The sequence below is a fragment of the Oculina patagonica genome, chromosome 4, assembly GCF_052425735.1.
Source record: "Oculina patagonica isolate OP01 chromosome 4, crgOcupat, whole genome shotgun sequence".
NCBI lineage: Eukaryota > Metazoa > Cnidaria > Anthozoa > Scleractinia > Oculinidae > Oculina > Oculina patagonica.
This window is the reverse complement of record NC_135761.1, coordinates 37,724,040-38,001,014: the sequence shown is the minus strand read 5'-3', so window position 1 is coordinate 38,001,014 and position 276,975 is coordinate 37,724,040. Positions and strand designations below refer to the sequence as shown.

The 276,975-nt window shown below is 38.0% G+C and overlaps 4 protein-coding genes, 6 long non-coding RNA genes and 4 pseudogenes across 12 annotated transcripts; 6 read left to right on the top strand and 8 right to left on the bottom strand.

Moving 5' to 3' along the window:
* The first annotated feature begins 1,310 nt into the window (after positions 1–1,310).
* Positions 1,311–21,738, top strand: LOC144652380 (uncharacterized). The gene is made up of 3 exons (XR_013570524.1): positions 1,311–1,408; positions 1,679–1,734; positions 21,632–21,738. It is a non-coding gene; the product is annotated as an uncharacterized LOC144652380 (long non-coding RNA).
* Positions 13,324–14,899, bottom strand: LOC144647871 (uncharacterized; annotated as a pseudogene).
* Positions 21,739–22,019: 281 nt separating the features above from the next.
* LOC144650963 (uncharacterized) lies at positions 22,020–23,895 on the top strand. The gene is made up of 3 exons (XR_013570236.1): positions 22,020–22,141; positions 23,499–23,711; positions 23,792–23,895. It is a non-coding gene; the product is annotated as an uncharacterized LOC144650963 (long non-coding RNA).
* Positions 23,896–41,297: 17,402 nt separating this feature from the next.
* Positions 41,298–47,337, top strand: LOC144648691 (uncharacterized). Its single transcript, XR_013569736.1, has 3 exons — positions 41,298–41,401; positions 43,152–43,263; positions 46,953–47,337. It is a non-coding gene; the product is annotated as an uncharacterized LOC144648691 (long non-coding RNA).
* Positions 47,338–49,018: 1,681 nt separating this feature from the next.
* LOC144652276 (putative ATP-dependent RNA helicase DDX4) lies at positions 49,019–76,330 on the bottom strand (annotated as a pseudogene). The gene is made up of 4 exons (XR_013570467.1): positions 76,244–76,330; positions 76,042–76,129; positions 74,919–75,008; positions 49,019–50,970 (listed from the first exon to the last, which is right to left on the bottom strand). The product of XR_013570467.1 is annotated as a putative ATP-dependent RNA helicase DDX4 (transcript).
* Positions 76,331–79,520: 3,190 nt separating this feature from the next.
* LOC144652364 (uncharacterized) lies at positions 79,521–189,914 on the top strand. The gene is made up of 4 exons (XR_013570507.1): positions 79,521–79,801; positions 80,269–80,363; positions 188,091–188,196; positions 188,866–189,914. It is a non-coding gene; the product is annotated as an uncharacterized LOC144652364 (long non-coding RNA).
* On the bottom strand, positions 155,672–163,116 carry LOC144650187 (uncharacterized). The gene is made up of 5 exons (XR_013570034.1): positions 163,017–163,116; positions 161,849–161,996; positions 157,571–157,692; positions 155,931–156,067; positions 155,672–155,819 (listed from the first exon to the last, which is right to left on the bottom strand). It is a non-coding gene; the product is annotated as an uncharacterized LOC144650187 (long non-coding RNA).
* On the bottom strand, positions 183,227–188,004 carry LOC144647870 (uncharacterized; annotated as a pseudogene).
* A 21,060-nt stretch (positions 189,915–210,974) lies between the features above and the next one.
* LOC144651170 (uncharacterized) lies at positions 210,975–212,590 on the bottom strand. Its single transcript, XR_013570265.1, has 4 exons — positions 212,513–212,590; positions 211,992–212,045; positions 211,675–211,819; positions 210,975–211,085 (listed from the first exon to the last, which is right to left on the bottom strand). It is a non-coding gene; the product is annotated as an uncharacterized LOC144651170 (long non-coding RNA).
* Positions 212,591–223,170: 10,580 nt separating this feature from the next.
* LOC144647869 (uncharacterized) lies at positions 223,171–226,674 on the bottom strand. Its single transcript, XM_078507564.1, has 6 exons — positions 226,630–226,674; positions 226,428–226,487; positions 225,385–225,444; positions 225,023–225,116; positions 223,906–224,050; positions 223,171–223,316 (listed from the first exon to the last, which is right to left on the bottom strand). The coding sequence occupies exons 1-6, from the start codon at positions 226,672–226,674 to the stop codon at positions 223,277–223,279; spliced, it is 444 nt and encodes a 147-aa protein (XP_078363690.1). The 3' UTR covers positions 223,171–223,276.
* Positions 226,675–230,819: 4,145 nt separating this feature from the next.
* On the top strand, positions 230,820–233,077 carry LOC144650184 (uncharacterized). Its single transcript, XM_078509845.1, has one exon. It carries the CDS (start codon positions 230,861–230,863, stop codon positions 232,397–232,399), a length of 1,539 nt encoding a protein of 512 aa, XP_078365971.1. The 5' UTR covers positions 230,820–230,860; the 3' UTR covers positions 232,400–233,077.
* An 8-nt stretch (positions 233,078–233,085) lies between these two features.
* On the bottom strand, positions 233,086–234,970 carry LOC144650186 (uncharacterized). Its single transcript, XM_078509846.1, has one exon. The coding sequence runs from the start codon at positions 234,683–234,685 to the stop codon at positions 233,930–233,932; it is 756 nt and encodes a 251-aa protein (XP_078365972.1). The 5' UTR covers positions 234,686–234,970; the 3' UTR covers positions 233,086–233,929.
* On the bottom strand, positions 234,970–235,995 carry LOC144650185 (uncharacterized; annotated as a pseudogene). The gene is made up of 2 exons (XR_013570033.1): positions 235,767–235,995; positions 234,970–235,593 (listed from the first exon to the last, which is right to left on the bottom strand). The product of XR_013570033.1 is annotated as an uncharacterized LOC144650185 (transcript).
* Positions 235,996–254,158: 18,163 nt separating this feature from the next.
* LOC144647868 (uncharacterized) lies at positions 254,159–260,474 on the top strand. Its single transcript, XM_078507563.1, has 2 exons — positions 254,159–254,558; positions 255,774–260,474. Exon 2 carries the CDS (start codon positions 255,804–255,806, stop codon positions 260,472–260,474), a length of 4,671 nt encoding a protein of 1,556 aa, XP_078363689.1. The 5' UTR covers positions 254,159–254,558; positions 255,774–255,803.
* The last annotated feature ends 16,501 nt before the right edge of the window (positions 260,475–276,975 follow it).

Genomic DNA, 276,975 nt, shown 5'->3' with positions numbered 1-276,975 from the left:
ATTTTCAAACGATACAAGAAAAAGACACTACTTTTTGGGGCCTTTTTTTTAAAAAAAAATCATTTGTCCACATTGAATGGACAGACTATTACGGTTTGTGGGAAAGCCCGTATTGCACGCTATGCAGACCCCTCCAGGTAGGCATTTCCCGATTATGCAAGTAAAGCTGGCATTTTATGCTCCTAGAAATGCTTGCTTTTTTCCCAAAAAATGCTCAAAATTATGATCATTTTTCAAAATTATGCTCTTTTTGTTTAACAATGCTTTGCTTTATTTTAGAAAAGACATTGAAAAAAAAACACTAAAAGTGACATTAGAAAGCAAGGGACCGCGGACGAAAATGCTGCTAGTGTACATAGGAGCTGGCGACAGCTCTAATCCGGCAGCCAAAAATAAAAATACAGACATAAAAACGGCAAGGCTAACACTACGTAGAAATGAAAAAAAAACTTAACAGGACAACGAAATGATTAAGGTTTTTTCAGTTCTACGTAGTGTCAGCCTTGCAGTTCTTGTCTCTGTATTTTTTTTATTTTTGGCTGATTAGAGCTGTCGCCAGCTCCTACGTACACTAGCAGCATTTTCGTCCGCAGTCCCTTGCTTTTTAAATGTCACTTTTAGTTTTATTTGGACCGTAGATCTTTTAGATCCTATATGCTGTACATTTTCACTGTGTTCAACTTCACTCATGTTAATAACATCAGCCCCTAGCTGTTTGATCAGCCCTGCATTTAAAGTTTGTTTATAATTGGGAAATGCCTACTTCCAGGTCAAGCTTTTACTGTCTTTTTACTGTTACGTTTTCGAAAAATATAGAATGAAGTAATAATATTTTTTATTATTGTTAAAGTTTTGTCCAGCCCCAGCTGAAAATATATATTACCACCCCTAGCCCCTCCCCCTCCCAAAAAAATGCTACAAGCTTTGCCCATCTCTGCTTATATACGCATTGCGGGCCCTCAAGAAAAAGGCGGTTACCAAGCGGTAATGCCTTTCGGTCGCTATTTCGCGCCATTTTCATTCATCAGTTTTGAGGGAATGACGAAAGCCAGTCGTCGAGTCGTCGAAGCTAAAAGGATTTCAAAAGGTATGCTATAAAAACCACGATTAATGTTAAGGTATAGCTTTAAACCAGTCATTTTTACAGTACCTTCGAGTTCATCTAAGTGTTTTTATTGTGTTTAAAAGCAGGAAATACGTTTTTGCTTTAAAAAAGTGCGCACTTACAGAGAACCCAACACGGTATTGTTAAACGCTAGTAAACCCACTAGCTCGCAGACGTCTTCTTTACAATCTTTTCTGGCTTTGCTAAAGAGCTGTGTATTTTCGCTCTAAGGTAGAGTACGGCAGCCACGAAAAACGAACACTACTACACTATAAAGAATTATGGAAAATAATTTATTAAGGAGTAAAACGTAGAGTTTTGAGGACATTGTAAAGCTGGAAGTTTTAAATAAATAAATAAATAAATAAATAAATAAATAAATAAATAAATAAATATATCAACTTTGTTTAACGAGGATTGCACATAACAGTCTTTCGACTGACAAACCTGTGGCCCTCGGATTCCCGATCGAATTGGAATTTAGAGGTGTTGGTTTTTTTTCTCTCTCTTTTTAAACGCCACTTATTCAGTTCTTTTAAGCTTGCATGTTACTCAAGGTCGTTTAATTTGCAGGTCAGTCGCACAAAAAATAAGAGAAAGCTTGCATGGAGGTGTCAGAATTTTGCAAGGTAAGCTTGTTTCCCGTTTTTTTCTTTTTCAAACCGGAGCATCTTATTTTAGCGTAAAACTGTTCATTTATTGGGTGTTGAGGTGGAATATTTTCACCATGAATATCTATTGTTCCTAGCCCATTTTTGCGAGTATTCATAACTCCTTCTTTTACTTTTGTTCTTTGTGGGTCTTCTCCTTCCTTCGGTCACCCGTCTCCTCTTCCTCTCATCACGTCCATTGTCAGTTCGTTCCTACATCCCTACTATCTCCTCTCTGACCCTCGTCTGTTGTGCCTTCTCTCACTCCACCTCTCTTCTCCTCTTCTCTCACGTCCTGTCTGTCCTATTGCACTTTCCAATTGGTCCTAAATACTACGGATCCTGGAAAGTCCTGGAAATCTATTAAACTTAATTAGAAACTGAATTCTCAGAACTATAGGAGATGTATTGCAGACAGTAAATAGAAAAAATATAGAGCTCTTGGGAGTGAAAGGGTTAATGTGAATTTAGTCTTGAAAGGACCTGGAAAAGCCCTTGTTTTTTTGTGAAAAAGGGTATGTACCCTGATGATCTCTGTGATGTTTGTTTCCTTCAATTAAATTTTCCTTGGTATAATTTTTATTTATTTCTGTGGAAAGTGAGTGTAACAATATTTATGTATCACATATATTTTGACTGCTTGAAGCAGTCTTTTTCCTCAGGCCAAAAAAGTGGGTTACAAAAGTCCATGTTGATATACTAAGTTTAAGCTGCTCATGGATACATGAGTAGGCGTTTACAAACAATGATCAAAACAACGCGTGTGCAATCTAAAACAAACGTGAGAATTTTAAAAGTAAAAAGTAAAGTATAAAGAAATAAAAAAATATAAAATGAAAATAGTATGAAATTAACTAGAGAATTAAGAAATAATAATAATAATAATAATAATAATAATAATAATAATACCTACACCTCCCCTTGATTGCCAGTATGCTTGGTGCTCTTGTTCTGTGTAAAGAAAAAGTCGTTGTCATTGATCCCACTGTTTGTAAAGTATAGGTCCATTGCCCTACTTTGTCCATCAACTGGTCCTCACTGTTCACTCTGTCAATCAATTGGACCTTCATAGCTTGCACACCACTTTGTCCCTCTGTCCAGATATGCGCATTGCTCTCTTTCACTGACTGTCGCATGTCTTTTCAATTTCGCTTTATGGTTGTCGAATTTAAGCAGAGTTAGTACTCCCCTCTACTAACTATGATCTTAGCCAACATTTCGCTGTGGTCCACACAACATGCTCTAATCAACATTTTATAACACATAATAAGGTTGACAACATTGCACAAATTACAATTAAGGCCATTATTGATAGAATACTTTGCCTGTTCGAGTTGATACGAAACTGCCTCTCCTCTGTTATAGTCAAACACTTCACATATTCTGGACCACTATTTCCAAGATCCTCTTTGCAAACCTAATCCTCCAGTCTTTTAATTACCCTTGACGAAGTAGATAATCCTCTAAGCTTTAGGGCTTCTAAACGATATCATTGGGGCTTATTAATGGCTTCATTACACCTGTCTAATGACTCAAGGATTGGATGTAACTCTCTTACTATTCCATCAATGTTCGGTAACTAGGATGATATGTAACCATTAGTGGTACTTTTTCATTACATCTCTGTTGTTTCTCTTTGAAAGACTCTTCTGTCCACATCTGCCTTTCTCTTTCTTTGGGCAAATGGTATCCCTTTCTTGAATGCGTTCGGATGGCAAGATGTATGGTGCAGGTATTGGCGACTGTCCATGGGCTTTACAAACAAATCTGTCCAAAGCATCCCACATTCGTTAATTACCCTTACATCCAAAAACTCAATTTCTTTTGTTGACCATTTTGAAGTATTAATGTGGTAGTATGATGCCCATTGTTTCGTAATCAATAATAATGTTAATACCCTACCAAGTTAAAGCAGTTATTAAGCCAGAAACATTTGTTAAAATTGACCAACAGTACAGGATGCACTTTGTGCCGGTGTTATTCCCTGTGGCATTGTTCTCCCATGTTATTCCAAATTAAAGCAAAATAATGCCATGATAATTTGTTCATCTAATTATATGTTAATGTATTAGTAGATTGTTTTAGTTCTAGAATTAATACTAATTCTTGAAGCTTGGCATTCTGTGCGAGATAGGAACGCTATAAACGAACACATAGCGCTACCAAACGTTTACAATAGCATTAAGAAATTATAGACTCATTAAGAATGCTCTAGAGACTTTTGTTGCACTAGGAAAGTTCATTTAGTTTTTATTACACATTCGTTACATATTCTTACACATTCGTTACATATTTTAACAGGACGCCGTTGAACATTTGCATTTTTATCTTCCTGAAGAAGGCAACAGTAGTGGCCGAAACGTCCAAAAACAATATTTTTAGCCAGTGTCAACTTATTAATTCGAATGGCTGGCTACAACCCGAACATTTTTAATAAATGCAGTCTTATGTAACCAGGGATTTTTTCGAAGTTTTCGGTGCAGAAGGAAGTTTTATGTTTGGCAGTGAGGTTGTTGATATATTTCCTTAGGTAGTATCGACGATGGAAATAGCTTGAGATGGCACTTTTTTTTTTGGCAGTTGGATATTGCTTTTGCTGTGGTGTATTGCTTCTCTCTTAATGAGGCCTAAAAGGATGTGTTGTGGATGATTAGTTGAGAAATGTGGATACATGTATTTGTGATGTGGTTTTTGGGAGATGTGACGGGATGAATTAATTATGAGTTTTCGCGACTGTGTCATAGTAACAAACTGAATTGCAGCTGGTGCCATGGTAGTTTACGACTGGTGACAATAGTATAAACGCTGTCTGAATAAGTTGTTTGTTTATAGTTAAAGGTTTTGCAGATAAATTTATTAAGTTTATGAGGTTCTGGTCATGATATGGACATAAGAAATGGGAGGTAAATTGAAATTTGGTTTGGTTTTCTGTTTTTAAGGTAGCTTGACAGGGTTTGTCTTGATGTAGGGCCCATGGGTTGTTCGGTTTCCGCTCGCAATCACAGACCTGCTTGGTTAAGAAGAACTAATTAACTCAGAGTCCTTCTTTTGGCAACTTATTCTGCATCCGTAGATTGGTTTAGAACGATTTTCAAGCTCTCGCATTTACCAGAAGTATCTTTTCTGGGTTTTCGGAAGCTTAGATTATAACTGAAGAAAATCTTTCCGAAAGAGGATATACTAAAGGGAGGCTTGGTACGTGTTTCTAAAACATGACCTAAGAATGGTTTAGAACCATTTTTAAGCTCGCGCATTTAAGGGAGGCTTGGTACAGAACTTGGTAAGGAATAAACATATACATCATTGTGGTTTCTGCCAGTGTTTTCATTACTACATATTCACTTCTCTACTTGGATTTTTTTTGTAATTTGTTTATTTTTTTTGCAACAAAACATTACAGTACTTAAAATAAATTACTAACAATAACTTGCATAATACAATACACGTTGAAAAAAAAAATGATGAAAAGCTAAAAAAAAAACATATTCACAAAAATTAGATACAAATTGGTACCACGCTAAAATCAGCAGGAAAAAAAAGTAAAACACCAGATTCAAAGCCGGCCTAAGTGGTCTCAAGGATTATTCCAAATAGTTGGATGTCTTCAGCGTTGTAGCTGGCCCTCTGAGCCTCCTTCCGGCTTTCTGGCAGGGCTGCAAATAGGGCTTTCCACAAGTTGCTTGAGATTTCCCAAAAAGTTGCCCGTAATTTCTCAAAAAGTTGCTCAAAAGTTGCTCCAAAACTCCAAAAAAGTTGCTTCTGATATTAAAAGTTGCTCCAAAAAATCCAAAACGCTGCTTCTAATCAAGATAATTTCGTTAAATATATGCTAATTTCCATTTGATGGTTACATTTCTAAACAAAAAAAGATTTCTAAGCAGTTTTATGCAATGTTACAGCAAAAGAAGGACCTAAATAAAATATAAAAAGGAGAATTTGTAAAGTGATGACGTCATGTTTGCTGAGGATTTTTTTGGAATATTTTAATGCAGAATGAGCCGAAAGTTGAAACGTCTTCAGACATTCTAGAAAATCTTCGCCAAACTTCGTAAATCTTCGGAAACGTTCGTTTGGCCTTTAAACAACATTTGGATAATCTTCGGATATCTTCGGTCCGGAAATTGTTCAAAATGCAACAAGTTGCTCGAATGGAAAAAAGATGCTCGAAGCATGAAAAGTTGCCAAAAAGTTGCCGAGCAACTTGTGGAAAGCCCTAGCTGCAAATGACTTGAAAGAGAAATATAATGTTGGGCACAGTCCTTCTTCCTACAATAGAAAAAAATATATAAAACCAATAAATAAATAAATAAATAAACCGCCTTGTACATTTAAACGTTGCCATGTGTTTTGCACAGATTTGCTTTTTCAAAAGTAGATTTCTTTGCTTTGTCTTCGTTCTTTCTTTTTTGTAACTTTTTCAATTGTTCATCAATCTTTATTGTCTTGTCGTTTCTTCTTTGTCCTTCTTTCCTAAAATAATAAAAACAATAATAATAATAATAATAATAGTTACCCTTTGGAAAATCCAATGCTAGAGTGATAAATAATGTAGTCATTGTGTTCACTTGCTGTCATAAGCCCACGTTACAAAGAAGCCTCAAGCATTGTTGATGGTAACATAGAATTTGTGGAATAAGCCCTTAATGTGGGCCAGTAGGCAGAGCTTGAGAATTTGTCTCTATTTCGGTTATAAAAAAAGGTAGAGATGCTAGCTGACAAACATTACAAACATAAAACTTGGCATACAATTAGTTTACCAATAATTTCAAGGATAATATTTGTGTAGAGAAATTTTCCCAAACAAGATATTTGGATCGTTCCTCGCCATTCCAAACACTTTGTACTACTAGCACGTTTTGTTTGGATTTCGGTCTTTGCAGGTCACCTTCCTGCTGCATTATTCTGGTCTGTGTGCGTAGTTGTTTAATCACTGAGGCATCGTGGTTGTTCAGGTCATTGTCGCAGTGATGATACTTAACAATAAAAATAAACTGTTAATGGTATAATATGTGTCTGAAATGGGATTTTGTTCTGTTTGTAATCTATTTGGTGGTTGTATCCATTTTGACGTTTAATGTTGGGGAACTAAACAACATTTCGTTATTGTAGTCTGATCAACGGCTTATTTATGGATGCTTATATTAAGCATATTTTCTTTGCATTCTTTTCGCTTTATAGATTCCGGTGTTCTAGGGAGGTCATTTCCATCTTTTGTAATGAATTTTTTCATTAAATTACAGATGCATAACTAACATATTTTGTATGTTTTCTTTGAGAAACCTTTTTTATTTCCCTAGTCAATTATGTTTATTCAGTTAACATCTGAATTGCTTTTTCAAAAGAAGATTTCATGATTTTGTTTTATTAATTATTTTGATTAATCTAATTTTTTATTTCTTCTTTGAGCTTCTTTTCCTAATAATAATAGCAATAATGATCAAACAACAACAACAATAATAATAAAAATAATAATAATAACAATATTTACCCGCACACAAACATTTTTATTGTTTTTATTATAATTTTGTTTTTTTTCACACTTTTTATAGTATATATTTTAACGTTCGCGCTTTTTATTCATTACTTGTCAAAGACTACAGACTGGTAGTCGAAAGCTCGTTTTTCATCATATTTTTAACCAGAGATCGCTTTTTAATATTTTACTATGTCTTACCCTGGTTACTCGTCTATTTTTAAAATAATAATTATAATAATAATAATAATAATAATAATAATAATAATAATAATAATAATAATAATAATAATAATAATCACCCTTGGGAAAATCCAATGCAAGAGTGATAAGTAATAGTATCATTGTACTCACTCGCTGTCATAAGTCCACGTCACAAAGGATCTTCAGACGTTCTGGATAGCAACATACGATTTGTGGAATAAGCCCTTGATGTGGACCAAGAAGGCAGTGCTTGAGAATTTGTCTCCATTTCGGTTCTACAAAAGCTAGAGACGCTAGCTGTCAAAAATTGTAAACATAATAGACCTTGGCATACAGATTTCTTTACCGATATTGTAATAATATTGGGACTCAAACGTGTCTCAATGTTGCAATCATCGATGCATCTATTTTTTTCTTTGTTTGATATGGTTTTTAACAGCTGTTTTTAATGGTCTAATGGCTCGCAGGCTTGGTCCCTCACTCAGATTTATCCGTACATGTAATCTCTTGGTTCACACGGTTTACAACTTTTTCGTAAATGTCCTCACTGTTTTCGGATATGATGCTTTCAAATAACTTACAGGTGTGTTTTGATTTTATTACTAAAAAGGAAGGAATAACTCCATTTTCCTTGTTCATGTGAGTAGCGAATGTAGACCAAACCCAACATTAAACAAATGAAAGGCAGGTCAATCAAAAATCATGTACCAGCTACATGACCAACCAGGAGACCAACCAGACAAATGAACGCAGGGGCATTTAGTATTATTTAAAAAGGGGTGACACTTATAAGGGGTAGGACAAATATAGATGTTTTGCATTCTGAATGACTACCTCGCGTCTTATAACAGCCATGTGGGCCTTATGTTTTAAATTGGCACCGGCGCCATCTTGTGGACCCTTCGCATGAGAAGTCTCAAAATAGTTACGTATGGTCGTGTAACCAAAGTCAAGTTTGGAATAGCTAACGTCCCCCATACAATGGCGGCTTTTATACTGGACCGAACAGCCATCCGTCCACTCGTGCATAGTGTCAACTTTGTATTTTATACCTTTAAGGTAGTTGGCCATCTTGTGGACCCTTCGCATGAGAAGTCTCAAAATAGTTACGAATGGTCGTGTATCCGAAAGTCAAGTTTGGAATAGCTAATGTCCCCCATACAATGGCCGCTTTTATGCTGGGCCGAACAGCCATCCGTCCACTCGTGCATAGTGTCAACTTTGTATTTTATACCTTTAAGGTAGTTGGCCGTCTTGTGGACCCTACGCATGAGAAGTTTCAAAATAGTTACGAATGGTCGTGTATCCGAAGTCAAGTTTGGGATAGCTAACGTCCCCCATACAATGGCGGCTTTTATACTGGGCCGAACAGCCATCCGTCCACTCGTGCATAGTGTCAACTTTGTATTTTATACCTTTAAGGTAGTTGGCCATCTTGTGGACCCTTCGCATGAGAAGTCTCAAAATAGTTACGAATGGTCGTGTATCCGAAGTCAAGTTTGGAATAGCTAACGTCCCCCATACAATGGCGGCTTTTATACTGGGCCGAACAGCCATCCGTCCACTCGTGCATAGTGTCAACTTTGTATTTTATACCTTTAAGGTAGTTGGCTGTATTCACACGGCATGCATGGACTGAATGATGGTCGTGACTTAGATCTTCTGAGATGGTAAACAAATGTTCAGTTACAATTATCGGATCTTCTTCCGTGTTTGCTCACCATCAATTTCAAATAATACGTGCCTATGTAGCACGGTAACTTGAATGGAGGCTTGAGTTTGCCCATAGTACATCGACTGGACTTGATCCTGCTGTTGGCATGCATAATTTTCTGAATAATCATGAATGCAGCCACATGTTCTAACAGGAGGTTATCTAAAAGGTTTTTCATCTGCTCATGTTGCCATTGTGCTCTAAATTGGTGAACAGGAAATGTTTTGAAAAAAGGCTAGAAATTGCGCGAACATTTCAGCTGGCGAAATTTCTTTTTGGACAATGCAGAGTGATTTTTGAAATTGAAATAATGTTATCATCCTGCACCCACCTTCACCTTTGTTGGTGAAATGTACGTGTCCATTGGACAAATTCTTTCATCTTTGTCAGCTAATGTGATGTGGCCCTGGTATATCAGTGTTCCAGTGTGGACTGAATTAGTTGCATCAAAAGCAGGGGAAAAAGCTGAGGGCATTGCACTAGGGCACCTTTGCAGACATTTTCACAATCCCTGAACGGAAAACAGCACCTTCCTTTGTTGATGTTACTCAACTCGTCGAAATGTTTTTTTTTACAAAGAATTGTATCACTTGCGAAACCGCAGGCCCGTGCGCTTGTACCCCACAATAACAGATACTTTTCCCCAACAGTCATCGACAACAGGGGCCGGGTGTTGAACATTTTTGTTTCTTTGTTCCCGCGGCGCTTTAACAGAAAACATGCCAAATACAGGTGCGTTTGAAGCACGAAAAAAAATCCTGGCGTCGGCCGCCACCATTTTGCCATTTAAAACAACGAAAGACCGGCAGGCAGCCGCGCAGTTCAGGCAGGAAAACACTAATATCACATGAGCAATCAAATCACTACAATGTTAATGAGGTACAAACTCTTTAATAAAACACTGGCATTTAGATCCTAAACTTAACATACATTTCAGAAGAACTTAGACCTTTAGTTCCCACATACTTTGTAGAGTGAAAATACAAAACCACATATTTTACTTTTTGTTGTAAAACTAGTCGAGTTTTCACACTGTCGGCAAAACTATAACTGCGAATTATAGTGGTTAATGTACTTACAGTTGTTACAGGTCTCCAAACTTCGACGTGATGAAGACTTCCTTCCACTTTTAGGTTATCAAAGTAGAAGTCCACCTTTAAAGAGCTTTGTAAATACACTTTGCCTGTGGCGATCGGTAGACGTAATTTCAGTAGAATGATTCATCCGATCTGAGATTATTAAACACTAAATTTTCGGTGGCCTCTGTCCACCTTCATCAGAGTATTGAAAATGAGTTCGTTAAAATATTAGCGCACGCTAGGCATGTTTGAATACGCCATCCAATTTTTAATTCCTTAACAATGGAGTGTAAGCGTACGGAAGAGGTTTCCTTTCGTTAACCGCGTTGGAATCGACCATAGAGTTCCACGACTCTAGGAACAGTCTCTTGGTGTAACTTGAGATTCCTCGTTCAAGGATCGTGGCATTTCTTGGGTGGATGTCATGCTCGGTTAAAGAGCTCTTTACACCTCTTTACAAGTTTCATATCGACGAAAAAAAAGTCATATTTGATATGTTTCGCATAAACTATTTACCTCCAACATATCTTTCTCCTGAACTTAAAGCGTAAGCGATCACCTAAAGAAACGCAAAAACTCTGTGCCTTCTCCAAATAATGAACGTAAAACAAGGATTACAAGCTGGCCACAAACAAAACTGTTTTCAATCGACTGCATAAAGTCCGATCTAATCATTTATGGCTCCGATGCATCGCTGAATGATGAATACCTCTATCCTTCTGGTGAGGTGATCAAAAGAGCCACTCGGAGTCGCGATATCGTCCTCCTTTTGTCCAAAATGTTTAGTTTAACTCCAGCTTACCATAAAAAGAAGGTTCCTCCCAAACCTTTTTACAGCTTGACTACACGGTTGAGGTCGGCGTAACAAAAAATTACGCAAGGCTTATTACGTATACAGAGAGGCAATTTAGCTCGTGCATAAAAGTTTACCGTTAAGAAATTGCTCGTGCAAGTTCTACGCAAACCGTTTAGAATTTGAAAAAAGTTTTGAACGTTGAAGAAAATTAGAACGCACTTAAATGAGAAAATTACGACTGCAACGATGTCTGAGGTTATTTTGTTCTCGAAGGCTAGAGGAATATATGGTACCAAGCATGAATTTAATGCCTTAAGTACATAAGTTGACTACATCCGCAAACCATTTGTATTCAACAAACACGAAAAGTATGTATGACGCTGAAGATAGGCTCATCGAACTTTTAGATGACAAGTGTGTAGAAGGGTGGGAGATGTACATTAACAAGCAATTGCAATTCACTCTCTCGTTAAATGCTATCAAACGTGATACACACGAAAAAATGACAATGATTTTAATTTCACACGGAAAGTTAAAAAAAAAATAACAAATGTTAAAAAGTTTTAGAAAAATAAAAATGTTGAAAAGTTAAAAAGTACAAATGATAAAAAGTCGAAAACATAATTATGAACAATAAAAAACAAATCGATCCCCTGCTAAGAAAAAGCAGGGAAAAAAAATAAACCCGATCCAAAACAACTGAATCCCACATTAATGACTTCAATCGTTTCTTCAAAAATTCGCCTCTCCTTGGGTTCATCCCCAGCGCACTGGGCATTCTGTCTTCCTAAAGTGATCTGAGTCAAGGCCTTGAAAGAGAAAAATATATTTAAAAATATTCAATCAATACAATTGTTGCATTGATTACGAGAGAAATTAAAATACTGACTAATACTCACTGCCTCCATGGCTTCCCTCTCTTCGGGATAGATGTCCAGCATCCGATTAATTACCTGCTGGACCATTGGTGTTGGGTATGGCGGCAGCAGGGGCAGGCTATGTGCCGCCCGACCCATACGCTGTCCATGAGGCACACATTGTGTATTAGGGCCTAAAAGCACGGCATATCCCCCAGCGCCACCCTCTTGGCAAATTGGACAGAGCACTTCCTGCAAGAGAAAGAAATAAATATCTTGGCACCACCAATATGACAATTTTGAAAGTTCTTCTAACGTTATTTGAATTCTCTCATACCGGCTTTTTTTTCATATAGATTTTTCTACCTGATCGTTATATCCTCACCTTTTATGATCAGAATAACACCAATATGATATTGGTGTAATTCTGACCATAAAAGGTGAGGATATGACGAACAGGTAGACCAAATGAGAAAAAGATATATCTTTTTCTTATTGAAAGTTCAATGTTTGGCATGGTCTTCCTAAACAGGTGTAATGAAGTTTGAGTATTGTGCTTTTTCCAGACGTTGTTTCAAGCCTATGACAACTAGTATTCATTTTTCAACCATAATAACTTCAAAGAACACATAAAACGGAAAACGTTTGATACGTTAATAGTTCTCTATAGTGTGAAATTGTGTGTGCAAAAGTGGCTAACAATGAATTGTATCTCACACACGTGCCAAGCACATAATAAATGAAAGCGTAATGCAGCGCAAGAGCATTTACTATTGCCAGTTACTACTATAACAAAAAGTGTAGTGCTGGAAGACTTCCAAAAATATGACATCAAGTGCGAGAATGCTATTTTCCCCATTTTCCCTCCCGAAACAATGCGTTCCTGGAGTTGTTCTCTTGAAAAATTCTTTCAAACTAAAAGGATGACAATACGTTGCTTGGATTTGGCCAGTTCTAGGAGTTGTTCTTCAGACCTGGCTCTCATGATGTTCTTTTCACACCCTACCATTACTCCACCCACTGGCATGCCCACTGTCTTTCCTTTGACACCGTTGACCTCAATACTCTCCAGACCGGGTCCCCCCCCCCTCCTCTTTTCCCCCCGAGGGCCCACCAAATTTAAAATGCCCTCTTTCCCCCCCCCAGAAATATTTAAACTGCGCATCTACCCATGAAAAGCATCTCCTATTCCAGTTTAGGTGTTTACCCCTCTTATTTGCTCTGCTTAAGCCCTGCAACCCGTCCCCCATCCTCTCAACAGCAGAAGTATTTGCCCTTCGCGTTGCCATGCCCAAACTGAGCGACTCTTCCCCCATTCCCTACACCTTGTATTAATGCATTTATGGCGATGATTAGGTTTTGATTATGTGCTATGTTTACAAGGATTTCATTTTTAAAAAAGCTTTTCATAAAAGTGGCGAACAAATTATTCAAAATAATTGTCCCATGAATTATGATATTGGAACTTGAGCTGTGTGAAATGGTAAATTATTTGGACTTGTAAGTAATAGTGACTGAATGGATGTTTCTTGTGATGGCCACTGAATAGGGGTGTCTTGTGAATTGAATCCAAAGAGAAGCATCAAACTAGTTCTTTATTCTGTTTGCTTTATTTAAAAAAATCTCCCTAATAATTGTAACAAATGATGCGAGACTTCTTGATTTGACAGTAAAACCCGGTGGAGAAAAATAACGTAAAGGGGCTACTGTTGAAGATCCTGGCCACTGGAAGGAACAATCTCAATAAATATTGACAGTTCTATAAATGATGCTATACTTATTCTTGGTAAATTTGTTTATTGCTGTTACAAAGCAATTTGACTTTGTGTTCTTACATTTGAATTGAGAATAATCTCTGAAGTTATTTTAATAGAAGGTTTCGATTACAGGCTTTCCTGCAGGAGAGCTTGGCTTGGTCACGGATTAGTTGCAATTGAGTTTAATTATTGGTCTGATACAATATAATGTATTCACTATGCTACAAATAAATGATGATATTAATATTTGACTAATCTCGAGTGAGATATAATAACTAGGCTAAAAGATAAGAGGTGGAAGTGGAATCTTTCTTCCTATTTTTTCCAAAACATTTTTAATGCTTTGCTTTAGTGAAGTATTGATTTTTCATACATTTCATATTTTCTCATTCCTCGGTCAAGTTCGTGTTCTAGCTTTGGCAAAGGAAATGGTGTGTGTGGTCTACCTTTTAAACACCCTTAATTTGCACATTACAAAAGTTACAGAAATACGTTCCATTTGGACCTGTCAGGCCTAAGAGTCTGGCAATAAATTCACAGTCCACACCTAAGTTTATCCAACACTGAAAATTGTGAGCATCTGTGCCTTTGGACGTGGGTGGAAGATTGTATGTGGAGGATGCTTCGACAATTTTGATGTAAGTGTGGTCAATTTCAATTGTTTCATTTTTGTTAATTGGAATTTTGACTGCGGAATTTACATGCCTCTTACACAAGAAACAATTCCTGCTCCAGTGCACATTATTGGGGTTCATCCTTGTACGTTCCTCTGGCCAACTGTTGATTCCTTTAACGCTGACGTTCTCAGTGGTGTCTGTTTGATCCTGGGGCTCCCTGTTGCAATTCGGAAATTGAACTTGTATGTTAAGCCTAGAAATGTTAGACAGCACTTAGACAGCTTCATCAATAATGGTCTTGAAAACATTTTCTGGCATCTCTTTGCAGTTGAGTATTTGGAGAAGTAGTTTAGTTGATTTCCCTCCCTTGTCACCAGTGAAGAGAGTCCATAATTCCTTTTTTTGGAATGTTGCTGTGGCTTACGAGGTGGTCACTCCCTTTTAGCTCCTAAACTGTTTGGGTAATGACATCTGTGAAGTAACATACTCTAATGAATAACACTTTTTTCAGAAGAGGTCACCAATTCTCCACATTCGTACTCAAACTCAAGGGACTTTAGGTGTTTGCGGATCTCCTTCCCAGAGCCAAAGATGCCATAACCTACAACAAAAAATACAGTTACATATGTATTCGTTGGTTTGGTGTTTCATTCGTTTCTTACTTTGTCGCCTCTACAGTATTTAAAAACCAAGAGTTCACGCTAATTAAAGATTGCAAACTGCAGGCTCCCTTAAGATAGGGGGTAAGCGGCTTACAGTTTGGTATAATGCTTTCTGACAGGTTTTGCACAAATTAACTTTTTTATCAAAGCATAATTTTTTTAATTTTGTTTCATTTTTTTTAAAAAATACTAGTGAGTAGCACACAGCAACAGATATTGCCAACTTGCTTTATTTTCTCTGACCAGTTTCGTCTGATCATGCAGACTTCTTCAGGGAGTTTGAACAAGATACATAAAGGAACTTATTCTATACCTGTGCAATAGAGTACAAATCACGTTCCAACTAGGGTGTGAACAGCAAAAAACACCTACAGATTTGCGTACAGGATATGACTAAAATCCTGCAATTGTGCAATGTTTAAACCCTTATAGGTCTCTCACTGTCGCCATCGCGAGGATTCTCGATTTCTACAAATTCTCCGAAAACATCTCGTACAATGCGACAAACAGCTCGTTTGTTCAACGAAAATTTGTTACTGCCTTTCCGGCTTTCATACAACTCTAAAATATCGGTACTTTATTCTGTTTGCTTTCTTCAAAAAAATCTCCCTTATAATTGAAACAAATGATGGGAAGACTTCGTGATTTGACAGTAAAACCTCGTTGAGAAAACTAACGTAAAGGAGTTACTGTTGAAGATCCTGGCCACAGGAAGGAACAATTTTTCAAAATTATTGACAGTGATAGAAATGCTGCTATACTTATTCTTGGCAAATTTGTTTTGTGCTGTTACAAAGCAATTTGTCTTAAAACTTTCTATGAAAGTTTTAACTTCACCTCATGCGCTTTAAGTATTCAAGTTGTCAAGTCTCCATCATGTGTAGCCAACAATTTGTTTATGAATTTGGTCAGTCTAAGCTTTTGACGCCGGTTTTGCTAAGACCATCAATCAGTCACAAGGTTCTTAATTTAAAATACCAATATGAACACTTACAAATAATGAGTTCCACCAGTATATATAACTAGGAGTCCTCCTTTAAAATATAGTTGCCGTCAAACGGGTTGCCAACGGTGGTGAGATACACAACACTGTCCAACGACAATTTCTCCAGCATTGCCCCCTTGATGTCCTCCACAAAGTTCTTGTCGACATCTCTTGTCTGGTAAGTGTCACTCACATGTATTGTGTTAAGGGGGATCTTGAAGACATCTTAAAAATACACAGTAAACGTTAAAAATGTGACAATTTTCTATTTACATTTCTGAAATGGATCAATTGCATTTAGGCGCAGCCGCAGCCGCAATGATAACTGTTTTTTTTTAAAGAAAATTATATGTCGGAGCTAAAGTGGTTCACTAAAATCATGAAGAACCATGCCTTTAAACAGCAACGCACGCACGATCTTTCCTATGAGCGAATGGAAAATTTTTTGAGAACCAATCAGATTAACGTATTTTCAGTAGAAAAAAACTAAGTCGTTACACGTACTAATGTGCGGTATTGTACAATATTTCAGCCACTTAGCTTGCAGCATTTGCATTAATAAAGTAGTACAACATATTTTTTCGATTAAACGCCGCCCTCGAAATAAACGCCGCATTGTGGCGTTTATTCGAATTATAGGAACAAAAAGGAAACTCAGTAATAATCAATTAGCAAGCCTAAAAACGCCTTGATTGTAACAATGTTTAAAGATATTAAAAATCACTTTTCAGAGAAGCATTAAAACATGTTTTTGTTTTTTAAACTCAAATGTTCAGTTACCAACCATGCTCACGGCTATTGGTAGACTTGTTAGCAGGAAATAAACTGATTTTTAACCCATTGACTCCCGAAGGTTTTACGCACGCACCCACCCAAACAACTCTAAAATATCGGTAAGATGAACCTTGCGACCAATATCAAGCTTGAAGTTTTGAAGAAACCTGAAAACAATTAACCAAGAAACCAATTACAGTTCACTTGTTGGTAAAGGATCACGCTTCTCGTGAATTATTTGTCCATGTTCACTTACCAAAGCTTTGCATTCGAGCAAAGTTGGGGCTACATATATTTCTTTTCCTTTTGGTTGAAGATTGATCCGTAAATTATTGTAGACATTCTGTCTGGGAAATTGCGGGGCTGAGTATTTTCCTGACCTCTCATTGTGAATGTAGGCCGAGCAGCATGGCATATCCTGCCCCAACCCTCTTTTTCTCACAGGCCTAAATATGACCTGTTTCTTAATGCCCAAATGTGTTCCTCTTCCATAAATCTACACCAGAGCCAAGTGTTACAACTGATCAGGTAAGGGATTTGTGGAAGGTAAGCATACGGCAAACCTTTTCAGTGTAAAAGGTTGATTCCTTCCACGAGTCTCTTAACATCTTCTTTTACCTTTTTGGAGAACTCAGCCTCCTTGTGTTGAAAAGTTCAAAAAAATACAAATGTTAAAAAGTTTAAAACATAATTATATAGCTGTCAGTAAATCCTATATTGTCAGCGCAGCTATTTTTCCTTAATTTCTGAGAACTGTCCAATTTGGGATTAATTTTGGATAGTTTCGAATAGGACTTTTCAGGTAAAATGCACAAACTGTCCAATTTAAGAAAAATTGGACAGTTTTGTCTCAGCCAATCAAATCAAAGGAAAAGCGACATGTGACGGATATCAGCCAATTAGCATTAAGCATAGCGTCAGCCCGGTAAAACTTGTCGCATTGTTAGTCGACAATGGCGGAATTTTTAAGGCAAGTTTGCTACGTTTTTCCATTCCTTTTGAGCTTTCCAGCAATAGTAACAACAAAGAGAAATCTTCTACGTTGTCAGAGGAGGAGCTAGCTACACTAAGAAGCAAAAACTAAGAGCAAAACGCCTCTAATAGTACAAAACTTGGGTGAACGTAAGTGCAGCAAAGGGAAGCAAGAAATCTGTCAGATATTCATCGCCACTAGCTAGATGCAATTCTTTGTCGTTTATGCTGAAATTCGAAAAAGAAAACACGGCCATGAAGTATGAACGAAATAGTGGAAAGGAGTATGTCAGATTCAAGAAGTTGTAAAGCTCTTCGGACACTTTGTTTACGACTTTCGTTGATTGATGCAGTGTTTTCACTCACTTTGTAGCAAGCTTCGCAAACTCAGGTGAATAAAATTGCACTGTTTTGTTTAAGTTTTATTCGTGAAGACAATGCTTTGAGTGAGTTGCATGTGCTGTGTTATGCCTACTATTGTTGAATGTTTTTACCGCTCTGGACATATAAAAAAGTTTATTATTTACGCTGGATTGACTGACTGCAAGCAATATAATTAATATGTAACCGGACTACATGCTTGTCCAATTTGGAAATAATTAGATTCAAAAAATTCCTCTGACAGCCAAATTGGCTGCCCTCGGAATTTTTTTCATCAAATTATTTCCAAATTGGACAGCATGTAGTCCAATTACGTATACTAATTAAGAAAAATTAAAAACAAATTGATTCCCTGCTAAAATAAGCAAGGGAAAAAAATAAAAAAACCTGCTCCAAAACAACTGAAGTCGACATTTATGGCTTGCAAGGTTTCTTCAAATATCCTTCTCCCTTCCTCTATTTCCCCAGCTCACCGGGCAATTTGCCTCCTAACAGTGACTGGGTCAAGGCCTGGAAAGAGAAAATTAAATAATATTCAGTTAATACAATTGTTGTATCGATTACGACGGAAATTAAAATACTGGCTAATGCTCACTGCTTCAATGTCTTGAGCCACATCTGGATAAATTTGTAACATGCAATTCATGATTTTGTGCCCCATTGGTGTGGTATATGGGTGGCAGCAGCTTGAGCAGACTATGTGCTGCCCGATCCATACACTGTCTTCGAGTCACACCTCATGTATTTGGGCTGCATGGCATTCGCCCACCACCACTCTCCTGGGAAATTGGACAGAGCCCTTCCTGCAAGAGACAGAAAATTATAAGGTGCAGTTGACAAGGTGCATACGTTGCCTCATTTAGTGACTCTGTACATAAACTTGTTTTTTTCGCCGATGGAATTTTTAACAGAGCTGGTGGGTTTGTGCATTTAAAATTCCAGAACAAACCCGCAAGTTTAATTATTGGTATGTTTACACTGTGAGGAACAATCATTAAAACATTTTGAATGCACTGTGGAGATGAGAGACCAGATTCACAAAATAATAAATTTCCTTGCCCTCCTTCAAATAATCAGAATTATCGCAGGTTTATACACATAGATTAAAACATATCAGGAACTTAGGTAAAGGATAGGTCATAGCTACTTAATAAACCACAACAACTTCTTGAACACAATATAAGATTTAATGAATAATTCACAAAAAATAACAGAAAATGTAACACAACATACCAGTCCACTATACAGTGTGCTTCATCAGCAACCACACGGATGGCATTTTCCTGAAACTCATCGGACAGCAAAACTTCTCTGTACCTTTTGCTTCCTGTTAGCACCTCTGGGTGAGCAAAAATAACACTAGCTTCGTCAAAATCTCCCTCAAATTCAAAATCGTTTGCCTCATTGGTTATGTTTTCTTCCCTTGCAATTTTAAGAAATATACAGGCCTTCAGTCCGACGCTTTTCAGTCTGATTCTCTGATGAGAGCCGTTAAAGGCAGATCAACCAAAAGGATTGAAGTACTGGTTTTGCGAACATAATTAAAAATGTCAGGCAGAAGCTGATAAATAAGCGACTTCCCATATCCAGTTGGTAAAATGATGAGAACATCTTTTTTCTTTACAATGAGGACTTTTATAAAAAAAATCCCACTGTTTGGGTTTCACGCTTAATAAAGGAGTTCCTCTTTTGCTTAGTGCATACTGCAAAGCATCTCTTTTTTCCCTGCTTTCCACCATTTTTTTCATTCTCACACCAGCTCGTACCTTGAGTCTTTGTCCCTTCTGCGTAGGCTTGAATGCGGGTCCTGTAAATGGCTCTTTCATCGGGAAATGTGTCTGTGACAACATATGATGTGGTCCTACAAAGATAAAACCGCCAATGTTCAGAATGTCAGCGTGTGCACCCATCATCCCAAGTGTCTCGGATGCTTGAAATTGTTGGTAGGGCTCAAAGAGCTGCAACGACACAAATGTGGGTATGTGAAATGCAGATCTTGCCGCAAGTACATGGAAGTGGCCACGCCAAAAACGTTTTGTTCAGGTGGCCAAATCCCCCCAAGAAAAAAAAAAGGTGAAGTGCCGCATTAGAGCCAGTGGTGCAGGCATGGAATTCAATGAAGACAGACATGGAAATCGAACCACCATGGAATCAAACCACCTCTTCACGTGTTCTTCAACATCAAAGCCATGCAGGACACCGGGCGTCACGTCCCCAACTTGCTGATTGCCAAAACGGAGAATGACGACACATCAGTTGGTTTCAAAGATGAACATTGTGTACGTGAATTCCTTGATTGGCTCGACTCGTTAACTGAGAATGACACCTGGCCTGTCACAGTGATCGTCCACAACTTTCAGGGCTACGATGGTTATTAAGTTGACAACGAATACCACAAACAAGGTCGGACTTTTAAAAATATGTTTCATCAACTCCCTCTCATTCTTCCAGATGCCTCTCTCTGCCTTTCCCAAGCCCTTTGGCCTCACGGAGCTCAAGAAGGGATACCTTTCTCATCTCTGTTCAACACTCCCGAGAACCAAGAGTACATGGGTCACATTCCCAACAAGCAGCATAACATGCCTGAGACCATGTCCGTGGGCAGTCTTTTAAGACTTCAAAAAAAAAAAAAGACTTTGAGAAGTGACACGACGAGCAAGTGGCAGAAAATGTGTAATTTGATTTCCAAAAGTATCTGACCAAGTACTGTGAGTTCCACGTGAAGTTGCTGAAAGAGGGATGTCTCACCTTCAAACGCCTGTTCGAGAAACAATTAGAGTTCAACCCTTTTGACAACATGATGATCGCCTCAGCCTGCAACAGAGATCTCCGACAGAACTGCATGGCACCCAATACCATCCCCTCGGAACCACTGCACGGATGGCGCATGAAGACCAACCACTCCAAAGTTGCCCTGGAATGGCTGCACTGGAAGGAACACTGTTTGCCACAGTCTCCAGACAATCTACACCACGAGTCTGTGGGGATTCCGGTCGGCACACAGCCAACCAGGGTGAATACCCCATCCCAAACAGTCGCTACACCCTGGAGGGGTACAACGAGCAGACCAATAAAGTATACCAGGACTGTTTCTGGCATGGGTGTTCCAACTGTAATGTGAGACAAGGGCTGCAATATAGTGATGGTGTGGAATGCGAGTGGGAGTAGATCCCATGTAACCTCTTCGCCAGAATGACAAGTTGGTCTTTCTGCTTTGCTGCAACTGCATTCAAAAAGAAATGGCCAAACCCATGTTTGACCGAAGCTATGTCTGCAACCACACTGCTGAGCAGCTCTACGTGTCTTGCGCCATCAGTACCTAAAATTCGAAAGATCATTGGTACCATGGTCGTCATAGAGGCCAAATGCTGCAAAGGACACACCAGAATTTTGGAGGAGCCAACAGTGTGATGGTGCACTTCCATGGGGTAACATGTGTGTGGCTGGAACACTATTTACAGGAAGCAATCCCGCATGTGTAGCCAGTTTTTTAGGAATGTCCTACATTTCACTTAGGGCATACTTTTACCTTCAGAAATTACATCTTATCCCTGCTAAGTAGTATTTGGAATGGCGAATAACAGTCCCTTTTGACATCATTCCAGGGCAGAGCCATAGATGTTGGTGGTGACACAAGGTGCAATTCCCCTGGCCACTGTGCAAAATATGGTGCCTACCGCTTGGTGGAACTCAGCAGCAAAAAAGTACTTACAAACAGTATTTTTTGCCTGGTTTTATTCCTTAATAATAAAACTTACGCCCCTTTTTTATTGTTATATGGACCAATTTCATCCTTTTGCCCCACCTTTTCAAACCCCTTCCCCCCAATCAATGTTGTAGTTTGTTTCTAGGAGTCCTTTGCTACCATTTTACAACATTGGATGGGGGGGGGGTTAATTTAGCAGACAGTCATGAAATGTAAAAACTAGTAGTAAATTTGTCATAAAAACTGCAAAGCGAAGTCAGTGTGTCAACTACTTTTGTCAAAGATTATAGCTGTGGTAAAAATGCTGAAGTGACAGTTGCAACCTTAATCACTGACAGGCATTCTGGGGTAAAGAAGCATATGAGGGTAAATGAAGAGCAAATTGACTATAAAAGAAGAAGAACAGGAAGTAAGTTTGTTGTAAACTTTGAATTAATCCTGTCGCTAAATATATTTTCCCTTGGCGAATTTAAAGCCATGACAAAACCATTTAGCCCTCTAATAAATCGGTTTAAAAGCTAGCTTTAAATTTAACTGAATCAATGTTATCATAATATTTAAGATGTGATGTTACAGTTATTAGAAATCATACCTGCGTTGTGAAAATATATTTGACGTTCACACAAGCATTTTGAGTCTAAAATGAACTGTGTAAACCTAAAGTAGTTTTACAATCAATCCCTCCGATAAAAATGTCAGGTAAAATAGTTAAAACTAAACCATTTACGGTTCTCATAAGTCAAATGTGCGGTTTAAAGCTAGTTAACTAAATCGATGATATCAGAAAAAATATTTTCGAATCACTGTGGCGTTTACACAATCATTTTGAGCCTATAATGCGAAAGTTGTGCAAACTTAAAAGTTGTTTTATACCTTATTATGGGAAATTAACGCTTGTATTAATTAAGGTATTTGAAATTAACGCGACTTAAAATAACGCGAATTGAAAGAAAAATTACTTCCCAATAAAGGAAATTAACGCGAAAGAGAGATTAACATTTCAAAATGAAGGAAATTAACGCGACGTACACAATGAAACAAGTCTATTTCAACACTAGGCGTATAATCCTAAACGTAAGGGGTTAAGAAAAGGAAATTGACCGCCTCGAGCGTTCTTCACAGTTTCAGTGACTCGGCCGACAGATTTTTACTCTGATGAAATAATGCCTTTTCCTAGGAGTCAAGAACGCAAGGACTGTATCGAGAAATTGGTGCCAAAGTAATGGAAATTAAGGTCATGGAAATTAACGCTCCACTTAATTAACGGCGCGGAAATTAACGTTAACATTTATTAACGCGACTTAAATTAACACGAATTTTTGAAATTCGCGTTAATTTCGTGGAGCGTTAATTTCCTATATTAAGGTATTTTGTTAAGCTCTGGATATTTTATTTTAAATAAATATAAATAAATAAATTATAAATAAATAAATTTTTTTCTACAACTGTGAAAATCATACAGTTTAAAATCAAACTGTAGTTGTCTTGATTTCTCCTGTTAGTTACTTTGCGCAAAGAATGAATTGGCTTGTAAAACCTTTTCGAGAATTTCATCTACTGCTCTGAAATTGTAAAATGTAGCATAAATTATACTTACAATGTTTGAGGTGTCCTTGCAAATAAATATTCGCTTCAGATCCTTGTGTCAAATGAAACGATCACGTCCACGCTTTCAGTTTGAACGGTAAACAACCTCATGTGCAGTCACGAAATGAGACACCGTGCGCACCTTGTAAAAACGCCTTATGTTTTGTTCTCTCTTGCAGGAAGGACTATGCCCCATATGCCAAGAGAGCGGCGGCGGGGGAATGCTATGCTGGGCAGCCATAATCCACGAGGCTTGCCTTGTGGACAGTGTATGGACTGGGCAGCATGTAGCGTGCCCCCTATACCACCCCCATCGTGATGTGATAATGTGAGGTGAGGTGATGATAAGGATGTTGGATATTTATCCAGAAGAGAGGGAAGCCCTCAAAGTGGTGAGTATTAATCAGTATTTTCTCTCGTAATCAATACAACAAATGTATTAATTGAATATTTTTTAATTTTCTCTTTCCAGGCCTTGAGAAACATTACTTTAAGGCGGCAAGACACCAGAAGAACGGGGAACATTGCCATGGAAGGCCAAATTTTTCAGGAGACCATTGAGGTCATAAACTGTGGTCAGGGTTTTGGGTCAGGGTTTTTTTCCCCTGCTTATTTAAGCAGGGGATCAATTTGTTTTTAATTTTTCTTAATTATGTTTTGAACTTTTTAACATTTGTATTTTTTAAACTTTTTAACATTTATATTTTTAATCTTTTCAACACTTGTATTTTTTAAAACTTTTCAACAATAAATATCGCTTTCATTTTTCCGTGTGTATCACGTTTTATAGCATGAAACGAAAGCGATCCAAATTTAAAATGCTGGCTAAAGCTTTTTGAGAGAGTGAATTGCAATAATTTGTTACGGTGGTTTTATCAACTTTTCGCTAAACAAACTGGGCGATACGTTATTTGAAAAGCAACTAATACAGGCATATGATTCGAAAACAAACACCCCCGGTTCAGCCATTCCATAAATCAAAACGTTCAATATTTACCTTTCGTTGTAAATATCATTCCCAACTGCTTTATTTTAAACGTATATTTAAATATACCTTACCTGAAAGAAGACATTTTGCTTTGAGGAAACAAGAGCCTGTCTCATGTTTTTTCTAGAATGAATAAGGGCGGAAATGTGGGAGTTAATAGGAAGGTTTTGCACTGACCCCTATATACTTCGAGTGTGCACATTTTAAACATATGATTAGTCTCTGAGAATTGCCTTTAATATTTGTGAATTAACAGCCCGACGGTTAAGCGTCTTCTTGAAATCTGCATTTGATTCGTAACCAAACAGGGCCCAGATTAGCCATTTCGTTTATCAAAACTTTGGTTATTAACGTTTCGTTTAAAAACATCATTCCTCTTTCCCCTATTTCTTTTCAAAGTATATTGAAAGGGAGTCTCTTACCTGAAAAACACATTTTTCTCTGAAGCAACCAACGCCTGTTTCACTGCCCGTGTGTTTTCCTAGAATAAAGGAATACGCGCGGTTGCTGAGAAATAATGACACCAATTAAAGCAAATGAACCAGGCACATGATATTCTCTCAACGTTTTTATTTCATAAATAATACAACGATTGACAATTTCATTAATACAAGCAAGTGCAAAACTGCTTTTCATTCAATGGATTTTCTACTCTTCCTCTGAGGAGGGTTGTTGGCGAAGTTTCAGCTCCAAATAAGCCCAAGTAAAGAAGATGCACGGGAAGCGTTCTCTGCAGGCAAAGTAGGGACGTCCCATATTCTTCGCAGAGTCTAACAACCTCAGCACACTAGGTCTTTAGTGTTAGGAGCGGAGAATCTTTTCTCGAGAACGTTTTTGACACTTGAAACTGCACGGCTTTCTCATAAGATTGTAAATCCTCCACCGAACAGAAGTAACCACAGGAGCGATTGGAGCATTTCACGTATTCACTATGATTACTCAAAGCGACAAAATGTTCTCTTTTCCTCTTTTACATAAGTTGCACGAAGCCATAACGATGAGCAATACAGAAGTTAGCCGCACAATACCGTTATATTCTCAAATAAAGGGGGTTATCTCCCAATCTGACGTCATCAGAGTAGTAGTGTGGCCGTAGGGGTTTCTTGTCACCTGACGTAATCAATAGAAGAGATGAAAAATACTAAACATCTAATTTTATTTAGTATATACCATTCAAGTGGATAGTGCTTTTCACATGCTCTGATTGGTTAACTGGAGGTGATACACATTTCGATTATTGCGTTTGCGTACAACCAGTTGTTTGTTTCATCTGTTTCAGTGGCATGCCTTTAAACTAGCTATCTCGAAGCTAAGTGCATGACCACTATAAACAACATTTACATTTTTACATTTTACCAGTAAGGAATATTAAAATTTCACTCTTTGATCTTAAGCTGAGGGGATCACTCTCCTCCTTAACAGGCCACTACTTTGATGACGTCAGATTGATTTATTTTGAATCTTTTACAATTTTTTTTTGTCACATCCTGAGAATCGCATGGCTTTGCGGTGCCATTCTCCAAGAGACATCTTTTTAGGTTTGTCGCAAGGGCAGTGCGGGCAAGTTTCTTCTTTCAATTTCTTCATCACTCTGGAGAAGGAACACTTTTTTGAATGCATTTCCCATCGTCTATTTTTATGGTTTGGTAGTTTTTAGGCTTGTAATTTTCTTGATCGTGGCGGTCAAGGCAAATGAGTTGACTCTCAATAGACGTGGGTTTTCCACTAAGAAGGCCGGTATCCAATCGGTAGTATCGAAAACGAAGACCCCGAAAACGAAGACCTAAGACCTAAGACCCATACGAAAACTAAGACCCATACGAAAACTAAGACCCGTACGAAAACTAAGACCCGTACGAAAACTAAGACCCATACGAAAACTAAGACCCGTACGAAAACTAAGACCCATACGAAAACTAAGACCCATATGAAAACTAAGACCCGTACGAAAACTAAGACCCGTACGAAAACTAAGACCCATACGAAAACTAAGACCCATACGAAAACTAAGACCCATATGAAAACTAAGACCCATACGAAACGAAGACCGTATATACGAAAACGAAGACCCGGCCAAAACCAGCGTTACCCAGAGTTGCGTGACATTAATAATAATGACAGAATAATATTGAAGCAGACTGAGCGTACTGAGAACGTACTACTGATCAAAAATCTAGACTTGATCGAAAACTAAAACCTGATCGAAAACGGTTGCTGCGTCACAGAAGAGACAGCCAAAGTCTCCAACAGTAATGCACCGTATCGAAATCTTAACGCGCACAATACTTGCTTCAATAAACTTCGCTACCCGATTATTATTTCTCGCTTTACATCCGTGTAGAAGGGTGCGGAGAGGGGGGGGGGATTGTGCTGGGATGCTCTCCAATGATGCCTTTAGAGGCCATGACATTAGGGGGGACTGAGTATCCTATATCCCATTAATTTTTGGAATAAATATCCCTTATCCAGTTAATTCCGGTGGTTGTTCCAACGTGTATGTTCGATATCCTCAAATCTCTTGTTTAAATATCCCTTTTTCACAAATATCCCCTATCGATTTTCATAATGAAAAAAAAATCCTGTATCCCTATAATTTTTTACCCAAATATTCCGTATCCGTAAAACCGATTCCATGCGAAATGGGCTTAGCGATTGCAAAAACCAACTAATAAACCAAAAAAAAAAAAACGGATCGAAAGCCTCCAATCATCTTTGCAGCTACAACTGTACTATTTTCTGAGAGGTCCGCTTAAACCAAACAGGAGATGTCAATCACTTTATTTAAGTTCACGCGGGAAAATTTGCAGAGTTCGCGCTGGCCGTATGATGGCGGCGTTCAAACTGGACACATCTGTTTGAACTGTACTGTGCAGTTGGGATCTGCACAAGTCATTGCGACAGTGTAGTGTCGTATATTTGCCAAACAGGGCTACATTGTGTATAGATCTCGTCAGTTTGCGAGGTTATCTAGTTTTACTTAGAGTTGTTTGTTTCAGTTTCAATGATAATGAATGATAGATTTTTCTAAATTTAGTAAATAAAGGTTTTGTTAGTGCTTCTTATTTGTAGGCCAAGATGTTTTAATTTTACTCATGTAGCGCGTAACGAGGCGTACTCACTTCAAAATTAAAGACAAATATTTGTAGGATTTCAATGAAACTTGATCGATACGTTCTCAGTACTCGTCTGCTTCAATGTTATTCTTATCCAACACTGATTCGTAGAGTACAAACATCGCGCAAAACGAGTACAAATGTCACTCGATATTTGTACTTGTCTCATTTCCCCGACCAAAAGATTAAAAACCTTGCCAAGTCATGTGTGACCTAGGCTCCCGCAGTGCTATCAGAATGGAATTTTCAAAAGGAACAGCATCTTTTCATTCCGTTTACGTGTTGAAATAACTGTAGCGTTCCATTTGTCGAAAAATTCTCTCCGAAAATTCCATGTAAATGGAAAGCGCTCATTGATTTTCAATTTCAGTAGTACGTTCTCAGTACGCTCAGTCTGCTTCAATATTATTCTGTTATTATTATTATATAATAATAACAGAATGTCACGCAACTCTTGGTAACGCTGGTTTTGGCCGGGTCTTCGTTTCGTATGGGTCTTATTTTTTGTATGGGTCTTAGTTTTCGTATGGGTCTTTGTTTTCGTACGGGTCTTAGTTTTCGTATGGGTCTTAGTTTTCGTACGGGTCTTAGTTTTCGTATGGGTCTTAGTTTTCGTATGGGTCTTAGTTTTCGTACGGGTCTTAGTTTTCATATGGGTCTTAGTTTTCGTATGGGTCTTAGTTTTCGTACGGGTCTTAGTTTTCGTATGGGTCTTAGTTTTCGTACGGGTCTTAGTTTTCGTACGGGTCTTAGGTCTTAGGTCTTCGTTTTCGGGGTCTTCGTTTTCGATACTACCGTATCCAATCCCAGATTGTACTGTTATAAAAATTTTCTATGAAACGTACTTTGATTTTATACTTTTTTCGTGTCGTTGTTGACGTACATCGCCCATCCTTCTGCACACTTATCATCTAAACGTTCAATGAGACTATCTTCAGCATCATACATACTTTTAGTGTCTGTTGAATACATTGCTTGGAATTTTAGTATTGCAGTGTAGGTGGAAGGCAGCCGAGTGGCTCTCAAGTTCACTATTTGTTCCGGGTAGTCCATTTTAAATTGGTAGTCAATTTCAAAATGAAATTGGTTTGATGGGGATTCTAATTATATACTGTAGAATGAAACGACAATTAGATTGATAAGAGTTTTATTTTAACAAACCCAGGCATGCATGTAACAAGCTAGAAGTTCATTGTATTTGTTTTCGACCCTACAAAACACACGTGTAACCGAAACTTACTTTGCTCCTTCATGATCCCCAACACGCACTTTTAAAATTTCCGCAAGTCGGGCGCCGGTCATTAGGACCCTTTGCACATGCCCAGCAGTGTAAACAGTTTGTTCAAAAATAAATACTTTGAACATTCTTATTTCTGGTTTCTCACTTCCGTTTGGTTCCTCCTTTTTATGTTACGCAATTGTTAAGGTAATATCATGCAACAACAGATTTTGAATCACAGTGCATTTTTTATTTACAAGTTTCCGTTTTGCATTGCTATGACATCCATCAAACTTGGTTGCTATGGTTTTTCACTTCAGGCCATCCATAACAAGGTTTTGGAAAAATAAAGACTGTTGGTACTCTATTTCCGTTTTTCATTTCCAGTTTTTTGCTACTTCCGGTCATCCATTAAACTCTGTAACCTATTGTGACGACATCCTAACATGAAAGCAAGGTTTTAGCGCTTATAGATACCTATGACGTAATTGTAACATGAAAGTGAGTCTTTAAAGCCTGTAAAAGCTTATATGACTACTTTTTACATTATGCCCTTGTATCTTGTGATGTATAAGAAGACATTTGCTTTCAGGTTCCAGAACTTAAAACCCACATCCCAATGGAGATGATAAGAATGATTTAAAGAACCTTTAAAGATGCTCTCGGTAAGCATGTAGATCTACTTCGACCTACTGAATTGTCGAGAATTGAACATACAGAGGGAGTGGGTTATGCGACAACAATAAAAACTTTATTATTATTTTACCCCATAATGTTTTGGTGATACAAAGTACAAATAAATAGTTAGAGGTCTGGCTGCCTGAAATAACTATGAATTTAATCATGAATCCCTTTTGGAGGTCGTTAGATGTAATTGTAGTGCCGGTTCCAGCACACAAAGATGTACCTGCAGGAAGCAAGGGCTGGACTGCTCAACTGCTTGTGGCGTGTGTAAATGCCAAAGTGGTACAAATTCGGCCGCGCCAGGCTTTGGCACTGACACTGTAAACGAAGACTCATGTTTGACTTTAAAACAAAACAATCAGCTTGAGCGTCTTAATAAGAACTTTAATGTTTAAAATAATGCTTTCTCAGGTCCGCGGAGTAGTACTTGAGGCTTACTGGAAGTTAACAACAACAATAGGCTTCGAATTGTATAGAAAAGTGTATTTACTCTTACCTGGGGCCCCTGTGGTCAGTATGAGATAGTATTTATACTATTTTGAAAGGGAAAATTATCAATTTCTAACTACCAAAAAAATACACAATTTAGGTTATCCAAGCTCCCTAGACAAGGAAATACAGAATAAAAAAAATTCTATTAAACTTTGAGAGTTTCTTGAATTGGGTGTCCTGTGGTAAAAGATCCAAACATAAAAGGGGAATTTGGGGATGTTCCTCTTACCGGATTTTGGGGGATTCTTAGTATGTTGCTAAGCAGACCACCCTGGAATGTATGGCAGTGAGAAAAATTATGTTGCAATTTGTTTGATCACAAACCATAGATTGACTGGACTATTAATATATTTAAAAGGCAAAAGAAAGTTGTTTGCAGGCAAAGGAATTGCCTGTACGCCAGTGAAGCTACAAAGGTTTACGTATACATCGAATGGATCCAAAGTTATCATCAATGACATGACAAAAATCTCCTCTCCTCAGCCGATGAAAAAAAATCCATGTTGACGACATTGACAAATTTACTTAAACGACTTTTGACTTTACATCACTCTACACAAACATCTCATATTCAGACACCATTCATGTCATCATCATCAGTTGTAAATTACTGAACTTATCAACTTTCTACAGGGACTTTTTACTTCATTTAAACAATTTTGTTTGCGACCGCAACTTTTTCATTTCTAGACAGGACATTTACCAACAGACTAAAGGGGGTTGCAATGGGCAGCTACCATAGTCGGCAAATTGCCGACTTGGTTTTGCTGCTCAGTGAACTGACATTTTTTCAAACCACGACACCACTGGCCTCTCTATCTTTTGTAGATACATCGACGACGGTTTTATGTTGACTGACAACAATCATATTATGAACCACATCACTCACCAATCATCCACATATCCATCACAAATCCCCATCACTTTCACCAGCAACTGTCATTTCATTCATGACCTAGATCTCACAGTTTCACTCAACTATCACACCGTCATGCATCAGAAAATTCATCATCGCATCTATCAAAAACCACACCACATATACATGTACCCCCATTTTTTATCTAATCATCCACAACACATTTTCACTGGCATCATACAGACAGAGAGGATACGCTACAGCAGACTATCTAAAACCATCCACGACAACTTCATCCACAAACTATTTACCCTACAATTAACGGCACTGGACTACCCAAGTGAACGCGGAAGCGTTATTGTCTTACACATGGTTAATCATATTAAGAGCTTATAATGCCAATAAAAGAAGTGACTCTAGTGGATAGACAAAGATCTGAGAACGAAAAACCAAATTACTTGTTTGTTATTACACTTGTGTAAAATTCAACTAAGTCAACTTAGAAAAGCGACCTAGGACGGCAATAACAAGTTTACTGTTAAATACAAGAAAGCCTTTCTGTTCATCTTGAGGTCGTTAAGCACAATGTATACCTCTGAGTTAAAAACTTGTTAATTAACCTCTCACACCTGCACATGGAGAAGTTATAGGAAGATGTTAACTTTGCTATTTTATAACTGGTGTGTACTTTGGTCAATGTAGTGCGGATATTCCAGTACAATTTTACTGACAAAAAAAGGTTTCTTTAAATTTAAATAAAGTCACTAACGTTTCACAGGAACTTAAATAGGTGATATATTGCGGTCCTCCGAATTTGGATGCAACAGCTATAGATTACATTTTAGAATCATTTTATTTGCAAGGTATATTCCGCATTTATTGGGTAACACCACATTTATTAAAAAGACACATAATATAACCTTGGGTAAAAATGGTAATTTCTGTATTCTAGTCATCCATAAATCTTGTTATAGTCATTCCTTGCTCTTTCAGACTTGAAAATGTGGAACGTCTCCAAGCTTTTCTGGGCGAGTTTATTTCAGACTTGAGGGAGTCTGCGGCCAACCATGCTAGCCAGAGTCAGAAAAACAACAACATATACTTGAGAATGGTGAAGGGAATGGCCCTAAATCCTCCATACTTTATAAAACCGCGGCCAATTGTGATTGTGATGGAATGTGGTATTAAAGATAAGGTAAGTTGGGGAGTTAGGTTTAATATGCTATAATAAAATATGGACAAAGAATTAGGGCATTGGCGTTCACGAACAAGCTTTTGTACCTGATATTCTTTATTTAATTTTTTGCAGTGTTTTGAAAAGGACGATCTACGTCAAATTGTGCAAAAATGTTCAAGGAGAGAGTGTCAGCGACAGTTGTTTCTGGCAGAAACAACCTTCGAAATGTTACCACAGCTAACCCTTACAGAAGAGCTAAAGCTGGAAAGTAAGGTGGCCATTGTGAAGGAGGACGAGTTCTGACTATATAAATTAACAGGTGCAAAAGATAATATGCAATAATTAACATTACCGGTAGTATAATTTCAGAGGTGATTATAAGAATTGAAGCATTTTGATTGGTGGAGATGCTCAGCTTATGAGGCTATATTCACCCCGTGCGAGGTGATTATAGCTTTGAAGGCTTGGTTACTTAGCCATGCCACCTTTGTTATCCAGGCAAGTAAACATGGCCGCTTTTGCTGAATGAAAATTTCTTTGATTTGAAAGAAACCAGTCCAAGACATGGGTTTTAAAACGTTGGGAATTTTGAAAAAATGACTACCAAGGCTTTTGGATTGAAAATAGTTTCAAGAGATGGTTCTCAAGGCATTAGAAATGATCGTAAACACGGCGGTTTTGGCGATCGATGAGAAACTCAGTCAGATTGATTGAGCAAACATTTTCTAGTTCTCTTCTCACCGGAACTACTCATTTTAGAGAGGATTTGCACATTCGCTTAGAAGTCATCAACAATCATACAAAGGTACCGGACATCTATCTTTCTCATAGTGTTTGTTTTGTTCCGTTTTATTGCTTTAACTAAATAAATTCTGATTGCAATCGATGAATTAAACTGGTTTACACCGTAAGCTTATATATATGCAAGCGGACACTTGTGTTTGCTGTTTTCTTGTTTGCTGTCATTATTTTTTTTATTCCTTGATGATCACCTCTAAAAATTTCTTCGTCGAGGGGATTATTTAACAATAATCACTGAGCTTGAGGCGAATAATTGTTAAATATATCTGGAAAATTAATTAGGTCGCGTGATTTCAAGTTTGCTAGAAACAGGCGTTATTACTTTTAATAGAGATGTGGCACAAAGGCAGGGAGAGACAAAGGCAGGCTGATCTTTTACATCTACCGAAAGTACGGCCAGAAGCCATGAAAACATCTTTTTATTATTAAGGTGGCCAAATTTATAAAAGTTTTCAAAATGATATGTAATTTTAAATCGTTCCATTTCTTACACATGCAACATAATTTTAGCTTAAATCTTAGTATCCTCACATATTTTAAAATTTTTAACTTCGATTTTATGTATACTGAAAGGATTTTTGCGACTTTTAAATTTGTATTTTTTATTTTTACTGGGGCCTCTACTGATAAAAGTTTTGATTTAAGCTGATGGAGATAACCTGTCAAAATAGAGTTACTTAAAGGCGATCAACAGAAATAAAAACGCACGGCCCATTTTACCTTTCAGTGATCGATAACCCCATTTCAGCCGTCTGGTACAGGAAAACACCACTGTAAATCCATACTTAAAAGAAATTTGCCTATTTCTGTAATTGTGGAAATAATCTCTATACAGTGCAAATTTATATTGTGCAGATTGTTTTTTTAACCTTCTTAATTATAATTATGCACTTATTAATAACACATAAAAGAAGCCAATGCAAAGCAGGCACATTTTGCAAATCCGACACTCAATGACAAAAAAATAATGTCGCATGATAAGACGACCAAGAACCATCCTGATGGTAGACACAAGCAAGACAAAAGTGTTAGCCACCGAAATCAACACCTTTAAACGCCGGGTAAAAGAGGCCATTGAGATAAAACTCAGAAAACCTTTGTTAAATAGAGACAATGGTTTTGAATTAGCTCCAATATGACAGAATTTTAACTCCCCGAGGCAGTGAAATGTCTTCTTAACATTCATCTTAAAACACCACCTCAGTGACTGATGAGGCTGGATGATATCAGACGAAATATTTCACGCTTTTAAATTTTATTTGCGCTCCGAGTTTGAAAACATTTTAAACCCTTTTAACTATGTATCCGGAGCAGGAAACCAATATTTTCAATTGCATCCTGATGGTGTTGCAGATGTTCCTAGCACCAAAAAATAGCCTGTATGTACCAAACAGAAGACATTAAAACCACCAGGCTACAAAGTGAGTCATTATCCATAAAAGAACAGCTGGTACCAATCGCATCCAGAGAGCTTTCCTGTCACAACTCTACACCAACCACTGTATCAGAGCAACTGCCATAACCGTATTGTCTAATGCAGGAAAAACCGTATGGTCTAATGCAGGAATCCCCAACAGCCATATTATGGCGATCTTTGGTCACAGAAATGAGCAAAGCCTTGCTAATTACAACACGTGCCCTTCCACTTTCCAGCTTCACAACTGCAGTGAACTGCTATTAGGAAGCCTGTCTATCACTCACGAGTCTTCTTCTACTGGCAAGTGCCAGTAGAGCCATAAGTGCGTTGTCACAGTGCCTGGAAAAGATGGCACCAAACTGGATTATGTTTCAAACTAGAAACCCAGATTCAATTGTAAGTATCAATTTGAAGCCAGACTGAAATTCAGAATACTGGAAGTCAAAGCAGAAAATTTTGAATTTTGTTTCCAGCGAAGATGTATGCACATACAAATGTCTTAATGGACTTTTAAATCACGAATTGACTTTAGTGACACAACAACATCAACATAATTATAATACCAGAAATAATGACAATCTCAGACTCCCCTGCGTCAAGAGAAATTGGGAAAAACAGAGAACCGCTTAACTTGCAGTTAATGATTTTATTTTTCTTAGCCAGATTATACGAGACTCTGACAATGTAAATATTTAAAGTGGCAGGTTTTTAATTTCTTAATTTAAGTGTTTATAAAATCCTCATTTATAGTCCTCTTAATTTTTTTAAATGTAGTTAATTATTTTTTTATGTTTTAATCTTCGAGGCCCTTTTTCAAAACCACCTAGGTGTGAAAAAGTCTCCTCATTAAACATTATTATTATTGTTTTGTTACAATTTCATGTATTGCAAAAGCTTTCCAAATCCGAACTTTTTCAAGTTTTGAAATTTAATGGATGTATTCAGAACAGTGCAATTACATGGGACACTTGATTGTCAACATGTTACAGGGAAAACCTTCAACGTCCATGATGCATTGACAGATACACAAGCACTACAAGAGATTCTAACTGACGAAAGGTTTAAAAAATGCCTTGCTGCGAGAAAAAAATGCAAACAACATTCACACTGCCATCCACATGCAGAGAAAGCCAGAATTTCATAAAGATTCCTGACGTTTAAAGGCAACTTGGACACTGTTGTCTCAAGTTATGTATTGGAAAAGATGGCCAAAACCTGTCTATGGTAATGTAACCATGGAAAATAAAGGAAAAGCATTTCAACTAACCGATTGCAACTCAGGAGATCTCATGAACCGTACACGAGTTCGGCTACGCGTACTTCTTCGCGATATAACTGTCTCTACAAGCTCATGCACATAAACCACTCGTGCACTAAACATGAGGTCATGTTTGAGGTTTTCAACCCACATTTCCCACGCCAAGAGGTAGGTTTTCATGTTTACGATTTCCCTCAAGGTTTCTTTGCCTTAATTGTCAGTTATCTCACATATTAGCGGTAAATATCTGTAAAGCACACAAATGTAGTTATGTGTCTAAATACAGAGAAGAAATCTAGATAGAAAGAGTGCATGTTGAGCATTGTCTTCTTTAAAAAAAACCAGGCATTTGCGAAGATGGCAAATCCAATATGGCAGCGATCAATATCCGACGTGTTTTTATCCTTTGATCTTTATAAAGTGCTTGAGATCAATTTTTCTCTCACGTTTAGCCCCAGAAAAATACACCATGGCTTTACGATGGCCTAGCATGTTTCATGATATAGCCCTCGCAACGAAGGTTGCCAGAGACAGACCAGAAAAGCCTTGTGAGTGGGACAGGATTGCAGTCACTAAATCAACTCTTCTCAACTGAGAAAACAGCGACACTTACGGGAAGAGGGTGACGCAAAAGGATGGGCAGGACACTAACAAAGTACAAGCAAGAAGATGCTTAGTCCCTGAAGAGGTATTAGGACCACTCTCAAATAACCGCTGTTCTATTCAACATTCTTAAAAAGTCTTGTGAAGACTGTAACCTTTTGCCAGGACAGCTAGCAACACTTCTCCCTTTAGCAAGAGACAATACTGACAATCAAAAGATGCTATTTCCAAGTTCTTTAAAAGATAAGGCCATCCCCTTTTTTTCTCTGTTTAGCGTCGTCCGCCGACCCGATTTTCGCGTTTTCAAAAAAAAAAAAATTTATACAGAAGGTATGAGGCAATGACACATTATTTTAAATAATGTTTCCCTTTTCGCTGTTCTTGTTTGAGTTTAACCACGACGTCGATTTCCTTCCTCCATTGCCGCCATGTTGACTTTGTAACCATGTCTTCTTGTTTCCGGCTCCACGGACATTACTGAGGTACCGGGCCTCCTAGTTCCAGCTCCTTATCCACTTTTTTTTTTAATTTTTTTTTTTATTCCGACCGACCGACCCAAAATCAGAAAACACATACGACGATAAACGAAAAAAAAAGGGGATGGCCTAACATTCTTTGTTGTTTCCAAATTTTAAATAAGCGCTTCATTTGAGGGGCAAAAAAGGTAATAAGCACCACAGCACTTATCAGCAGTGTATTTTTAATTAATCAGAATGACGATGAGGAAATTGATGATACCGATGATCACGACAACGACAATGATGTTGATAGCACTGTTATGAATTGAAGTTTTCTCTGTGTGTTTTTATATATGATCCGACACCTGTGGTGATGTGTATCGATTTATGCTGCCATTAATTAATGACAAGTAGCAAAATTCAATATCAATCATTATGAAAATCTTGGCAGGATTCATCTGGAACATGTACCTTTTTATGTGTTATTTAAAACACAAGCAGCAGGGTTTATGTCTCGTTTAGAATCCAGACAGTGAAGCATCTAAGGCATTTGTGCTACAAGTGTTTGAATTACTTCAAAAACCAATGAAATTGATGAAAGGGACATGGGAGGGGCTGAAGTCCCAGAGGATTGAATGCAAATCACGAAAATGCGACAAGAAGTTGTATGCCTATGGTAGAAGTGTGCCTTTAAAAGTTATTAGTTGTTTTGAAGCAAAAGTAGTCCTGGGTGACAGTGTTTGTTGTGATCAAAGGGAAATAACAACTGCTATCGAAAAGAAGTACAGCAACCGAGCTTGGAGTGCTTCAAATAAGAAGTCCATAAACTCTGTAAGCAGTGACATTGTAGAGGAATTCAAAGATTGCTTTACAGGAAAGCTAAAAGATTACCAGCTTAAGTTGCTTGTAAAAGAGGATATAGCACCTGTAGTACAGCCACTGCGCAGGCCACCATTCGATCTAAGGGACAAATTGGGAGAAAATTTGATGTGCTCGAGGGCATGGATATCATAGAGAAAGTAAACAGTCCATCTTGTTGTAATTATAGTCCCAAAAACAAACAGGAAAGTGAGACTTTGCGTTGACATGAGGCAAGCAAATTGTGCAGTAGAATGTGAATGATACCACATTGACGATTGATGCAGTACTTCAAAACATGAGAAACAGTTAAGTGTTTAGCAAGCTAGATTTAAGATGGGGGTACCACCAAATTGAATTGTCTGAGGAGTCCCGTGAGATTACGACATTCATCACGCACAATGGTCTGTACTGGTATAAAAGGTTGATGTTTGGGTTATCATCAGCTCCAGAGAAATATCAGCAGGTTATCTAGCAGACACTTCAAGATATTTAAGAAAAGGAGGGATGTAGTGTCTGTCACGTGACCATAAGTAATTGCAGCAAAGCAGAACGGGGAGTGTACACGTGTAACATGGAGCATTTTGTGTAAGTTTCGTATCAGTTGAGTTAAGATTCAATTCGTTACGATCAGGGGGGGGGACAGAAAACTCCGCGACGCCTGGCACTTTTTTCGTATCTGAATCATCCAACAACAAATGACGTCACATCCGGTCCAAACGCGGCCTATTTCTCCCGCGGGCGGGAAAAAAACTTTGAATGCGGCATTTGCGTTCTGTCGATAAGTAAAATGGCGATATTTTGCAATCGGCTGCAAATTTTCTTTTTTTTTTTCTGTCGACTGAAAGAAAAATAAGTCTCCTTCCTCGTCAGATCATTATTTTGAAGAACGAGGCAAAAGATTTTTTAAAAACATGTTTTTTGGAGGTACATTTTCTTTTAAAATGTCGTCATTTCTCTCTCGCTGAATTCCACAGGAGTCGACGTTTTCCTCAAAAAGATGAGTTCAAGGTAAGTTACACTCCATTTAAATAGCCCACGAAGATAAGTAAGAGTCCTGCCACAGCAAAATCGCAAAGTGAGAGTTCAAGATATAGGAGAACCTAATTAACCCTCCCGTTTTTTCTGAAAAATGTTCACACTACTCTGACAGCCAAGATCGACTTTGTTCCTCTGGTATTATTCTTCTATCGACCTTTCTCCTTTAGTTCGCTGGAGCCAAAGAGGAGGCCAGGGAAGGCACGTGAGATGGAAGAGATTGCTGAAAGGATGCAAGAGGGTGTGGAGACCATATTACTTGGTGACTCAATTACCAAAAACATGGAGAGGTTTGCTCATGGTTACATGCAATATTTCCCAGCCTCCACAGTGATAAACGCCGGTATACCTGGCGACACTGTGGAAAATTAGGCAAGGGCAATCACAGTCCATCCCAGCTTTTCACGCCTATTGGGATTGCAATACAACTTCTTTTTTCCTAAGTGTTCCGTTGACGAGAAAGTGAGAACTATCTACAGAATGAGTGAATCTTGGTTGGCACCAGATTTTAAAATGTTTTTCCCTACACCATCCAACTGGTTGCAAACGACACCCAAGCAGCAACATGAGCATGTGAAAGTTGTTTTAACCCCCAATAACTTCATCTTCCAATCAGTAAGGATGGGCCAATATTCGATACCAAATATTTGATATGCCAATATTTGATATGCTAATATTTTGACAATTCTGAAAAGTATCCATACTTTCGAAAAATATTGCCCTTTCGATATGTTTTCGGTATGCACATGTGACCTGTTTCACGGTTTTTTGGTCAGCACCTGAAGTTTTAAAATGCAATTTTGCACAAACAAATATTGATTTTCTTGTCAATATTTGAATTTTTCTATTGCCTTGACTTAATCTAGTCCATAGTGAAACTAAAAGACCAAAAATCCACATTCATGGTCCGCGTTAGGGTTAGGGTGACATCCGATCACTCACAGTGTCTTTACCAATTACAATTTCATCGGTGTTTCTGACAAATTAGAAGTAATAATCTTGAAAAAGTAATAGCAAGAGAGTTTTCATTGAATGTGTCAGATATTCAAAGAAGTCAGTTTAAATGATTTTTTTCAGGCCTAGTGCTTTTGACAATAGCAAAATGATTGCACGGCTTTTTGCAGTAGTTGAGAAGTCATTTGTCTGTTTAGTAAGAAATTCAAACAGGCTTTGCAGAGGTGTGATGGGATGGGCAATTCCAAAAACTATCCATACCATTCCACGGTTCGCTTCCATATTTTAGCCCCCCTTATCTTTGGAAATTCCAAAATGTGTTACACGCCATTCCCTCAGAACTCTGTAATAGTTAACTCCCCCTCCAGTTCTGATTTTCTGTTGTTGTTTTTTGGCAAGCCCTTTGGAATTACTGGCAGGGTTTTCAAATAAGCCCAATTTGGCAAATTTTATGTCAAATTACTTCAAATGATTCCATTACTGTAACAGAGGGAGTTGTAGTGACTGCGACACGGTTGTCAGCAGTGCCATCAGTTCATCCTTTATATTTACGAGCTTGTAATTGACAGAATTAGTGTTCATAGTAACACACTGTTCCCTCTGAAAATCCAAGATCTAAAACTGCCCCATGTCTTTGGAATTCCAATCTTAAGGATCTGCTAATGCCTAAGAAATTTAAGTTCAAAGAACCTTCTTGCCCTCAGTATTCCAAAAAGCTGTCTGTTATATGGTATGGATATCTTCTGGAATAACCAGAGAAGTGGTGCACTGTGTTAACAAAACATTCTTCTGCTATCTGCGTTTCAAAAGTGGGAGTTGTTTTTAGTTTCCTTGCTGGGTAAACCCCTTTTTAATAATATGTCAGGCACAAACAAGTTGCAAAAGTCAAAAGTCAAAAGTCTTTCAGGCATAATGGTATATCTTATGTAAACAGATGTAAATAGATTTTTAAATGTAAATTTTCCTTTGATACAATTTATGTTCTTGAAGATATTAGCCTTTTTCAGGCTACTCTAAATTTCTAGTTTAAATAAAGTTCATGTCATGTCATGGTATCGCATCAAAGGTGAGCTATCTGTATAAGCAGAATTGCCCATAGAGGAATTGTGTTTGTGTTCTGTGTTTGCAAACCACACAGAGACATTTTTATAGACGCAACTTAAGGGGAAATACATCTACTGCAACAACAATGACACCATCTGTTAGTGTAAGCGCAGCTGCAATGTCTGCAGTATGAATGTTTCAGCCGACAGTGTCATTGCTGTAGCAAATGCGATGGGAAGTGCCACTGTAACCTCTGCTGCAACTACCTGAACTGGCAAGTCCATCTGAGTTGAAAACAAATTTAGAAATGTACATTGCTTTTTTTTAGCAACGTTTGTACCAAAAAGCCAATTCTTCTTGCTTTATTACAATTACATGGCAATTTTTATAGTATGAAAAAAAAAACATGGAAAGAAATAGATTTCTCTCTTGAATGGTAATATGCTGTTTTCCAGGCAGTCTGCAGCATTTGTTTTCAACTGGGACTAAGCATGGTGGCGTAAAGACGTGTATTTTTGCGTGCTCCTAATTTCTCCGAGTTTTCTTGTGCAGTCCTTCCTCTATATGGAACTTTCTTCCTTTTTCAAGAGAAAAAGTCGAGGAAGTAGAAGTCCATCCACTTTTGAAACTGTATCGCCTGATTCCAAGCGTTTAAAAGAAGAACTAGTTTTCCAGACCACACAAGCCATTACTACAAGCGTCAATCCAGGAGACAAAATCCTCTTTGTGCTTAACATGGCAGACAACCTCAGATAAAAAATGGATGACATTCTTATAAAGTTAAACCAACTGGAAGTAATGATTGCCACATTAAATTGGTTCCCAAATCGATGGACCAGACTAACCAAACTGTGAAAGGATAAGAGAGTGAGTTCAACTGTTTAAAACAACTCTTCAAGCTGTGGTTGTCCAAGCAACCCGAAAGGGAAGAAGGACACAGGGCCACTCTATCTGTGCATCACTAATTGTCCTTAAGTCAACAGGTGTCTGATACATTAAAGTTCGAATGGGAGAAAACTACATCGGCAATATCATGAAATCGATGGCTTCCAGTCTCAAGACAAATAAGAAGTTGACAAACCACAGCATGAGGAAAGCATTGGTGTTGGCTTCGATAGTCTGGTTAGCGTTGTTCAGTACATTTCATCGTTCTACAAATCAGGCACACTTCTGTTAAACATGACTTTGTATCAGACTTAAGAACAAATTGTTCCTGAAGTACATTGTGTGCAGAGAATTAAGGTGGAAGGCTGGGGTAACAACACAGAAAAAGAACAGTTGGACAAATAATTGGTATATTTAACCCTCCTAACCCCCCCCCCCCAAAAAAAAAAAAAACCCACACAAAATGAGATTGTTACTTTTCCTTTTCTTTTTACTACTTTCTTTATCCGTTAACATTTTTCCCGGGGGCCCCTTTTGGTGGGGGTGTGCCCTGTTTGGCCCTTCCCTTCCGCCTTCGCTGTTTTCCCCTTCTCTGCACTTCCCTCCCTTCCCGCTTGCATTTTCTGTTCATTCAGTGTTGGCCATCTGTGACCGATGCCATTCGGCCTCTTCTCTCGGCTCTCTCCCCCCCCCCCTCTCTTCTCCCTTCCCCTCTCCCCCTTCCCCCCCCTGGCCCCGGACATTTTTATTAGTAGTTATTTTTTATTATTTTCCTCGTAATTTATCTATTTTTATTTCTTTCTGTTTTGTTTTGTTCTAATTTTGTTGTTTCTTTTACATTTTATCTATACGCCACTTAAGATCTATTCATTACACATACATCTACTACACACATTGAAACTCTTTATCTTCTAATTTTTTAGCATTTCAATAATTATTTTAAATAAACTTCCTTTCATGATGAATGAACAAAAAGAAGCGGACTACCACAAACTCAAGCAAAAACGAACGGAAGAATAAAAGAAAAAATTATACACATAAACCTTAAGACAATCTTTGGACAAAAGACGACAGTAACAAGTACTACAAGCTAAGATCCAACAAAGAATGGGTTTATACTGTTCTCAACTGCAAGCACCTCTCCATACATGTACTACAAAAAACAACTCTTTCAACTACACAACCTATGTAAAATCAGAAAATATAACTCTGCCCAAATCTACAACCTACAAACTGCCATATTAAGGATACCACTCTCAAGGATCCCCACTCTTTTATCAACTCTTTTATCCTCCTTTTTTTCTGTCTCAGAAGTACAATCTTCAATACACTATCTCAAAATTAAGTGAAAACGATAAACTTAAAACAAGAAGCGAAATAAACACAGCATGGTTAAAGATAAGGAAATATTTATTATTGTTTTTTGGCTTTTTAAATATAAGTCGTTGGTAATTACAGCCACATTCAGCGAAGAGAAAACAGCCAGAACAGTTCAACTACTCAAAAGGTATGGCAAATGCTGTGAAATATTTCTACCCTTTGAGGCGGAACAAAGGAAGGACAACAAGAAAACTGCGAAATTTGAGGAATAATGAAACAGATATATTTCTCTCATAAAAATGTTTCCAGTAGTTCTTGATTTTCTACACTTAACCAAAACAGGTATACTGGACTCTGAAGCACTTAGTTTGAATGTATACCAGTTTTTAATTTAATGAACATTGCCACGCTGAATCCGTTGGGTCTTATTGTTTCAGTGTGTCCTCAGAGTCATCGAAACACCCATCCCTGCAGCCAAATTACCCCCACTGAAAACTGGGATTGATCTGTAATTTCTTTCAAATTTTTTTTCTTTGCGACTATAACTGTTACCAGGAGTCTGAACCAAACTCTATACTTTTTCATTTGTAAATCTGTCCTTCCCTTAATATTTGTATTTCTTGTTATTAACGTGTTGCCCATTTTCTCCTTTCACGCAATCTCACAGGGAGTCACGGCCAGATAAGCCGAAGAAGAGCAGAGAAGAAGTTAAGATACAGACATTACAAGAGCTTATAGTGTCTCCGGACGAAAAATTAACATCTCTGAAAGTATCTTGCGTAAGTATCAAAAGTAATGTGAAATAGCTTTAAAAAGCGGATAACAAAGACAATGAATTGTAAAATCCAAAAACCATCCAATGGACAACCACACACTCAAGAAAAAAGAACGGAAGAAAAAAAAAAAGAAAAAATTATACACTTAAACTTAAGACAATCTTTAGACAAAAGACCACCAGCAATAAATACCACAAGCTAAGATCCAACAAAGAATGGGTTTTTACTGTTCTCAACTGCAAGCACCACTCCATACTACAAAAAAGAAACTCTTTCAACTACACAACTTATGTAAAATCAGCAAATATAACTCTGCCCTAATCTACAACCTGCAAACTGCCATATTAAATACCACTCTCAAGGATTGCCACTCGTTTATCAACTCTTTTATCCTCCTTCATTTCTGTCTGAGAACTACAATCTTCAATAAACTATCTCAAAAGTGACAACTTAAAATTATCAACAGAACAAAACACCTAAAGAAACTTAATAACAATCATGATACCACTACACCTCAATGCCAACCACCGCCTTTTCATCAATTTTGGATCACAACACTCAAATCCACTGAAACCCAACCTCTCACTGTCACATTGCTGTACAAAGAAGGCTTAGAAACATTTAATTACCTTCTTGTTTTCTTAAATCATAGCATAGAAACATTTAATTACCTTTTTGTTTTCTTAAATTGTAGCTTTGTTTAGTTTTGATTGCGTGATTGTAAATTATCCTTTTTTGGCTAGCCACACAAAAAGTTCTTTCAATTTAGTTTTCTTTATATCATAGAAGTATATTAGGTGCTTGTCCATGCGAACATTCTAGTTTTAAGGAGTTGCCCCTGGAGTAAAGAGGAGTTTTATAAGAGTCTTTCAGAGTTTTTTCACAACTTGGAGTTTTCTCACCCCCAGAGTCAAGATCTGATGTTAATCATGATCGTTAAGTTTATATTAGTTCCTTTCGTCGTGCTTTCTGTCGTCAAATTTGTAATTAAGTTTATTTTTTAAGCTTAAACAATTGTGCATTCTGTTTTAGTTTTCACCACAAGTGTTGGAACAAGTCGGCTAGCCTGATTCCCGATAAGTCCAATAAACGTGTTTTAAGAGTCTGCTGTCCGTCCTGTACTTCACTTTTGTTGACCTGGCAAACCCAATTACGCTACACCCTGTGTCTGCCATGCTGGGAATGCGACACTTACTTTTACTTACCACCATTCACAAGCAAATCTACTTTGAAATCAACACTGCTCTAGCTCTGTCATCAAGAAAAGAACTACCCACCGGAGAAGTAAACCTTCTCGTGCTTCAAAAAGACATCAGCCATATTCTTCAAAATCTGCACTAAAAGTACTAAAAGAAAACCAAACTAGAACAAACTTTAACAGGTCGGCTATTTTTCCTGTTTTTACAGTGAATTAAACACTTCTGTGCTTGCACCAGTGCGCTTAATGCATGCTTATATGCACATGCTTTTGCAGATGCTAAATCCCAGTATTTTGACTCATATACGCCAGAGCCCTTATTTTAATGAAAATGTGAAAATGCGCTACAACGCAATAATGACATGCTAATCCTGTGCAACCAGCTCTCTCTTGTGGGGGACTGAACAAACATGCAGTTTAACTGATTCCTAAACAATGGATCAACCAAATTTGCAGGCAAATGGTAACCTAGCAGAAACTCCACAAGGGAAAAAACAGGGTGACTCAAGAATACTACTAACATTTATAGAGGACAATCGACCAACACAAACCACCACCAAATTTTGTTGAATGCATCAACTATTTTTGTAAATGACATTTTTTCTGACAGATTGCTACATCACTCCATTTTAACAAAGGAGCAATACGTGAATTCTGTGATGGTGATATCTCCAAAAAAAACCCTGTTTTCAAAAACTATTCAAGTGTTCTGCAGATATTTCTATATTATGACGACTTTGATGTTACCAACTTGCTAACCCCCTGGCTTGCTTACCCTACGCCCAATTCCCAACTAAAGGACCACTCACCCTTTGCCTGGCCACTACGCTTCAAACTGTCCCACTTGGGTGGCAAATTCCCAGTAGAATAGCTCTAGCTGTCACAGAAACTCACAACCCACCCCGCCAAAACAACTAGCAGTTTTCTTCTTCTTTAAGATTTGAATACTGATACGTTCAAGGTGCGCTTATATTTCGATTAAAACGATAACAGAGGAATAATCAAATCTTTACCATTCAAAACAATCTCAAAGGGTGACCCTATTCGGCGGATTGACGAAACTGCACGGCGGAATGGCGGAATATCATTAAACGCGGAATGGCAGAATATCCTAAAAACGCGGAATGATGGAATATCCTAAAACACGGAATGCTGGAATATCCTAAAACGCGGAATTGCGAAACAGTAAAGAAAGGAAAATTTAAACTACGCTTTGATTTTTAGGTACTTTATTTCTTTCGATGACGCTAGAACGATTTACGCTAAACACGGAATAATAACTTATAATCTTTGGTTAAATTGGGGCGTCAACATATGCAAAACAACAACAACAAAACAATTGTAAAATGTAGGTGTTAACAATGGCCAGAAGTACTTTCCACACATACACATTAGCGAGTCTGACAAGGAAGTCATGAATGAGATTCACTCTAAACTTATCCAAGACCAATTTGGTCTTACATTGTAATTAAATCGTTTTTCTTAATATAAATCAAAACACTTCATGCTGCATAATTAGTGCATACAATGGTTGTAATATGGAGCGTTATCATTTAAAATGGATTGATTGATTGTTGACATTTAAAAGTATAGTTCCTGTTACGTCCGTTGATCACATTCAATAACTACAATCACAACTGCTACTTCTTTGTTGGCACTGATTACTTCGCTGATAAAGAATAATTAATGATGTCTGTGCATTCAGCCCTATGTGTTATGTAACCGTTGCGTTAGATGCTTCAGTTAGAAACTGAAGTAATAAAAACTTCAAGTAAGAACTGAAAAACCCTTATTTCCTAGGGGCTTGATGCCATCATGTTATTCAAGAAGTTTGGAGTAAAGTAATAGTTTTGAAACATGCTGTTTTGGCACTTTGTTACTATTAAAGGACTGTCGGCGATCTTATCGCCTTAGCCATCTTTAAACTTGAGACTACCTTATTGTCACTTAGTTTCGGGAGTACTTAATACTCGCCAAATTAAACTAACTTTCTTTCATGCAACTTTAATCACAACCACCTGGTAATTGATATTTAATTGTTTACTTTGCCATTTCCTGACAAATCGTTCAAGCGTCATCGAAAGAAATAAAGCACCTAAAAATCAAAGCGTAGTTTAAATTTTCCTTTCTTTACTGTTTCGCAATTCCGCGTTTTAGGATTTTCTCCCATTCCGCGTTTTAGGATATTCCGTCATTCCGCGTTTTAGGATATTTGGCCATTCCGTGTTTTAGGATATTCCGCCATTCCGCCATTCCGCCGTGCCGTTCCACCATTCCGCCGAATAGGGTCACCCACTTCAAAGGTTATTCTAACTGAGGGTTCTAATATTTCAAACGACTTGGAAGGGAATTCTAACAATTTTTCCTAACACTTTTAAAGATTTCCTAAGTCGCTCTTATGATTATCTAATGACTTACAAAGGATTTCAAATGTAAATGATTTTAAACGAAAAAGATTTTAAACGAAAAAGTGTCAGTGTACATTTTCTCGTAGAACGTCACAAATGACAAATGAAGAAAAGTTGACAAACGACAGTAAGAGGAAACATTTATGTCTCACATTATCAGTGGATATTAAGCAGTGCCAAACGAAAACACTCCAAACAGCATTTCCAACCAGAACACTGCAAATGAAGCCTCAAATCAAGAGACTGCAGTCCATTGCCAACGAGCACGACTGGTTCCTACTCAACAGGGAGTGATCTGACTGAAATGCATTTTTGCTGACGCAGCGAAGGAGCCTGAAGCGACTGAGCGAAGTCAGCAGATATAATCGGCAAGGGATCGAGCCTCAAACATTTCTACCACAATGCATTGCGTTGTAGCCACAAATTCAACCATAACAGCTTGCACGCCGTGTTTCTTGCCATGTGCTTTTCTTCAAGGGTAGAAGGTAAGTTCAGCTTTTGCTTGATAAATGTTTGTTTTGTGCATACTATAGTGCTTTAAAAGGCTCTGAAAAAGCTTTTGCGTAGTTTTGCCCAAATGTATCACGAAAGAAAATCTTATTCGTGGTTTGAATGTTCGAGTAAACAAGCAAGACATCCTGCCAAGATGGTGGCTTATGCACATTTGTTGGATTTCTGTCCAAATTTCTTCCTTTCCATTTCTGACCCATTTTCTTCCTTTTAGGAACACAAACTGCTACTTATAACTGCTACTTTACCTGTATAATAATGCCATAACATGTAGGACAAAGAGAGCTGAAAGCTTTTTCACATTTCGATACTTTTTGTAATTAGTCCTTTTTTGATAGAATTTTAATTGTAAATAGTAGACTTTTTATTTTATGTGTCACTCGATAATTCAGTTTCTTTTAAGAACGTTTGATAATTTGCAAAGTTTTCTAATCATTAATAGTGGCCGCCACAAATGCATATTTCCTCCAACAAGGCAAGGGAATTATAGCAATGGAATTTTCATTTTTTTGGTGGAGGAAAAATGCTTTGTTCATTATCATTATGAGGGTGCATTCTGCAACGCCTTGAAAGTTTGGACATGACATTTATTCATCTAGAATAGATCGAGCAAATTGGGGTAATCACACTGAATGCAAATGCTCATACTTCACTAGAGTGGCTGGCCTGCTAACCAGGATCCCTCACCTCCATATGAACACACTTCATGCCCAGGATTTTGAATGAATGAATGAATGATATAGGTGCTTATATAGCGCATTTACAAAGCTGAATGCGCTTCACAATTAGAATTTTGGGATGAGATCGGACATCAGCATATAAGGCGCCTATGGCAGCCGCTATCCGTCCACGTGTATGATCTAACCCCACCACCCAACCCCGGGGGGGGGGGGGCACTCAAAAAAGTTTTATACGGGGAGGCTCCGCCCCGAGCTCTTACCCCTTACCCTTTTATATACTATTTTGCCAGAAATTGTGCCCCTTTCGTATACCTTTTAATGAAAAAAGGTACCCCTTTCATATACCTGAAAGTCATGGTATAGACTTAAAACATGACGTTTTCTTGACATTTTCAAGTAGCGCTTCATAAATTGAAATAATACAGCCATGAATTGCATCTGCTCGTAATATTTTAATTAATGGCCCTTTCAAAAACCTAAATGACAGATTTCCATACTCTTTCGTATACCTAAACTTGTGAAATCCCTACCCTTTTATATACCTGAAGCCTGAAAAAGGTACCCCTTTCGGGCGGAGCCTCCCCGTATAGGCCATTATAGGGAGTACCCCCCCCGGGCACCCAACCCATGGAATAGAACAGACCACAACACTGGGAACTTCATGCCCTACTCTTTGCGACGAGTGTGTGGGTTCTTTAACTTCCCCTGCTGATTATAACACTGAAGATGCAGGAGATGGGGCCTACGGTTTATCGTCCTTATCCGAGAAGACTAGAATGTCTAACCATTTCCAGATGTAATTAGAAAGGCAGCACATTCTCCTCAGTTATTTTAAGACCCTGAGTGTTGGTCCGGTCTGGGAGTCGAACCCGAGACCTCCGACAGGACAGTCCGGCACTCTACCACTGAGCTAACCTGTCGGCAGTTTAATAAATTTTAATAATAAAAGATTAACATTTGCTTTTATTCTTTGTCAACATTCTGAACAGATGTTGGAAATCCCAGTCCCCGTTAAGCAGCTTCTCTTAATATAAAATTCTCGGAACCATAACATAACAATGTAACGGGTCTCTGTAAAGGGCGGACCGGATGGCGGATGACAAAAGGCGGATATTTTTTTTTCAATTTTTTTTTAATAAATCAATAACTTAATCAATTAAATAATACATTGATAACTTAATAAATAAATTAATAAACAATTAGCCATGCATTTAAAATTACTGTTTTATACAACTTGAGTGAGTTCTAGTACATGCATCTCCAAGCTACGTGAGATACGACAAAGAATTGTGCAATGGTCTTCCTAACATTTTGTGGCCCTCTGCATTTAATCGTCCCACAAGTCTAGCAGATGTCTGACAAGAAGAAAGGAACAGAAATAAAGAAGAAAAGACTTTTTTCGAAAAAAAAACTCGACTTTTCTTTATCATTGGATTTCGTACTATTTTATCTTATCATCGACTCCGTTCTATTTTTCAACTAAAGATCACCACAACAGTTCTTTAACGACGCCCCACCCTACCCTATAGAGTTAGCAATTTAGTGCTCCTACATGCACAGCACGTGTTCAAAGGCTTGCTAGCGCAAGTTAGTTCGAGTGAATGAACCCGACCGCCGCGCAAGGATTGAGTTGGATGGAAATGTTTAATTTGGGAAGCCATTTAAATGCAATGTAGAGAGAGGCAGCTAAGTCTTGTCATGCCCCTGTTACACCTCCCATCACATCTGCGGAATAACTGGGTCTAGAATGGTCCCTCTCTTTCCTGTCTTTGGATGCAAATTTGCCACTGGCAGGGCCGTATGATGAGCCAATTGCTTCCTCTGCTACTTGCTCTAACCACTCTGGAACTTCCTGGTATGCCTCAGATAAGACTTTCACTACGCTGCGGGCTTTCATCTTTTCCTGGTTGAAAAAAGGAAGTAGCCCTTCCCTTGTTACCAATCCTCCCAGTGCGACCAATGCGATGCACATATTCCTCAATGTCCTGAGGAAGGTCAAAGTTGATCATGTGCTTTACATCCGGGATGTCCAGACCTCGTGCCGCTACTGATGTTCCTACAAGTACAGGTGCTCGACCACTCCAGAAGTCACGCAACGCCGCCTCACGCTCCTGTTGTGTTCTGTCCCCGCTAATACTTGTAGTTGGAAAGTTGTTTTGTGACAGAAGGCATGCCAGGAAGTCTGCAACGTGTTTTATCTCCAAAAATATGAGAGTGTGGTCTGTGCCTGAGTTGAGCAGGATTTCAAAGAGTTTCTCCTGTTTATCGTCTCCAGGAACAGAAATTACTGTTTGGGAAATATCAAGATTAGATCCACCAATCCAACCAACAGCCACAAAAAGGTAATCTTCTTCCAGGAAATCAGCTGCCAGGCATTGAATCTCATCCGGGAAGGTAGCACTGAACATGAGTGTCTGTCCGTTTGTTTAATCAGGCATTCCACACCGCTCAACTAACTTACGAACTTCAGGTTCAAATCCCATGTCCAACATAGGTCTGCTTCATGTAAGATAAGATAGCGTACATTCGCCAGGCTAACCCGATTTCTGCCAACAAAGATGTGCAACCGTCCTGGTGTAGCAACCAGAATATGACATCCCCTCCTTAACTTATCCAGTTGGTGCTGTACACTAACTCCACCATAACACACTACAGCAGACACCACAGTTCCGTTTGAAAACTTGCAAACTTCTTTGTATATTTGCATAGCAAGCTCACGAGTTGGAGCAATACAATGTGCTGTGGGAGCTTGAGTTTCACCAGTTAGGAAGCCACTGCTAAGGTGACCTTGTTTGACCATGGTTGTTAACACGGGCACTAAAAATGCAACCGTCTTTCCTGAGCTCGTCTGAGCCATGAGGTCTCTACCTTGAAGAGTTACAGGAATGGCATACTTCTGAATAGGTGTTGGTTCCTGGTCAGGAGAACAGAACAAAACATTACAGTAAATTCATGTATTTTGGTTTTGATTTCTTTTTCAATAGTTGTTTCAACGCGCCTCGTTCATATCTATGTTTTAAAAGTGTTAAATGTATTGAAGTACAATACTTCTATTTTCAGAAAGAACAGTCAGGTCAAGACAAAGAGTTTAGCCAGCTGACAGAAGAAGACCTGACAGAGATGCTTCTAAGTGTGAATGCAACCATCACCTACACTAACAACAACCGAGTGCTAGCAATCTCTTGAACTGTACATCCTGTCCATTATACACTGAACAGAATATTGAAACATTGCAGATCGTATTTGTCAATGTTTATTACACTTTTTATCATTATGTACAAGGCATAAGTTTCAGTTACAATCAGAGATTATGAACTTTAACTTCAAAAGAATTATTTGTCTAGTGCTTCTGCAATGCAGATCGACATTACTTCACATAACCTTCCAGTTTACATGTTTAGTTCTCATATTATTGTTCTTGTTTTTATTGTCCATTATACACTGAACAGAATATTGAAACATTGCAGATCGTATTTGTCAATGTTTATTACACTTTTTATCATTATGTACAAGGCATTAGTTTCAGTTACAATCAGAGATTATGAACTTTAACCTCAAAAGAATCATTTGTCTAGTGCTTCTGCAATGCAGATCAGCATTACTTAACATAACCTTCCAGTGGGTCTCTGTAAAAGGCGGACCGGATGGCGGATGACAAAAGGCGGATGAGAAAAGGCCGATATTTTTTTTTCAAATTTTTTTTTAATAAATCAATTAAATAGTTTATTGATAACTTAATAAATAACTTAATAAATAAAAGAAGATGTCTGACAAGAAGAAAGGAACAGAGATAAAGAAAAAAATTGGATTTCGTTTTTTTTTTATCATCGCATCCCGTTCTATCTTTTCAACTAAAGATCACCACAACAGTTATTTAACGACGCACCACCCTACCCTATAAAGTTAGCAATTTAGCGCTCGTACATGCACAGCACGTGTTCAAAGGCTTGCTAGTGCGAGTTAGTTCGAGTGAATGAACCCGACCACTGCCCAAGGATTGAGCGATGGAGTCGTCGGAAAGCGACTTAGATTTGGACAATCCAACTTTTGTTTGTTTGTTTGGAAAAGGTGAGTTAAGTTAATGGATTAAAGTTATCAATCGCACTTGAACTTTTACAAGTAGCACATTGTTTGATCGGGGGTAGTAGCGTGGATTACAATAATGTCACTTACTCTTGATCATATTAGAGGACGGGCGACAACATCATTACATGACTCCTGCCATTTTTCTTTAATGCGTGTTATAAACTTGGGAGAGTATTGTTTCAGTCCTATCCATAACCAGTGTCTCCTGGTTTCTGTAGAGTTAAATCTTATTTATAGCTTACCCCTACAGTCGCACTTGTGAACATGCGAAGCGACGCTATGAACATGAAACTTCGAACTCGCTTTGCCAGCCAGTTCACTTGTTTTTTAAGTCGCGCAAAAAGAAAAATTTTATTCCGGCTATTTTCTGGTGCAACTTCGTGACACCACAGGCAGCCCAGGCTCTGGCTTCGTTAATAATGTGCAATGGTCGTTGTCTGTTCGACCTTAAGTGATCGAAAAATATGCTCCATAAATTGATGAATTTGAGATCTTTTGTTCCTTAATTTCAATAAACTGTAGACCAGATAAATAAATATTACTTACCTTTTGTCGATTGTGTGTTATTGTGCGATTCTGTGGCGTTTTGGGATGATTAATGTATTAGTAGGGGGCGTCAATGGCAAGTGAGGAATTAATCGTCCCAAAACTCCACAAAATCACACAATAAGGCCACACAATAAAGCCAGAGCCTGGGCTGCCTGTGGTGACACATAAAAAACGTCAAGCCATAGCTCAACGCTTTTGGACGATAACAGTTTATTCTTCTCTTTGGCATTGCTATTCTAAATTTTAAAGTAACTTTCCCGTAATTTTTTCAACAAAGGCTGTAAAAACACGGTAAGTCAACTCCCTCCATCTTTATTTGTTTGTTTATGTTTTAAATTTTCTTTGTATCCGTATTTTGTCATCCGCCTTTGGAAAGTCAATGTTTTTTTTCGAAAAAAGTCTTTTTTCTTTATCTCTGTTTCTTTCTTCTTGTCAGACATCTCCTAGACTGAATATGCTAATATTTACTTCTTTTATTTATTAAGTTATTTATTAAGTTATCAATTAATTATTTAGTTGATTTTATATAAAATTTGAAAAAAAAAATATCTGCCTTTTCTCATCCGCCTTTTGCCATACGCCATCCGCCATCCGGTCCGCTTTTTACAGAGACCCCTTTCCAGTTTACATGTTTAGTTCACATATTATTGTTCTTGTTTTTATTGTTCATTTTGTACGAGTGGACCATTACAATGTGGGAAGATTACATTTGTTTCTAATGGCCAATCGCTTATATATCGTTCTGTTAGAATAATTGTAATGTTACCTTTATTATTACACTTTTGATCATCATGTACAAGGCATAAGTTTCAGTTACAATCAGAGATTATGAACTTTAACCCCAAAGGATCATTTGTGTAGTGCTTCGGCAATGTAGATGGACATTACCTTCCAGTTTACATGTTTAGTTCACGTGTTGTTGTTCTTGTTTTTATTGTTCATTTTATACGAGTTGGGAAGAAAACCCCTATTTCTAATAGTCAATCACTTATATGGTTCTCTTAGAATAGCTGTAATGTTATCTTTGTTAGGATTGTATTGGTTTTTACACACGTTCATGCTGAAACGTTTGCCTTGAAGTAAAGTTGATTCAGTTGCATTGAACTTTAATTCATTATGTTCATTTACATTTTATGCATTTCTTTTACTCAAATAACCTAATAAAACCAGTTCAGATCTCTTTTCATTCAGCCAGTGCCAACTATCACACCTCTTGGGTACATTTGTCAGTTCATCATATCTTTACCAAAAATCGTCATCATACTTGCCACTCTTCGCATTCTTAGCACTGCAAGGATGGTATCCCCACAGTCAACTTCTAAGACTTCAGCTTCTATTCTCTGAAGACTCCAATTTTCTTTAAAAGAGGAAGAAAATTATTTCATTTTCCTTCAATGTGGGTACTTTGCTGCCTCTCTACAGCAAGACCTTGATGCATCTCAGCGGGTCAACCTTCATGATGTCATCTAACATCAAGACCACAGAAGTGAGACCTTAGTCAAATTCCCTTTGTTGACCGAAACTGCAGATTTCAAGAGAAACAGAAGGATGACTGTCTATATCTGGATAAATGTGACAACCACAGCAGAGACGTAACTTTCAATCTTCTTCTAAAATAAGTAACAGCCTTGCAGGACAACATTCACAGGAGGTTTGATGATGATCTCCTTGTTATCAGTGCCTTTTCCACTTTCCAACCCATAAGCCTTGTCCCAGTCAGGGTATGGTTTAATTCAATGTATTTCAGAGTTTTTGTAAATATTTTTACGTGCCATTTCTACGTTTTGTTGGAATGCTTTTAAAGCTATGCTCCTTTGTCATCCTACTTTATTATGAACTGCTTGTAAAGCTAAAAGAGTACTAAGTTCAAGCGTCTAGACCCAATTTTACCTAGTGCGTATTTTACCTCGTTTAAAAAGACAATTAAGAAAAACGGGCCTGGACTGTACTGGAACCCGTTTAAAAAAGTTTCGGTTTGAACAAACATTTTGTTTAGTTCGTTTAGTGTCATTTGTATTTTAAGTTTTTTTTTCACTTTTGTAAAACGCCTAAGAACTTTTAATTTCAACTCTAAATTAATTTTAACTGTCAGTAATAAAAACTAAAGCCATTTCTATTGTTTTCATTTAATAGTTAAAGCCATGCCTCCATTTCATTGGCCAAAAGTAGAGCATAATTTGGTGCTCGTCAAAGAGTTCACTGAATTGAGACCCTCGATGCCACACGAACGGGACCAATTGCCAAAACGCCTCTCTGCTGTTTTTAAAAGCAAAGTGCAGTTGTCTGGAAGGGGGTGCCGGAAGCATTAACACCCCCTTCAAGGAAAAAAATTGAAGGAAAAAAATTTTCACCCCAAAAAGTCACTTAGCATAGTTTTGCACCAAGCTATTCATTTGGATCTGCCAATAAAAAACCACAAAGCAAATGACAAGAAGGCGCTAAAAAGGTATACTCTTAAGGTACCCGCCCAGGGAAAATTTTGAAGTTTTACTTTCCAATCTTTTTTCCTAATCATGTTTCTTAGTACTCCTATTTTACAGAAATATCGATTTTGGGACAAAATTCGCACAAGGAGCCGAGAACGATAAAGCTAAAATTTGTGCTTTTACCGGAAGTGAATGGTATTTCGGAGTAAGGAACTGGGACGGTTGTTAGGCTGTGCATCCATTTTTTGCCTTTTCTCCGTAATATTTTGATTCTGGTAGCTGCTTTGCGATGTTGTTTTGACTGTCCGATATCTCTTCGCTTCGTGGACGCCATATTTGATTTGAAACTTAGTCCCAGTTCTCAAAAGTCAAAATTGAGAAACCGGAAGTCTGGGGCGAGTACCGCACCTAGCAACGCATAAACAAACAATGTTTCTGCAGTCTGCAAGCCTTTTAGACAGCGGAAATTCATCCAAAATGGCGACTCCTGAGCTCGCATGGATAAAAACTCTTCAATAACACGGATTTTGGAGGATTTTCACCAAATATTTACCACATTTAAGTAAAATGTGGACTTCCTGCTGAGCAATGTTTCAGAAAATCACATTTTATTTCTCAACGAGAACACATTTTCAAATGAAACTTGGCATGTAGTTCGTACATGTGTAAGTCTACTATCGTGGACTTGGGAAACGAGCAAGGCTGAAAACTGTGGTTATGGCGGCAACAGAAACTTAAGGTATGAAAAAAATTACCAAAATTGTTTATATCTTTTTGGCAATTTTAGATATTCGATTCCCCAAACACAGATTTTTGCATTGTTTGTTGAAGAATGAAAACACAGTTCAATCATTCGCCTGTTTCTAAATGGCTGCTAGAAAAACTTAAAAATGTAAAATATATGCTGTTAATAATAAAGTTAATTATTAACAAATTGATGTACTATAATGTCAATAAAATGTTGGCAACTCATTCATCAAATAACAATGACTCTTTGTGGAAGGTTTGGTGAGATTAGAGTGAAAATATCCCTATTTTTTGTATTGTCAAAAATGCACTAAATTTGCCTGGGCAGGTACCTTAACATGAAACTCTAGTTTCCTGAGTCACGATAATGTTCGTGGCATTTTCTTTGGGCTAGTACACCTTCAAGAAGACCAGATACACCAGCCACATCAATTTCTTGGGCTTCTGTCTAAAACATGGTATTATTTCCGTCGGTTTCAAGATCACCTTTCGTCCTTCCTTAATGTAGGTTAATTATTGACTCCGGTTGAGATCACTTGCGTAACTTAGGGTATCATGTTCGCGTCCTCGTGTTGTAGCTTTCGCTCTGTTTGCTCGTTGTAAGATTCGTTTATTCGATTCGTTTATTCATCCGTTTATTCGATCGTCTCTACCTTCGCATTCCACACATTACAGTCTTCGCCATCTGAGCCCAGAGTTCCAATGGGACACGTTTCCGGACTTTCCGTCGCTCGATGAAAATTCAGCCGAGCAGTTCCTTGCCGAGCGATCGCACTCTCCGCCACCAGTTGCCGATCGAAAGTCTAAAAGCGCAAAGAAACCTGGCTCTGGAGCTATTCCTAAATCTTCGTCAGCCTTAAAGAAGCGGGAACCAACACCTGACGCTGTGAAACCGCCAGCGCAAGAAATTCCATCAGGGATCACAGCACAACAACCTCTCGGAACGCCCCCAGTTTCAGCGGACGACATTTGTCGATTACAGCTTCACAAGGAGACGCAGGAGCTGGAAATTCGGAAGCTCGAGCTTCGTTTGCAGCTGGCAAAGCTTGAACACCCTTCGCAAGCCGCCACTACATCGGATTCCACAGCTGGGAAATCTTTGGGGGACCTAAAAGCTCCACAAAAAACGCTTTTCCCACAACAATGGCCGCATATTTACTCACCAGGTGAGCCTAAACTTTATTCGGATCTTTCCTTAGCTGAGTTTTGCGCGAGTTTTCTGGTTATCATACAGCAGAACGTGACTTCCCCATCTATGGCCGCCTACATCACTCACTTTCACCAACTGATGGTTTTAGCTTCCACTTACCAGTGGTCTGCTGTCCGCTCTTTTCATTACAAAGTTCTCCGCTCCATAGAACTGGGCCTGGTCAAGTGGGGGGACAACTTCGATCACCTAAAGCAGTCTTTTTTCACCCCCTCTACGCTCCTACCAACAGCCCCTTCTACCACCGGAAAGTCTTCTACTAAAACGACCACCCCTCCTGTGCCATCCCAGCCAACCATTCCTCGCCACCAGATCTGCGATCCATGGTATAACGACTGCTCAGCCTCTGACTGCCCAAAACTCCACGTTTGCGTTGTGTGCAAACGTTCAGACCATCAGGCCCTTAGCTGCCCAAAACGTAAATTTCCTGTTCCTTCTCGACGCACCGATCCAGTTTCTAGCGACTGACTAGCCTCTACGTCCCCTACCTTCACCCACTGCCCACCTTCTTCAGCGTTTACCACTTCTACCGCCACAGAGGTCGCTGCTACATCCAGTCCAATCTCGCACCTTCCTACTTGCGCTCCTCGGTTCCCCACCACCTCTTCGCCGCTCTCCGCTACTTCGACCTCGCCTCCTTCCCCCAGCGTTCCTCGGTTGCCTACAAAACCTGCCTTAACTTCGCACCTCATCGCCCTTCATGCTCGCCTGCAACGTTCTTCCGGCCCAAACGCCTTTACGCTCCGCATACCCGTTCCTTCAAAGCTGAATATTCCAGAGTGGCGACGTCGTCTTGTAAACTACTCCGACTCACAATTGTGCGATTTTCTCGAATTTGGTTGGCCGGTTGGCTATTCCAGCAACGTACCCCCTCTTTCTTCGTTCAAGAACCACGGGTCTGCATTATCAAGCCCGGGCATAATTGACAATTACCTCACCCGCAAATGTACTCTTGGTTCTGCCTGCGGCCCCTTTTCGTCTAATCCACTCTGCTCAGCCTTGGTAACCTCGCCTCTTCAAGTCGCCTACAGTAAAACTGGCAAGCCACGTGTTGTTGTCGACCTCAGCTTTCCTCGCGACCAATCAGTAAACACAGGCATTTCAGCTTCCTCGTATCTTGGGGACCCATTTAAGCTGCGCCTTCCCGGGGTAGATGCGTTATTGGAGATCATCTGCCGCAAAGGCCACCATTGTCACGTTTTCAAAATGGACCTCAGCCGCGCCTATCAACAGCTCCGTATTGACCCGCGCGATTACAATCTGCTCGGCTACCGTCACAATGGTTTCCTTTATTTTGATGTTGCTCCACCTTTCGGGCTTCGGTCTTCGGCCATGATGTGTCAACGCACCACTTCCGCTGTCACGCACATGTATGAAGATCTTGGATTTCATTGTACTAATTACATTGATGACTTTGGTGGCGCTGAAATTCCGGAAAAATCTAGCGAGGCCTTTCATACCCTAGGCAGTCTTTTGGCATCTCTTGGTTTGGAATCGTCGCCTGAAAAAGAGTCGCCACCGAGCACTTCTATGGTTTTCCTTGGGATTTTGATTAACACGGATGACATGACAATCTCGGTTACCCCCGATCGCCTTCTTGAACTTACGCATCGCTGTTCCTCTTTGTTGGAAGCCAATCAGGTGTCCCACCAAGATCTCCAGTCTTTGCTTGGTGTGATGTCTTTCGTGACAGCATGCGTACGTCCCGCGAGGATCTTCATGTCCACCCTTCTTAACACCTTGCGCGAGCATCGTTCTTCCCGAGTTCGCCCTTTGACCGCTGACAACAAGGCTGACCTTCGCTGGTGGTGCCATTTTCTCCCGTTTTACAATGGCGTTTCGGTTATCAAGATCTCACCATGGGTCAACGATCCTCTATATCACCTCTGTGGATATCACCAACAAGTAAGGAGCAAAACTTTTTCTTTTTCACAAAATCTCATGCGTACCACTTTATCACACTTGTGTAGAGTGCGCGATGACTTGTCCGTAACTATAACAGATACTCAAAGTGAACTACGCCGGGTGTGCACTAACGTAGATGAACATGATCTATGAAATGGCATTAACCATTTAATAGGCATAGTTAACAGTGACTGGTTTCAGTATCTGAAACTTATTAAAGATCGTAAGCTTCAGAAGTTAACTGCTAATGCCACGAACACAACAAGACATCAAAAAGGAGTTGATGGGAACGATTCAGTGACAGTTGAGAACCGGACAATAACAACAATTCCTAAAAGTCTTAATCTTTCCGAAGCTGAAAAATCATGGGACCAAGTAAGACCATGTTCTCATGTTACATGAGACCATGTAACATGGGACCAAGTGAAGCCTGTGAAGATTTCTTAGGAGAAGTGTCAGAAGCAAGACCAAAGAAAGAGAAAGAAGGAGAAGGTGCAGAAACTGATATTTTAAATAAGGATGGAATTATGGGTGACTTGGCAACAAAAGTAGAGCAGTGCGACTTGGCTGCCACGGTGAAAATGATAATAATAATAATAATAATAATAATAATAATAATAATTAAATACTTATTCGGCGCAAATTAGCATATGAATATGATCAAATGCGCCTACATAAAGTTAATTTAAAACTTAAAAGGAAGAAAAACAAACAAACAAATTTACAAATATTATATAATACATGCGCGTGAAAGAGTATGGAAAACATCCTTGGCTTATTTACATTATCAAATGGGTCCTTGTTATTATTGTAGTCTTTACTACATCCAGTACAGGTGGAAAATAACTGCTCGAGGAGACTTTGCGGAGGAACCTGAAACGTTTCACTGGGAAGATTGGCCCTGGCAACGTGATTGGCATGAAGGGTTCTGTCACCATACACAATGTTAAACACAACGCGTGGACTTGTACCATCACCTATTCATTGTCATAATGATATGCCGTGGATGAAATATTACAGCAGAAAACGTAAGGATACCATTACTAAACCACCTCATACTTCCAGAATGAGAGCTCTCGGCCAAGGTCGCTCAATGTTGTGTTTTATTTTTCATTAGGTTTTAAACTTTTGGTCAACTTGGAATATTGAGTCTTATTGGGATGCGCTTCCCCCAGAAATTCAATTGAAAAGACACTGGTTGGCGGACAAAATGGCAGTGTATAAACAATTAGAAAAGCGCACTATCTTTCTGCGTGGTTGGATGGTTACGATTTCAAGTCCTTTGGAAGTGTTTTATCGTCAGTTACATGTGTGTAGTATTTGCGGTGCCTTTGTAAAAGGTTATGGCAAGAAATTGGATGGACCCGGAAACTTTAAAATGGTTCCAAAGAAGTTAGGCAAATACAGGGCTCAAAATAACGGCCGGCCAACGGACAATGTCCGGCCAAAATGACGATTTGTCCGGACAAAATTTTGGTTCGGCGGTCATTTTGACCGGTCACATACACGGCTTTCAAATAAATACACAATATATAATATTATGTATAATAATACAATATATAGGAAGCTCGATGAACAAGGAGTCCGTAACTTTGCAGTGACTCAAATCCAAATAGCGCAAGCACCCAATCTTCAAAGTTTGAGTGAAGTCTGCAAGGATTTCTTTCTTATAAAATGACACTTTTAGCGATCAAAACATTTAAGCTTAAGCCTTGTACTCTTTAACAGCGAGTGTTTTACCTTATGAGGCGAAAAGCCGAAATTTTTGGCAGAATAGGCTATTGCTTCAAAGTCAATACTCATATATTTTGACCGGTCAAAAACGAGACATGACCGAGCAAAAATTGATTTGGCCGGTCAGCATGACCGGTCAGTATCTAAGAATTATTTTGAGCCCTGAAGTAGTAGGAAAGTGAGCGTTGACCTTGAGGGAGGGGGGAGAGGCTGTGACGTCACAATACCCCAAGGGATAACGTCATCGAAAATGATCTAAAAATAGAAGAATGACGTCATTGAGGGGGAGGGGGGGAGGGGGTGTAAATGACGTAATAGTGTTATTTTTAGTCATGGGGAGGTAGATTAAATAATTGATACAATGATGTAATGATTTTATTTTTAACCACAGCGGTCTACAGATTTTTCATTATAAAGAGGTTAAATATTAGTATATTGAACAATTAGCAGATAGAAGACAAACTTGTTTTGCTGTGCCGAAATCATGTGTAACTCAAACAAAAGCGGGAACCTGCTTGTGGATGAGGTAGATGTTGAGATTTATGTTCAACGAAAGATGATCGCTAACATTGTACAGAATGAATTTGCGCGGGAAATTAACCGGTTATTGCATGAAGAACTGAAACGTTCATGTGAAGGATGTGAGATGGATGCCCTTACCCAAGAGCATCATGATTCTATCATGATGGAAGAGAAAGAAATGTGGATAAATTATAATGAAATGGCCAAGACAAATATCAACCTCAAGAAACTCTGGAGAACAATTGAGACATTAGTTACTGAGAAACTGGATCTTGATCTCAAGGAATCGTGGTTGAATTATCTTCTACATCTTGTCACTATGGATGACACAAGCGCATATTTGATATATAAAGACTTTATAAGAAGGCAAAACAAGATAGAAGATGAAAATTATGTCTGAGACTTGGATGTCATGAATATATGTAATTACTTGAGTTCGACTTACAAAGATATGTAAGAGTTTAAGTTATTGCTACCATTATAGTTCACTTTTGATGACATCAAAACTGTTCATGTGAGACAAATTAATTGTTTTCAATAAAGAACCTTATGATATGTCTTTTCTTTATTCCACTCAATTTTATCACGGGAACACAAGCTCGCTTAAAGGTATTTTCTATCAGCCTATGACTGAAAAACAAATCAAAATGATTATATCTAAGTAGCGAATCGGTTCCACAAGAGTCTAAATCCATGTTTCAATCGAAACACTCTGCGTGCAAATGTATGCCATGCGCGTCGCTTTATCACCGAAACTGATAAAAATTGAAAATTGTCTCGATTGCCCTTATCACTTATGGTCCTGGAAAAGTCCCTAATGTCTAGGGAATGTCCTTGATTTTAAACATAGGAAGCGAAAAATAGATCTCTAATAGCCATTTGTTAAATAAAAGTAGATAATTTGAAGGTGGGAAGGTGAGTGTGTTGTAATTGTCCAGTCACTAATTGCGGGGCAAGATATCTGGTAATTGTGAAGAACAGCTCTCGCTAACCGACTGTCGGTCGACTGTTGGTCGTTTGTCGGTCGTCTGTCGGTCGTCTATCGGCTGACAACCTGCTGACAAGTTTTGCCTATGATGTTGGCCAACAGCCGGCCGACAGGCGGTGATGTGTCGGTAAGGTGTCGGTAAGATGTTGGTAAGTTGTCGGTTATACGGTAACACTAATCTTTTTGTTTCTTTATGTTTTTCCTCCATAACGGACCCCAAAATTTATGACAAATTGAAAGGAAAGGTATATACTCCTGAGTTTCGGTCATCACAGCCTAAAACTAGCTTCTGCGCTGCTGAAATAAACCCTTGGGAAGGATGCCCTTTCATTTACAGTGTTTCTGTCTAAGAAAGAATGTAAGGACTCCAGAAACAGTCTTTTGTTCTTGCTGCTTACACCTGTTTCAAAAAAAGTTGGTGTAACTTGGATGTGTGTCATGGCCAGTTTCAGTTGTTTAATCACGAAGTTGATATTTCCATTTGTTCCGGGCTTGTTTTCGGCCCCCAAGATTTCCAGTTTCTCTTGCTCTCCCCAACATATGCAAATGGGCATGTCCTGCAAGTTGCTTTGTATACGATGTCAAATGGATGGAAATCAATTATGTAGTTCATATCAAAATTCATAGCATAACATTGGTCAAATGGCCCTAGAAGCTCTTGCATGAAAACGAGGCTGCAAAAACGTTTCTTTCATTGTAAAGCAAAGGAGTATGTCCAACATTGTGAGATACCTGTATTGTTCATGCTAGAGATGCAGCTGCTTGGGGTTCTAAGCAGGTTAGCATGTTGTGCTGTAACACAGATGTTCTTCTCTTCCTTGTGGTGCACAGATAAAATCACGAAAATCGGCGAAGTCCTTCCACTAACGAAAAGCCCCGGAAATATGAAGAAGACACACCCAAAGCTCTTCAAGGTATCTGGACGAACCATCACTACCCCACACAGCTGGATGACTTCTAACCCATCACAACTACTTTGAGAAGAACTTCCCAAAACTATTTTATGACTCATGGACATTTTCACCTTAACACAATTTTACAATCAACGACATTAATATATTGACAATTACACTTACATGCAGACCACTTTTTACTTCACATTAGTTTATGCAAACATCTCATTTATTTATCAAGAATTAGCTCGCAGCTAAAAAGCCAAGTAAAATCGTACGCTTCTTTCGTCGATTATTTAGGTGCCAGTAATGCCTGAAGACCATAAATGTGTTGAAATGTTTTGTAAAATATTTAATTGTAAAATGTTAAGAGTGGGAGAGGTCATACTTTTTGCTTGTAATATATTGCTAGCCTAAAGTCCAAGTTATTTAAGTTCTTAAGTAGACTTTCTAAACAATTAAGTCCTGGACAGTTTCACGTTACTGAATTTTAAATAATTCCTAATTTTGTAAAATACGAAATTTCTGTTTGTCCACAACAATTGCAATTATAAATATCTTTAAAAAACCCAAGTATTTTGGGTAACATTTTCTAGGGAAGGGAAGTTTATATTGGGTGGGAAAGAAGAACATGTTTTTTTCCTGTTTGGGAATTCTAAGTCCATTCTATGATATTTGAGGTAAAATAAGTTTCAATTTACCAAACAAAAAAATTCCTGTTTTTGTCTGTAGAATGCACTCTTCTGGGAATGAATCCAAATTTACTGAATTTTTGTTATTTTTATTATTTTTCTCATTTCGTTTGTATTAACATTTAAAAAAAGGACAGGAAAGTCAATATCTCAAAAAGTAACTTTCGAAAACAATCTCATCTGTTTTTGTGTGAGGTAGATTAATATTTATTTTCTATAATTATTTTTAGAATAAGAATTGTTTCAGACGAAAAATCAAAATGCTGCAAACGAATCCACACCTCAAAAACAAATAAGCCAACAGCATGGTTATAATTAAAGAAAATGCTTAAATCAAATCTCATCAAGTCTAAACAATTTCCTTCAGCATCTTCAAATTCTAACCTGTCTATGGCCCTACAAAACAGCACTTCTTCTGAAACGTCAACAACTTCTAAAAAGTAAATCTAATCCCAACTGTCACTTCCACTGACAAAATCCAGAACTAAACTGACAACAATCTTTCTACAGACTTCATCCAACATTATGCCAACAGACTATTATGGAAACTCCAACAACATTTTCACAACCTACTCACAACCCAGACTGACAACTGCAACTACCTTACATGAAACACATTATACATTATGCACATTATCTGGACGAACCATCACTACCCCACACAGCTGGATGACTTCTAACCCATCACAACTACTTGGAGAAGAACTTTCCAAAACTATTTTATGACTCATGGACATTTTCACCTTTTACACAATTTTACAATCAATGACATTAATATATTGACAATTACATTTACATGTAGACCACTTTTTACTTCACATTAGTTTATACAAACATCTCATTTATTTATCAAGAATCAGCTCGCAGCTAAAAAGGCGAAAAAGCCAAGTAAAATTGTGCGCTTCTTTCGTCAGTTATTTAGGTGCCAGTAATGCCTGAAGACCATAAATGTGTTGAAACGTTTTGTAAAATATTTAATTGTAATATTTAATTGCAATCAATGACATTAATATATTGACAATTACACTTGCATGTAGACCACTTTTTACTTCACATTAGTTTATACAAACATCTTATTTATTTCTCAATATTCTTCCAATGACTATTTACCTGTAGGTGCCAGTTATGCCCAAAGACAATATATTGATTTTTTTTTAAAAAAATATTTGAATTCTAAATAGTTTTCACCTATGACACAATTTTAAAATCAATGACATTGACATTTACCTTACATGTAAACCTTTTTTTTACTCCATTTGAACGACTTTCGGCACACTTAAAAAAATAGTTCTGGACAAGATATTTATTAACAGACTAAAAGAGTCGCTATGGGCAGTTACCACAGCAGACTCGCTGTATCAAAGTTTTGTGGCTAAAATATCTAGCAAGCCAACTGCTATGTAGAAATATAAAATTTTTAATATACCGGTAGACACCTTTTACCTTGACTGGGAGAAGATCAATTTATTGCCCTTTAAAACAACTCTTAACACTAAATTTCAAGAATCCCAATATTAATTAGACAATAATGTATACAAATTATGTGTTCTTAAAATTTAGAAAAGTTAATTCCCCTTTGTGCTATTTCTGTGATTTTCAATTAAGACTGGAAGACTTAATTAAGATTTTTGAAAAAGACAACTCATTGTGAAAAATTCTTCTGTAATAGCTCATATTTGTCTTAGTAACATGTATATTATAAAGTTTATCTAAAGACCTACACGAAATTCATGAAGCTTATCTAAGGATGTAACATGTAATTTATAAAGTTCATCCAAGGGTGTTACCTTACAAACATTATGATTGTTGTAACACATAGAAATTCGTTTACATCTGCAAACTGCACATCACATCAAACAGAGAAATAAACTTATGTCAACATGTAAGCATCGGCGCAAGTTCATTTATTTAAAGGAATAGTTCACAGGAATGCACTGAAAGTGATCAATTTAATGTCACTTTATTACAGTCTCAGAGTTTTCATTAAGAATTGTAATAAAAGGAGAATTAGTGTTATTTAACTAGAGAATGATTTCTAAAGGTTCCTCATCTTAATAAAAAAATAGGTACAGGCCTTTGAAATTTAGCCGGAGAATTCTACGTAGTAGCGGGAGAATTCTCCGATCTCTGATGCCCAATGAACACCCTGCAGTCTAAGGAGAGTGATGATAACAATTGCTGGTCGTCTTGTTCCATAAATGATGACTAGTGTAGTTACAAGAACCCTTAACCTGCCAGTCAACTTGCTTGACTGCAGTCTAATAACATGTGTGAGTTTGATAGCAGATCTGAGCGATGGTTGGCATCGGTCAACATTGGACTGATGCTGTTCTTAATTGTGATCATTGGCTCTCGGGTAGGGGTGCATACTTTGTCCTGCAAACAATTGTAATTGATAAATCACAAGGCTTGTTACCTTTACAATACTAGTCTTGCGACATCTTATTCAGGATCCATCGGTCGATTATTTATGTGAGTAGCGTGCTGTAAAGTTACTGTAGTCCGGAGGATTACAGGCTAGCATAGCAATCCTAGGTTTGCATGTGCTTACTACATTTCACATCAGTTCGCAGAATAGCAACATTGATTTAGCGGTTATCATTACATTTCCATTTTGGCAAGAAAAATCCTTTTCGCTAACAACATATTTTACTGTCCGAGTACTTACAACATGGTAGCAACGTCCAAACAACAAGTCCATTTGTCAAATGAAGAGGAAAGTACACATCTACCAGCCCTATACACAAACCAGGGGATGGAGCTACACGGATCCGCAAGTGTACGGGATGCAAGCTGCCCCACAAAGCACACTCTTAGGGGTGAACCTAGCTCTACTGTACAGGTCAACCCAATTCCAAAGAGCTCGTTGGAGAATTTGGCACCAAGGATGGGAGGAAGATGAAAATGCAGATGAAAATGCCCTCGTCAAACATCTCAAGATGAAGACCAAAGAACAGGTGCTGGAGAAAGCCGCCAGAGTGAAACTGCTGAAGTTGGAAATCGTACAGTACACAGCATTGTAGTGCTTTTCATGTCCACATGGTATTTTGGTGTGGTGCAGGTATGATTCTCGATGATGCAGTAATTGCAGAGTTTCCTTGTTCAATAGAAACTCCCACAGCCATAGATAAGGGGGCAGGCATCTCAGGGCACCAAATGGCACAAGGTTTAGCATCAAACAACAAGGGCGTTTATTCTATTTGAATAATGTTTCTTCCCAAATTAACGCCACCACACTAATGGAATGGCACAAAATTATGGGGCACTGCAATTTGAACGATCTACGCAAACTTCAGATCGTAGTCGAAGGAATGAAAATTCTGGATGATTGACAGTGTGAATGTGTTAGCTGCATGCAAGGCAAAATGCGCCAATTTCGGAGCCGCAAGACGAATAAGAGAGCAGAGACTTTTGTCCACTCAGAAAGTTCATTTAGTTTTTATCACACATTCGTTACATATTTTAACAGGACGCCGTTGAACATTTGCATTTTTATCTTGCTGAAGAAGGCAACAGTAGTGCTCATAATCCTGAGGATAGCAACAGCACAAAGTGATGGCTGCTCTAGAACCATATCGTTTTGAGCCAGAAAGTGCTTGTGGTCCTGAGGATAGCGACAGCACAAAGTGATGGCTGCTTTAGAACTGTATCGTTTTAAGCTAAAAACGTGCTCATAATCCTGAGGATAGCGACAGCACAAAGTGATGGCTGCTTTAGAACCGTATTGTTTTAAGTCAGAACGTGAGACTAATCCCAACGATAGCGACAGTGACAATGACGAAGCAAAAGATTGGCTAGGAGGTACATTCTGGTGTAATTGTGAGCGATGTGAAGTCATGCCGACCCAGAGAGAATGTGGTTGTCGCTGACATGAGCCAAAGTCAGAAACCAGGAAAGAGCAATTTTGTGCGGCTGACAAGCTTGTTTAGAAATTATAAGCACAAAGTGATGGCTGCTCTAGAACCGTATCGTTTTGAGCCAGAAAGTGTGAATAATCCTGAGGATAGCGACAGTGACAATGATGAAGCAAACAATCGTTTAGGAGGTACATTCTGGTGTAGTTGTGAGCGATGTGAAGTCATGCCGACCCAGAGAGAATGTGTTTGTCACTGAGATGAGCCAAAGTCAGAAACCAAGAAAAAGATATAATTTGTATATCAATGGTCCAGTTGTTGCAAAAGTAAATTTGTTTTTAATTGTAAACTGCTTTTAGTGCTTTAAAATAAAGCCACATACTTGCGTTTTTGGATCTGATTGTGTCTGTTTTTTATTATTTCAATTACTCCTTGGCGGTGTGACAGGATGGAATATCTTGTATCACTCAAAATGAGGACGTTTCAAGTGGTTCTGGGAACTGCGATTGTAGGTTTCCACTGTTGTAACAGATGGCCTATACCTTCACCAATGCAGAATCGGTAAGAATGTTTTACAATTGAAGTAATGACTAGTGTAGGAGTTTGCACACTGACTAGTGCAGGCTTATTAATTGGCATTTCTTATTCGATTTCTATTCAGTATAAAATGCTTAATATATGAATTTCACATGTTCTGAGCATATTAAAATTAGATTTACAGTGTACTTTATGCCTATATTATACTGAATCTTTTGTTTTTCATGACACAGTTGCTTCGTTATCTGTAAGCAAAACGTTGTCACGTTTTGGAGAAGAATATTTTTATAAAGGCAGTTTGTCTTTCGCTTTGTTAGTTGTGAACCAGTTCTAAATGTTTAGCTATAATTTTTTTATTTTGTTTTGAAAGGAATCTTGTATTTTTATGGGTTTTGTTTCGTTTTTGGTGTGATCTTTTTTTTAACTGGATCTACTTTTGTCCGATCATTTGAGTTTTATCCGTTTATTTTTTTTTCCTTTTTTTACGCTGTTAGGGCATTGATTGGTTGGCTCAGTTTAAGCGAAAGATCCAAGTTTTGGAGAGGGAGAAAACTCTCGAAACCACTGAGGGTACACTTACTTGTTTAAGAAGATACCTTAACCGTCCTAGTACTGCCTTCAACCATTTCGAAGCCTTGGATTTACTGCAAGCCCTGGTTCGTTTAGCCCGCACCCAAGCACACACTAAAGCTGACGTATACGCAGCCGTGTTGGACGAGGTGCGTGCCAGGTGGGACTCGTTAAGTCCCCCCGATTTAGAGGAAGATCCAGTGCGGGCTAAAATCGCTATAGAGGCTGCCTCCATTTAAAAGACCGTGTCCAAGGTTGCACCTGTTCTGTTCCGACGGGGCATAACATTTACGTTTTTCCATCTTTTGTATTCATCGGGCCTCTCTTCAGATATTTTTGGGATCAAAAGTTCCGGTGGGCCCTGACTTAAGTGGTCCTGGATTTGCGTCCCCAGCGCTTTTGGTGGGCTATATGGCTTTTTTTCTTTAGATTCCGCAGCCTTGGAAACCCGCTCGCTGTTGAGTTCATGTTTATACCCAAAGGATGCACCCGTTAATTTTTGCCAGGTGTGTGGACTAGCTACTGCACCTGTTGTCTCTGTATCCCAGTGTTGAGTCTTGGTTGACGAAAAAGAATATCTGGCCAGACGACCACCTGAAATGTCTCTTCCAGATTCCTTACCGTATTTACCCGTGTATTAGTCGACCCCGTGTATAAGTCGACCCCCTATGTTTGAGGCCAGAAACTAAGTTTTTTAATTTCTGGGCTAAATTGTCTTTAAAATTCACCTTTTGTTTCTTAGATTTTCGTTTCAGGTAGAGATAGTTAACGAAAAAATCACAGCAAGTTTAAATGTGATGTTTATTATCGTACTTACTCGAGCGTTTTAACAACACGTGTTTATGCAGGCATTTTGTCCACAATTTTTGAAACAGGCTTCTAAAATCAAACACACTTAATACAAACGAACCTTTCTAATTGTGGAGAGATAGCAGCAGCTTAAGAAGACAAGCAAAACACCAAGAAACACCAGAAATCTTTGAAAACCACTCGAAAACAAAGTGCCAAAGCTTGCTTGGGGAGCTTGGTAACCAAGCTACAAAACGGCGAGGTACTGGTAACTGATAACTACACGTGCTTGCATCATGCCAGGTTACTAAGTTGCGAAGTTCGAAGCGAGAAAGATCATGCACGAAGATGTTTTTCTCGAGTGGATTTACCAGCTTTATTTGTGGAAAATGTCAGCTCTTTATTCAAATCTTATGCCATTGAGTCTCTACAACATTCAGGTTTATATTAAGCGGATAAATCGTTATAAATTTTAACTTGGAAATGCCAATTTAACGACACAAATAGCAGCGAAAGGACATCGTAACCTGTACTGTTGTTTATTTAGATGTTTGTTAACATATTAAAACAATTGTTATGTTAATTATGCAGAATTTATTAAACTGGTACTTGGGTCGAAAATTTTGACCCGTGTATAAGTCGAGGGCGATTTTTTGGACCAATTTTTAGGTAAAAAAAGGTCGACTTATACACGGGTAAATACGGTATTTTATTTGGCAGCAATTATCTCGCCTTCATCTCAAATCTGGTACAAGAAGCAGCCACTTGGTAAAAATTTCCTCAGTGCATTAATGAAATCCATGAGCGAAGCCACCGGCTTGACAGGCAGGCACACCAACCACTCGGTGCGAAGAACGATGATTCCAATGCTGAGAAGAAAAAAAACGTGGAGCCTCTAGACATCATTGCAATTGCTGGTCAAAGAAACCTGAAGTCTTTGGACAGCTATTACAGTACATTGACGGAGCAGCAAAAGAACATGTCATTGAAACTCTCCAACTATATCCAAACGCGAGAAGCACCTAAGAAATCACTTGTTGAAAATCAATTCAAGACGCCAAAAGTCATTCCTCAGCAAAATGAAGTTGGAGGCTGTTTTTAACAACTGCCAATGCTGCCTTTCCTACTGCCAAACATGCCGCAGTACCAAACAAGAAATTCAAAAGAATCTTGTCCATTATTGACAGTGATGATGAACTTTGAGCACACTACTTAGAACTTGATTACAAAATACCTTGACCATACTTTCAATCCCCACAAAAAACTTTGGGGCTTTTTTCAATCCATTTTTAGCGAAGTGTTGTATGAAGTTTGTACGTGATGCAAAACTCAAAAAATTCAGCATGTCATCACATGTCACTTTTCCATTTCATCATTTCAACCAATCAAATAAAGGACACTTCAATGGTTTTGTTTTCGTTGTTTTCGTCTTTCGCATGCAATTCAAAGTTAACTTCGAAAACTTTTAGCCAAAATATTACAAAACGGTGAATAGTGGAATAATAAATCCCTTATTCGAGTGAAACGTAATGTAGTGTAGTCAATAATTTGTAACAACTGGTAATGGGAAATTCCCTAGCCTATGGAATGAGGTAAGCGGTACAAGTCAGGGCATGTTTGTGAATGAAACTTGTCTTCATATCTGTAAAATCCTTTCAATGACGCAGTAAAAAAAAGATTACGCATAAAAGAGAAATACTTTGCAATAAATTTGTTTAAAGACCAAAGAATTCACAAAGATTTGATAGGTAGCTGATAAATAGCTTTAAAACATTATGTGACTGGATGTCTAGCCGATGGAAAGTTGAAACTTTTCAGGTTAGCACATTCTTTGACACCAATGTAGGCAATTTTTTCTTTTATAGCATGCAATTATAGTATTTTTTTCGATTCAAACGCTTCAAAATCAAACATATCACACTAAACATACTTTGTGAAGACAAAAGTGAAAGAAAATTTGTAGCTAATTTGTAGCTTCTAAACATTGCGTGACCTGAAGCATCACCAAGTGGAGGTTTGAGACAGGTCACAGACAAAAAAAAAATAAACCCCATGCAGAGCAAGAACTGAACAGGGCAGTTAAGAAGGTGTACAATGTTGACAAAGAAAGTCATTAGTTTATCACTAAATTAATATTTTGGCACCTTGTTATGCTTGCAATAGAAAACTTGGTAGATGTGAGATCACTGATAGTGCTAAAAAAAATCACTGAAATAGCAAAAAGAAAAATTTCCTTAAAAACTCTTCTCACATACCAGATCTTTTGGCATTGGTGCCTTCCAGATCTGGGAAAAAGGTTCACTGAGAGTCACTGGCTACTCCACTTACGTGCATAGTTTGGTGCAGGAAGCACAGCAAGTCATTCACAAGAGGCAGATGTGAAAAAAAGATTGCCAACTACAGACTGTTCTTTTGAGTGGGCTGCCATCTAACTTATGTAAGCCATCAACCCTTGCAAGTGTTTGAACACACTGAAGGTCTTTCTTGCCTTACTGGAAAGCAAAGTTAAATGTGAAAGACAAATCACTATTAAAAACTCTTGCTATAAAAAGCATGAAGCAAAGTGGACCACTCTCTGCATAAGCAGTAGCTTTCGTACCACTGTTTAAGTAAAAGAGCCAGGTTAAGGTGCATTTTCTTTGTCTGTTATATTTATCCTTTTTCATTTTAGTTACATTAGATCTGTTGTTATAGTGAGTAGCTTTATTAGTTTAGTGACAATTTCAGTAGTTTTTGTAAGTGCAGTTTACGTTCTGTCAATTAGCTCTTGTGCCATGTATAGTTTTATAGTCTTTTAGTCTCTTTTGTATTTAAAAAATATATATATTTCAAGTTGTAAGTAGTTCAAATATGGTATTATCAGAACTATAAGTATCGCATTGTAAGTAGTGTAAGTGTTGTAAATAGTATACAGTGTTGAATTGTAAGAAGCGCAAGTGTTGTATTGTATTGTGTACAGCTTAAGTATTTGTACAATAAGTAGCGAGTAGTGGACATACTTTTTTTTGTATTTTTGTAAAAAAAAAATCAACCCTTGCAAGCTTAAGAAATGGAATCAATGAGAATCTGTTTATAGCACATATTTTCAGGGATCTCTTGAAGAAAGGTTTTTCATCTCAACCCATGTGTTCAAAATGTACAACAAGATCATGGCACCACAAAGAACCTATCTAAAAACTTCTAAGGCCTTGTTTTCCATTCTCAACAAGGGAAATCCCACCTAAGAAAATTAAAATGGAAAATCATGGAATATAGAGTGCTAAAACTTTGCTTACGAAGGATTCATCTCTTCTTTCAAAGACGCCAAAACATGGTGTCATGGCACTTAAAAATGCATTTTGAATACAAATCACAGACTTAATACATCTGAGATCAAAACATACTTTCCACTGACAGGTGGATGAATGGAAGCACTTTGAAACAGGCACATGCCTGCTGCATGAATCACAACACAATAAGAGACTCCCACAACTCAGAGTTGGAAACCACATGCAGATTCACAACCAGACAGATCCACACCCCACCGGTTGGGACAAACAAGTGTTGTCATTGCTGCTCCATCACTTGAATAAATAGCCAAGTGAAATAAGACATGAGGACAACTTGGAGCCTTTTCAAAATACAAAACTGAAGAAAGTTTTACTAAGGAAATCATATGGATTTTTAGGCATTTTAATACCTTTTTTTAGTCAATGTACATTATTGTAAATAGCTAGTTTTTGAACCACTCATATTCTTGGTATTAATTCAATTTTATTTCTGAGGCACATTTGATCATATTTACATGCTAATTTGCACCATATAAATATTAAATACTCTTAAATATCGAATATTATGATTATTATTGATGGCACAGATAGAGGAACTCTCATCACAACTGCCAATTCTTGAGGAAATACATCCCAGTGCAAGCAGTCATCCCAGGGGTTTCATTAGGTTATGAAATAGGAAAGCATCAAAAGGACAGGAGGCAGGCAGAAAAGAACAAAATGAAGAAAATTCCTTTATGTTACATTTCAAAGTAGGCGGGTACTGACTCTTGTGTATCCTGGTATTGGTACCCGGGTCCCACCTTCTGAGAACCCTGACATTCACTGTCACACTATCATAATTCATTGATAACATGTTAGAAGACTTCAAAAGTGTGTTAACTGAAAAAGACTGGGTTTTTGGAATCTAGGGGTCCCTTGCCTTTCAAGTGTCCACAGCCCACTAATTATGCAGCATTTTCAGGGCAAATAATGAGACAAACAATTATACATACTCTTCTGGGCTTATTCAACCTTGTTTTAAAATGACTTCATGCTTTTATTAGAACAAACAATTAGAGCTCAAAGGAATGAAAAATATCTACAATAAAAATACATGAGGCAGAAGAAATGTGACTTTTTAGTGATGTAGCATGAGGTACAAAGAAAACTGCCATTCGTGTTAATGCAGGCACGTGTTAGATAGAAAGATCAAGATATGATAGAAGATTCTACAATCTTTTGAGCTCACAAATGGATTTAATTTTTCTGAATTTAACTATTGTGCCTCCTTTATTCAACACAACACAAGAGACCAAAGCAACAAAGGAATTTTTTTGTGAATGGGTGACATGGTATGTTTTTCTCTTCGACTTTTCTTGTTGCCTGAACTTTCTAGGTTGTTTTCAGGATAACTGAAAGAACCTTCAAATTAAGCTTAATAGCCAAGAAAAACTTTTGGATAAAGCGATAACTTGTTTCATTTCCTTGAATTGTGCAGGTTTTTCATCGATCTTGTAAATATTTGTGAAATTGCACTTTCATGTTATATCATAAGCCCTGACACACAGGTGAGAAAACCTTACGTCCTTTTATAATTTTGTGCATAAAATGCGTACACCTGTGTGTCATGGGAACTCTGCTCTGCAAAGAAACATGCAGCACAAAGGAAACTAGCATTCATTTCATACAAGAAATCAAATCACAAACCTCTGACAACTGTTATGTTTGTTTGTAACTATCCTTGACAGCACAGTTCCTAAAGTAAGTTTTATACACTAACAACAATGAACTGTGCTAGCAACACCAAGCAAGCAGAAAACACAGTCTTGCAGTTAAAATTGTGAATTGTTGTGCTTTCAAAGTTTCCTGTTCACAAAACAAAGCTGTTTTAATGAACTTTTACTTATTCAAGGAACTCTCAGTGTGATTCAAGGACTAATGGGAAAATTCCAATGACTTTTTAACTTCCCAAAATTTTTAATTTTCAAGGACTTTTCAAGTGGTTGTCACTTTTTAAGGACTTTTCAAGGCCTGTGCAAACCATGCTTCAAAATTAGTTTGTTCACGGATTTCGTATGAGTACTAACAGCTATACAACAAATCTCTACTTACCAATAACATGCACTCTTTCAAAACATTTTGAAATTCAATCTTTACTTCAACCAGAGTAACATTCAGAGGATGAATGTCTTGATTTCAAATCTGCCAAATGCACAGCAAACAGTATTATTTTACAAGTGTATCACTCTTCAAAACAAAAATAAAATCAGACTGAGCTTAAATTATCCGAACCTGAATGTTGTGCAGAAATTTATTGCAGGCCCCAGTTGTTCAAAAGGTGAAAAACGCAATTCAACAGATAAATCACTTTCCAGTAGATAGCATAGTATATTTTGCTAACACCTATCCACTGGAAAGCAGTTTATCGGGTTGATAGTGTTATCTACCTTAGGCTGCATTCTACGTAAGTTAGGTGTGGGTTTCAAAATTGTGTGGCATAATGGTGTACAATTGTATTCGGCACCTTTCAAATGACATACAGATGACTTATTTTAGGTAAGGAGACTAGAGGGCCTTGGCGTATACCTATACAAAATTTGGCGTATCTTCGGCGAAGGGGGTACATGGAATGCACCCTGGTATCCACAACCATGCCCAGAATTATAAGAGGGTGGCAAAGGGTTTATGCGTGACATGCGAAAGGGACAAACATTAGACTGCAACACATGAAAATAGGGAAAAACTAGCCCGTCGCCTGAAAAAAGCTAGTTGGGACACATGATTTGTGAATTCTGCCATTTCAAGTATACGTGACACGTGAATTTGGATAAAATTTATGCGTGAAACGGGATTACGACCCCCCCCCCCCCTCCTCCTCCCCTTTGCTACCCTCTTCTAAGTAGTCACTGGTTCTCTCCTTGCTTGATAATTATGACCGCAGTCAAAACAAACAAGCAGACATTTGCAGGCTACAAACTGTAACAAATTCCTTCTCAAACCCCAAAAGTACAAAAAAAAAAACGGCCGTGCCGTCTGCACTGTACAAACACACACAAATGCACCAAAAACCATGACGCGACTCAACACTGTTCATTTGATGACAGGCTGAATGAAAATATAGGCAATTTCGCCGTAAAGTTTACAGATTTAGTTTGTTTGTCAAAAAGAAACATATTTTAGTTTACCAAAAAAAATTTAAGCTTAAAACTTAAGAAAAACAATCACAAGTACTCACCTGAACGACAGCTGAGTTAGCACTTTACACGCTCGACAAATTTTTCAATAGAACTGTCATTCCTTCAAAGCTTGCGTGTCCAATTGTGCTACAAATAAAACAAAACCGGCCAAACATTGTTTTCTTATCGTTCTATAATAAGCAGTTTTTCGATGTCAGGGCGTTCATGCAAGTTAAAATGAAGATAATTCCCCCTATTTACCTCCGCTCCGGGCTGCCTCACAGCTGAAAACTCTCTTAGCTTCGGAGATTTGCTGACGAAGCCTTTCATTCCCAGGAGACCGCGCGAGCGCTTGACTCGTTCTCACGCGGGGATCAAACGGCACGCAATGCATGCAGAGGCGACAACATTTCACTAGGGCACTAGGGGGCGACAATTATTTCAGGAAATTTGTCAGAAAACTAACGAAAATAAGGTAAGCTGGCAATTTCTTTGTTAAATGATTGTTTGACAAAGTTGCGTTTTCTTGTACTAGACATTCCGTACCTAAAGAACCGGTTTAGCACCCCAGCTTTGATTTAAACGCCGCTACTGAGTTATAGGCCCATCTACCTGGAAACAAAAAATACATCCGGTTATAAGCTCCACCAGATATAAGACCCCTCTGCTGGATGACAGTACCAACAGGGCTAAATATTGCTTTATCCTGTCTTTTTTTTAATAAAAAAAAACAAATATTTGCTGTCTAGTTGAGCAGATAATACGGCGAATATTTGCATAGACGCCCCGGGTAAACTAAGAAGGTACTAGCCTGCGAAGCATGCGTAAAAAGGGGGCGGGGTAGAAGGCATTTCTCCCTTTTCCACTCCTGCTTTAGTTTTATGTCTGCTACGCAGGCTAATAAGGAACCGAACCGCATAAGGAAACGTACTGCTTCTATCAAACTATAAGTATCTAAAAATTCCAAATTGCATTTATCATCTAATGACGACCTCATATTCTATTTTAATAGCAGTACAGTGCGAACAATCACGGGGTGTCATTGCAAAAATCAATTTTCGGATTCTTCGATTTTCTGGTAGAGAAATATCGTGTGATCTAAAAACAATCCAGTCTTGGATTCTCCCAAAGGAATGCACAGTATAGGAGAAATAAAAGAAGGTGCGATCAACGCACGCATCAGTTTTAATATGAGTACGGTTGTTTAGGTCTTGTCTGTCTGTCAATAAATTCGCGTTACCATTTTTTGTGTACTCGCACCGTAAACTTCATTAAAATTGAATTGTTGAAAATCAAAGCAACATCCGACACAACTGATTAATGGTTTCTACTGTCACGCACTCACTCAGGCTTAAAAAGTTCTAAGAAATCGATAGATATTTTCCTTTTCAACAAAACGTTCAAGTAACGCAACCCGTGACATGTAGCCTTTTATATAAATAGCGTGCGCGTAAATTTAATTAACCAAATTGTAAACAAGAACCGGATGAGACATTGATTGTTATCAAAAGTAAATAGACTGGACAATTTAGAGATAAAGGCCTTTTAGCAAAGCCGAAAGGAGATCGTGTAACAGTAATTTTAGACTGATACGAGTATTAAAGTGTACTTAGCTAGAGCTACTAGTACAGAAAGTGAAAGTTCAGATTGTCACGATCAGAATTGTAGATTGTTGTGATTGTTGACTTTTTGTTGAGAGTACTGAACTATAGGGAATAAAATAGAAATACAGCCCTACGAGAGAGTTCTTTATTTAATTACTGAGTGGAAAATGCGTATTTATTTTGAAGAAAATTTGACCTTACGGAAATTTTAACTTCGTTTGAGTTTTGCGCGGAACTGCTTGAGACATGAATATCAGTTGCTGGAATCTTTTCTCGAGAGAAGCTTCTTCCCGAGAATATATTGTCCTAACTGAAAACAACTATATCTGTCTTCCCACGATTATAAATCAAAAAAAGTTGGCGCAACAGTTGGTGTACAATTGTTAGAGTGTCTCTAGGGGAAAAGGCTCTGGAAGAGGTAACCATGATTCTGAAGCAGATCTTCTGAGATGCCTCCTTTCTTTTCTTCAGCTGCGTCTGGCTTCTCACTACTCTACAGCTCTACTACTCTTCACTCTTCTACTCTAACCTCGAAGGTTCATTGATTGACTATATAGTAAAATTGTAGACATGTTTGGGTTTGTCTGAAGCTCACTCAATCTTTATGACCTCGGAAAACTTGAGACATTCCCGAGACTTACTTAACATAGCAAATCCAAAGACAGAATCGGAAGAATTAAAACAAATAGGACACCAAACTATAACAGGAACCTTTATGGAGGTCCAAACAAAGGTCAGCTAAAAATTTCATTTACCGTGGGAACAAATCTTTTAAATACAAACACTTGACTAAATAGCCAACACAACCTAAACTTAGAAACTTCTTGTGGGAGGTAAGCCTCCGATTACTTGAATAACCCAAACATATCCACAGAAGAATGCAATTGACGAGAGCCAAAAGCTCTTAAAAGATAAACAGCTATAAATCTCTGTGCGGGTTATCGGCCCCTTAAATCAAAAGATTCTCACGATCTACAAAGTTATAAACAATTAATCATGAGCTAAAATTACTGAATTGATACTGAACTCTAAAAGTAATATTTCACTTCATAACACAGTGTAAACGTTTGATTGCTTTTTTGCGATTTTTTTCGTCAAGGTCCTCAATTACTGGACGGTGTCAGCGTTTTTCTGATCAGCGTTAATTCATTTGAAGGCTTAAGTGACTATACCTCCTCCAACAAAATGTTTGTTAATCATCTGAAATTCATCTGAAATCGAGTCCAGTTCCAATTGATAACCTCCTAGCTCCCCCACAGACTAGACTAATTTGATAATGTACATTTCATGGGAGTGCTGACTTGTACTAAAAAAATGCTGCTTGCCTAGGCGCCAAAAAAAATCAAACGAAAAGGCCTTTAGCAAATCTGATATTCCCTAGACGCGAAAAGTTTTCAATACTTTAATTCCTTGTCTTAACCACATAAAAAATGATACTAGAAATAAGGTGGGGCGAACGGATGGTTATTTTATTTTCTCACGAGCACAAATGTTCACTTACACTCTGCGTTTCCGTTAAAAAAGTAAAAAAAAAAAAAAATTATGTTACCCTTTTAATGATTTGTTTCGATGTTTGGTTGCAAAACAAAGAACTTCTAAATTTCGGTTCATTTGACCTTTAATCGATTTGACGAAAAATTGACATTGTATCCCCCCCCCACCCCCCCAATGCAATTTGATTCCTATCCATCCAACTGCGAAATGTTTTTTTGGGGAAAGGAGGCTCGGAAAATTGAGTAACGAGTTCTTATCCTGAAAGGATTAAAATTAATTAAAGATATGTAAATAGAATGATAGAAACGTGATCCTGTGTCCACATTCCAAGCGGTCCATTCCACCATTTTTTGAGGATCGCTCGTGTTTGCTCGCTATTGGTCGAGAGCTCAGAAGAAGATTGACATTCCACCCCACGCGATCGCGAAGGCGTCGAGCCCAAGAACGAAAACAGCACTCAAATGGCCGTCTCCAAACGAGGTGTGTCCGTTCGCTGTGTCTCAGGCAGCCTTCTTTGCAAATTTCCCTTTTCTTGGTTTCTATAATGGACGTCTGGTGCACTTCCAAGTATATGTACAGTCTGATGGACGGCAAAAGCGTACGAACGTACGTGATCAAACGAACAGCTGAGTAATTTGGAGGTGTTGACGATCTGAATAATTCCCGGAGCCCGGACCACCAGTCTACCTTGGCAGATCATTACACAACGAGAGAAAGAAAGGTAAGGTTTGACTGTTGTTGTATAAAACTTTCTTTTATAAACTATGAAGAACCGAACAAGTGAGATGCAAGCAAGATATTCCGCATAAGTGTCGTTTTAACGAGTGGCAAGCCACTGAATGAAAGTTTTGATATGGCAATGATGTGGCATTCCTTCGACCCCGGAAACGAAGCATCAAACCTAAAATTTGCAAGAACTCGTTTAGGATTGCCCTTCTAAAGCATTTGTCGACACTATATATGCCTTTTTATGTCATATGCAACAGTAACAATAAAGTAAAACCAACGGAAAAAATAAGAAAATCGTATCGTCGATGAAACTAGCGGGTCTGAATTTCCACCGTCTCGCATAACTTACAACTTCGGCTTGCCAACTGAAAGATGTTCGAGCAAGGGAAACTCGTGGATAGCATTTATATTACACGCAAAAGAGAAACTTAGTTATATTTATTCCTTCTTTTCTCCAAGGAAGACGCGGTAACGCTGGTCCCTGCGATTACGCATTCAAGGAATAAACTGGGAATACTTCACACTGCAGCAGATCTGTGCAAGAAAGAACCTTGGTAAGCCTGATAAGTGATTTTAATGTATTGTTCACTGGTTATGACTAGAATGTTAATCTGGCAACCAGGTTATGTTTTCATAATTAATTTTAGCAGCTTTCATGATGTTTTTTGTCTTGGTTTTACTAGACATTGCATTGATTTTACAACCCCAAGGTTCTTTTCTTATTTTGCTGTAAAGCTATGTTGCGATAGGTCAAAGGAAATTGATGCCGGAAATAGAAAGCACAACAAATTTAATTAGCTCATTTCTGTCTTGCCAAAATTGACCACATTTGCTCTTTATTTATTCCAACTGAGAAGAAAGACATATTTCTTTCGAAAGGTTATGAAATAGGCTTTCAGGAAAAAATACCAAATATTTCGGACAAAAAACAATAAGCTTCACAAATGTTCAAGATTTTATTGGCAACATATCCAGCAATTCTGGCTGAAAAAGAATGAATATAGGTTCTATTACAATTGATCTTAATTAATGATTAACCTAACTAGCATAAATATTTAGGCCAAGAAGTGTCCCGGAATTTTGAATATTTTTTTTACCTCTGTTGCCCAAATACCCCTTTCCTCAAAATATAACGATCTCTTTACACTCAGAGATAAATTGTGTGGTTCCAGAAAATATCCATACCCCCACAGATGCTCACTGGAAATTCCTTGGGAGAGGGGGGTTTAAACCCAGAAATTTCTGAGGGGGAGGAGGGGTTCAAGGGGCAGCTTCTTTTCCAGAGGGTTAAGAACATTAAAAATCTGATAGCAACACACGATTCATCCAAAGCACGAAGTAAATACGCACCATATTTATTCGGCTATAAGCCGAGACCCTAAACTTTCGGTTTTCAGAACCAGTTCGAGTCTGACAAAAAATAAACCCAAAACACTCGGCTATAAGCCGAGACCCAGTTTTTCCTTCAACTTCATGTATGCAATTGAAGAAACAACAAAAGAAATTACTAATAAAAGATGAATTTATTTAGAACTGTACATATGCATGACAAAAAATTCACCTGAGTTTAGAATCCCATCTCAAACAATCACGCATTCTTCTGAAGAATAAAGTGGTTATCGATCATCATACCAAAAGCTACTAGTTTTCAAACAACTAAAGTAAAACCTTCCGATGAAAGTTGTTGCTGAGGTAGAGACCGTTCAAAACAACTGCAAAATCGCCAGAGAATATGGGATGAATACTGTTCAGTTCGTTGCAAAATATTTCGCAAGTCGCCAGCGAGCGGATCAAGCTGATGAACTTCAGATGTTATCAACACGAAACGCTGTGCTGTTGCCGGTATTTGTCGAGTATTTTGAATCCAATCAAACTCTTCTGAAGTGGTTTCTTTTAGCAGAGAAGTCGTGGCATTAAAAGTTTAGTTTTGAACAAAAATATTACATCCAGCCGGCAGCTTTCTGATAGATCGTGTTACAATGTTTGCCAAGCGCGTGGGAACAGCAGCTTCTGATTGGTCAGTTTCTGACGTCGCCAAAGCAAGTCAAAACAATCGATTCTTTCTTTCTTCTCTTGAAGTGTCATGTTAGCGGTGATTCTTCATAAAACTTTTAAAAAGCTGAAGGAAAAGAAACAGTCTCAGGCAGAAATTTACTTGTAGAAGAGATTGCGAGGAAATTGTTTAATTGAGATTTCGAACGATCTCGACTGTTCAAAAGACGATCACGTACAGCTGACAAAATAATATTCCAGAGCGAGCCGATGGACGACCGCAGTTCCAGCCTACTAGGTAAATAGCGAAGAAAAGACGGATAAAGACTTCTTTCTCAACGTTTCTTCACTTAACTAAATGGCTTTTTAGGAGCCGCCACTTAAATAAAAGGTAATGAACAATGAATTAATTACAAATGCTTGTTACTTTTCTTTATCGATTATCGCTCGGCTTATAGATGAATAATTTATTCAAATTCAACTCTTTTCTAGTACCATGGAATTTTTTTTCGGCGGAAATACTTGGCTATAAGCCGAACCCCCAATTTGGTTTAGTTTTCACCTGTTTTCTGAAAGATTTGGTGAAAAAATCGCTTGGCTTATAGCTGAATAAATACGGTACGTATGGTGTTCTGTAAAAAAATAAAGCTCCTTTCCATTGAAATGAGGGTTGCATCATAAGCTTTAATGTTTCTGTGTCTCATTTGAGTTTCCAAGCATTTGCTAGAGCTACAATACCAAAAACACTTCAGTATTTTTTGCGACTGAGTCAAATTGGCGGAAGTGACAGGCGAAACTCATCCCTAGACTGCCACTGTTGTCTCATTTTCGTTTCGAAGTACAGAAGACCTACAGAGTTCTCTAAACCTAAGTTTAATTTTAGTATTGCCATCGCTGCATTGGGAAAGTTTTGTAACATGTTTTTTTAAAGGGTATGTTTTTTCACAACAAGAGCGATCTTTTTTTTAATTTTCCACAAGTTTTTTTGAGTCACTTTTGCTCAACCTTTCAGAAGGCCTGGCTGCTCAGCTAGTAAAACTACTTTGGACGAACGTAGTCGATATGATGCGAAGATGTTTCCAGGAGATAATTTTAGAGAAATGATTTAAACAGCAAGGACTGTTGTAAGTTGTGATTTGTATTTACTTTGCCAAGAGTTGTTTTGAAAGCAAACCAGACCTAAGCGATAGCTTCTGTGTTCGAGGCGAATAAGACTTCAGCTCAAAACAAAGAAGAAAGAAGAAAGAAAAACGTATATTAACCAGTTTAAACTTTTAAACACTTATTTACATAGAAGTTATTTCAAACTGGATTGCAAGGATGTATAGAGCTAGCTTACGTGTACGCATAGGATGATGGCAACGCATCACCTTGTTTGAAGTGAAATGTAGTCTGATTAAAGGTTATCGTAGTCTTCATTTTCATAAGAACAAAACCATTTGCATTTTCCAGGGGGTACAGTCGTCCATGCTTTTAAATAATGGAAATAATTCTTGGGAGATCTTGAGGAAACTGCAGGGTTTTTAAATTTTTTGCTCATCATCATGCTGCTGCTGCAAACATAGCAGTGAACTTTTATGTTGTCACTTGACGCACTTTAGGGTGCACTTCTTATGGTACATTCTTTGTAGTTATCCAATATCCAAAGACAGTTGTTATAGTTCCAATGTTTTCTCTAATAATGTAACTGACTTTCCTAAAAATAGGGAAGAATGTACGAACAATTAACTTGATATGTTCCATCGAAGCTTGACATAAGTCAGATTTCTCTTGTTCCAGGAGATTAAACCTTGTTCTTCATTATCACACTGCTGCTTCTGCAGACATAGCAGTGAATCTTTATGCGATCATTGGGTGCACTTCTTATGGTATATTCTTTGTACAGTCATCCAATATCAAAATACAGTTATTATGATTCTAACGTTTACCCTAATAGTGTAAAAGAATATGTCTGGAGAACAAGTTAAAACGAGATATTTCCCTGATGGGTACCTCCCCTATCCGAGGTGCCCCAGCGGCAGCCTCTAGGGTTTGAGTGACAAAAAGAAAAACTTTAAAAAACAAGAATGTATAAACAGTAAACTTGTTATGTTCCATTGAAGCTTGACATAAGTCAGATTTCTCTTGTTCCAGGAGATGAAACCTCCTAAAGCACGGGGCAAGAGGTTTAGATTCTCCTTGAAAATAGGGTTTGTTGTGCTTGCTGCCTGTCTGTATTGTTTGATGATGTCAATGTGTCAGCATAGAGCACATATTTTTCAATAAGCCACTCATTCTGAATTGCAATTTTTTATTTATTTTGAAAGGTCTGAAGATTTGGGGTTAGAATTTTCTTGGTGGTGCTATGTTGTTATGTTTCCTGCAGGGGATGCCACTTGTGAGGCAGACTATGTTGTTGCATTGTGAACATATAACAAGTTTTTTTTTAATTGTAAGACACAGAGAAGAAAAAGCCTAGTTAGAAATTAATTGCTTACAACTTCTTACAGTACTGTACACCTACTGACATCACTTACAGAGGCTTCCAGTTACCGTACTTACATTTCTTACAGAACAAAAACACTTACAAACAATGTAACAATTGATGATGTTACAAACTTAGCCCTTTGGATGATGAACTGCTGTAATGTTGTTCATCACACACTTAAGATTTTTTTCTTTTTAGATTTTCAAAATCAAATTCTGTTTCATTAAGAGAACATTTCATTTCATACCTCCCAATCATGCTGCCAAAGTTACAAGAACCTGCCTCCTTCTCACACCTCTCCAAACAACATTGAATAATAATAATAATAATAATAATAATAATAATAATAATAATAATAATAATAATAATAATTGATTAATTTATACTGCGCTTTTAAACATAAAAATGATCAACAGCGCATTACAATAAAATATTAAAATACCTTAAATTAGCAACACACTTTTAATAATTGCATTCCCTCAATCAAACGTCAGTTTGTAATAAGTGATTCAGTTATTTCTTTCAAAGGTACAAATCATGTTCAGGCTTGCCACAGCACTCACTCACTCACTGCCCATTATGCCCATTGGCACCCAGGGCAGCCACAGCATCACAACTAGTATAAATTACTAGTTACTAGACATCATAAAAACAAAAGAAAATAAATCGGTGGTTTATACATTTATTCCGTTTGTTCTAAATTTTAAAGTGTTATAAAATTTGAACATTTGTTATTTCCACTTCCATAAATCAGTGAAATTGGTTAAGGTTTCCATGCCCAAAATTTGATTGGGATTTGCTTTTCTCCTTCTCTAACTTCAGGAGCTATGGAGTCTGCACTTCTCTAAGATGCTTTAATTGGTTAACAATTCCCTTTGTTTCTCTTTGAATTATAAAGCATTGCACTATTCCTTTGCTGAGGATGTGTTGCTTTAACCTTTGAAATTTTCCATTTGTAAGTGCACTAAAAAGAAACAGAAGGTTGGGGTGATCACCAAGACTAGTTAACATTCTTGCCTTTTGAAGCACTTCTCACTTGCATCATTCAGTTTCTTTCTTTGATTCATCTCGCTTCTTTATTTCCTTATCTACTGTCTTCATCCATCAATACTTGCAACAAAATGACTTTAGCATCTCTTGTTAAGAATTAGCTGGTTGAGCTCTTTCGCTGCTTTGGCTCTAACTTTTGGTTTTTCTTGCTCCCCAGCAGTACTCCCTATTCTGGTCTTGTTTAAGACTAGATATAATTTTGTGTAGAAACCCCAGGCCTTTTATTTTTGCCAGTGATAGAATTTTTTACCACTGCAAACTCAGGGGAAACGGCAAAAGAAAAAATGGTCAATTGCTCCGGCTTCCTTGTTGTTGGCAAGAGGAGAGCGGAGAGTTTGCTTAAAATAAACTGTCAGAAACAAATTTAAGTACCACTTACCTTGACAGCTACCAGGGTGTTGTAGAGTGAAGTTCAGTTGCAGAACACACATTTCCTGTTTATACAGACACTCATTGTCATAAGTTGTTCCGTTTGATGAGCAGACCGGTTCGTGGTAGGATGGACAACATTTTACTCAACTAATCCAGTTAAAACCTTTTTCTTCCAGTGCATTTGTCTGTCTGATTGGTAAATAAAAGATATTCCAGTTGGAACCTTTTACTTCCAGTTAGTTTGTGTTAGTTCGTGCCATGAATTTTTAATAAATGATCTAGCTTACCGTTTTTGCTCTGGTCTTTAAAAAAGCCTTCTCAATCGGCCACATTTCGTGAATCGCAGCTCCGCTACAGGGTTTGTGATTAATGGCTTCTTTGAATACTTTTTTGAGCTCTTCTTGGCCTTCCTTAGACGACCCAATACAATCGATGAGTTTCAACAGTTCGCTGTTTTGATTCTCATTCAGAGAGACAGATGTCCTCTTGATCATTATTTCAGCTGTTCGGAAAAACTTCTTTTGTTCTCTCCTTACATTCTCCTGACTTGCTTTTTGACTTGCTGGGCTCAAGATGGATAAAGGCACTTTAGAAAAAGCATATTTTCTTTCTTGTCGAACATTTTCGTCTAGGTATTTTCTATTCTCACGCATGGTTAACAACCTCCTTCAAACTAGCTTGCATTCTCTGCAGATGTCCTCCCCATTGTCAGGCATTCCTTGTTGCTCTCAAGGTTTGTGCCATAACTTGCTATTCACAGCACCTGCCTGTCGCCATGGCCAATCTTCTATTTTGACAATCGATGTTTGAATTTGCGAATGTCTGCGGCAATGGCATCATAATCTACTATGCCAGGGCACATCACGAACCCAGAATTTGCTCCTGAATTACTAACCACACATTCCACTGCCTTGTAGCTCAAATCAGTGTCTCCTTCTTCGAATGTTTTGTACATGAAGACTTGGAATTTGTAATGTCCATTGGGACAAGACAGCACTTGAACCGGTCGAAAACTTCCTGTCTTCTCTGAAGAATTTCTCCTTTTTCGGAAATACACTAAGAGTTGGACTGTTTTTGTGACCGGTTAAAGCTTCCAATTCACAATGCACGGAGTGGTGAAGGTGCAAAATTCTTGCCTCAAGGTGTTTCAAGGAATTTTTTTTTTTTTTTTTTTTTTTGAAACACCTCAAGGTGTTTCAAGGTATGCACTTTCTTTGATTTGCGAAACTCTTTGATAGCCTTTTCATTTTTTGAACGTTCTTCCATCTGCCTCTCTTGAATAGAACGCTCTTTAAAGCTTTCGCGGCTAGTCTGGGACTTTTCCTCTGTGCTTTTACAGTAGGAGAAACAGAAATGGATGGTCCAGAGTTATTGCCGGGCGACACATTTGCACGCTTTCTCCTCTCTAATGCGGACTTTCTGAACTCTTGGTAGATGCTTGACTTGCATTACTTGCTGGCTCATTACTGATATTAATGCTGAAGTGTAAACGCCTGTATATTGCAAGTGGAAGAGACATTAAATGTTTAATAGCCTCCTGCGTGTTGCGCCATTGTGATTAAAATTTCTATTTCACTTAAAACCCCAGTGCTAGGCTAAGCTACATGGGGATGTTTTTTAAAAGACTTCCATTCTAACGTGGATCTGTAAGTAACTTTTGTCTTTGACATATCCAAGCGAAAGCCTTCTAAGTCCCACTCTCATGCCACTGCATGTGTAAGTATTGTACAAGACTGAACTGTTCATCTTTTCTCCAAAGATTGGACGAAGGTTAATGTGAAAATCCTTTCTGAAGCAAGAATTGGAGGTCTTTTTCAGTTCCAAGTGACTTCTCTGTAAAACAAAAGCTTCTGTCAAATTAAATTGCAAGATTATATTCCTTGCAAGATGCAATCTGTATTGATTGGAAAATTCCTTTTTATTTTTTGATTTATTAAAACAATATGTTACACGTAAGCAGAGTATTTTGGTTAAAAGTTCTGCTGGTAAATCAAAGAAGAGATCTTAAAAATATTAAACTATTTGAGACAGTTAATGAGTGAGAATGGTATACTATCCATATATTGCCGCTGTTCTGTTTTTAGTTGGCATGCACATCATGTCGTCTTGGCACGATTCTCCAATAGCACTGTCCCTTGGTGCAGTCCCCCAGTCCTCGATATCTTTTGTAGATATTCTTTTCAAAGCAATGTGGCTTTTGGTTGCTTCCCCCTATGTACAAAAGCAGTACAGGCGAAAGGTCTGAACAGAGAACAATACCAAAGCTCTCAATCCCATTAAATAAAGTAACCAGGAAAAATATGGTGGTATGATTGGACTCATTCATTTATTTTAGTTTTCTAGTTGGGTAAATATAGCAATTGTTATAATCTGGTAAGGTAATATATCTCCATAAAAGAAAACCAATGTACCAAGCAAAATGTACCCCAAACCAAGACAGTTTTTGAAAATTTCCAAGAAAAATTTAAAAAGTTTGGTCATGGAAAACTTTGAAAAGTCATGAATAAAAAAAGCGCAAAATAGTACGAACCCTTTTTTTAACTCTCACTGGAAGAAAATAAAAAAAAAAAAAAAACACTAGATGATGACAAAGATAAATTGTATTAATGCATCATATTCTCCCCATGCAGGAGGACCCACTCTTTGGAGCTTAATTTGATGGCTTCCTTTCAGAAGAATCCTGGTGGTTAAATAACAACTTGTATGTACCACTTGTGCAGCTGATTCTGAGGCACTTTGAAGCTTGTGAAATGAGCAAATAAATTCTTGGCTTTCATGTAAAGCTGTATAAAGGAAGTAACTTACATTGATATCTCCATAGATCAGTTTGTTGCTGTGTTTCCACATTTTTATGATACCTTCATCCGTTGTAGGTTCGTCCTCATCTGATGTCTTTTGCAACTCAAACAGCTTGTTTCTCATCCCGATAATCATGCTTACAAAGTTGGGGCTTTTGTATCTATGTGTTGGCACAGGTTGAACAAACTTCTTGTCTTTTGATGCTATTGTTAGATTTTGTCGTGTGGCATCTGAAGAAGTACTCAGCTTCTGATTATCTTCCATAGTTATGGAAAAAACGTTTAAGGATGGAAATGTTGGTCACTTTTTGCCGATGACGGATTACAATGCAGTAACAGTTAGCACACACACACATTAAGCCACTAGCGGTGTCTCCCATCTTTTTTAACGTATCATGGTCACATTTTTTTCAGGCTACTTTCACTTTCACCACTTTCACTACACTCATAATCACTCGGACCATTAAAAGAATAACCAGGTGGTTGATAGTCGTCATCATAATAGTGTGTCGTCAAGTCAATAACTTAAATTTGTTTTGACACCTAAATGAAATTATTAGTAGCGTCTAAGTCTTTCAAAGCGTCACGCAATTCATCCTTAAAGGAAATGCCACAAGGCAAACCCCCAAAATTTTCATAATCAACTTTAATATCTATTTCTAAGGGACCAAATGATTCTCTCCACCCTCTGCGAAGTGCATCTATAATCTCTGCAGCCCTTCTAGGCTTCTAAAAAACAAATTAATCATCATCAGGCTCCCTTGTTGTAAAAAAGCCCTTCCCAGACCAACATTAAAGTCCCCACTCCTGCTAATAAAAAATCTTGCCTGACATTCTGCCTGACAGGCAACAATATCAGCGGGTTTTGTCATCCAATCTGCATGCGACTCAGAACTGACCTCGACCTCCCCATCTGGTTTAACAACAAATTCACACTTTTCAGTAAGATACCAATAAATCCCACAAAGAATGCAACACTCTAACTCCTTTACAGAGCCGACATAATCAAAGAGTTTTTTCCCATCGTCACCAGGACGAAAAATTGCATGTGCATTCTATTTAGCAAATACTGTGTATTTCTCATAACCCTCCCATTGATATGATTTGTTGTGGGGGAACACTAGACTTACAAATAGTTCTGAATTTGGACTGCATGGCAGTTTTAAAGTGCCCATCAAAGGCACTTTGGTTCCTTTGCAGCCATAACAAACTCTCATAAGGAGTGTAGTGGCTGTTGCTTTAACAGGGTGACAAATGATATCAACTTCTGTGAAATGACCCTTAGGCAAAAGACTGAACTCTAGCCAATATTTGTGCTCATAGGTGCCAACAACTGAAACTTCGGTGCATTCTTTTGGTATCTTAATACATTTTTCTTCTATACTAATTTTAAATTTGACGCCTCCCTTGTTATAATCCGCGTCACGGGTTACAGTCAAAACAGTGTCTACAAAATATATCTAAAACAACAAAGTGAACTCTGCTGATCAACAACTCAAACTCAAACGGCAGATTCTTTGGCACCTGGTGTCACTGGTACTGGTGGCCATCCTCCTCCGTGGTGACGGTGGTGATGGTGATGCTTCTTGTCCATCTCATCAGCAAGGTGTGGACGTGATAAGGTTCCTGTCGAGCTTAACGTAATTCATTAAGTCTATCTTGCTCTAAATCACATAAATGTAAGGCAGTTAAACATAAATGTTCATAAATTGAGTTCTGATCATGCCAGAAGCTCGAACAAAATCTTGACCAAAGAAACCCTTGTTGTTCCAGTACTTAATCAGAGATGGAACTTTGTCACCCTGTATATAACAACTGCTAGGAACTCTTTGGATGTCTGCTGAAACCAACAAAAATAAGATTTATCAGACTTGAGCTTACTACCAAATTTGTCAGTATTTTCAACAATAACGTCAATAGAATTTGGAGAAAAAAAAAATCAAAAGGAATTCAGTTTTTGTTGAAGCATTCATTAATCGCATTGAGGTCTTCTTTTTTGCAGTCCTTGAACTGCCCTTAGATGTGACTCCTCCTTGTTCTTGGTAAACCAACGCCGTTGGACTTTTCCAAGATGTCACTGCCCTTTACTGTCACTAAACCACGGGTCACATTCAACGCACCCAGTGGGAGTTCTGTAATTCAATTGATTGGAAGTTAACCACAGAAACACTGACTTACCCCAGGTAAAGTTTGTCTGTTTGCCAAACCCAAGTTTATCCAGCCGATGTTTTCACTTTTCATTTCTGTATTGCTAAAGATGTGCTTTGCATACTTTTCTGCACCCATCTTCATTTGATTTGGACTGGGAAATGATTTTCCCAATACTGTCACGTAACATTTTCCAGAACTTCCTACCCGGTAAGCTGTTATTTCACTGCCAAAGTCGTTAAAAATTTGTATGCAATGAGTATCTCCGTGCAGAGGAACTTTGATCCATTCAACATCCATTCAAGGGTCCATTTTACTGTGTAATTGGCCACTGCATTTTGAAATTCTTTGGCTTTGATGTAAAGCTGTATAATAAATTTTTCCCATGCAGTTTTCCTGCCCTGTTAGTTGAAAGGAAGTAACTTACATTGATATCTCCATAAATCAGTTTGTTGCTGTGTTTCCACATTTTTATGATACCTTCATCTGTTGTAGGTTCGTCCTCCTCTGATGCCATTTGCAACTCGAACAGCTTGTTTCTCATTGCAATAATCATGCTTACAAAGTCGGGGCTTTTGTATTTACGTGTTGGCACAGGTTGAACAACCTCCTTGTCTTTTTGCTGATAACAGATTACAATGCAATAGCAGTTAGCCCACACACGCCCTAAATCACTAACGGTGTCCCCTATCTTTTTTTAAAGTATCCTGGTCACGTTTTTGTCAGGTTGTGGACGTAATAAGGTTCCTTTCTAGCTTAACGTAATTCATTAAGTCTATCTTGCTCTAAATCACATAAATGTAAGGTAGTAAAAAAATAAATGTTGATAATCGAGTTCTGATCGTGCCAGAAGCTCCAACAAAATCTTGACCAAAGAAACCCTCGTTGTTCCAGTACTCAATCAGGGATGGAACTTCTACCTGTAACCATGAATATATAACAACTGCTAGGAACTCTTTGGATGTCAGCTGAAACCGACGAAAATAAGATTTATCAGACTTGAGCTTACTACCAAATTTGTCAGTATTTTTAACAATTACATCAAAAGAATTTTGAGGAAAAACAAAACAAAACAAAAACTGAAAAGGAATTCAGTTTTTGTTGAAGCATTCATTATTCGCCTTGAGGTCTTCTTTATTGCAGTCTTTGAACTGCCCTTAGATGTGGCTCCTCCTTCTTTTTGGTAAACCAATGTCATTGGACTTTTTCAAGATGTCACTGCCCTTTACTGTCACTAAACTCACGGGTCACATTCAACGCACCCAGTGGGAGTTTTGTCATTCTTTTGATTGGAAGTTTACCACAGAAGCGCTGAGTCACCTCAGGTAAGATTTGTTTGTTTGCCAAACCCAAGTTTATCCAACCGATGTTTTCACTTTTCATTTCTGTATTGCTAAAGATGTGCTTTTCATACTTTTCTGCATCCATCTTCTTGCTACTTGCCAGCCTCCTTTCTTAACAGGCTTTTAACCTTCTGGACGCACCTCTGTCGTCCTTCCCTAGCAAGGACGTGCTTTAAGGTGTCCTTCTTCTCAAACTGACTAATAACCTTATCCCTCTCAAGCTTGCCTGTTGTTGATCCAAAGAAGGCATTTACAGCTTTCGTGTCGCTTTCATTCCACTCGCGACGACTTCTGGATGCGATACCTTTAGATGGACCCTCCTTTTCCTGACACGCCAAGCTTCTAACTGGGTGCTCGACCTCTTTTACTGTATTTCCTCATTTTTCTCATTGAAACCGCCATCCTGCAGGCCGTTATCTCAAAGGTCTTCAATACTTTGGTCGGGGTTCTACATCGTTCTGGTGGATATTTTATTGATGAAAGTTATCAAAAGGTGGTAGGCTTTGCTGGCCTAATGAGGGTGTAGACGTAGTCTCACATTGCTGTCTCCATGCTGCGACTTAGCAGGTCAGCAATTACTTGCCAATCTGTCACACTTATCATCTCGTCAGGCTCCATCCTGCCTTCTTGAAAAATCCTGGGACACACTTGTCGATGGTGCCCTTGGCAAACAGTTTTCCCGTGTTCACACTGATAAACAAGGCGTCCTCTTCCCTGCAATGGACATACTTTGGGCGCAGAAAGTAGCAATAGATCCGCATACGACTGTAGGTGTGTTCATCAACCAGTTCTGCTGGCCCAATGTAATGTATCGCTTGTGTTCATCAACTAGGATGACATGACTTCTGAGTCGCATTGCTTTTGATGAAATGGACTAACTTTGCAGGTTTCTATTGGACCCGGTCGTGACCCGTTTTCGACAATGACTGTACCGATAAGATAGTCCCAAAGTAGAGTGAATTCATTTTGTTCCAGATCCCTCATTTTGTTTTCTTCAACATCTTTTAGAAGGGAAATTGCTTTTTTGGCCAACTGTGTTTTCTTGATCATGGCTAAATCCCCGATATTTAAACGCCTTTACATTTCTTCCACCTCTTTCAGTGTATACGCCGGTGGATGGAATTTTTGCCTTTAAGGGAGTTGAATTTTTACAAAACAGTTACTCCGAACAAACTCCAGAAACATGCAGCTTCACAGTTTTGCCTGATGTCTAGAGATTTGTTTCTGACCAGACAACGTAGATCCTTTCCACTTTCGTCTAGGCGTTTTAGGAGTTTGTGCACCTGTCGCACAAGTATAAGGGCTTGCTCCTTAGAGAGACTCCCCCTTACAAAGTCCAATAAGTAACGGTGGAAATTTGCCAAGTAGTGGTCTCGAATTTCCCTTGAGAGTCGCCTCTGGGAGTAGTACTCCCTCGAGGTTTCATGGCAAAAGGGCGCTTCCCAGTCGGAGCCATCATCTGAGGAGAGGTCATCTATCATTCCATCTTCACTTGTAGTTTCCATGGCGGAGTCCCTATGGGAATGAAAGCTCCCCTCTTCTTCCGATGTAGAGGCTTCATCTTCAAGTTCTTCATCCTCCTGGAAGATTTGCTTCTTAGATGTTTGGTCCTTCCTAGTAACTTTGGGCGTCCATTTTTCTAGCCTTCTTCCATCTAGGTCTTCTATCATTCCATCTTCACTTTCACTTACCATAGCGGAGACTGGCTTCTTCTTCAAGTTCTTCATCCTCCTCAAAGATTCGCTTCTTAGATTGTCTGTCCTCCCAAGTGCCTTGGCGCGTCTGTTCTTCTGGCTTTCTTAAACGTGTGGCCGGCATTTAGTTAATGGTTTTAGCGTTTTAGCTGGCTGTTCACTACTATTATTGAGCTTAATGAATCTTTTCCGCACCTCAGTGGTCTTCTGTAAGTCTTAAAGGTTGTGATTTTTGGACAGAGGTGCTGCCCTATTCTAGTGACTATTTGCGTGCAGCCCTTGTACCTACATTGGTACAAGTTTCCTCTTGTTGCCTTTTTCTCAGCAACAGCGACCTGTCTCGCCACTTTGGCCAGGCTGAGGTCTGCGCCTTTGTGCTTATTCTGTATATGCCTGGCCGAGTGCGACCCAACGAAGCCCCAAATGGACACTTTCGGTACCTGCTGTTGCTATTGTCAGTGAAATAAATGTCAACAGGCAGACTGGTTGCAGCAGATGCAGATGCAGATTTAGCATATGACATAATGAATAGCAAACAGAGTACAGCGTGATGCTGACGGCGTGCAATGACTATGCCGATGACGTTAGAGAAATAACTCCGTAAGGCAAAGTGTTGCATCGGATCAAATGTCTCTTTGACACAACAGCTATTTTAAATATTATTCTGCAGCAGTAAAAGCTCAAAAGGTGATGATATTTTGGTGGTGTTCGAAAATTTTTATTTTTCTTCTATCTTTTTTTAATGCTGTAGACACATGTACGTATTGCAGACCTATTGGAAGGAGTATTTTATACGCATAAGAACAATCACACTGCAAAATAGCAGGTCCAGTTTTGGATCCGTTCCGGACCGGTTCCAGAACGGTCCCGTGATAAACAGAAGGCCTATCCGGCCTGAAAATCGGACCGGATCCGTTCCGGACCGGTCCCGTGTAAACATAGCCTAAAACAACGAGAAGTGAAAATTGACATCATTTATTTAATAATTTCAGGAGTGATTTTATATACCTCCTTTTAATGTATCTGATTGAAGGCTTTTATATTTACAACTTATCTACTGTTTGTACACATGTACATTACAAGTGGCACATTCATTCATTCACTTTGCGTTTTAAATTCCTTTCTTTAGGTTTTGGGGCCTTTCCTGCGAGTGTTGGACTCGTAGCAATGTGGTGGTTGACAAAGATTTGCCACAATCTCACGTCCGATTTCTTCACATGATTAAAGTGCTCCGACTAGCTGTTATGATATGATATATGATTATGATATAAGTGTGGGACTGCTTTATCGGGGAAATAACTCGGGAGCTGAAGGAGGTACCAAGACTCTGTCCGTCTTCAGAACTTTAATCTTCGTCTGCTTCTACAGTACAGCTATGCACAACTGACTTGAGCGAAAAACTAGCCCTTCTAATATAGGTAAAATGTAGACATGTTTGGGTTCAAAAACTCTCTGACCTTGGAAAACTTGAGACATCCCCAGGACCGACTTAAGAAAACAAATACAAACAAACCTACATGAAAAACCAAAATAAAGAGTAAACGGCCAATGACAAATCAAGACGCTCAAAAACTAGACCAAAACAGGAACCTTTATGGAGGTTCCAAATTTAGATCAGTAGATGACTTCAAGTTCTTCTACCGTGGGAACGGAACCTTCAAATACAAACACTTGGGAAGATAACCAACACAACCTTAAGTTAGAAACTCTTAGTGTGAGGTAGACCTTGAACAACCATGGGCTTTAAACTTAAATAACAAAATAACCAAAGTTTCGAGGCACTAACCCAAACATGACCACTGGGAAAGACTACAGCTTAGCGATAACTAAGATTAACAACTTAAAACATTGGTGTGGGCAATCAGGCCCTTACAACAAAAGACTTAAACGGAAGCAACAGAATGACAAATAACCGACAGAGAACTAAAACAACTAAATTCTAAAAACAACTATTAAGCTCCACAACATGCCCCCCTTCTTAAACAAAGCATCGTCCCCGATGCCAAATAGGTGAAAAACGATAAAAGGTAAATAATGTTAATGATAAAAACTTGGTATTAAAAATGAGGAAATTCTACAAAATTGATAAAGTTAATAAAGCTTTAAAATATATATTGCTAATAAAATAAGCAAAATGTAGAACAAGCAGACAACCCGTCCTTGTACAGGAAAACAAAAAGTTGAAAATTTACTAGAAAATGCTGCAAAGTACTACACAAAATTTACGAGTATGTAATTTTGCAGCAGACTAAGAATGAATAATAATGAGTATGAAAAATAATACCAAAAATATCAAATACAAGAAAGGTTATATTAACAAAACTAATCTAAGATATTACAGAACATACTATAGAAATTACTAGTGTTCAATAATAGGAATTGTTGGTGACTACTTTAGTCCAACTCGTCTAATTCATTTCTTGGCTCGTTGGCTGCCGCGACTTGAGTTGTGGCTAACCAAAAATAAATGGAGGCACCAAATGGTATTGCCAGAGCACAAGAAGGGCAATGGAACATGTTTTCCAAGATAGCTCTCTTCTCGTTGAAACAATCCAAGCAGATAATATGGTCACACGGAAGACAAAGCCAGTCGATAGGGAAAGTGGTGGAGCTTTTTAAAGTCAAACAAAAAAGACACGTCCACCTTTCGATCATATCCATAATCACTGAAATAACAAGGTAAAACAGTAACGAACACAATCAAATATCTTCGATCTCAGAGTAACGCTGTTCAACCATACGTTGAAAACTAAACGCACTCAAAGCTGGCATTAAGTCTTGAAAAACAAAAATTCCCTCAAACTCTTGAGATGCGACCATATTAACATTCAAATCACGACCATCATGCTCCATATAAACCATGGGACTATCGAGTACAGACAAACCTTGTTCTTATGCAGAAATAGTTAATTGTAACGTTGGATCTGTCTGCAACTTGGGAGACAGATTTGATGAAACAAATTTAGGTAAATCGGAGTAGCCAACCAATGTTTTCCTATTCAGGCGCAATACTTGGTTCAGAATATCTTGTATCTCAAAAAGCCTAAGAAAAGCAGTAAACCCACGATTAATTTTCCGCTGTATATTAGGAACTCTTTGGATGTTAGCTAAAACCGACGAAAATAAGATTAATCAGACTTGAGCTTACTACCAGATTTGTCAGTATTTTCAATAATAAAAAAAAAAAATAAAAAAAAATAAAAAAGAATTCAGTTTTTCTTAAAGTATTCATTAATCGCCTTGAGGTCTTCTTTATTGCAGTATTTGAACTGCTCTAAGATGTGACTCCTCCTTCTTTTCGGTAAACCAACGCCATTGGACTTTCCAAGATGTTATTGCCCTTTACTGTCACTACACCACGGCTCACATTCAATGCACCCAGTGGGAGTTCTGTAATTCTTTTGATTGGAAGATTACCACAGAAACACTGAATCACCTCAGGTAAAGTTTGTCTGTTTGCCAAACCCAAGTTTATCCAGCCGATGTTTTCACTTTTCATTTCTGTATTGCTAAAGATGTGCTTTGCATACTTTTTTGCACCCATCTTCATTTGATTTGGATTGGGAAATGATTTTCCCAATACTGTCACGTAACATTTTCCAGAACATCCTACCCGGTAAGCTGTTATTTCACTGTCGAAGTCGTTAAAAGTTTGTAAGGAACGAGTATCTCCATGCAGAGGAACTTTGATCCATTCAACATTGGCACTTATCAACTTTTAACACCTCACTGAAGAGAAAACCTGTTTCATTTATCTTCAATTCATAGCGCTGAAAATGTAGTCCCACTTTAGGTGCTGCATTTGCCCTACTTGCAATGGCAACTGAAATAAGGAGGAGTAGAAAGGCGCTATATAACAACATAATTTGTCCCAATCTCCACTGTTCTAAAAGGCCAACATATGGTCTTCTTTTACACCACACCCTTTTCACGTCAGTTTTGGCCTCTGGCTAACTGGAAACCAGGCTCTTGCTGAGGGGTAAGGGGGGACATTTTTCCACGGGTTGTCTGCATCATCGTCAGAATCGCTCTCTTTTTACTTCCTTGATGGAAATATACTTTGCGAGGTCTTTCTTTGATTTACTTTGGACGTTATACTCCTCATTTGCAAGTTATAGCACTTGTTTTTGTTGTAACTCACTCGAGAATTTGAATTTGGATGCCATTTTTTTAAAATTTAACTCCATGTGTCTTCTTCAAATAACATTTCTGCCTTTTAGGGAGTTGGATTTTTACGAAATAGTTACTCCGAACAATCTCCAGAAACATACAGCTAAACAGTTTTGCCCGTAAGGCCAGATGTCTAGAGATTGGTTTCTGACCAGACAGTGTAGATCCTTACTACTTACTACTTACTAGTTGTGTTCATCAACTACCAGCTCTCTCGGCCCAATGTGACGTGTGGTCTTGTGTTCATAAACTAGGATGACATATGTTTTTTCTTCCGTTTTCGACAAAGACTGTGACAATAAGATAGTCCCAAATTAGAGTGAATTCATTTTGTTCCAGATCCATCGTTTTGTTTTCTTCAACGTCTTTTAGAAGGGCAATTGCTTTTTTGGCCAATTGTGTTTTCTTGCTCATTGCTAAGTACTCTACTTTTAAATGCTTGTACATTTCTTCCACCTTTCTTTCAGTGTATTGGACAGTGGTACGCCGGTGGATGAATGTTTTGTATTTCGGGATGGTATTCAAGTTTTTGCTGGTGAGGCGCTTTTCCTGGAGCATCAGTTTACAGAAATTGTGCCAGATGTCTAGAGATTGGTTTCGGACCAGACAACGTGGATCGTTTCCTTCATTGTCTAGGCGTTCCAGGAGTAGTTGCACCTGTTGCACGTGTATAAGGGCTTGCTCCTCAGAGAGAGTTCTACAAAGTCCAATAATAAACTGTGGAAATTTGCCAAGTAGTGGTCTCGAATTTCCTTTGAGAGTCGCCTCTGGGAGTAATACTTCCTCCAGGTTTCATGGCAAAAGGGTACCTCCCAGTCATCACCGACGAAAGGTCTTCTATCATTTCATCTTCACTTTCCCTTTCCATAGCGGAGTTCCTATGGGGATGAAAGCTCCCCTTTTCGTCGGTTGTACTGGCTTCTTCTTCAAGTTCTTCATCCTCCTCGAAGATTCACTCCTTAGATTTTCTGTCCTCCCAAGTGCCTTGGTGCGTCCGTACTTCTGGCTTTCTTAGATGTGTGGCGGGTCGTTTAGTTAATGGTTTTAGCGTTTTAGCTGGCTGTTTGCTTTTATTGAGCTAAATGAATCTTTTTCCATGCCTCAGTGATCTTCTTTAAGTCTTTAAGGTTTTGTTTTCGACAAAGATGCTGGCCCATTCTAGTAACTACTTGCGTGCAGGCCTTGTACCTACATTGGTACAAGTTTCCTTTTGTTGCCTTTTTCTCAGCAACAGCGACCTTTCTCGCCACTTTGGACAAGCTGAGGTCTGCGTCTTTGTTCTTATTCTGTATTTGCCTGGCCAAGTGCAGTTCAACAAAGCTGTAAATTGGACACTTTCGGTACCTGTTGTTGCTATTGTCAGTGAAATAACTCGGGAGCTGAAGGAGGTACCAAGACTCTGTCCATCTTCAGAACATTAATCTTCATCTGCTTCTACAGTCCAGCTATGCACAACTGACTTAAGCAAAAAAACTAGCCCTTCTAATATAGGTAAAATGTAGACATGTTTGGGTTCAAAAACTCTCTGACCTTGGAAAACTTGAGACATCCCCAGGACTGACTTAAGAAAACAAATACCAACAAACCTACATGAAAAACCAAAATAAAGTAACTACAGATCTGTTTCAAATTCAACCACATTGTCAACCTCCCAAACTAAGCAACGACCAAAACCAGAAATCGTGTTCTACACGAAAAACAGGTATCATTTGCCTTGAGCGACAATCATTCATGACAGAATGGTTTAAGACAATGCGTGGAGGATATGATGGAGCTGAAAGGTGCCCATATCACTTTTGGTTGGGTCCCATTTAACATATACAATTGAATTTTATGAAAACATCGGCAATGACACGCTCAAAGCCTTTGGACAAGTAGCGAGACTTGTTTTCATCCCAGTAAAACTAAGGTTACACAGAAAATTGTAGATGGCTAGTGGTGTGATATCTAAATAACCAGTGTTTGTGAGAATCGTACCAGATGTCGTTGAAAGGAAGAAACGCCCACCAAGGTGAACAAACGGCTGGATATGATCATAGGTCGGTGCTGACAAATGATTTCTTGGGAACAATGGATTCAGTTCAGGATTCCAGGCAAAACCCAACCATTGCAAGCTAGTTCCTGTTTTCAATACATTTGTAGGACAAAGAAAACTTTCTTCGCTACTAAAACATTGTCCAAAGCTTCAATTGAAACAATTTGTTTTTAATTGGACACATTATCAGAGCAAGATTTGCCTGTCGTACAGGACCAGTAAAACAACTATCTGATATATTAAACTTACTGGAGTCAAGTGCTCAATCACACAAAAATTTTCATTGCTCGCAATCTCCAGAACTAAAAATAACATATTAACATTCAAATCACGACCATCATGCTCCATATCAACCACGGGACTAGCAAGTACAGACAAACCTTGTTCTAATGCAGAAATAGTTAATTGTAACGTTGGATCTGTCTGCAACTTATATTAGAAACTCTTTGGATGTTAGCTAAAACCGACGAAAATAAGATTAATAAGACTTGAGCTTACTACCAAATTTGTCAGTATTTTCAACAATAACATCAATAGAATTTTGAGAAGAAAAAAAATCAAAATAATTCAGTTTTTCTTAAAGTATTCATTAATCGCCTTGAGGTCTTCTTTATTGCAGTCATTGAACTGCCCTGAGATGTGGCTCCTCCTTCTTTTTGGTAAACCAACGTCATTGGACTTTTCCAAGACGTCACTGCCCTTTACTGTCACTAAACTCACGGGTCACATTCAACGCACCCAGTGGGGGTTCTGTCATTCTTTTGATTGGAAGTTTACCACAGAAACACTGCATTACCCCAGATGAGGTTTGTCTGTTTGCCAAACCCAAGTTTATCCAACCGATGTTTTCACTTTTCATTTCTGTATTGCTAAAGATGTGCTTTGCATACTTTTCTGCATCCATCTTCGTTTAATTTGGATTGGAAAAATGATTTTCCCAATACTGTCACGTAACATTTTCCAGAACTTCCTACCCGATAAGCTGCTATTTCACTGCCAAAGTCGTTAAAAATTTGTAAGGAACGAGTATCTCCATGCAGAGGAACTTTGATCCATCAACATTAGCACTTATCAACTTTTAACACCTCACTGAAGAGAAAACCTGTTTCATTTATCTTCAATTCATAGTGCTGAAAATATAGTCCAGCTTTGGATGCTACATTTGCATGTAGTCCCGCTTTGGATGCTGCATTTGCCCTGCTGGCAACGGCAACTAAAATAAGGAGGAGTAGAAAGGCAATATAACAACATGATTTGTCCCAATCTCCATTGTTTGTTCTATTCACTATGTTGTATCTATGTTGAAAAGGCCAACATATGCTCTTCCTTTACAGCACACCCTTTTGACTTCAGTTTTGGCCTCTGGCTAACTGGAAACCAGGCTCTCGCTGCGGGGTAAATGGCATTCTGAAATGCTCTGCATCTGGATAGGGAAAATTTTTCCACAGGTTGTCTGCACCATCGTCAGAACCGCTCTCTTTCTACTTCTTTGATGGAAATATACTTTGCTCCTTATCATGGGGACAACCCCAATAATGAAATGGCATGCACTTATGATCTCCATCCCCAATTATGGCTGCTGATTTTTCTTATTTAAAAATTGTGACGCTTGGTTTCGGGCTCCATTTTAAAGTACCCTTTCTTTCATGACGCTGCCTTTAAATTCTTATTGTACTTTGTGTCAGAGAAAAACATTGGTGTCTTTGCCAATCTTCGAACTGGATTCAATTACTTGACATAACATTTTCTGTAAATATCATTTTTTTGCTTTGATTGAATTGTTGAGAAAATTATGTGTTATTCATTCATGTCACAAGATCACAAGGCCCACAATACTGTCATCTCTCTAATCATTCCACAACATATCACTTTTTTAGAAATAGGATGGGGAAACCCATTCCATTTGACTTCTGAAACCTTTTTCTTCCAGTTGATTTTTTAAAGATGGCTCAATATGTCCTGAAACCACGAAACAAACACTTTATAGTTAAAGTTATAACAAGTGACATGTAACAATAGTTGTTACAGAGGTTGAAAAGTGAAAAAAATAGTGAAAAATATGTGAAATAATGGTGAAAAAAGACGATTCTTCACGGAATGGTGTCTTTAGAGGTTGTGAAAATGATGGCTAACCGTGTGTTCAAAGTTTCAAAGTGCTACTTGCCAGCCTTCTTTCTTAACAGGTTCTTGACTTTCTGGACACACCTCTGACGTCCTTCCCTAACAAGGAGGTGCTTTAAGGTGTCCTCCTTCTTAAACTGACTAATAACCTTATCCTCTCCCAAGCTTGCCCGTAGTTGATGCAAAGAAGTCATTTATGGCTTTTGTGTCGCTTTCATTCCACTCACGACGACTTCTGGATGGGATACTTACAGATGGACTGGCATTTTCCTGACATGCCAAGCCTCTAACTGGGTTTTCAACCTCTTTTACTTGTTTTTCTTCATTTTTACCTCATGGTATCATGAGGTATAGTGGGGGTTTGGATGTCACTCCATTCCCGTTAAACAATTAATGTTATGCATTAAATCCGCATTAAAAGTGAATTAAATATGTTTACCCCTGTCTCCCCTGCTAGGTTTTGATTTGTCCACAAAGTCGGGCCATTGTCTCTTGTTGATATATGTGGGGGGAGAGGGTTGGAACAAAGGCGGCAGTACATGTTTACAACAGGAGCTGAAATGGCGTCTGTCGTGTGGAGTCCGACGCTAAAATTTTGTTCCTTTCGCTACACCTTTGTTCAAAATATACTTTTGAAGACCTCACAAACGATCAGAAAATGTGCTCAAGAATGCTCAAGTGAACAAATGGGTTTTAAAGTCTTAAAAGTGGCGATGTATTTATCACGGCCATCAAGATGTGTTTGGACGACGAGGTATCGATCAGGCGGAGCAAGAATGCACTACAGTCTGCACTACACGAACTATTCGGAATGAACGCTTCATGGTCTGGGCCAAAAAAGTAAGCCACCCACCTTGAAGTTTGTAAAAAACTCACAGGACGTATGATTTTTAAATTAAATGCGCTTTTGATATTTCGTAATTCGCTCGGAAGCTGTTCGAAAAATGTCACAAACAGATTTGGTGTCGTGGATTTCATCGATCAGAAGAGGGCTATTTGGAGGTTTTTTAGTTTCTCAAATTTATGAAATTAATGTCCTATACACTTCATTTTTTTTCCTGGATTGTCCGGCGGTTTTTTCTCGGGCAGCTATAAATAAACAAATAATTCCCAGACAGATGCGTAAATCTCTTCACTTAAAAAAGTCAATATTCCCGAACTTAAGATTGAAATATGAAAGAAACTTGAATTAAACTTTGCTTAGAATTTAATTTCATTCAAGAAGAAGCAAGAAATGCATTCCAAAGCTTCCAGATATCGAAAATTTCGAAGGCATACAAATTTGCATGCGTAATTAAGTTAGGTCTGGGTTATAAGACAACACGAAAATGGATTTAGTGTCGTGGAGTTCAATTCATCGATCAGAAGAGGGCTATTTGGAGGTTTTTTTTTCGTTTCTCAAATTTATAAAATTAATTTCTTACACTTCAATTTTCTCCTGGATTGTCCGGCAGTTTTTTCTCGGGCAACCGGGCCTTTAATTTTCCTAAAAACTTGTTGCCCGAATGCAACTTGCTGCGTCTCAGACGACCAAACAATTCAACGTGACATTTGACACGTCACGCATTGCGCGTGATAAATTATATTCTCGGAACGGGATAAAAGCGAAAGTGATAACAAAGCATTTCTGTGTTCGTTATAATAAAAAAAAGTTCCATATTTGGCCACAAACTTGCCGGAACAGGCTTTTACCTTTAAAAACCTCAAATGTTTTGGGTGTTATGTGTCGAGAGTGGATTTAACTGCAGTGTGGCAAATCTTTGTAAAAGTTTCCTCTTTGTCTCCTTATTTATTTTCCGAGTGCTCTCATCAACAATTTTTAAAAACCTCAAATGTTTTGGGTGTTATGTGTCGAGAGTGGATTTAACTGCAGTGTGGCAAATCTTTGTAAAAGTTTCCTCTTTGTCTCCTTATTTATTTTCCGAGTGCTCTCATCAACAATTTTTAAAAACCTCAAATGTTTTGGGTGTTATGTGTCGAGAGTGGATTTAACTGCAGTGTGGCAAATCTTTGTAAAAGTTTCCTCTTTGTTTCCTAATTTATTTTCCGAGTTTAGTGGCTCGTAGCCACTTTGATTTACTGTGCGGTGTGCCTCTCTAGCCAAAGAACTAAAAGAGGTGGTCAAACATTAACCGCACGGTTACAAAACTGATTAAGTTTCTTGTTCTTACTTGGAAAAGAGGCAAAGGTTCATAGAATAATAAACAGATACCATGAGGTGGCTCGAAGGAAACTTCGACATGCAGTTATTCTCATTGAAACCGTCATCCTGCAGGCCGTTATCTCTAAGGTCTTCAATACTTTGCTCGGGGTTCTCCGTCGTTCTGGTGGATATTTTATCGACCAAACTTCTCAAAAGGCAATAGGCTTTGCTGGCCTAACAAAGGTTTATCTTGTGGATGTAGTCTCACATTGCTGTCTCCATGCTGTGACTTAGGTGGTCAGCCATTACTTGCCGATCTGTCAGACTTAGCATCTCGTCAGCCTCCATCTCATAACACTGGCATTACATGTCAGCCCTTATTCCTGCCTTCTTGAAAAATCCTGGGAAACGCTTGCCGATGGTGCCCTTGGCAAACTGTTTTCCCGTGTTCGCATTGATGAACAAGGCGTCCTTTTACCTGCAATGGACATACTTTGGGCACAGAAAGTCGCAATAGATCCGGATATGACTGTAGTTGTGTTCATCAACCACCAGCTTTGCCGGCCCAATGTGACGTGTGGTCTTGTGTTCATCAACTAGGATGACATATGTTTTTTCTTCTGAGTCGTGTTGCTCTTGATGAAATGGACTAACTTTGCAGGTTTCTAGTAGACCCGGTCGTGACCCGTTTTCGACAAGGATTGTAACGATAAGATAGTCCCAAATTAGAGTGAATTCATTTCATTCCAGATCCCTCGTTTTGTTTTCTTCAACGTCTTTTAGAAGGAAATTGCTTTTTCGACCAACTGTGTTTTCTTGCTCAGCGCTAAGTACTCTATTTTTAAATGCCTGTACATTTGTTTCACCTTTCTTTCAGTGTATTGGACAGCGGTACGCCGGTGGATGGATGTTTTGTATTTCGGGATGGTATTCAAGTTTTTGCCGGTCAGGCGCCTTTCCTGGAGCATCAGTTTACAGAAATTGTGCCAGATGTCTAGAGATTGGTTTCTGACCAGACAACGTGGATCCTTTCCACCTTTGTCTAGGCGTTCCAGGAGTTTGTGCACCTGTTGCACGTGTATAAGGGCTTGCTCCTCAGAGAGACTCCCTCCTACAAAGTCCAATAACAAACTGTGGAAATTTGTCAAGTAGTGGTCTCAAATTTCCTTTGAGAGTCGCCTCTGGGAGTAATACTCCCTCCAGGTTTGATGGCAAAAGGGTACCTCCCAGTCGGAGCCATCATCCGACGAAAGGTCTTCCATCATTTCATCTTCACTTTTCTTTTTTATAGCGGAGTTCCTATGGGGATGAAAGCTCCCCTCTTCGTCGGTTGTACTGGCTTTTCTTCAAGTTCTTCATCCTCCTCGAAGATTCGCTCCTTAGATTGTCTGTCCTTCCAAGTGCCTTGGTGCGTCCATACTTCTGACTTTCTTAGACGTGTGGCGGGCCGTTTAGTTAATGGTTTTAGCGTTTTAGCTGGCTGTTCGCTACTTTTATTGAGCTAAATGAATCTTTTTCCGTGCCTCAGTGATCTTCTTTAAGTCTTTAAGGTTGTGTTTTCGACGAAGATGCTGGCTCATTCTAGTGACTACTTGCGTGCAGCCCTTGTACCTACATTGGTACAAGTTTCCTTTTGTTGCCTTTTTCTCAGCAACAGCAACCTGTCTCGCCACTTTGGACAAGCTGAGGTCTTCGCCTTTGTGCTTATTCTGTATTTGCCTGGCCAAGTGCGATTCAACAAAGCCGTAAATTGGACACTTTCGGTACCTGTTGTTGCTATTGTCAGTGAAATAAGGGTCAACAGGCAGACTGGTTGCGGCAGATGCAGATTTAGCACATGACATAATGAATAGCAAACAGAGTACAGCCTGATGCTGACGACGTGCAAAGACAATGCAGATGACGTTCAAGGAAACAGTTTCCAAACTAAAAGAGAAATAACTCAATAGGGCAAAGTGTTGCATCGGATCAAATGTCTCTTTAAGACAACAGCTATTTTGAATATTATTCTGCAGCAGTCTAAGCTTAAAAGGTGATCATAATGCTATAGACACATGTATGCATTGCGGACCTATTGGAAGGAGTATTTTATATGAAATAATTGTGGTATCTTGCATGATACCGGATAGCTAATGAAAATAAAAAACAATCACACTGCCAATTTTATTAGCTTTTCGTATTTCCCGTATTATGCAAAATACTACAATACCACAATCATTGCATATAAAACACACCTTCCAGTGTAAACTCCCATAATACCTGAAGAAAGCTGGCTGCATGGTTTGGCCAGCTGAAATATAGCACGCCAAATTTAAAATCTTCCTACCTTGTATCGGTTTCTGCTTTTTCATATTCTTCATTAAAAATAACAAAACCTTAAATTTGTTAGTAATTTTCAGACATTATTCAGCACGTGGTAACATCATGTGAAAACAAAGTTTTAAAGAATCACTATATTATGTGCTAAAGACTATACTATGTGCAGTAAGTAAAATTAACTGGAATTGACAATAATGCTAATAAATGATACTAAGCTATCACCGTTTTTAATTTTGAATCACCATAGGTAAGTTTTGTCTGTTTGCCAAACCCAAGTTTATCCAGCCGATGTTTTCACTTTTCATTTCTGTATTGCTAAAGATGTACTTTGCAAACGTTTCTGCATCCATCTTCATTTGTTTCATTTCTACCCGGTAAGCTGTTACTTCACTTCAAATTAAAAAAAAATTAAATTAAATTTTGTGCTGATTTCTGTGACCTGAGGAATAAAGGAAGGGCAGCCTCCTCTGGTTTCACGACAATTCCATTGCAAAGTTTAGTTATATTGTTTTTCTGAAACAGAAAAAAAATGAATAGCTAGTGTTAGTGAAAGTAAGACCAAAACAAGTTGATGCTGAATGTCCTTTTATACAGGTGTTCATACCTTTATGAAAAAATTATTAATATTACCTTACAGCAAGTATGAACATGTTTGCCAATAAATGATTTCCCACGATATGCCTGCCTCTCCACTTTCATTTCTTTCAAAGATGTGTCAGGCTGCTTTACCAAAGGTCCTTCTGACTTTTCGAGTCCAGCCAATTTCCACTGATCATCTGCCAGCTTTTCCTACGATTTTGTGTCAAAGAGTGTTTGTATATAGTTTATTCATATTGTGAAAATCATTTTGTTAGCTTTTCAAACACCTGTACAAGTAATAACAGTTTGACTCAGTAAGCTGTTCAGAGTGTTGGACCAGTATTAATATGGGAACATTTACCAAAGAAATTTCACAGAAATTTTCTTAATTTTAATATTGTAAGGCTTAGAGACCTAAGGAGTCAGAAAAGTGAAATAGATTAATACTCATTACCTCCTGTTTTGCATTTTCATTGAGTTTCTTTATCTCTTTCTGCAATGTTTAATTAATTTAGTCCTACGTTTTATACATGAGCCTCTGGCTCGGACATTGAGAGAGACCGCGTCCCACGTATGGACAATAAAATTGCATTGTATTGTTTCAATGTAGGCAGGGGCAAGAGTTATATTAGAATACACATGCTGTAAATTCAATATCTCTTGTAAAGAATTTTCTTTCTCTTCTAACTCTGAAACCTGACTTTGGTGTTGCTGTGCAGCTCTGAGTGCTTGCATCTTCTTATTCACAGTGGCTTTTTCAAGCTGCTCACTCCCCACAGCCAGCTGTAAATGAACTCTGTTGTCAAGCTCAAAGCACTGATCCTCAAGCCCATCAAAGAGTTTCTTAAAAACACCCAAGCTGATGTGAAGCCCAGGAACACAAACCTGTTAAAAAATAATTGTTATATCATGTTTAAGGGTAAGAAAGTCAACAGAAAAACCCTTTATGATAGTAAGTGTTAACTCAATAAGCAAATTATTACCGTACTTTGTCTAGCTCAATGTCAAGCAGTTTGCAATGGGTGACATTGTGGTAAAACTTCTGTCGACTAACCCAGGAACCATCCGCGGCAAACTGATCATAGTCCTCTTGAATATTCTCTAAGGTTCTTTTTTCTATCAAGCGTCGCTGAGGATTGCTGCGGGACAGTTGCATCAGTGGGTAAGTTATGAGACACCAGAGGCATGGATAAGTACCTGGAAAAATGCATATTATACATTTGTGGAATATTCAGAAATTACCTGTTTTAAATGTGGACATTCTGATGTATACAAAATAAATACATAACAACTTACCTGAGGAGCCAGCCATCCCAAATACCTTGCAAAGAAACTCATAATCTCCAAAGAGTTACACCACTTACTTAAATGTAAATGGTATGTTTTAAAATAACTACAATCAAGTTACATTGATTTTAAACTTGTATCCTAGCTTTATTTGAAACCAACATCCAACTAGCTTCTTTAAGGATGTTCACTTGGTTTTTATATTGCTTCAAGGCAGTTTTAAGGTTTGCCCATGAGTCCTTAGCATGGAACATGGCAAAGATTACTTTGTTTGTCTTTGAATTCGGCTTTTGTATATTTGCAATTTGGAAGACCATTTTAAATGATCCACCACCAGCAATACCACCAAGTTTTATGTGGACTTAGTCTTCAGAAATAGCATTTGATTTGGATTGGGAAAATGATTTTCCCAATACTGTCACGTAACATTTTCCAGAACCTCCTACCCGGTAAGCTGTTATTTCACTGCCAAAGTCGTTAAAAGTTTGCAAGGAACGAGAATCTCCATGCAGAGGAACTTTGATCCATTCAACATTGCCACTTATCAACTTTAACACCTCACTGAGGAGAAAACCTGTTTCATTTATCTTTATTCATAGCGCTGAAAATGTAGTCCAGCTTTGGATGCTACATTTGCATGTAGTCCCGCTTTGGATGCTGCATTTGCCCTGCTGCAACGGCAAGTGAAATAAGGAGGAGTAGAAAGGCACTATATAACGACATAATTTGTCCCAATCTCCACTGTTTGTTCTATTCGCTATGTTGTGTCTATGTTGAAAAGGCCAACATATGCTCTCCCTTTACAGCACACCCTTTTGACTTCATTTGCAAGTTACAGCGCTTCTTTTTGTTGAAACTCACTCACGAATTTGATTTCAGATGCCATTTTCTAATTCTAAGATATCATAGAACATATTATAGAAATTACTAGTGTTCAACAAGAAAAAATGACTAAAGAAGGACAAAGTTAATTGTCAAATAGAACTTCTTTTTCCATCTAATCTAGCTCGTCAAGCTCATTTCTCTCCTGCTCTTGGACGGCAACTTGAGTTGCCTCCAACCAAAAATAAATTGAAGAACCATATGGCATAACCAGTCCACAGGAAGGGCAATGGCAAGAATTCTCCAAGAGGGTTCTCTTCTCTTGGAAACAATCCAAACAGATGATGTGATCGCAAGGCAAACACAGCCAATCGATCGGGAAAGTGGTCGAGCTTTTCAAGGTTAAGCAAAAAGGACACGTCCACCTTTCGATCATATCCATAATTACCGAAATAACAAGGAAAAAGAGTAACAAACACAATCAAATATCTTCAAGCTCAGAGTAATTAAAAAAAAAAAAATTAAAATGCTGTTCAACCATACGTTGAAAACTAAACGCACTCAAAGCTGCCATCAAGTCTGCAAAAACAAGAATTCCCTCAAACTCTTGAGATGCGAAATGTATAAGGTTTCGTGCAAGGCAAAGATAACCAGATAACTTCAAGGTAAACAACACCTCACAAAAATTATTTTCCCTAAATAAATGACAATAATCCCTTGGAAAGGTAGCACGAAACAAATCATTGAGAAAACGTTCATGTACCATAAAGTAACTACAAATCTGTACAAATAGCCCTTATGCATGTTTACGTCAGACTGGCTAGTTTCACCACCAAGCCTCACTTTCAAAGTGCGAACTTGCAAATTTTATCATGAACGAATTCCCTAAGAGCAAGATAAAAAGAATACCCACAAGAAAACTGCATGAAGGTGGAAGAAGGTTGAAAATAATTCGCGTAAACGAGGCTTGGTGGTGAATTTTGAGCATATGACGTAATCATGCATAAGGCCTTTTCAACCACATTGTCAACCTTCCAAAGTAAACAACGACCAAAACCAGAAAACAGTCCTAAAAATAAATCTTAAGTTCGCCATGAAAATGGGCGGTCTACACGAAAAACGGGTATCATTTGCCTTGAGCGACAACCATTAACTTGACATTTAAAAGTAGCAAAAAGACCACTAACTGATGCTAAATTAATAGCTGCAACTTCATCAATCTGCCTAGAAAAGTTAAGAGCTACAACACTAATTACGTAATTCATATCAGTGTGCAACAAAGTTCAGTGTTCAACAAATTTTCGCAAAGTTCCTTTTAAGATCATTTCTTCCCTCGGTGATGGCCTTGACGCACTGACTGGTTTTGATTTTCCTGACTGATGGGCTTGGGTGTATCACAACGCTTGCAGATTTTGTGCTGGCGAGGAGTAATGGCCACAGTTTGAAGAGGAATTTGCTTTTCTGGTACTTTCTGAAAACTGCGTCGCAATATTTTATGGAGACACTGGCAGGCAACACAACATAGGATGTAATTAATGGCTGACAGACCAAGTGCCACATAAGCAATGTAATCAGTTAGCATGGTTTCAGTGGTGACCTCAATCTGGCTAATCAAATCATTTGCCTTCTCTAAGGTTGAACTAAGCTGACTGTCGTAATAATTACACATCTCATCAAAGTCATTTATGACAGAACGGTTTAAGACAACGGGTAAGGATGCTAAATTCTCATACACATGTAGCTTTGTGACATTTTATCAACCTTAACAGGTAGCAGATCCATACCTGACTAAAATCCAATTGCATTCCATGAAGTAAGCGTTTAGCATTCTGCAAAATACAGTACAACAACAACAACTTTATTCGCACCCTTACTAACTTATCTTTAGCGAGCTCTTTTAGGACTCTTGAGGCCACACCCTTAATTTTAATTAAATTTACAAACAAGAATAAAAACAAAACAAAGTACCACCATTGGCTAATAAGATTGGAAAGTTTAGTGTTATTGCAATAAGTTTTGTAAGGTACAGGTGTACTAGAGATTCAGATAACAAATACAGTAACACGCAAACAAAATTTAAGTTTACTTAAGACATTTAGCGAAAAAGGTGGAAAACTAAGTATATGGACAGATTAACTAACAGGAGAAAGGAATTGAAAATAAGAGTTATAAATAGTTCAGTAAATTAATAACATAAATTAGTTAAGCAATAATGCTTGATTAATTTTGAAGTTTTTCTTTAAATTAAGTGACAGAAGTTGAATATATATCATGTCTTAAAACAAGCAAACAAAGCAGATGTGGACACTTGCTCGACATTGATATGCTCACCTCTATTATGATTGAAGGGACTTTTTGCTGTGGTGCCTTTGGGCGGGTGTCCGTCCAACCATCAATATTAACTGCTTGCAAGCACAAAAGGTTTCTATAAAAAAGGGCGATTGTTAATTTACGACCGAGGCTGTTTTGTACAAACAAAGTTGACTTGTGCCATGTTCTCTGTTCCAGTGTGGCATATCTAAAAGCCTAAATGATTTGAATTGACCTTTACATTCTAAGCCATTTTTAAACCATCAAACAAAAGGTTACATACCTTGCATTTCTAAAGAAGGAGGGTATCTGTTTGTCCTGGCTGTCATAATAGGCAATAATGTGTTCGTTCATATTAATAACCTGAAGAAGTACCAATTGAAGCCTTTCAAAGTTGAGCAAAAAAGAAAAGCATGTGTTGAAAAAATGTCCCATCTTTTTGTCGAGACATTTTCTTAAAGAAGTAATAATTAATAATAATTTATTTTTATTTATTTATTTACTTATCAACCGCACAAACAAGATAGTGACAATCATTTTTTTGTGATTTTCGTGGTCGGTTATAACATTTAACATTATTTCACTGTTATTGACTCTCCAAGATCATCCGTTTACATGTAGTTAGAAAATACCATGAACGCCACATCCATGAAAGAGGAAAAGTAGAGCGGTACTACTTATTCGGGGAGCGTCACGGAGACAATACGGAGCAGGATATCCTCTTTGAGACGTGTGCCCGTGTAAATGTCAACTTTTGAAAGAAACATCTTCAAACTGATAATGGATACAGAGTGTCCGAAACGTGTCTTTGAAATTTAGAAGTGTGTTTATTTTTTCAAATGTTTGATTTCGCTCATACTTTTATGAAATTTCGCTAATATTTATTTGAAAGGTGCGATAGTCTTTAACTTTCTAAACATGCACGATAGTGGCCCTACACCACTTATATATCAAACAACGTAGCTCCTAGCTTCCTAATCAGCAAAGGAATCAAATTGTGTACAATTTTTGCTGGACGCACACTCTTGGGACATTTGCCCAGCAAAATTAAGATAAAGATATACGAACGAACATTTCGCTCGCATAGCTTGATTTCTCGGTGGTGTTTTTTTTTTTCTACACTACAGGCGTTCCAATTCTATTGACATCAGCGGTTGAAGTCTCACTGAAATAGCCGGCGTTCGATCTCAACATACTGAAATATAAAAATTTACTGTTGCGTTTGTTCAGCCTTTAAACTTTTAAATAAAACGGCATACTGACTTTTAAAAAAAAAGAGAAAAAAGAAAAATAATGGCTTCCATTTGGATTTGAACCAACGACCAAGGCATACAGAACTTCTGTAGAAGTGTTTTCTACCAACTGAGCTATCGTAACTTTGTATGGTACAGAATATTTTGTTTTGTATATTTTAACTATTATATTTGGACTGAAACAGCTCTTTAAATTTTGTGCTGATTTCTATGGCCTGAGGAACAAAGGAAGGGCAGACCTCCTCTGGTTTCACAACAATTCCATTGCAAAGTTAAGTTATATTGTTTTCCTGAAACAAAAAAATGAATAGCTAGTGTTAGTGAAAGTAAGACCAAAACAAGTTGAGGCTGAATGTCCTTTTATACTGGTTTTCTTATCTTTATGAAAAAAATATTAATATTACCTTACAGCAGGTATGAACGATATGCCTGCCTCTCCACATTCATTTCTTTCAAAGATGTGTCAAGCTGCTTTACCAAAGGTCCTTTTGACTTTTCGAGTCCAGCCAATTTCCACTGATCATCTGCCAGCTTTTCCTACGATTTTGTGTCAAAGAAGAGTGTCCGTATATAGTTTAGTCATAGTGTGAAAATCATTTTGTTAGCTTTTCAAACACCTGTACAAGTAATAACAGTTTGACTCAGTAAGCTGTTCAAAGTGTTGGACCAGTATTAATATGGGAACATTTACCAAAGAAATTTCACAGAAATTTTCTTAATTTTAATATTGTGAGGCTTAGAGACCTAAGGAGTCAGAAAATTGAAATAGATTAATACTCATGACCTCCTGTTTTGCATTTTCGTTGAGTTTCTCTATTTCTTTCTGCAATGTTTCAATGTAGGCAGGGGCAAGAGTTATTATATTAGAATGCAAATGCTGTAAATTCAATATCTCTTGTAAAGAATTTGCTTTCTCTTCTAACTCTGAAACCTGACTTTGGTGTTGCTGTGCAGCTCTGAGGTTTTGCATCTTCTCATTCACAGCGGTTTCTTCAAGCTGCTCAATCCCCACAGCCAGCTGTAAATGAACTTTTTTGTGAAGCTCAAAGCACTGATTCTCAAGCTCATGAAGTTTCTTAAAAACACCCAAGCTGATGTGAAGCCCAGGAACACAAACCTGTTAAAAAATAATTGTTATATCATGTTTAAGAGTAAGAAAGCTAACAGAAAAACCCTCTATGATAGTAAGTGTTGACTCAATAAGGAAATTATTACTTTGTCTAGCTCAATGTCAAGCAGTTTGTCATGGGTGACATTGTGGTAAAACTTCTGTCGACTAGCCCAGGAACCATCCGCAACAAACTGATCATAGTCCTCTTGAGTATTCTCTAAGGGTTTTTTTCTATCAAGCTTCGCTGAGGATTGCTGCGGGACAGTTGCATCAGTGGGTAAGTTATGAGACACCAGAGGCATGGATAAGTACCTGGAAAAAATGCACATTATACTATATTATAATTACCTGTTTTAAATGTGAACATTCTGATGTATACAAAATTTATACATAACAACTTACCTGAGGAGCCAGCCATCCCAAATACCTTGCAAAGAAACTCATAATCTCCAAAGAGAAACACCACTTGCTTAAATGTAAATGGTATGTTTTAAAATAACTACAATCAAGTTAAATTGATTTTAAACTTGTATCGTAGCTTTATTTGAAACCAACATCCAACTAGCTTCTTTAAGGATGTTCACTTGGTTTTTATATTGCTTCAAGGCAGTTTTAAGGTTTGCCCATGAGTCCTTAGCATGGAACATGGCAAAGATTACTTTGTTTGTCTTTGAATTCGGCTTTTGTATATTTGCAATTTGGAAGACCATTTTAAATGATCCACCACCAGCAATACCACCAAGTTTTATGTGGACTTAGTCTTCAGAAATAGCATTTGATTTGGATTGGGAAAATGATTTTCCCAATACTGTCACGTAACATTTTCCAGAACCTCCTACCCGGTAAGCTGTTATTTCACTGCCAAAGTCGTTAAAAGTTTGCAAGGAACGAGAATCTCCATGCAGAGGAACTTTGGTCCATTCAACATTGCCACTTATCAACTTTAACACCTCACTGAGGAGAAAACCTGTTTCATTTATCTTTATTCATAGCGCTGAAAATGTAGTCCAGCTTTGGATGCTACATTTGCATGTAGTCCCGCTTTGGATGCTGCATTTGCCCTGCTGCAACGGCAAGTGAAATAAGGAGGAGTAGAAAGGCACTATATAACGATATAATTTGTCCCAATCTCCACTGTTTGTTCTATTCGCTATGTTGTGTCTATGTTGAAAAGGCCAACATATGCTCTCCCTTTACAGCACACCCTTTTGACTTCATTTGCAAGTTACAGCGCTTCTTTTTGTTGAAACTCACTCACGAATTTGATTTCAGATGCCATTTTTTTCTAATCTAAGATATCATAGAACATATTATAGAAATTACTAGTGTTCAACAAGAAAAATGACTAAAGAAACAAAGTTAATTGTCAAATAGAACTTCTTTTTTCATCTAATCTAGCTCGTCAAGCTCATTTCTCTCCTGCTCTTGGACGGCAACTTGAGTTGCCTCCAACCAAAAATAAATTGAAGAACCATATGGCATAACCAGTCCACAGGAAGGGCAATGGCAAGAATTCTCCAAGAGGGTTCTCTTCTCTTGGAAACAATCCAAACAGATGATGTGATCGCAAGGCAAACACAGCCAATCGATTGGGAAAGTGGTCGAGCTTTTCAAGGTTAAGCAAAAAGGACACGTCCACCTTTCGATCATATCCATAATTACTGAAATAACAAGGAAAAAGAGTAACAAACACAATCAAATATCTTCAAGCTCAGAGTAATGCTGTTCAACCATACGTTGAAAACTAAACGCACTCAAAGCTGCCATCAAGTCTGCAAAAACAAGAATTCTCTCAAACTCTTGAGATGCGAAATGTATAAGGTTTCGTGCAAGGCAAAGATAACCAGATAACTTCAAGGTAAACAACACCTCACAAAAATTATTTTCCCTAAATAAATGACAATAATCCCTCGGAAAGGTAGCACAAAACAAATCATTGAGAAAACGTTCATGTACCATAAAGTAACTACAAATCTGTACAAATAGCCCTTATGCATGTTTACGTCAGACTGGCTAGTTTCACCACCAAGCCTCACTTTCAAAGTGCGAACTTGCAAATTTTATCATGAACGAATTCCCTAAGTGGCAGAAGGTTGAAAATAATTCGCGTAAACGAGGCTTGGTGGTGAATTTTGAGCATATGACGTAATCATGCATAAGGCCTTTTCAACCACATTGTCAACCTTCCAAAGTAAACAACGACCAAAACCAGAAAACAGTCCTAAAAATAAATCTTAAGTTCGCCATGAAAATGGGCGGTCTACACGAAAAACAGGTATCAATTGCCTTGAGCGACAACCATTAACTTGACATTTAAAAGTAGCAAAAAGACCACTAACTGATGCTAAATTAATAGCTGAAACTTCATCAATCTGCCTAGAAAAGTTAAGAGCTACAACACTAATTACGTAATTCATATCAGTGTGCAACAAAGTTCAGTGTTCAACAAATTTTCGCAAAGTTCCTTTTAAGATCATTTCTTCCCTCGGTGATGGCCTTGACGCACTGACTGTTTTTGATTTTTCTGACTGATGGGCTTGGATGTATCACAACGCTTGCAGATTTTGTGCTGGCGAGGAGTAATGGCCACAGTTTGAAGAGGAATTTGCTTTTCTGGTACTTTCTGAAAACTGCGCCACAATATTTTATGGAGACACTGGCAGGCAACACAACATAGGATGTAATTAATGGCTGACAGACCAAGTGCCACATAAGCAATGTAATCAGTTAGCTTGGTTTCAGTGGTGACCTCAATCTGGATAATCAAATCATTTGCCTTCTCTAAGGTTGAACTAAGCTGACTGTCGTAATAATTACACATCTCATCAAAGTCATTTATGACAGAACGGTTTAAGACAACGGGTAAGGATGCTAAATTCTCATACACATGTAGCTTTGTGACATTTTATCAACCTTAACAGGTAGCAGATCCATACCTGACTAAAATCCAATTGCATTCCATGAAGTAAGCGTTTAGCATTCTGCAAAATACAGTACAACAACAACAACTTTATTCGCACCCTTACTAACTTATCTTTAGCGAGCTCTTTTAGGAATCTTGAGGCCACACCCTTAATTTTAATTAAATTTACAAACAAGAATAAAAATAAAACAAAGTGCCACCATTGGCTAATAAGATTGGAAAGTTTAGTGTTATTGCAATAAGTTTTGTAAGGGACAGGTGTACTAGAGATTCAGATAACAAATACAGTAACACGCAAACAAAATTTAAGTTTACTTAAGACATTTAGCGAAAAAGGTGGAAAACTAAGTATATGGACAGATTAACTAACAGGAGAAAGGAATTGAAAATAAGAGTTATAAATAGTTCAGTAAATTAATAACATAAATTAGTTAAGCAATAATGCTTGATTAATTTTGAGGTTTTTCTTTAATTAAGTGACAGAAGTTGGATATATATCATGTCTTAAAACAAGCAAACAAAGCAGATGTGGACACTTGCTCGACATTGATATGCTCACCTCTATTATGATTGAAGGGACTTTTTGCTGTGGTGCCTTTGGGCGGGTGTCCGTCCAACCATCAATATTAACTGCTTGCAAGCACAAAAGGTTTCTATAAAAAAGGGTGATTGTTAATTTACGGCTGAGGCTGTTTTGTACAAACAAAGTTGACTTGTGCCATGTTCTCTGTTCCAGTGTGGCATATCTAAAAGCCTAAATGATTTGAATTGACCTTTACATTCTAAGCCATTTTTAAACCATCAAACAAAAGGTTACATACCTTGCATTTCTAAAGAAGGAGGGTATCTGTTTGTCCTGGCTGTCATAATAGGCAATAATGTGTTCGTTCATATTAATAACCTGAAGAAGTACCAATTGAAGCCTTTCAAAGTTGAGCAAAAAAGAAAAGCATGTGTTGAAAAAATGTCCCATCTTTTTGTCGAGACATTTTCTTAAAGAAATAAATACTACTTATTAACCGAGAGTGAGGTCATTACAGGGGAATCTCAGACCGAGGCCTTGATGTATTGACCGAGCGACAGCGAGGTCAATACATCAAGGCCGAGGTCTGAGATTGCCCTGTAATGACCGAACGGACGAGGTTAATAAGTTATTTATTATATGGCCTTTAAGCGCTATTCTAAAAATATCTAAAAAAAACAGCGAGGTGAAACTCGCTCTCGCTCTCTGTGGCTCTCTTCGTTGCTCATACTAAAGAAGTATCGGTATGCTAATATTTTTCTTTCAGCCCGATTGAAAATATTTATTGGTATTGGTATCGGTATTTATTGTCGTTTTCGCAATTGCGCTAGTAGCTTTCACTCACAACTCAAAAAACCGTCGAGCCGAGAAAATTTGTCATAATGCCCGGTCATTACAAGAAAATAATGCCCGCTCAGCAGCCAATCAGAGCGCGCGTACTATTGTAGCCATATAATAATTATTAATAATAATTTATTTTTATTTATTTATTTATTTACTTATCAACCGCACAAAAAAGATAGTGACAATCATTTTTTTGTGATTTTCGTGGTCGGTTATAACATTTAACATTATTTCACTGTTATTGACTCTCCAAGATCATCCGTTTACATGTAGTTAGAAAATACCATGAACGCCACATCCATGAAAGAGGAAAAGTAGAGCGGTACTACTTATTCGGGGAGTGTCACGGAGACAATACGGAGCAGGATATCCTCTTTGAGACGTGTGCCCGTGTAAATGTCAACTTTTGAAAGAAACATCTTCAAACTGATAATGGATACTGAGTGTGTTTATTTTTTCAAATGTTTGATTTCGCTCATACTTTAATGAAATTTCGCTAATATTTATTTGAAAGGTGCGATAGTCTTTAACTTTCTAAACATGCACGATAGTGGCCCTACACCTCTTATATATCAAACAACGTAGCTCCTAGCTTCCTAGTCAGCAAAGGAATCAAATTGTGTACAATTTTTGCTGGACGCACACTCTTGGGACATTTGCCCAGCAAAATTAAGATAAAGATATACGAACGAACATTTCGCTCGCATAGCTTGATTTCTCGGTGGTGTTTTTTTTTTTCTACACTACAAGCGTTCCAATTCTATTGACATCAGCGGTTGAAGTCTCACTGAAATAGCCGGCGTTCGATCTCAACATACTGAAATATAAAAATTTACTGTTGCATTTGTTCAGCCTTTAAACTTTTAAATAAAACGGCATACTGACTTTTAAAAAAAAGAGAAAAAAGAAAAATAATGGCTTCCATTTGGATTTGAACCAACGACCAAGGCATACAGAACTTCTGTAGAAGTGTTTTCTACCAACTGAGCTATCGTAACTTTGTATGGTACAGAATATTTTGTTTTGTATATTTTAACTGATATTATATTTGGACGTGCTTTAAACAAAAACATGTTTAATTACTCGGTTATGAGTAAGCAAAACACTAAAAAATCGTACAGAGATAATTTCCACCAAATTTCTGCACTGCATGTCGCAATAATATTCAAGCGTAGCGAATGATTTAAATTTATGCAATTACAGAGCAATGTATGGGCACGTTGCACAGAATTGCTTAATTCTCGACTCTTGAAAGATCCACACCAAAATCAAAAATGTAGGGTTATTAAGAGTCATACAAAGATACTTCATGCCAAATTTTAGAATGAAAGGTGTAATATTCGAGCGAGAATTATTTAATCACAGAGATGATTTACATAATTACAGAGCAATGTATAGGTACATCACAGAATCGCAAATTTCTCAACTCTTGAAAGATTTTTATCAAAAATCAATTGGTCTGTCATCCATCATAGCCTCTCAGAAAGAAAAAAGGTAAATTACCAATAAAGCAATAATTCTTAATATACTGGAAGAAACACCAACCTCTTTTAAAAATCAAAATATTCACAGACTACACAGGGCACTTAACATTAACACAAACATGCTCAAAGCAGTCAAAAGTGACCTCTCCCCTCCCCCAGCTACTTCCCAGCTGGACGCTGGTCAGTGGATAGCCCACAGCCTGGGCAAGGTTCCCAAACCATCCTTGATGTCAAGACCCCTCAATTTAAGGTCGAGTTCAAGCAAAAAGAAAACTCACCTTACTGACTTCAGAGTTCTTGAGCTAGCCATGCATGCACTTATACAAGCAGGTTTTACTTGCATTTTTGTTGTTGCCTCTTGTGGCTTTTCCAGTCAGAGTGGTTGTACTGATAGTTGGGTGCATCGTTTTCATTGACATAGCAAATTCTGTTATCATCATAGGGATAGCCAAAGAAGTCTTTTTCAAAAAGGTTATCTGTTACCTTGTTCACTCTGTTATATTCGAGGCTAGAAAATGGCAGACTTGAGCTTACTACCAAATTTGTCAGTATTTTCAACAATATCATCAATAGAATTTGAGAAAACAAAAAAAAAATCAAAAGTAATTCAGTTTTTCTTGAAGCATTCATTAATCGCATTGAGGTCTTCTTTATTGCAGTCTTTGAACTGCCCTGAGATGTGGCTCCTCGTTCTTTTTGGTAAACCAACGCCATTGGACTTTTCCAAGACGTCACTGCCCTTTACTGTCACTAAACTCACGGGTCACATTCAATGCACCCAGTGGGGGTTCTGTCATTCTTTTGATTGGAAGTTTACCACAGAAACACTGCATTACCCCAGATGAGGTTTGTCTGTTTGCCAAACCCAAGTTTATCCAACCGATGTTTTCACTTTTCATTTCTGTATTGCTAAAGATGTGCTTTGCATACTTTTCTGCATCCATCTTCGTTTAATTTGGATTGGAAAAATGATTTTCCCAATACTGTCACGTAACATTTTCCAGAACTTCCTACCCGGTAAGCTGCTATTTCACTGCCAAAGTCGTTAAAAATTTGTAAGGAACGAGTATCTCCATGCAGAGGAACTTTGATCCATCAACATTAGCACTTATCAACTTTTAACACCTCACTGAAGAGAAAACCTGTTTCATTTATCTTCAATTCATAGCGCTGAAAATATAGTCCAGCTTTGGATGCTACATTTGCATGTAGTCCCGCTTTGGATGCTGCATTTGCCCTGCTGGCAACGGCAACTAAAATAAGGAGGAGTAGAAAGGCAATATAACAACATGATTTGTCCCAATCTCCATTGTTTGTTCTATTCACTATGTTGTATCTATGTTGAAAAGGCCAACATATGCTCTTCCTTTACAGCACACCCTTTTGACTTCAGTTTTGGCCTCTGGCTAACTGGAAACCAGGCTCTCGCTGCGGGGTAAATGGCATTCTGAAATGCTCTGCATCTGGATAGGGAAAATTTTTCCACAGATTGTCTGCATCATCGTCAGAACCGCTCTCTTTCTACTTCTTTGATGGAAATATACTTTGCTCCTTATCATGGGGACAACCCCCAATAATGAAATGGCATGCACTTATGATCTCCATCCCCAATTATGGCTGCTGATTTTTCTTATTTAATTGTGACGCTTGGTTTCGGGCTCCATTTTAAAGTACCCTTTCTTTCATGACGCTGCCTTTAAATTCTTATTGTACTTTGTGTCAGAGAAAAACATTGGTGTCTTTGCCAATCTTCGAACTGGATTCAATTACTTGACATAACATTTTCTGTAAATATCATTTTTTTGCTTTGATTAAATTGTTGAGAAAATTATGTGTTATTCATTCATGCCACAAGATCACAAGGCCCACAACACTGTCATTTCTCTAATCATTCCGCAACATATCACTTTTTTAGAAATAGGATGGGGAAACCCATTCCATTTGACTTCTGAAACCTTTTTCTTCCAGTTGATTTTTTAAAGATGGCTCAATATGTCCTGAAACCACGAAACAAACACTTTATAGTTAAAGTTATAACAAGTGACATGTAACAATAGTTGTTACAGAGGTTGAAAAGTGAAATTAATGTTCCCAACCCATGAAGTCAAAACAAGACAACAAGTTCAGTGGGAGAAAAGGGGTAAGGGATGAAGTGCTCGAGTTGCCAATCAGAATCATCAATAGAAATCATGCAGGGTACATGTATCACAGGTTAGTTGGTTGGCAACGAGAGACTGGAATCCTCTCCTTCCTTTCAGGAAGCCCTAGTTCCCAAGAAACTGGGGTCCTAATCTCTAGGACCCTTGGGAACAAACACAACCACATGCCCTGGTTCCCAAGAAACTGGGGTCCTAATCTCTAGGACCCTTGGGAACGTTCCCAAGAAACTGGGGTCCTAATCTCTAGGACCCTTGGGAACAAACACAACCACATGCCCTGGTTCCCAAGAAACTGGGGTCCTAATCTCTAGGACCCTTGGGAACAATCACAACAACCAACAACAGCAACACTGGGGGGGCCCCACTATAAGGGGAAAGCTGACCCTGTGAGGCTATGGGGCAAAAGGGCGAATGGTACAGAGCACTTCATCCCCTCCCGTGGTTTATTAACTATAAGAAAAAACAATGCTTAGTTAAGATGGTCTAAAGCTATTGAAGAAGTTCAGAAGAGACAGTAATCGAATAACAGAATGGTCGAGTTGATACATGCCAGCTCGACACTAAAGTTAACGGTTACATGTATATCAATATCTCAAAAGCAGACACATTGCTCAAGTCCAACAGCTCTAAGCCTGGGCTAGCATACAAAATGATAACAATATAAAAAACAATGTTTCTGTAAGCAGGCATGCTGCTTAAGTCCATCAGCTCTAAACGTAAGTAAGCATACAAAATGGAAATAATAATTATTAGAATAATGTCTATAAATGCGGGCTTGCTTCTTTAGTCCATCAGCTATGGCTAACGTCTAAAAATAATAATAGTAATATAATAAACGCCCTTAACATAGCCGGATATGTGCGTAGAAGTAAAACATTGCCTACATTTTTACAAATACTAAGCTAAAAGAGAACCAAAGAGGGTTGGGTGGGTGGGAATTATTGTGAAAACTCTTTTAGGGAGCTCGGAGAATTTGAAGTAAAACTACTCAAGTCTAGATAAAACCGCATGGCCTTGATTGACATAATAGAAAAGGGGCGATGTGATTGGCCAGCCCGAATAGCGCATCACACTCAGAAGTGAGTTTGACCTTTGAATGTAACGCAAGAGTGGTAGTCTTGCAGCATATTGCGTGACAGATCTGCGTATTAGAATAGAGTGATCTTATGACTTCTCTGAACTCCTTTCATGGTTGTCACATTAACTTTAATTTATATTACATGTAAATTGGCATTTATATTACATATAAATTTGCTTTAATGTTCCCAACCCATGAAGTCAAAACAAGACAACAAGTTCAGTGGGAGAAAAGGGGTAAGGGATGAAGTGCTCGAGTTGCCAATCAGAATCATCAATAGAAATCATGCAGGGTACATGTATCACAGGTTAGTTGGTTGGCAACGAGAGACTGGAATCCTCTCCTTCCTTTCAGGAAGCCCTAGTTCCCAAGAAACTGGGGTCCTAATCTCTAGGACCCTTGGGAACAAACACAACCACATGCCCTGGTTCCCAAGAAACTGGGGTCCTAATCTCTAGGACCCTTGGGAACGTTCCCAAGAAACTGGGGTCCTAATCTCTAGGACCCTTGGGAACAAACACAACCACATGCCCTGGTTCCCAAGAAACTGGGGTCCTAATCTCTAGGACCCTTGGGAACAATCACAACAACCAACAACAGCAACACTGGGGGGGCCCCACTATAAGGGGAAAGCTGACCCTGTGAGGCTATGGGGCAAAAGGGCGAATGGTACAGAGCACTTCATCCCCACAAATACACGAAGTGTATTCCCCATAGACGAACCGCACGAAAATATAAAATAGGTTTAAGTTTACATGTAAATAAGTAGTAGTAGCCCTTCACTCGACTCCTTTTCAGGAGTATAGACTATCAATAGTTTCTCGTCATAGCATCCTGTCCTGTGCATCCTTCTCTAGCTGGTACCAACTCTTGCCCATGGACTCGATCTCTGCTTTTAGCGAACGTCTCCAGGTGTTTCATAGTCGACCTCTCTTTTGACTCCCTTGAGGATTTCAGGTCAAAGCTTGCCTTTTGATGGTACAGGAAGGCATCCGTAAGGTGTGACCTAGCCATTTCATGCACGTAAAGGAGTAGATATATAAATTCAAGACTGTTAATACTAAAATGCCCTATTCATGGTTTCCCTTTGAATGATACAGCACAAATTCAATGAGTGCTGGGAAAAACGGGAATAAAAGACCTTATACAGAGCAAAAGTTTGTTATTCACCACTGGAATTATACATTGCTGACCTAAGAAACATGGCAAGAAGGCAGAACTCGCACAAGAATCAATCAGGGAAGAAGGTGCGAAAAATAAGGCGTATTTGAACAATTTAGACACTTGCGACACAGACATGCATTCATTGTAGATAGAGTAGCTCCTGTTGGATTTATCCTTGTGCCACTAAACTTGGCAGGCTTGAAATGGTTCAATGCTTCTGCATGAACAAAGTAATGTATTCACTACAAAGCAAAATTTTATGTTTTGATCCTAGAATCCTCACTTTTGTATTTCCTGTGACATACTCCCGTAGAAAGTCCTGTTATAATTTGTATTTTATGTCAGGGCCGTCAAGTTCCTAGGCAATTTTAGTGGTAGTAAAGGCAGGTACGCCCCTGTATGTCTTGGATCAAATTCTTGCTACAATAATATTATTGTTCAATTTCCCCTTGAGTTATAACATATTTTTTGTTAAAATGGCAGTGACAATGGCACCTTTAAATACCTCAAATTTCTTGCATTAAATGTAAAACTGTTTACATTTTTAGAATCTTCATAAAGTATTCTTTAAGCTGAGAACTTTCGTTGCTTTGAGTTGTTATTTGTCCTATTTTTACTTTAGTGACAAGGGACGAGAATTCACCACCCTAGCCTCCAGCAAAGCTAAGTTTATGTCGCTCTTCCTCAACTTTGAGCAGCCAAATTATAAAGGGTCTCGTCTACTCAGGTATTAAGACATGACTTCGAACATTACAGAAGATAACAATAGCGAATTCCACCGGTATCTTGTAATTTCCAGGCCTTTAGGCTTTCCGACGGCTGGTGGAAACGGCAGCCTGCAAATTGCTCTAAGTTTCGTTTGTTTTCATATTGAAATCTCATTTAACGCCGGTCTAATATAACGCAAAATAGAATCAGCTTATAAATATTTATACTTAGCTTTTAGCAAGCTCCTGGATCCCACTTGGCCAAGAAGCACCCTAGGGAAATCCGGATTGCTTGTCCAATTTTTTGCTGACCACTTTCGGCGGGAGAAAAGGCGGCGCGCTAGACGAGGCTTGAAAGACATTCACGACGGCCTTGACCCTTGTTGACTGTTCTCCGGCTTGACAAGAGAATAGTATATTCTAGTTGAAGAAATCGTCTTGTTCTTTATAAGTCGTTCATTCACATTAAGCTTACATAATCTCGGGCAAACGAAGGCATGTTGTCTCCACCATACAAATAATGTTTTTGTGAGGTTGCTGTAGTGTCGGGTTAAGCCGCTGTTTGGAGACCACATTGAAGCCGAGTCGGTAGAGTGGCCATATTCCGGTAGAGGTAATCTGTTCTGTGTGTGCATATCAAGTTCCTGAGTTGCTGGACCGAATACCTGTTCAGTAGTGCGAGGCCTTCGACAGATCGTACGCACATTTATCTTCGAACGACAGAATAAAATGAGTAAAACCGGAACGTAGTTCGTGGGCAGATACCAGGATAACTCATAAAGTACTGATGGAGCGATGTTGAAGCGAAAAACAATCGAAGGATATCACAGCAATAATAATTATTGTGAAAACTCTTTTAGGGAGCTCGGAGAATTTGAAGTAAAACTACTCAAGTCTAGATAAAACCGCATGGCCTTGATTGACATAATAGAAAAGGGGCGATGTGATTGGCCAGCCCGAATAGCGCATCACACTCAGAAGTGAGTTTGACCTTTGAATGTAACGCAAGAGTGGTAGTCTTGCAGCATATTGCGTGACAGATCTGCGTATTAGAATAGAGTGATCTTATGACTTCTCTGAACTCCTTTCATGGTTGTCACATTAACTTTAATTTATATTACATGTAAATTGGCATTTATATTACATATAAATTTGCTAAAATAGTGAAAAATATGTGAAATAATAAGTGAAAAAAGACGATTCTTCACGGAATGGTGTCTTTTGAGGTTGTGAAAATGATGGCTAACCGTGTGTTCAAAGTTTCAAAGTGCTACTTGCCAGCCTTCTTTCTTAACAGGTTCTTGACTTTCTGGACGCACCTCTGACGTCCTTCCCTAACAAGGAGGTGCTTTAAGGTGTCCTCCTTCTTAAACTGACTAATAACCTTATCCTCTCCCAAGCTTGCCCATAGTTGATGCAAAGAAGTCATTTATGGCTTTTGTGTCGCTTTCATTCCACTCACGACGACTTCTGGATGGGATACTTACAGATGGACTGGCATTTTCCTGACATGCCAAGCCTCTAACTGGGTGCTCGACCTCTTTTACTTGTTTTTTTTTTTTGTATTTTTCTCCTTCAAACCGTCATCCTGCAGGCTGTTATCTCTAAGGTCTTCAATACTTTGCTTGGGGTTCTCCGTCATTCTGGTGGATATTTTATCGACCAAACTTCTCAAAAGGCAATAGGCTTTGTTAGCCTAACAAAGGTTTATCTTGTGGATGTAGTCTCGCGTTGCTGTCTCCATGCTGTGACTTAGGTGGTCAGCCATTACTTGCCGATCTGTCAGACTTAGCATCTCGTCAGCCTCCATCTAATAACACTGGCATTACATGTCAGCCCTTATTCCTGCCTTCTTGAAAAATCTTGGGACACGCTTGCCGATGGTGCCCTTGGCAAACTGTTTTCCCGTGTTTGCATTGATGAACAAGGCATCCTTTTTCCTGCAATGGACATACTTTTGGCACAGAAAGTCGCAATAGATCAGGATATGACTGTAGTTGTGTTCATCAACTACCAGCTCTGCCGGCCCAATGTGACGTGTGGTCTTGTGTTCATCAACTAGGATGACATGTTTTTCCTTCTGAGTCGTGTTGCTCTTGATGAAATGGACTAACTTTGCAGGTTTCTAGTAGACCCGGTCGTGACCCGTTTTCGACAAAGACTGTAACGATAAGATAGTCCCAAATTAGAGTGAATTCATTTTGTTCCAGATCCCTTGTTTTGTTTTCTTCAACGTCTTTTAGAAGGGCAATTGCTTTTTCGGCCAACTGTGTTTTCTTGCTCATTGCTAAGTACTCTATTTTAAAATGCCTGTACATTTCTTCCACCTTTCTTTCAGTGTATTGGACAGCGGTACGCCGGTGGATGGATGTTTTGTATTTCAGGATGGTATTCGTTTTTGCTGGTGAGGCGCTTTTCCTGGAGCATCAGTTTACAGAAATTGTGCCAGATGTCTAGAGATTGGTTTCTGACCAATCAACGTGGATCGTTTCCAACTTTGTCTAGGCGTTCCAGGAGTTTGTGCACCTGTTGCACGTGTGTAAGGGCTTGCTCCTCAGAGATAACAAACTGTGGAAATTTGCCAAGTAGTGGTCTCGAATTTCCTTTGAGAGTCGCCTCTGGGAGTAATACTCCCTCCAGGTTTGATGGCAAAAGGGTACCTCCCAGTCGGAGCCATCATCCCACGAAAGGTCTTCTATCATTTCATCTTCACTTTCCCTTTCCATAGCCGAGTTCCTATGGGGATGAAAGCTCCCCTTTTCGTCGGTTGTACTGGCTTCTTCTTCAAGTTCTTCATCCTCCTCGAAGATTCACTCCTTAGTGCCTTGGTGCGTCGGTACTTCTGGCTTTCTTAGACGTGTGGCGGGCCGTTTAGTTAATGGTTTTAGCGTTTTAGCTGGCTGTTCGCTACTTTTATTGAGCTAAATGAATCTTTTCCGTGCCTCGGTGATCTTCTTTAAGTCTTAAAGGTTGTGTTTTCGACAAAAATGCTGGCCCATTCTAGTGACTACTTGTGTGCAGCCCTTTTACCTACATTGGTACAAGTTCCCTTTTGTTGCCTTTTTCCCAGCAACAGCTACCTGTCTCACCACTTTGGCGAGGCTGAGGTCTGCTCCTTTGTGCTTATTCTGTATTCGCCTGGCCAAGTGTGATTCAACAAAGCCGTAAATTGGACACTTTTGGTACCTGTTGTCGCTATTGTCAGTAAAAATGAAGGTCGACTGGTTGCAGCAGATGCAGATTTAGCACTGATGCAGCCCTTGTACCTACATTGGTACAAGTTTCCTTTTGTTGCCTTTTTCTCAGCAACAGCCACCTGTCTCACCACTCTTGCGCAGGCTGAGGTCAGCTCCTTTGTGCTTATTCTGTATATGCCTGGCCAAGTGCAACGTTCAAGGTAACAGTTTCCAAACTAAAAGAGAAATAACTTGATAAGGCAAAGTGTTGCATCGGATCAAATGTCTCTTTGAGACAATGGCTATTTTGAATATTATTCTGCAGCAGTATAAGCTTAATAGGTGATAGTAGTTTGGTGGTGTTCGAAAAATTTTATTTTTCTTTTATCTTTACTTTAAACCTCTAAAAATTACACTTAAATCGCTGACCTGACTAATGCATAACGCTGTAGACATATGTACGCATTGCGGATCTCGAGGTTCTGTTTAGTCTTTGTCCTGTACGGAGGTCGATAACCCGACTGCTTGCGTAACAGTCCCAGAAATACGCACCTAGTCTTCTCATGATCGCGGGGCTTTGCGTTTCGACTGGTGCATTACGTCTGAAGTCAAAAATCAGTCCGTCGTATAACCGCACAGGCAAAACACCCATAGATTGAACAATAGCCAGGGAATGCCTTTTCTTGCAAAAGTTACCCGTCGTGGATATTTCTTCTTCCAGGGGATGATCCTTTAACCACTGTAACATCCTGTTGTGTTCTTCTCTGTCACAAGCCTTTGTCACTGGTCCTTTCTTGTACTTGAAGTCGTGATTGTCAAATGTAGCATTCTTTGTGGCAGTAGGGTGTACGATAGACTCGAGTAATAGAGGCAAAGAGACTGAAGAACCTTTGGCTAACAGCATATTCATTTGTGTCGATTTTGACATCCTTGACCGGGAGGCCCTGTTTGCTGCTGTAGTCCTTGGTAGGGCAGTGTTCTGCTGAAATAAAGACTCTGGGAATAGCTGCTCAAGATAGCTAGTGTGATTCGGAAAATAACAAGGCAGTTTGGAAGATGTAAATGCTCTCACATTTTTCCAGTGACTAAAAAATATTGATGGATTGAAAAACTTGCTCTCGCAATCTTTTTTGTGAAAAGATGCCCCCTTCGAACCATCAGCCAATAATTCATCTTCCACATTAATATGGTCATTCCAAGATGTTTCAGAAAAATCAGTCATATCATTATCAAAATCATCGTCATATGTCATATTGTCACATTGAAGTCAACAACAACAACTGGATACTTAAGTCTCTGCCTTCATTCTGCAAAGGGAAAGTAAAACATCAAAAAACTACCTTTCACATTCTCACTTCAATATAATGACGTGGGTTAAATTTGACAATTCAATAAAACACTTACACTCATCTCCTGCAAGTGCTAGGCGCACTTCCAATGGGAACCTCTGGGAGCTGGTTGAGAACCCAAACCCCCAGGACCCACTGTCATACCAAAAAAACAAACAAACCGGAAATTCGAAAACTTGATCTCTATTTACAGCATCCTATGAAATATAAACAAAAGTGTGTTAGGTTGCATGAATGTTGCATAAACGCACAATAAGCATGTCCTGAAACCAAAACAAACACTTAATAGTTAACGTTATAACAGCGACATGTAACAATAGGTGTTACAGAGGCTAAAAAGTTAAGAAGTGTGAAAAATATGTAAAATATGTGAAATAATAAGTAAAAAAAGTCGATTCTTCACCGAATGGTGTCTTTTGAGGTTGTAAAAATGATGGCTAACCGTGCGTTCAGAGTTTCAAAGTGCTTTACTGTCACTAAACCACAGGTCACATTCAATGCACCCAGTGGGAGTTCTGTAATTCTTTTGATTGGAAGTTTACCACAGAAACACTGAATTACCTCAGCTAAGGTTTGTCTGTTTGCCAAATCCAAGTTTATCCAGGCGATGTTTTCACTTTTTATTTCTGTATTGCTAAAGATGTGCTTTGCATACTTTTGTGCATCCATCTTCATTTAATTTGGATTGGGAAAAGTTATTTTCCCAATACTGTCACGTAACATTTTCCAGAACCTCCTACCCGGAAAGCTGTTATTTCACTGCCAAAGTCGGTAAAAATTTGTATGCAACGAGTATCTCCATGCAGAGGAACTTTGATAGCGTTCTTTATAGCTTCTGAACTGCCCATCTCTGTGCACTAAATTGTTTTCTTGTATTTGAGTTTTGTTCGGTAATGTTTTTGCCTTAAGAGCCAAGTTTCGGAATATTCATGATTGTGAACGTGACTTGAGTTTGCTAATAACGGAAGGTTTCCGTCTAAAATATTATCACGGCAACCCACCTCTGGAGCCAGGGGCTGATGCTTTTCCAGAAAAGCGTGTAACCTCTCCCTTGCCTGATCCTCGGGAAATATGTCCTTTCGTAGACCTGCGGCAGGGCAGCCTTCAAACTGGTATCAGTCATGCGGGTTTATGGGAGTCTCTCCAAAGAGGAGCAGGACGTTATAGTACAAAGATAACCAACCGAGGCCACAAGCTGCGGAATGACGCTGGTTTGCCCTGACAGTGACACATTTGATCCTCTTCTTAAGACATCAGGCCGACATCTGAAAATCTCTGGATCACTTCGCTTTGGCTCCAAAAGTCTTAAAATCAACTTCGGATATCATCTGAAGTTCTCGGGTCTACTTCAATTTTGGAAGTGTTCGGGTTATCTTAGATAAGAATTCGGAAAACTTCGGGTCGACTTCGGAAAAACAAGTTAAAGGTACTCCAAGGGAGCAGAATTAATTGTATTGCTCTCGTCAAGTCAGAATCCAAAAATTATGTTGAGTAAACTATAACAAGAGTTATTACATTTTGCTTTAGAAAGTTTATTACATTTTGCATTGAAAAGTTATTACATTTTGCGTTAACAACTTTATTACATTTTGCGTTAGTATTACATTTTGCGGCATAACAGACCATTTTGCTAAACCACGAAAAAAGGTTCACAAACCAATTAACCATTGCAGCTTGATTGATGCCTGGATAACATAAATACTTGATGTGTGTGTTGGAGTTAAGAGTTTTATCGAGCGTAAATTTTTTCAACCTAAGAACATAATACCAAGCTTAAGCTAGATTTAGGATGTCTCTTCTCCTTAAGGGAAAAGTTGTATCCATTAGAGTATGAAGCATTTTTAGGTCTGTTGACCCTTTACCACAGATTTCCTGTAACTTTTTTATTTGCTCTTCCAGGGTATCACTTGTTTCCCCCTCAGGAATTCCAGGAATGATGCTTGCTTTTGACAATTGTTTTTTACGTCGCGGCTTTTCCTTTGACATGCCCTCTGGTTCACCCTCTGCTTGATAAAGCTGCTCATTGACTTGTTTGGCACGTTTGTTTATAATGGCCATTTGGTTCATTATTTTTTGTACCAAATTTTCTGCTGCGAAAAAAGTGAAACGTATAAGGAGGATACATTAGTTATCGGTATTAAATTGGTTAAGGTTGTTATCACTAAAGACGTTTCAGTCTTGTTATTACAACAACTTCTCAAATTAACTTGAAATTACAAAAGCAGACAGTTGATTAAAGATTAGTTTCAGCGGTGAAAGAATAAAAGATTTCCCACAATTAGCTACACCATGAATATAAAGATTTCTCTACTTTTATCTTCCTTGTTCTAACAATATGTAGACGGCTTGGGCAAAAAAATTGACTGCGATTTCATTTAGCTGGAGAAGATTTATTGCTGCCACTAGCCATTGCCCATTACACTCTGCTACACATTCGCGTTTGTGCATTTCTCTAAGTAGTTGAAGGCGAGAGTTTTTGCGATCTTTCCAACTTTGCCTCAGCTGTGGCTAACTCGTCTGCAATTGCCAAACGTTTGACAACAACTTTCTCCCCGTTGCAAATGAATTGCGCTAAGTCTCACTTTCCCCAATGATTTTGCGGGGCAGCTAGAGACATCAGCTCCAGTTGCGATTTTATTTTATTTTGTTGAATTTTTTTTTTTTTCCCCCCCCCCCCCTCCCCTTTTTTTTTTTTTTTTTTTTTTTTTTTTTTTTTTTTTTTTGTCTTCCCCTTTTTTTTTTTGGGGGGGCAATTTCCCCGGGTTGGGGGGGCTTGAAAAAAATTTTTTTTTTTTTTTTTTTTATTTTTCCAGATTGGTTGCATGGTATGGGAGGGTGAGCTGGATGGTGGCTTGTTTTCAGCTTTGCTTGTGAGGTTCACTGGAGAGTTAGCGAGAAGAGCGGTGGGTAAGAACACAAAATTACAGTTTCCAAAATCCTAACCTTAATTTGTTGACACCTGGAGATTTTTTTTGAAAAAGTTTTTGTTATACATTTTTGACATTCTGTTTAGTTACGAGCTAAATTTATACTACTTAAACTATCATCTTGAATATATTCGCACACTTTTTTCCACCTTCTTTCATAATTTAAGGCCATAATTGCCGCAGAAAAACGGGAAACCAAATGGAAAAACTGAAAACCACATTCAATACCAAACCTGAAAGAGTGCTAGTATTTTATTTTTGGTGCGAAAATCGACAAAGCAATCTAAAAATGGCCAAAACTGCAATACCGAAAATCCCAACACCCCCTCAGTATTTTTACAAGTGTACAGTAATGTTCCAATGCTGTAGCAATTGCCTACAAAGTCGTAGGGTCTTGTACAAGTGGAACCCTTTCTCATCCTTCTCGATGTCATCCAAAGTTGGTTCCAGGCAATCATTTGCCATTGTTAACAGTTTTTCCCATTCCTTGAAGCTCTTGGCTACTTGTGAGTGCTTCCCAAGGATTTTTGTCTGCACGTGGGCTAACTGTGTCTGGTAGTCTTCTTAAAGAACGTTACTGTTGGGGTTGTTTCGGAGCTTGTTCCTTAACCTATCAAGTTTCTTTACATCTTCTGTCACACCAATAATTTTTGCCACATTTTTGACCCAATTGATTCCAATTGTTGAACATCCTGGTCCATAAGATGTTCCCCCACCTGTACAATGGCAACTATGGTTTCTTCTTTATCTTCACTTTCATCATCACAATCAATTTGCCTGCTATCTTCAACATGATTGCTTCCACCTTCAGTATCATTAAATTCCTCATCATTATTATTTCTGCTCTCATCATCATCATCAGCAGCAGCATCATCATCATCATCATATAACCCCCACTCCAACCATACCCTCAATTCTTTCTCATCATCATCATCACGTAGGAAACCAGTGCGAATGATGCGGTCAAGGTTACCACTTTCATCAAACATTCTGATGGCTTGGTGAGGTATTTTAATTCCAGCTGATGCCACACACTTTTTCCAGCTATCTCGCAGGTATATGCTCTCTCACTTCAATGTGTGACTGCGGAAATGATGCAATGGTGGAAGAGTGTCGACAGCTCCTGGTTGAGCTTTGCTTAATGTGGTGGCATCCAGAATTTCAATACCACTCACAATGTGCCTCCACCAAGTTCCCTCCCCACGAAGGAGGAAGTCTGAAATGCGCTCAATGTGTGCTTGATACGCATATTGGTACTTCAGAATTATCCGGTGCGGGATGATGCTGTTCTCAGCCTTTGGCAATCATTTCAATAATTTTCCTAGTCGTGATTCTTTTTCCTGAAAGGAACTCCTTTCCTGTTGTTTCAGTTCTGCTTGCATTCTGATCATGCCTGGTGTTATGATCTCTCCAGGTCGTTGACTTGAAGTTGCCAATGATATACTCGAGAAGGTGCTGAAGTGGCGCTCTTGTTGCTTTGTTGGTTGTCCTCGAGCATATGATCCGATGTTGAATAGGTGCGTGACATACCAGTGAGTGCAGGTAACGACCAGGTACTCTTTCACCACCATGTTTCCTAGCCTCACTTCTGCTGCGTCATACCTTCTTGAAAGGTCTGAATAATTGATCTAAGGAATAGTTTATATTTCATCAATTACTGGTAGAAGTTGTTTACTTCAGTGTAATAATTGAACAAGTGTGATAGTTTTTGATAACTCAACCCCCCGATAACTTGAACCATTTTGGATTTTCCTTGAAGGTTCAAGTTATCACAAGTCATTATGCATGAAGAGGTCAGCTCTGGTCATGTGGGCTGCCTATTAGCCTGAACAGAAAAGAGGCTCCTTAGTGTGGAATACCCCATACTGTTAACACAGTATGGGGTGTGGTACGGGTAGGGGTACCCCTGTCTCCGCCTCAGGTTCTACTTGGTTTTATTATTATTATTATTGTTATTATTATTGTTGTTATTATTATGCTCTACTCAGCTTGCTTCGCTTGCCAATATTCTTTTTTGTTTGCCTGTTCTTTGCCTAGCTGTGGCTAGCAACAGTGGCCAGGGTACAGCTGACCCTTTTTTAGTTTAAGATTTTGAATATTACATGGTCCTTTTTTCCATAGTTCTCCCATACACCGTGCATGTATTGAATAAATTTCTACAGCACAGAAAGTAAACTTACCTTTTCACCATCTTTTATGTTTGTTACTTCTTTCAGGAGGTTTTCCTTGTCAAAGTTGACCTGATTTGGTGGCGGAGAATGGCGTTTTTTCTTTCTTTCGCCGCCCTCTTCCTGTCTCTTCCGTTTCCCAACCCTTGCAACAGCTTCGACCGTGGTCTCAAAGAAAAGAGTGTTCCTCTGGCCCGCTGACTGTACGACTGCCTCGTCGCTAACATGGTGTCGGTGTCACGTTTGGACCATTCCTTCTCAACCTTCTGTTTTTTTTGGCGTGCCCGTTGTCGACGCTCGTGTTTCTTTTGGATCTTGTTCTTCTTTGCCTGAAGGTCAAGCTCAGATACTTTTGTTTGAGCTTCAGCAAAGCTAACTTTAAAGACTCTCTGAAATGGCGCATCAATTTTGGAATAAATATGCTTTACTGCTGATTTAATAGCTTTTTGTGTTGGCTTCACTTTGCTGTTAAGCTTGTTTTCATTTTGAGCAAGGGCATCTTGAACTAGCCTTTGTGGCTTTAGCTTGGAAGCGTTCGGAAAGAGATTGCACAGCAAAGTGATGTACTTGACAGGCGGCACAGTTCGACATTGTGTGCTCTGATTTTTGGGATTCTGGTAATGCCTTCCAGTTTGCAAGAGAAAAGTGGTGGAGGTACTCATTCCTGTTCTGAGAATTCATTTTCCGAAATAAATCGTAAATGATTCTGGACTTTTTCATATACAGTGTCCTCTCCACGGCCAATTTTGTCCGCGCTGATTCATCCAGCAACTCGAAGTAGTTTTTCCATCGCTGAACGGCATTACTCTCTTTAGCCACGCTCCCAGGTTTATGGAAGCTTTCTTTGACGGCCACCCTGGAAAACCGCAGCTAAATATTGCAGTCATTGTCTTCTCGCTAAAACTCCTTTCTTCTCTTGCCTGTACGCGCAACGTTGCGATCTAGCCACAAGAAGGCGCGTGATGAAAACTTTTGAATATTGCGTGCAAACTATAATATATTTGTGTAATTTTATACCGTAGGAGATAGTGTAACAAATTAAGTTAAAGATATCCCGCGTTTTCTCTCCTCGACTAAAGAAAATATTGAAATAAGCTCTATTATTATGAACTTTTAATAGTACTTCACTAGCACTACAGGTTGTTGTTGTCGTTATTGTGTCACTTCTGTTTGCGCATTTCGCTTTTACAACTAAATATAAATCGTTTTACTTGAAAGATAGGGATATGTGCCTTACCTCTGCAGAATTTCATGTGTTTCAAAAGCGTAAGTACAGCGTTATGGCCTTCAAATTGACTTGTTCTTTCAGCTTTGCAAACAGATTTCGCCGCCATGTTTTGACATCGCGGCCTAGCCTCGTAAACTCTTATCGGAAAGCTAATTGGCTAAAGTCCATCCATAGCAACTGAACCAACGGTAGTCTCGCGTGAGAAAATGGCGGCCAAAGAACTGAATTCGCGGTAGCGAGTTTCTCGATTTCCCACTATTACACAGAATTATTTATTCACAAACTTGCGTATTTTGAACTCCTCTAGCACCATTCTCTTTATTTCAGCTAGGAACCAAATGAAATTTAGGCTATATCTTGTACAAATCTTTAAAAACAATACGAAATCGGAAATCAATCAAACACGATCGAATGCCTGTTAAAAATAAGACAACTGTTACACTCAATCCGAGTGGATTTATCGAGTTTATTATTCCACAGATCTGAGTGAGGCATTTATCGATTGTTTTCTTAAGAATATATAGTGGGAATTTCCTCGTAATGGCACACGGCTTTCTTCGCGCTTAATTTACCGGTTTTTGAAAGTATCAGATTACACCCCAGTTACTTAATGTCATAGTTTAATGTAACAAGTGAAGTTCCAACATTTGGAGACAGTGTAGTGTTGAGGGTTCAGCTATGAAAAAATCATCTAATATGTGGAGAATGTTGTGAACGCCGTAATTGTGCTTCAGGATTCATTCTAAGGCGTCGGACAGTTGATTAAAGATGTATGGAGCACTGCGGAGCCAAAGGGGAGGTAAAGGTCCACATAGAATTTTGATTGCCAATAAATACCCAGGAGGTTTCAGTCATCTGGGTGAATGGGGATCAGATGAAAGGCTGACATTAGGTCAGTCAGCCATGGAGAAACCCTGACCCAGAGTTTGGAGAAGGCAGATGGCATTGTCAACCCCGACATACTGGAAGGCATACAGATCCTTTGGTATGGGGTCATTGATGATATCCCCCTCTGGGTAGGAAAGATCGTAAATGGTACGCCATTCAGAGGAATGTTTCTTAGGAACAACACCCACCGGGTGACATTGAAGGTCAGTAAGAGGGGACGAAAGTAAAGGGCCTGCTACTCTGCCCATCTTAATCTCTTTAGCTAAATTAGATAAAACCACTTCAGGGTGTTGGGAAGCAGAAATCAAATTACAGGAGACCCAGGGTTTACGAGGGCAAGTGTACCCAATTGGAGCCCCAAACCATAAAAAAATAATGAATTAAAGAGGTAACAACGTTCATGATGTAGGTGGTCGATGTCAATAGGAGAGGATGCACCAGCCCTGTTACTTCTTGGGCCGCTCGCTGTGGCTGGTCCTTGCTTCATTCATTGCTTCCAGACTGCTGTGGGCAGTTGGAGAGGGAATGGCTGGTGGAACTGCACCGGCTGCAGATGTGTGGGAATGGATAGGAGCGACGTGAGCGTCCGGAAGTCCTGTTGAAGTAATAGAAGTGGCAGTTACCTCTGTGATGGGTCAGCTAAAGGGCAGTCTCTCTGGAGGTGGTGAGGACTGGAGCAATGAGGCCAGGCCAGGCCGGAGAATGTAAGCAATCTTATCCCAACTCAGTGTCAAATGGTGAGCTGCCCGGCAATGGAACTGTTCGTCGTAGGACAGCCAAGCGAAAGCTTTTAATTTGGTGGCCGCCAAGCTGATGATCTGCTGTTATTTCAACAGCTCGAGGAATCTCCGAGGGTAGGCAGCCACAATGACAATCATGTACATTGCGAAGGCATCTATTCTTTTTCAAAAATATCGATCACGGCTTACGTTAACGTACCATTGTAAAACAGGGAACCCCCGGGGCCTGGGGATGAGTCCACCAACCGAAATTGAATGTCGAGGTGCTTGGCGTGGTGGATCGAGTCGGGAAGTAAAGCAGAAAAGTCAATGTACTCACCCTGCGGAATACGATCTTTGAGTGTTCTGTTCAAAGGACGATTAAGGCCATATGGAGTAGCCAAACCAGGCATAGGAAGACATGCTGGAGTGGTTAATCCAGGCGTAGGGAGACTCAGAGCTCTGTTGTTTTGGTTGGCCAGGGCCACTTGTACAGAAACTCGGACCCGCTTTGAAGGCTTTGCGGCGGTCCCTGCGGCTGGATGAGGATGTCAGGGTCAGAGTCCTCGCCCGACAATGCATCCTCGTGGTCTGACTTTAAAGAAAGATCATCGATGTTGTCGTCGGATCTGCCTGACCGGTCTACAAAGACTGATTTTTGGCTCCGGACACAGACCGATTCGATGCAGAATGAGGTCCTGTAGTCGAGCGTTTTGAAATGCGACCTGCAGCTGTCTTCTTTGGAGCTGAGCAGGGAAATCCGCCAGATTGGGCCGCTTGAAGGGCGGTGATTAAGAAGAGAAGCAAAATGAAATAATAGCTTCAAATGGCTGACTGGGCAACACACAAACACTTGAGAGAATTAAAATGAAAGTGAGGCATGAACAGGACAATTAAGAGCCAAAATAAAGGTCACTTTTAATCAATTGTTGCCTTCTCATTGGCATGTGGATGTCCAACAATTTCAATCATATGACATTTAACTGGAAATCAACCAAAATAATGTAATCATACCTGGTCACGTGGTGCCATGTTCAAAATCACTATCAATAAGTTAGTCTTTATTGCATTTATACTAACATCAATAGTAAGCCTTTGCTGTTGTAACATAATGTCCTGTTATACAAAATATGCAGGATAACACTCGTCAAATTTCTTGGCATAAATATAGACAATATAACAGTCTGGTACTTCTTGTGTTGCCTTTATTGCACATGCCCACTCCATGCTAATTGCCATCCTGCTTTGTCCAGCTGTTGTCTTTCAGTATACTCTGTACACATTTTACTTGGTTTTTACGATCCTTACCTAACGCCAGAGAGAGTGCACATTCATAACATGACCATTCACGTCAAGGGTCAATGGAAATAAAGTGTATTTTTTACTTTGTTCGAAGTTTATGCAGGCAAGTAAATAGCTGACAAAAGATGAAAAAATTATTTCAATTTGCCTACATGAGGTGTAACATCCGTTTAACATACATCCATTTAACATCCATCTTCAGCAAGATGGTTCCACATTTTTTCTGCAGGATCTAGGTGAAAATGCTGCTCGGTGAGTTTTTCATGGATGTTGATCATCATGCTGTTTTGGTCCAAGTTGAAGGCTTCTACTGACTGGGACCAAAGCGTTCTTTTACTTCCACTTCTAAGACAGCAGGGCTTCTTGAACAAGTTGCTTTTCTCAATGTTATTTCGCAGCTTTTTGAAGTTGCATAAAATGAATAATGAAGGTAAAAGCTTAACACTAGAAAAAAAATGCTTATGTCACTAACCTTACAGCTGTAATATAACAGTTGTTATCAGACATTTTAATGTTGCAATTAATTACCTTGCAATCAATGATGAACACCAGGGCCTCCTGCGTGTAAATTGAATGCAACAAAGTTCTTCTCTACTATGTCATAATTTTTGCATGAATTTTTGGATGCATTCCGCTCCATCCCAAATGAACAAGATTAAAAGAACAGGTACAACTTAAAACCAACAAACAAACTTAAATTTCACTAAACAAACTTAAATTTTTTTCCATAAAAGCAAAGAATGCCTGTTTCTGTTTCTGCTGTTGATTCTTCATCGTCATCTGTTGCTGTTTTTGTTGAACCATAGTGGAGATAAAGTTTTCTTGATGCTGGTTCTTCTCCTTCTCCATCGTGGTTTCCTGCTTTTTCTTCCTTAGTTCCACTTCTTGCTCTTTCGGAACAGTCTCCTTGTCAGCCTTTTCCTTTAAATAATCAATATCAACTGCTGTGCTTTTTCGACTCTACTTTTTGGGCGCTTCTAAGTCAACACTGTTCATCTTTTATTTCTCTCTCAGCATTTGCCTGGTTGTTCCTGGTGGCGAGCAAAAGGACTTGGATTGTTGTTCTCCACAACCACTACTTTGTTTTACATGCAAGTTTCTTGGTTCCACACTTTACAATTACAACAGCAGCTCAAATTTGCATTTTTGCAAGAACAACCTTCACTCTTAGAAGTCTTTTTCCTGCTACATGCATTCTTGCACAAGCAAGTATGTGATAGATAAAACAAACACTTTTACTTTAAGACTGTCTCTTCTATTTAGTTGTTGTTGAAACAGTCATGTTACTTGGTTGACGTTCGAAACAAAACTTTCTTGATTTCAGCACTTGTACATATTTTTTTTTGAAACTCTTTTAGCAAAACTTAAAGCTCTTCTTTCACCCTATTTTACATTTCTTTTACATCAAAGGGACAACTTTGAAATCATACTCCCAAGTTCTGTGGGCACTTTTGTCCACAGTCACATTATTTTGCATAGACATCGCAACATATTTTGGGCAGAATGAGACAAAGGACTTTTTCTGCTCAATCAGGCGCCAGCATTGACAAAGCCGTTTGGAAACGATCTGGAGAGACTTATAGTAGTGTAGAAGTAGAAGTCGGAGCATGAAAAGAAGAAAAGAATAAAAGTATAATATAATTAATTAATTAATTAATTAATTAAAATATAATTTTTAACTAAAGTATCAAACTACTTTTCCCATTTGTTGTCTGACTTCCTCTTTACTCCTATATTGCGGGCAACTTTTAAAGTATGATTCATAGAAAACCAGCCGTCAGATCAAATATCCTTGATCATCCTAGCAATATAAAGTTTTTTCTTTTTCCCAACAATTAGCAAGAAAAAAGTTTCTATGAAATCATTACCGGAGGTACTTCACATGCTCTTAATATCATTGTCTAATGTAGAAGAAGAAAGATTTGCAGATAAGGGATTACGTACGCTGGTGTACGTACATGTAGGAGCTGCTGCACATTTTCACTGTTTTCACATGGTTTTGTCCTTGTTTTAGTGTTGTTTTTCATATGGTTTGTCCATGTTTTCAGTGTTGTTTTTCATATGATTTTGTCCATGTTTTCAGTGTAAGGCTTGTTCTGTCTATCCTCACTTTCCTTATCGGCATGATATTTTGAATTCTTGACCCAATAAAAGATGCACTCCAAACATTCCAATGAAACAAACAAAACCCACCGAGAATGGAATTAGTACGCATGGTCAGGAGCCCATTACCATTAGTAATTTTTTTTCCCTTGACATTTTCATTTTAGTGGCGTACTTACGAACTAGCTAGATATATCACTTTGTAGTAATTTTATCTCTTGAGTCTCGGAGAAAGCATATAATCTCACCAATGTTTGAAGCATCGCCGTCCCCAGCCAGTAATGATATAGTGGCCATTGCTGCAGGCAGAGACTCTGTGAGAAGATAATGAAAATGCCAACTCTAAGACACCCAATCACAAGGTACTCAACCCTAAAGGCAAACCAGTTACAGTGCGCTACTGAGATTAATAGCACGGCATAACAAAATCCAGTCATGCAGCCCAACCATATTGAAATCAATTTGGGAACTGAAGCAAAATAACATGAATGCATAGGGGTAGAGTTGCCATGGTTGCATCAGAAAACCGTCATAACTACAAACAGCAGAGCGAAGCCGAAGGGAAGGGCCATTGATGAAGCCAACAATATAGAATACAGTAGCTCCAGGGAAGAGTTTTACCCTGATCGCTAGGTTTACATAGGTATGTCACAGAAAAATTGGAAGGGACTCTTCTTAATAAAATAAAATAATTCTCCCAATTGACGTGAAAATATCTAAAAAATGCTTTGCCCAATGAAATGAGTTAAACGTGAAAGCAAGGCTTACCGTAGTAGTCCTCTGTGTATAGCTGTCTCCGAATTTTGTACATTTATGTATGTCAGTAGCGTATTTTTTCTTTATTAATCAATAATATTTATTAACAATTAATGTAACTATGTAATTAAAATCAAACTGTTGTAAGTAAGTAGTTAGTGTGAGTATTGCAGATGTTTGTTTTGTTTCAATAAAAAAAAATAATAATAAAATAATAAAAAAAAGGCTTACCGTAGTCTGCAATTGTGTGCATTGATACGGTGCAACTGCAGTTTGCACATTCTCTGGCTAGGTTAGTTTCATCGTAGCCTGTGCAGTATTTATGAGTTTTACATTTTGAAATAGCGACCTGCGAAAAAGGAAATCATTCATAATTCACGATTGGTTTTGGTTTTTGAGGTGGTAATACCAAAGCAAACGCAAATTGCTTTGGACACTCAGGAGAAAACCGCTCTAACCACTCAAATTAATAACTGTCCAATTAATGTAGACAAAGTTGTTAAATTTGTCCACATACTTGATTTCTTGTCTGCTTCCTTTTCTTTTGTTTTTCTGCCCGTTGATTCACTCCCCCTTCATTGCTCTTTCCAGTTGAGTCCTCCTTGGTTGTCTTAAAAAATAATTCAGGTGAAATCAATTCAAAGAGTTTCAGTTACTGTAATAAAAGTTGTTTACACAATTTAGTTACTGTTATTTAAAAGCTCTCAGCTGAAGCAGACATGCTTAATAAAAAAGACTTTAAAGCTTTAAAAAGAACTAAACACAGTGATTCTTGGTATTGACATTCACGCACTTAAAACAGCAAAAAAAAAAAACGCTTTTTGAATCGGGTTAAATTTGCTTCCATCCAGATTAGACTTGATTTGTTGAACTTTGCTTGTCAGCCCCTTGCCTCTATAATTTAGATGGTCCATCTGGTTTTGAAAGTGAATGATTCAAGTTCATGAGTTATAACTCACCAGCCCACTACTTTTAGATAAATTCTCTGTCAATTGCCGTTTTGAATATTGTTTTGAATTTTACTCATGTGATTTCTTTAAGCTCTCCCCTTCACTGCTCTTTCCATTGGAGTCCTCGATGGTTAACTCTCAAAAAATGATTTAAGATGAATCAATTCAACAAGCTTTAGTTATTGAGTGAAGTTTATTTACACAATTTAGTCGCAATCATTTCAAAGCTCTTGGCTTATGCATACATATGAAAATTAACCATTTGTAAAGCTAATAAAAAACTAAGCAAAACGGTTCTTTTTTATAGACTAATCGAATAGGGTTACTTTGCTTTCATCCAGTTTACATTTGATTTGTTGAACCTTATTTACCATTGTTATTACCTTCACTCGGCCTGTCAGCCTCTTGCCTCGATGATTTGGATGGTGCATCTGTTGTTGAAAGTAAATGGCTGATATGTTTAGATAAATTCTTTGTAAATTGTTGTTTTGAATGTTGATTCGAATTTTACTCACTTGATTTCTTGACTGCCTCCTTTTCTTTTGTTTCTCTGTCTGTTGATGCACTGGATACCTTCAAGCTTTCCCCTTCACTGGTCTTTTCAGTGGAGTCCCCCATGGTTAAGTCTTTAAAAAAAATCCGAGTGGAAGCAATTTCACAAGTTTCAGTTATTGTAGTGAAGTTTATTTACATATTTTAATCACAGTCATTTAAAAGCTCTTGGCTGAAGCAGACATGCGACAGAAAGCGATTTGTAAAGCTTACAAAACTAAATAAACACATTATGATCCTTGGTATAGTCGTCATTCACACACTTGAAACAACCAAAAATAGTTTTATTAAATTGGGTTACTTCGCTTGTACCCAGTTTTAATTGTTTTGTTGAATGTTACTTACCATTGTTATAGTTTTCACTTAGCTTGTCAGCTAAAACCTCTTGCCTCGATGACTTGGATGGTATGTCTGTTGTTGAAGGTAAATAATTTACATTTATGAGGTTTAGTTTACCAGTCGGCTATGTTTAGATAAACTCTTTGTCAATTGCTCTACTGAATATTGTTAAGTCTTAAAAAATAATTCAAGATGACTCAATTCAACAAGTTTGTTATTGAGTGGCGTTTACTGACACATTTTAGTCACAGTCAGTTAAAAGCTCTTGGCTGAAGCAGACATGCAAAAGAGTTTTTCGAATTAGGGTCTTCTGTTGTAAGAAGAATTGGTTCCATTAAACCAGCCCAAATACTGATCCTGGGTGCTTTTGTGAAACTGGAACACTTTCTTTTTCCTCAATCACTTTTATGCCGAGAGCGGAGCCCAAATATAACCTACAAACACGAAAGACTAATGATCAATCATCATATTTGCGGGCGTGCGTGCGGCAAGATTCACTGAATTGTGGAGACACTTGTTTGGATTAATTTGTCCACTCGCGTGGCGTTTATTTCAAACCATTCAACTGCTTAAGTACCAAACAATTAATCAATTAAGCATCGCTTTAATAGTGTGAACTCCTAATGTTTATTCAGTGAATTAAGTTGGGGCGGAAAAACAGACAAACAGCCCGCAAAGCGATAGCAAGAGCAGAGGTGGAGTTCAGGGGAAGGTGGAGGGTCGACGAAACTGAAGGTAAAATACGCTTGAAAGCTAAACAACTATCACGGTTGACGTTGGCAGAAAAAGGGGCGAGTGAGAGCGAGCTTCCGAATTTATAGTTCGCTCAGCGTGCGGTGTCTAGAACGCAAACATTAAGATTTCGTTATCAGCCTCTGCAGCTTGGACCGCAAGATAAGAAAAAAAAACAAGATACGGCCCCGCCCCAGCATAAAACCCATTATCACGCGAAATCAATAATGGGCCATTTATGTTTTCTCCTTGGCTCTTCGTTACTTGAGAGACTTACATCCTTTTCTGTTGCTGACAGTTTTGCAGCGCATGTGTCCTGTCTTCTAGATAAATGTTTTTAAGTAAACAGTTCAGGCTGAAGCTCTTTTGATGTAACAACTGCATGTTTATCGATTCTACAGGATTAGTGGTTTTAGTAGCATGTTTTCGCTCTTTTTCACTCAAATTTGTATACGCTTTAGTGAACATTTGAAAAAAAAAAAAAAAAAAAAAAAAAAAAAAAAACCCACTCTTCATTTAGGTGATTACCCCTGCACCACCACTTTGACCAGCTTCGGAGTCTCTTCCATCCTTGAGATTCAGTAGTTGATAATAACACATTTAGAGAGGCATTTACTAATTCACTGGCCTCTAGGATGCCTTCGTGGCCAGACAAAATCCGAAAAAACTTCTTAACTTTTTCCTTCTCAGCTACTTGAGGAATTTGTCTGCCAAGGTGAAGAAACAAACGCTCCTCTTTTTTTGTGCTACTTTTTGTTTATGGACATGACATCCTCGCAGAACCTGTGCTGCTTGTTCATTTCCCATGGCTTCCTTCAGGCCTTTGGCTTCTGCATCATCAAAATCTACAAGAATAACATCCAGCTTTTCGCCATTTTCGAAACCTGGAAACCGGCTTGTAACATGAACACGTTTCGTTAAATGCTTTTTCTTTTAAGACATTTATAATAAACACGCTCACGATACTAATAGAAATATCAGCAGCATTCGGTGAGATGTAACTCTTTTTCGTCCGCTATGTGATCAAAGATGTCCTGTCGATATGAGAAGGCTTCCCTTCCTCTTCTACAGTGTAGTTTTGTAGAAGCCTGCCATTATGAAATTAAAGTATAAAACCAGCAATTAGTTTTTCCTTGAAGACTTTAATCTCAATAGTTAAATTTTAAATAAACTTAAGCTGTTTAAATCCAGTGCGACAGTTTCACTTACATGTACATGTACCATGCTTTCAAAAAAACTTAAAGCTCTCCAGAACTAACAAAATTTCGCATTCTTTTTGTCATGTGTTCATTACCAAACTCCTTTCTAAGAGCAAAAAACATTCGCAAACCGGTAATGAAGTTGAAACTAAAAACTTTCACCAATTCGGAGTTTCAGTTCCAGCGGGTTTTTCTAATATGTTACTCATCAATGCAAGAGAAACGTTAGAAAACAAAAAGCTAAATAAATAAGAATAACAAATGGCTCTGCACTAGAGTTTCCCACATTGTTGCACTATTTTGCAAATGACATTATGTGGGCAGAATGTCACACTCAATTAGCGACATTTCCTGGCCCTGATGCAGAAACAAGAACCTGGCCCGTTATTGTTAACTGCGCTGCGCAGTTCTTGCTCTGCACGTGGTTTATTTTTAGTTTTAGTTTTGTTGGTGACCAGACCCAAACCTCCACTCGGTCAGATTTTCAGTTACACAATATTGAAAGCTATAAATCAGCTGTTAATGGAAACTTTACGAATACTTTGGTCTCTACTAAGCATCTTTAGCATCTTATGCTATTTTTAAGCGATTGACTCAAGCAAATTTCTAAATATTCCTGCTATGAAATTAAAGTTTTTTTAAGAGGGTGTGAAGTTAAAAGTAAACACGATTACAGTTGTGTGATGGAATGTGCTGACCTTGTAACTTTCACTTTCATAGGGCATTTAAAAATAACATCGGCAAGACTTCAAGTCACGAGGTGTTGACGACACCATGTATGGCAGTCGCTTTCCATGTTTTCAATCCCTCGTCTTGACAAAGCTCTTCTGCTTTGGCATTCCAAAAGTGCCTCCTTACTTTTTCGAGGCCCTGGGCTTTCGATATTTCTGTCCTTGAGTATATTTTAACTTTCCGCGATGCTGCGTTCTTGTAAATAGGCAGATCTTTTTTCTTGGCCCCCTTTTATCCACTTGGCAAATGGTAATTGCCCTTTCTTAGCTCTGTGAGATTGTGAAAGAAAATGATTCAACAAACAGTACTGTAGATTGTACCATGCAAATTAATCACAGACACAAAAAGATTACAAACACATGGAAGTAGTTATTGAAAACAAACAGTGAAAATAATTTATAAATTTTTTAAACCTGGGATTTTCAGAGAATATCATTGCGAAATGATTCTATACACAACATAAATAACAATACAAAGGTCAGTCGCTACATGTTAATTATTTTTTGCCTTCAACGGAAGAGAAACAAAATTAAAGTAGTAGTTTAAATAATAACCAAGGGGAGGGGAGGGGTGGGGATGTCTTTTTCATAATAAAATCAAGATGTTCTTACAAGTTCCTAAAATCAAATAAAAGAATGATAATGAATCTTAATTATATCTATAACAAAATTCTCGATTTTGACTGGTTCTAGACGCGTGTATTTGTCACGTAATTGGCCCCAATCACGTGGGTTTTCAATTACAGGTATCCAATTTGAACAATCTCAAATTGGATACCTGTAATTGGACACCATAGCGCATTTACATATTACTCCATGATTACTCCCTACATTGTACTCCACTCAGTCTAATTACTATAGCTAATCATGGCATCATTTTTATCATTCACTAAGTGAACATTCACAAAATCAGACAACGACCATTCATTAGAGTGGACAAATAATTTTTAATAGGCATTTGCATAATTTCACTCAATCTATATTGTAGACACTCATACAATTAATTGCTTGACTATTAGTGGCCGTTTCAAGCAAATAATTTTTAACGTGCATTTGCATAATCCCTTGTTTATTGCAGACACTCACAGCAATTGACTAAACTATTAGCATTCTTACTGTGCATATAATTTATGATGCAACACAACAAATTTTGAAAATTAAAAACAATGTATCTGGACAGTAAAAATGCTGATTACACAAATTTTAGATGACACTTACTCTTAATAGTGCCATTACAATCTTCATCTTCATCATCAGAGACTGGAGAAAATAAAAGTAACAAATTATCACTTATGACATTGCATTGTTTACATCAGAAACACTAAAAGAGATTTAACAATTATTGGATGAGGTTGAGCATGATAGCGATAATTATCAAGGCCAAAGTTTCTGTTATCTGCCGAAGCCGAAGGCTGAGGCGGATAACAGAAACTGAGGCCTTGATAATTATCGCTATCATGCGAAAACCGAATCCAATAATTGTTTTATTATGCACATTCCTGAGCTGCACTTGTAAAGACAAGAGCGCGCACAAACTTTATTGTTTATATACTTTTATAAGCTTACAACCTTTCGTCCCTTCTGCCAAGTGGTGCCCGTTTTATGACCCAAAACAGGCGTACAAGTTAACGTAGAGCGCTACGATTCTACGCATTCCAATCATTCCTTTTATATATTATAATATGTTGGCTGTAAGTTTACCCTCCTGTGCATGCAATTCATTCCATTAATATAATATAAGAGGGCAGTTATAAACTTTTCATTTCTTTTCCGTTTAACGTTTCTGTAGCCTTAATTAACCTTTTCTTTTTATTTTCCTCCCTCCCCCCCCCCCCCAGTCTTGTACATTACACAATAATACAATTGTTATGTTTAAATTGTATTTATGTAATTATATTCTACATCTGAGCTATATTTTGTTTATAAACTGTACGCTTCTACGGCTCTACGTTTTCATTCTTAACTCTTCTTTTATACGCCTACGCCTCTTCGTTTTCCCTCTAAAGTCTACGTTTCTAAGACTTAACGTTTGCATTTTAAACTATAGGCTTCCACGGCACTGCTGTTTCATTCTTAACTCTACGGCTCTACGCTTCTACTTATTCATTCTAAACTCTACTCTTACACGTTTCTACGTTTCCATTCTAAACTCTACACTTGTGTATCCCTTTTTCTTCATTTTAAACTTTACTCAGTTCCGCGACTCTACGTTTCTATTCTAAACTCTACGCTTCTACGGCTCTACGTTTCTATTCTAAACTCTATTGTTCTACGGCTGTACGTTTTTATTCTAAACTCTACGCTTCTACGGCTCTACGTTTTCATTCTAAACTCTACGCTTCTACGGCTCTACGTTTGCATTCTAAACTCTACACTTCTACGGCTCTACGTTTTCTTTCTAAACTCTACACTTCTACTGCTCTACGTTTTCTTTCTAAACTCTACGGTTCTACGGCTGTACGTTTGCATTCTAAACTCTACGCTTCTACGACTCTACGTTTTCTTTCTAAACTCTACACTTCTACTGCTCTACGTTTTCTTTCTAAACTCTACGGTTCTACGGCTGTACGTTTGCATTCTAAACTCTACGCTTCTACGGCTCTACGTTTTCATTCTAAACTCTACGGTTCTACGGCTCTACGTTTGCATTCTAAACTCTACGCTTCTACTGCTGTACGTTTTCATTCTAAACTCCACGCTTCTAAAGCCACTTACGTTACTGTACGTTTTATTTTAAAGCCACGCCTATACCACTTTGTTATTTAATTTTAACTCCTTTTTTATCCTTTCAGGTTTTACAGCACTCGCGTATTCTTTACCTTCAACTTTTAAATTATACAAAAGCAATGTAATTACTCGATTGAGTGTTTATTAAAATTTATATTTTGTTTACCCATTTTTTTGCATTTTTCTCTATTGCAATAAAACCATGCCTCTAAAAACATCAACCCCGTTGTAAATCTTGTAATGTGCAAACATTTTTCAATTTCCATATTAAAGTGATAGTTCCCTACCAAGAATCCTTTGTTTTCGTTGCGAGTTTTTTTAATTTTAAATTTTAACTTTTAAATTTCAATTCCCACTTTCTCCAAAGGAAGTAACTTGATAACATATAGACAGTTTAAACATTTTAATAGCTCAAATTTCTATGCGTATATTTTAGCCCAACCCTATAAAGAAATTGTACCATCGCAATAGGCCGTTTTACGGTTATTTACTTTACCCTCTTCGCATCCTATAATAAATATTTTTTCTTTTATTATGGTAATTGCGAAATTATCACAATAAAAGAATAAATCATTTTAATAAGCATTATAGGATGCGAAGGGGGCAAAATTCCGTATCCGTAAAACGGCCTATGATATGTGGATGAGGTGGAAATAATTGTTCCTGAATGTATGTGAAAAGCACGCGCTGATTAGAGTTTTCCGATTAAACGGAAATGGAACGACTTTTTCCCCCTGTTATAGCTAATTAGATGCAAAGTGCCGTTTGTTTCAATTTGCACAATGAAATTTCAGTTATTATTCATTGTTTACGAGCAGATTAAATTAGCAATCCTTGCAGTAAATACAATGTCTAGTGGTGGAATGCAAACTATATTCTTTTTAAACTGCTTGAAAATCAAGATACATTGTTTACGTATCGCAGTTTTCCCAGAAAAATATATTGAAAACAGCAGTATATTTTCAAAGACAACTGAAGAAAAATGTTTTTAGGTGCAAAGTATCCAGGGTGTAAAAAAATAGTTACTGAAAAGAGGCGGCTCTTTTATCGCATACGTAAAAGCCTGTGAAACCTGTGAAACTCACAAGTAACGTAAAACAAACAACGACAAAGACAACAAAGAACCTTGAAACAATAAAAAGCAGGAAAACGATAGCCCCAAAACAAAGAAAAATTCTACAAGTTCTTACACCAGAGTTAACCCCAAACGTTAACGAACATGAAAGTTTTCGCAGCATAACTTTTGCACAACTTATTTTCCATCCAAACAGTTGCCATTTGTGGAACTTCACACTTCTCTATGGTTTTGCAACTTTGCTTATTGCCACCATCTACCAAATAAATAGAAAGATGGGAGTTGAAAAATGAGGCGGTATCTTTTTGTTCTATTGTTTTCTTTTCATTTGCACATTAAAAATTCCACGGGTAAACATCACATATATCACCTTTTTTGTTACACCTTAGGAACGTACAACATGCGAACATCACACTAGCCTGTGTACAGCCGTCCCGCTCCGCTCAAAAGAAATCGCGATTTTGCCTTTTGTTTAAGAACTAATTCTTTTTTCTTTCGAAACTGTGCCCATGTCATGTGGACTGACTGCCTTCGGATATGTCATTAGGCGAGAGCAATACTCTTTTTGAGAGCTGCACTGCATGGTGATATTACAATGCCCTCGAGCAGTGGACAACACGCGCAGAAGAAAATAGTTACCAAAGCGTAAAATGTCAAATCATCGATACACACCTATTGGCTGTTAAGAAATGTGGCCGCGAGTGGCGTAGCTTGACCAGGTTAACAGTTGGAAATATTTTTGTGCATTTTATTCGAAATAAAAAAGTATTATTTTTAAAGAAAATTCTTACATACTTTATTGGCAATGCACCACATTTTACTGAATTGGTAATAGCTCTCTATAATGAAACGTGGATCACGCAAAATTTAAGATTCCCTGATTTCGAGTTTTCTGTTGAATTGCGGTCACATCGTTCCAAGGTTACTTCGTTCCAAGTCACATCGTTCCAACTTTTGGTCAGATCGTTCCAAAAAAAAGTCACTTCGTTCCAACTAAAAGTTACTTCGTTCCAACTAATAGTAACTTCGTTCCATCGAAAAGTCAGATCGTTATATTAATTTAATAAAGAGAATGTCTATAAGAAAACATTATCGAAAACATTTATACTACTCGATGTTGTTACATTTTGTAATCCATGCGATCTACCGTTGGTTATGAGCAATACGTTTTTATTACGTCTTAGTTTGCCGTTGTACCTGCCAAATTAATTTGTATGCCTTTACCTGTTTAGAATTCCTTGCGTAGTTGTTTTTTATCAATTGCTTAACACCAAGCTTATCAAATATTTTCGGTTCTGTTACGTTGTGCGTCGGTGTTATTGAAAAGAAAAGTTAGCATATGTTCGCACTTTGGTTTAATAAATACCGGTAAACGTAAAACTGAACTTCAACAACAAATTGACTTTTAGTTGGAACGAAGAAACTTTTAGTTGGAACGAAGTAACTTTTTTTTGGAACGATCTGACCGAAAGTTGGAACGATGTGACTTGGAACGAAGTAACCTTGGAACGATGTGACCGGATATGTTTCTGTTTACCGTTATTACGGTAATATCGATGTGGTGAGTAAAAACAAGCAAGCAGATTAATTAACTTTTAATGGGTTAACTAAGTGAATTTAATAAGATTTTCAATAGGTGGAAAAATGTGTTCTATTTAAGTGAATTTTCCGCTAAATCGGAAAACTCTATTAAGACCAAACGTACACCAAACGGATTCTAAATCATCATTGATAACCACTATTATATTAAAAAAAGGATCAATTTCAGAAACCGCCTCAAAATAATTGCTATTAATACAAAGGATTCATTTATTTGGAACCAATTTCGAATGGTTAAAAATCAAGTGAATTTACAAATTAACATAGCTAAAAAAGCGTATTATGTAAATTCCTTCAACAATTGTTTTGTTATCCAAGGAAAACATTGAAAACAATCAATCCAATAAAACTTTTATTAATTGAATGGAATATAGTGGGTTATAGTGGAATATAGCAGAAATTCTAATTAAACTCCTTTTTCACATAAGTTGGGCCAAACCTTAGTAGATACTTAACAGAAGTTTATAGATCCTTAGAAGAATTTCTTACAATATTGTCGAATTTCTTACCTTTTTTTTTATTTTTCTTAATTTTATTTTTTTGAAAAAACAACATCTACACCTGTTTTGCACTACTATCAAATTCATGATCTTTTCTTTGTTCCCGTATATGAATATTCGATTTTATTCCCATCGACGCACGTGTGTTTTTTCAAAACTCCGCTATCGCTTATTGCAGCCTTCGATGCAAAGGCAAAATTCGTGGCCTCCTATCTTCTCATTATTGCCGTTTTACGGCGAAGAAGCAAAAGGGAGGCCAAACGAAAACGTAGCTCTGGGTAATACTGATGCACCATGGGACAGTTTGGATCGCCTCGATCGTCTCCCTCTGTGGCAGTAGTTCTCATATAATCGTTCGCGATCGCCGCAGTCTGCGACCGATCGCCTGGATAGAACACGGGCGATCGAAGCGATCGCGATCGCCCCGATCGTCGCAGACGTCTCTGTAATGTTCTCATATGATCGCCCCGATCGCAAGCAAACTTTTTGAAGCGACAGAGGCGACAGAGACGATCGGGGCGATCATATGAGAACCAGCCTTAAAAGACCAATCCCGGTCCAATGTAACACCTAAAATTTTGAGAGTCGGCTCATTGCTTGAGTCTTGGCAGCATTAATTTGCACATAGTTCAAAGAGAACCAGTGCGATAATCTCATAATTTCTTGATTCACATTGGATTCAAGCATAGTTGTACACTATTGAACTACATATTGCGTCGTATTACTTAGGAAGATCCAGTTGAATAATTTACATCATTAACAAAGATATTGAAAAGAAGTGGGCCTAGTAGGCAGCCTTGCGGCACTCCACAGGGAATGGGCAGCCAGTCTGACACGTTCCCATTGCATTTAACTCGTTGAAGGCGGCCTGATAGGTGCGACTGGATCAGTTTAATTGCAGAATCGTTAACACCGTAAGCTTTCAGTTTGGCAAGTAACAAATTATTGCAAATCGAGTCAAATGCTTTGGATAAGTCAATAGCCACTACTCCCACGTCCTTTTTCTTATCAAGTGCCTGGCGCCAATCGTCAGTAAGCTTTATTAAGGCAGATCGAACAACACGAGTGCCCACGCAGTAATCTAGACATGTTATCAGAGTAAATTGATGTGAATACTCTGTATAACTGGTCATATTGAACTTTCTCGAACACCTTTGGAATCGCTTACAATACACTAACAGGGCGATTATTCGTTTTAGATGTGTCGTCATCTTTCTTATAAACATGACTAACTTTACTAAGTTTCCACTGACAGGGCCACTCGCCAACGTCAACAAAATAATTAAAAAGTTTCGTCAGGGGTGCGGTGATGATGGGAGAAGCTATTTTTAGCAGCTTAGGTGAGATACCATCAGTACCAGCTGATTTCCTTGTGTTAAAACGTTCCCTGTTTTTTAACGTTACCTAGCGCAAAGGAAAAATGTCGCATTCTTTAATTTGTTGGGATTTACCAGTTGTTGGCGGCCATAAGATGTTAGAGTTAATGTATAGAGGGATTTCTTGTGTTGTAAAATAACTTTTAAAGCTACTTTTGTTCGAGTTATTTTGATTGTTTTAGTGATATAACTGTAAACTTGCCACTTGGGGTATATAATGATTTGTTTATGACAAAAAGTAGTTTTAACAACTACGAAATATTTAACTTAAGATATCACTGTCCGAGAACAGTTGCTTATGAAATTGGTGTCCTGAACGCTATGTTTGAACAGTTTGAACAGTCAATAAAAGTGTTACAAGCGAGTTGATCGGGAACAAAGCGTGCGCACATTGTGACAACTAAACGGCCAAAAAAAAAAAAACCATTAAAGAAACTAGCATTTTCTTAATTCCTTTTGTTTGTTTTGTTTTATGTACGGTGGATGAACGCACGCATGGTATGGTTTAGAAAATCAATTCTGTGTTCTCCTGTCCCTTTTGCTAATTGAACATTTATACCATTAAACGTCGAAAGTCAATTGACGTGCAAAGTGGGTGCTCAACAACTTATTTGAAATACCGAAGCACGCAGTGCGGCGGTACCCAAGTAAGTTTTGTAAGAGATCAAATGAAAGAGAATTTCACTAGCTATAAAAATCTTCTTAGGGCCTGTTTATATGGAGGATAGTTGTCCCTGGTAGGAGGGTTACCCTGTTACCCGGGCAAAAGAGCTTTTAATACCTTTATTTAATTATAAAAAGCTGCGAACTTTTTCTATTACCAAGCGCTGCAGTCGACCAAAACAAAATTTCAGATACATTTAAATCTAAGTCTGCGGTAAATTTGTCCAAAGAACGGTCGTTGTCGATGTTTCAGCGTTCCTTATTTTATTTAGGCAGATATCATAAATTTTTCAAAACAACTCTCGCCAGTTTTTTTGACCGAGAGGGCCAAATTTGGCTATGTCAACAGGGGCAACATTTTCATATAAACGCTCGGCAAAAGATAGCTCGAGGGAGAGGGTAGCCCTCCTACCAGGGACAACTCTCCTCCGTAGAAAAAGACCCTGACTAATTATCTGTGGTACAGGTCATTACCCTGTCATGGCTGGAAGACGAGAGAGCTGATGTCATAAATTTATTTTGGCCCAATATTTCGGTTCAACAGGGGCATACAATGCTGAGTGAGTATGGAAAAACGGTAACAAAATTAAAATAAACTAAGTACTGATTGTTGCAAGTAAAAGATTGGTTTGAAAGTATCATTCCAATAAGGTGGCATATTTTGTTAGTCTCGACTGTTTGGTCTTGCCGTTGGTCTAGGAACTCACAGCAGGCCTGGAGTCCGTCTTTATGCGGGTTCTTCGTGTATAGTGAGGATACGTCAAGTGTTACAAGTAGAACGCCATCCGGTAGTTTTCCAATGCTATTTAGTCTGTTAAGAAAGTGTGTGGTGTCTTTTATGTCAGATGGAAGTTCTGAGACTAGTGGTTATTGATGGAAACAATTAAGCGTCCAGGGTTGCCTTGTTTATGAATTTTTGGTATTGTATGGAAGCTTCCTGGCTTGGGTGTGTTCTGTTTAAGATATGTAGTTGTGTCTTTGTCAATTATGTTGTCTAATTGTAGGCCAGTGACGTATTTTTCTTCACATTTTTGAGTAAGTGGGGTAAGGTCTTTGCCAATTTTTTTCCATATAGCCAAATTACAGATTTCCATAACCTTTCATATACTTAAACTCGTGAAATAACTACTCTTTTACATACCTGTAGCCTGAAAAAGGTACCCCTTTTGGGCGTAGCCTCCCCTTATAGGCATTTGTAGGGAGTACACCCCCCTCCACAGATAAAGGCAAAGCTTCCTACCCACTGATTAATAGTATCATTAAACTTGCTGTAAATATTTGCCCCTACTTTCAACGTAAGGTCATTGCCCTGAAATAGAACTAAACACAATTTTTTAACCAAACTTCGCCTACTGGTTCATTACGTTAAGGGAGCTGAAATTTTGAAATACAAAAAGGGGGGTCATCATATTCGTTTAGTAGCAGGAAGACCTTGTATATTCCATATAATTCCTTTAAAATTCCTCTGCGAGTTCTAGCAAAGTACACGTTTTTAGCGATAATTTATTTTGCAAACACAACAATTGATCTGTTTTCATTTTACAGAAAGAATTAGATCACTACACCGAAAATATGAGAAAAAATTGATAGGTCGCCAGACCTATCAATTACGAGAAAGCTACAGTTTATTTCTATCGAGGTCTAAGCCACATAGAAAAAGCCGCCATTTTGTTTATGTGCGCTCGCGCGCGCTTATTACGCGTAAAATTCTGCGCAGTAAGGACGCGCAATGCGATACAGGGCAATGACCTAAGCAAAGTGTTGGAATTAATTTCAAATGGGGGCTAAGCTGCTGAGCCCTAATGTACACCCCCCCCTTCCCCCCCCCCCCCATTATTTACACCCTCTCCCATGCTAGCCCATGCCCAGACTGCGACTGCTAGGCTGTATTTATTTGTATTTATTCAGCGCGCTTGGCATAAATCCACAAAGAAACCTTTTCTTTAACAAAATTAAACTTTATTGATCATTGTTTTCATGATTGCAAAAAATGGAAATTTTAATTTAATTTTAATAATTGTATAAACTTTTAACATCTTTTAGAATCCTCTTCATTCTGCAAAGAAAAAATAAAAAATAAAAAAAACTATATTTCACATTGCACATCTCACAATCTAACTTCATGTCATTACGTGGGTTGAATTTAACAATTCAATGAAGCACTTACACTCGTCCTCGCTTCTATCCATCGCCATCATATGGATTGCCAAAAGGGGGCTCGTGGTAAAACCGAGCCCCCAATACTGGCGCGTGATACATATGAAAAAAGTCCATCTTCGAACAGATACTACAATCAGCAACATCCTATGAAATATAAACAATAGTGTGTTAGGTTGAATGCAGTATCTATTTATTTTTTTCCTCCAGAAACTAACATAGGCCTATTTTACGTGCTCCTAGTATTGCAACAGAGCTCCCGAGCTTCATTTTTCTTGGCGAAATGATTTCAATTCTGGCAACAAGTTTAGAGACAAATAGGAAATTAGTACTACACTAGGCCTCAAAACCAGTAACATCAAATTTGCGATTCAATATTGGATTCGGCCATCAGAACTTAGGATTCATTACTTAAGCGTTTGGGCTAGTCCTTCGACGCGTGGTTTAGGGAGTATAGTATATCACCCACTTCGTCACTCGCGAAAGTTGTTTTGCTAATCGTTGCGCGTCGCAAAGCGACGCGCTTCGTCTCCCTTCGCTCGCCAACAGATGGCTACTTGTAGCAATTCTCCCTAGCCTGCAGTGTTGGCGTTACTACTTTTTTATCCCGGTAACTTCGCTTTTAGAATGCGACAAAAATTCGTCCAGCTGAACTTGTCATGAAAGTGCCAAGCTTGCAAAAAAAACCTTGTGCAAACAATATTCTCCTACTCTCTTTCAAATTCAAGGACATTGCTAAACATGTTTGCATTTTATGTTTTTGGGTGGTTAAAGCATGATGATTAGTGTTCGTTGCTCGCTTAAGTAACTTTTAATACTCGCTCGAACTCGTGCGAGACGAGTCGAATACAGTTTAGAGCACGCTTGATTTTACGCGAGCTTGTCTTATCTAAGTTTAGCCAATTCTTGCCGCCGAATTCTTTTCCTGCACTCTCTAGGCATTCTTCAAACACCCAAAATTGACACACTATCTTAAGCCCTATATAGCCCTATTCGGCCATCAGAACTTAGGATTCATTACTTAACCCTTTGGGTGATTTTCCTTCGACGCGTGGTTTAGGGAGTATAGTATATCACCCACTTCGTCACTCGCGAAAGTTGTTTTGCTAATCGTTGCGCGTCGCAAAGCGACGCGCTTCGTCTCCCTTCGCTCGCCAACAGATGGCTACTTGTAGCAATTCTCCCTAGCCTGCAGTGTTGGCGTTACTACTTTTTTATCCCGGTAACTTCGCTTTTAGAATGCGACAAAAATTCGTCCAGCTGAACTTGTCATGAAAGTGCGAAGCTTGCAAAAAAACCTTGTGCCAACAATATTCTCCTACTCTCTTTCAAATTGAAGTACATTGCTAAACATGTTTGCATTTTATGTTTTTGGGTGGTTAAAGCATGATGATTAGTGATCGTTGCTCCCTTAAGTAACTTTTAATACTCGCTCGAACTCGTGCGAGACGAGTCGAATACAGTTTAGAGCTCGCTTGATTTTACGCGAGCTTGTCTTATCTAAGTTTAGCCAATTCTTGCCGCCGAATTCTTTTTCTGCACTCTCTAGGCATTCTTCAAACACCCAAAATTGACACACTATCTTAAGCCCTATATTTGCTACAAAATAGGCACAAACTAATACCATTGAAAGATTCGACTGACACTCACCTTCTAAAAGTCTACTCCAAATCGAACACATTTTTTCGTCGCAACAAATTAAATATACCTCTTGACAGCTGTCTGTTCAATTGATTACCGCTGTAATTTATGTCAGCTGGCGGCCTGCAAAACTATAAGCATATTTGAGTGAAAAAGTTAAAATGTTACATTCTTGTAGGAACTTACTAATACGATACTACGAGTTTATTTGTTTCTTTGCATGAATCAAAAAGTTGGCGAAATCTGTTATTTCTGTAGAAGCGTGATGAAATATTTATCCGGTGTTAAAGCTTAACAATGTCATTAAGCTAAGATAACTTATACAATACAGTAATTTTAAATGCACGGCTAGTATGCCCTGGTTGTGCTTTTTTGTTGTTGTTAACTTCAGTGATCAACGCGCAATCATATCTCTTCGTTTCAAAAGATGAAATTTTGATATTGCATTCTTTTGAACTTCCAAATAAGTTTTTAAACTTTTTTTCTCATCGAAATTTCTGTTTTAAAGTAAGCGCATTTTATCAGTTCATCAGTTTAGTCGAAGTTTGATTGATGTAAAATTTATCGGCAAGGATAAAATGTTAAAAATCCCGCTTTTAAAATTCTTCCGATCTAACACAGGAATTTTTTATCTGTACGCTCCCAAGTTTAGGAAAAGAGAAACTTTACATTAATTTCGTCTGCAAAGGCTTTGTTGGTTGGGGGTTGACTTTTAAGCCGGTCTGTTGTCTTGTTAACACAATCTCCACAACGCTTTTAAGATCGCCACAAGTAATGGATATCTTTCGTTGATTGCAAAACAAACAATACATTTCCATCAACTCAGTTTAATAAGCTATAATGGGCATCGTCTTTTTCTCATTATGCCAGCTTCGACTTATTTCAAAATATAAAAGCGAATGGAATATTTCGTTTAGCGACCTGTATAATAGCTCAAATGACGCGCGCACTAGCTATACAGCTTCAGATAACATCTCACGAATTTTTTTCTGCAGGTGTTACAATTCTTGAATTTTCAAAAGACTGTTTACTTTGGGAGAAGTGGTCTGTTATCAGTAAACAGCATCATATCACTGGCCTTCGTGCAGGCACGCCCTAGCCTAAAACTCTCCAGCGTCAAAAAGTTTTTTTCAAATATAAGTTTATTCAATTCCCAAAAAATACTATTACAATCAAAATCCAAGTGGGAAATATCACACTGTTTAGTTCAAATGTGCCATGTGTCTTTAAGAACTAAACAAATATCGGGGCTGCGTTTGGTTTGCGGAATTTGAAGGTAACTTTGATATTGCATTTTTGAGATTTGACGTCAGATTTTGTGCAAAAATAACTTCATTATCGACAATTATCACAACATACCATGGGAGACCACACGTTGAGAATTAACCTGTGTGTCTTCACCTGTCATGCTTCTTTGTTGGGGGGTGTTGGGAAATTAACCTCCATTTAACATAACCTGTTGCCTTAACTTATGTGTGCGATAACTTTTCCGTCAAATCATTTCTTGTCGGAAAAAATTACCTCCATTGAACCTACACTGGATTACTTTTAATAAAAATGTAGAATTAAAATTTTAACTAGATGTGTACGTGTTTGAATGAACAGGGGGCGTGGTTCATCAATTTCGCGCGTCGAATTTCAACAATAAATTCACTCGCATGGCACGAGGTTTTCACAACTCAACTCGTTACAGATTGCAACCTGTTCAGTCTAGTTACAAATCAAGGCCATATTACGATAAAGGTTCAACAAATCTGGATTGTCCTAGCTGCCTTTCCAAAGCATCACTGGATTTGTCTCCGTGCCTTCTATCATCTTCTAATTTACTTTAATGTCCGACCGCTACTGTGCGTTGTCTGCAGTGGATTAACTAATGAATTCAGGTATGTTGTTAAACTACTGTTGTTAGTTGTGCCATTCGACCCTTATTTTGAAATAGTACATAGGGTAGAAAAGATCAAAAGGTATCGAAATGATTACTACAATCCAAAGCCAATTATCAGAAAGTGTCGTTATCCAAAATTCTGTCTGTTTGTTCGTAGCGCGCGGGAGTCAAGTTCTCAGTACTCGCGAGTCGAATCGAGTCTTTTTCTTTTTCACTTTTTTTCAACATTAACGTTTGAGTATAGTAAAAATCAGCAGCTAGGTTTGATATACGACGCAGTCTTCTTTTTAATTTCTGCCAGTTTACTTTATCATTCAATTACGTTGACTCGGCGGCCGCTAATGTGTTCGCTCTTGTGTTCGTTCAAGTTTCCTTGATAAGCGTTTTTAAATATTACTTTTTGTGTCGTTGCGATGGAACCTGCATGTAGCTCAGTTGTGTGTAATCAATTCAGGCATACATGTGTAGGGAAAATAAATGGATGTCAATGAATATTTTATCGTTTAAAAACCGCAGCAGCGAAACAATTCGCCCATGAATCAACAAATATAAGCTTACTCGCAAAATTGTAATTTTCTGTTTGTGTTTATTAGTTTCAGTTCATGAGCTAGTAAAGGTTTGCTAATGCTTTGCTCAATGTGAGAAGTAATTCAATGTTATAGTCGAGCCCGAGTTGTATTTAATATGTTTTGTCGAAGTACATGTTTTTTCAACCTGGCATTGAGGACCGAGGTAAAAAGTATTCTACTGCATATTCCCCTGTAGGGGAAGAAGAATGAAACAAGAATGGTCGTTTTTATCTCCCGATTTCTAAATTGTTGAAATTAATCCTTCGCCAAGTGCTAGGGAAGAAACCGCTTTCATAATAAGACTGAATAATTTGCAAGGGCAGTGATAGAATATTGCATTCCAGCTTTTAGCATTAATTAATAGTCGGTAATCAATGTTGTACCAAATCTCGTCCTTGTTTAGTGTAATAGACATTTTTCGTGACACTGGTCCCTGTTTTGTTATACAGTCGACTCCCGATAACTCGAACCCTCGCTAACTCGAACCTCGCGCTAACTCGAATCAAAACTGATTTCCCCTGGATTTCCGTCGTACATTTACTGTAATTTTACCCTCGGTAACTCGAACCCTCGATAACTCGAATCTCCCGCTAACTCGAACCAATTTTCGTTTCCCTTCAGGTCATTTTCTATATAATTTTACCCTCTATGACTCGAACCATGTCTGTCAATACCCTACAGGTCAAAACAAACAGTGTACTGTAGTCCAAAACGTTTAATAAATTTTGAAATAAAAACGTACACGAGTCAGAGTCGTTCCCGAAACGCCCCTCAAAACACGAAATGTGCCACGCCATTGACTACTAGTGCTACACACGTTCAGTTTGTTTGTAGAGGTTGATACCGATTCTTTCAACCCCAACCTTGGAAAACTTAAAGGGATTACCGTCAGGACGAATTAACTGACCGGTACTCGAAAAAATAAATTGCATAAACTCTGCAGCAGTAGCCTATAGTGTTGTTCTCTTTGAAACCTGCAACGTTCGCAGCATGATTTGCTTTGTTTTACGTTACATTACGTTCTGGTTTATACAGTGATTTAGAAATATATCGTTCCGTTTTCTTTTGGCTTCTCTATACGCTAATTAAATTTGTTTAAAATGTACACTTGTATACATTGTATGAATTGAAAATCAGTAAACACCGTTTTTTTCCTTATTTCCGGTCATGTGTTTTCAACTCTCAATAACTCGAACTCCCGATAACTCGAACCATTTTCAATTTCCCTTGAAGTTTAGAGTTATGGGGAGTCGACTGTACTACTTGCAATATTTCTGCCTCTACTGAAACAAACATATTGCTTGGTTAGCCAGAATCGCTAAAATCATTCAGTGTTATAATTGAAAATTTTAGTTACGGGCACATGAAAGGTTAGCACTATTTTAGACTAAAATAAGCGCCCCTATTCTAAAAAGCACCCCTACAATGTGAAACAAAGGGGACCAAAAATCAAACTGGGTAGCTTAGTAAATGACCTGACAGTCCAAGGGATAACAGGAACAGGCATTGATTTGGGGGCTTGCTGGAGGGGGGGGGGGGGGTGTCTAAGCCAGGTTTTGGTCACTTTCCAAAATTGAGATTCTGTGGCTGAAATGAAGTCTTTTAACTTACAGATGGCCACTGCGTGCAGGTTTGAGAAGCTGTTCTGAGGCTTACAAACACAAGCAAGGTTGGTGTGCATGCTAGCAAGTGACAGTTTGCTTCTTAATGATTGATTGATTGATTGATTGATAAGGCCGGTGCTTGGTAGAAAAAGTGCCGAGCAGGCTTTGTGTTCTTTACTCAGTTTTCGTGAATTCGGCCATATATCTGACTGGATTTGCATAAACATACCTGCAAAGACCTCCGAGCTACTAGGTCAGACAAACTTCCCCAGGGCACTCCACTGGCCGACAAGTTGCAACTTGACAAGCAGAACAGGAACTCTGCTCCTTCAGGGGGTGGCCTTCTGTCCAAAGGCTCTCATTGCAAGTGATCAACACTAGAACATGGAAGAAGTTTTAAGTAAAACACTCAGTGTACCAAATTTAACGCGGCCACTCCCCCCTTGCTAACAGCTCTTTCCCTGGGCCACGTCTACCATAAGCCTTGACACTTACCTATCTCCTGTTTTGAGCAGCATGGGACGTCCAATGTGGCCAGAGGCTACATTATAATGTTTCTCAAAATATTACCTTATTGTTACTTATTTTCCTGTGGCTTATCTTCGTGAAAATGAAATGGGAATATCTCGCAGGACTTAAATTTCGCGGTTTGGCCAAAAAAATATGTTTAAAGGAACTTAATTTCGCGAAAATTGTCAAAATACTGCTCTGCATTAACTAACATAAGTCTTAAATTGGGCACGACTGATTTGCATTTTCCACAGCAATAGTTTCCAATCAAGTGACACTGAACAAAACCATATCAAAACGAAATCGGCTTAAAACAGTTTGACATGTTCCTTTGTAACAAAAGTAGAGATAGTTTGACCACTTTACCAAGATAATTATGTAGTAAACTTACGGAAACATTGATTAGTCATAACAAATTATAACAAAGGGTATTAAAGTTCACGTTGTTACTTTTCGCGAGAAACTTTTTTCGTGGGTCTTTAATTTCGCAATTTTTTGAAAATCGCCAAAAAAGCGCAAAAATTAATTCCCCCGAAAATAAGTAACAATAATGTAAATAGGCAACTTGTTCCTAATAAGTGCCCGGGCTGAAATAAGGAAACAAGTGCCGGGGGGAGGGGGGGGGTTTTGTGGGGCATTATTGTATGAGTGCGGTATGTTTACAACTACAGTACACACTAAGGGATAACTCCCTGTGACTACTCCCCTTGTGTATGCTTAGCTAAAAAGTTCAAAGGCCTTCCAGTTTAACAGTTCACAAGCACTGCCAGTTTCACTTAGTTCTTTTCACAATAATGTCCCCATGAAAAAGGTTAAAACTTCCTTAGAATAAAAAAAAAATATATTTATTTAAAATTTATAAATCCCTTTTTCATAGGAGGGGTTACCTTCACATTTATCCTGGCACCAAGGTGTAACATAGAGCCTCTAAAGAAGGGGTGCTTTATGCTTTGTACACATATTCACCTGCCACAAGCGGCAATACCTGTATAGGAATAGGTAAGTTCGTCTCAGCAATGTTCGTACTAAGACATATGATAGTGCATAAAATATCTTACCCAATGCATTTATTTTATTTTATTTAAGGTCGCGCAGGACCCTTGCTCATTAATATATTCATTAGTCAAATTTCTTGTTGGAGTGCTATCTTGTAAAGCCTTAATTCAGTAAATTTTGAATATTGATTCCTCTAAAATTTAATAAGGATACTCAGGGATGATGGAATTACATCATGATTGCCCTTCTACTGAGAAATGACCGTTGTCTGTGATGTTACAAGCCCTTAAAAGTTTAACTGAAGATAATGCGATTTTGTGTCCAAGTTTTCAGCTAGCACAGCGCACCAAATTAAATGATTATATAGCCTAGTGATAAATCGTAACTTCTTTTCTGCTCCTACTAGAACGAAATTCTCGATTTCAAAAACTTCTACAAGTTAATGGCTTCTAAGAGGGTAAAAATGTGAAATCTAAACTTTTAAACATGCTATCTTCATTTTGAGAAGGAAATTGAAAAATTCGCTCTAGCCAGGGCACAATAGAGTACACCAAGTTTATGTCCCTTGCGAATTACCTCTTCGAGATTCTATATCGGCGGAGAAAACTTGGACACAAAATTGAAGGTTTTGAGGCTTCCGAAGACCTTCCGAGTAAATGTTTACAACAACGTGTGATATATTCAAAGCTGTGAATCTATTTATGGCAATTTCCTATGTTCCAGCGCACATGGCACAAAGCTGATAACAATGACTAGTAATTACTTGTACAAAAGAGTTTAAAAACAAACATACTCATGAATACCGTAGAATTCCGGTTATAAGCCCTGGGCTTATACAACTTCGTAAGGGGTTTTGAGTGGGCTTATAAGTGGAGGGGCTTATATTCGGGAGGGCTTATAAGCGGAATGAAAAAAACGTTTCAAAACGAGCCACGGGAGTGTTGATGGAAATACGTTTTTAAGTTAAAAACACATAATAAAGGAACATTTAGCCCTATTCAGTACTGTTATCTGGTAGAGGGGGCTTATATCCGGGGGGGCTTATAACCGGATGTATTTTTTTTTGTTTCCAGGATGATGGGCCTATAACCGGGAGGGCTTATAAGCGGGGGGGCTTATAACCGGAATTCTACGGTATTTCGTTTGTTGTCGGCTTCAGTCGTCCGGCAGTTCGTGCATACTCTTTACATAAATACATACTAATGATTGCAAGGGTCCTGCGCGACCTTAACCAGGCAAACACTAAAGCGTGATAAATATAATCATTTGTTTTAGTGCTCATCTATCATCCTTCCACTTTTTGTGTTAAATGTGTTATCTTTTTCGTTTTAATTTCTTGTCTTCTACTACAGTAATGTAACATTCTTATAGTACATTTGTAACCGAGTTTTATTATACGCGACAAAGCAATTTTTCGGTTTCACTTTGTGGTTCTGTTTATCTCTGTTCCACTGAAAATATCCCTTTCGGTTATGTTTTGTTGTTGTGTTTTCTTGATCATGGCTAAATCCTCGATATTTAAACGCCTTTACATTTCTTCCACCTCTTTCAGTGTATACGCCGGTGGATGGAATTTTTGGTTTTGCCTTTAAGGGAGTTGAATTTTTACAAAATAGTTACTCCGAACAAACTCCAGAAACATGCAGCTTCACAGTTTTGCCTGTAAGGTGCTTTTCCTGGAGCATCGGTTTACAGAAATTGTGCCAGATGTCTAGAGACTTGTTTCTGACCAGACAACGTAGATCCTTTCCACGTTCGTCTAGGCGTTTTAGGAGTTTGTGCACCTGTCGCACAAGTATAAAGGCTTGCTCCTTAGAGAGACTCCCCCTTACAAAGTCCAATAAGTAACGGTGGAAATTTGCCAAGTAGTGGTCTTGAATTCCCCTTTAGAGTCGCCTCTGGGAGTAGTACTCCCTCGAGGTTTGATGGCAAAAGGGCGCTTCCCAGTTGGAGCCATCATCTGAGGAGAGGTCATCTATCATTCCATCTTCACTTGTAGTTTCCATGGTGGAGTCCCTATGGGAATGAAAGCTCCCCTCTTCTTCGGATGTAGAGGCTTCTTCAAGTTCTTCATCCTCCTGGAAGATTTGCTTCTTAGATGTTTGGTCCTTCCTAGTGTGAGACTGCTTTGGAGGAAAAAGCTCTGCGAGAGGTAACCAAGACTCTGGGAAGATCTTCTAAGCAACTTCTGTACTTTTAATGACTTCTTCTTTTGCACAACTGTTCTTCTAAATCTAGTGAACTAGCAGCCCTTCTAATATAGCTAAAACGTAGACATGTTTGGGTTCAAAAACTCTCTGACCTTGGAAAACTTGAGACATCCCCAGGACTGACTTAAGAAAACAAATACAAACAAACCTACATGAAAAACCAAAATAAAGAGTAAACGGCCAATGATAAATCAAGACGGTCAAAAACTAAACCAAAACAGGAACCTTAACGGAGGTCCCAAATCAAGATCAGTAGATGATTTCAAGTTCTTCTACCGTGGGAACGGAACCCTCAAATACAAACACTTGACAAAATAACCAACACAACCTAAACTTAGAAACTCTTAGTGTGAGGTAGACCTTGAACAACCTTGGGCTTTAAACTTAAATTACAAAATAACCAAAGCTTCGAGGCACTAACCCAAACATGACTACTAGGAAAGACTACAGCTTAGCGATAAGCGCCCTTAAGAAACTAAGATAAACAACTTAAAACATTGGTGTGGGCAATAAGGCCCTTACAACAAAAGACTTGAACGGAAGCAACAGAATGACAAATAACCGACAGAGAACTAAAACAACTAAATTCTTAAAACAACTATTAAGCTCCACAACATGCCCCCCTTCTTAAACAAAGCATCGTCCCTGATGCCAAAAAGATTAAAAACGGATAAAAACTTGGTATGAAAAATGAGGAAATTCTACAAAATTGATAAAGTTAATAAAGCTTTAAAATATATATTGCTAATAAAATAAGCAAAATGTAAAACAAGCAGACAATCCGTCCTTGTACAGCAAAACAAAAAGTTGAAAAATTACTAGAAAATACCGCAAAGAACTACACAAAATTTACGAATATGTAAGTTTGCAGCAGACTAAGAATGAATAATAATGAGTACGAAAAATAATACCAAAAATATCAAATACAAGAAAGGTTATATAAACAAAACTAATCTAAGATATTACAGAACATACTATAGAAATTACTAGTGTTTAATAATAGGAATTGTTGGTGACTACTTTAGTCCAACTCGTCTAATTCATTTCTTGGCTCGTTGGCTGCCGCGACTTGAAAAATTATTTTCCCAATACTGTCACGTAACATTTTCCAGAACTTCCTACCCGGTAAGCTGCTATTTCACTGCCAAAGTCGTTAAAAATTTGTAAGGAACGAGTATCTCCATGCAGAGGAACTTTGATCCATCAAGATTAGCACTTATCAACTTTTAACACCTCACTGAAGAGAAAACCTGTTTCATTTATCTTCAATTCATAGCGCTGAAAATATAGTCCAGCTTTGGATGCTACATTTGCATGTAGTCCCGCTTTGGATGCTGCATTTGCCCTGCTGGCAACGGCAACTAAAATAAGGAGGAGTAGAAAGGCAATATAACAACATGATTTGTCCCAATCTCCATTGTTTGTTCTATTCACTATGTTGTATCTATGTTGAAAAGGCCAACATATGCTCTTCCTTTACAGCACACCCTTTTGACTTCAGTTTTGGCCTCTGGCTAACTGGAAACCAGGCTCTCGCTGCGGGGTAAATGGCATTCTGAAATGCTCTGCATCTGGATAGGGAAAATTTTTCCACAGGTTGTCTGCATCATCGTCAGAACCGCTCTCTTTCTACTTCTTTGATGGAAATATACTTTGCTCCTTTTTATGGGGACAACCCCCAATAATGAAATGGCATGCACTTATGATCTCCATCCCCAATTATGGCTGCTGATTTTTCTTATTTAAAAATTGTGACCCTTGGTTTCGGGCTCCATTTTAAAGTACCCTTTCTTTCATGACGCTGCCTTTAAATTCTTATTGTACTTTGTGTCAGAGAAAAACATTGGTGTCTTTGCCAATCTTCGAACTGGATTCAATTACTTGACATAACATTTTCTGTAAATATCATTTTTTTGCTTTGATTAAATTGTTGAGAAAATTATGTGTTATTCATTCATGTCACAAGATCACAAGGCCCACAATACTGTCATCTCTCTAATCATTCCACAACATATCACTTTTTTAGAAATAGGATGGGGAAACCCATTCCATTTGACTTCTGAAACCTTTTTCTTCCAGTTGATTTTTTAAAGATGGCTCAATATGTCCTGAAACCACGAAACAAACACTTTATAGTTAAAGTTATAACAAGTGACATGTAACAATAGTTGTTACAGAGGTTGAAAAGTGAAAAAAATAGTGAAAAATATGTGAAATAATAAGTGAAAAAAGACGATTCTTCACGGAATGGTGTCTTTTGAGGTTGTGAAAATGATGGCTAACCGTGTGTTCAAAGTTTCAAAGTGCTACTTGCCAGCCTTCTTTCTTAACAGGTTCTTGACTTTCTGGACACACCTCTGACGTCCTTCCCTAACAAGGAGGTGCTTTAAGGTGTCCTCCTTCTTAAACTGACTAATAACCTTATCCTCTCCCAAGCTTGCCCGTAGTTGATGCAAAGAAGTCATTTATGGCTTTTGTGTCGCTTTCATTCCACTCACGACGACTTCTGGATGGGATACTTACAGATGGACCGGCATTTTCCTGACATGCCAAGCCTCTAACTGGGTTCTCAACCTCTTTTACTTGTTTTTCTTCATTTTTCTCATTCAAACCGTCATCCTGCAGGCCGTTATCTCTAAGGTCTTCAATACTTTTGCTCGGGGTTCTCCGTCGTTCTGGTGGATATTTTATCGACCAAACTTCTCAAAAGGCAATAGGCTTTGCTGGCGTAACAAAGGTTTATCTTGTGGATGTAGTCTCACATTGCTGTCTCCATGCTGTGACTTAAATGGTCAGCCATTACTTGCCGATCTGTCAGACTTAGCATCTCCTCAGCCTCATTACATGTCAGCCCTTATTCCTGCCTTCTTGAAAAATCCTGGGAAACGCTTGCCGATGGTGCCCTTGGCAAACTGTTTTCCCGTGTTCGCATTGATGAACAAGGCGTCCTTTTACCTGCAATGGACATACTTTGGGCACAGAAAGTCGCAATAGATCCGGATATGATTGTAGTTGTGTTCATCAACCACCAGCTTTGCCGGCCCAATGTGACGTGTGGTCTTGTGTTCATCAACTAGGATGACATATGTTTTTTCTTCTGAGTCGTGTTGCTCTTGATGAAATGGACTAACTTTGCAGGTTTCTAGTAGACCCGGTCGTGACCTGTTTTCGACAAGGATTGTAACGATAAGATAGTCCCAAATTGGAGTGAATTCATTTCGTTCCAGATCCCTCGTTTTGTTTTCTTCAACGTCTTTTAGAAGGAAATTGCTTTTTCGACCAACTGTGTTTTCTTGCTCATCGCTTAGTACTCTATTTTTAAATGCCTGTACATTTGTTTCACCTTTCTTTCAGTGTATTGGACAGCGGTACATCGGTGGATGGATGTTTTGTATTTCCGGATGGTATTCAAGTTTTTGCCGGTCAGGCGCTTTTCCTGGAGCATCAGTTTACAGAAATTGTGCCAGATGTCTAGAGATTGGTTTCTGACCAGACAACGTGGATCCTTTCCACCTTTGTCTAGGCGTTCCAGGAGTTTGTGCACCTGTCGCACGTGTATAAGGGTTTGCTCCTCAGAGAGACTCCTTCCTACAAAGTCCAATAACAAACTGTGGAAATTTGTCAAGTAGTGGTCTTGAATTTCCTTTGAGAGTCGCCTCTGGGAGTAATACTCCCTCCAGGTTTGATGGCAAAAGGGTACCTCCCAGTCGGAGCCATCATCCGACGAAAGGTCTTCCATCATTTCATCTTCACTTTTCTTTTTTATAGCGGAGTTCCTATGGGGATGAAAGCTCCCCTCTTCGTCGGTTGTACTGGGTTTTCTTCAAGTTCTTCATCCTCCTCGAAGATTCGCTCCTTAGATTGTCTGTCCTCCCAAGTGCCTTGGTGCGTCCATACTTCTGACTTTCTTAGACGTGTGGCGGGCCGTTTAGTTAATGGTTTTAGCGTTTTAGCTGGCTGTTCGCTACTTTTATTGAGCTAAATGAATCTTTTTCCGTGCCTCAGTGATCTTCTTTAAGTCTTTAAGGTTGTGTTTTCGACGAAGATGCTGGCTCATTCTAGTGACTACTTGCGTGCAGCCCTTGTACCTACATTGGTACAAGTTTCCTTTTGTTGCCTTTTTCTCAGCAACAGCAACCTGTCTCGCCACTTTGGACAAGCTGAGGTCTTCGCCTTTGTGCTTATTCTGTATTTGCCTGGCCAAGTGCGATTCAACAAAGCCGTAAATTGGACACTTTCGGTACCTGTTGTTGCTATTGTCAGTGAAATAAGGGTCAACAGGCAGACTGGTTGCGGCAGATGCAGATTTAGCACATGACATAATGAATAGCAAACAGAGTACAGCCTGATGCTGACGACGTGCAAAGACAATGCAGATGACGTTCAAGGAAACAGTCTCCAAACTAAAAGAGAAATAACTCAATAGGGCAAAGTGTTGCATCGGATCAAATGTCTCTTTGAGACAACAGCTATTTTGAATATTATTCTGCAGCAGTCTAAGCTTAAAAGGTGATCATAATGCTATAGACACATGTATGCATTGCGGACCTATTGGAAGGAGTATTTTATATGAAATAATTGTGGTATCTTGCATGATACCGGATAGCTAATAAAAATAAAAAACAATCACACTGCCAATTTTATTAGCTTTTCGTATTTCCCGTATTATGCAAAATACTACAATACCACAATCATTGCATATAAAACACACCTTCCAGTGTAAACTCCCATAATACCTGAAGAAAGCTGGCTGCATGGTTTGGCCAGCTGAAATATAGCACGCCAAATTTAAAATCTTCCTACCTTGTATCGGTTTCTGCTTTTTCATATTCTTCATTAAAAATAACAAAACCTTAAATTTGTAAGTAATTTTCAGACATTATTCAGCACGTGGTAACATCATGTGAAAACAAAGTTTTAAAGAATCACTATATTATGTGCTAAAGACTATACTATGTGCAGTAAGTAAAATTAACTGGAATTGACAATAATGCTAATAAATGATACTAAGCTATCACCGTTTTTAATTTTGAATCACCATAGGTAAGGTTTGTCTGTTTGCCAAACCCAAGTTTATCCAGCCGATGTTTTCACTTTTCATTTCTGTATTGCTAAAGATGTACTTTGCAAACGTTTCTGCATCCATCTTCATTTGTTTCATTTCTACCCGGTAAGCTGTTATTTCACTTCAAATTAAAAAAAAATTAAATTAAATTTTGTGCTGATTTCTGTGACCTGAGGAATAAAGGAAGGGCAGCCTCCTCTGGTTTCACGACAATTACAGAAAAAAATGAATAGCTAGTGTTAGTGAAAGTAAGACCAAAACAAGTTGATGCTGAATGTCCTTTTATACAGGTGTTCTTACCTTTATGAAAAAATTATTAATATTACCTTACAGCAAGTATGAACATGTTTGCCAATAAATGATTTCCCACGATATGCCTGCCTCTCCACATTCATTTCTTTCAAAGATGTGTCAGGCTGCTTTACCAAAGGTCCTGACTTTTCGAGTCCAGCCAATTTCCACTGATCATCTGCCAGCTTTTCCTACGATTTTGTGTCAAAGAGTGTTTGTATATAGTTTATTCATATTGTGAAAATCATTTTGTTAGCTTTTCAAACACCTGTACAAGTAATAACAGTTTGACTCAGTAAGCTGTTCAGAGTGTTGGACCAGTATTAATATGGGAACATTTACCAAAGAAATTTCACAGAAATTTTCTTAATTTTAATATTGTGGGGCTTAGAGACCTAAGGAGTCAGAAAATTGAAATAGATTAATACTCATTACCTCCTGTTTTGCATTTTCATTGAGTTTCTCTATTTCTTTCTGCAATGTTTCAATGTAGGCAGGGGCAAGAGTTATATTAGAATGCAAATGCTGAAAATTCAATATCTCTTGTAAAGAATTTTCTTTCTCTTCTAACTCTGAAACCTGACTTTGGTGTTGCTGTGCAGCTCTGCGTGCTTGCATCTTCTCATTCACAGCGGTTTCTTCAAGCTGCTCAATCCCCACAGCCAGCTGTAAATTAACTCTTTTGTCAAGCTCAAAGCACTGATTGTCAAGCTCATCAAAGAGTTTCTTAAAAACACCCAAGCTGATGTGAAGCCCAGGAACACAAACCTGTTAAAAAATAATTGTTATATCATGTTTAAGAGTAAGAAAGCTAACAGAAAAACCCTTTATGATTGTAAGTGCTGACTCAATAAGCAAATTATTACTTTGTCTAGCTCAATGTCAAGCAGTTTGTCATGGGTGACATAGTGGTAAAACTTCTGTCGACTAGCCCAGGAACCATCCACAACAAACTGATCATAGTCCTCTTGAATATTCTCTAAGGTTCTTTTTTCTATCAAGCGTTGCTGAGGATCACTGCGGGACAGTTGCATCAGTGGGTAAGTTATGAGACACCAGAGGCATGGATAAGTACCTTGAAAAAATGCATATTATACATTTGTGGAATATTCAGAAATTACCTGTTTTAAATGTGGACATTCTGATGTATACAAAATAAATACATAACAACTTACCTGAGGAGCCAGCTATCCCAAATACCTTGCAAAGAAACTCATAATCTCCAAAGAGAAACACCACTTGCTTAAATGTAAATGGTATGTTTTAAAATAACTACAATCAAGTCACATTGGTTTTAAACTTGTATCCTAGCTTTATTTGAAACCAACATCCAACTAGCTTCTTTAAGGATGTTCACTTGGTTTTTATATTGCATCAAGGCAGTTTTAAGGTTTGCCCATGAGTCCTTAGCATGGAACATGGCAAAGATTACTTTGTTTGTCTTTGAATTCGGCTTTTGTAAATTTGCAATTTGGAAGGCCATTTTAAATGATCCACCACCAGCATCACCACCAAGTTTTATGTGGACTTAGTCTTCAGAAATAGCATTCTCCCGTTTCAACCTTCCATTTCTAAAATTACAAGAAGTAAAGAATTACTATAGCAAATTTCCTAATGTTAACACCACTCTCTATGAATTAGTTAGAATGTCTTACTTTTCATTCTCGTCCAAGTGAAGCTCCATGAATCGATTAAGGTCATTAATATAACCAAATTCTGCTTCTCAGATCTCTGTGTTGCACCCTGGTTGTTTAAACTCAAATAGCACCATTTCACATGTAAGGTTGGCAGGTCAGTGATGGTCTGGACTTGGTGCTGGTGTTTTTCACTTTCTGATGCCAGTGCCCATTGGTCAAACCATCTGTTAATGTAGGAAAGTACCATACTATTAATTATTGTTATTATTATTATTATTATTATTATTATTATTATTTTTATTATTAATGTTATTAGAGAAATGTTCTTGTTATTCTTACCTTCTAAGCTTTCTAAGTTTATACCAGGTTTCCCCAAGGTCTGCTTTCATAGCCAACATGTCTCCCTGTGGTATTGTGATTTTAAACTCCTTACCCAGGCACTCCTTCGGTAGGGCTTCTCTTTCTATTTTCCTCATCGCTTTGAGCTCGTCTTTAAGCTGGGTACCACCATTAACAGCTGTTCTTGCCTCGGCTAATATTTTTGACCTTTTCATGGCAATCTTCTGACTTGCATTGTCTGTTGATTTTCTTGGCCTTGTTCTTTTCACCAATTCAATTGACTAAAAGATTAATAAATTCTTAATTACTAAAATTATTTACCATTATGTAATAATAATAGTAATAATAACAATAAAAAATGTATTATTATGTTGTTGTTATTGTTATTATTATAAATAATTATTTTTATTTACCTGGCCACCTGTTCTGAGAAGAATCGTTGCACCATCTTGGGATTTGGTAAGGAACTCGATGCCAAAAAAGATAAAGAAGATATATAAAAAAAGATATACAATAAAAATGATAAAAACAATAGATGTTCAAAACAAAGAAATTCTACAAAATCGATAAATTTAATAAAGCCTAAAATTCATATTTGCAACGAAATAACTATCAAAGGTTATATAAACAAAACTAATCTAAGATATCATAAAACATACACACAAAACATGTCTAAAGAAACAAAGTTAATGTCAAATAGATAAATAGATTTTTTCAGATAGCACCTATTTCTCGTTCAAACTCGTCATCAGGCGTAATGTTCACCTGCGCGTTGTATCTTAGAGTCTTTGGAAAAGTCCCTTTGTCTAAGTTGTTTTTAAGAAAACTTGATTGAGGATCTAGAGCTGTTGATCTTCTCTTGAACAGAGTTCATTTCTTCATCTTGGCGGGATCTTTTCACGCCGTTGTCTTTTTTCAGTGTTGTGGCGGACTCGTCCTCTCGTGGGTGTTTTCTGCTCGAACCGTTGGGTCGGTAGCCTGAGGTGCTGGGTATTTCTTTTGGATCTTTTGGCTTTTTAAAGATTTTCTCGTCATTGCTTGTTGGCTTCTGCCTCTGCACTTGAACGCTTGGGAATTCGTCTCCACAGTCGTCTTTTACTTCGGAAAGAAGGCTGTCTTCTTTTTCTCTGGTAATATCGTTCACTTCAATCTGCATGTCTTCGGTTTGTTTCGCTAATTCTTGCTCTGCGGTTTCAGTTAAGAAACCTTCTTTGTTAAGTGAAGCTGCCATGTTACTGCTAAGGCAAGACTGCAGTTTCAAATCTATGTGAATCTCGTCAGTTGCCAGTAAAGTTCTGAGAGCAGTCTGAGTAAATTCTGTAATTTGGAGTATATACCGTATTTACTCGAATAAGCCCCGCGGCGCTTATTAAATTTTTCGCACCTCCAGTGCGGCGCTTATTCGAGGGCGGCGCTTATTTAAAATTTGGACGCCACAAAAAATCTAATATTTTGCAGTTATCGAAAATAGCGTCTTTTGAGTTTCAGTATTAGTCTCTTGCTAAAGAGAGAAGTGGCACTAGCTGTCCTGTCCTGTCCTGCGGCCTTCACAACATTTAAGAATATTGGATAGAAAACAAATGGGCGAGCGGTAAAACAATCACTTTGAACCACAAAACATTGCTTTTTATGCCCGGAAAGAAATGTCCAAGTTTGTTTAAAAGTTGCTTTGTAGTGCCGTTTTGCCGTTTTGAGCGCCGCATCGGGACTGCAGCGCTTATTCGGGGGCGGCGCTTATTAACTTTTTTTGTCCCATATGCGGCGCTTATTCCGGGGCGGCGCTTATTCGAGTAAATACGGACTATGTTGGACTAAGTCAAGGAAAACTTATTCTCTTCATAACAATCGAAGATTTAACCAAAATCTGGCAGAAACTCACTAAAAACAGCACAAAATGAGGGAGAATTATACTGCCAGGCGTTGCAATGCAGGGGAAGACTGGAGACTAAATAGCGTAAGTCCGCTGAGCGAAATTGCGAGGTGTGCTTTGTACGTCCGATATATCGGACGCTGGGCCGCAAAGGGTTTCGAGCGAAGATTTTTTGAAAAAAAAGTGCGGCGTTAAAAAAAATTGTTACAAAAACGTTACAATTTTTTTCGCAGGTACGGCACTTAATTTCGCGATTTTGATGAGACAGTATTTGGCGGTGTTTTATTTTCGCGATTTGGCCAAAAAATATGTTACAAACGTTGAAAACATGTCAAAAATGTTAAAAAATATGTTTCGCGGGTCTTTATTTCGGTTAACCTACAATGCACTCTAATCTCTCTGTATTTCAATGAGAAACACAATTTATACTTAAAATTGATACAATCTTAATTCAAGGGAACTGTTGGTCTTGTGGTTAGTGGAGTTGCCTCTGATGCGTTCGACTCCGGGTTCGACTCCACTGCCTGTCTTTTTTTTCTCCTCCAACATTTTCTTTTTTTCTTTTTCTAAGTGCCTAGTGCAATTATTGCATTTAGCTACACGTACAAGTCCTGAAAACTTTATTTCAAGTCCGTAGTTTGGGTTAAATTTCGTGCTGTGTCTTGCGAATTTGCTCCATGACAAACGTCCCATGAACGAAGACTTTAAGACCTAAATGTCCACTTTTTTCTGCTGTCGATGTATTCTTCAGATTCATTTCCTTCGATTCTAGACTTCAAAAGATGTCTTTTAATCGTTAACGGAGAAAAACATTGCCTTGAAAGGGACACCATTTTCTTGTTTGGTCAAATGGACATGGGAAAACGAGCCTGCAATGTCCCATACATTTTCAGTACGTTTCGGCCAGCGGTTACACAAATAAAAAAAGTCACGGACGAACTATCTATCTTACAGAGCCGTTGACATAGAGTTACTGGCTTTACTTAAAGAGCCAGTAACCACAAAAGTTATAGCAGGCATATTCCTTGTAAAGTGATGTTTGACTGAATTCATCTTGACTCAAAGAGAACCTCAAGCTCCTCCAAATGGATGGAATGCCAGTATTTCAAACGCCCTGGTATATAGACGTTTTAATCATAGTTGGGTACTTTCTCAATGTTCGCAGACCATAATTATATGGGTTTTGGTTTCTGGGTTAAAATACTAACTTGATGCACGAGTCCTGTCTCCTGAAGTGAGAAGTGCACAAAGAGAATGGCAAGTTTGTAACCCCTTACTTGGAAGTCGTAGCCAGTTTATTACATTTATGGTTAAGCCTTATTACATTTATGATTGTTCAGTTTATTACATTTATGGGCAAATTTCAGTACATTTATGGTTAGTGGATTTATTACATTTGTGGTTAAAAGTTATTACATTTATGGTCAATTTTTATTACATACAATTTTATGGTTGGTATTACATTTATGGGTGATACACGGAGGGTTTCCATTCCACTTGACCAGCGGTCGAGAAACGAGCGACCCTGGAAAGATTTGAAGTTGGAAGTATTGGACTTCCAGTTGAATTGTGAATGCCTAGCTTTTTTTTGTCCTTGTCATTATTTCCTTGGTTCCTACATCGTCTTCTCTCTTCCTTGGTTTTCAGTTTTTTGCATCCTTTTCCTTCCTTTTTTTCTTTTTTCGTCACTAAGAACATCTTGACCAGGACCAAACAGATCCCCTAATTTTGTTTCTTTTATTTCCTTGACCGTTGGCTACACGACTCCTACGTTTGTGACATTTGTAACCTTTGCCGTTTTATGTTGAGTTCGGTCTTTCAACCTTATTTGCTTCTGACTTCTATCTGAGGGTACTGTTATTATTTGGAGGCATAATGTATTGAATAAAGCCGTAAGATTGTGGCCAAGGAAGTGTGTAGAGGTCAAATAAGTCCGCGCTGCGTGGTTTCCGTTTAATAAATGTTGACGGGCCTGCACGACTCCTGCAGTTCGCAAGTAAAGATTATATAGCCTTTAAAGCTTAGCTCTGACAAGGATGTCTTTTAGGGATTTTTCTTTGCGATATGCTAGGAGGGGTGGCTCCTTGAAGATATTTCTTAGTTTTGGTTAGTTCTGTATCAAGTGCCACTTCCCCCTGAGTATTTCTCTGATTTTTGGCAGTCATAATAAAAAATGTTCAAATTTTATAAAGCTTTGCCTTTTAAAGCCCAAAATATAAACAATTGCGAGAAATAAGCACTTTATGAAAAACCTATTTTTCGAAAAAATGCGAGACTAAATAGCGTGAGTCCGCTGAGCGAAATTGCGAGGTGTGCTTTGTACGTCCGATATATCGGACGCTGGGCCGCAAAGGGTTTCGAGCGAAGATTTTTGGGAAAAAAGTGCGGCGATAAAAAAAAATTGTTACAAAAACGTTAAAAATTTTTCGCAGGTATGGCACTTAATTTTGCGATTTTGATGAGACAGTATTTGACGGTGTTTTATTTTCGCGATTTGGCCAAAAAAATACGTTACGTGCTGTGTCTTGCGAATTTGCTCCATGACAAACGTCCCATGAACGAAGACTTTAAGACCTAAAATCCTCGTCAATACCCTTGGGAAGGTCGTCAAGTTTTCGCTCCCCTCCCCCCTCATTCAATGTTGAAGTCTACCTACAGACCTCAATCACAGCATATTGTCTATCATTATGTTCAGAAATACTTCAACATTGATATGGGGGAGAGGGGGGGCCAAACATCTTGTGTAGGTACCTAGAGACTACATTTATGTCGAAATATTTGAAATTGCGGTGTATATGTACAACCTTCCCAAGAGGTATTGTCTGGGATTGTATGTGAAATGACTGGGCGTTTTAGTACATGTCGGGGTCTTTACGGACTGAATTGAAAGTGTTACATGCAATCTTAATGGATGAAATTTTCAGACGATGTTGTGTATTACCAGGCACTTTCTCCAAAGTAAACATAATTAGTTTTTCATTAAAGTGCTACTACGATCAAAATTTTACCTTCCCTTTTCTCTTCGGTTTTGGAAAGTACTTACATTTAATAGTAACCTTGCCGAATTTTAAGTTCAAATTCGAATTGGAAGACCACTTATTTCACGCGTAAACTTCGGCTTCTGCTTGCCGCCATTACTAGATTCAAAAATGTCCGAGGACCAAATAGAGATCTGGAACTAGTTGGGGCGAGAGCATGCTGACGTCATATGCGCATCAACAAAATGGCTGCTTCTAAGTCTGGAGTGACCGATCTGGCAAAACATTGGTTTTCTTTTTAATCTGTAGTGATGTAGAAGCCTTATCTACTGCGCAAATGTTTTTTAAACATACTTCAAGGCATCTCCAGGTCACTTTTGCACAACATAGTGGCAGAAAACAACTCAAAAGGCTGAATTTCGTGACATCTTAACTCGCCCGAACCACGCAAGATGAATAATAGATCGCCTGATAACTTTGACATGCTTTGAGGGAAACTTGTACTCTTAGAAATGCTTTATAGATATTTCTCCCTGAAACCATTGTGAGGTTAACTTCTTCAACTATCCAAGGGAAGTGAATTGAATAGAACACTTCGAATTATCTACAGTGAGTTTGCTGTATTCGCTACTTTTTAGAAGCAAAACATTGGGTGAGTGGCGTAATTTACTTCTGTTGCTCAAGCGCTCGAATAGTCATTTTTAAATTAATTGTAAATACTTCATGTCAAAAAAGGTAATTTTTGTACAAATCGGCCTGTATGTTTTTGAATTATATCCTCTATTGTACAAATAAACTTACTTAAATAAATTCGCACGAGGCGGTACATTATGTGAAAGTACATACAGAAGGATGCAAAGCTTAGCAATATCTTTTTACTGATTATATGTACTGAGAATGTTTCCATTGTAGTCCTCTGTATACTCTGCAGTCTTAATAAACTCACCAGCACGTCTTCATTGTTGGCCACTTGTTTATTTCTGCCATGCAATGTAAAACACTACAGTAGGACTGTACTTCATTGTGCCCTTAGAATAGCATTCATAAACATTTTCTGAGAAGTAAACTCAGGATAGAACACTGTTAGCCTGTCTCAGAGACATTCATGCTATCCGGATTTTACTCAGTAAATCTTTATTATATTTAAGTACAACAGGGGCCATGAGCTATAATTATGACCTGTGCCAATCACTTATGCTGTGTGTAACAGAGCACTGTTGAAATTCTAGCTACTCCTTATTTTAAGTTTGCAATATATTTATTTTTTGTCATGCTCTTTTTGTTCATAAGTTGAGAATGTAGTAGCCAACAATAAATCATGTGAATGTGCCAGAGAACTCTTTAGCTGCTGATCCATCATAATTTATAACACAAGTACAGTCAAATCTGTACCATAAATAAAAATGTTGTATTGATTGAGGTGCAGTGGCTTAAGTGTATGTTGTTGGACTCCGGATCAAGCGCTTCAGGTGTGAACCCTTACTGGTGTCATTGTGCTGTGTTCTTGGGCAAGACTAGTCTCATGGTGCCTCCTCTCAAAGAGTAGAATGGGAACCGGCAAATTGATGGTGCGAGGACGAGGGGGGGGGGGGGTAAACCTTTGATGAACTTATACTTGCATCTCATCCAGGGGGAAGTAGAAATACTCCTGGTTGCTTAATCCTACTTAGCCAGGATAAGCTTGCTTGAAGGGCAACTAGACTTGCATGCAGACCTTGCCTTTTTGTAACAAGGGGGTAATTTTGAGGTCACGCAGGACCCTTGCAACCATTATATATGTATTTATTTAACGAGTATACACAAACTGAACTGCGAAGCCGACAACAAATACAGTCAAACCTGTACCATAAATAAAAATGTTGTCATAGTAATGGGGTAGTTGTATTGATTTAGGTGTGGTGACCTAATGGTCAGTGCACAAGACTCTGAATAAAGCTGTTCAGGTGTGAGCCCAGACCAGTGTCATTACATGTATGTGGGGGGAGTGGGGAGGTTAAACCTGTGATGTAATTGTACTTCCATCTCATCCAGGTTGCTTAATCCTACTTAAAACAAGATATGCTATGGCCTGATGGGCAACTAGGCTTGCATGCAGACTTTGCCTTTTTGCATCAAGGGAGCACATTTAGAAGCACATAAATTTATGGGAATTAACCCCTTCTGGAAGGAGAAAACTGTCTCCAATAGGGTGTCTGTTTATTTAGGGTGGTACACGGAGCTGGCTTGTTTACAGTCATGTTAAGTTGACACAAGATTAGTCCCAAAATTGAACTCTCAATTACATACACATACTGCAGATGCACACTGTACTGCCAGTGATATTCTCTAGAAAGAGCCACTGTCATATTGCATATGATACCGTATTTTCTTGAGTAGACGCCAGACCCCGACTCGACACGGGCTTCATTTAAATGCCGGTTCAAAACTGGAAACGTTTGATCAAGGTCCCAGTGTTTGTTCGAGGTCCAGGTGTTCCCATTTATGAACTTAAAACTTTATACCCTTAACATTATGTCACTTGTTCCCATGTTGTGCATATATTGTTTCAGTTCTTTTTATCACAAAAAAATCGTGGGGCCAAGAGAAAAACAAATGGGTGAAATGAATAAGAAAAACTACTATCCAGTTTTGCTGCTACTTGTGGGCCAGTTTCATAACATTATCAGTAAATAGAGTGAAGGACCCTTTACAGTGTTCAAATGGTTTTCTTATTTTAAGAAACAGGAATACTGAATGCTGGCTGAAGCTGGATGTCTGAAGTGTTATCAGCCATTAAAACACTTAGTTTTAAAAAGGTTTATTACCTGTATTGTAGTCAAGGAAGGTAAAACTGTATAAAACTCAAGGAGCTAAATCCATTGATCACCTGCACCATCTTGTTGACTTTAATTTTTCTGTATAAATGTTACATTATTTCATGTTTATAAAGCTTTTTTTCGGAATAAACAGCTGAGATAGATTTCTAATTAGCTCATTATGCCCATAGCGTGTATGATAGATTACAAGAATGAAAACAACAGTTAAGATCATTTCAATCCTTCGCAAACGGCAATAGCAACCTACATGTATATGCAGCTCTATTAATTCAAACATGCAGACATTTTATCCTAACTATTCAATTACGTTTTTCTCATCATACCATGTATTCAAACGTATGTAGTCCCTGAATTGCCGTTCCTCTTCGTTCTTCGAGGCTTCTTCAATCGGTGCTTCGATCAGACAACAAGACGGTAGCTTCGTTGTAGGCATACAGCGCCAAAACCTCATCGAATGAAATAAATATTGAAGTATTCGCATACAAACATTGCCCTTTAGACCGACGGCAAACGGCTTTAAATTCTCATTATAAGAAGCGATACCACTAAATTGCAATGTCTCTTCGTTGTGGCTCTCTTCAGTTTCGCCACCGGGCAAACTAGACGAAGAATTTGTCGAAGAAAATATCTTTTATAACCCTGTTAATTCTCAGTATATTCTCTCTTGGAACACTCGAAGCTCGAAGCGACGATGCGCATATGACGTCACGATCCAACTCATGCGTAAATCCGCTTTTCAGTACAGTCGCTGGCTCACTTTAGACGTCCGAGTAATGGTGGACGGGTTTTCCACGATTTTCGGCAAGCAATTTCAAGGCTTATATCGCTCTCAACGTTCTAAATTCTAGCGCGCTAGTTAAATATAGACTTATTGAACAAATTGACTTTAGAAAAAGTCGAAAAGAAAAACAAAAATTTTGGTCATAGTAGCACTTTAAATAAAATTGGAGTTGGACGAGTTGATTGACGGGTGGAAATTATTGTTGTTTTCACAACATTGGAATTAAGAAATGTTAAATGTGAGATGGAAATTCATACAGTTTTGGCGACCAATTCCACCAGCTGAGCAGTGAAACTTGGTACCGTGAGGACACTGCTTTCCTCGCATAGTTTTGGACAACATCGAATAATAAATGTTATCTCTATTGTAAGCTGTCAACACCTTGTTAACAAGTTGTGTATCGCAGACAACAGTACTCCGGGAAAATACAACAGTACTCCATTAATGTTTCCGAAATTATAGCGCTCGGAGTTGATTTAACAGGAAAGTACGCGGACATGGTTAATGTTTATAAAGAAATGTTTCGTTGCAATGAAACTTGAAGTACATGTTGCTTTATTAAGGGGAAAGCACACAGTACTCCATCAAAACAAGGTAATGAAATGTTATCGTTCTCATTATCTTTTAAACTCGAGTTTTCAATGGAGTACTGTTCAAAATCACTCAAAAACGTTACTTCAAGATAAAAGCTTCGACTCACTTGCTTGGAGTTTCACTGCCTAACTTATATTTAAGAAAAGCTGCATTAAATATCTTAAAATAGCGTTCTTTGGCGCGATTTTCTCATGGAGAACTGTGGAGTACTGTGAGACGAAATGTTTACAGTGTAATTAAGTTTACTATTGAATTCCTTGCCTGCGAGAAGTCACGGAAACTGTTCACAACGTTCGCATACGGTAAATAATAATGTCACTTAGAAGCAACTATGACATTGTCCCTAGTGTTCTTTAAAGAGGGCAATAAAACTGAACTAAAGATACCAAATCCCAAAAACGAATAATTCCACCCTTCTACTCCGAAGATGTTTATGTTAACTCTCCTTACTGGCTGTATACATTTCTTTAAATGTTAGTTCGGAGAAATGAGACATGAAGAGAACAGTTTCAGTATTTTCAGTATTTTACGTTGGTTTTTGACGTCTTAACCAAATTAGTTACACACTCCATACAGGTAAATGTTTATAAACATCAGAACATGTCACGCAATAACAACACCGCTTTTAAACCGTCTTTCACCTAATCGGTAGTTTTTATTGTTTCAACTTACAACTTGACCAAAAGAAAGAATATACTATATTCCTTGAGCACACCAAACTTCAGCTTTATAGCGTACATAGTTTTTAAGTTATGGAATATTTTATGCTCTATGTCTGATTCAGACAATCCTCGTCAATACCCTTGGGAAGGTCGTCAAGTTTTCGCTCCCCTCCCCCCTCATTCAATGTTGAAGTCTACCTACAGACCTCAATCACAGCATATTGTCTATCATTATGTTCAGAAATACTTCAACATTGATATGGGGGAGAGGGGGGCCAAACATCTTGTGTAGGTACCTAGAGACTACATTTATGTCGAAATTTTTGAAATTGCGGTGTATATGTGCAACCTTCCCAAGAGGTATTGTCTGGGATTGTAAATGTCCACTTTTTTCTGCTGTCGAGTATTCTTCAGATTCATTTCCTTCGATTCTAGACTTCAAAAGATGTCTTTTAATCGTTAACGGAGAAAAACATTGCCTTGAAAGGGACACCATTTTCTTGTTTGGTCAAATGGACATGGGAAAACGAGCCTGCAATGTCCCATACATTTTCAGTACGTTTCGGCCAGCGGTTACACAAATAAAAAAAGTCACGGACGAACTATCTATCTTACAGAGCCGTCGACATAGAGTTACTGGCTTTACTTAAAGAGCCAGTAACCACAAAAGTTATAGCAGGCATATTCCTTGTAAAGTGATGTTTGACTGAATTCGTCTTGACTCAAAGAGAACCTCAAGCTCCTCCAAATGGATGGAATGCCAGTATTTCAAACGCCCTGGTATATAGACGTTTTAATCATAGTTGGGTACTTTCTCAATGTTCGCAGACCATAATTTTATGGGTTTTGGTTTCTGGGTTAAAATACTAACTTGATGCACGAGTCCTGTCTCCTGAAGTGAGAAGTGCACAAAGAGAATGGCAAGTTTGTAACCCCTTCAATGGTGCCTGCATCTTCTGTAGCTCTGGTTGTAGTACCTGACGGCTCTCTTGACAGTGCAATCTCCTTCCAGTCATCCACCCATTCCTTATTTTCACAGTTGCCAAAATTCTCAATAATGCAATCATGGCAGTAACAAGATCTTTCTCTTGTGAAGACTTTCAGCTGTTCACTGCAAGTCCTCACAGAGTGAAATTGTCGGATGCCTTTTACACTGCAGAATTTTCCATCGTCCCGGTTGCGTGCAACACTCAGATCACCAGTAGAGGGCAAATAGAAGAAGACACGCCTCTTAAGCTGCACAGACTTCTGCCTAGCAGGAAAAGAGGATGCAGCTGGCTCAGAGAAGTTATCTCTTAGAAAGTCACAAAGATCTTTAGCATTTGATAGAGTTGCTTTTCTGGAAATAACTGCTGAGGTAGCCTTCTGTTTGACATGGGAGCCAGCAGCGTCTTGTTCTCCCTTTGCATGGGATGTAGCAAAGTAATTTTGGTGTACTGTATATCCAAGGGCTGCCAGGGAACATGACAAGTCACCCAAACAGTGCCGGCTCTTGTACTGCCCTGCACATCCATCTGTAAATTCATGCATTTTTCTGATGGTGCACTTTGATTCTTCTAAATACTTTGAAATTAACTTTTGGATGTGAAGGACAGAGTCTTGATCCTTGGTGGCATCATCGGAGATCACAAACAAGTGCTCTTTGCAGATTGCTGGTTCCTCTTCTGTGCTCTGGATACCATCAGCCTCAGCAGTTGAATGCCTGTACAGAATTGTTACATGAAGACTAACTTTGTTCACATCAAAGTACTGGGACTGAATTTCGTCTTGAAAACGACAGGCATAACCCTCAGAATAGTCATGGATGCACATAGCTTGATCCAGAGGAAGATTTTCGAGAAGGGAATCCAGCTGTTCACGTTGCCACTTAGCAAGAAAGGAATGGTAAGGAAACTGTCCTAACAGCTGCATGAAATAATCAAACAGTTCCTTGGGTCCTGTGTTCTTCTCTACAAGGGCTATTTTCTTCATTTCCTTTCCATCAGCAGTCAACTTTCCAGTTGGAATATATTCATACCGTTTCCATTTCACTTCATGGTTGCCAGCACCTTCTTTCTCCTCTGGCAGCAAAACCAACTTGTCAACTCCACAGTCTTTGCACTCCCTTTTCAAGCATTTCAATTTATGATAATTTTGATTTTCAGCTTTGGGGCAAAGTGTCTGTTCAATAATATTTCCAACCGAAGAATATACTTCTGTAACCGCTTCATTATCTTCTACACTTGCATCAAACACTTTCTTCCTAAACTTCATGCAGTCTTTGAAAACAATTTGAAGTTCAACATGCTGACGACACATGCAAGTCTGTCTATCTCGCTCCCTTGCCCCACGAACAAAATAAGGCTTCAGATTTTCAAATTTTCACTGGGATATCTTTATCTCCGGGTGCATTGATGTAAACTCTATGTAAGCTTCCGTTTGGGTTTTTTCAAGCACGTGTTTCGGATGTTCCACCCACGTTTTCACTCCAACGCGTTTTCTAATCAAATCTTTCTTGTTGCCTGTCGGCCTACTTGCCACAATTTTCCAGTAATCATAAACGATCTCTTTTGTTTCTTCAGTTATTGCATCCCGCCTGGTTTTTCGTTTCGTTGCAAGCCAGCTGGGCTCCTCGCCTTTTAAAATCATTTCATGTTTCTCAATTCCTGACCTAATACTTCTTCGATCCAAGGCTATGAGCTTTGCAAGTGTTTTCTGGCTTCTGCTCTTTTTGACGTTTTGGCCAAAGGAAAGTGATTTTGCCGCTCCAAGTGCAGCTCTCCCTTTATTTGACTTGTCATTTTTGACGGCTTTAAGGCCTTGAGCGAGGTCGCTAGCAAGCGCTTTTAGTGCAACTACTTCTTTCTCCTCTTCTGGTGTTTTGATTAGTCCGCGTTTCTCTAGTACTTTCCTTGTCCGTGGACTTTCTGATAAAGCTGCCATTATTTCGGCTTTTTTCTCCGGGGTATCTGGGAGAGTTTCTTTTACACATCCAACAGCACGTTTCTTTGCCATCCTGTTTTGGAACGGCGTTCTGGGAACTTCGAGCAGCATGGCTTCTGCTTGAACCTGTGTATTTTGGTCTTTCTTTTTCTGCCGGTATCTCTTACTTCGTTCTCTAGCCATCTTTCTTTTTTTCTCGAGTCTCTCTCTATTTTCCAAAGCTGTCTTCTTCTGCTTTCTTTCCCGCCGATGTTTTTTTGTGGAATCTTTGACTGAGATATTTTTGTTTCTCAAAGATCGTCCGCTCTTCTCTTCTTGACATTTCCTTCTGTTCCTTCTGCCGTCAATGACCTTTGCGATGATCTTCTCCCTGTTTTTCTCATAATGAGCCCTTCTTTTCTCTTGTCTTTCCTTCTTCTTTTGTTCTCGCCACATCTGAATCCTAGAAACTCCAGAATCCATTATTTTCGAATTTAATTTCACGGCCTCGTGCTTGCGAACAACACCAAAACTTGATTATGACATACAGGACGACGCAGACGTGCATGAATGAGTTTCCCGCTCATTTTCTGACCTTTTGCAATATTTAACTTCCTAATAAGGAAATCTAAAACAATACTGATTGATTCTGTGAACTTACAATGGTTTCGAAGCGAACGAAGGCTTCGAAGCAGCGAGAGCGTTGAAATTCGATCATTTACCTTCGCCAGGATCGAATTTGCCGTCCCAGTGTTTAGAACAAACTTAATGGCCAATATTTTCGTCGGCTTTCAAAGTATTCGATCGCTTTTGCTTCCAAAATTTAGCTTGCCGTGTGAGCATTCCGCTTATGTCAACATTGACAAACTCCAGATCATTCACTGTAAACAACACAGCGAAAAACATTGGGCGACCAAATTATCATTGCACCACTTGCTGACTGTTTAGAACGCCGCAAAAAAATTAATATCTCCACAACGTTTCGATTTAAGCGCTTAAAATTAAGGGGAAGTGAAAATCAACTAATGAGCATTACATTTTGAGGTTAAAATATTCTGTTAAACATAAATTACGAACCGCACATTAAATTTAAAATGTTCTGTCTCTCTCAAGACCTAAAGCGTGACGCATCATATGGTGAACACTTTCGTTGATAATAAGAAATAGTTAACAATATTTTCCCATATTCTGTTTGCCAATCATTTGATAACAAAACCATTTTTACTTTCTGTTAAGTTTTTCGGCTATAAACGAAACAAAACTTCGCAAAAACGGGAAAATGTTGAATTGTAAACCCTGTGCGTGTTACGCGTGACGCCATGTTTTGGTCGCTAACTTTGAAAATCGGCTCAGATTCTTTTTTTTTCTTAGATCCTTTATTTTACTTTTGTTTCGCCCAAAACTATCCATAACATATTTGTAACAATTTTGGAAAGTCTCAGGCAAATCTGGTTATTGCGCGCAGAGATATTCTTAAGTGATTTTAGCAAACCTCTGATTTTTCCAATTGTGCGTGACAAGCGTGCTACTGATCATTTATGGTTTGTGGATTTATTACATTTGTGGTTAAAAGTTATTACATTTATGGTCAATTTTTATTACATACAATTTTATGGTTGGTATTACATTTATGGGTGATACACGGAGGGTTTCCATTCCACTTGACCAGCGGTCGAGAAACGAGCGACCCTGGAAAGATTTGAAGTTGGAAGTATTGGACTTCCAGTTGAATTGCGAATGCCTAGCTTTTTTTTGTCCTTGTCATTATTTCCTTGGTTCCTACATCGTCTTCTCTCTTCCTTGGTTTTCAGTTTTTGCATCCTTTTCCTTCCTTTTTTTCTTTTTTCGTCACTAAGAACATCTTTTGTTGGACCAAACAGATCCCCTAATTTTGTTTCTTTTATTTCCTTGACCGTTGGGGCCTACACGACTCCTACGTTTGTGACATTTGTAACCTTTGCCGTTTTATGTTGAGTTCGGTCTTTCAACCTTATTTGCTTCTGACTTCTATCTGAGGGTACTGTTATTATTTGGAGGCATAATGTATTGAATAAAGCCGTAAGATTGTGGCCAAGGAAGTGTGTAGAGGTCAAATAAGTCCGCGCTGCGTGGTTTCCGTTTAATAAATGTTGACGGGCCTGCACGACTCCTGCAGTTCGCAAGTAAAGATTATATAGCCTTTAAAGCTTATGAGGAGTTCTTTCCTTTGCCTGGGACTGAAATCCTCCTCATCTAGCTGGGTGCATTCACCAATCCTTTTTAATCGTTGCTTGACCTCCCCATCAGACATTACTTCATACTCTGTATCCAAATGACCACGTACTATTCCAAGGTCTTCACACCTTTGGAGTTCCCATTTCCTTATTTCTAAGAGTGGAATTTTCCTGGCAGAAACTGTAAATTCCACCTCCTGGAGGGAGCCATCACTCTTTAATACCAACTTTCTGTATTTCTTTGGCACAACCAGTTCCCCAATTATGTATTCACCTGAGTCAAGTTTGTCCTATTATAATAATAGTAAGAATAATAATGATATTAATAATTATAGTTATAACATGCTATTATATGATTATATTATATATATTTATATTTAATATTAAATGAAAAGTAGTTATTACATACATAATAATCTTGTGACTTTTTCCCTTTATTTTTAAATCAAAGCCAGGAAGGATTGATAAAGTGGTTCTTGCACATGGACAACTGTTGATAATAATTGTTTCCATTAGAGGCATTTTCTAGTATTTATGAACTAAGAACATATTAACACAAGTTTTTACCTTTAAAGTTTCTTTGATTTCTTTGTTTGTTCTGAGTACAGGAACAGAGATGTCTCCTCCAACCAACTTATTCAGCCTAAACCTTGGCTTTCGGTTGTTTTTGTGAAGCTGTTGTAAACGTTGTAAATTGACGCCTTCGTTTTCCAGGTACTCTTTCACCACCATGTTTCCTAGCCTCACTTCTGCTAGACCATACCTTCTTGAAAGGTCTGAATAGTTGATCTAAGGAATAGTTTATATTTCATCAATTACTGGTAGAAGTTGTTTACTTCAGTGTAATAATTGAACAAGTGTGATAGTTCTTGATAACTCAACCCCCCGATAACTTGAACCATTTTGGATTTTCCTTGAAGGTTCAAGTTATCACAAGTCATTATGCATGAAGAGGTCAGCTCTGGTCATGTGGGCTGCCTATTAGCCTGAACAGAAAAGAGGCTCCTTAGTGTGGAATAGGGTAAAAGGATATCAGTTAACACAGTATGGGGTGTGGTACGGGTAGGGGTACCCCTGCCCCCGCCCCAGGTTCTACTCGGTTTTATTATTATTATTATTATTATTATTATTGTTGTTTTTATTATGCTCTACTCAGCTTGCTTCGCTTGCCAATATTCTTTCTTGTTGCCTGTTCTTTGGCTAGCTGTGGCTAGCTACAGTGGCCAGGGTACAGCTGACCCTTTTTTAGTTTAAGATTTTGAATATTACATGGTCCTTTTTTCCATAGTTCTCCCATACACCGTGCATGTATTGAATAAATTTCTATAGCACAGAAAGTAAACTTACCTTTTCACCATCTTTCATGTTTGTTACTTCTTTCAGGAGGTTTTCCTTGTCAAAGTTGACCTGATTTGGTGGCGGAGAATGGCGTTTTTTCTTTCTTTTGCCGCCCTCTTCCTGTCTCTTCCATTTCCCGACCCTTGCAACAGCTTCGTCCGTGGTCTCAAAGAAAAGAGTGTTCCTCTGTCTGGCCCGCTGACTGTACGACTGCCTCGTCGCTAACATGGTGTCGGTGTCACGTTTGGACCATACCTCCTCGACCTTCTGTTTTTCTTGGCAAGCCTGTTGTCGACGCTCGTGTTTCTTTTGGATCATGTTCTTCTTTGCCTGAAGGTCAAGCTCAGATACATTTGTTTGAGCTTCAGCAAAGCTAACTTTAAAAACTTTCTGAAATGGCGCATCAATTTTGGAATAAATATGCTTTACTGCTGATTTAATAGCTTTTTGTGTTGGCTTCACTTTGCTGTTAAGCTTGTTTTCATTTTGAGCAAGGGCATCTTGAACTAGCCTTTGTGGCTTTAGCTTGGCAGCGTTTGGAAAGAGAGATTGCACAGCAAAGTGATGTACTTGACAGGCGTCACAGTTCAACATCGTGTGCTCTGATTTTTGGGATTCTGGTAGTGCCTTCCATTTTGCAAGAGAAAAGTGGTGGAGGTACTTATTCCTGTTCTGAGAGTTCATTTTCCGAAATAAATCGTAAATGATTTTGGACTTTTTCATATACAGTGTCCTCTCCACGGCCAATTTTGCCCGCGCTGATTCATCCAGCAACTCGAAGTAGTTTTTCCATCGCTGAACGGGATTACTCTCTTTAGCCACACTCCCAGGTTTATGGAAGCTTTCTTTGACGGCCACCCTGGAAAACCCGCAGCTAAATATTGCAGTCATTGTCTTCTCGCTAAAACTCCTTTCTTTTCTCGCCTGTATTTGCAACGTTGTGATCTAGCCACAAGAAGGCGCACGTTGAAAACTTTTGAATATTGCGCGCAAACTATAATATATTTGTGTAATTTTATACCGTAGGAGATAGTGTTACAAATTTAGTTAAAGATATCCCGCGTTTTCTCTCCTCAACTAAAGAAAATATTGAAATAGGCTCTATTATTATGAACTTTTAATAGTACTTCACTAGCACTACAGGTTGTTGTTGTCGTTATTGTGTCACTTCTGTTTTACTTGAAAGATACGGATTTGTGCCTTACCTCTGCAGAATTTCATGTGTTTCAAAAGCGTAAGTACAGCGTTATGGCCTTCAAATTTACTTGTTCTTCCAGCCTTGCGAACAGCTTTTGCCGCCATGTTTTGACTTCGCGGCCTAGCCTCGTAAACTCTTTTCGGAAAGCTAATTGACTAATGTCCATCCATGGCAACTGAACCAACGGTAGTCTCGCGTGAGAAAATGGCGGCCAAAGAACTGAATTCGCGGTAGCGAGTTTCTCGATTTCCCACTATTACACGGAATTATTTATTCACAAAATTGCGTATTTTGAACTCCTCTAGCACCATTCTCTTTATTTCAGCTAGGAACCAAATGAAATTTAGGCCATATCTTGTACAAATCTTTGAAAACACTACGAAATCGGAACTCAATCAAACACGATCGAATGCCTGTTAAAAATAAGACAACTGTTACACTCATTCCGAGTGTATTTATCGAGTTTATTATTCCACAGATCTGAGTGAGGCATTTATCGATTGTTTTCTTAAGAATATATAGTGGGAATTTCCTCGTAATGGCACACGGCTATTTTCGCGCTTAATTTACCGGTTTTTGAAAGTATCAGATAACACCCCAGTTACTTAACGTCATAGTTTAATGTAACAAGTGAAGTTCCAACATTGGGCAAAGTTTTACTGAAATCAGCCAAATTTTAACGAAGTTATAGACAAATTTATGAAATATACAGAAAAAAGTCATGGGAACCAGGCCTTAATCTACTTGACTTAGAAAAAATTAATGTCTTTGTCCCCCTTAAAATTAAAACACACAACTCAAAGTTTGGCGTAATGGATAATGGGTTTGTATTGTGTGCCCTTCAAAAGCCTCACTTATCTACCCAGCTCCATAAGCTAGTGCTGGATCGGACAATAGTATTGGCATGCAAAGAAATAACAAACACAAGCAAAAACAAAGTCAAAGTCTTAGAGGTAACTACTGGGGCTTTGGCTGTCATGAACACCTTCAGTAGGGTGGTGGAACTCTGGAGACAGTGTAGTGTTGAGGGTTCAGCTATGAAAAAATCATCTAATATGTGGAGAATGTTGTGAACCCCGTAATTGTGCTTCAGGATCCATTCTAAGGCGTCGGACAGTTGATTAAAGATGTATGGAGCACTGCGGAGCCCAAAGGGGAGGTAGAGGTCCACATAGAATTTGATTGCCAATAAATACCCAGGAGGTTCCAGTCATCTGGGTGAATGGGGATCAAATGAAAGGCTGACATTAGGTCAGTCAGCCATGAAGAAATCCTGACTCAGAGTTTGGAGAAGTCGGATGGCATCGTCAATCCCGACATACTGGAGGGAATACAGATCCTTTGGTATGTGGTCATTGATGATATCCTCCGCTGGGTACCAAAGATGGTAAATGGTATGCCATTCAGAGGAATGTTTCTTAGGAACAACACCCACTGGGTGACATTGAAGGTCAGTAAGAGGGGACGAAAGTAAAGGGCCTGGTACTCTGCCCATCTTAATCTCTTTAGCTAAATTAGATGAAACCACTTCAGGGTGTTGGGAAGCAGAAATCAAATTACAGGAGAACCAGGGTTTACGAGGACAAGTGTACTCAATTCGAGCCCCAAACCATAAATTATGAATTAAAGAGGTAACAAAGTTCATGATGTAGGCGGTCGATCTCAATAGGAGAGGATGCAGCAGCCCTGTTACTTCTTAAGGCTGTGGCTGGTCCTTGCTTCATTTATTGCTTCCAGACTGCTTTGGGCAGGTGGAGAGGGAATGGCTGGTGGAACTGCACCGGCTGCAGATGTGTGGGAATGGATAGGAGCGACGTGAGCGTCCGGAAGTCCCATTGAAGTAATAGAAGTGGGAGTTACCTGTGTGGCGACGGGATGGGTCAGCTAAAGGGCAGTCTCTCTGGAGGTGGTGAGGACTGGAGCAGTGAGGGCTGGCCAGGCCAGAGAATGTAAGCAATCTTATCCCAACTCAGTGTCAAACAGTGAGCTGCCCGGCAATGGAACTGTTCGTCGTAGGACAGCCAAGCGAAAGCCTTAAATTTGGTGGCCGCCAAGCTGATGATCTGCTGTTATTTCAACAGCTCGAGGAATCTCCGAGGGTAGGCAGCCACAATGACAATCATGTACATTGTGAAGGCATCTATTCTTTTTGAAAACTATGGATCACGGCTTACGTTAATGTACCATAGTAAAACAGGTAACCCCCGGGGCATGGGGATGAGTTCGCCAACCAAATTGAATGTCGGGGTGCTGGGCGTGGTGGATCGAGTCGGGAAGTAAAGCAGAAAAGTCAATGTACTCACCCTGCGGAATACGATCTTTGAGTGTTCTGTTCAAAGGACGATTTAGGCCATATGGAGTAGCCAAACCAGGCATAGGAAGACATGCTGGAGTGGTTAATCCAGGCGTAGAGCGACTCAGAGCTCCGTTGTTTTGGTTGGCCAGGGCCGCTTGTACAGAAACTCGGACCCGCTTTGAAGGCTTTGCGACGGTCCCTGCGGCTGGATGAGTATGTCAGGGTCAGAGTCCTTGCCCGACAATGCATCCTCGTGGTCTGACAGTAAAGAAAGATCATTGATGTTGTCGTCGGATCTGCCTGACCGGTCTACAAAGACTGATTTTTGGCTCCGGACACAGACCGATTCGATGCAGAATGAGGTCCTGTAGTCGAGCATTTTGAAATGCGACCTGCAGCTGTCTTTGGAGCTGAGCAGGGAGATCCGCCAGATTGGGCCGCTCGAAGGGCGGTGATTAAGAAGAGAAGCAAAATGAAATAATCAAGTTGAACCCGTTATTTCCAACCGTCAGGGGAAACAAAAAATAGTTCGAAATAGCGGGAGTTCGAAATAGCCGATAGTAAATGACTGCAGGGCAAACCCAAGGGAAACGGGTTTTAGTTCGAATTAAGGGGGAATTCGAAATAACCGAGTTCGAATTAGCGAGGTTCAACTGTAGCTTCAAATGGCTGACTGGGCAACACACAAACACTTGAGAGAATTAAAATGAAAGTGAGGAATAAACAGGACAATTAAGAGCCAAAATAAAGGTCACTTTTAATCAATTGTTGCCTTCTCATTGGCATGTGGATGTCCAACAATTTCAACCACATGACAACTGGAAATCAACCAAAATAATGTAATCATACCTGGTCACATAGTGCCATGTTCAAAGTCACTATCAATTAGTTAGTCTTAAGGTGGCTCTAGTAGTTTAGATATGCCTCTCTTTGGCATTCTATTGCTGCTACACCTGTAATGTTGAGGTTTAACTTTTAGAACATCCTTGTAAAGGTTTTGACTAATAAACAAATTGGAGTCACTGTGACGCCAAAATTCGTTGCCATGGCAACTACAAAAGTAATCAAAGATACCTTATTTTTGACCATTTGAGGCTAATAACTCTAAAACTATACGGTAAAAGTTTTTATTTTTCATATATTTTTGTCTAAAGGACAAAAGAAACAATCTGACAATTTTAAAAAAAAATTATGTCAGAAATGTTCAGAGCCACCTTAAATTTATGCAAAAATAACGTAGCTCCGAATCCTTTTGACAGATTTCTTTAAAAATTTTGCAAAAATGTTTATTTTGTCAGTCGGATAAAAATATGTAAAAAAGAATCACTTTCACCGAGTAGTTTTTGAGTTATTAGCCTCGAAAGGTCCAAAATAGTGTATCTTTAACCTCATATGACGTTGCCATGGAAACAGATTTTGACGTCACTATGACCTCAAATTGTTCATTGGTAAATGTTGTTTACGTTTGTGCTAAAAGATTTTCCTTAACATTATTGGTATAGCTGTGATAGAATATCAAAGACTGGCATGTCTAATTCTGACCAAACTATTACAAGCCACCTTTATTGCATTTATACTAACATCAATAGTGGCCTTTGCTGTTGTAACATAATGTCCTGTTATACAAAATTTTTATTTTGTTTGTATGCAGGATAACACTCGTCAAACTTCTTGGCATAAATGTAGACAATATAACAGTCTGGTACTACTAGAAGTGTTGAGTCATTAGGGACTTCAAGATACCTCGACGGCTGACCAGAAGTAATTTTTCTCATGTTGCCTTTATTGCACATGCCCACTCCATGCTAATTGCCGTCCTGCTTTGTCCAGCTGTTGTCTTTCAGTATACACTGTACACATTTACTTGTTTTTTACGATACTTACCTAACGCCAGAGAGGGTGCACATTCATAACATGACCATTTACGTCAAGGGTCAATGGAAATAAAGTGTAATTTTTACTTTGTTCGAAGTTTATGCAGGCAAGTAAATAGCTGACAAAAGATGAAAAAATTATTTCAATTTACCTACATGAGGTGTAACATCCGTTTAACAAACATCCATTTAACATCCATCTTCAGCAAGATGGTTCCACATTTTTTCTGCAGGATCTAGGTGAAAATGCTGCTTGGTGAGTTTTTCATGGATGTTGATCATCATGCTGTTTTGGTCCAAGTTGAAGGCTTCTACTGACTGGGACCAAAGCGTTCTTTTACTTCCACTTGTAAGACAGCAGGGCTTCTTGAACACGTTGCTTTTCTCAATGTTATTTCGCAGCTTTTTGAAGTTGCATGAAATGAATAATGAAGGTAAAAGCTTAACACTAAAAAAATGTTTATGTCACTAACCTTACACCTGTAATATAACAGTTGTTATCAGACATTTTAATGTTGCAATTAATTACCTTGCAATCAATGATGAACACCAGGGCCTCCTGCGTGTAAATTGAATGCAACAAAGTTCTTCTCTACTATGTCATGATTTTTGCACGAATGTTTGGATGCCTTCCGCTCCATGTCAAATGAACAAGATAAAAAGAACAGGTACAACTTAAAACCAACCAACAAACTTAAATTTCACTAAACAAACTTAAATTTTTTTCCATAAAAGCAAAGAATGCCTGTGTCTGTTTCTGCTGTTGATTCTTCATCGTCATCTGTTGCTGTTTTTGTTGAACCATAGTGGAGATAAAGTTTTCTTGATGCTGGTTCTTCTCCTTCTCCATCGTGGTTTCCTGCTTTTTCTTCCTTAGTTCCACTTCTTGCTTTTTCGGAACAGTCTCCTTGTCAGCCTTTTCCTTTAAATAATCAATATCAACTGCTGTGCTTTTTCGACTCTACTTTTTGGGCGCTTCTAAGTCACCACTTTTCATCTTTTATCTCTCTCTCTCAGCATTTGCCTGGTTGTTCCTGGTGGCGTGCAAAAGGACTTGGATTTCTGTTCTCCACAACCACTACTTTATTTTACATGCAAGTTTCTTGGTTCCACACTTTGCAATTACAACAGCAGCTCAAGTTTGCATTTTTGCAAGGACAACTTTCACTCTTGGAAGTCTTTTTCCTGCTACATGCATTCTTGCACAAGCAGGTATGTGATAGATAAAACAAAAACTTTTACTTTAAGACTGTCTCTTCTATTTAGCTGTCGTTGAAACAGTCATGTTACTTGGTTGACGTTCGAAACAAAACTTTCTTGTTTTCAGCACTTGTACATATTTTTTTTGGAAACTCCTTTAGCAAAACTTAAAGCTCTTCTTTCACCCTATTTTACATTTCTTTTACATCAAAGGGACAACTTTAAAATCTTCCAAGTTCTGTGGGCACTTTTGTCCACAGTCACATTATTTTGCATAGACATCACAACATATTTTTTATCTGAAAGACTTCCTTTATTAGTATCTTCAAAAAAAAAAGTATTTGTTTTTGTCTAGAAAAGTTACTGTTTGGTTATTGGGCAGAATAAGACAAAGGACTTTTTCTGCTCAATCAGGAGCCAGCATTGACAAAGCCGTTTGGAGATGATCTGGAGAGACTTATAGTAGTGTAGAAGTAGAAGTCTGGGAGCATGAAAAGAAGAAAAGAATGAAAGTATAACTCACAGAAAGAATTAAAATATAATTTTTAACTAAAGTATTAAACTACTTTTCCCATTTGTTGTCTGACTTCCTCTTTACTCCTATATTGCAGGCAACTTTTAAAGTATGATTCATAGAAAACCAGCCATCAGATTAAATATCCTTGATCATCCTAGCCATATAAAGTTTTTTCTTTTCCGCAAAAATTAGCAAGAAAATAGTTTCTATGAAATCATTACTGAAGGTACTTCACATGCTCTTAATATCATTGTCTAATGTAGAAGAAGAAAGATTTGCAGATAAGGGATGTACGTACGCTGGTGTATGTACATGTAGGAGCTGCTGCACATTTTCACTGTTTTTACATGGTTTTGCCCTTGTTTTCAGTGCTGTTTTTCATATGGTTGTTATTATGTTTTCAGTGTAAGGCTTGTTCTATCCTCCCTTTCCTTATCGGCATGATATTTTGAATTCTTGACCCATTAAAAGATGCACTCCAAACATTCCAATGAAACAAACAAAACCCACCGAGAATGGAATTACTACGCATGGTCAGGAGCCCATTACCATTAGTAATTTTTAACCCCTTGACATTTTCATTTTAGTGGGGTACTTACGAACTAGCTGGATATATCACTTTGTAGTAATTTTATCTCTTGAGTCTCGGAGAAAGCATATAATCTCACCAATGTTTGAAGCATCGCCGTCGTCCCCAGCCAGTAATGATATAGTGGCCATTGCTGCAGGCAGAGACTCTGTGAGAAGATAATGAAAATGCCAACTCTAAGACACCCAATCACAAGGTACTCAACCCTTAAGGCAAACCAGTTACAGTGCGCTACTGAGATTAATAGCACGGCATAACACAATCCAGTCATGCAGCCCAACCATATTGAAATCAATTTGGGAACTGAAGCAAAATAACATGAATGCATAGGGGTAGAGTTGCCATGGTTGCATCAGAAAACCGTCATAACTACAAACAGCAGAGCGAGGCCGAAGGGAAGGGCCGTTGATGAAGCCAACAATATAGAATACAGTAGCTCCAGGGAAGAGTTTTACTCAGATCGCTAGGTTCACATAGGTATGTCACAGAAAATTTGGAAGGGACTCTTCTAATAAAACAAAATAATTCTCCCAATTGACGTGAAAATATCTAAAAAATGTTTTGCCCAATGAAATAAGTTAAATGTGAAAGCAAGGCTTACCGTAGTCAGCAATTGTGTGCATTGATACGGTGCAACTGCAGTTTGCACATTCTCCGGCTAGGTTAGTTTCATCGTAGCCTGTGCAGTATTTATGACTTTTACATTTCGAAATAGCGAACTGCGAAAAAGGAAATCATTTATAATTCACGATTGGTTTTGGTTTTTGAGGTGGTAATACCAAAGTAAACACAAATTGCTTTGGAAACTCAGGAGAAAACCGCTCTAACCACTCAAATCAATAACTGTCCAATTATTGTAGACGAAGTTGTTAAATTTATCCACATACTTGATTTTTTGACTGCTTCCTTTTCTTTTGTTTTTCTGCCAGTTGATTCACTCCCCCTTCATTGCTCTTTCCAGTTGAGTCCTCCATGGTTGCCTTAAAAAATAATTCTAGTGAAATCAATTCAACAAGTTTCAGTTACTGTAATAAAAGTTGTTTACACAATTTAGTCACTGTTATTTAAAAGCTCTTAGCTGAAGCAGACATGCTTAATAAAAAAGACTTTAAGCTTTAAAAAGAAAACTAAACACGATGATTCTTGGTATAGACATTCACGCACTTAAAACAGCCAAAAAAAGCTGTTTGAATCGGGTTAAATTTGCTTTCATCGAGATTAGATTAGATTTGTTGAACGTTACTTACAATTGTTATAATCTTCACTTTGCTTGTCAGCCTCTTGCCTCTATAATTTGGATTGTCCATCTGGTTTTGAAAGTGAATGATTCAAGTTCATGAGTTATAACTCACCAGCCCACTACTTTTAGATAAATTCTTTGTCAATTGTCCTTTTGAAAAAAGGTGCGGCTTATCTGCAGGTTTTTACGGTACTTGTAAGTTTTTTTTCTTGTATATGTATATTGTATATTTCCGTTGTATATTTATACGTTATATTTGTGCATTTTTTTTCTTTTGAAATGAATAAAAAAAATAATAAAAAATAAAACTCTTTTTTGTCCGCTATGTGATCAAAGATGTCTTGTCGATATGAGAAGGCTTCCCTCCTCTTCTACAGTGTAGTTTTGTAGAAGCCTGCCATTATGAAATTAAAGTATAAATCACTCATACGCTTACATAAATCATTTTATTCGATCTATTCCTTGAATCGTGAGTTTCGGATGCCTGTGAACATAACGGAAAATCTTGGCTGCTCAGAAAATGAAGCCTGCTCGACAGATAAGATAAGGTTTACTTTGGGACCCAAAGTTACGCAAAGCCGCCTAAATCACCCAACGTTGACCTTAGCCACCTCAATTGCCTAACAACCTAATGATGGCAAGTGTCGGGAGTAGAATTGTACACTATGAAAGGACAAAGTTTTTGATAAAGTTAATACAAACCACACTTTTTTAATTAAACCACAACTTTATTGATTTTACAAAAATAGTTTTATTATATATATTTTGTTATTTATTTATTTACAAATCTATTTATTTATTGAATTATGTTATTTGTATTAAATTTACATTTAATCTAGGGGCAACCGCACAAACAAGATAAGTGCAATACCGTTTTTGTTATTGTTTCCTTTTGTTGTGTGTTAATCATCTAAAAGCCTCATTTTTTCAGCAACGAAAAATGTGTCTAAGAACGCACTTTATTGTTTTTTCATTTCAACAAACGTTTGCGTGTTGTTTTTTCTACACTACAAGCGTTCTAATTCTATTGACATCCGCAGTTGAAGTCTCACTGAGATAGCGGGCGTTCGATCTTATATGAACATACTCAAATATCAAAATTTACTGTTGCCTTGGTTCAACCTTAAAATTTTTCAATAAAATGATATACTGACTTAAAAACGAGAGAAAAGAATAATAATAGCTTCCGTTTGGATTTGAACCAACGACCAAGGCATACCAACACAACTTCTGTAGAAGTGTTCTACCAACTGAGCTATCGTAACTTTGTACGATACAGAATATTTTGGTTTGTATATTTTAATATTATATTTGGACGCGCTTTAAACAAACATTTTAAGCATTTTTTGTAACCTTTTAACCATTTTTATAAATATATTTTTTTAATACTGTTTTTACATGTTACTACTGTAAAGCGCTTTTGAACTTTCAGGATACTGGCGCTATATAAATATTTTATTATTATTATTATTTAAACATGCATGCTTTTAAAATTACTTGGTTATGAGTAAGCAAAACCCTAAAAATCGTTTTGTGTTAGCTTGTCGTACAAAGATCATTTCCACCAAATTTATGTTCTCCATGTCGTAATAATATTCACACGTAGCGCATGATTTAAATATGTGCAATTACAGAGTAATGTATGGGCGCGTTGCACAGAATCGCTAATTTCTTGACTCTTGAAAGATCCGCATCTGCTTCTTTATTTGTAAAAGTCTTTCAAATAAGCATCAATTAATTTTAACTTCATAGGCACTTTAAAAGTCATACAGAGATACTTCATGCCAAATTTGAGACTGAAAGGTGTAATATTCGAGCCGTAGAATTATTTAATCACAGAAATGATTTACATAATTACATAGCAATGTATCGGTACATCACATAATCGCAAATTTCTCAACTCTCGAAAGATGTTTATTAAAAACAAAAATGTAGGGTTATAAAGATTCAAACAGAGATACTTCATGCCGAATTTTAGACTAAAAGTTGCAATATTCGAGCCGTAGAATTATTTAATGGCATTTATTTAATTATTTATTTAATTTTTTACAGAGCAATGTTTGGGCACGTTGCACTGAATTGCAAATTTCTCGGCTCATGAAAGATTTTCATCCAAAACAAAAATGTAGGGTTATAAAGAGTCATACAGAGATACTTCATGCCAAATTTTAGACTGAGAGGTGCAATATTTGAGCCGTAGAATTATTTAATGGCATTTATTTAATTTTTACAGAGCAATGTATGGGCACGTTGCACTGAATTGCTAATTTCTCGGCACTCGAAAAATTTTCATCCAAAACAAAAATGTAGAGTTATAAAGAGTCATACAGAGATACTTCATGCCAAATTTTAGACCGAAAGGTGTAATATTCGAGCCGTATAATTATTCAATCGACTTAATTATTTAATTTTATTTATTTTATATCTTGTTTGTGTAATTATATTTAATTTATATTTATTAAATCTAGGGGCAACCGCACAAACAAGACAGTGACAATCATTTTTGCGATTTTCGTGGTCGGTTATAACATTAAAACTTTATTTCACTGTTATCGACTCTCCGAGATCATCCGTTTACATGTAGTTAAAAAACACCATGAACGCCACATCCATGGAAGAGGAAGAGTAGAGCAGTACTACTTCTTCGGGGAGTGTCAAGCACATAAGACCCTCGCCCTGAGTGACACATTAATTGCAGAGAATACACTACCCTAATACCAAACTCTGTAGTAGCTCGATCATGGAGACTGTACGGAGCGGGATATCCTCTTTGACCATGTCAATGAGACGTGTGCCCGTGTAAATGTCATATTTTGAAAGAAACATCTTCAAACTGATAATGGATAGAGAGTGTCCGAAGCAAGTCTTCGAAATTTAAAAGTATGTTTTTTTCAAATGTTTAATTTCGCCCATACTTTTAAGAAATCTCGCTAATATTTTGAAAGGTACGATTTTCTTTAACTTCCTAAACATGCACAACAGTGACCATACACCACTTATATATCAAACAACGTAGCTCCTAGCTTCCTAGTCAACAAAGGAATTGTATTGTGTAGAATTGTTGCTGGACGCACACAGTTGGCTTTTTGCCCAGCAAACTAGTACTAATTAAGATAAAGATATACGAACGAGAATTTCCCTCGCATAGCGACCCCTTACTCCCTCAACGAAACAACTCAATGTAAACAATAAAAGTAAGTTAATCTTTTGATGCATTAAACCAACAATTTAAGCAATGAGATGTGCCCGCACACACTCAAGATAAATAAACTGAACTCTTGCCGATCAAAATAAATGTTAGCAAGTTTTAAGAAAATATATAAGCAAGACGTTTGCTCGTACACGCTCGAGATAATTTAAAAGTAATTTTCGCCCAAAAGAGCAAGCGAGACTTTTACTCGTAATGAAAAAAAAAGGAAAAAGAAAAAAAAAATGAGTTCCGTCCAGATTTGAACCAACGACCGGGACATACAGCATGTGGAACTATTCTCTCCCAAATGAGCTATTGTAACGTTTTACGGTAGAGAAATTTTTTTGGGATTATTTATATATTATATTTGAGCAAGCTTTAAAAAATCGTTAATTGTTCAGCTATTAAACGAATGAAACAAATTGCTTTAAACGAATGCCTCTATTTTAGCCAGTCATAAAGAGATAATGTCCACCAAATTTCGTTAATATTGAATGGGAGCGAATTATTTATATATATGCAAAAAAATTAGTTTCACCTGGGGCATAACAGCTTGATTTCTCAGTGGTGTTTTTTTTTCCTACACTACAAGCGTTCCAATTCTATCGACGGTTGAAGTCTCTCTGAAATAGCCGGCATTCGAACTCAACATAGTGAAATATCAAAATTTACTGTTGCGTTTGTTAAAATAAAACGGCATACTCAGAAAAAAAAAATGATTATAGCATCCGTTTGCATTTGAACCAACGACCAAGGCATACACAACTTCCGTAGAAGTGTTCTCTACCAACTGAGCTATCGTAACTTTGCATGGTACAAACTATTTTGTTTTGTATATTTGAATATTATATTGGACACGCTTGGGAAAAAAATGTTTAACTACTCGGTTATGATTAACAAAACCCAAAAAAATCGCTTTGTTTTAGCTTGTCGTACAGAGAGAATTTCCACCCAATTTCTGCTCTGCATGTCGCAATAATATTCAAGCGCAGCAAATGATTGAAATATATGCAATTACAGAGCATATATGGGCACGTTGCACAGAATTGCTAATTTCTTGACTCTTGAAAGATCAACACCAAAAACCAAAATGTAGTGATATTAAGAGTCGTACAGAGAAACTTCATGCCAGATTTTAGAATGAAAGGTGAAATATTCGAGCCGTAGAATTATTTAATCACAAAGATGATTTACATAATTACAGAGCAATGTATAGGAACATCACAGAATCGCAAATTTCTCAACTCTTGAAAGATTTTTATCAAAAACAAAAATGTACGGTTATTAAGAGTCGTACAGAGATACTTCATGCCAGATTTTAGACTGAAAGGTGCAATATTCGAGCCGTAGAATTATTTAATCACAAAGATGATTTACATAATTACAGAGCAATGTATAGGAACATCACAGAATCGCAAATTTCTCAACTCTTGAAAGATTTTTATCAAAAACAAAAATGTAGGGTTATTAAGAGTCAAACAGAGATACTTCATGCCAAATTTTAGACTGAAAGGTGTAATATTCGAGCCGTAGAATTATTTAATGGCATTTATTTAATTTTTACAGAGCAATGTATGGGCATGTTGCACTGAATTGCTAATTTCTCGGCACTCGAAAAATTTTCATCCAAAACAAAAATGTAGAGTTATAAAGAGTCATACAGAGATACTTCATGCCAAATTTTAGACCGAAAGGTGTAATATTCGAGCCGTAGAATTATTTAATCGACTTAATTATTTAATTTTATTTATTTTATATCTTGTTTGTGTAATTATATTTAATTTATATTTATTAAATTTAAATCTAGGGCAACCGCACAAACAAGATAGTGACAATCATTTTTTTGTGATTTTCGTTGTTGGTTATAACATTTAAACATTACTTCACTGTTATTGACTCTCTGAGATCATCCGTTAACATGCAATTAGGAAATACCTTGAACGCCACATCCATGAAAGAGGAAGAGTAAAGCAGTACTACTTCTTCGGGAAGTGTCAAGCACATTAGACCCTCGCCCTGAGTGACACATTAATTACAGAGAATAGGCTAGCCTACTCCAAACTCTGTAGAAAGCTCGCTCAAACCAAACAAGTCAATGTAAACAATAAAAGTAAGTGGGACGTGAGGTCACACTTAACCAACCATTTTAGCAAGTGAGATGTGCTCACACACACCCAAGATTAATAAACTGAACCCTTGCCAATTGAATAAACATTACAAGTTTTAAGCAAATATATATTTAGCAAGACGTTTGCTCGCACGCGCTCGAAATTATTTAAAAGGATTTTTATTTCACCCATAAGAGCAAGCGAAACTTTATCTCGTAACAAAAAAAAATGTCCCTTCCAGTTTTGAACCAACAACCAGGACATACAGCATGACTACTGTAGAACTACTCTATCCCAACTGTGCTATTGTAACTTTGTACGGCACAGAGTATTTTGTTTTGATTATTTATATATTATATTTGGACGCGCTTTACAAAGTCGTTAATTGCTCGGCTATGAGTATAAAATGGCTCTAAACGAATGGCTCTATTTTAGCCAGTCATATGGAGATAATGACCACCAAATGTCTGATCTGTAGCGTATGTATTAAAGGAGGGCGAATTATTAATATATATGTAATTACAAAGCAAGTATGGGCGCGTTGCACGGTACCGTTATTGCTAATTTCTCAGCTCTTGAATGATCCACACCAAAAAAAAAAACGTAGGGTTATTTAAAAGAGTCATACAGAGATACTTTGTGCCAAATTTTAGACTAAAAGGTGTGCATGTAATATTCGAGCCGTAGAATTTTTTAATCACAGAGATGATTTACATAATTACAGAGCAATGTATCGGTACATCACATAATCGCACATTTCTCGGTTCTTGAAAGATTTTCATCAAAAACAAAAATGTAGGGTTATAAAGATTCAAACAGAGATACTTCATGCCAAATTTTAGACTGAAAGGTGCAATATTCGAGCCGTAGAATTATTTAATCGACTTAATTATTTAATTTTATTTATTTTATATCTTGTTTGTGTAATTATATTTAATTTATATTTCTTAAATTTAAATTTAATTTATTTTATTTGATATAATTAAACAAAAAAATTAAAAAAAGGCGGCAAGGCCGCCACTGTGAAGTTTTCCAATTACCGCACACTTCTTCACTCTCTGCCTCTCCACTCTCTGCTTCTTCAATCTCTTTTTTGTCTTCCCTAGACCTTGTGCATTTAAACACCAATTTCAGCATTCCCCTTAAGTCCTCTTAAGTTGGTACGTGAGCAATTTCTTGTGTAACCTGACGGTAAGATGCGGAGGACGACCCAAGGTTCTTCCGTTTGTTTTCTAGAGCCTTCCTCAGTGACTCTTGTGCATATTTAAGCTCTCCTATGGCACTTCTTGCGGCATCTTCTGCTTTCGATATCTTGGCCTTTTTGTTTGTGGTTTTGTTTTCAGCATTCTTAAGGGATCGTAGAGATTCGTTCACTTTCAGCAGTTGGCGGTGGCTGTTCAAAGTTATTTTTACATTTTTATCCACCGTGCCCGCTTTTTGCTTTTTCTTTGTTGTTTCTTCTGATCGCAACTCTTCATCCTGTAGGCTATTTGCCTCCGTGACAAGAACTGCCGTTTTCTTCAGTGTCCACAAGGTGTCGACGACACCATGTATGGCAGTTGCTTTCTATGTTTTCAATCCCTCGTCTTGACATAGCTCTTCTTCTTTGGCATTCCAAAAGTGCCTCCTTACTTTTTCGAGGCCCTGGGCTTTCAATATTTCCGTCCTTGAGTATATTTTAACTTTCCGCGATGCTGCGTTTTCGTAAATAGGTAGATCTTTTTCTTGGCCCCCTTTTATCCACTTGGTAATTGCCCTTTCTTAGTTCCGTGAGATTGTGAGAGAAAATGATTCAACAAAAAGTACTGTAGATTGTACCATGCAAATTAATCACAGACACAAAAAAGATTACATATACACAAATGAAAGTAGTTATTGAAAACAAACAGTGAAAAGAATTTATAAATGTTTTAAACCTGGGATTTTCAGAGAATATCATTGCGTAATGATTCTATACACAACTTAAATAACAACACAAAGCTCAGTCGCTACATGTTAATTATTTTTTGCCTTCAATGGGAGAGAAACAAAATGAAAGTAGTAGTTTAAATAATTACCAAGAAGAAGGAAGGGGAGGGGTGGGGATGTCTTTTTCATAATAAAATCAAGATGTTCTTACAAGTTCCTAAAATCTAATAAAAGAATGATAATGAATCTTAATTATATCTATAACAAAATTCTCGATTTTGACTGGTTCTGCATGCGTGTATTTATCACGTAATTGGTCCCAATCACGTGGGTGTTCAATTACAGGTATCCAATTTGAACAATCTCAAATTGGATACCTGTAATTGGACACCATAGCGTATTCACATATTACTCCATGATTACTCCCTACATTGTACTCCACTCAGTCCAATTACTATAGCTAATCATGGCATCATTTAATTTTATCATTCACTAAGTAAACATTCACAAAATCAGACAACGACCATTGATTAGAGTGGACAAATAATTTTTAATAGGCATTTGCATAATTCCACTCAATCTATATTATAGACACTCGTACAAATTGCTTGACTATTAGTGGCCGTTTCAAGCAAATAATTTTTAACAGCATTTCCATAATCCTTTGTTTATTGCAGACATTCACAGCAATTGACTAAACTATTAGCATTCTTACTGTGCATATAATTTATGATGCAACGCAACAAATTTTGAAAATTAAAAACAACGTATCTGGACAGTAAAAATGCTGATTACACAAATGTTAGATGACACTTACTCTTAATAGTGCCATTACAATCTTCATCATTAAAGACCGGAGACAATAAAAGTAACAAATTATAACTTATGACATTGCATTGTTTACATCAGAAACACTGAAAGAGATTATCAATGAAAGTACACAGCACCATAGGGCAACTACATGTCAGTAACATCACAATTATTAACACTGAACAGGCATATGCCAACTCTCTAGCCATCATTGACATGGACTGTATAATACAGAATCGGAATCCAGAAGCCAGAAACTGGAAAACAAAATCGGAAAGACCAAAGAAAGAAAGTTCTTTAAATCTGAAATATTATGTTGCATAGTTTGTATGCGATAAAAATAAAGTACCCAACAAAATAAATGTGTCTGGATTCTACATCTTAATTTTTGGAAAAAGGATTCTCTGTTGACGTAAATTCGTGCAGCTAGAGGAGCTAGAGGGCTGCATTTATAGAATCTCAACTAATTTCATACTGCAAGAACAATTGAACTCTCATTTAGTGCACGGTCTCGTAAATTACAGAAGCAAAATGAGATTTATTACTTGAGAGTATCTTAAACGTGATTTATTTCTGCTAACAATTGGTAAAATACCATTAAATCATACATCTGGGATCAAGAGCGTTCTGTATTACTATCAAAATTTCTCAACCGCAGAAAAATAACATACAGCCCTCTCACATTGAATGAGATTATTTTGCACACAAAATACAGCCAAAAATTTATCAGCGTTGCAAATCACCACCAAATACTGATGTCACCTATCGCATTAAAATGCAAATTACTTACTTTACTCTCCTCTTCGCTAGATATGCTAGATTTCCTTGACCACATGTTGAACGCCATACAGCTTCCATGCAATCCACCAGTCCATGCTATGTTTAATGCACTGACTTCAATGTTCTAAGAATGGTAGTACTCACACGACACCTCATAGTTAAATGTGCAAGAATCACATTCCAACATGTGTGCTGGATAAACTATACAGTGGTCTGCATCGTTTTTGATAAACACTTTTACACTGGATAGCAATTCTATTAAATACAGTTATCCACACCCACTTTTTAAAAATCGTATTCACGTCAAGCTCTTTCCAGAACAATGAGAAAAACAAAAAAAATTCTTCCTTTATGATTTTGTTGCTCGTCCCTTTAGTATAGTAAATCATTTCTCTCGTCACTCATTCTCAATATTAAAACATCTTAAGCAAGTCAACGGATTCCGGATTTTGCATTCCAGATTCCAGATTCTGATTACATATTGTGGATTCCATGTTTTAGGGTTACCCTATCTTTGGCAGTTGAAAGGAGACAGACAGCTATTTCTTTTAATGTCTCATGACTCAGCTCACAAGATAAATTAATATGTACAATATAGAATGTTTTTACTCCGTTAGGCCTATGTTACATTTTGGACAGCAAACACTTACTGATAATTATACTTCTTTGTTCATCCGATGCTGCAGATAATAATAAATAAAAAAGTTAAAAGTCAGTTATGAAATTGCATTGCTGACATCAGAAACAGATTCCTCAGAGAAAGTAACACTAAAATTAAATTCAACAAATTAAACTATAATCTAGATTATACCATGCAAAATTTATCAGAGACACAAAATGATTGCATATACACAAATGAAACTAATAATTAAAAACCTATCAATGGTGAAGGGAAATCAAACGAAAGTAGTTATTGAAAACAAACATTCAAAGGAATATATTACTTTTTAAAAATCTGCGATTTTCATATCATTTCCAAATGATTCCATACACAACATAAATGACAATACAGAGCTTACACCGTACATGTTAATTATTTTTGCCTTCAACAGGACAGAATCAAACTAAAAGTAGTTAAAATAATGCAGCAGAGAAGGAGGGGGAGGGGGGGGTATAAAAAAATCAAAATGTTCTCACAAGTTCCTAACATCCAACAAAAGAACACTTATGACACTTAATCATCACGCATCATTTTCATCATTCACTAGCAAATTTTTTTTGAAAAGGAAAATTTGGGCAAAGCAATCTGTTAAAAAGTGACCATGTTTTTTCGAAGGAAAAGATAGTTTCTTTTTAACCTAAAGTGGGCATGGTCAACTCAGTTTAATTCTATACTAATGCATATTGAAGTCATCATCTTGTTCAACTGCACACAATAAAAATAAATTAATAAATGTTCACCTATAATATTGCTTTCTTAACATTTGAAACACATGTTTCTTTTGAAGGAAAGGATAGTTTCGTTTTTAACCTGAAGTGGACATGGTCAACTCAGTTTAGGTCTACTTACAGTAATTGCTGTTAATGTCATCCTCTTCTGCAACTACAGACAATAAAAATAAATTAATCAATTTTCACTTATAATATTGCTTTCTTAACATTTGAAACACATGTTTTTTTGAAGGAAAAGATAGTTTCCTTTTTAACCTGAAGTGCGCATGGTCAACTCAGTTTAGGTCTACTTACAGTAATTGATGTTTATGTCCTCCTCTTCTGCAGACAATAAAAATAAATTAATCAATTTTCACTTATAATATTGCTTTCTTAACATTTGGAACACATGTTATTTTTGAAGGAAAAGATAGTTTCGTTTTTAACCTGAAGTGGACATGGTCAACTCAGTTTAGGTCTACTTACAGTAATTGATGTTTATGTCCTCCTCTTCTGCAACTACAGTCAATAAAAATAAATTAATCAATTTTCACTTATAATATTGCATTGTTACATTTGAAACACTGAAAAAGAGTATTTAGTCAACAATAAACTTTAAGGATGGTGCCACACAGTAAAAAATCTTTAGAATAGCAGAGACTTGAGAATTACACAAGTCGGGTTTGCATGAGTCATGAAAGTGTGTGTGAGATGAATTGTCGACACAAAAAATGGCAAAAAAATGCCAGCCAGATTATGAACTGCTTGCATACAGTTAATAAACAAGAATTACCATAAAACACTGTATTATGAAAATTTATTACACATACAAATAGAAGCAATAACATTACTATAAATAATGGCACACTTACACTCCTTCTTATAAAAGCAAATGATGGCTCTTTGGTTAACTGCCGGCTCATGACTTGTCCCTTTTTATTCAGCACACAAACTTAACTGTCAAACAACTTTTCCATTTGTTGTCTGACTTCCTCTTGACTCCTGTATTGCCGGGAGGTAATATTGAAGTTTCGGGTTGTCTTATACTTATAACTTTATCTGCCAGCATATATAAGGTGTTTATTGGAATGAACATTTATTTGTTTGTCTTGCGATAGAATTGCTTTGAGATGTTGATTGCAACATATTGACTGCAATACTGCTAGTCTTCATCAGGCGATGAGGTCAATTATTTACACATCGCTATTTATGCACATTGGCTCGCTGTGATTGGTGCATTTCGTGTGAGGGTCACGTTCGATAAATTTGACTTGCTGTAATTGCTCATGCCACATTCGAGGATCGGGACATCTAGAATTTCTGGAGGACACGACCCACACGATCGGATGCACCTCTTACGTAAGGAATAACTGCAAGCCCCAGTGGTCTTTCTTGCCTGTGCCTTTCTCTGGTTCTGTCCCTTACGCATTTCTTAAACAGGACGTCAGGATACCCGTTTGGTCTAAGATTCTGCGTGACTGGATCTTGTTCACTGCTTTTGAGGTCAGGTTTTGATGGTAGCAAGTTGGCCCTGTTTAACAGTGTTTTCACCACAGCTTCCTTGTGCTTCATGGGGTTGTGCGCAAAGTCAATGTATTTGTTTGTGTGAGTTTCTTTCCTGAAGATGCCAATCTCTATAGAGCCATGACTCAACACGGTGATTTGAGAATCCAAGAAGGATATTCTCTGCCCTTAAAACTTGTCCAGGAGAAACAGGCCTCTGTTTCACCACATATTTACCTAACACCACAAGTCGACAAAAACAAATGGGTGATTAACTTATCATCACGGCCTCTAAGTGATGCTGAAGGTATCATTTCTAGAAAAAGGGTTAAATTTTGCAGTAACACTGACCACCATTCCAGCCACTGAAATAGTCGCTAAAGTAGAAACAGCCATAAGACCACTTGACTCATAACAAGATGACGCAATGAGGAGAACCATTAATAGCAGGCTGAGCCACCTACACCTAACATCACCAAGGAAATGCATGAAGCCCTTTACAACTTAAAACAAGACGACTTAGTTAGTAGCAGATTCTTAATGTTCTCTTTTGTTGGAAATTGTCTACATCCAAACCAGTAGGTCAAGGAGCTCTTTGTCTTTGTCGTCATCATCATCTGTGTCGTCACAATTCCACTCGGCATCTGGTCTTCCCAGTGCCTTGTGTATAACCTGTTCTTCGCTAGGGGTTAGGTATATTGGTTAAATGACTTAAGGAGAATGTCATCAGAAACCGTCGATATCTGCTGGTTATATGTTAGATTGCATCTGTTTGTTTTTGATAAATTTCAACGAAGTGTACGCTGTACTCAAATGAGTTTTGTTGTATTGAAAGGAGGAAAAAGCCAAACTTTCGTAGGAGCGCCTGTGACGTTCTTTGGGCTAGTGAAATTGTTAAAAAACTTAGCAGAAAAACTAATGAATCAGTTGCTCTTTTCAGTAATACCTTGCTGTATGTTACTGGCCCTAAAGTCAATGACAGTAGCGTTTAAGAAGCAACACTAAGATAGTTATTATTTGTTGTCTGTTATAATGACAAAAATAGGAGTAGACTGTATAGCTGTGTAATTTACTTTGGTCACTCGAGGCCGGTTAAGGGCCAAGGACTTCCCAAGGCCAAGCATTGTAGATGGCTCGGGAAGCATTTGCTTTTGGGTGGTAAACATTGGTCTCCTAAGCGATCGCAAAATGTTATTTCATGATCGCATGGCCATTGACTGAGATGCTGCAAGGCTAGTTGAGGGGATAGCAACATTAGAACTTGAAGGGGCGCTGATGGCATACATTGTTAAAGCTCCCCACAGGTGATGGATTGATATCATCTTCCAGACTTTGCTAGAAAAGAAAAAAAGGAAGTTACCCAACGAAAAAACTAATGATCTGTTTCATGCCAAACAATGTGCCAGTTGACAATCTTAAGATAAACCACATGCAATTCAGTACAATTCAGTAAGAGGGCGTTTTATACTAAGACGCCAAATATACCTCAGGGCCATTGAATGTGTTACAATACAGGTAGAAACTGCTGCCCTGTATGTGCTGATCCTGTTCCAAACGAAGTCCCTCTAATGTTTTTAAGATGCAAAAGTCTATCTCGAAACCAATGGCCTTGTTTCTGCTCAGCTTTCAAAGACTCGTCCTCTGAGGTTCACAAGGTAAGAGGCTTTTCCTTAAGTGACACCTAGAATTAAATGCATGTTTAATAAGCAATTAAATAAAGCTTAGGAGATTCGCTGAAAAAAATGATTTCAACAATCAACCACTAGTAGACTGAGCGATACGTTTTACAACAAGTCTCAAAAGAGCTCTTCTGTTATATTCCCCTTCAATTTTTAAAAAATGCCCCACTTGTACTCAAAGATGCATAAACAGTTCTGGATAACCCAATGAAATCGGATATCAAAGAAACATACTGGTCGGTTTTGGTGGTGCACTGTTATGTTGTTAATTTAATGGGATTTTCCATAAAATAATTAGGAACTGAATTTCTTTAGCGGAAAGGTGCTACTTACAAAAATGCGTTTGCCACAAGATGAAAATGTTCCCAGATCACGCTTTTTAATACACACAGGACAAACCTGGACATCTTGCAGAATAAAATAGCGACTTAGCCACTTCAAACCTACAGTTCATTTGGCTACTTGCAGCTTCAAAATGAAAGTGGTACACAAAATTTTTATGGATGTCTGCGTGTGTCGAGTTACATGCACGAAGTTTATCTCTGTCAAATATGTCACAGAAAATTCCACAATATAAAATTCTTTATTCACCTTGTTATATAATGCCTTTTTTCTACCACTGTTATGCGTGCCCCACCGTGTCCTTTTTTGCCCTTATGCACGGGTGGACATGTTTCTTGCATCTCTTTTCTTTCTAGTTTTGCTGCTTTAGCCACCTCACTCCAAACATTCCTTGCTGTAAATAAAAATGCAAAACCCAATGAGAATGTAGTTAGTACTCATGGTCAGGAGCTCATAACCATTATTTTCCCTTAACATTTTCATTTTAGTGGCGTACAAAACTAGCTGGATATATCACTTTGTAGTAATTTCATTTCTAGAGTCTCGGAGAAAGCAAATAATCTCACCACTGTTTGAGGCATCGTCATCATCCCCAGCCGGTAATGATATAGGGGCCATTGCTGCAGGCAAAGAGTCCGTGAGAAGATAATGAAAATGTCAACTCTAAGACACACAATCGCAAGGTACTCAACCCTAATGGCAAACAGCTACAGTGTGCCACTGCGATTAATAGCACAGAATAACAAAATCCAGTTATGCAGCCCAACCATACTGAAATCAATTTGGGAACCGAAGCAAAATAACATGAATGCATAGGGGTAGAGTTGCCATGGTTGCATCAGAAAACCGTCATAACTACAAACAGTAGAGCGAGGCCGAAGGGAAGAGCCGTTGATGAAGCCAACAATATAGAATACAGTAGCTCCAGGAAAGAGTTTTACCCTGATCGCTAGGTTCGCATAGGTATGTCACAGAAAAATTGGAAGGGACTCTTCTAATAGAACAAAATAATTCTCCCAATTGACGTGAAAATATCTAAAAAATGCTTTGCCCAATGAAATGAGTTAAACGTGAAAGTAAGGCTTACCGTAGTCGGCAATTGAGTGCATTGATACGGTGCAACTGCAGTTTGCACATTCTCCGGCTAGGTTAGTTTCATCGTAGCCTGTGCAGTATTTATGACTTTTACATTTCGAAATAGCGAACTGCAAAAAAGGAAATCATTCATAATTCACGATTGGTTTTGGTTTTTGAGGTGGTAATACCAAAGCAAACGCAAATTGCTTTGGACACTCAGGAGAAAACCGCTCTAACCACTCAAATTAATAACTGTCCAATTATTGTAGACGAAGTTGTTAAATTTGTCCACATACTTGATTTCTTGTCTGCTTCCTTTTCATTTGTTTTTCTGCCCGTTGATTCGCTCCCCCCTTCATTGCTCTTCCCAGTTGAGTCCTCCATGGTTGTCTTACAAAATAATTCAAGTGAAATCAATTCAAAGAGTTTCAGTTACTGTAATAAAAGTTGTTTACACAATTTAGTCACTGTTATTTAAAACTCTCATCTGAAGCAGACATGCTTAATAAAAAAGACTTTAAAGCTTTAAAAAGAAAACTAAACACAGTGATTCTTGGTATAGACATTCACGCACTTAAAACAGCCAAAAAACGCTGTTTGAATCGGGTTAAATTTGCTTCCATCCAGATTAGATTTGATTTGTTGAACGTTACTTACAATTGTTACAATCTTCACTTTGCTTGTCAGCCTCTTGCCTCTATAATTTGGATGGTCCATCTGGTGTTGAAAGTGAATGATTCAAGTTCATGAGTTATAACTCACCAGCCCGCTACTTTAAGATAAATTCTCTGTCAATTGCCGTTTTGAATATTGTTTTGAATTTTACTCACTTGATTTCTTTAAGCTCTCCCCTTCACTGCTCTTTCCATTGGAGTCCTCGATGGTTAAGTCTTAAAAAAAATGATTCAAGATGAATCAATTCAACAAGCTTTAGTTATTGAGTGAAGTTTATTTACACAATTTAGTCGCAATCATTTCAAAGCTCTTAGCTTATGCATACATATGAAAATTAACCATTTGTAAAGCTAATAAAAAAACTAAGCAAAACGGTTCTTTTTATAGACTAATCGAATAGGGTTACTTTGCTTGCATCCAGTTTACATTTGATTGTTGTACCTTACTTACCATTGTTATTACCTTCACACAGCTTGTCAGTCTCTTGCCTCGATGATTTGGATGGTCCATCTGTTGTTGAAAGTAAATGGCTGATATGTTTAGATAAATTCTTTGTAAATTGCCGTTTTGAATATTGATTTGAATTTAACTCACTTGATTTCTTGACTGCCTCCTTTTCTTTTGTTTCTCTGCCCGTTGATGCACTGGATATCTTCAAGCTTTCCCCTTCACTGGTCTTTTCAGTGGAGTCCTCTATGGTTAAGTCTTTAAAAATAATTCGAGTGGAAGCAATTTAACAAGTTTCAGTTATTGTAGTAAAGTTTATTTACACATTTTAATCACAGTCATTCAAAAGCTCTTGGCTGAAGCAGACATGCGACAGAAAGCGATTTGTAAAGCTTACAAAACCAAATAAACACATGATGATCCTTGGTATAGTCGTCATTCACACACTCGAAACAACAAAAAATAGTTTTTTTAAATTCGGTAACTTCGCTTGTACCCAGTTTAAATTGTTTTGTTGAACGTTACTTACCATTGCTATAGTTTTCACTTAGCTTGTCAGCTAAAACCTCTTGCCTCTATGACTTGGATGGTATGTCTGTTGTTGAAGGTAAATAATTTACATTTATGAGGTTTAGTTTACCAGTCGGCTATGTTTAGATAAACTCTTTGTCAATTGCTGTACTGAATATTGTTTTGAATTTTAGTCACTTGATTTCTTCAAGTTTTCCTCTTCACGTCTCTCTCCAGTGAAGTCCTCCGTGGTTAATAAGTCTTAAAAAATAATTCAAGATGACTCAATTCATCGAGTTTGTTATTGAGTGGCGTTTACTGACACATTTTAGTCACAGTCAGATAAAAGCTCTTGGCGGAAGCAGACATGCAAAAGAAAACCACTTGTAAAGCTTACAAAAAATATACACAACGGTTCTTTGTATAGTCTAACGCTGACATTAACACACTTGCCAAGAAAAAAAATAAAGTTTTTCGAATTGTGGTCTTCTGTTGTAAGAAGAAATGGTTCCATTAAACCAGCCCAAATACTGAGCACCTTTCCCACCAGGGCTCTCCTTTTGGAATTCTACGGCAACTGTCATACTAATAACGTTTCTCCCACTTACTATATTTCTTCTTTTATCGGGTGGAGCATTGTCGTCTTCCTGGGTGCTTTGGTTAAACTGGAACGCTTTCCTTTTCTTCGATCACTTTTATGTTTTCTTCTTGGCTCTTCGTTACTCGAGAGACTTCAAGGCTGTGCTCTAAGGAAATTTTCTGGGAGCCCTTCGGGCTCCCAACCCTGCCAGGTAGGGTGCCCAGCCCTTCAGGTTGGTCGCCCAAACTAATTAATTGTTCAATTAATTAATTTATTAATATTATCATGGTTTAATAAGTTAATAACTAATTAAGCAATGAATTTAAACCATAAAACCAATTAAGATTTCTTGTTGATTATATTCAACAGCACACACTATTTAAAAATATATATTTGTTGCTTCTTGTCAATGAATAACTTTGACATTGTCAGTAACACAACATTACATCAATGTTAATACAGAGAGTTTGTAAAAGAAGGTTGTTTTAAAGCCACAATAAGTTTTATTTCCAACGATCACATTATGGTATAACCCTAAACAAGTGACAGGGTAATGCATTACTGCCCTCTTATCTTGCTTAGTCTCTCTTACAAAAAATAAACACAACATTTCGGATTTATAGAATAATTATTCCACTCAGCAAATATAGCGGCTTTGTGAGTCGAAAAAGTGCAAATTCCTGTATGCTGTCATACGGAAACCCATTGAAAATTTTCGCGCCGAAATGGGAAAATTTCGTCCTTTTCGCAAAAATTCCTTACTTTATCTAGTTTCATAAAAGGATGCCAGAGAAGTTAAGGCTGAAACAATTAATTGCAAACTTTTCTTGTTTCAGCGCTTAATTTGTCGAGAGTTAAAACAAATTAAGAACAAGAATTTAAGAAAGAACATTTAATTAGGTTGAGTTTCTATTCTTTTGACGGTCCGGCTGAGAAAACCACCGTTTAAATGATAATCTACACATATACTAATCCATTCGATTTGATTAAGAAACGAATTGATTTAAACTTGCAGAAATTCATGAAACTGCAAACAAACTTATATTTATTTATTTTTTGCAATTCACCAAAGGTAATAATTTCACACACGGCAGAGTTGTTTGTTACTATTTTTAGCGGCCACTGCATTTTGACAAACTTGTGATACATCCGACGAAAATCCTTTAATAGTAACGTAAATATCTCCTAAATCCTAACGTCGTTAAGAATTTTCGTTTGAGATTACCACAACGAGTCTAAAAACAAATAAATTCGATTTAAGCTAAATGATAATTACATTTTATCAAGATTTAGAGTGCAACAAGTTGTCGCTATTCCTATGTATGTAAACATCTGCAGACGAAGCCGAAGAGGCAGAAATTTACATATACGAAGAATTTCATTTTATGTTAACACCAACGCACTGCACGAACGAAAACTATTAATATACTAAAATAAATGAAAATTAAATCATCTCAAAAAAAAATCTCAAGATTTCAACGCATATAACTTTTTTAATGTTCGTGCATTTTGTCACGTGCAAAGTCAAGCTTGTGTTAAATCATGTGGAACGAACTTGACAGCGCTGGCAAGCGTAAACACGTTTGACTTCGTAATGTGCGGAAGCCTATTTTCCAACAAATAACATCAATCAGCCAAAAACATAATTTTACAATCAATCTCCTGCTATACTACAGTGTGGAACAGTGAACAAGAGGGCCGGGTGCCACCGGGTGCCCGGCCGGGCGAGCAGTTTTATTTTTCGGTCACCCGAGACCAAATGTTAGTCGCCTGAGGCGACCGGGCACCGCTAGAGGACAGCCTTGGACTTACATTCGTTTCTGTTGCTGACAGTTTTGCAGCATTTGTCCTGTCTTCTAGATTTTAAGTTAACAGTTCAGGCTGCAGCTCTTTTAATGTAACAACTGCATGTTTATCGATTCAACAGGATTAGTGGTTTAAGTAGCATGTTTTCGCTCTTTTTCACTCAAATTTGTATACGCTTTAGTGAACATTTGTAGGTGATTACCCCTGCACCACCACTCTGACCAGCTTCGGAGTCTCTTCCATCCTTGAGATTCAGTAGTTGATAATAACACATTTAGAGAGGCATTTACTAATTCACTGGCCTCTAGGATGCCTTCGTGGCCAGACAAAATCCGAAAAAACTTCTTAACTTTTTCCTTCTCAGCTACTTGAGAAATTTGTCTGCCAAGGGGAAGAAACAAACGCTCCTCTTTTTTGTGCTAGTTTATGTTTATGACCATGACAACCTTGCAGAACCTGTTCTGCTTGTTCGTTTCCCATGGCTTCCTTCAGGCCTTTGGCTTCTGCGTCATCAAAATCTACAAGAATAACATCCAGCTTTTTGCACATTGGTGGATGTTGTGCTGGAAAAAGAGCAGGGCTTGGGGGTTGTGTTGGTTGTGGAGCGGCATTGACTGGCCAGGTGGCCTTGTCTGCACTTATAGCAGACATGCTCGTATTGACACCCTTTACATGTTCTCCCAGCTTGAAATGCCCAACAGGTCCCCTTAGGAAAAAAATTGTTGGGATTTACGGGTGGACTTAGCCTGAGGTGCTTGCTGACCTGCGTGGCCGCGAAAATTATGTAAAGAACAAAACCAGATTTCCCAATGAACCTGACCCCACGGGAAGGAAGACGGGCTGGATTGGCGCAAGAAACGAAACTGCTCATCATTGGTAGCAACATCCCTAACAACCTCAATATATTTTAGTAAATCGGCTGTGACCGCTGGATTACGTTGGGTATACACAGCAACGAAGGAATTGAAAGCCGAGACCCATTCTCTATTTTCCAATTGCCCATAATGCACTTTGTTTGCCCCCCAAATTTTGCATAAACTATTGTTTTGGAAATATGCAGTCCTCCCAAGAGAATTTGAAAACAATAGTTTATGCAAAATTTGGGGGGCAAACAAAGTGCATTATGGGCAATTGGAAAATAGAGGATAGATGGATCGTTGTTATGCGTGGAACCTTGTTAGCTGGTTCGAGACAAAGGCTAGGTTGAGATGAGTCATGAGAAATCGAGACAGAAAACTTCATGTCAGACGGGGAGTGTGACAACAAAATTCCTAGGTCAAAATATTCATCCGCCCAAATTTTTGCTCTAAGTTTAACTGGAATGCGGGCGACTAAACTAACTGAAGCACTACTGAATACACTAGAAGGCGTTGTCTGACCAGACATACCAACAGGCATCATTGTTAGCGCATCTGTGGCTTGCACAACAGCAGCACTGGCGGCCTGATCCACGCTCTGAGTTGCAGGTGCTGGTAACTGTGGGACGATCCCAGAATCGCGGAGACCTTGGGATATGGCCGCAGTAATCGTAGCTGTGAGAGCTCCAACATCGACGATCACTGCGCCAGATTGAACCTGGTCTGGAGTGCGCTCAAGAACGCCAGAGCCGGGAGCCTCCAAGGGAAGTGACTGATCTTGGTTTGTAGTAGAAGCGGCAGTGCGAGAGGACCTTGTAGCCCGTTTTGAATTCCCAATGGTTTGTTGTGATGAACCTTTTCGTTTGCGAGAGCGGGAAGCTTTAGGCGGCATGGTACTGGCTTAAAAACAAAGTAAATAAAGAACACACAGAATACACTACAGTGAATGTAAACTACCGCCGCAAAGGCATGAAAGAGGCACAACCGAATTGAAAAAGATATTTAGGCCCGTCCCAAACAAACCTTTGGAACCAACAGGCGATACGCCTCATGTCAAAAAGGTGCCAGCTACGGACAACCAACATGGATGTCAAAACATAGCAATAAATTAGATCACTAGCCCAAAGTCGAGTGCATCGGGCCTTACTTGAATAAACAAGCGGCCAAAAGGTTGTACACTCATAACGACTTTGGAAAACAATAGTGAAAATGGCACTGAACAAAACCCACGTAAAAACGATGGGTGACATAAAAATACAAGATATAAAACATTACCTGCAGAGGTCTAGACGCTTAAGGGATGGGCTGTAAATGGTGAAATAGCGCCAACGCCCTCAATGTCGCTCCACGGAGACTACAATAAAATTTGTAGTTTCCGAAGGCGTTGAGGTGGACACCATCGTCCATATAAGGATTATTAGCGCACCTCCAAAACCCGCGATGGTGCCAGAATATGGCAAAGGGGAGCTCTTCCAACACTGCCTTTAAGTATCGGTTGAGAACACGAACCTTGGCATTAAATAATGGGGAGTGGGCGCGAAAAAGAATCTGGTTGACACAGACAAGCTTCACACCATAGTTGATATGAAGATTGCGGGCGAACTCCTCAAGATCCGAACCAACTTTAGCCGGCCCGGACCTCGTGAGATCGTTCGTACCCAGCTCGATAATAACTATGTCAGGGTGGAAGGATTCTACGCTCGGGAGTCTTGAGTTGAGCGCTTGAGCCACCGTCAAACCCCCATAACCACAAAATCTAACTACTGGCTCAGCCAAAGAAAAGGAGTGATTTAGTCCGTCCAACCAATGCCTTCTTATGAAGGTAGAGAGTCTACGGACAAATGAATGCCGGAATATTAACACACGTGGTCGGAGGATAGCCATTAATGTAGGTTACTTGCCTGTAAAATTTTTTGTGAGCGCAGCTCGGATATTACACTGGCAAAAGAGGCCGATATCAGTACGATACGCCTTAAATAGCTTGCCACCTGATCTGCTCAGTCTGACTGGCACGTGCTTCAATTGTTCACTAAGATAATTGATGTGGCGCCGCATAAATTGGATTATGTTGTGACATAATCCTCGTTTTTTAGGTTAAAAACGCATAATAAAGCAACATTTAGCCCTGTTCGGTACTGTCATCCAGTAGAGGGGGGCTTATATCCAGGGGGCTTATAATCGGATGTATTTTTTTGTTTCAAGATAGATGGGCCTATAACCGGGGGGGCTTATAACCGGAATTTGACGGTATATCTTTACATATGCTAATGTCACAAATGACGACACTTTCCTCATTTTTTTGTCCACCTATATTTGGACTGTATACAACAGTCTTCCTCAGGGTGAAATTAGCAGTTACACTGCACGCGTCATACTACTTAACAAAATTCAACCTATATCAGTCTCGCGCATGCACTAAACAGTAACAGCGCATGCCTTCTGCTCTTTGAATAGCCTAAATTAACACAGTCTCGCGCGGGCTAAAACAAGATCCTATTCACTTACGCATACTTAATTTCCTGTAAAACATGCTACATACGTCTGGCCTGTCTATTCTGATTATAAAAGAAATCATTATCATTGAGTCCATATGGAAACAACGTGTTCTAATTGTAAGCCCATTGGCCTTCTTTGTCTCTCAATACTCCTTCCCCATTCACACGATCTATAAGCTGGATCTTCATGTCTTCCAAACCCCTATGTCCTGTACTCCAAAAATGTCTGTACAAAATTTCATCTTTCTCCCGTTCTGTCTCTGTTATTCTCCCGTGGCCTCTTATCTTTGACTTGCCATTGTTGAATCTGAGACAAAATTTCATAACAGTCAATCCTACATATTGAAGCGAGCATTGTTTACATGTGAGTAGGCAGTTCAAGCTATAGTTAAACAAGTACTTTCTCCCATCCCTCTCTTAGTTCCTTGCCCCCGGGTGGGGGATAGGGCTGGACATCAATGCTCGCCATCTGTCCCTATTCTTGGCCACAGCTGCTGCTGCAGCCCACGATGTTAGTCCCAGCTCAGCACGTTCCTTCTCCACTGTTCTCCGCCATGTTTCCCTTTGCCGTCCTCTGCTTCTTTTCCCGCTTGGTGCCCAGGATAATGCCACGTGTGGGTTTCGGTTTGGTGCCATACACAGAACATGACCTATCCACTTCCATCGCCTGCGTCGTACTTCTGAACTGATCTTTTCGATTCCTGCTCTTCTCCGAATTTCATCATTGGACACACGCATGGGCCATGGGTTCTCCCATCCCTACATATGCTTAAATATATTTGTATATCCTTGTTTTATATCTTGCATTTCCTTGATTTGAAGAGTTGAAAACTGTAACAAGAGAAATTGAAATGTATATTATTGATATTTACAAATAATTATGTATCTTTACGTATGCTTATCCTTAATATTTTCTTTGATTTCAAGACTTGAGAGCTAACTGTTAAAAAAAAAAAACAGAAAGGGAAATATATACTAGTCTGTTATTTACAATTTAAATTTTAACATGGAAATTAAGACTTCAGTGTATAATCTTATTATTTAACAAGACTTTACAAGACAGGTGTACAAAAGTCTCTCAAACAGTTTTTCATCTGTAGATCTCTTTTTAGCCCCATCTTTTTCACATCGATGTGTGTAACATCCTAAAGGTTGTGCTCGTAGTTATGAGATTTTTGAGTGTGTTGAGTTAAAAACTGGCAGAGTATAAAACATGTTCTCTTTCACAATAGAGAAGAACCGTAGTTTAATACCTAAAGTGTGGTGATGATTTTCAAAACAAGAACAATCAACCTCAAAGAACGAACTAAATGGAAAAGGCAACAAAAAGGAAGTTTACCATCTTTATTATTTACTAAAAAGGAAGCTTTTTTCTGCAACATCAAAATAACATGGTTTTCTATAATAATATTTGGGCAATCTTAATTTTTGGCACAGCCTTGAAATCATCCATTTCTATGGCAATCAACAACAGGTAGTCTAATTTTTTTGTTGAGGACATCGTGAATAATTATGAAGAATGAGTCTATGGCTCCTTCTGTAAAATTATCAAACATTGATCGTGAATAATTATGAAGAATGAGTCTATGGCTCCTTCTGTACAATTATCAAACATTGATCGTGAATAATTATGAAGAATGAGTCTATGGCTCCTTCTGTAAAATTATCAAACATTGATTTTAAATAATGGACAGATTGGTACTTATCAGTTTTGCAGTGTCACGTTTTTTGATGTTAGTTCTAGAAGAGCATCTGCTGTGGCTCAAAAGGCCGATGATGATGTTGGTGATGTTGTCAGAAATATTCTTCAATAATTTTATGCAAATCTCTAATCTTCCTTTTCGTTTTATCTACATTTATTCAAGGCTCGAAACTAACAGCAACCAACTAGTCACAAGCTGGCAAAGATCAGTTTTGGCTTGCAGATTTTCGTCTCTTGCTAGCCAAAATGTCTAGTTGAAATTAATGGCAATTTATGACGCTTCCCGACTTAAAATAGAAGTTCCTCTTTTGACAAGTTGTCTGCTTCCATGTCAGATGTGTCACGATCCCCAGATTCAACATTATAAATATCAGTGCTACAAGAATTTTGTTCTTGTTCCGATACCCCAGGATACCGGTTTGCTCTAAGATCCTCCATGACTCGATCTTGTTCACTGCTTTTGAGGTCAGGTTTTGACGGTAGCAAGTTGGCCCTGTTTAGAAGTGTTTTCACCATGGCTTCCTTGTGCTGCATGGGGTTTTGCGACGGGAAGTCAGCGTATTTGTTCGTGTGAGTTTTTTCCCTGAAGACGCCAATCCCTATAGAGCCATCACTCAACACGGTGATTTGAGAATCCAAGAAGGAGATTCTCTGCCCTTAAAACTTGTTGAAGAGAAACAGGCCTCTGTTTCACCACATATTGACCTAACACCACAAGTTGACAAAAACAAATGGGTGATTAACTTATCATCACGGCCTCTCAGTGATGCTGAAGGTATCATTACTAGAGAAAGGGTTAAATTTTGCAGTAACACTGACCACCATTCCAGCTACTGAAATAGTCGCTAAAGTAGAAACAGCCATAAGACCACTTGACTCAGAACAAGATGACGCAATGAGGAGAACCATTAATAGCAGGCTGAGCCACCTAAACCTAACATCACCAAGGAAATGCATGAAGCCCTTAACAACTTAAAACAAGACGCCTTAGTTAGTAGCAGATTCTTAATGTTCTCTTTTTTTGGAAATTGTCTACATCCAAACGAGTAGGTCAAGGGGCCCTTTTGTCTTTGTCGTCATCATCATCTGTGTCGTCACAATTCCACTCGGCATCTGGTCTTTCCAGTGCCTTGTGTATAACCTGTTCTTCGCTAGGGGTAAGGTATATTGGTTAAATGACTTAAGGAGAATGTCGCAAAATGTTATTTCATGATCGCATGGCCATTGACTGAGATGCTGCAAGGCTAGTTGAGGGGATAGCAACATTAGAACTTGAAGGGGCGCTGATGGCATACATTCAAATACTACTTCTGCTACTTTCCACCACAGATCAAAGCATTGAAGAACTGTTAAAGCTCCCCACAGGTGATGGATTGATATCATCTTCCAGACTTTGCTAGAAAAGAAAAAAAGGAAGTTACCCAACGAAAAAATTAATGATCTGTTTCATGCCAAACAATGTGCCAGTTGACAATCTTAAGACAAACCACATACAATTCAGTACAATTCAGTAAGAGGGCGTTTTATAATAAGACGCCAAATATACCTCAGGGCCATTGAATGTGTTACAATACAGGTAGAAACTGCTGCCCTGTATGTGCTGATCCTGTTCCAAACGAGGTCCTTTTAATGTTTTTAAGATGCAAAAGTCTATCTCAAAACCAATGGCCTTGTTTCTGCTCAGCTTTCAAAGACACGTCCTCTAAGGTTCACAAGGTAAGAGGCTTTTCCTTAAGTGACACCTAGAATTAAATGCATGTTTAATAAGCAATTAAATAAAGCTTAGGAGATTCACTGAAAAAAATGATTTCAACGATCAACCACTAGTAGACTGAGCGATACGTTTTACAACAAGTCTCAAAAGAGCTCTTCTGTTATATTCCCCTTCAATGTTTAAAGAATGCCCCACTTGTACTCAAAGATGCATAAACAGTTCTGGATAACCCAATGAAATCGGATATCAAAGAAACATACTGGTCGGTTTTGGTGGTGCACTGTTATGTTGTTAATTTAATGGAATTTTCCATAAAATAATTAGGAACTGAATTCCTTTAGCTGAAAGGTGCTACTTACAAAAATGCGTTTGCCACAGGATGAAAATGTTCCCAGATCACGCTTTTTAATACGCACAGGACAAACCCGGACATCTTGCAGAATAAAATAGCGACTTAGCCACTTCAAACCTACAGTTCATTTGCCTACTTGCAGCTTCAAAATGAAAGTGGTACACAAACTTTTTATGGATGTCTTCATGTGTCGAGTTACACGCACAAAGTTTATCTCTGTCAAATATGTCACAGAAAATTCCACAATATAAAATTCTTTATTCACCTTGTTATATAACGCCTTTTTTCTACCACTGTTACGCGTGCCCCACCGTGTCCTTTTTTGCCCTTATGCACAGGTGGACATGTTTCTTGCATCACTTTTCTTTCTAGTTTTGCTGCTTTAGCCGCCTCACTCCAAACATTCCCTGCTGTAAATAAAAATACAAAACCCAACGAGAATGTAGTTAGTACTCATGGTCAGGAGCTCCTAACCATTTTCCCTTAACATTTTCATTTGAGTGGCGTACTTAAAAACTAGCTGGATATATCACTCTGTAGTAATTTCATTTCTAGAGTCTCGGAGAAAGCAAATAATCTCACCACTGTTTGAGGCATCGTCATCGTCCCCAGCCGGTGATGATATAATTGCTGCAGGCAGAGAGTCCGTGAGAAGATAATGAAAATGCCAACTCTAAGACACACAATCGCAAGGTACTCAACCCTATTGGCAAACAGCTACAGTGTGCCACTGCGATTAATAGCACAGAATAACAAAATCCAGTTATGCAGCCCAACCATACTGAAATCAATTTGGGAACCGAAGCAAAATAACATGAATGCATAGGGGTAGAGTTGCCATGGTTGCATCAGAAAACCGTCATAACTACAAAACGTAGAGCGAGGCCGAAGGGAAGAGCCGTTGATGAAGCCAACAATATAGAATACAGTAGCTCCAGGAAAGAGTTTTACCCCGATTGCTAGGTTCACATAGGTATGTCACAGAAAAATTGGAAGGGACTCTTCTAATAAAACAAAATAATTCTCCCAATTGACATGAAAATACCTAAAAAATGCTTTGCCCAATGAAAGGAGTTAAACGTGAAAGTAAGCCTTACGTAGTCGGCAATTGAGTGCATTGATACGGTGCAACTGCAGTTTGCACATTCTCCGGCTAGGTTAGTTTCATCGTAGCCTGTGCAGTATTTATGACTTTTACATTTCGAAATAGCGAACTGCGAAAAAGGAAATCATTCATAATTCACGATTGGTTTTGCTTTTTGAGGTGGTAATACCAAAGCAAACACAAATTGCTTTGGACACTCAGGAGAAAACCGCTCTAACCACTCAAATCAATAACTGTCCAATTATTGTAGACGAAGTTGTTAAATTTGTCCACATACTTGATTTCTTGACTGCTTCCTTTTCTTTTGTTTTTCTGCCCGTTGATTCATTTCCCCCTTCATTGCTCTTTCCAGTTGAGTCCTCCATGGTTGTCTTAAAAAATAATTCAAGTGAAATCAATTCAAAGAGTTCCAGTTACTGTAATAAAAGTTGTTTACACAATTAAGTCACTGTTATTTAAAAGCTCTCAGCTGAAGCAGACATGCTTAATAAAAAAGACTTTAAAGCTTTAAAAAGAAAACTAAACACAGTGATTCTTGGTATAGACATTCACGCACTTAAAACAGCCAAAAAAACGCTGTTTGAATCGGGTTAAATTTGCTTCCATCCAGATTAGATTTGTTTGTTGAACGTTACTTACCATTGTTGTAATCTTCACTTTGCTTGTCAGCCTCTTGCCTCTATAATTTGGATGATCCATCTGGTGTTGAAAGTGAATGATTCAAGTTCATGAGTTATAACTCACCATCATCGATCCTTTTTGCGCCATTGGACGCATAAGGCCTCTACAGTCTCTCTCCCGCGGGAGCGGTGTTGTGCCGCCTTCCGGATCCCATTCCAGGTCAGGTGCAGGGACTTAAGTTCTTTCTCGGCCGACCTTCGCCAAGTTGTTCTAGGCCTTCCCCGTGCTCGCTTATCGTCCTTACGTTTCAACAACCAATTCTGGTAATGGCCTTAGGCCCCAGAAGAGAGGGTTTCGGCTCACAAACTCCCTGGAGGTTTTGGTCAGCAAGCGTCATGCTACCATCCATGGAATGGTCCTCCCTCTGGCGAACCACCATTTCCCACTGTAAAGTTTCTGTTTCGGTTTCTGTAGTCACATGTTGAGTCTGAGGGGGTGACTAGCCCCCTGCAGACTTGCCATAGCCCCTATTTGCCAGCTTGTTCAGGGTTCCTGCCAGGCCTTCACAGCTACCGTAGTGGCCCCGGGACCTAAGTCCCACTGTACTTCACCCTGACAAGCAGTCCCCTACTCCACTGTTGCCCACCTCCCACGAATGAGGACGTTAGGGGTTGGTCTTTGGGAGGCTATAACTCACCAGCCCGCTTCTTTTAGATAAATTCTCTGTCAATTGCCGTTTTGAATATTGTTTTGAATTTTACTCACTTGATTTCTTTAAGCTCTCCCCTTCACTGCTCTTTTCATTGGAGTCCTCGATGGTTAACTCTTAAAAAAATGATTTAAGATGAATCAATTCAACAAGCTTAAGTTATTGAGTGAAGTTTATTTACACAATTTAGTCACAATCATTTCAAAGCTCTTGGCTTATGCATACATATGAAAATTAACCATTTGTAAAGCTAATAAAAAACTAAGCAAAACGGTTCTTTTTTTATAGACTAATCGAATAGGGTTACTTTGCTTGCATCCAGTTTACATTTGATTTGTTGAACCTTATTTACCATTGTTATTACCTTTACTCGGCCTGTCAGCCTCTTGCCTCGATGATTTGGATGGTCCATCTGTTGTTGAAAATAAATGGCTGATATGTTTAGATAAATTCTTTGTAAATTGCTGTTTTGAATGTTGATTCGAATTTTACTCACTTGATTTCTTGACTGCCTCCTTTTATTTTGTTTCTCTGTCTGTTGATGCACTGGATACCTTCAAGCTTTCCCCTTCACTGGTCTTTTCAGTGGAGTCCCCCATGGTTAAGTCTTTGAAAATAATTCGAGTGGAAGCAATTTAACAAGTTTCAGTTATTGTAGTGAAGTTTATTTACATATTTTAATCACAGTCATTTAAAAGCTCTTGGCTGAAGCAGACATGCGACAGAAAGCGATTTGTAAAGCTTACAAAACTAAATAAACACATGATGATCCTTGGTATAGTCGTCATTCACACACTTGAAACAACAAAAAATAGTTTTTTTAAATTGGGTTACTTCGCTTGTACCCAGTTTTAATTGTTTTGTTGAATGTTACTTACCATTGTTATAGTTTTCACTTAGCTTGTCAGCTAAAACCTCTTGCCTCGATGACTTAGATGGTACGTCTGTTGTTGAAGGTAAATAATTTACATTTATGAGGTTTAGTTTACCAGTCGGCTATGTTTAGATAAACTCTTTGTCAATTGCTCTACTGAATATTGTTAAGTCTTAAAAAATAATTCAAGATGACCCAATTCAACAAGTTTGTTATTGAGTGGCGTTTACTGACACATTTTAGTCACAGTCAGTTAAAAGCTCTTGGCTGAAGCAGACATGCAAAGGAGTTTTTCGAATTAGGGTCTTCTGTTGTAAGAAGAATTGGTTCCATTGAACCAGCCCAAATACTGATCCTGGGTGCTTTTGTGAAACTGAAACACTTTCTTTTTCCTCGCTCACTTTTATGCCGAGAGCGGAGCCCAAATATAACCTACAAACATGAAAGACTAATTACTATCAGTCATCATATTTGCGGGCATGCGTGCGGCAAGATTCACTGAATTGTGGAGACACTTGTTTGGATTAATTTGGCCACTCACGTGGCGTTTATTTCAAACCATTCAACTGCTTAAGTACCAAACAATTAATCAATTAAACATTGCTTTAATAGTGTGAACTCCTAATGTTTATTCAGTGAATTAAGTTGGGGTGGAAAAACAGACAAACAGCCCGCAAAGCGATAGCAAGAGCAGAGGCGGAGTTCAGGGGAAGGTGGAGGGTCGACGAAACTGAAGGTAAAATACGCTTGAAAGCTAAACAGCTATCACGGTTGATGTTGACAGAAAAAGGGGCGAGTGAGAGCGAGCTTCTGAATTTAAAGTTTGCTCAGCGTGCGGTGTCTAGCACGCAAACATTAAGATTTCGTTATCAGTCTCTGCAGCTTGGACCGCAAGATAAGATACGGCCCCGCCCCAGCATAAAACCCATTATCGCGCGAAGTCAATAATGGGCCATTTATGTTTTCTCCTTGGCTCTTCGTTACTTGAGAGACTTACATCCTTTTCTGTTGCTGACAGTTTTGCAGCGCATGTGTCCTGTCTTCTAGATAAATGTTTTTAAGTAAACAGTTCAGGCTGAAGCTCTTTTGATGTAACAACTGCATGTTTATCGATTCTACAGGATTAGTGGTTTTAGTAGCATGTTTTCGCTCTTTTTCACTCAAATTTGTATACGCTTTAGTGAACATTTGTAGGTGATTACCCCTGCACCACCAGTCTGACCAGCTTCGGAGTCTCTTCCATCCTTGAGATTCAGTAGTTGATAATGACACATTTAGAGAGGCATTTACTAATTCACAGGCCTCTAGGATGCCTTCGTGGCCAGACAAAATCCGAAAAAACTTCTTAACTTTTTCCTTCTCAGCTACTTGAGGAATTTGTCTGCCAAGGTGAAGAAACAAACGCTCCTCTTTTTTTGTGCTACTTTTTGTTTATGGACATGACATCCTCGCAGAACCTGTGCTGCTTGTTCATTTCCCATGGCTTCCTTCAGGCCTTTGGCTTCTGCATCATCAAAATCTACAAGAATAACATCCAGCTTTTCGCCATTTTTGAAACCTGGAAACCGGCTTGTAACATGAACACGTTTCGTCAAATGCTTTTTCTTTTAAGACATTTATAATAAACACGCTGATGATACTAATAGAAATATCAGCAGCATTCGGTGAGATTAACTCTTTTTTTGTCCGCTATGTGATCAAAGATGTCCTGTCGATATGAGAAGGCTTCCCTTCCTCTTCTACAGTGTAGATTTGTAGAAGCCTGCTATTATGAAATTAAAGTATAAAACCAGCAATTAGTTTTTCCTTGAAGACTTTAATCTCAATAATTAAATTTTAAATAAACTTAAGCTGTTTAAATCCAGTGCGACAGTTTCACTTACATGTACATGTACCATGCTTTCAAAAAAACTTAAAGCTCTCCAGAACTAACAAAATTTCGAATTCTTTTTGTCATGTGTTCATCACCAAACTCCTTTCTAAGAGCAAAAACATTCGCAAACCGGTAATGAAGTTGAAACTAAAAACTTTCACCAATTCGGAGTTTCAGTTCCAGCGGGTTTTTCTGTTATGTTACTCATCAATGCAAGAGAAACGTTAAAAAACAAAAAGCTAAATAAATAAGAATAACAAATGGCTCTGCACTAGAGTTTCCCACGTTGTTGCACTATTTTGCAAATGACATTATGTGGGCAGAATGTCACACTCACTTAGCGACATTTCCTGGCCCTGATGCAGAAACAAGAACCTGGCCCGTTATTAACTGCGCTGTGCAGTTCTTGCTCTGCACGGGGTTTATTATTATTATTATTATTATTTTTTTTTTTTTCGTTTTGTCGGTGACCAGACCCAGATCTCCACTCGGTCGTGCTTGATGTCACGCGATGTTTAGAAGCTACAAATCAGTAACAAATGGAAAAATTTTCTCTTTTTTTGTCTTTACAAAGTATGTTTAGTGTGAAATATTCGATTTTGAAGCGTTTGATTCATGGAAAATACTAAATTTCCACGCTTTCAAAGAGAAAATATAATTTAGCGGGCCATAATCTATGAATAAATACCATTACGTTGGTGGAAAAGAATGTGCTGACATGACAAGTTTCACTTTCGATCGGCTAGACCTCGAGTCACGTAATTTTTCAAAGCTATTATCAGCTAGCTTTCAAATCTTTGCGAATCCTTGGTCTTTACATTAAATGGAAAAAATTCTGACTTACTTTTTGTCTTTACAAAGAAGGTTTAGTGTTATATATTCGATTTTGAAGCGTTTGACTCGTGGATAATACTAAATTTCCACGCTTTCAAAGAGAAATATAATTCAGCGGACCAGAATCGAATCTGTAAATAAATACCATTACGTTGGTGTCAAAGAATGTGCTGACGTGACAAGTTTCCTTTCCATCGGCTAGACCTCGAGTCACGTAATGTTTTTAAGCTATTATCAGCTACCTTTCAAATCTTTGCAAATCGTTTGGTCTTTACTAAACAAATTTATTGCAAAATATTTCTCTTTTAAGGATAATCTAGTTTTTTGGGCCTGTGTCATCTAAAGCATTTTAGAGATATGAATAAAAATTCCCTTCACAAACATGCCCTGACTTGTACCGCTTACGTCATTCGGTATGCTAGGGAATTACCCTCTGTGCTAAAAACAGCTTCAGCGTCCGCGCGTGGGAATTCGGCCAGAATTAGCATATAAGGGAATTTATTAATCGCGGCTGGAACAAGTCAGCCATGAAATGTCACACAAAGTTTGTCAGTCGCTGCATTTTTACAACCGCCTATTGTAATACCAGCACCGAGAGAGAGGGGCAAAATTCTGAACTGTTAAAGATGTTCAAAAATGATACTAACAGTATAGAAACTGCGAAAAACATTGCTATTGGGCCAGTTTTCAGTTTAATGCAAATGGGGAATACTGTCGAAATTCTGAGGGATGGACCATTATTTTTTTGGAAGGGGGGATGAAAAATATTGAAAAAAATTGTTTGCAGGGCCTGGAAAGACAAAATAAATTGTTTGCAAACACGATATGTATAACAAAAAATAGTAAGAATTTCGAAAAAAATGTTTGCAGAGGTGCATAAACTTAAAAAAAAAAGTTTGCAGAGGAAAATTTTTCTTCCCCCCCCCCCCCTCCAAGAAAATAATGGTCCGTCCCTTATGGATACTTACGTTACTGGCGTGGAGCCAGATGTACCAATCAATTGTAAAGTTCATCCTCGGAGACCCAGGGGCAGTTTTTGTAAACTTTCGCCCCCAAAATCTCGTTGTCCCGATAAGCAATTTTTTGGTTTCACGGATCAGGATCGTGGGAATTAAATTTGGCCAACTTTAGCATATTAGAAAACTATTTAATTGCCTGTTCCGAAATTCAAAATAGCCCTGGTAACTAATTTGGCTCGCGCTGAATGCTGGGGCTGTTTTGGGGGACGAGAGTGAGCAAATATGGCGGATGTTTACGAGTAGGTACGGAAACTAGACAACTCAGCATGGGAAAACGGAACTGTTGTGTACCAAACTGCGCAAATTCTTGGCGAAATTCCCCTGAAGTGAAGTATCACTGTCTGCCTAAAGATAAGACACTCTTAAAAGAGTATAAGAGGCTTATAAGGAACGATAATCTGAAAGAGTTTTCGGCTAACACCAGAATTTGTGGCAATCACTTTCCGGGAGGAGAAAGAATGTCCCGTACACAATTGCCTTCGATCTTTCCTTGGAAAACCCCCAGCAAAAGTCGACGTGAAATATTCAAATACGAGTTGCCTGCAAAACGTAAGAAGCCATCAGGTGATTCTCGAGCAGAAGACAACACAAGCAAGGTGCCTGCTATGGCTGAAGTGAGTACTTCTGATCATGCTATAGTTGTTCAAGAAATTTTTAGTGGCAGCAACGTTAACTGCGGTGTAAGTGAAAATATTCCTGTCATAGCAAGCGTTGATGCTGGTAAAATTCAAAAAGTGCAAACTACATCTGCAGAAACTCAAACAGAGAAAGCTGAAGAAATTCAAAGGCTGGAAAATGAGAAATTAAAAATGCAGGAAGAAATTGACAAGTTGAAGAAAGAAGTGAACAAACTAAAACATACCTTAGAAAAAGAGCCACAATTTGATATTGATGACTTTAAAGATAATGATGCAGACATTGCCTTTTATACTGGTTTCCAGAACTATGACACAATGATTCTATGTTTTAATGTGTGGAAAGAAAAGGCAGCCAACCTCAGCTATGGAAATCATCAGCGTGTAAACTTTGATTCTAAAACTAAGGATCTAGCAAATAGATATAGAGTATCTGTATCCACTGTGTCTGATATTTGCCGTACATGGATCCGTTTTATGAAATCTGAGTTACAGCCGCGGTGTATTTTGTGGCCAAGTAAAGAGCAAATCAAGTGTTACATGCTGCCAGTTTTCCAACAGTTTTATCCAGAACTTGTTTCAATCATCGATTGTACAGAGATACGAATGGAGTCGCCATCAAGTTTGGACAATCAGTCGTTGTGTTACTCCAGTTATAAAGCACACACCACAATGAAAGGACTCATTGGAATCACCCCAAATGGTGTGGTCTCTTTTGCAAGTGAGCTATACTGTGGGTCAATAAGTGACCCAGAGATTGTGGAGAAGTCAGGATTTTATGATCATTTGCAAAAAGGTGATGTTGTCATGGCTGATAAGGGCTTCTTAATAAAAGATCAACTGGCTAAAGTGGGGGCACGACTGGCAATGCCTCATTTTTTAAGTGTTAAAGGGCAATTTAATCCACAAGAATGTGAGTGCAACAAGAAAATCGCTAGTTTGCGAATACATGTGGAAAGATACATGGAACGTCTGAAGAATTGGCATTTTTTTGATAGGGTAATTCCTATCAGCTGTGCAAATATTGCTTCTGACACATGGATTGTTGTGGCTTGTTTATCTAATTTTTTGCCCCCAATAATATCTTAAATGGGTAAGAACTACATATCTGTAATTACTTTATTACATGAAATTTTTGTGATATGTTCCTTTTGCAATTTTGAGGTTTGCACATTTTGTAACACTTAAATTTTGCAACTTTGCAAAAATTTTGTATTTTTTATCACTTAAATTTTGCATATTTCCTTGGCAGTTTTATTAAAAGCAAGTATGTGAATTAAATGAAAAGGAATTTAAAAGTTATACACTTCCACTAACTTGAAGTTCTTTGAATTTTTTCTAAAACATTATTCGTATGATGGTCGACATTAACATATTCAAAGTTGAGAAACTCCACTATTCACTTGCTTTTGGACCTGCGACTTGTTGTAATAAAGTCAGTGATCATAGTCATATTTTCTTGATTATCAACATAATGCATCACTTTTGTGTCACTTTAATTTCGTGATTTTTAAAATTTGCAAAAAATGGTGTCACAAAAATTTCATGTGATAAGATAGCTTGAAAAAAAGCAGTGGACTGTGCCTGTAATTTGACCATTAAAAGGACCCTGGCTAGCCAACCCCTTGTTTTTGTTGACATGTGGATTTTTCAGTATATTTTTATATTTTATTTTGTCAGTGAATAAATTATTCACAGAATATTTATAGCATATTCTTTTTTGACAGTGACAGGTTTTAAAATGCAAAAATTATCGAAGGAGTATGCCCCACCTTCCCAAAAATAAATCAACATAGCCATGAAGATAATTTTCTATTTTATTATTTCATAAATCACAAAACATTGGTTTAGTTTTTAAGTGGCAGATGTTACTCAGGACTCATTACTCAGGATTGTTTGAGAGATGGTATAATATTTGATTAGAATTTTTTTAGATAATCTGAAATATAATTTTATGCAAATTACGTGTACCGGTATTTTGTTTTTGTCATGTAAATGACAACTGATGCTTTTTTAGGGATGCTCAGTAAAGTGTCAAGTGTATGTATGCACCCCCTTTCTCATGTTAAAACTGTAGACAAGTAATTGCTGGTAATCAGTGAAGCATATTACCCTATTTTGTTTACATTTCAAACATTAAACTGGTATCTAGTTAACTGCCACAGTTTGTGTTTGTATGTGTGTGTGTGAGTGGGGGGGGGGAGTTACGGCTGGAACTTCCTTATATGCCATCGTGATCAATCAATGAAACCGATAATCGATAACAAGCAAAATCAATGACAAAAAATTTTGTGACTTTTAATTTCATCAATTATCATCGACTTTCATTGATTATCTTGTTCATTTATGGATTACGTAAATCTATATCCAGACATCTTGGCGATGATATACGATCACCGTCATTACGCTGCAAAAAATCGTGCAATCAATAATAAATTTCATCTCTGACTATTCATTTGTCATCGATTGACCGATACCAATCGATTCAATTAACTAATTATTGATTGATCACGCTGGGTTATATGACATACATGGACATGTAGGTGGATAGGGTATATTTGCTGGGCCCTTTTCCCTGAATAGGTAAATACAATTTCAAGCAGGTCTGCCCTACAATCCCTACAATCTGATGGGGGGGAAATCTATCTCCTTATTCCAGCGAGTTTGACCATGGAGAACTCTTGGATAGACCACTTCGGGGAAAATGTTTTGAAGGAAAAATTTCTCAAGTTTTTGAAGTGTGCTATGCCAGAAAGTGTTGTCAAATTCAACTACTTCATGGTTCAACCAAACTCCATTTGACACAATAAAATGTGATTCTTTGTAGTTACTGCAGAAAAGTTGTTGCTGAATTTGGTAAAAGTACTTGTGGTTTTTGTTCAAAACAATGTTATTATTCATTTGTTTGTAAATACCAAGTCTACATAGGGTATCCTCCATGGATTCCCCTTCTTTTGAAGTTACTTTTTTAACTTCAACTAAACGTCCTCTCTCAGTAATACCATCTGGACTTGCCCCTAAAAAGGGGTGGGTTTCTGAAAGAAAAAATCCACATTTCCTCACAACATTTCCTGTTTCCTTGCTGAACTGTTCTATAATTTTAGGTTCCATCTCAATTCCCTCCTTCATGAGTCTGGTTTGAATGATTGGCTTGTACATAAGAACCTCTGAAATGGCCTTTGTTGGGCTGGTAGCTTCCCTCAAAAGGCATCTTTTGCACTGTGATGCTGTTATTCGTGGCTGACGAATGTTGTACCACAAGACGGAAGTGTGTTGATCCCTTGTTTCTTTTTCTATTTCATTTCTTTCACTTGCTGCTTTAAATAACCTTTTCTTTACTCTCTCTGCCTTGAGGGATATATCACCAATTGACATTGGATGAACTTTGTCAGGGGAAACTAGTTTACACTTTTGTAAAATGTTAACATCATTGTCATGATGCTGTGTCGCTGGCTCTTGACTATTACTCTCTGGAAGACTGTGAGGCAATATGAAACTGAGGCCTATTTTTTTACCAGTTGCCAGCTCAACCTTTTTTACCTGATCATGAAAGTCCTTAAGCTCACTATCGGTGATTGTCCTTTGATGAGGAGCTCTACCATCATCCTGACCTCTTGCAAAATGTTTCTTCTCCTTTTTACCATACTCATGTTTCTGAAATTTTAGTTATTGGATTGGCTCTGTATCCAATTTTCTTTTCTTCGGTAAATTCCATTGACATGGTTGGGAGGTACAAGGTACATTGAGTTGTTCCTGACTTTCAGCACTATTTGTATCATGAGGAACATTGCTCCATTGATCTTCTATTGCAAAAAGGGTTGCAGCCAGGTGGTTACATCGGCCATCCACACCAGCAGGGCAGCCACAACATGCCTTAGCAATATCTCCACTTTGATTAAGTACAACTTTTACCGTGTACACAGTTCCTTTTTTCATTGATGGCAGAACAATGCTTTTAATGAAAAAATTTTTCTCCTTTTTTTGAAAAAATTTGGCGAACATGGCCAGATTTATAAAAATTATAACCTTTTGCAATCGGCTTTTCTGTTGCCAACTTCTTTCTTAGTTCAACTTCTTCAATTAAATATTTCCAAATGTGGCTAAAGGATATCCTTGGCAGTACAGCAATACCACATTGAAATCCACCGCTAGGAAAGTTTTCGCTTACTTCAGGATCGACAACTTCAGCGACTCCTAATAGTTTTCTTTTCTTGGCTATATTTACTCCACCATCTGGGTCGACAATATCTTTGTCCATTCCATTTTTTATATAATCATTTACCCTAAAAACAGTAAGATAATAAATTATTGTCTTTCTTTAAATGAGATTTGATACTAGGCTTTATCGAGAACGAATATTCAGCAGGAAAGCTTTTTGAGGACATTTTTAGCACAATAATATGAACGTGAAACGTGTTTTTTTTTTCACCGGCTCAAACAAAAAACTTAAGCTTACCTTGCGACTAGATCTTCTCTCTTTCCAGTAACTTTAGCTCCTCTACATGACAGCCAACGTTTTAAAACTGAAACTGTGCACTGCTCCGCGGGTTTTGTTAATTTGGCTCCTGGAATATCGTTTTCATTAAGTTCAATAGTTTCTTCTTCTTTATCAACAGACAGAGGCGATACAGCAGCCATTTTCTCTCACACGCGTCCCCCAAAACAGCCCCAGCATTCAGCGCGAGCCAAACTAGTTACCAGGGCTATTTTGAATTTCGGAACGGGCAATTGCGGATGGAACTAGTCAACCATGAAATGTCACACAAGGTGTTTTCTTACCATTTTGCTTGTCAGTCGCAGAATTGTTTGACGCAAATAAAGGGGATATAAGGGGGTGGGGGTGCATTTTTTATTCTCCCCGCATGGCTACCCCTAGGATAGTCACGTGACCAGCGCAGTTTTAAGCTCTAAGAGCTTCTTGTTATGGATAATACAGGTTGCAAATCTGTTTTAAGCTTACAGGGGGTTACCCCCCTCCCAACTCTCTTTTCTACGAAACAATTTGCTCATCCCATCCACTCATCACCTTTTAACCCCCAACAGTCACAAGTGATATCCTCAAACTTGCACAAAACAACTAAACACCTGATTGCAAAAATGTAATTAATACGAGACAAACAGTTCACAAGAATAAAACGTGTAAACATTATGATTTTGTCACGTGTTTTGGCAACTATTCATAGTTACATTCAGAAATACATGGACTGAAGTACGACAGAAAGTCTAGTTTTAACATTTCTAACTTTTTGGTAAACGTTAACTGACGTTCTGCAAATGACATGACTGTAAGCTCAACGACTGTAATGCTATAAAGAAAGTTTTATATACATTTCGTAAATCGTACGCTTACCCATCAAACAAGAGTGAAGAAATCTGATCATCTCGGTTAGCTAGTTTGCTCGCCAACAACTTCATAACATTTCAAAGCATCCTCGAAGATGAAATCATATTAAACAAAGACCACACATCCAGCCAAATCGATAGAGCTTAAGTACGAAAATTCCCTGACAAATAGAACGCCATATTAGTTTGAAGTTGTTCCATTTTTGGCAGAAAAGCTAGAAACGAAATTCACCATTCCAAACAAGATGGCAGCCGAGAGCCAAGATCAGACACTGTTCTCGTCACGTGACTTGAAAGCAAAGCACGTGCGTGTCTTCTGTGCATCGCCTGACCAGGTTTTGCACGTGCTGAACACTAGCAAGATGGCGATTAGGCCCAGACAGATTGTGCTCGGCAACTTTTGGCGTTTGGAGCAACTTTTTCCAATTTTAGCAACCTTGAACAACTTTTGGCTTTCTGAGAAACTTTTGAGCAACTTTGTATTGATATGTCTAATAAGAATCACAAAAATTAACATGTGGTTGAAATTTTGAAAAGGAAACATCTATTTCTGTAAAAACATTGATACTTTGCATACTAGCAGGGAACAGGTGTTGAGGAGGTGTTGAGAGGACATCATAAGCCCACCTCGTCCCCCGTAGCATTATTGGTTTTGTGCGGGGAATTCCATACATTCGAGGAGTAGAATTGTGCACTATACAGGAACAAAGTTCTTTATATAGTGAATACAAACAACAAATTATTATATGAAAACACAATTTTATAATATTTAATAATAATAATATTTAAAACTTATATTGCGCTTTTTCTATAAAAATATTCAAAAGCGCATTACAATAATTATTATTAAACTAAATTTAAAAAGTTACACAATAAAAATGAATTTAAAATTACAATATTTACATATTAAAATTTCCAGAGTAATAGTGAAAGGTAGTAAAAAGTAAAATTTAAGAATCACAATATTAAATCAAATGAATAACAAATCTAACTAAAAGCCTTTCTAAATAAATATGTTTTATTAATTTAAAAAAAAACATATATATATATTTTATTATTTATTTAAATAGTCATTTATTTATTTATTTTATGTTTATTTAATTATCTTATTTATTTTTAGTTATTATTAAATTAAATTAATTTATTTTATGTTTATTTATTTAATTATCTTATTTATTTTTAGTTATTATTAAATTAAATTAAATTATTTTAAGCCAAAGCTGCAAGCCCGCCACTGTGCAGCTTCACAGAAACTGCACAATGGCGGCAGTTTGGAACTTGACATTCTGAAAAAAAGAAAAAGAAAAATTAAAATTTTACATTTCCATCAAAAATAAACACGAGTATGGTTTTAAAATTGTGCTTAGTAGTCATGTTTTTAGTACATTGAATTTCTCTGTTTGTTTAGGACCTCAAAATATGAAAATCGAAAGGAGCTACCATCCACTCAACACTCAAAAGTAGCTAATAAAAGGACACAAAGAACACTTTTATTATCAATTCTAGTGAAGCAAAGAACAAAGTAAACTTTACCAGTGATCGTGATCTCCTTGCCTCTTTTTTCTAAACAAGATTGTAAGAAGAAGAAATCAGAAACTTGTAATATTGAGTATATGTCAATAATAATTTAACATGTACCATTCCTGCTCAGGAATCAAGCCATTCATCGACCGAATGTAATGTTAATACATAATTCTTGACAATTTTTCAATACAGAACTGATATTTCCTGCTTATAGGTGATGGTAATTGACCGGTCCTGTCCACACTTACCCAGGTAAATTTCGGAAATGGCGTTCTTGACCTCCGAAAGTGTACTTTTATATCACGTAATTGGCCCCCAATCACGTGGGTGTTCAATTACAGGCATCCAATTTGAACAATATCAAATTGGATACCTGTAATTGGACACCATAGCGCATTCACATATTACTCCATGATTACTCCCTACATTGTACTCCACTCAGTCTAATTACTATAGCTAATCATGGCATCATTTTTATCATTCACTAAGTAAACATTCACAAAATCAGACAACGACCATTCATTAGAGTGGACAAATAATTTTTAATAGGCATTTGCATAATTTCACTCAATCTATATTGTAGACACTCATACAATCAATTGCTTGACTATTAGTGGCCGTTTCAAGCAAATAATTTTTAACATGCATTTGCATAATCCCTTGTTTATTGCAGACACTCACAGCAATTGACTAAACTATTAGCATTCTTACTGTGCATATAATTTATGATGCAACACAACAAATTTTGAAAATTAAAAACAATGTATCTGGACAGTAAAAATGCTGATTACACAAATTTTAGATGACACTTACTCTTAATAGTGCCATTACAATCTTCATCTTCATCATCAGAGACTGGAGAAAATAAAAGTAACAAATTATCACTTATGACATTGCATTGTTTACATCAGAAACACTAAAAGAGATTATAAATTAAAGTACACAGCACCATAGGGCAACTACATGTCAGTAACATCACAATTATTAACACTGAACAGGCATATGCCAACTCTCTAGCCATCATTGACATGGACTTTATTATTGATATCCTTGGGGGCAACCCTAAAAAACAGAATCCAGAATCGGAATCCAGAAGCCAGAAACTGGAAAACAAAATCGGAAAGACCAAAGAATGGAAGTTCTTTAAATCTGAAATATTTTTTTGCATAGTTTGTATGCGATAAAAATAAAGTACCCAACAAAATAAATGTGTCTGAATTCTACATCTTAATTTTTGGAAAAAGGATTCTCTGTTGATGTAAATTCGTGCAGATAGAGGAGCTAGAGGGCTGCATTTATAGAATCTCAACTAATTTCATACTGCAAGAACAATTGAACTCTCATTTAGTGCACGGTCTCGTTAATTACAGAAGCAAAATGAGATTTATTACTTGAGAGTATCTTAATAGTGATTTATTTCTGCTAACAATCGGTAAAATACTATTAAATCATACATCTGGGATCAAGAGCATTCTGTGTTGAACGCCATACAGCTTCCATGCAATCCACCAGTCCATGCTATGTTTAATGCACTGACTTCAATGTTCTAAGAATGGCCTGGTAGTACTCGCACGACACCTCATAGTTAAATGTGCAAGAATTGGATTCCAACATGTGTGCTGGATAAACTATACAGTGGTCTGCATCGTTTTTGATAAACACTTTTACACTGTCCTAGCAATTCTATTAAAAAGCGTTATCCACACCCACTTTTTAAAAATCGTTTTCATATCAAGCTCTTTCCAGAACAATGAGAAAAACAAAAAAAATTCTTCCTTTATGATTTTGTTGCTCGTCCCTTTAGTATAGTAAATCATTTCTCTCGTCACTCATTCTCAATATTAAAACATCTTAAGCAAGTCAACGGATTCCGGATTTTGCATTCCAGATTCCAGATTCTGATTACATATTGTGGATTCCATGTTTTAGGGTTACCCTATCTTTGGCAGTCGAAAGGACACAGACAGCTATTTCTTTTAATGTCTTATGACTCAGCTCACAAGATAAATTAATATGTACAATATAGATTGTTTTTACTCCGTTAGGCCTATGTTACATTCTGGACAGCAAACAGATACTTACTGATAATTATTTCATCCGATGCTGCAGATAATAATAAATAAAAGAGTTAAAAGTCAGTTATGAAATTGCATTGCTGACATCAGAAACAGATTCCTCAGAGAAAGTAACACTAAAATTAAATTCAACAAATTAAACTATAATCTAGATTATACCATGCAAAATTTATCAGAGACACAAAATGATTGCATATACACAAATGAAACTAATAATTAAAAACCTATCAATGGTGAAGGGAAATCAAACGAAAGTAGTTATTGAAAACAAACATTCGAAGGAATATATTACTTTTTAAAAATCTGCGATTTTCACATCATTTCCAAATGATTCCATACACAACATAAATGACAATACAGGGCTCACACCGTACATGTTAATTAATTTTGCCTTCAACAGGACAGAATCAAACTAAAAGTAGTTAAAATAATGCAGCAGATAAGGAGGGGGGGTATAAAAAAATCAAAATGTTCTCACAAGTTCCTAACATCCAACAAAAGAACACTTATGACACTTAATCATCACGCATCATTTTCATCATTCACTAGCAGATTTTTTTCAACTCAGTTTAATTCTATACTAATGCATATTGATGTCATCCATGATCACCTTGTTCAACTGCACACAATAAAAATAACTTAATAAATTTTCACCTATAATATTGCTTTCTTAACATTTGAAACACATGTTTTTTTTTTGAAGGAAAAGATAGTTTCGTTTTTAACCTGAAGTGGACATGGTCAACTCAGTTTAGGTCTACTTACAGTAATTGATGTTTATGTCCTCCTCTTCTGCAACTACAGACAATAAAAATAAATTAATCAATTTTCACTTATAATATTGCTTTCTTAACATTTGAAACACATGTTTTTTTTTTGAAGGAAAAGATAGTTTCGTTTATAACCTGAAGTGGACATGGTCAACTCAGTTTAGGTCTACTTACAGTAATTGATGTTTATGTCCTCCTCTTCTACAACTACAGACAAAAATAAATTAATCAATTTTCACTTATAATATTGCTTTCTTAACATTTGAAACACATGTTTTTTTTGAAGGAAAAGATAGTTTCGTTTTTAACCTGAAGTGGACATGGTCAACTCAGTTTAGGTCTACTTACAGTAATTGATGTTTATGTCCTCCTCTTCTGCAACTACAGACAATAAAAATAAATTAATCAATTTTCACTTATAATATTGCATTGTTACATTTGAAACACTGAAAAAGAGTATTTAGTCAACAATAAACTTTAAGGATGGTGCCACACAGTAAAAAATCTTTAGAATAGAGACTTGAGAATCACACAAGTCGGGTTTGCATGAGTCATGAAAGTGTGTGTGAGATGAATTGTCGACACAAAAAATGGCAAAAAAAATGCCAGCCAGATTATGAACTGCTTGCATACAGTTAATAAACAAGAATTACCATAAAACACTGTATTATGAAAATTTATTACACATACAAATAGAAGCAATAACATTACTATAAATAATGGCACACTTACACTCCTTCTTATAAAAGCGTGAACAATTAAAAAATATGTCTGGAATGTTTGTGTTTAGCCAATCACATGCGAGAACTTCAGACTGCAGAAACAACAAAGGAATACTTTGGACAGCAAAGGAATACTTACAAACAACCTCCATATAATTATTGGTTTCTCCTTCATTAAGCACTGCAAAAAAAACAAAAATGTGTCATCCCAAATAAATGTCTTCCATTGCTACACCACCTGGCAGGGGGGGGGGGCAATACTCAAAAAAGTTTTACACAAGGAGGTTCCACCCCAAGCTCTAACCCCTCACCCTTTTATATACCATTTTAACAGAAATAATATCCCTTTCATATACCTTTAGAGAAAAAAGGACCCCTTTCAAATGCCTAAAAGACATGGCATATGGGAGGGCTAGAACAATCCACAATGACATTTCAGCCCCAACCAGTTGGGCATTTGACTGTGCAAGACTGCAACTGCCCACATACAGCGGAATTTGATCAGATATTTAAAAAAAAGTCAAATGACAAGGGGGTTTGCCCCCAGGGAGGATGATGTCGCTTGGAATTGCGTGATACATAAGATTAAAACCTGAAAGCTTACAATTATTAACGCCCAACTCGGGCTGCACCTCGGGCTGCACCTCTGCAAAACACAAAGATTTGAAAGGGTATACTTTGTTTAAAAAGTTTACATTATAGTAGAGAAATTATACCAGTTCGAACATCACTATCAAGTATACTTAACTTGCGCAAGGTCATCTTATTAAACCATAAAAGCAATATAAAACCATTTACTGTTGAGAATAGCATCCAGAGTTATTTCAGTTCTAGTTCCCAGATCACCTGAATAAAACCTCAACCTCTTCCCCAGGCTCTGCCCGCTACAACGAAACGTGCCTCTTCCTCCCTCAGACAAATACACTGTACCACACTGAACTCAACAAGAAGAAAATGAATGCTATGTTATCCATCGAAACTTTAGCCACTATGAGAGTCATTGCCTCACTTTTGGTACATTTAAAAACTGGTGTTTGCCTGACGACAGAGAAATCCAAGATATCCTCTATAAATGAATTCAAGCCAAAAGGTAAGCTAACTTTATGACCTGTATCACTACATCCCACTTATGTTTCTTGTAGAGGATGTTTGCCTATAAAGTGAAGAAAAACGTTAAATTGAGATAAGTGTGGACATACAAGCTAACTGTATAATTAATTAATAATTAATTAGATATTTATTTATTTATTTATCTAACTCGACACAAACATCCGTTTCCAAGTGGTGTTCATATTCAAAAATAGGCTTCAAATGGTTCACTTTTTAATTCTTTTATTATCAGTTTGGATAATTAAAAAAAGTACAAGAATAAGGTACTTGACAACAGCAAAACAAGAACAGTTTAACAGTTACCCTTTTCTTCAGTAGTTGACGCTGATGGGTTAGGTTAGTTTTCCCCATTCTATCAATGGCATCCCAATCAAAAGATTTAAATGTGAATTCTGCTCCACAGCCATCAAATTTGCATTTCTTACATGCAGGTGGGTTCAGCTGCCTGCTCACACATGGTACATTTCTATAATGACAATGAATTCAAACTATATCACCATTTGAAACTATCAATTACTAACTGCATGTACATGGATGGATCAGGGACACACACTTGTTATATAGATGCGTATAGCTATTAACTTATAACAAGTAACCCTACATATTGTGTCACATGCACATGACTGTTAATGTTAACAGGTAAGTCAGGTAAACTTGAAAAACATAATAAAAAATTGTTCGTGACTAAAAAATTATCACTGCAGATGTTTGACAAGCTGATTCTTTAAAAGTATTTTTTAGAACAATTTTTAATAATATATCATTCAGGACTGATTTAATCCAATTACAGAGGGAGGGGAATGGGTATTAATTTTTATTTACTCAAAATTCAAAGTACCAGAACTGTTTAAGAGTTAATTCTGCTTTCAAAACTGATCATGGGAAAAGAAGATTGCACTGGACAGTTAACAATGCCATCAGGAGAAGTATTATAAAAGCATAGTTGTAAGTCAAGTTTAATAATTTAAAGCATTAAAAATAATGCAAATTAATCTTGACCTGCATGTAATCAAAAACAATTCCTGTCAGGGAAATACTGTATTGATCATGTGTGCTTGCCTAACAACTTTTCAAACTTATACATGACATGAGTGATTTTTTTTTTACATGAAACAAGCTTTCAACATGCCTACAACACAAATTGTGTCATGTAATCAAACTCATAACTCGCTTACAACTGTTGTGTAAGACATAAAAAATGTTGTGGGATTTCAAAAAATGTTTTATATCTCTAGGAAAATTGCAGCCGCCAACAATAACAAGATGGCGTTCAGTGCCATTTTAGTGATGAAAGTTTACCGAGTAGGGGCAGGGTGGAAGTAATGCTGTAAATCCCGTATTTGGTGGATTGAACTGGATTTGTAAATCATGAATTTGTAAAAGTTCGATTTGTAATTTGTGTTGCGCCAAACTACTATGGAGTACTATCATTCTATGGAACTACTATGAACTACTATGGAGTAACATACATTGGCGAAACAGCACGCAACCTCGAGGTTCGTGTTAACGAACATTCAGATGTCAATAAGCAGTCAGAGCCAGCCAAGCACATCAGAAAACACCCTAATCACAAGTTCACGTGGAATGTTTTAACCACTGCCCACTCATGGTTAAAAAGAAGAATAAAAGAAGCATTCTACATTGCACGCTACCACCCTGAACTAAACAAACAAGTGCAATCACTGGACCTCACCTTGTTCCCAATGGGAACGGGTATTACATAACTGGTGTTATCTGAACTATAAGAACGATGAGCGTATGCAGATTTTTTCACTCTGATGATGATCGAACAGATCGAAAACGTTTAGAATCAATTTTTAACAGCTTTTACCTTAAGTTTTTATTTTTAACCTTTTATCGGCGAAATGTATATAAGATTTTCATTACTTCATAACATTCAAATATTTAACAGAAATCCTTGATTGCACGGCTATCTGTACGGCTTCGGCTCAGCGTAAACATGATCATGTAATGGAAAATATGTTCCAATTCCCTGAAGAAATAAACCAAGCCCTCAGGGTAAAAATGCCAGCAGCTTCGCCCATTTCTGAATGACACTCTCAAATCGTCGTAAAGTTGTAATGCTAACCAAATTGCCAAGCCTGTAGGACGAGTGCAATTTTTGCAACCTCATTTTGTCCAGTTGCTAGTACTTTGGTTTATACACGTATTATTTTTGTCAAATTGGTCCAAGTTTGCATTTATCAATGTTGTTTTGTTTTGTCCAAACCCTCCAACAGTGGCCGCCATTTTGTTTTATTGGCTTCAGCGCCTTTCCTGTCATTCAATTTATCTACATTTTCTGCACTTAGGTTCATTTTTATGCACTTATTTTTAACTTTCTGCACCACCTGGCATTAATTGATGTGCTCTCAGCCAATAAGCTGGCTAAACATTTCTATAATTATTGCGTTTTTAACTTTTGGATTTTGATTGCAGATTTGGTTGCAGATTGGGGCTTGGATGTCTGGTGCAGTTGTGTTGACCACTTGCACACAGACACTTCCCTTAGGTATCGGGTTTCCATGAAGATATGTTCTCCATGTTAAAGGTACTCCAAGAGCACTAACAGTGTTGTTATTATCAACGTAGGCCACCATCCTCTGAGTTGTTTTGGGCAATGCAGATGTATCTGTAGGTAGAGATGCAGGTGCAGCTGCTGGGGGGACTGGTGGAACTTTGGCTGCTAGTGCAGGTGAGGCTGTAGCTTTGGGTTTAGATGCTGGTAGAACTCTGGCGGCTTGTGCAGGTGAGGCAGTGACTGTGGTTGTGACTGTGGCTGCTGATGTAGATGTGGCTGTGGTTGTGGCTGCTGATGTAGATGTGGCTGTGGTTGTGGCTGCTGATGTAGATGTGGCTACTGAAGATTTATCGATCTGTTCTTCTGTAAAACAAAGTAAAACACAGTTTAACCCCTGCTTACCTACGAAAATCATACTGACAATATCCGAACCACTGCTACCATTACTACAACAGAGCTACTAATGCTATTATTCATACTGCTTGCGCTGCCGCTTCTACCACTACCCCTTTTGCTACCGCTTCCGCTACTGCTACTGCTACAGCTACTGCTAATACCACTTGCACACAGCTAGATTGCGTGACCGAACAAAATGGTCACGTTCTTTAAGTTCCGTAGTATTTTTATCATTTTCTTGTGAAAATCTACTTATACTGGTATGAAGTTTATGGTACGCGTTATCTAAATGGACGAAGAATCTAACGAGCCCTCACTTGAGGCCGATGGTGAAGGGAAAAAGACAGCATTTAGGCCTTCACGTATGGCAATTATGCAACCATGTGATGATCTCCACCGCTATTTGGTTGACAAATTTCACGTTACTAAGTCAAAAACCGTTTTATTCGAAGAGATCGATCTCTCGACCTACAAACCAACTGCTAAAGTGGCATCTTTCAGTACATCAGAGGATCGCCTTCTAGTTTGGATAAAAACCTTCGCAATACGCTACTACAATCATCTCAACACCATGGGATATCGTGTGTCGTGGCAGGAACAAGAATCGTATAGCTGTCCGACAAAGAGTGATAAAATTATTCTACACATTTATGCTTTGGAAGACAACAATGAAGAACAAATTATCACTCTTTCTATATTTATTTCCACCGGTCGCATCATGGTCCAAGGAAAAAGGTTTGCCGAATGGAGCCATGACGAGTTCCCAACGCTGCTATCAATCGTTAACAGCCTCGCTACGCATTCTCTAGAAGATGTTTCCTCAACGAACACCCCAATGTTCCTCATGGCCTTGTCCAAATTCTTTACAAAATGTCAAGACCATGAAGCCAACACAACGAATACACAGAGGGAACCACAATCAAACGCAGGGGAAGCCAGCGAAGCTATTCCTGAAGAAGATGCCACGCACGATGATGAAATCAGAGAAACGACAGAAACAACAGAAACCCGCGAGATGTCAGATTTAACTAAACCTCTCACATTTACACCAAATAAATTAAAGACAATAACTACGCTACGAAATACAGTGGGAAACCTGGAAGCTGAATTTATTCAGTTTAAAATGACCACTTCTGGAAACATCGAACAACTAAAGGACAAAACTGTACAACAAGATCATCTATTTAAAGTACACAAGACAACCGTGGGAGGCCTTTCTGACGACGTGACAAATAATAACAAGCTACTCACAGAAGAATTACAAAAAAACGCCGCCCTTATCTCAAAACTGCAGGATGATCACCAGGCACTACAGAAGAAACACGCCAAAATAACTGAAGATAACGTAACAATGCTAAGAAAACAACGCCAGCTGGAAGAAGAAGTCGTTTTCCTTAAAGATCAGGTTAAAGCTTTATGGGAGAAATTGAATTCGCAACCACCGGAAGCAATCAGTAAGACCAATGCATCGAGCCAGACAACCCCTGTCGCCGCGAAAAACGACACTTCAACGATTACGAAGGACAATACAATTTCCACTTCGCCACTTGCTGCGTGCAAAGCTGATGAATTATTAATTGTCGACCTACCAACATTTAACTCTTTCTCTCCCCTACAAGAACACCCAACAGAACCCCTTGAACAAGATAAACAAGAGAATACACGTAACTCCAGGCACCCAACTGCGCCTACTACTGCCATCGACGACACGCTCTCTAATGAGGTGTTTTTTCTATGTGATTCAAATGGAAAATTTTTGGATACGAGGCCGATGTTTTCTTCGAGTCATGAAGTCAAATATGTCAGAGCCCCCTTGATTAAACACGCTAGAGCCTGCGTACAAAACGACATTCGCACCGCTCCCCAAATGATTGTAATACACACAGGAACAAACGATCTGGAAAAAGTCAATTCTCCTGATGAACTGATCGCTAATATTTTAACACTGATTACTGAGACCTCGACGAAGTTCCCCTCAAGCAAGATACTCTTCTCAACCCTTCTACCTCGCAAAGACATTTCAGCAGCAACGATTATATCAATTAATAATCAACTTATCACTAGCTGCTCACAGTTGTCCAATGTAAAATTAATTTCACACGAAAACCTCTTCGTTAACGGACTCAACATTCTTCACGATAATAAACATATTTTGAGACGACACATTGGCCTTTTCGCCAAAAATCTTAAGGATGCCATCCACGGCCGCACTAGACCCCGAGCAACCTCATCTTCACACATGACGCCAGGGCACCGATCGCCACACGATCACTCTACAACTCCCCAAATTCCCAATATGATGCGTCATGCCTCATACAGTACCGCAGTTAAAAGCACACCACCTTTTGGCGCGCCTTACCACCCTCAGATGCAGCCCCCGCCTATACCAACTCAGCATTTCAAGCCAACACTTCAACAGCAGATACCTCTCGCCCCACATCAAACAGGCCAAGCACCACATCAACTTCCCCACGCCTCTCATCAGACGTTCCCGCATGCCGCGAAAATGGAAACTGCCCACGAACTGCCTTCAAATCATGCAACAAATACGCAGATGCCACAGGAACTAATATCCTTTCTTCGATTTGTCAAATCATTTCTATAAACACCATACTCTTATCTTGAACATTAAGGATAAATTTTATACCAGTATAATGGATAATTAAGATTAGATATCTATCATTGATACGAAAGATTATTCCATTATTTCAAGCAAACTGTCCTTTTGTGCTTGGAATATCAATGGCTTATCCTCTAAAAATTTTGGAAACAAGCTGCAAAATATTGATTTTTTAAACGTAATTAATAATTTTCATTTTATAGTATTAACAGAAATTGGGAATTGCTGTGACTTAGAAATAGAGGGATATAAATCATTTATTCAATGTCCTACTCCAAACCAATCGAAAAAGGGTGGTCGAAATTCCGGAGGAATAGCTTTGCTTTATAAGAAAGAGCTTCAGAAATATATTTCAATTACGAAAACAACTGATAATTTTATATGGTTCAAAATCGACAAATCTCTCCTAAATTCGGTAAAGGATATTTTTGTTTGCGGTGTATATATACCTCCGTGTAACTCAAAATATTTCGATACTGAAATATTTGATCAATTCGAGCAAGATATTCTACATTTCTCCTCTTCAGGATCAGTTATTCTTATGGGTGACTTTAATTCAAGAACCGGCAAATACTCCGACACTGTTTCCCAAGAAGGAAACAACATTATCACCAATGATCAGTCAGAATCAGCTTTCCAAACACCACAAAGAAACAGTTTCGACAATGTATTAAATAATCATGGGAAAAAACTACTTGAATTATGCAAAAACTTTGACCTAAGAATAGTCAATGGAAGAGTTAATGGAGATACTCTCGGTAGACCCACCTTTCATGGAAGAAACGGGACAAGTGTCATCGACTACATTATATGTGATCAGAGCACATTTTTGAATATTACCGGCTTTGTTGTTAAACAACCGTCCTACTTGTCGGACCACAGTGCTATTGCAGCATGGTTTAACCTCAGCACGAACTTACCAGAAAGCGAAACCCAATCTTTACATTCTACCAGCAGTTTACTACGTTTACCACGGCAGTTCTGTTGGGAAAATGATTCATACTCAAAATTTAGAAACACATTACGTACGGAACCAATTCAAATTCTAATCAGAGAATATTTGGATCGAAGCTCTGAAGATGTAAACGTCTCGTTAGATGATACTATGAACATTCTTACTGCGACATCAAAAATTTGCCTCAAGATTAAAAGTAAAAGAATTCGTAAACGTATAAAAAAAACATCTAATAAAAAATGGTTTGACCGTGAATGTCGACTAAAAAGACACGAATTGCGAAAATTATCAAACAGAAAACATCGCAATCCTCTAGACCCTGAATTACGGGAGAAATTTCACAAAACCTTGAATGATTATAAAAAGCTAATTGACTCAAAAAGAAAAAAGTTTCAGGACGAAAAAACTCTGCAACTCGATGAACTAGCATTAAACCCTGACAAAGAGTCGTTTTGGAGTTGTTTAAAATCGATGAGCGACACTATCGACGAAAACGCTCCCGCCCCAATCTCAGAAGAAACATGGCTTAATCATTTCCAATCCTTACATTCCAAAAACACGACAGTTTCCATACCTGAGCATGAAGTTTGTGAACTGCAAAGATTAGAAAATGGAAAAGAACAGATTAACAACTTAGATCACGAAATAAATGAGCAAGAAATACGTCAAGCGGTAAAGAAACTGAAAAACAAAAAACGCCATTTGCTGACAAAATAAGAAATGAAATGATCAAAGCGAGCCTTGAATCACTTATGCCTGTTTATATCAAACTTTTCAACCTTATTCTGCGATCAGGACATATGCCAGATGTTTGGTGTCAAGGCCTTATAACCCCAATCTACAAATCAGGTGACAAGAGTGATCCGACAAACTATAGAGGCATATGTGTTTCTAGTTGTCTTGGTAAGCTATTTTGTTCCATTCTGAATCAAAGATTATACTTATATTTTGAAGACAACAAGATTTTACATAATTCACAAATTGGCTTTCTGCCTGACAACCGCACTGCAGACCATGTTTTTACCTTATGAACCCTAATAGATAAATATGTCCACTACCACAAAGAGAAAATCTATGCTTGCTTCGTAGATTTCCGCAAAGCTTTTGACTCCGTTTGGCACGAGGGATTATTTTATAAGTTACTCAAAGTGAACATAGGAGGAAATTTTTATCAATTTAATTAAAAGCCTTTACTGCAACTCTTCATGCTCAATAAGAGTCGGAGAAAACAAAACACGATCTTTCGCATACTCACGAGGTGTACGTCAAGGGTGTATCCTAAGCCCCCTTTTATTTAATCTCTATATAAATAATTTGCCATATTTATTTGAAAACACTCTATCTGATCCATTTGTACTTCCAAATGGAACAAAAATAAACTCCCTGTTGTACGCAGATGATTTGATTATACTATCAAGATCCAAAGTTGGATTGCAGAACTGTTTAAACGTCCTTTCGTCCTATTGCGAAACGTGGATGCTAAAAATCAATCCAAAGAAAACAAAAATAATGATATTTCAAAAACGCCAAAGAAAGTCCATTGACATCAGCTTCAATATAGGCACTGAATCAATTGAAATTGTTCAAGAATACACGTATTTAGGAACACGTTTAACCCCAACGGGAAACTTTACTCTTGCACTCGAACACTTAAAAGAAAAAGCGATGCATGCCTTTTTTAGTATACGAAAACACTCAACCCTTAATAGACTTAGACCTAATACTGCATCCCAAATTTTTGACACAATGATATTTCCTATCTTAAGCTACAACAGTGAGATATGGGGGATGTACATGAAACAGAATTTTAAAACTTAGGATAGTTCCCCAATAGAAAAAATTCATCTCAAATTTTGTAAACGGTACTTAGAAGTAAACAATAAGGCCTCGAACATAGCTTGTAGAGCGGAACTTAGAAGATTACCTTTAATTATCCCAATTAACCATAGAATTATGAAATACTTTGTCTATCTAAACAAGAAAGACAACGACTCAATTGTCAAACAATCTTTTCTTATGTCAAAGAACTTACACTCTATCAACAACTCCGGATTTTATTCCAATTTTTTGAATTTAATAGAACACTACCATCTCCCCAATTTCGACCCGGAATCTTTAGATATTTATAAAATTAAACGATACACAACCAATATGAAAGAGAAATATATATCTTTCTGGCGACATAGCCTAGAACACTCAAGGAAATTAGAATTTTTTAAAGTTTTTAAAAATGAATACGTTGCATCTGATTATTTACAACAGTTAAGATATTTTAATGAAAGAAAAAATCTTGTGAAATTTAAATTAAGTAATCACAAATTTATGATTGAACTGGGTAGATATCAGACTGACCATATACCCAGAGCAAATAGATTATGTCCATTGTGCAAGTCAAATCAAGTAGAAAACGAAACACATTTCTTATTAGATTGTAGCAAATACTCTTCCCAAAGGCGGACATTCTTAAAACGAATCAATGAGATAGTACCTGACTTTGAAAGGAAAACAACCTCAGAAAACATTAAACTTCTTATGAACTCTAATGATTATCATGTTAATAAGCTAGTTATGAAGTTTATTTCTTCATGTATGAATTTACGTGATGCATTGTTATTATCAGGTGAAAGCGATGTAACTTAATCAAGTTTTAGTATGATATAATAGGATCGTTTTGTTACTTTTAGTTTAGACATGCTTTTGCAACACTGTAAACGGTAACGGTCATGCAAATAAAGCAATTTATTACTAATACTATCACTACTATCAGCTACTATATAATACTACTAAATGCACAAAAGTTACATTTCCTGTAGCATAGAATCTTAGGAAACATACTGAAAGGTACTGTATTTTGTGCAGACGGCATAATAGAATGTGCAAATTCCAACTTCCATTGTATTGGACTTAAAAACACGATTTAGTCACAATGGTGTCAATAGAGCAACAATAATTCAGGGCAAATTATTATATCTCCGATTAGAAGCTAGGTCGACACTTACGATCCATAAATGTTTCAAAAAGGTCCAGAGCACCCTTTCAAAAAAACAAGAACAGTTTAACAGTTACCCTTTTCTCCAGTAGTTGACGCTGATGGGTTGGGTTAGTTTTCCCCATTCTATCAATGGCATCCCAATCAAAAGATTTAAATGTGAATTCTGCACCACAGCCATCAAATTTGCATTTCTTACATGCAGGTGGGTTCAGCTGCTCACACATGGTACATTTCTATAATGACAATAAATTCAAACTATATCACCATTTGAAACTATCAATTACTAACTGCATGTACATGGATGGATCAGGGACACACACTTGTTATATAGATGTGTATAGCTATTAACTTGTAACAAGTAACCCTACATATTGTGTCACATGCACATGATTATTGATTATCAATTTCATTGATTGGTAAGGCCGGGATTGGATTCTCAATCTTGTTCTGTTTGTAGCCATCTTAAAGTCACACATTCAAATTCACAGTTTATTTTGCTTGGATTTAAGTAACTATATTTTATCACTTGAGGTAGGTTTAGTCCTGAATATTGCCTGCAGTCAACTCTTGAGCTAAGTTTCTGTATTAATTGGAATACCCATTACTTATAGGCTTATGTTTTGCTTATGCTATAGCTTATATTTTACACTGATAATATTAAAGAGTCATTTCGTTATTCCTGCCAACTTTTTGTTCCTCTAATGCGTTTGCGATCTCACCCTCCACATTAAGGCTTACTTCAGTTGGGAGAAAATGTAATAAAACATTACAAAATCTAAGCTTATGCATTGTATAGACAAATATTTCATTTGCGCTGCGATGCATTTCCAGGTCGCGTCAGGCACAGCAAATGAAATTATCCATCGCACTTTGGGCATCTAGTATTGTAGTTTAAAAGTAAATTATATTGGAAAAAAGTTTGTGATCACATAAATGATATAAATATTTTTTCAACAACAACAACAAAAAAACATTATCGCGGTAACATTAACCTAAGCTTAACTCCAAATTAGTAAAGCTCAAATAGATCTAAATAGAGTAGTAAACAGCAGTGCACAGCTAGCTACCCGCGTGATTATTGAAAGGCACTCAATAGTTAAGAAGTCAAATTTACTTTCATACCTGTGGACTGCTCGCTCATGCCGTCTAAAACTGTAATTTACAGCGAAGAATAAGCAGGGAAAATAAAGGGTAAACTAATTTACATGTAAATCGGGCGCCAATCCAATAGAAGCCTTGTGCGATGACCGTGACGAGACGAGCAGCCGTCGCTGCAGTGGATGAGCGTTTAATCAACATGACCAGCGGATTTCACCTGCAGTACTTCAATTGACCATTATAGTGAATTCAGTCTATTTTAACAATTCATGATATTGGTCAATTCATGGGGGATACTGTGTTGGTTTAGCACACGTAAACAAACCTGCATGCGCAATTTGAAGTTGTTTTGATAACGTTCGATTTAGCCAGAAAGTCCAGGAGACGTTCTTGTCGGGAGCTCTTCAATTGCGAATGATATTCCTTGTGCACGTCCCATTTCCTAGTTTCTGTTGTTTGCGGATGAATCTTCGGCCATCAACATCAAGAACACAACAACTTTAGCAATGATTGTGTAAAAACGAAGCTAAACACTGCATGGATCAAGTCCGCTGAAGAAAGATACAGGAACCTGATGCAAGGTAACAACCTGTACTGAATTGCTGAGCCTGATTTTATGACAGAAAATTTCATGATGTTTATAAACTTAAGCTTACTTTCTAAGCGCAGTTGCGATAGATTCTGTGTCGGTAAAGTTTAGCTCTTTCCTTAACTTAGTCCATGAGCCAGACCACCTACTGGTACCATGTGGAGGGACCAGACGCTACCTGGTTTTTATTAATACCTGTTGTATGTAGAACCCAAAAAACTTTGATGGACCTGTCCTCTTTGTAGCTAAGCAACATTAAACGTAGGCTTTTATATCACCTGGAGAGTGAAAATCCAAGATGGCGGCCATGAAATGTATTTCTTATCAAAATGCCTATAATTCCCTAACATTCACAACTGTTGAATAAAATATGTAAACTAATGCTATTCCGTTTGGGAATTATGTTAAAATGTCTGCATTTATCCCATTCGTTCGCATAAAAAAGCAAATAACAACGAAAGTATATTTTGTGATGTCTTACATGACGTGTATCCTTGGAATCCAAGATGGCGGAATGTTGAGAGGCCAGAACTGTAAGTATATCTGTCTATTATGGCATTTTAAGCAAATTTATCATGTTTAAATGCCTTTTGACGAGTTTCTAAGATAAGAAAACCTTAAAAGCAGTAATATTTGAAGTGCTATAGCCAAAATAGTACTTAGAAAGGTTATCGATGTCAAACTGTACGAACTTACAGGTACCATAGTGGTGAACCTAGTGATCAAGTTGACTTATAATTACATTGTTACAGGCAATAATTATGGTTGGCAGATTGGGCAACTCGATTTACTTGTTCAGCTATACGTTCAGTGTAATTCATAATTCTAGGCTAGCAACATTTCATAGAAAACTAATTAAATACCTTATTACATGAAATTTTCGCGACACGTTAATTTCGCGATTTTGAGGTGCACATATTTCGAGACACTTAAATTTCGCGATTTTGCGAAAATTTTGTATTTTGAATCACTTTAATTTCGCGTTTTTGAGTAAGAAACAATTAATATTTCTTTGGCAGTATTATTTAACATGCCCTTGAATTAAATTAAACGACTTCATCAAAGGAACAATAACGTCAAAATTAACAAAAACGCAAGGGCGGGACTAAATCTCGGCAATAGCAACAACAGAGCAGTCCGATCCTCACAATGTCTACAAGTAGGTCATGCTTGTACGTGCATGAGTTATTGTTCTTGAGTCAATTGACGACAAAATCCATTTAGATTGATAATTCCTTCCTTCAGTGGTACTAGACTTATTCTTTCTTGATTATTGACATATGGCTGTAGAGCCTTTTCCTATACTGCCCCGAAACTATGGAACAGTTTACCGGACAACTTAAGACTATGTGCCTCTCTAGAGGAATTCAAGCAAAAACTTAAAACACTCTTGTTTAAACGGGCCTATGATTTATAGTTTATCATTATTATTTTTCCGTTTTGTTTACATGTGTAAATTATGGTCATTTATTGTTAAATTTTTTATCTGTTATTATTGTAAAGCGCTACGGATTTTTATTAGATGTAGCGCTCTATAAATTCATATTATTATTATTATTATTATTATTATTATTATAATGTGAGTCACTTAATTTTCGCCTCATGTTATGTTCGCGACACTTATTGTTCGCGTCACTTTAATTTCGCGATTTTTTTGGAATCGCGAAATTCGCGAAATTAACGTGTCGCGAAAATTTCATGTAATAAGGTAGTTAAATGACGCAATTTTCTCTTTCTTCAACGTTCAGTCATGTGCGTGCTTGTGACAGTAACGGCAAATGTCGTCTCCGGATTCAGATGGGAGGCCTTCAAAGAGGGCACGTGTTGACACTGACTTTACAACCTGTGTAATATGCTCTGTGAAAGCTCCACGCATAGAACTAGTAACACCAAAAGATCAGTCATCATGGGTCACCCTTCGAAAAGCAGCAGAAATGCACAAATTCGAACCCATCCTACAACTGCCGACCAGCAATGAAGCTGTTCCTGCTGTTTATTACCATCGAGAATGTAGGAGTGCCTTTACGCACAAGAAGACGCTGAACAGCTTACAATCAAAGATTGCCAATACCGTGACCGAAGACCCTCGTGATGAACAGCTATCTTCTTCTAAGAGAGCTTCCAGCAGTTCCCGGGTGTATCAAAAGATATGTATTTTCTGTGACAAAGGCAACAAATACATAAAACGATCACACTCCAGGGAGCCACTTATTCAAGCAAGTGAACTTCGTGCAGATGAAAAAGTTAGAGCTGTGGCCACTGCCAAGAGGGATAGCAAGATATTAACAGTGACGTCTCGAGAATTGGTTGCTGCGGAGGCTCATTATCACAAGACTTGCTACCGCGATTACACACGAGAATACTATAAACCCAGCGACAATCTGGATAAAGGAAAAGATGGGGACAGGATGTATGCAGATGCTGAAGACGATGCCTACCAGATGCTCTTTGCTAACATAAGGGAAGAATTGTTTTCGAATCCCCGGGTTTTGCCTATGGTGGATTTGACAGGCCAGCTAGTTCTGTACATGAAAGCGCATGGTGTTGAAGACGTACAAGCCAGTACTAAGAAGCACATCCGCCGTAAATTGGAGGGAGAATTTGGGGAAAGTCTGTTGATTTTTCCTGACGACAATGGAAAACTCCTTATAATTCCTGATAACCTAAAGATCACTACTTTGGCAGCTGAGCAAATGAGAATGAAAGGAGAGCTAAAGTCCATGAAAGAAGGTAAATCAGATCCATTACAACTGGTCAAGAAGACAGCATTATACGTCAGAGACGAGTTGAAGAAATCCCAAGATGAAGCACACCTTGGATGGCCTCCTGAACCACATGAGTTGGATAAGGATTATCTACCTTTAACGCCCCTCCTGACAGCATTCCTGCAGACCCTTGTGGCAGGTGACACAGAGAAGCCTATGACGTCCCGTGTGAATAGGTTTATCTACTCCGTTTCCCAAGACTGCATGTTTGCAGTAAGCGGAGGGTCGTGTACTACAGCCAAGCACATCCTGCTTCCCTGGGCTGTAAAAACACTCACTGGAAACGTGGAAGTGATTAAGCTGTTAAACCGGCTTGGCCATGGCGTGTCATATTCAAAACTGGAGGAAATAGAAACTGCACTGTGTATGAAAAAGATTGAAAGTGATGAGCAAATGGGTGTTATGTTGCCATCAAACATCTATCCTGGTGTGCCTACAACATTGGCGTTTGACAACATTGACCGACTGGAGGAAACTCTCAGTGGAGGTGGAACATCTCACCGTGTAAATGGCATCGTGGTTCAGCCAATGGTACACACAGTTGAAGCACCAACACCTGCTACGACAATGCCAAAGCAAAAGAAAAGAAGCATCGAACAAGCACAGTTTCTTTTGCCAAGTTTTAACGCTGGTGAGCGTGTTGGCCCGCCAGAAATAAAACTGCTACCAGTTGATTCTAGCGATGCCATCAAAACAGCGAACATGAAGAACTTTACTTGGTGTATGGCAAGACAAATTAACACCACTGAGCAGAACATTAGTGGGTGGACTGGTTTTAACATCATGACGAGAGATAAAACTCCTGTCAACCAGGACACAGTAGGTTACCTTCCAACTATTAACGCACCAGCGACAGCAATGAGCACAGTGAATGAAGTGTTAAACCAAGCTCTCAAGATCAAAGAATCTCTTCATCTAAAGGACATTGTGTGTGTTTTCGACCAAGCCATGTATGCAAAGGCAGCAGAAATCACCTGGAAACACCCAGACAAGTTCCAACCAATTGTACTGAGAATGGGCGCGTTTCACACAATTTGCAACTTCCTGGCGGTTATTGGAAAGCGTTTCCTTGATGCAGGACTACGGGATCTGGCTGTTGAGTCCGAAGTCATCACAGAAGGTTCTGTAGATCGAGTTTTGAATGGCCAGCAGTACAACCGAGGGATACGCCTTCACAAGCTTGTATTTGAGGCGCTTCAGAGACTAGCTTGGAAAGGTTTCCTTAAGTGGTTTGAAGGGAAACAAGCTTCCCCTGGAGAGTTACAGTCCTTGTTGGATGACACGCGAGCACTGATTGTCAACGTTAATCGGCAGGAAAACCTAGATGCGGTTCTCAACAGTCCGCGGTTTGCCTATTTGTTTGATCTCTATCAGGATTATCTTTCTTTCCTGAGAACTGAGGCAGGGCATTTGGCACAATTTTGGATGTCGTACATGGACATGGTTGAGACACTTCTGCATTTGATTAGATCTTCAAGAGAAGGCAACTGGATGCTCCATCTGTATGCCATCCGTGCTGTTCTCCCGTGGTGTTTTGCTTACGACAGAGTGAATTACAGTCGTTACCTCTCCGTTTACTACACTGAGATGACCCGACTTTCAATTGATCATCCAGATGTCCATGTCCAGCTTGAGAATGGAGGATTTTCTGTACAGTTGGGCACACAGAATCCCTTTGGCCGGATACCAGTTGACCAAACCATTGAAGAAACAGTCAACAAGGACACACAAACTGCCGGAGGAACCAAAGGATTCAGCCTCAAGCCAGCTGCATTGAGCCGCTATTACCTTACAGCAGAGCACAGAAGCACTTGCTTGAAACAAATACGGGAACTGACTGATATCAGGCCACCTGGCATCAGCCATCACGACTTAGAATCATCTCGTATTCGAAAGGATGAAGCAGCTGTTCAATCCATTCTTGATTTGATGGAAAATGAATGGATAAATCCATTTAGCGGTGAGCCGACCGAGCTGATTAGCCTTTCAACAGCTACTGTTGCCCCAGCTGATGTTGCAACGGATCTTCTCACAGCAAAGCAAGTTGGCGAAACAGCGTACAAGCACTTCCAAGATGACCGAGTTGAAAGCAGAAAGAAGCCCTTTCATGATCCACTACCCAAGCAGAAGTTGAAAACATTTTCTGATATGAACAAACCGAAAGTGGCCAAAGGCACTACTAAGGAGGCTATTCTCAAAGCTGACCACAAGTTATTTGGCCACATGGTACTCATTGCTACCAGCAGAAAGTTGGACATGAGTTCAGTTCTGGCTCACCCACTTGGGCCATTACCATGGTCACTTGGAAACTGTGATGGCACCCTTAAGAAAACAAGCAAGGCCACCTTAGCACGACAGCTGGAGAAAAATGTTTCCTTGGCAGAAGTCATTCCTCGACCATCAGCCTGTGTGATCGATGGGATGAGTCTTGTACAGAAAGCCCACGGAGAGAACAAAACTTTCAGTGAACTTTCAGAGGCTCTTTTCGTGTCTGCATTACGTGCTGGGTCAGAAAGCTACCGAGTGGATGTGGTATTTGATGTTTACAAAGACGAGTCCATAAAGAATGCTGAACGTGTCAATCGTGGGTCAGACAGTGGTCTTCTCTTTGGCAAAATCGTTGCTGGCCACAAAGTCAAGCAGTGGAGGCGTCTTCTGTCGTCATCAAAAAGTAAAACCAACTTGATCAAGTTCCTAGCACAGGACTGGCAGAAGCAAGCATTGAGATCAAAGCTCCACGACAAAGTCATGTATATCACGTGTGAAAATACATGCTTCAAGCTGACGAGTGACACTTCAAGTGAAGTTCCCGCTTTGTCCACTACACAAGAGGAGGCAGACACGCGCATGTTACTCCACGCAAACCATGCAGCAGAAGATTCCAGTTCCGTCATCATCGCATCAGAAGATACGGATGTCCTTATCATTTGCCTCTCGGTTGCTCCTACATTTGGCTGCCATTTGTTCATCAAGTGCGGCACCCAAAACAGAGAGAGATTCGTTGATGTTCTGAAGGTTGCTGCTGCTGTTGGTCACAACATGTGTAGTGCACTTCCCGGAATGCATGCATTCACTGGGTGTGATACTGTGAGTGCTTTCGGAGGAAAAGGCAAAATCAGTGCCTTGAAGCTGGTACAGAAGAACAGAAAGTACCAAGATGCATTTAGCCAACTGGGAAAGGACTGGTCGATGTCAAGTACACTCTTCAGTGTGCTCCAAGAGTTTACCTGTAAATTGTATGCAAACCGATGTCCATCTAATACCGTGAATGACCTACGGTACCAGCTGTTTAGAGCCAAGAAGGGAGAGATCGAATCAGGGCAACTACCACCATGTCAAGATTGCCTGTTCATGCACAGCCTACGTGCGAACTACCAGGCTGGAGTGTGGCGCCGTGCTCTTGAAACGTGTCCTAGAATTCCTAATCCAATTGGTCATGGATGGTGTAATGAAGATGGCAACCTTGCAATTTGCTGGATGACCGGATCACCTGCCCCAGATGTCGTCATAGAGTTTCTTTCTTGCAAGTGCACCTCAGTATGCAAGCTGCCAAATTGCCAGTGCCTAGCCAATGGTCTGAAGTGTACCACTACCTGTAGGCTGCAGGACTGCAACAATTGGCAAGATGAGAATTTAGAAGGGCAAGAGTCTGATTCCGAAGATAGCTCAGGCGATGAGGATTAACTTTGTTATGCTGCCAGCTAGTAGTCTATGTTTATCAAGTGAGGTGTAACAAATTTGATACAAAGTTTCTGAAGCCTACTCATGCTCAAGGTAGATCTTTCATATTCAGTGCTTTCAAAGGTTTTGTATAGTATATGTTCTTGACACTAGAAGGAAGGACACACAGGAAGAACACATGCATAACAGTCCTTTTCGGTGTTCAATACGATAGATACAATGTACCAGCATAGTTAAAAAGTGAATTCAGGATCGGAAAATCTGAAGGTCAATAAATGGTGCACAAAGTTATTAGGCCTTGGCTTTTTACTGACAATTTGGTTGCCATGGAAACGATTGTTACCGCACCCTTAATAAATCTAAAGATAATGTTTAAATCTTCGTTATAGTATGATCAAGGAAATGTAAGGGTTATAGATTTGTTTGTTACGAAGTCACAACACTATGTAATTGGTGCCGGCTCTTTCTTCCCTTCTGCTAGTCCTTGCTCTAGAGGGTGGTGAAATTATTGCCGAATTAACCCCTCAGCTACATCCCATTCAAGTCCATCAATGTTTTTTAACATCCATGGATATGTGTCTTTCCAAAAATGAATAAGGCGTTTGGTCCCTCAAAGTGGTACCAAAATGTAAAATTTTGAGGTCTGGCTCATGGACTAACTTAAAGAATATACTTTGCCCCTTCAAGTCGCTTTAACTGTGACTTGTAGTACGCTTACATGTCAGTTTATCTTTTTTTGTTGATCGATGGTGAAAGAAGCGGAAGAAAAAGAACAAAGCAGATTGGTATGTATTTATATCAAAGAGTAAATTTAATGATTAATCGCGATTATAAGCCTTAATGCAAATAATCCTGCAAACAAAGCAAATTTTAAGAGCTGTATAATTGACCGTAAAGCTAAAATCTCACCACAAATGCCAAAACATTTCACGACTCAAACGCGATCACATGCGCGGAGATAAATCTGTTATAGAGAACTGTCACAAAGTCAAACGAAAGATTACAAAAAGTTATGTTCTCTTCTTGTAATGCAGTTATCATGCATATCTAAGCACTAACTTACACAATGTATAAGACATTGTAGTTTTATTTAACACCAGAATTTTCTTTCGTGCGCCATTTGCTCACAACGCGCAAACAGCGAACCTGTCACTAACATGGAACACAGCTGCAGCAAATATTTGCAAGCGTACAAAAGTGAGCTATTCTGCAGGTTTTGTCACTGTCAAGGAGACACACTAAATAAAATTGTTCTCAAGTTTACAAGCTAAGAAGAAATCATATGCACTACATCGGTATTAGCAGAGTAACAAACCTCTCTTCGCTTCGCATTTTAAGGTTCTATTGATAACAAAATTATTATTAATATTTCTTACAGATATACAAACATGATTTTAACAGTAACATTTCTTATTGCCATGGCCATCAGGGCCATGGCTGAACAACCACTTAAGCTACCAATACAAGAATCAAACACCTATGCTCCTATGGGGTAAGATTTGTTGTAATTTCTCTCAATTTAAGAAATTTTTAATCGACATTTTCTCGACTTTTTTATTACCAATTTAATGCTCTAATTACTTTTTTGTACTATTTAAACAGAACGCTGGTATCCGTACCAGCAATCCCTCAGGAGCGTGAGGGATGATTTCGCCGAGATGCAGCCACACATAAATGTGAGTATGTAACTTGCTTTTGCTAACAAATATTTTAGAGATTTATTGAAGTATGTGTTTTAATCACAAGATGGATGTAACTCCTTTGATATAACTGAAGTTATGTTCACAATTTCAAGTTATTTTGAAATTAACAATTTCTTTATCTCTTTGCAGATATATCACGTTATTGTTAAGTTTAATATCGTTATACCATAAAAAATAAACGGGAAGGCCCAAACAATATGGTAAGAAAAATATTGCAATTTCTAATTCACACCTTCTTAGTTTTCTGTACTGCTAGAAAGATTAATGATATAGAAAGAATTGATTTGCAAAATCTTTACAGAGCAGTTGTATTTGATATTTCTGAGACACCCTCATAGCTGCTTGAACTTTTGATACCTGTTTTGAAAAACAACTTCACTACTACCGGAGTAGTATCTCTCAAGATATATAATCATACCTTGCTTAACACCAGAGGTGAGAGCACTGCCTTATTTGGGCTAAACCGAAATGTACACCCAGATAGGTTATGATTTTCAGCCCTTTTTGTCTTGAACAGGGTATATATCTAACCACTTTTTTTAAATGTTTATTCTTGCATGCACATCACACCTACCTACCTGAAATTATGTCAACTCCCTCCCCCCAGTGCTTAACATTGCAAACCCAAAAGAATAAAATATACATAACAATTTGACTACTACAAAACAAATTAGCAGTTCCGGCTTATTGAAAGTTTGATTTCAGTGCAATAAACTTTGTTCTTTTTCCACAGGGCCTTCCCGTCCGTTACAGTTTTGTTCAATATGTGTGGCTGAAAAGTAAAGGAATTTTGTTAATATGGTAAGTACTTGCATTACTCCAGTCAATAGCCAGTTGTTTATTGATCAATGCTGTGCCGTCAACTTCTCAATTTGTTCTTCCAAGAGAACTTACTAGACTAATCAATGATAATCAGTCGGACTATAAACTACTTTTCAAGACAATTGACAGTATTACATAAAAAGTGTGATACACCATATCCGCCTTGCAACTCGCCTTTGGATCTCGTAAATAAGTTCGTCGAGTTCTTTTCCGATAAGATCACCAAAATACGGGTCGACTTAAATAATGCAGCTCTCATCCACCAAGTTCCCGAAGTCAACCGGTTCTGTCCTTATAAGTTTAATGAGTTCAGTTTGGTAAATGTTGACGAAGTCCGCAAATGTGTTGTGAAAATATCTTCCAAATCATGTGATCTTGATCCTCTTTCTGGCTATGTCACAAGAAACGCTCTGAGCACACTGCTTCCATTTATCACCAAGATTATTAATACTTCGCTGCAATCTGGTCAAATGCCCTCTCAATTAAAAGTTGCTAAGCTACGTCCTCTCCTTAAGAAGCCTTCCCTAGATCACACGCAGTTTTCAAACTATCATCCTGTTTCGAATCTTACTTTTCTCAGCAAAGCAATTGAGAAGTTGGTTGCTAACCAACTGATCTCCTATATTAACAAAAACAATCTGAACGAGTCATTTCAGTCTGCTCACAAACAGTATAACAGCACAGAAACGGCTCATTCGCGTGCATAATGACATCCACACAACAGCCATTGATAATCGTAGAACGGTAATTTTATTACTTCTGGACCTCTCTGCTGCTTTCGATACTGTTGACCACGATATTCTCCTCTTTCGTCTACAACAGTGCTTTGGAGTTACCGGCAAGCCGTTATTATGGTTTAAATCTTATCTGTGCAATCGCATGCAGTATCTGTCCGTGGATGGCGGGGCTTCCTTGAATAGATAGATAGATAGATAGATAGATAGATAGATAGATAGATAGATAGATAGATAGATAGATAGATAGATAGATAGATAGATAGATAGATAGATAGATAGATAGATAGATAGATAGATAGATAGATAGATAGATAGATAGATAGATAGATAGATAGATAGATAGATAGATAGATAGATAGATAGATAGATAGATAGATAGATAGATAGATAGATAGATAGATAGATAGATAGATAGATAGATAGATAGATAGATAGATAGATAGATAGATAGATAGATAGATAGATAGATAGATAGATAGATAGATAGATAGATAGATAGATAGATAGATAGATAGATAGATAGATAGATAGATAGATAGATAGATAGATAGATAGATAGATAGATAGATAGATAGATAGATAGATAGATAAAAAAAAAGATAGATTGTGGTGTTCCACAAGGATCAGTGTTGGGACCCATTTTGTACCTGCTTTACACTTCACCCCTTTCTGGCATTGTTAAGAAATTCAACTTGAGTTATCATTTTTATGCTGATCATTCACAACTTTATCTGTCCTTTCAGCCAACTATACCCGGTGATAGGGATTTAGCTGTGTCCAACATTGAGCGCTGTGTACACGAGATTGATCACTGGATGTTGGTTAATCGTCTTAAACTGAACAAAGATAAGACTGAACTTCTAGTGATCTCCGCTTAACATCTACCGAGACCAATCCTTCAAGAAATCTCTGTTGTCAACGAGACCATCCGCTCCTCGCAGAAAGCAAGAAATATTGGTGTCATTTTTGATCATCATTCTCGTTTCAATGAGCATATTGCAAGTATAATCATCTTTTTACCATCTCCGTAATATCAGCAATATAAGGAAGTACCTGTCATCCACCACTACTGAAATACTTGTTGATGCGTTTGTTTCTTCAAAATTGGATCACTGCAATTCTTTACTCTATGGCTTACCAAACTGTCTAATAAAAAAGTTGCAGCACGTCCAGAATGCCGCCGCTCGTCTCATCTGCCTCTCAAGAAAACACGAACACAACACAACAATTTTGTAAATATCCACTGGCTTCCTGTTAATTATCGCATCATCTTTAAAATTCTACTCATCACGTACAAGGCTCTAAACGATCTGGCACCTTTATACGTTCGCGACCTCCTTACTCCTTACACTCCACCTCGTCAGCTACGCTCATCTTCAAAAGACCTTCTTTCTATTCCGCATTTCAATTTGAAAACATATGGCGCAAGATCTTTCTCCATGGCAGCTCCTACACTCTGGAATACTCAACCTTCTGACATTAAGAACAGCTCCTCAGTGTCCTTTTTTAAACATAAACTTAAAACTTTCCTTTTTAAAAAAGCATTTTTATAACTTTTTAGCAACATTTTTTATTACTCTAAGATTTTAAGCATTTTTTGTAACCTTTTAACTATATTTATATTTATTTTTTTTAATTAGTGTTTTTAATATTTTTAACGTTACTTCTGTAAAGTGCTTTTAAACTTTTAGGATATTGGCGCTATATAAATATTTTATTATTTATTTATTTTTCTTTGGCCATCAATAAAGTCGAATTCTAATCCCTTGCCTTGAGAGTTAATTTCTTATTGCTGCGAGTTTATTCCGACTTTCAGCCTTACATTTTCTCGGCGGAAGAAATTCAGACAGTATAAGTGACGTTTTTCGAAGTGCTAAACGACGACAAAGCAAAAAGCTCGAACAAAGTAAATTTGTTTAAACTAAACTTGCTCTGAAAAACATGTTTACCTCATCTAGCTCGAGCGCGAGGTGAAAAATATAAACTGACTCATATTTTTGAAAGTAGTTCAAACAATTTTTGCTTTAGTGTACCGTAGTCGACTTTTACACTGAATAACTTCACTGAATAGAGATGATTTAATGTAGTTTAAATTTGTTTAAACTGTGCACACGGTAAGAAATAGAAGATAAGTTTTAAATTTGCGTACGTGACTGAGCAAACCTTTTCAGTACGCCGATGTTAAGACAAATACAGGAAAGAAAAGTAAGACGGGAATGTGCCTGCTATTTTCTATTCTTAGAAAGCAGACAATAAACTCTTAATTTTTTTAGGCCATGAGTTGTATCAAAGCAAAACAATAAGAGGATCGTAAAATTATTTTCTATTCTTTAAAAAGGATAGAATAAACTCTTAATTAATTTTTTGGCCATTAGTTGTTCTGCCTCGAGATTATGATGGGTTTATATTTGTCTTGCATCTATGGGCCAGCGTATACATTTAAGCTTTGACCGCATATTTATCAAAATGAAAACATTGTAAATCCAGCAAAAATTAAATAAATTAAAGGGAAGCCCCGCCTTTAGGCTTGCCTAAATCTATATATTAGTTATGTTTTGAAGGGGTGGAGATGCTTTGATACATTTGAGATGGAGAGGTTAATTGTTTAACATCGTAGATACATTAAACACCAATCGCAAAATGTGATTTGAAATAGTTCTAGCATCAACAACATTGTAATGGTACAATTAAAGGTGAGAAGAAAGGTGTAATTAATGAAAGGTTTTTCTTTTGTAGTTTCTGAAAGAAGTAACTAGCTCAATATGTGAAAGAACAGTAGAGCAACCAACAATGGAGAAGGTTAGGCAGTCAATTTTGTTAATACCGGGACCAGTTATGTCGTACAGGGCATTTAAAACATGGGAAAAGATCATCTCGTTCAATTGCTGAAGCTGATAATCTATTGCAGTGATTATCTATCGATAATCTATTGAAGTGATATATCACTGATGATACTGATGAAATTTACGCCTTTGCCACGCTTAGTAACGTGTTATTACATTTAAGGTTAACTTGTATTACATTTACGGTTGGTCAGCTTATTACATTTAGCATTAAATTGTATTACATTTACGGTGGGGTGAGTTATTACATTTGGGGTTGATTTTTATTACATTTGCGGTTAGTATTACATTTAGAGTTAATTTTTATTACATTTGCGGTTGGTATTAGCGGTGATACCATTCAACCTTCTTTCCATACGAGTGTTTTGGATACCCACAAAAATTCGACAAAATTTATGGCGGCGGGGACGCGAAAACGGCCTTTTAACCTTTTGCTGATTTTCTCAAATATAAAAAACCCTTTGAAAATTTTAAATGTCATTTTCGTAAATAGTTCACCAAAGGGTTTCTTTTGACTGAATATGAAGAAATGCGAATTTGCAGTTTTGAAATTTTTTTCTCGAAAATTCCAGTCGGTAGCACTTAAGCTACTGGATTTTGTTGATCGAGCAGTTGTCTGCCCAGGAATAGTGTGCGATAACCGAATGAGGCAACTTGCCATGTCAGGAGGGTGAAATGGTGTGTTTAGGGACCAACACGGGGAGTTAGGGGAAAACTTAATGAGAAAGGCACAACCATAAGAACCAGTTCTTGCAACAGTATTAGCATGACATCTTCAGGGAATATGTGTGAGCCTTGCAAGGCATTAAAAATGACTATTCAGACAATGCTTTGTAATCTGAAACATGAGGCCAGCTTTGAGTCCAACCAATGTGAGCAGTAACTGTTCGTGGAAATGTCTGAGTTCAGAAAAATTGGATCAGCATGTAAAAAACTGCAGAGAGGAGAGACAGAAAATGTCAAGGAAATCAATTACTTGGAACAAAAATTTTAGAAGATTTTTTATGATAACATATTTAACTCACAAATTTAATTGCTTGTGGTTGTAATCATAATTTTTTCTTATATTTTGGAATACATAGAAATGGTAATACCATTCCCCCATTATTGCAAAAATAAGTGATTTTTTGAGATGCTTTTCAAAATGTTGTGATCGTGGGAACCTGGAAGCTGCAAGTTCAGCTAGTGTTATGTAGAGGTGGGAGAAAATTACAAGAAATCAATAAAATTATATTAGGGTAGGTTATCACATCATTTGGAGTGCAATTTAATGTAAATCACCACAAGTAAAATTTTCAAAGGCTAACCCAATTGCCGAGCCTGTAGGACGAGTGCAATTTCAATCTATTTTAATTTTCTGCACTCAGGTTCATTTTTATGCACTTATTTTTAACTTTCTCCACCACTTGGGATTAATTGATGTACTCTCAGCCAATGAGCTGGCTAAAAAAAATTTCGTGTGTATTATTTATAACTATTGAGTTTTTAACTTTTGGATTTTGATTGCATTTCTATAGGAGCTGATATCTCTACAAGATGAGGACAGCAAGTTAATGGAAGGGCTATTCGCTCAGCTCAAGTCAAGCCAAACATCAACTCAGGCAGAAGACTTTAGATCCCTTTTCTTAAAAGAACCATTAAAGGTTACAGCATGTGCCGATAGTAGGGGGGAAAGATGGCACCCATTAGTTATAAGGTGGTGTTTTCAGTTGTATTCTACATCCCCAAGAGCTAACCAACAGCTCAAGGATAGTGGAATTCTTATTTTACCTGATAGCCGTACCTTGAGGGATTACAGTAATTGTTATAAGTCTGGAGTACGTCTCAATCCATCATTTTTAGATTTAGTTAAGAAAGATTTCGTTCAAAGGTCGGATCCCAAAGAATGCGACTGCTGGTTGGGCCTTATTCGGGATGAAGTCTCTATTAGGAAAGAACTTGTGTTCGATGATACAGGTAAGTTGATTGGGTTCATTGACTTGGGAGATACCCAAAACAGCTTGATCAATTTGAGAGGTTGTTATCATCTCAGGTAAGCTCGACTTCAGCTCCAGAGCAAGTCACCCACATGTTTGTGTTAATGGCGGAAAGTCTTCTCCATGCCTGTGGCATTTTTTCTAACAACTACCATAAAATCCTTTGCATTGTTCAATATATTGAGGAGGAATTGAAAAACGGGATTTCAAGGGTGTGGACAAAACCTGGGCCCAGGCCCATGGGCCAGGCCATGGGCTACTCCTAATTTTTTTAAAGACTGTTGTTATTATTAAAAAATTATTATTATTATTATTATTATTATTATTATTATTATTGATAACGCAACCGCCCGCCTAACTTAGTTTTATCGAATTTCCATATATATATTTTTGTTCTTATTTTCGATTATTTTTTAGATTCATATTTCGCTATTATATATTATTAATTACTCTGTAAATAGACAACCAAAAAAAAATCGTATTTGTAATGTATGCTCAAATATTTTTAGCCATTGTAAATATTTTTAGAAATAGAGAAATAAAATTATTATTTATTATTATTAAAAAAAATTACTATTATTATTATTACTATTATGAATTATCGATCTTATTTGCTTGCGTAGAATTTCCACGGAAAAACCAATCCAATCCTCCTCAAAACTATAGATCTTTGCTTAGAAATGCCAAGCGATTTCAATTATAGTTTTGGCTTTGTGTTTGAGGAAATTTTCGAGTTTGGGCATACTACAAAATCTTGATTCTTCGACACATGTCTATTTGTTCAAAACATAAGGAGAAATCTGGCCTCAGATGGCGCTGCCAAAAACGATTGTGTTCTGTTTAACCAAGTAGGGCACCTCAGAAGACCACGCAAATGAAGGGAGATCGAAGTGTTACGTCCATGCAGTCAAAACTTAATGACAAGATGACCTCCACATTAGTCCCTATCAAATCTCGTAAGACCTTATGACCTTTTGCAGAAGCATCCATGTTACGTACAAAAACTGTATACCTATCACTAAAGTGATAGGTATTTTAGTTATTGTTTACTTGGTTTGATTCTGAATGTTAAGGATTTGAATATCATTCTGTTTCTATTGGTTTCAGCAATATGTAAGCTGTGTCGTGTTTTGCTGAGTAAGTTACCATTATTAACACAAAACTGCAAACAACTTCTACGTTTTTTCTTTTAAAAGGTTTATATTAAAGCCAATTGTTTGTTGTTTAGAAAAATTGAGCGAGATGTCAATTTTTGTATTAATTTGATCAAAATGATCAATTGGTTGAGTACGAGTCAAGCTTGTTTAAGAAATTTAAAACTCTAGACTAATGTCTATGGAGAAACCTCAGCAACTTGATAGGTAAATTTTAAAAGGGTTTCTCAACTGAATCCCCAAAGTTAATGGACTGACTGAATGGTTTGGTTTGTATGCAGGTGACATCGAGATTTGTGATGAACTCATTAAAAGCTGAATACTCAGACCCAGGATCAACATAGAGGCTACAGGAAGAAGCTGTAATGGCTTATTTCAATTGATGTGTTGAAGAAACAAACGACAGCTATGAGTATCATGTATCAGCCAGTTTAAACCAGCACTGATAGTTCTAGTATAAACTGGTACTAATAGCTTTTGTATATTTTATCTTATTGTACAGATGTGAGTGAGTCTGCTAATAGCGTTGGGAGTATTAAAGATATTTTTTAAGTTTCTTACTGGAAAAACCACATCGCCAGTTTTACCTGCAGAGAAGAACAGTTAACTTAATGGTTTGGCTAAGAACTATCCACGATGCTATTTTTTTTTGTAAGATGTTGTGCCTAAACAACTTCAGTGTACAATACTATTTTCTTGTACTTTATGTCTGCAATATCGTTATTGCTGGTCGACAGAGCTCATTAGTGCAAGATCTTTTGAACGTGTTACAGACATACCAGTCTGGAAACTCACCGAGGCCGACGGTGAGTGCTTCTGCAATTGCACGTTCTCTCCAAGAGGACAGTGCACTTGCACAAAATATTGGTCGCGTTCTAGGTTCCTCGTCCTCTCCTTCAAGTGCTTCAAGTGGCAGTCATCCACTCATGCCGTTTCTTCGTCAACCTTCTTTGGCCTGCGGACTGTTTAACCTGTACGGCAGGAGAAAGAAGAAGGACCAAAAAACCTATGACATGAAGCTAGTCATAGTTGATTTTATCGACAAAGTCAATGATACCGCGCAAACAAAGCGATTTAACGGAAACACTGATAGATTGTCCATTTCGAGTGCAAAGCCAAGAGCCAGATTCTCCAATTCGTGCTAATAATAATAATAATAATAATACGACTTTATTTAATGAGGGTAACAAAGTTTGATGGTGGCCCAGTAGTTTACAATATGGCCCTCCCTAATTAATTACATATTACATACTTAAAGTGCTAATGACATCAAAAATAAAAAACTGAATAGAGCTACTTAAAAGTTAGTTCTTGACGTTCTCATCATAGAGAAAAAATATTTTGGCCAGAAAATAATTAGTTTTTACGTTATTGACCCTCAAAATGTCCCAAAATTGGCTAATTCAGCTCCAAAATGGGCGACATTTTTATTTTGCATTTGTTTGGCTTGTGACGTCATCGGGTGGACTCGTATCTGTCAAAAAGGGCGGACAGCCAAGAAAAACTCCCGTCGCAGAAAAGAAAAGGTGGAAAGTATTGTGTGGCGGGGTTGGCAATCTTTCCACAAATTCCTGAAGGATGTACCTACAAGAAATGCCTGGACACGTTTTGTTAGAAGGCATCGGCCGGCATTTTCTCCTTCGTCTTCATCGGTACTGTGCTCAGAACACTTTAAAACAGAGTCCTTCACCCGTTTGTCTGGTGTTATACCAGGTGCAAAAGATTTAAGATGACTGAAAGCTGGGGCAGTGCCCACCATTGATAACACTGTGTTTAAAGAAACCGACCAGAGAGAACGAAGACAAGGAACAAGGTTCAAACAAGGTTTGTACAATTTGTGCAAAACCAAACTGACATTGTAAAAACTCGCTTGGTATTTCCGACCGAAAATTGAAATACTGAAATACTCTCGGGAGCTAGGTTTCAATGATCATTTTTGTGGATATTGAATGTATTGATTATTCATGAATTTTTGACTGCCGGGTATCTAGTCTTTTGAACAACCGTGCCCGTGTTAAAGAACAAAAATCGGAACTTTGGTAATTCAAGTACAAAACGCGCGAAAATAATGTGGAACATGATCAATAATATTTATGTAAATTGAGTTTTAAAAATAGAGTTGTAACGTTGTCGGTATCTTTAGAATTTTACTTTGATCAGGACGCGTTTGGTTTCGCATTGGAAAAGCAATTAACTTGTTCTACGAATTGACCAATTATATTCTTTCTCGAACTTGTCGATAACACGTTAGGTTACTTTTCACAGGTTGTTATTCAATGCAATAAATTCTGGTATCGTATTCTTAAGTTGTTTTTACCGTTAGTTCTGTTTTCATATTCCAAAATACGCCTGTTTTCCGAAGCGAAACCATACCAAACCATAACAAACTTAATGACTTATCTTTTTATTATCTTTGAATTCAAAAGATTGTACATTGATATTTACAGAAGTGATTGTTCTTTTGTTTTAAATATTGTACAATAGTAAAATACAACTTGTAATTTATTTGTACACCAGGAACTTTTGGTAACACCTGTAACTGGACCTAAACTCGTAAACAACTTAGTATTAAAATATGTATTTGGGCGTAACTATGCTAATTTAAAGAACGCCCCTTCTTCTCCGAAATCTACCTTAGAGTTGTTGTTGGTTTGTTTACATTGGTAACCTGTTTAAGTTTGGATTTTTCGTACAACCTTGTAACTTAAGTTATCGTCATTCTCTGAAATCATTCTTTGTAAATTTTACCTTGCTCGCGTGGTTTTATTTGGACCAGTGATGGTGTGCACGTTAGTGAAATTTCAGAAAACCGAATCAAAATTCGCACCTTTTCATGTTTTGGAAAGAAGACCTTCCCGTCCTGACACCTTCTCGTGGCGTGCTTTGCGCATGTCATGACATAGGATTTAATCAGTAATTTTGACATTTTGGATGAGTGATTGACAGCTAAGCTGGTCCCCGTAAATACGCGCGTGCAAGAATTATCGCTCAGAATAGTGAAATACTGTGAGAGTAAGTTATAGTAACCAAAATAAAGACAAGTTAAAAACGAACCTGGTGATTCATTGCTGAAGCCGTTTAAAGAAGAAGCTAGTTCCCCCAAAAACGTGCTTTAGCACCCGTGTGTCGAAGAATCAAGATTTTGTAGTATGCCCAACCTCGAAAATTTCCTCAAACACAAAGCCAAAACTATAATTGAAATCGCTTGGCATTTCTAAGCAAAGATCTATAGTTTTAAGGAGGATTGGATTGGTTTTTCCGTGGAAATTCTAGAATAATTTCAGACTGCCGGGTATGTAGTATTTTGAAAACACTTCCCGGCTGCCGGGTATCTAGACACAATGTAATTAAATTGACTATAATATAATTTCTCTTAAAGACGTTTCGCAGCAGCACAGAAAAATAGCAGTCAGAGTGTGAAAGAAATCAGTTCAGTGGAATTAAAAGCTATTCTTTTAAATGAGAGCATTTAACAGCAAACGAATTTGTTAATAATTAATGCACCATTATTTCGTTCAGTTGTTTTTGTCCATATGCCGATTAAAATATGAAGTCAATACGCAGCATGCCTTCAGACATTTATTCTTACTTTTTTTTTAAATAATAGCAATACAAATCTCTCCAAGCTAAGTCTATTGCCTCTGGCAAGTCGGATGTACAACCAAAACAAATATTAACAGATTGGGGTTTATATTACCTTGCGACTCGATGACTGACTTGCGCTACCCCCATTCAACTACTTCAAGGAAATTTGTTAGTCTTCTCGGTCAGTTCTACCAGATCTTCTAATTTTTTCTGATTGACACTGGTATCCCTCTAGCCTGCCGATCACCTCCTAGCTCAAGATCCTCAAAGCGTTTATAATTTTTAAGGTTTTTCGGCAACCCAGTCGCAATTTTCCATATGTTTCTTTGTAATTTCGAGCAAAGTACCCCGCATTAGCCTCGCATTCATGTTTAGAAGGCTCTCGTCCCAGGGCCGTCGGGGAATACGAATAAGGCCTATTGCAAATGGCCGTGCTACCCTCACAGCTTGAACAGTTAAAATCTGTACAAAAAGAGATGGATAATGGTTTAACACATCAGATCCTCTGAAATCTCATCTGTTCCTCTTGTTCCTCTTCTTAGAACAAGAACTCTTACACAAGATGGTTTATCAAACCATTTAATGAGCACAATTACCTCTTCTCAAGCTTATGGAAATAAAGTTAATAATTAGAGGAATACGGAGAGTGTCTCACAATATACCTACACTGGGAAAGGTATGCAGGTCCGCATTTAAAAGAATGCTAGATTATCTTCAAGCAAAATACAAGTACTGTTGAAAACTATCTGTATTGATAATCTAGCCAAGGCATTTTGGCCAATATGAAAAACAAGGTTGTTGACTTTATCTGTATGTCTGAGGTCTATACACCAGCCAATTTGTTTGATGTAAACATCCATGCGGCTTCAACTCTCGGTCCAGTGGCGAGCCATACTTCTCAGCCTACATCCGGCATCACCATGGGCAATATTCACCTAAACCACTTTTCTGGAAATCATGGCGAGCACCATGTCAGTTTGGCAGCATCATCCCAAAGCAATGCAAGAAGCACATCAGATAACTTAGCCGACTTTGGCATTGTAAATTGTCACCCATTTTTTCTATCAAATGGTTAACAATGGAGAAGGAGTACAATATAGAAGCAAAAGAAAAGTACATTACTTACAGACAAGGCTCTTAAAGGTCATCCTTCTCTAAGATGTTTTTGTTATCTAAACAAATATGGCTGCTTGTTCAGGCAACTTTCGAGCCAAAGTTGTTTGTTTCTTTCTTTGGTAGGCGCAGAAACTCATATCGAGGCAGCTGCAGTGGCTATTAATGACGTTGAAACTAGTGCTTACACGAACGAAGTGGTCGAAGTGGAGTGTCGTCAAGAAGAAGTCATTATTGCTGCAAGCAAGAGCGCTAAGGATGTGAGCAGTAAGAAGAACCGTAAAGTTACTCAGCACCAGGTCCTACAAGAGCAATATAAAGCGTTAATTTTGAAAAAGGAGAACTTGAAACTGGAGCGAAGAAAACTTGAGCTCGAGGTTTTATTGCTTGAAAAAAAGGCAAACAAAGACATTATTACCACCATCAATCTAGGCCCAATAGTGGCCGACCGACAATTGTTGTCGTAAGTAAAATTGTTCATCCGTGTGTTCATTGTATATTTATTTAATACCTTTTAGCTTTTAATAAACTTAAAACTTAAATCCTTTATATATTTGCCTTGAATTACATTTGCAATGCATTAACTTGCTATTACTTCGTTTGTAAATACCTTTAAAATTTAATTCCTTTTCATTACTACAAATTTTTTTAAATTTTTGTAAGTGTAAGCTCAAAAGTTTAGGTTCAATTAAGGAACAAGGAACATCTGTACATGTAGATATTAAATACAATTAAAATCGCCTTTCATAGTATTGCTGTACTCTATTTTATTTGTCCTATAAAAGTGAAGGGAGCCATTCTAGTCAGAGATAAAAATGGAAATCACTTTTTTTGCATTACATTTTATAAAGCAAATGAACAAGGACACTAGTATATAATTGTTTATACCATGCCATATATAGAAAGTACAGCAAGTCAGAATTCAGGAGAGCTGTTGTATATTCCAAGGTATCCAACTCAACCTTCCCATCGTGTGCTGCGATCTAATTTTTGAGAGTGATAAATGATCGTCGCAGTGCATTTCCAATTTAAGCAATTGGAATAAAGAAGCCTGAAAAAAATTCAGGGCTTCAACGGGATTCGAACCCGTGACCTCTGCGATACCGGTGCGATGCTCTACCAACTGAGCTATTAAAGCCACTCATTGGGAGCGAGGTCAATTCGAATCCCGTTGAAGCCCTGAATTTTTTTCAGGCTTCTTTATTCCAATTGCTTAAATTGGAAATTCACTGCGACGATCATTTATCCCTCTCATATACATCCGCAGTTCATATATGAATCATTTCATATACATTACATCATTTCACTCCTCTCACGGGAAAATATGAACTCACAATTGACCTCGCTCTCAATGTGTGGCTTTAATAGCTCAGTTGGTAGAGCATCGCACCGGTATCGCGGAGGTCACGGGTTCGAATCCCGTTGAAGCCCTGAATTTTTTTCAGGCTTCTTTATTCCAATTGCTTAAATTGGAAATTCACTGCGACGATCATTTATCACTCTCATACATCCGCAGTTCATATATGAATCATTTCATATACATAACATCAATCTAATTTTTGACGGAACTTGGTAAGCCTATTTTCTATGGCATGGTATAAAATAGTTACACAACACTTTTCACTCGAAAGCATTGCATAACTTTTTAGTATAAACCGGGTATATCACATAAATATAACTTGTTTATACAGGGTTGCCATGGTCAGTCAGGGAAGAGTAGAGAAAAACAATTTTTTTTGCAAGGTCAAGGAAAAGTTTAGGAACTTTGGAACAAGTCAGGGAAAATCTTAGTTCTTGTGAATGTTAGTACTGAAAAGTCAGGGAATTTTGGCTGAAACAAGAAAACAAAATGGATTTTTGCCATGCATTCAAAATCCTGATGAAAACGTAAAGAGATAAAAAATGAAGAGAAGCCTATCAATGGTCTTCAGAAGAAGCCAAAGCATGTGTTAAAAAGGGGTTGGGCTCATTTGTTTTATTATAAATGGTAGTCACAAGCTGTCTTCTTATTGGCTAAGAGCCTACAGCTAATTCTGGGAATCTGCGCATGTTGGAAAATTGTTCTAGTATACCAAAGCTGGTAGAGAAAAATAACTATTTCAATAGTTTTCCAGTGAACAACAACATTTCTCAATATTGGGAGATTGTTAGAATATACCAACGTCGGTAAAACAAAAGAAATATTCCAATGGTTTTCCAATGAAGATTCCAAGATTGGTAAAACAAAATTAAACCTCCAATGATCGATATTCCAATCAATAGTATTATCTCCCAATGTTGGGAAACTATTTAAACATAAAAATCGAACATAATCAAAACAACTCCAAATTGCGCATGCAGGTTTGTTTACGTGTGCTAAACACTGTCTTTTGTTTATTTGGCTGGTCTTTCGTTTGTTTTTGAAAAATTACACATGCAAAAAGACAAGGTTTTTGCTGGGGCGGCGTCTTTTTGACTTTTCTTTGACAAACGATAAACAAAGAAAACCTTTTGTTCCGCAAGATTAAGAACTTTGCGGACTTTAAACTGAAAACATTTAGCTGAAGCATTAGTTCTGTCAAAGTTAGACTA

Coding starts and splice junctions, on each gene's coding strand:
- LOC144647869 (XM_078507564.1), bottom strand. CDS start 226,674: ATGGGGGACTCCACTGAAAAGACCAGTGAAGGGGAAAGCTTGAAG. Junction 225,445..226,427: donor GAGTAAAGGTAATAACAATG/GTAAATAAGGTT, acceptor TTTCAACACCAG/ATGGATCATCCAAATTATAG. Junction 225,117..225,384: donor AAGTGAAGATTACAACAATG/GTAAGTAACGTT, acceptor TTATTTTTTAAG/ACAACCATGGAGGACTCAAC.
- LOC144650184 (XM_078509845.1), top strand. CDS start 230,861: ATGCTGGGGCTGTTTTGGGGGACGAGAGTGAGCAAATATGGCGGATGT.
- LOC144650186 (XM_078509846.1), bottom strand. CDS start 234,685: ATGTCAATTGGTGATATATCCCTCAAGGCAGAGAGAGTAAAGAAAAGG.
- LOC144647868 (XM_078507563.1), top strand. CDS start 255,804: ATGTCGTCTCCGGATTCAGATGGGAGGCCTTCAAAGAGGGCACGTGTT.